General features: G+C 50.2%; 60 protein-coding genes across 60 annotated transcripts; 40 read left to right on the top strand and 20 right to left on the bottom strand.

Moving 5' to 3' along the window:
• Positions 1-204: 204 nt before the first annotated feature.
• Positions 205-3,699, top strand: N0V96_004559 (uncharacterized protein; the record flags this gene model as incomplete). Its single annotated transcript, XM_065757148.1, has 3 exons — positions 205-608; positions 939-2,895; positions 2,950-3,699. The coding sequence occupies 3 exons, from the start codon at positions 205-207 to the stop codon at positions 3,697-3,699; spliced, it is 3,111 nt and encodes a 1,036-aa protein (XP_065614361.1).
• Positions 3,700-9,375: 5,676 nt separating this feature from the next.
• On the top strand, positions 9,376-10,084 carry N0V96_004560 (uncharacterized protein; the record flags this gene model as incomplete). The annotated part of the gene is made up of 2 exons (XM_053188626.1): positions 9,376-9,528; positions 9,587-10,084. The coding sequence occupies 2 exons, from the start codon at positions 9,376-9,378 to the stop codon at positions 10,082-10,084; spliced, it is 651 nt and encodes a 216-aa protein (XP_053054588.1).
• Positions 10,085-13,637: 3,553 nt separating this feature from the next.
• N0V96_004561 (uncharacterized protein) lies at positions 13,638-14,510 on the top strand (the record flags this gene model as incomplete). Its single annotated transcript, XM_065757149.1, has 2 exons — positions 13,638-13,912; positions 13,997-14,510. The coding sequence occupies 2 exons, from the start codon at positions 13,638-13,640 to the stop codon at positions 14,508-14,510; spliced, it is 789 nt and encodes a 262-aa protein (XP_065614362.1).
• Positions 14,511-14,854: 344 nt separating this feature from the next.
• SWR1 (swr1 complex component) lies at positions 14,855-20,167 on the bottom strand (the record flags this gene model as incomplete). The annotated part of the gene is made up of 1 exon (XM_053188628.2): positions 14,855-20,167. One exon carries the CDS (start codon positions 20,165-20,167, stop codon positions 14,855-14,857), a length of 5,313 nt encoding a protein of 1,770 aa, XP_053054590.2.
• Positions 20,168-20,950: 783 nt separating this feature from the next.
• Positions 20,951-21,547, top strand: N0V96_004563 (uncharacterized protein; the record flags this gene model as incomplete). The annotated part of the gene is made up of 3 exons (XM_065757150.1): positions 20,951-21,127; positions 21,205-21,348; positions 21,374-21,547. The coding sequence occupies 3 exons, from the start codon at positions 20,951-20,953 to the stop codon at positions 21,545-21,547; spliced, it is 495 nt and encodes a 164-aa protein (XP_065614363.1).
• A 691-nt stretch (positions 21,548-22,238) lies between these two features.
• On the top strand, positions 22,239-24,171 carry N0V96_004564 (uncharacterized protein; the record flags this gene model as incomplete). Its single annotated transcript, XM_065757151.1, has 5 exons — positions 22,239-22,335; positions 22,772-22,941; positions 23,149-23,170; positions 23,509-23,586; positions 23,639-24,171. 5 exons carry the CDS (start codon positions 22,239-22,241, stop codon positions 24,169-24,171), a joined length of 900 nt encoding a protein of 299 aa, XP_065614364.1.
• Positions 24,172-25,413: 1,242 nt separating this feature from the next.
• Positions 25,414-27,237, top strand: N0V96_004565 (uncharacterized protein; the record flags this gene model as incomplete). The annotated part of the gene is made up of 1 exon (XM_053188630.2): positions 25,414-27,237. One exon carries the CDS (start codon positions 25,414-25,416, stop codon positions 27,235-27,237), a length of 1,824 nt encoding a protein of 607 aa, XP_053054592.2.
• Positions 27,238-27,669: 432 nt separating this feature from the next.
• N0V96_004566 (uncharacterized protein) lies at positions 27,670-29,472 on the top strand (the record flags this gene model as incomplete). The annotated part of the gene is made up of 2 exons (XM_053188631.2): positions 27,670-27,674; positions 27,780-29,472. The coding sequence occupies 2 exons, from the start codon at positions 27,670-27,672 to the stop codon at positions 29,470-29,472; spliced, it is 1,698 nt and encodes a 565-aa protein (XP_053054593.2).
• Positions 29,473-30,436: 964 nt separating this feature from the next.
• N0V96_004567 (uncharacterized protein) lies at positions 30,437-31,776 on the top strand (the record flags this gene model as incomplete). Its single annotated transcript, XM_065757152.1, has 2 exons — positions 30,437-30,443; positions 30,797-31,776. 2 exons carry the CDS (start codon positions 30,437-30,439, stop codon positions 31,774-31,776), a joined length of 987 nt encoding a protein of 328 aa, XP_065614365.1.
• Positions 31,777-32,170: 394 nt separating this feature from the next.
• On the bottom strand, positions 32,171-34,088 carry N0V96_004568 (uncharacterized protein; the record flags this gene model as incomplete). Its single annotated transcript, XM_065757153.1, has 3 exons — positions 32,171-33,181; positions 33,237-33,679; positions 33,755-34,088. 3 exons carry the CDS (start codon positions 34,086-34,088, stop codon positions 32,171-32,173), a joined length of 1,788 nt encoding a protein of 595 aa, XP_065614366.1.
• Positions 34,089-41,330: 7,242 nt separating this feature from the next.
• Positions 41,331-41,811, top strand: N0V96_004569 (uncharacterized protein; the record flags this gene model as incomplete). The annotated part of the gene is made up of 2 exons (XM_053188634.2): positions 41,331-41,495; positions 41,587-41,811. 2 exons carry the CDS (start codon positions 41,331-41,333, stop codon positions 41,809-41,811), a joined length of 390 nt encoding a protein of 129 aa, XP_053054596.2.
• A 4,243-nt stretch (positions 41,812-46,054) lies between these two features.
• On the top strand, positions 46,055-47,449 carry N0V96_004570 (uncharacterized protein; the record flags this gene model as incomplete). The annotated part of the gene is made up of 1 exon (XM_053188635.2): positions 46,055-47,449. The coding sequence occupies one exon, from the start codon at positions 46,055-46,057 to the stop codon at positions 47,447-47,449; it is 1,395 nt and encodes a 464-aa protein (XP_053054597.2).
• Positions 47,450-50,675: 3,226 nt separating this feature from the next.
• N0V96_004571 (uncharacterized protein) lies at positions 50,676-51,407 on the top strand (the record flags this gene model as incomplete). The annotated part of the gene is made up of 1 exon (XM_053188636.2): positions 50,676-51,407. One exon carries the CDS (start codon positions 50,676-50,678, stop codon positions 51,405-51,407), a length of 732 nt encoding a protein of 243 aa, XP_053054598.2.
• Positions 51,408-52,712: 1,305 nt separating this feature from the next.
• N0V96_004572 (uncharacterized protein) lies at positions 52,713-54,044 on the top strand (the record flags this gene model as incomplete). The annotated part of the gene is made up of 3 exons (XM_053188637.2): positions 52,713-52,883; positions 52,972-53,821; positions 54,025-54,044. 3 exons carry the CDS (start codon positions 52,713-52,715, stop codon positions 54,042-54,044), a joined length of 1,041 nt encoding a protein of 346 aa, XP_053054599.2.
• A 1,031-nt stretch (positions 54,045-55,075) lies between these two features.
• Positions 55,076-55,717, top strand: N0V96_004573 (uncharacterized protein; the record flags this gene model as incomplete). The annotated part of the gene is made up of 2 exons (XM_065757154.1): positions 55,076-55,403; positions 55,500-55,717. 2 exons carry the CDS (start codon positions 55,076-55,078, stop codon positions 55,715-55,717), a joined length of 546 nt encoding a protein of 181 aa, XP_065614367.1.
• A 291-nt stretch (positions 55,718-56,008) lies between these two features.
• On the bottom strand, positions 56,009-58,240 carry N0V96_004574 (uncharacterized protein; the record flags this gene model as incomplete). The annotated part of the gene is made up of 2 exons (XM_053188639.2): positions 56,009-56,918; positions 56,976-58,240. 2 exons carry the CDS (start codon positions 58,238-58,240, stop codon positions 56,009-56,011), a joined length of 2,175 nt encoding a protein of 724 aa, XP_053054601.2.
• Positions 58,241-62,652: 4,412 nt separating this feature from the next.
• On the top strand, positions 62,653-64,284 carry N0V96_004575 (uncharacterized protein; the record flags this gene model as incomplete). The annotated part of the gene is made up of 3 exons (XM_053188640.2): positions 62,653-62,674; positions 62,921-62,990; positions 63,048-64,284. The coding sequence occupies 3 exons, from the start codon at positions 62,653-62,655 to the stop codon at positions 64,282-64,284; spliced, it is 1,329 nt and encodes a 442-aa protein (XP_053054602.2).
• A 1,612-nt stretch (positions 64,285-65,896) lies between these two features.
• Positions 65,897-66,451, bottom strand: N0V96_004576 (uncharacterized protein; the record flags this gene model as incomplete). Its single annotated transcript, XM_053188641.1, has 1 exon — positions 65,897-66,451. One exon carries the CDS (start codon positions 66,449-66,451, stop codon positions 65,897-65,899), a length of 555 nt encoding a protein of 184 aa, XP_053054603.1.
• A 1,065-nt stretch (positions 66,452-67,516) lies between these two features.
• On the top strand, positions 67,517-68,235 carry N0V96_004577 (uncharacterized protein; the record flags this gene model as incomplete). Its single annotated transcript, XM_053188642.2, has 2 exons — positions 67,517-67,758; positions 67,863-68,235. The coding sequence occupies 2 exons, from the start codon at positions 67,517-67,519 to the stop codon at positions 68,233-68,235; spliced, it is 615 nt and encodes a 204-aa protein (XP_053054604.2).
• A 777-nt stretch (positions 68,236-69,012) lies between these two features.
• PRE3 (Proteasome subunit beta type-1) lies at positions 69,013-70,123 on the top strand (the record flags this gene model as incomplete). Its single annotated transcript, XM_053188643.2, has 6 exons — positions 69,013-69,046; positions 69,135-69,180; positions 69,236-69,250; positions 69,309-69,343; positions 69,466-69,706; positions 69,808-70,123. The coding sequence occupies 6 exons, from the start codon at positions 69,013-69,015 to the stop codon at positions 70,121-70,123; spliced, it is 687 nt and encodes a 228-aa protein (XP_053054605.2).
• A 5,976-nt stretch (positions 70,124-76,099) lies between these two features.
• PCL7 (cyclin-like protein interacting with PHO85) lies at positions 76,100-77,614 on the top strand (the record flags this gene model as incomplete). The annotated part of the gene is made up of 2 exons (XM_053198790.2): positions 76,100-77,371; positions 77,429-77,614. The coding sequence occupies 2 exons, from the start codon at positions 76,100-76,102 to the stop codon at positions 77,612-77,614; spliced, it is 1,458 nt and encodes a 485-aa protein (XP_053043808.2).
• Positions 77,615-79,238: 1,624 nt separating this feature from the next.
• On the bottom strand, positions 79,239-79,710 carry N0V96_004580 (uncharacterized protein; the record flags this gene model as incomplete). Its single annotated transcript, XM_053198789.2, has 2 exons — positions 79,239-79,411; positions 79,494-79,710. The coding sequence occupies 2 exons, from the start codon at positions 79,708-79,710 to the stop codon at positions 79,239-79,241; spliced, it is 390 nt and encodes a 129-aa protein (XP_053043807.1).
• A 983-nt stretch (positions 79,711-80,693) lies between these two features.
• Positions 80,694-82,315, bottom strand: N0V96_004581 (uncharacterized protein; the record flags this gene model as incomplete). The annotated part of the gene is made up of 5 exons (XM_065757155.1): positions 80,694-80,861; positions 80,928-81,366; positions 81,424-81,674; positions 81,728-81,740; positions 81,798-82,315. The coding sequence occupies 5 exons, from the start codon at positions 82,313-82,315 to the stop codon at positions 80,694-80,696; spliced, it is 1,389 nt and encodes a 462-aa protein (XP_065614368.1).
• A 2,357-nt stretch (positions 82,316-84,672) lies between these two features.
• Positions 84,673-85,743, top strand: SAM4 (AdoMet-homocysteine methyltransferase; the record flags this gene model as incomplete). The annotated part of the gene is made up of 1 exon (XM_053198787.1): positions 84,673-85,743. The coding sequence occupies one exon, from the start codon at positions 84,673-84,675 to the stop codon at positions 85,741-85,743; it is 1,071 nt and encodes a 356-aa protein (XP_053043805.1).
• A 320-nt stretch (positions 85,744-86,063) lies between these two features.
• N0V96_004583 (uncharacterized protein) lies at positions 86,064-87,101 on the bottom strand (the record flags this gene model as incomplete). Its single annotated transcript, XM_053198786.1, has 1 exon — positions 86,064-87,101. One exon carries the CDS (start codon positions 87,099-87,101, stop codon positions 86,064-86,066), a length of 1,038 nt encoding a protein of 345 aa, XP_053043804.1.
• A 6,677-nt stretch (positions 87,102-93,778) lies between these two features.
• On the top strand, positions 93,779-97,639 carry N0V96_004584 (uncharacterized protein; the record flags this gene model as incomplete). Its single annotated transcript, XM_065757156.1, has 8 exons — positions 93,779-93,996; positions 94,083-94,150; positions 94,245-94,784; positions 94,886-95,156; positions 95,228-95,468; positions 95,533-95,939; positions 96,001-96,349; positions 96,413-97,639. 8 exons carry the CDS (start codon positions 93,779-93,781, stop codon positions 97,637-97,639), a joined length of 3,321 nt encoding a protein of 1,106 aa, XP_065614369.1.
• Positions 97,640-99,212: 1,573 nt separating this feature from the next.
• On the top strand, positions 99,213-99,986 carry N0V96_004585 (uncharacterized protein; the record flags this gene model as incomplete). The annotated part of the gene is made up of 1 exon (XM_053198784.2): positions 99,213-99,986. One exon carries the CDS (start codon positions 99,213-99,215, stop codon positions 99,984-99,986), a length of 774 nt encoding a protein of 257 aa, XP_053043802.2.
• A 2,057-nt stretch (positions 99,987-102,043) lies between these two features.
• On the top strand, positions 102,044-103,664 carry N0V96_004586 (uncharacterized protein; the record flags this gene model as incomplete). Its single annotated transcript, XM_053198783.2, has 2 exons — positions 102,044-103,314; positions 103,370-103,664. 2 exons carry the CDS (start codon positions 102,044-102,046, stop codon positions 103,662-103,664), a joined length of 1,566 nt encoding a protein of 521 aa, XP_053043801.2.
• Positions 103,665-104,952: 1,288 nt separating this feature from the next.
• On the top strand, positions 104,953-106,831 carry N0V96_004587 (uncharacterized protein; the record flags this gene model as incomplete). Its single annotated transcript, XM_065757157.1, has 3 exons — positions 104,953-105,234; positions 105,286-105,502; positions 106,341-106,831. 3 exons carry the CDS (start codon positions 104,953-104,955, stop codon positions 106,829-106,831), a joined length of 990 nt encoding a protein of 329 aa, XP_065614370.1.
• A 242-nt stretch (positions 106,832-107,073) lies between these two features.
• Positions 107,074-108,224, bottom strand: N0V96_004588 (uncharacterized protein; the record flags this gene model as incomplete). The annotated part of the gene is made up of 4 exons (XM_053198780.1): positions 107,074-107,330; positions 107,396-107,745; positions 107,823-108,061; positions 108,120-108,224. The coding sequence occupies 4 exons, from the start codon at positions 108,222-108,224 to the stop codon at positions 107,074-107,076; spliced, it is 951 nt and encodes a 316-aa protein (XP_053043798.1).
• A 2,096-nt stretch (positions 108,225-110,320) lies between these two features.
• N0V96_004589 (uncharacterized protein) lies at positions 110,321-111,306 on the top strand (the record flags this gene model as incomplete). Its single annotated transcript, XM_065757158.1, has 2 exons — positions 110,321-110,916; positions 111,000-111,306. 2 exons carry the CDS (start codon positions 110,321-110,323, stop codon positions 111,304-111,306), a joined length of 903 nt encoding a protein of 300 aa, XP_065614371.1.
• A 1,759-nt stretch (positions 111,307-113,065) lies between these two features.
• N0V96_004590 (uncharacterized protein) lies at positions 113,066-114,433 on the top strand (the record flags this gene model as incomplete). The annotated part of the gene is made up of 1 exon (XM_053198778.1): positions 113,066-114,433. One exon carries the CDS (start codon positions 113,066-113,068, stop codon positions 114,431-114,433), a length of 1,368 nt encoding a protein of 455 aa, XP_053043796.1.
• Positions 114,434-117,256: 2,823 nt separating this feature from the next.
• Positions 117,257-117,776, top strand: N0V96_004591 (uncharacterized protein; the record flags this gene model as incomplete). Its single annotated transcript, XM_065757159.1, has 2 exons — positions 117,257-117,671; positions 117,733-117,776. 2 exons carry the CDS (start codon positions 117,257-117,259, stop codon positions 117,774-117,776), a joined length of 459 nt encoding a protein of 152 aa, XP_065614372.1.
• A 603-nt stretch (positions 117,777-118,379) lies between these two features.
• Positions 118,380-121,097, bottom strand: N0V96_004592 (uncharacterized protein; the record flags this gene model as incomplete). The annotated part of the gene is made up of 7 exons (XM_053198776.2): positions 118,380-119,109; positions 119,171-119,426; positions 119,477-119,912; positions 119,972-119,996; positions 120,076-120,412; positions 120,468-120,798; positions 120,849-121,097. The coding sequence occupies 7 exons, from the start codon at positions 121,095-121,097 to the stop codon at positions 118,380-118,382; spliced, it is 2,364 nt and encodes a 787-aa protein (XP_053043794.2).
• Positions 121,098-133,841: 12,744 nt separating this feature from the next.
• On the top strand, positions 133,842-136,105 carry N0V96_004593 (uncharacterized protein; the record flags this gene model as incomplete). Its single annotated transcript, XM_053198774.2, has 2 exons — positions 133,842-135,536; positions 135,602-136,105. 2 exons carry the CDS (start codon positions 133,842-133,844, stop codon positions 136,103-136,105), a joined length of 2,199 nt encoding a protein of 732 aa, XP_053043792.2.
• A 1,400-nt stretch (positions 136,106-137,505) lies between these two features.
• On the bottom strand, positions 137,506-139,889 carry PRT1 (Translation initiation factor 3 subunit b; the record flags this gene model as incomplete). Its single annotated transcript, XM_053198773.1, has 3 exons — positions 137,506-137,928; positions 137,991-139,521; positions 139,618-139,889. The coding sequence occupies 3 exons, from the start codon at positions 139,887-139,889 to the stop codon at positions 137,506-137,508; spliced, it is 2,226 nt and encodes a 741-aa protein (XP_053043791.1).
• A 969-nt stretch (positions 139,890-140,858) lies between these two features.
• On the top strand, positions 140,859-142,671 carry CCT2 (T-complex protein 1 subunit beta; the record flags this gene model as incomplete). The annotated part of the gene is made up of 4 exons (XM_053198772.2): positions 140,859-140,888; positions 140,929-141,083; positions 141,159-142,533; positions 142,612-142,671. 4 exons carry the CDS (start codon positions 140,859-140,861, stop codon positions 142,669-142,671), a joined length of 1,620 nt encoding a protein of 539 aa, XP_053043790.1.
• Positions 142,672-145,941: 3,270 nt separating this feature from the next.
• On the top strand, positions 145,942-148,355 carry N0V96_004596 (uncharacterized protein; the record flags this gene model as incomplete). The annotated part of the gene is made up of 2 exons (XM_065757160.1): positions 145,942-145,976; positions 146,030-148,355. The coding sequence occupies 2 exons, from the start codon at positions 145,942-145,944 to the stop codon at positions 148,353-148,355; spliced, it is 2,361 nt and encodes a 786-aa protein (XP_065614373.1).
• Positions 148,356-160,178: 11,823 nt separating this feature from the next.
• On the top strand, positions 160,179-161,688 carry FAH12 (Oleate hydroxylase fah12; the record flags this gene model as incomplete). The annotated part of the gene is made up of 2 exons (XM_053198770.1): positions 160,179-161,220; positions 161,279-161,688. The coding sequence occupies 2 exons, from the start codon at positions 160,179-160,181 to the stop codon at positions 161,686-161,688; spliced, it is 1,452 nt and encodes a 483-aa protein (XP_053043788.1).
• Positions 161,689-165,575: 3,887 nt separating this feature from the next.
• On the bottom strand, positions 165,576-166,178 carry N0V96_004598 (uncharacterized protein; the record flags this gene model as incomplete). The annotated part of the gene is made up of 1 exon (XM_053198769.2): positions 165,576-166,178. One exon carries the CDS (start codon positions 166,176-166,178, stop codon positions 165,576-165,578), a length of 603 nt encoding a protein of 200 aa, XP_053043787.2.
• Positions 166,179-168,526: 2,348 nt separating this feature from the next.
• On the top strand, positions 168,527-169,777 carry N0V96_004599 (uncharacterized protein; the record flags this gene model as incomplete). The annotated part of the gene is made up of 4 exons (XM_053198768.2): positions 168,527-168,755; positions 168,813-169,501; positions 169,561-169,690; positions 169,752-169,777. The coding sequence occupies 4 exons, from the start codon at positions 168,527-168,529 to the stop codon at positions 169,775-169,777; spliced, it is 1,074 nt and encodes a 357-aa protein (XP_053043786.1).
• Positions 169,778-174,696: 4,919 nt separating this feature from the next.
• On the top strand, positions 174,697-178,429 carry IRE1 (bifunctional endoribonuclease/protein kinase ire1; the record flags this gene model as incomplete). The annotated part of the gene is made up of 2 exons (XM_053198767.2): positions 174,697-177,238; positions 177,291-178,429. 2 exons carry the CDS (start codon positions 174,697-174,699, stop codon positions 178,427-178,429), a joined length of 3,681 nt encoding a protein of 1,226 aa, XP_053043785.1.
• Positions 178,430-178,972: 543 nt separating this feature from the next.
• Positions 178,973-181,457, bottom strand: N0V96_004601 (uncharacterized protein; the record flags this gene model as incomplete). Its single annotated transcript, XM_053198766.2, has 2 exons — positions 178,973-180,988; positions 181,047-181,457. The coding sequence occupies 2 exons, from the start codon at positions 181,455-181,457 to the stop codon at positions 178,973-178,975; spliced, it is 2,427 nt and encodes an 808-aa protein (XP_053043784.2).
• Positions 181,458-182,747: 1,290 nt separating this feature from the next.
• Positions 182,748-183,750, bottom strand: N0V96_004602 (uncharacterized protein; the record flags this gene model as incomplete). Its single annotated transcript, XM_053198765.1, has 4 exons — positions 182,748-182,936; positions 182,995-183,453; positions 183,537-183,676; positions 183,738-183,750. The coding sequence occupies 4 exons, from the start codon at positions 183,748-183,750 to the stop codon at positions 182,748-182,750; spliced, it is 801 nt and encodes a 266-aa protein (XP_053043783.1).
• Positions 183,751-185,368: 1,618 nt separating this feature from the next.
• Positions 185,369-186,522, top strand: RDH1_1 (short-chain alcohol dehydrogenase; the record flags this gene model as incomplete). The annotated part of the gene is made up of 4 exons (XM_053198764.2): positions 185,369-185,455; positions 185,515-186,111; positions 186,165-186,330; positions 186,389-186,522. 4 exons carry the CDS (start codon positions 185,369-185,371, stop codon positions 186,520-186,522), a joined length of 984 nt encoding a protein of 327 aa, XP_053043782.2.
• Positions 186,523-187,055: 533 nt separating this feature from the next.
• On the bottom strand, positions 187,056-188,015 carry N0V96_004604 (uncharacterized protein; the record flags this gene model as incomplete). Its single annotated transcript, XM_053198763.2, has 1 exon — positions 187,056-188,015. The coding sequence occupies one exon, from the start codon at positions 188,013-188,015 to the stop codon at positions 187,056-187,058; it is 960 nt and encodes a 319-aa protein (XP_053043781.2).
• Positions 188,016-190,038: 2,023 nt separating this feature from the next.
• On the bottom strand, positions 190,039-190,410 carry N0V96_004605 (uncharacterized protein; the record flags this gene model as incomplete). The annotated part of the gene is made up of 1 exon (XM_053198762.2): positions 190,039-190,410. The coding sequence occupies one exon, from the start codon at positions 190,408-190,410 to the stop codon at positions 190,039-190,041; it is 372 nt and encodes a 123-aa protein (XP_053043780.2).
• Positions 190,411-192,571: 2,161 nt separating this feature from the next.
• Positions 192,572-195,394, top strand: N0V96_004606 (uncharacterized protein; the record flags this gene model as incomplete). Its single annotated transcript, XM_053198761.2, has 2 exons — positions 192,572-193,660; positions 193,715-195,394. 2 exons carry the CDS (start codon positions 192,572-192,574, stop codon positions 195,392-195,394), a joined length of 2,769 nt encoding a protein of 922 aa, XP_053043779.2.
• Positions 195,395-196,064: 670 nt separating this feature from the next.
• N0V96_004607 (uncharacterized protein) lies at positions 196,065-196,925 on the top strand (the record flags this gene model as incomplete). The annotated part of the gene is made up of 2 exons (XM_053198760.2): positions 196,065-196,371; positions 196,429-196,925. The coding sequence occupies 2 exons, from the start codon at positions 196,065-196,067 to the stop codon at positions 196,923-196,925; spliced, it is 804 nt and encodes a 267-aa protein (XP_053043778.2).
• Positions 196,926-197,277: 352 nt separating this feature from the next.
• On the bottom strand, positions 197,278-198,634 carry N0V96_004608 (uncharacterized protein; the record flags this gene model as incomplete). The annotated part of the gene is made up of 2 exons (XM_065757161.1): positions 197,278-198,244; positions 198,306-198,634. 2 exons carry the CDS (start codon positions 198,632-198,634, stop codon positions 197,278-197,280), a joined length of 1,296 nt encoding a protein of 431 aa, XP_065614374.1.
• Positions 198,635-202,117: 3,483 nt separating this feature from the next.
• Positions 202,118-203,140, bottom strand: N0V96_004609 (uncharacterized protein; the record flags this gene model as incomplete). The annotated part of the gene is made up of 1 exon (XM_053198758.2): positions 202,118-203,140. The coding sequence occupies one exon, from the start codon at positions 203,138-203,140 to the stop codon at positions 202,118-202,120; it is 1,023 nt and encodes a 340-aa protein (XP_053043776.2).
• A 4,902-nt stretch (positions 203,141-208,042) lies between these two features.
• On the top strand, positions 208,043-211,396 carry N0V96_004610 (uncharacterized protein; the record flags this gene model as incomplete). The annotated part of the gene is made up of 9 exons (XM_065757162.1): positions 208,043-208,177; positions 208,238-208,522; positions 208,576-208,656; positions 208,709-208,798; positions 208,847-209,196; positions 209,245-209,668; positions 210,230-210,374; positions 210,442-210,557; positions 210,611-211,396. The coding sequence occupies 9 exons, from the start codon at positions 208,043-208,045 to the stop codon at positions 211,394-211,396; spliced, it is 2,412 nt and encodes an 803-aa protein (XP_065614375.1).
• A 323-nt stretch (positions 211,397-211,719) lies between these two features.
• N0V96_004611 (uncharacterized protein) lies at positions 211,720-212,431 on the bottom strand (the record flags this gene model as incomplete). The annotated part of the gene is made up of 3 exons (XM_053198755.2): positions 211,720-212,030; positions 212,097-212,235; positions 212,294-212,431. The coding sequence occupies 3 exons, from the start codon at positions 212,429-212,431 to the stop codon at positions 211,720-211,722; spliced, it is 588 nt and encodes a 195-aa protein (XP_053043773.2).
• A 523-nt stretch (positions 212,432-212,954) lies between these two features.
• CDC43 (geranylgeranyl transferase type-1 subunit beta) lies at positions 212,955-214,373 on the top strand (the record flags this gene model as incomplete). Its single annotated transcript, XM_053198754.2, has 3 exons — positions 212,955-213,669; positions 213,730-213,977; positions 214,104-214,373. 3 exons carry the CDS (start codon positions 212,955-212,957, stop codon positions 214,371-214,373), a joined length of 1,233 nt encoding a protein of 410 aa, XP_053043772.1.
• A 383-nt stretch (positions 214,374-214,756) lies between these two features.
• Positions 214,757-217,760, bottom strand: N0V96_004613 (uncharacterized protein; the record flags this gene model as incomplete). The annotated part of the gene is given in 5 exon segments (XM_065757163.1): positions 214,757-215,006; positions 215,026-217,160; positions 217,392-217,509; positions 217,570-217,598; positions 217,713-217,760. 5 exon segments carry the CDS (start codon positions 217,758-217,760, stop codon positions 214,757-214,759), a joined length of 2,580 nt encoding a protein of 859 aa, XP_065614376.1.
• Positions 217,761-219,700: 1,940 nt separating this feature from the next.
• Positions 219,701-221,016, top strand: N0V96_004614 (uncharacterized protein; the record flags this gene model as incomplete). The annotated part of the gene is made up of 2 exons (XM_053198752.2): positions 219,701-220,754; positions 220,823-221,016. 2 exons carry the CDS (start codon positions 219,701-219,703, stop codon positions 221,014-221,016), a joined length of 1,248 nt encoding a protein of 415 aa, XP_053043770.1.
• Positions 221,017-221,175: 159 nt separating this feature from the next.
• Positions 221,176-222,338, bottom strand: MRI1 (S-methyl-5-thioribose-1-phosphate isomerase; the record flags this gene model as incomplete). Its single annotated transcript, XM_065757164.1, has 2 exons — positions 221,176-221,855; positions 221,912-222,338. The coding sequence occupies 2 exons, from the start codon at positions 222,336-222,338 to the stop codon at positions 221,176-221,178; spliced, it is 1,107 nt and encodes a 368-aa protein (XP_065614377.1).
• Positions 222,339-222,914: 576 nt separating this feature from the next.
• N0V96_004616 (uncharacterized protein) lies at positions 222,915-227,631 on the top strand (the record flags this gene model as incomplete). Its single annotated transcript, XM_053198750.1, has 3 exons — positions 222,915-222,948; positions 223,051-225,884; positions 225,934-227,631. The coding sequence occupies 3 exons, from the start codon at positions 222,915-222,917 to the stop codon at positions 227,629-227,631; spliced, it is 4,566 nt and encodes a 1,521-aa protein (XP_053043768.1).
• Positions 227,632-242,249: 14,618 nt separating this feature from the next.
• On the top strand, positions 242,250-242,871 carry N0V96_004617 (uncharacterized protein; the record flags this gene model as incomplete). The annotated part of the gene is made up of 3 exons (XM_065757165.1): positions 242,250-242,407; positions 242,465-242,558; positions 242,620-242,871. 3 exons carry the CDS (start codon positions 242,250-242,252, stop codon positions 242,869-242,871), a joined length of 504 nt encoding a protein of 167 aa, XP_065614378.1.
• An 11,223-nt stretch (positions 242,872-254,094) lies between these two features.
• On the top strand, positions 254,095-254,517 carry N0V96_004618 (uncharacterized protein; the record flags this gene model as incomplete). The annotated part of the gene is made up of 1 exon (XM_065757166.1): positions 254,095-254,517. The coding sequence occupies one exon, from the start codon at positions 254,095-254,097 to the stop codon at positions 254,515-254,517; it is 423 nt and encodes a 140-aa protein (XP_065614379.1).
• Positions 254,518-276,018: the final 21,501 nt, after the last annotated feature.

Here is a 276,018-nt window from a genome sequence, read left to right on the forward strand (position 1 = left end):
TCTCCTAGCACACACCTCTTCTACCCTCCTCTCTCTCTTTTTCCCCTTCTCTTCTTCATCACCACCCCCAAGCTCTTAGCTTGCCCGTTCTCTATTAACAGACTTCTTTCCAGATCAATATCTGCAGGGCTTTATCAAAAGCACCAACACACACCATTCAACCCCCCCAAGCGCGCATTTTAAGCCGTAACCTACCGATATCCGATGGGAGAACCCGAAGCCGTCAGGCATGGTGAACACAACACAGCTGCCGCGGAAGTGAATCCCGAGCAGGACGAGCCGCCGTCTATACCGCGGCCCCCGCCCATTCCCAACCCGGTCCCTCAGCGGCCTGCCCATTCGGTTCCTGTCACGGACATAGGTCTCCTCTGGCAAACCGACCTTGAAAATGGCCTCTCAAAGGCCGATGCTGCCGCCCGTCTTGAACGGGACGGGCCTAATCGTATCGAGGGCGCAAAGGGCCTATCCATTTGGGAGATTGTCATGAGACAAATCTCCAACAGTCTGACCTTGGTTCTTGTCATCGTCATGATTCTGTCCTTTGCTATCCAAGATTACATTGAAGGAGGTGTTATCACCGCCGTTATCCTTCTTAACATCGTCGTGGGGTAAGTTGCGTCGCCTGCCTTTACCTTGTTCCCTCGCACTTGTATATGCCTGTTTCCCTCTGCTTCCTCGTGCTTGGCCAACCGATTTCATAATTGTCTTGAGTCGTTGCAATGCACGACTGGCCTGGCTGCCGTACCGCGGCGCGTGGCTGGGCTGGGTTGGGTGAATGCTGACCGCTCCCGTGGTGCCGCACTCAATGTACCCTGCCCGTGAGGTTCTTGGCAAAGTGGCTCGTCCTCTACCCCTGCCACCGAGCCAACTCGGTCTCGCACACATTTCCCTGTCTTAGCACTGAGTTCGTTTAGTGCTCATGGCTGACATCTCTCCAGCTTTGTCCAGGACTACAATGCCGAGCAGACTATCCAGAGTCTGTACGCGCTGTCCGCCCCGACGTGCAAGGTCGTCCGCGACGGAATCGCGGAGACCATCAAAGCCGAGACTCTGGTCAAGGGTGATCTTGTCATGATCGCTGTCGGTGATGTCGTCCCAGCAGACCTTCGTCTCCTCGAGGGAATTAACCTCTCCATCGACGAGGCCCTCCTCACCGGCGAGTCGCTGCCCATCAGCAAGCACCCAGAGGCACTCTTCGAGGAGGCTGATATCCCCCTCGGCGACCGCATCAACATGGTTTACTCAGCTACCACCGTCACTCGAGGACGCGCTCGCGGTATCGTCACCACCACTGGTATGGAAACCGAGGTCGGCAAGATCGCCATGATGCTTCGAACTACTCGTAAGAGAGACGAGAATGCCTCACTTCCCGCCCGTGCTCTCGCGCGTTCCAAGGCTGCCATGAAGAGCATCCTGGGTCTCGAGGGCACCCCTCTTCAGGTCAAGCTTAGCAAGTTCGCTCTTCTGCTCTTCGGTCTGGCTATCCTGTTGGCCATCATCGTCTTCGCGGTCAGCAAGTTCGACATTGATGATCAGGTTCTCATTTACGGTATCTGCGTCGGTGTCGCCGTCATTCCCGAGTCCCTTATTGCCGTCCTCACCATCACTATGGCTGTTGGTACCAAAGCAATGGCGTCTGGAAACGTCATTGTTCGCAAGCTCTCCTCTCTCGAAGCCGTTGGTGGTGTCACCAACATCTGCTCCGACAAGACAGGTACGCTCACGCAGGGACGAATGATTACCAGAAAGATCTGGCTGGCCGAAGATACGACCGCCATTATAGAGGGCACTACAGACCCCTACGACCCTACCAGCGGCAAAGTGCGTTGGCCTGGATCGACCGCATCAAGCTCGGGCTCTAGTGGAGCATCGACTCCAACGGTCGAGAAGTCTGACGACACTATCATCTCTTCGTCCTTTGGCGCCTTCCTCAAGGCTATTGCCCTGTGCAACAACTCCGCTGTTACCGATGGCAAGGCCTCGACCGATACCGAGTCTATGACTACTGCTACTGAGGTACCAGTTTCTTGGACCGCCATCGGTGAGCCTACCGAGATTGCCCTTCAGGTCTTCGCTATGCGATACGGAAAAGGAAAGGCCGACCTCATCTCGTCTGAAAAGACCAAGATGTTGTACGAATTCCCCTTTGACTCCACTTGCAAGCTCATGAGTGTCGTCTACGAGTTCCCTGGCGCTCCCCGCCAGGTGTTTACCAAGGGTGCAGTCGAAGTCATGGTCGAGAGGTTGGCCGAATCGGACGACGTCAAGCAGAGGATCGCGGCCAAGGCTGACGAGCTGGCCTCAGAGGGTCTCAGAGTTCTCTGCGTTGCTCAACGATTCCTTGAAGACGCTGATAACGCTAGCGAGAGAAACGAAACGGAGTGCAAGCTCCGCTTCCTAGGTCTTGCTGGCCTGTACGACCCCCCTCGTGTCGAGACTCTCGGAGCCGTCAAGAAGTGCAACACGGCTGGTATCTCAGTTCACATGGTCACCGGAGATCACATTAAGACTGCTACTGCCATTGCTCATGAGGTCGGGATCCTGCGTGGCGGCGAGCCATCCACTGCAGTCATGGCCGCTGGACAATTCGACGCCATGACCGACGCCGAAGTTGACGCTCTTGAAGCCCTTCCTCTTGTGGTCGCTCGATGCAGCCCTATGACCAAGGTTAGAATGCTCGAGGCCATGCATCGTCGCAAGGCTTACTGCATTATGACTGGTGACGGTGTCAACGATTCGCCTGCTCTCAAGAAAGCTGATGTTGGTATTGCCATGGGCAAGAGAGGCAGTGACGTTTCCAAAGAGGCAGCGGACATGGTTCTCACCGATGACAACTTTGCTTCCATCGTCACCGCCATTAAGGAAGGTCGCCGCTTGTTTGACAACATCCAGAAGGTTGGTCCTCCACGCATGTATTCGTTCGAGACACTTTTCTAACCAGGCTTGCAGTTTTTGCTCCATCTCTTGATCTCCAATATCTCCCAGGTCATCCTTCTCCTTATTGGTCTCTCTTTCAAGGACAGAAGTGGCACCTCCATCTTCCCTCTGTCTCCTTTGGAGATTCTATGGGTCAACCTTATCACTTCCTCATTCCTGGCTATCGGTCTTGGTCTGGAGGAGGCTCAACCCGATATCCTCCTGCGTGCCCCCCACAGTCTCCGCGTCGGTGTCTTCACCTGGGACTTGATCCGCGACAAGATGATTTACGGTTTCTTTATGGGCTCGCTCTGCTTGGCCGCGTTTACTTCCGTTGCGTACGGACCAGGCGCGGGTGATCTCGGCAGCCACTGCAACGACGGCTGGAACGAAACCTGTGGCGTTGTCTTCAGGGCCCGATCCACCGTTTACGCCACCTTGAGCTTCCTGCTCTTGGTCACTGCCTGGGAGGTCAAGCACTTCCAGCGCAGCTTGTTCAACATGAACCCTGAGTTGTGGACTGGTCCCACAGCCGTATTCAAGACCGTCTTCAAGAACCGCTTCTTGTTCTGGGCCGTCGCCGGCGGCTTCATCATGACTTTCCCCGTCATCTATCTCCCTGTCGTCAACCGCGCTGTCTTCAAGCACGGCATGATTACCTGGGAGTGGGGTATTGTGGTTGCCTGCCTCGTCGTTTACATTGCTCTCATTGAAACCTGGAAGGCTGTGAAGCGTCACATGGGTCTCGGCATGATTGCACGCAGTTCCGAAGGACAGGTTTAGTCCGCGCTCTAGATTGGACAAAATTCTGTTGCAAAGCAGATGTCTCTGCACAGGCTTAAGTAAAATGGACGGGAAGTTTCCTGGTAGTCGGCGCCTCGGTGCGGAGTATTGGCTGGATTGATATCGGATCCAACATCGGTAATGGGAATCAGGCAGAATGGGGCTATTCAACATGAGTCTGGCAGGCTTTCGGGCTTTGGTGATACGTTTGCTTTCGTCACACTCTTTTAGTATCCTTTCTATCAGGCTTTGGCTGTTGAGGATTTACTCCGGCCCAAAATGCCACGGAATAAAATGAACTCGATCTTCCGAGCTCAACCCACAGCATAGAATTTCCCTTGTGCCACAATGTGCTCATGTTCAATGCACCCTTGATGATCTGTCTACTTTTTGACAGCACCAGCTTCCCTCCCGTCCTGCTCAACCTTCTTCTTATACTCAACCCAATCATCACTCCTCGGAAACGGCGCATCCGGCACCTCGACTACCAAAAAAGCACAAAGCGGCTCCCACCCGTCTCCAGGCTTATACTCGAGAAACTTTCGCCCCTCAGTCTGTAACGCCCTCACCTCCTCGTGATGTCTCTGAAAATACGCCTCTCCATTCTTCTCAAAGTTGTTGTCCCAGCAGATAGAGTGGTACGCGTCCGCCAACCCCTTCATCGGCGATTTCTTTTGGTGTTTGTCCCGGTGGAGGTGTGCGTGGATCAGGGTATCGCGCATCGAGGACGCCCAGGAGTCGAAGGAGCGAGTGGTTAGGATTATCGGGGCTGTTGGGTATGCTTCTGAGAGGGCGGTTGGAAAGAGGGAGGGGGGGAAGTCGGAGACTGCGGCGTAGGGGGAGAGGAGGGCGGCCCATTGGGATTTTGACCAGGGGCTTTTAGGGTTGGAGATGGGGAGATTGTCGTTTATGGCGGCGATCCAGAGGTCTTGGTGGGTGTTTTTGGCGACTTCGCGCATGTGGTAGACGGGGGCGATGGAGAGGATTGCGAGGGCGTCGGCGAGGGCTGGGGGGCGTTAGAGTGATGTATATGGGGATGGGTGATTGGGGATACATTGTGTGCCTGTTCTGGGAAGACCCAGGACGATGACTTTCATTTCGGACATGTTTGGCAGGTTGGAAGTATATCCTGTTCGAAGTGTACGATATCCCATTCATCAATCATTCCGTGAGTGAGCTGACTACGACGATTTAAAGGGGTTGAACTGCGATATGGACCGAGGACTGTGTTCTGGCCTTTGGCTTTGCAATGCTTTGTGCTATCTGGACTTGAATCTGGACTCGATATGGAGGATTGACTGTGTCCGAGATGTTCCGCGATAGAGGATCACGGGGCTGGCCCGGATAGGAAGCTAAATCGGAGCGGGTCGGATCGGAGATGCTGCGAGGATTCGGGGCCCGGTCAAGGTTCCATTTTTACGGGATCTCGGCCGGCGTCATTCCCGATTTTGTCCGCTGGCAGATTACATCACTTCAAAAAAGCGCCTTAACTGCGCGTGACACACAGAAAAATTTGAGAATTTCTGAGGAAAGGATAGATTATGATCTCTGCGGAAAGAGCAGTCAGTTTTGGAGGAGCCGCTGAGGTACTCGATCTCGGGTGCTCGACTGGGCGCGGAGTGAACTTTGGCCATTGCTGGTTAAAAGCTCAGCAAACGAAAAGACCCGGATAAAATCATTGCCGTGTTCTTGAAACAAACAACTGTTTGTAATTGTAGAGTAGGCTTTGTTTTCGGTGATTGACCATGGGCCTAGACCACGTACATGTACTTACTTTTCAAGCACGAGCTTTGTCTCTGTTGCCTTGTGGGAATAGTATAAATAGGTTGTACGCAGTCTACGAAGCGACACAGCAAGCATGCGCGTGCAAGCAACAGCTGCCTAGATGGGGTCTCTTCGGCCATGCCTGTGATGGGAGCTATCTGGGCCCGTTAGCTAGTGTCAACAGTGAGAAGCGAACAACAGCTAGCCAGCCAAGCCTTTACCAGTCAACCGTTATCGTTGTCTCGGCGCCACCGCTACCAGTGTATTCAACTTCTAATACGTGCGAGAAGTCAGATATTGTCGGTTAATCGAAAAGGGTGTCTACTGCTTATGATCGTACGCTACGGCATATTACGGAGACAGCTTACCACAGAGTGAGTTGATATTGCTATGTCTTTCTCCGCACTGCGCAATTCGAGATTTTAGTCTCAACGTCCAACGGCGGGTTGTTGTCTCAAAGTTCTGTATTTTTTCTCTGCTTCTTTGTTTTATAGTATTTGAATCTCTGCATTTGGCCATAGATTGGGAACAATATAGTAAAAAAAGAAACCAGAAAGCCACATATGCAAGAACGAGTGTGATGGGACGATGGCCACGATATCGATGAACTACTCCACTTCCACCACCATGCGGATTTGTAATTGATTCTCTTATTCAGCCATGAGAATGAGATCCAGACTATGATCAAAGTAGAACAAGAACAAATTCCCTGGATATGGCAGCTTAGGTTAGCAAACGGTGGTCAGGTACAGTCCTCCGTCGTAAAGAAAAGTCTAAGATAGTCTTATCCGAGACTGTTAAGAAAGTTCAAAGCTTGATTAAGATGAAAGAATCAAAACACTCCCATATTCAGAGTGGCTGAGCCCTCTACTGGAAGTTTGGTTTGTTTTCAACATTCGCTTGTTGAAGTCACGCTATTCCTTGATACCAAAGAGTAGTGCTAGGGATCTACTCAGATACAATCAAGATTCAAGGTTCAATTCATGTAAGCTTTCCGAATACGAATCTCAGACCAACGGTTCGCCCCTCCATTAGCTAACTTTACCCCTTTCGTCATCCGCCCATCGCGATTTGCCTTTCGGTCCTGCAGGCTGCGTTCATCTTTACTCACCAACACGAACTCTACCAACGAAGTTGGCCCCCATGCCGGACCCTCTGCAGAGTAAATACCCCCAAGGGTCCGTCTGTAAGAGTAGGGAGTTTTTCTTAACTGGAGTGGGCAGAGTTTGGAGTTTGTCGATTGACGGGTTGAGTTCCTCGTGATCTTTTCCATACCATCCCCAGTTGGCGCTAGACTGTATCACTTTGGCTTTGCGAAGCGCGATTGGAATTATTATAATGCTGCATCGCCATAAAAGATTTGTCGGACTGCATCTTACAACATCAAGCAGAAAGAAACGGTGGTGTGGGTGACTTGGGAGCTCGGCTGGTTTTATCTACCCATTTCTACCTTCCGTTCGCCGGAAGCCATACCAATCACTCATTCCATCACGTAATCTACCGAGGCGTTGTTCGCCACTGGTAAAAGTGTGATGAACCACTTCCCCTCCAATCAGCACGCATCACAGAATAAGCTTATTCAATGAGGAGCGAATCGCATTCGAAATGAATGTCTTGAGGTCAAAGCAGATATCTCGTCACCTACTTATTTCTCCAGTCTTCTCCGCATGTGTGCCACGAATAATAATTTCATTCCCTGAAAACCATCTGCCGAATACCCTATAACTCCGCTCGTGCCTCTGAAGAAGTGATGCAGCTTCAAAGCGCGATAGGGGTTTATTGATATCGGGGCCTCTTGTGTGTGAGTCTCATCTGGCCAGTGACGACTTGCAAGACAAGCTCCAAATATCCATTCTGGGAAGTAATCGGCTTAGGAAAATACCAAGAGGAAAAGGCCATCAGCGAAACCTTCTTGGTCAGGCAAGGAGATTGTGAGATGATGCAGCTCAGAGTCTCCCGTGCAGAGTCAACCCTCTTGGGAGAATGGGGACCGGACTACCAAGGGTCCGGATTTTGAGACCATGAGCTACACCGGACTCTCAGTACAGTGACATTTCAGACCGAGAAGGTTCTGGGGGAATCGGATGTGACGAATCCGCGGTCCAAGCCAACCAGCCTCGGTGGTTCGCCATTCTTGGTCCAGGCTCGTGAACCAGCCAACTCGGGGGCACAGCGCGCCGCCGTATACTGTTTGAAAACATCGGACATCGAACGAGGGTTGGACATCGAGTGAGAGGTGCCAGATGTCTCGCACGTATCCCCCCTCCCGCTCCGAAGACCACCAGGTGGTCCACGATCACTTGGCCCCTGGCATCCACAAATCCTATTGTGCCATCCGACGAACTGACCCAAGGGAGGGACCATTTGATGCCACCACCACAACAATGACAGATTCAGTCATTCATGTCGATGTCGGGATAGCCCATCCTCAGCCACCCCCGTCCCAGAAACAAATTGGCGACAGGGTTGCAGCTCCAGAGTCCTAGCCAGGCGCATAGCCGCGCCTGGCACGGACCTCTGCAGAGCAAACCTGCGCCGAAGTGGCATATGGCAGACATTTGTCAACTGTGTCACTGTCTCGGATAGGCACAGGATGCTGAGTCGAATCCGAATGCGCGGCTTTCGATTGCTTGGCACTGGCAGAAATCGTTGCCACGCTCATTGGGAGATTGGGTGCTAAGACGTCGTGGAGGCTCTCATCGAGACGTGAACGCACGATGACATTCCTCGCCGCACTAGCGGCTGCCAGAGAAACAAGAATCTGTGAGATGTTTGTATGGCGCTACTCCGCCGTGCTAGGCACTAGAGGCAACTGACACGCATACCGCTAACATTTTATGTGCAGGCGGAACACCCCGAGGTGCTGCTGTGTGCTAGCGTTCCCGCACCAGTTTCCTGAAGTTCTGCAGGAGTGAAGTCTACTCAGTCTGCGCCACTGATCAGTCTACTGAAGTTTTGAACCATTAAGTAAGCTTATTGCGTTAGTCTGGAGAGTAATTGCGGGCCGAGAGGCGTGACAGTTTGCAGTACGTTTGCCAAGACCGCGGGTCTGATATCGAAATCTAAGCCCTCAGTGCTACCTCGGGAGCCTTCATAGCTGTCGAGCAGAAACATTTGATATGAGCTCTTGACAAATTGAAGGGAAAGAAAGTAATGATTCGTGCCATCTGAAATGCTTCGGCAGGTATCGCAGCTTGCCGCGATCGCAATATGGTCTAGGCGGTGCGATTCGTGAACGCAAACACCATGGGGAATGAGCAGTACCGCTGCCGGAGGATGAAAATAGAAGGGATCTCCCTTTCTCGTTCAGGGTTGCCATGCAGACTCATTGTAAAAATCTGTCACTGCTGCCCGGGTCGAGAGACTGACGCTTCTAGCTAGGGTCCGTGAATCCACATTTCGTTTCGTCTGACCGCGAAAGCCGTGATCTTTGGTCGACGGCCGAACCACGCTGCATGGCGTGCCGTCTGCGCGCGTTTCAAGGGTTCATCCTCGGCCGTGACTACACCCAGCCGGATGAGGCTCCCGCGGCGCCAATTGCAACAGCTTAGGCAAGTACTGACAGGTTCTGACGATGCTAACTGTGAGAGGAGTTGGTTTTGCGTACCGCAGGTCTAGGTACTGGGGATACAGGCTGATGAGTCGTACGGTAATTGATGTCTCTTGGACTGAGACTGCAATGGCTCGGATGAAGTCTCGGTGACTGAAAGGCAAAGGCCAAGTTGACTTGTTGTCAATGTCTCGAAGCTGGTATATTAAGACGGTGGATCTCCTGGTGTAGCTCAGGTTTTCCTTCCATCTCATCAGCATCCAGCCTTCTCAGCTTCCAACAATCTTCCAACACCATTCCAAAGAATTTTTAATCTTCGATTCAATCCAAATAAAGCCTTTGCTCACCAAATACCAATCAAAATGCACTTCACCAACGTCTTCGTCCAGGCCCTGCTTGCCGGCTCTGCCGTTGCAGCTCCCGCTTCTCTCGCCAGCAAGCGTCAACTTCAGCCCATCCAGGCTGCCTTGACCAGCGTCCAGGACTCTCTTACCGGGCTCGACACCGCTGTCAAGGTACGAAAAGAAGACTTGAACATTGTTCAGTGACCGAAGCTAATCCCTTCTTGCATAGGCTCTCAACGCTGCGGATCCCAACACCGCCGCTAACCTGCTTGATGCCTCCAACAAGGTCCAGACCTCGCTGAAGCAGGGTACCACGCAAATTCAGGGCGCCCAGGAGCTCTCCCTCACCGATGCCCTCACCCTCCAGCAGTCAGCCGGTGGCCTGACCACCGCTGTCCAGACCTCTGTCGATGACTTGGTCGCCAAGAAGCCCGAGCTTGACAAGCTTGGCGCCACTTCCATCGCCGTTGACCAGCTCAAGCAGCAGAAGGCGACTGCTGGGGACTTCAGCAGTGCGATCGTTTCCAAGGTCCCAGCCATCGGCCAGGGTATTGCTCAGCAGTCTGTTGACCAGGTCACTCAGTCCCTGGATGGTGGTATTCAGAAGCTCGGCGGTGATGCCGCTGGTGGTGCCGCGCCTGCTGCTCCTGCTGCCCCCGCTGCCCCTGCCGCTCCCGCGGCTCCCGCTGGCGCACAGGAACAGTTCCACGCTGAGGTCATGGCCTAAGCAGCGCGGTATTTGGGGGAGGAAGATGGTATAGGATCCATTGATGGAGATCTGATGATTATATGAAGTTATTAGCGAGTTTCCTTTTGTGTAGTGTATTGATAGCTGGAGACAGAATGGCTAGCTGAGCTGCCGGAGCAGCTGCGCTGCACAGTCTGTTCTGTTCAATTGAACTGGAATTCTCACAACTTTCAGCCCAAATGCATATCCTAATGAGTGACTTTGAGTTTGAAACTACAGTTGGCAGGACCCCAACTAGATGATAGGTGTATGCTGCTAGAATTTCCTTTCAGGACCAAGAATCCCATGCTTTACTTTTGACATCGAAATCATTCAGACTCGCTAAAGTCTCTCAATAATGGGCCGTCCCGATCCGAGCTCATTGACTCGCTAATCGAACCCTTTCGACCTTGAGAACCTCGAGGGTGGTCCATGCCAAAGACAATTTCCACCATCAATGCGACGGTCGTTGATAGTGGATGACTGTGCCTGACCGGTATCGCAGTCCTGATCGTTACCAAGATATCTCCAACCCAGCTTGCTCGACTGGGTGGAAACCTTTTGTTGAGCTGGGTAACGACATCAACGCCGTCTCGTACATTCCAATTTGGCAATACGCGGCATGCTCGAGGCCAGTCTCCCAAGGCGCCTTTGTAGTCCAATGCCGCTTCGACGTAGATCCCAATGTATTTGCCGTTGCCAAGTCTGGAGCCCCTTTCCTCAAAGACAAGCAGGCCGCGACTATTCCCATCGGTGATCTTTTGGTCAAGCATGGCCATCATACTCGTTTGTTCGTCCAGCGCTTCGGGGGGGTCTGCTGCGTAAAGACGATAGCCGGAAAGGCCACGCGGGAACGTGATGAAGCAAGAGACCTTGGCAGCCTTCCCTGTCATTTGCTTGGAGGGTCCAAAAACCCACCTCGAGAGAACTTCCCGGTCCAGCTGGGAAAGCATGGAGATCATAATGTTCGTCAGTTTTTCGGGTTGAAAATCCGAGGACCAATTATCGAGACGAGCGGCGTTTTCTTCATACCATGGAAGAAGGGATTTTATTGAAGCCGTAGGCAAACTTAGCGATATCCACGGTGCAGGCAGGGATACTCGAGTGTACTTTCGGCAGTGAAGGCCCATGTGAGATGATAAAGGTAGGCAAACGGAGCTACTAGTGTACTCCTCAACCGTGTTGCAGTTCAAGACCCCCAGAACGAAATTAGGTGACAAGGTTTGGATCAGTGGCAACGATATTGAAAGGCCGGCATTGGTCATTGTATAAAACGGCGGTATCGTTGCCATTTGAGCTGCCAAACGGAACCAGCGGCTGACATTTGTTGAATTAGCGAACAGCGAAGGAGACGTAGCCAAGGGTGCTGTCATGCACAGGGTCGGCATGTCGTAGACAAAGATGCTCTGGTCATCTGTTTTTCTGATTATCTCCTCTTGCAGCCTTATGAAAGCCTTGCCGCCCTCTCCGTAGAGGAGCGGCATGTTGACATCGAAGAGACCGAGGAGACAATATGCTTGGTCTTCGAGGCGAGTTGTAACACGACCGGCGGCCCAAGACATGATTTTGGCAATACTGAACTCAGAGGGGGATGCTTCACCTAACAGACACTTTGTATCAATTCCGGTTGCTCGGTGTATTGCTTCAAGTAAACTTTGCTTCGTTCCAATGAATCCCCAATCGTTAGCATAGAAGTTAATGTGGCGAGGGGCAATCAGCTCTTGCAAAGTCCAGCCACGAGTAAACCATTTGCTATTCAGGAATTGACTGTCCAGATCGCGATGACCCGTGGTCCTCCTTGAGACTGATACGTCGGCCATATAAACATAACAAAAAGCTGCCTCTTGGTACCAGGCACACATGGAGTTGATAGCCTCAGATAACTCGGCGGAGCTGCGCTTGTCGATGCAGTTGGTGTCTACCCAAGCGTGGGTGAACCCGTCCTGCGAGGCCAGCTGGCAGAACGATTTGATCTTAAGGAAGCCTTTCTTTCCTATCCTAGTCTCATGGTGATTCCATTCTTGGAACGATACTTCCCCATTCTCCCAGGTATGGGAAAGAATGGCGTATGATGGGGTGCGGGCATAGTCAATAAACTCCTCAAGCTCCAGTGTTGCCGTATTGATCAGACGCATGGTTGGACAGATGGTGACAAATGTAGCTCATCTCCAGATAGTGAGAAGGCCACCAGGAGCTTCACGGCGAAGAAGTGAGGTGTGTTTGGGATGAGGGGTATCCCAGGCATCCAGTAAGTTGGGAGAGCCTAATCACTTGGCAGCTATGGTGAGATGACTAAGCGGCAAGAACATTTCATCTTATCTCTCTAGGAAAGTCCTTACCTTCTATTTGTGCAGTGCTCTCATTGCATGATGTCAAATGTACTCGAAGGAAACACCAGCCAACGTCCCTTTCCGCGTGTTGACGGCCACCTCCGCCGTTGATCGGGCAAGTTCCCAAGATTGACCTTCCAGAGCCGGTACGACCGACCTGGTCGTGCCCGAATCAGCTCTCACGTGCCTAGGCTGGGGGAAGATGGAAGCTTCTCAGGTTTGCCACAGGATTCATCCTGACATCATCCCTGGTTCCCCGGCGGAGCCTCTGCTCCTAGCCCCCCGAATGTCACCACCCGACGTCTCTCGCCCAATAAATGAAGCTTCGGATCTTCCATTTGCCTTCTTTTAGCCGTGGGTCCTCCTTCATCGGTTTGGTGCGATCAGTGCGACTTTCCGTTGGAAGTCCCGGAAGGTCATGATCGTCTCCCTCTGGAGTCTTGGCGACGTGATGTATTGCTATCTATTTTGATATATTATTCAACTACGGATAACCTCATGGAATTCACAATGTTCATCTTTTCTTCGCAAAATCTTTCTCCAAAGGCATTACATTCTATTTTCGCTTCGTAGAAGTCTACGATCTCGCTGGCTTCTGACAGCAATGAATGAGAAAGCAGCTCCTGGGGCCGACAATCCCCCCTGATCCGAGGCATCCGCGCCCCAGTGATGTCAACACCGAACATCATCCTCCTCATCGAAATGATCCTACAGCGTTTGGTCGCCATAGCTTACAGATCATTCAACCGCAGAAGCCAGCTTCTACGCTACATGAGCTACGTGAGGATAGTCGACGACAACATGAAAATAATTCCGACACAAGAGATGGAGACGTCCTTGGTGAGAAAAGGTCGCGAGCGGTGCATCATCTACCAGATATCGACACATCACGGCGCCCAGCATCAGCACCACACAACCAACCTTCATCCCCACGATCCCCAAAGAAGCGCATCACCAGACCAAGTCATGACTTTGACCGCCGCTACGACGGCCCCTTCAGCCGTCCAAGCCTCGCCATGACCCGGCGAAGCTCCCTCTCACCCACGCGAACGTCAACGGACCCAAACACACCCCACACCGGCGAAGCCCCCGGTACGGCCGGGGCACCCCCCCGAACCCTCCCGGCCTTCCAACCAAATCCGCCACCTCTAAACTACACCCTCCGCACCCGCAAGATAGCAATCGCCCTCTTCTGGACTCTCATCCTCTTCGACTCCATCGCCATGCCGATAGCGCTCTACTTTGGCCTCTGGTACGGCGTTGGCCCGGGGACGAACACGCTCACCGAAAAGAAAGAAAAACTCTCCCCCAACGCCGTCTTCTCCATCGTCACCGCGGCTGTCGGCGGCGCCAGCATCGTGGAGTACTTTGTCCGCTTCTGGCGGCTTTGGCGTAAAGGGAGTACGTGTCGTGTCATCGGGGCGCATAGGTGGTACCTCGATTGGTTTCACTGGAACTTTTCCTTTGCATGGATCATCATCATGATTGAACTCATCGTGTAAGTGCCCCGCCCTCCCGTTCATATGTGATAGGCACTCCAAATCACACATTATTGACACCATCCAAGAGGCACCGTCCCAAGAAATCCCCCAATCCGCCTCCTCTCCATGCCCGTCCCAACAATGCTCCTCGTCTTCGGCACCCAACTCCTCCTAATCGACGCCCTCCGCGCCCTCCACCTCCCCTCCCCTCTCCGCATCTCCTCCGTGCCCCGCAGAGCCCAGCTCCGACCGGGCATCTACTCCCTCATCGAAGACGTCTGCGCCGTCGACGGGTCCGGCGGCACCGATTTCCGCGTCGCGCTTGATAGGCGCTACGAGGCGAGCCACGTTTTTCGCGCGATGCTGAGGCGGTTGGGTGCGTTTTGGGCTGTTGGCGCCGAGGGGTGTGCTGTGCTTTGTACGGCGTTGATTTTTACGCTGGATGGGGAGGTTGCGTATGTTGTTGGGTGGTCGTTGCCGTTTGTGTGGGCTGGTGTCTGGACGGTTGCGACGTTTTGGTATGTGAAGAGAGAGTTGAGGAGAGAGGCGAAGGCTTGGAGTGAGGAGGTTGCGAGGAAGGGTGTCGCGGGGTCTTCGTCCATGGCGTCGGTCTGATAGGATCTGATCCGTCACATCCTTGGTTCCTACAGACAAACAATGGAAATCGCAAATCACGTACATGGAGAGTAGCCGAATAACGAATGCTTGGAGATTTATCTTGATTTTGACTCTCGTCCATGTCTATGCTTCCTTGGGGACCTCCCCTCACCAACCCAAAACGCCTCGTTCACGGCTTGATTCCTCTGAGACGCCGTTTGCTTCCCCTCCAAGCAATACATACATGCAAAGGTCTATTCCTCGAGACCATCTCAAAAAAGAACCGTATAATACAGAAACGGAAATCAATCGTCCAATTACACAAAGGTGCCGCCTCTTCGACACACACGCAAACAGACAGCCTACCGCTTCCGTGTGTCGCGACCCTTCTTTTTACTCTTCTTTTTATCCTTGGGCAGGTCTAGCGCCGTGCCCTTGAGCTGCTCCGACATCGTCCGGAGCATGTACTCGTCCACATTATATATTCTCTCGCCCCACGCGTTGTGTTCAATCTCTACCGTCTCATCCGGGGCGACGGATTCAGAGAATCGGCCTAGGCCAGAGGGTCCGGGGCCGCCGCCTGACTGGCCGGCAACGTCCTCTCGCGGCGTGCCTTGGCGGGTGCTAGAGGCGCCAGAAGGTGCGCCACTCTTCTCGTTGAACTCGGCGTCATCGTCTTGTATTTCCCTCTCGGCTGCCTTGGCGGCTTCCACGTCTTCCTGGTCTTCGGCCTGCTTAAGGTCCTCGGCCACGGTTCTCGACGGTCCACTGTCTCCTCCACCCAGAAGGCGGTCCATGGCGGCGTTAGCGGCATCATCGACAAGGTCGGTCCCTTCAGTGCCAAGGACATCCCGCACGGAAAGTTTGTTGAAGTAGTCCGTGGTGAAACTACCCTCCTGAATGACCACGTCGTCCAGCATCTGCTTCTGCGACGCTTTACGAAGAATGTTGGCTTCAATCGTGTGCTCGCTGACGAGTCGGTAGATGTGTACATCTCGTGTTTGACCGATTCGATGGCATCGATCCTGGCATTGCTTGTCCATGGCTGGGTTCCAGTCTTGGTCGTAGAAGATGACGGTATCAGCCCCAGTAAGGTTGATGCCCAATCCACCGGAACGTGTAGACAAGATGAAACACAAGATGCGTGGGTCATGGTTGAACCTGTCCGTGAGGATCTGCCGCTGCTCAATCTTTGTTTGTCCATCAAGTCGAAGGTACTTGTGGCCGTGGATATTGAGGAACTGCTCAAGGATATCCAGGACCTTGGTCATTTGTGTAAAGATCAAGGCACGATGGCCGCCGGCTTGAAGCTTGCGAAGAAGCTTGTCCAAAGCTTGAAGCTTTCCACAGTCGTATTGCAACAGTCGCTTGTCTGGGAACTGGATACTGTGACGCATGCGAGACTCGTGCCATGGGTCAATGGGTGGCTGCTTGGGCATGAAAGGAGCCCACCGGACGGGGGCTGAGAGTTTGAGGTCCTCGTCCGTAAAGGCCTGAGCCGCCTTTCTTCCCAGTATCACCTCGTTCATGTCGCGAGTGATGACGGCGGGAGTGACGCATGTGAACTTTTGGATGATCGTCTGCATGGCATCGGCTCGTTCGTCAGCTGGGCGGATAACGGCACGGAGGAAGTCGGAATCCTCCGCAAACCAATTCAAGATCTGGTTAGGAACTCTTGGCTTGGGTTTCCGGGGTCTACCGTCTAATCCGAGCGTCAAGAAATCAATCAAGCGCTTGCCATAGATGGGCCGACGTTGGCCACGGAGAGCATTCAGGTACACGCTGTGCTGCAATTCCTCGAAGCGGCGCCAGCGAGCCAGGCTATCCAGATACATAATGTTCGACTCAACTGTGGAAGGGTCGAGGTTTGTACGAGCTAGATGGGCTCTGGTGTTCTGTGCCTCTCTTAGTTCCATCAGGACCCTGTGAAGGCTGAGCTGCGAAATACGCTCCGCTGTCGTGTTGGACATGTTCTCGTGCTGCGTAGGAATCATGTTGAGAACACCCAGGCTAACAATAGACATTGGCTCTACTGCAAGTAAAGATCGGTGTAGGAACTGGTCGGTCACCTGGTATTCTGCTGGAACAGATTTCTGCATTCTAAAGGAAGTCATGATGGGGCGGTCCACGAAAAGATCGGGATGGTTGCAGACTTTCCGCAACTGCATCAGACAGTTGATGATGGAAAGGTAATTGCCAGAGGACAACGTCTCCCGGGTGTCTGTGCGAGCCAAGAAGCCATCGTACAATTCGCGTTGACGCTTCGACAGGCGACAGAACTCGACGTGCTCGTACTTGGCCGGCATTTGCTTTTCGACGTCGGCCTTGAGTCTTCGTAGTAGATACGGTCGCAAGACCTTGTGCAACTTGGAAATGATCGCTCGCGCTTCCTCGTCCATCGTCTCGCGGCCGTTTTCCAGGATTTGAGACTCTGGCTTGTGAAACCAATCGTGGAACTCTTGCAAGTCTGCGAATCCACCCACACCATTTTCGGCTGGCATAAGGAAGAACAGCAGCGACCACAACTCGGTGAGGTTATTTTGAAGTGGAGTGCCTGTAAGTAGAAGCCTTGCCCGAGTATTGAAACCAAGTAGCGTCTGCCACCGCTGGGATTTGAAGTTCTTGATGTTGTGAGCCTCGTCGAGGATCATGTAGTGCCACCTCCGGCGTTTGAAGACCTGTTGGTCCTGGATGACAAGCTGGTAAGATGTGATGCAGACGTTCCATACGTCATCATTGTTCCATCCCTGCCGCTTGCGTTTCCTCTCCTCTTGAGTGCCGTAGTAAGAGAGAATCTTGAAACCAGGACACCATTTCTTGAACTCCATCTCCCAGTTGAGCATGACACTCGTTGGTACAATCACCAGATGCGGTCCCCAAACCTCATGGTGACAAGCAAGATGAGCGAGTAGGGAAATGGTCTGGATGGTTTTGCCAAGACCCATCTCATCTGCAAGAATGCCGTTGGTGTTGTTGGCATACAGTCCCGCTAGCCAGTCCAGTCCATGATGCTGATATTCACGCAGAGTACCGCGAAGTAAAAACGGGATTTGCGTCTGTTGTGAATTGGGTGTTGGTGAAGCTGACCGACTGACAATATCCTTTGCCCCTGGGGTTGCCAAAGACATTGTGTCAATATCTGAAGGCTTTGTGTCGGACGTAGGGGGCGAATGACTTTGTTCTCGACTTGGCGGGACGGTAACGATATCGGTATCAGGGGTGATATGTTTCGTTGGGACCATAGCAGTCGTAGATGGCGCTGGGGGTATTGACGCCTCTGGTTTTTTCGATGGCGCGTCTTGCATTTCCGTATCAGCAGATTCCATTGCCTCTGGTATCCCGTTGGTGGTGGCTTCTACACTCGTGACTGTCGGTTCCTTGTCCATGCCATTGACCAAGGCCTCATCCGACTTGAGCGACTGTAGGGGTATGGTGGGCTCCTTCTCGAAGGCTGCAATTTCGGCACCATCACCCTGGTCGCCAGCGCCTGGTGCCACAGTAGCTTGTACTTCTGTGTCAATCTCCATCTCATCACCGTCCAAGAAGATACCGGGATGTTGAATCAGAGACACTTCATCGTCATCTTCATCCTCCACCATCTCGCCCCTAAAGTTCGATGATGCCTCTGCTTGTGGGGATGCACCATCAGCCACCAAGGCTGCAGTGCTTTCACGTGGCTCCTTGTCATCAGGTGGCACTTCATCCTTGATCTTCTTCAACTCGGATTTCCCAAAGAGCATACCCAACAACCCAGAGGGCTCCTCGTCTCCGTCTTCCTCTTCAGACTCTTCATCCGCACCAGAGCCGTCATCGCTGTCGTCCATGTCGGTGGATCCCATGTCGTCATCCATGTCGACGGACTCATCGCTGGTCTCTTCTCCGGGGCTGGTTGCCACAACTTTTGAGTCTGCCTCGGACTCAACGCCATGAGGAAGCTTCTTTTCGGCTTGCTCGTCGGGAGGAAGTTCCGGTAGGTTGGCGTATTTGGCACGAAGCTGTTCCATAGTGAGCTTCTCGTCACCAGCATCGCCAGTGTGATCTTCGCCTGCTTCCTCCTCTTCTGAAGATGACATGACATCGTCGTCGTCATTGCCGGAGTCATCATCATCCGCGTCTACCGACATTGATTGGCTATTTTCGAGGTCGCTGTCGAGGTCGTCAAGGTCCTCGTCATTGTCGTCATCGTCGAGGTCATCTTCGTCGGATATGTCTGAGTCCGCCTGTGTTCTTCTTGCCTGCAGCTTCTGCTCTGACAGATTGACTGCCTCCTGAAGCGCAGCTTTAACCCGGCGCTGCTCCTCCGCTTCCCATTCTTGAATTCTCCGCCGATTAATCTCGTACCGAACATTCTCCCAGGTTCCAAACATGCTTTTGACAACAACTCTGTATCGCCCGATCCACACAAAGCGCGTCTCGGCCTCGAGTTCTTCTGCTGACTTTGGTTGGCGCCGGAGCCAGGCGTCCTTGCAAGCTTCGGCAATCCTCTTGGCCTGCGCCCGATGTCTTTGCTGCTCTGCTACCATTAGCTTGCGGAAGTTGGTAACAGCCTTGGCCATGTGGTCTGCATGGGCCCATTGGCGTGGTGGTTCCTCTTCCGCCTCGGGAACAAACAGGGTGCAGCGCTCTTGTGAAAGGATACCGCCAGGCTCCACGGCCTCTTCAATGCGCAAGACAATCTGAGCATCCTTCTGAGCCATCTCATCAGTGTAGCTAGGCCCCTCCTCTGGGACGTACATGCCACCATCTTCAACGGGTATTGCCTGCGCCTTTTCCCAGTACTCTTCAAAGTTGGGGCCAATTCTTAGCCTTTTGCTGACTTGTCCCGGATGTACAACGGGTAGCTCGGTCGCGCGCACACGTAACTTAATCCGCGTACGGTTCGGGCTACCCGCCGAAGTTCTCGCTACCTCATCGTCGATGGAGCTGCGACGGCCCCGCCTTGTCCGCGTTGACTGCCTAGTTGGTTGAGCAGATGGGGAAGGGCTTCGCTTGCGCGTGGATCGGGAGGTAGACTTGGTCTCGTTCGCAGTCGACTTTCGGTTGGAGGTCTTGGGCGGAGGTGGTGCGGGCTTTGCTACTGATGGTTTTCGCGAGGGAGTCTTGGACTTGGAAGTTCCGTTTGGGGTGGGCGTTGCGGCGTGGCCGTTGGTAGAAGCATACTTGTTCTTGGAGGGTGGGCTGCTGTGAAGAGCTCCTCTCGTCATTCGCTTGCCGGATGGCGGATGAAATTCGAGGGGAATGGTGTTGATTCGACCAGACTTGCGTCTGCCATTATCGATGAAAGAGGTCGGACCCTCGGCGGTGATCTTCTTCCATGGCGGGGAGATTTGTTTCTTTTTCTGGCCAGACCCAGGCGCAGATGGCGTGGAGACGCGACGTCGTTTCGAAGGGCGTTCATCATCGATGTCGGAGGAGGGCACGGGAGGGGGAGGCGAGGGCGAGGGTGTTGACGGAGATAGTGGTGATGTAGGTGATGGTGAGCGGAGGGGTAGGCCGATGAAGTCGTTGCCGTTGGGGGTCAGTTGGCCTTCGAAATCGTCGGATCCGAGGGATTCAAGAGGTGATGAGGGCGGATCGGTATCATATTGAGGTACAGTTGCGGTTTGTTCGTCGCGTTGGGAGTCGATGACCTCGTTGGTGGGTTGCGCAGGGTCGGGCGACGCGGTCTTGTTCATAATAGCAACGGGGGGCGGACGCGAGATGGGGCCGTGATCTCGACGGGGCCGGCATCTGAAGCGTCAAAATTAACGTCTATGGAATGGTGTATACTCAGAGAATCCTAGTTTCGAGTTTGAACATGATGACACGTCTTGGTGACCGGCTGCGTTGGAAAAAGGATGCAAAACCAGCGTCGCCAGCAAAAAGTTTGATGATAGATTTTTTTGCAAAGATGCAGCTCCGGCCTTGCCTGGGCTAGCCGAAAAGAGAACGTTGGTACTTGGCCTCAGACCCTCAGATTCGGGGGGCGTAGGGGCATAGAGGTCGTTCGGGTGGTGACGGCGGACGATTGATGCTGCCCTGAGGTACAGGCAGGCAGCTACACACCACTGTGACTCGAACCACCAATGAAAAGAAGAGCAGTGTTTGGGGGACTTTGCTCCCTTGAATCAACGAAATGGGTGACAGGAGTCAGGGCGATTCCATCCAACCAGAGACCCGTATTGGACCAAAGCGCCCCACATCCTTCTCTGACTGGCGCGCACCTCAAAAAAGTGACCAGCTCTGGACGTTGCGCGCCTCAGGCATACACCACATCCGGTCCAGCCAACCACAATCGAGGGATTTGGCTAGCAATCATCAATCGACCAAAGCTTTGGATCAGACCTGCGACGACATCACATCCAAAAATACCAAGCAATTGGGCCCGCATCGGAACCACAATCTCGGCCACGGTATTCCCATTAAACCCTCAATTGACTCGTAGATCATTGTGACAATCTAATCCGTCTCTTCCGCAGATGCTGTCCCAACGATTTGCGCGGGCCTCGACGGTCCGCGGCGCCGTCCAGGCCGCCCGACGAACCCCGATTGTCCAGCAACGTACCTTCTTCCCTCCTCAGTTCAACGACCGCAAGGTTCTCGAGGAGAAGTACCCCGAGTACCCGACTCTGTCTGACGCGGAAGACCCCAACATGGTCAGTGACACGGCAATTGGCGGCGAGAGAAACGGAGAGAGAGGCTCGGTAGCCGTGGCTAACTTGGAGACGCGCAGAACGGCGGATACATCAACCCTCCCTTCATCAAGAGACAGTTCCGCGACCCCCACGGCGATTGGTGGGACAAGCAGGAGCGCCGCAACTTTGGCGAGCCTGTCCACGAAGACCACGACTTGCTCGGCATGTTCTCCCCCCTTCGAGTACACCTGGACCACCACCGGCAAGGGTCTGGCCCAGATCGGTGCCTTTATCGTCGTCTTCCTCGGTGTCTGCGGTGTCGTTAAGGCCAGCTACCCCGACAAGGCTTCATACCCGAGAGAATTCCCCGACGGACTCGAGAGGGAGCTGGGAGGTGCTAGCGCTCTGCGGGTAGGTTCTGCAGCAGATATATCAGATTAAATTTGCAAGACTAACATAACGACAGGCGAGAAAGGCTGGTGACGCGGACCCATGAAAAGTGTGAAATGTCGGGGGTTACGAATGGTAACGCATGTGTGTATTTTAGAGCAGAAGAAGAAATCCTTTGGGAACCCCACCAGCAACAAGTTCATATGTCTTCAGTCAATGTTCCAGTCAGAATCATCCGCAGTGATATCAGCCATGCTGACCCGACAACCAAGGTAGTCGCATCTGACAGGCGGAGTGGGACGCAGACGCGACAGGTTTCCCCAAGGAATGGCAGGACCGCAAGTTACTTGGCTATACCTAGGGCGATTCTTGACGATGGGATGGCAAGTGCCCGGCTGACTGGCGTTGGCCACTGCCTTTGGTGTAGAATTGGCGAAGAATCGCAAGGCAGCCAGTTCCTTCTTTCCACGAGGCATCTCAGTTCCATTGCTGCTTGCCCCTTAGGCGAAAGAGCTACGACACCTTGCCGTGCCAAAGACTTCTTAAGAACTCTGTCCATAATCACTCAATAAACAGACCCGACGTCAAACAAAACAACCGCATTATTCAGTGTTTACAGCATACTAATCTCGATCATCGGACTCCACGTTTGTCGTATCCGCCATCGCCTGCTCGCGTTTCTGCCAACAACAAATACTTTACTGATCGTCGCGCTCGACTAGATACCGTGAGGAATTCCGACATGCGTTACGATAATTGGGACGTCCTGCTGTTCCCCGGCAATGGATCGGTGCCGCTGAAGGAGTTCAAGACAGACTGCTCCGTCATCCCGGACCTTGGTCAGTCTTGACGAGCTCTGCGGTCATGGACATTTCCTTGCTGATCAATGGATGCCCTGACAGAATCGAAGCCAGCACCATCTTTGGAGTCTTTTGGCTTGCCGGTTGTTCATGGCTTCGTCCCCAGTCTTCCCCGCAACATGCCGCTCACGATTTCCATCTTTTCTTGGACAACCCCTTCTATCAGCAACCCGAATCGAAATGCAAACCTCGTAGTCTTTGCAGCCCGAGTGTACATCGATGGGAATCTCGTCGCGTAAGAACATCTGCAGTCGATGTCCGTATCGCTTACAGCTTCTAACGGACTTTCAGCGAGGACGTGTTCAACCAAGGCCGGCGGACGCCTCTCCCCATCTCGCAAAGTCTCAGTCAGTCGACATAGGTGCCGATGCATGAACTAGCCTAGGGAATATGCCGCTGATCTGCCTCTTTACAGAACCAAACAAACACGGTGACCGCGATGTGATCAGGTTCCCTGCCTTCAACGAGAAATATTTGCAAGAATACCCCTGGAATCCTGCCGCATCCCTTGGCCGCATCCAAGTTATTGTCACGGAAGCAGTCCAGCGTGACCCGACGACTCATTCCTTGGAGCACATCAAAAATGTTGCTGCATTTTCTTTCTGTCACGCTCCACTAGGTCGGTAGCAGCTGGTGACTCGATCCGCTGTCTGGACTGCGGGCTGATCATTTCTAATGCAACAGAGACACTCGAGGAAGCTGCCATTGCCTGGCCGAACCGACACATGTGGGAGAATGCCACGCTGGCACAAGGCTTTCCCTCAGCAGTCTATCCGACAGGCTACGATCTAGCTTCTCAGCAATGGCCTGCAAGGTTTGTGAGAGATCCGCCTCAACAGCCTTTGTCTTCAACTCCAGCGCCCATGACCTTGCCAGTCTTCCAAACAGCAGCGCAACCGGCACGGCGGCTCCCTTCGACTGAAGAACTCGTTCAGCGTCTGATAGAACAGTCCCAGGCTCGCGTGATCCGTCGAAATCCATCACGCACCGGTGTTTTCTCCGTCTCAGCTAGCGCAGCGCACCCATCCCTCATGCATCAAGATACCACCAGTCGGCCAGCTCACAACACCGGGCCATTGAATTCCATGTATTGGAATTTCCTGGTTGGCGAAGGCCTTTATGGCAACCTTGAACCAAGCTGTTTCTCCACAGAGGGCCAACAAAAACAGGGTGCGGCACCATTGATTTCGTTAGAAGCCCCAGAGTCTACAACCGACAAATTCGTCCCTTGTATGTATTCTCGTTTCTTACTCTTGGTTGGGATCGTACTGACCTGCAGCAGCCGTCAACGATGCAAAGTCACAGGCTGCCCCGGCCGCGAAGTGGAACATGCCAGAGCTTGGTCTGGCAGTGTCTGACGGAAATAGTCCTCAACCTCGACGAGAGCTCTACGTTCCGATTCCCGCGACGGAGGTCAAGTCTCGTAAAGAGTGCCAACCTCAGCAAGACATCCTAAAGCCATCGGCATCAACATTTCCCAAATCAACGTCAGACCCGGAGCTGTTGAAAAGGGTGAAAGCTCGGGCGGTCTCGGTCCTGAACACGCCTGAGGCCAGGTTCACGTTGATTGATCCTGCCAACACTGCCAAGCGCGCTCCGTCGTTGGGCACGCTGGGTAGGCCATTGAAGAAGCGGTCTGCGGCGGCGAAAAGTATCCGGCGATCCGTATCATTTGATCCAGTCGTCAAGAACAACGAAATTGAGCGGTCGCAATCTGCCATGAAGCCGAGTCAGTGTAAACGCGACTTCACGCCTCTTGATGTTGCAGAAGCTGTCGCCCAATCTGATCACGGCCATTCCAGCCCCATTCTTTGATCATCCACTGCAGTGTCAGGAACTACCGGGCGCCGAGATATCAAGAGACACGCACATTAGACACGACGAGACTAATCAAGAGAATTCACTCGGTAAGAAAAGTTTCGGCTTTGGCTGGATGGTTATGTATGATGGTATGAGACTCTACCGGCGAAGATCAGGTATGGGTTGCGCTATGAAGTTTTGGGCCGTGGGGTACTTTCCACGAAAGACGTTGAGTTTTCACCAAAACGGCAACGACTCCCACAAGTAGCATTCCTTCTCCACTAGCAGTAAATAGAATTTCAACACGTTATTTCAAGCTTACCTTTATTTTGGTATACAGTGGGCTTAAAGCTTGATTCGCTGTCACGTACCGAGCCTTTGCCTCTTTAGCCACAAAGTAAGGTAAGGTCATTCAAGGTTATTCAACCGCTGACAAGTCACCACAACTCGGCCGATGGTTCGGGGAGAGATGTTTGGATATTCCGGAGGTGGGGGAGCTTCGATCCACTATAGGGCCGATTGAACACGCGGGTTATGTATGTATTCCGAATGGATATCCATGGTGGTCGACCTCGTCGGCTCGGACTTTGACAGGTTAGTGCATCATCCATTTGTTCATCCCATGAGCCGCTCCGTTCCGTGAACAAACCTCGATTAATCACTTGTTTTCGCCTTTCTTATAGCTGGACATTCTGTACTTGCAACTCTATAGTGAGTGTCTAATCTGTAGTTTATTCTTTCTAAAGTTCTGTACACAGGATCACTGCCTGTTCCTTCCCCACCTTGGCTTGAATCCCAATCCCATAGTAAGTGAACACGTCCGGCTTACACGAGGAGACTGACAACTTTGGGCTCTCTGCGCGGGAACACGCCTCCCGAACCGAAAGCCGGGATGGAGTGCTCGCCGGGATGGGTTGCAAAGGTACCCCAGACCCCAGATCTCGCACTCCGCAAATGAGCCAGCGTGACCTGCAATTCGTTGGTTTTGATAAACTAATGCGACTCATCGTCGTTTACGTGTGCGGGGATTTGGGGAACTGTTCATAGTGTGGGGTGTAAAGGAAATTGGCATTGGAACATCGGGATATCCGGTCGACAGCTTGAATTCGGTTGTTTCCAGGCAGGATTCGGGCATTGGTGCCTCAATTGGTCATGTATAAGAAAGACTTCTTGTCCAGATTCCCATAATCTGTTCGCCCAGATGACTGATGTCCTGCAAGCTCACTTGCGTTGTAGGTAGCCAGTCAAACAGGGATCATGACAATGTTGCAAGCATATCTAGGTCTAGCAGCAGTCTCTTTAACTGGGGCGTATGCCGCTGCTCTTCAGACTTCCGGTGCTCCATCGACAACCATCGGGCCAACTGCCGCAACTTCGTGGTCCTACAGCACATTTACGTATGAACAGCTGACGGTAAACCGATACCCGACACCGCTGCCATCGCCGCTGACCATCGCGACCCCATACGCACCACACTTTACTGAAGCTTCGACATTGTTGCCGGAGAATGTTACCTATACGACATATTCCTTCAACCCGTCGACTACAGCGTCCCCCGATGGCCAGTACGGTCAGAGCGCCTACGCTGCTCTCTGGGCAAATTACACTTACACGCACGAGCCTCCCTTCACGACAACCGCGTCTCCGACACCCATCCCGTCCAGCGAGCTGGTATACCCCCCTCAGCTACCCGCCAGACCTCTGAACGACAACGCCGACCTCAAGTTCCCTGCCGACTTTGTATGGGGCGTGGCTGCTAGTGCATGGCAGATCGAAGGAGGTCTCCAAATCGAGGGTCGCGGCCCTGCTGTGCTTGACGTTGTTGGTGTCAACGGCCAGGGACTGCTTGGTACCAATGACTCCAATGTTGCAGACATGCACTACTTTTTGTACAAGCAGGACATCGCAAGGCTTGCGGCTCTCGGCGTGCCGTACTTCTCCTTCTCCATCTCCTGGACTCGTGTCGTGCCCTTTGGCAGAGCGGGTTCGCCGGTCAACCAGCAGGCGCTGGATCACTACGACGACGTGATTAACACTTGCATAGAGTACGGCATCACCCCGGTTGCAACATTGATGCACATCGACAACCCTGTTGGCATCTTTGACAACCTCGACGAGTTCCCAAGTCACTACGCGTACTATGCCAAGCAAGTCATGGCGCGGTATGCGGATAGAGTGCCGTACTGGGTCACCTTCAACGAGCCAAACATTGCCGTGCAGTTCACCCTGCCTAGCTACGACGGCTTGACAGCTTTCCTCCTCGCCCACGCGGACGTCTACCGCTGGTACAAGGACGTTCTCGGCGGAACCGGCAAGATCACAATGAAGTTCGCCAACAACCTCGCCGTCCCCCTGGACCCGGGTAACCCAGACGACGTCGCAGCCTCATACCGCTACCAAGACTTCATCCTTGGCATCATGAGCAACCCGCTATTCCTTGGGAAACAGTTCCCTGAAGTAGTCCTCAACACGCCCAAAATGAACACCACGCTCACAAAGGCCCTGACCGACGAGCAACTCGCGCACATCAACGGGGCCATGGACTACTGGGCCTTTGACCCCTACGGCGCCCAGTACGCCACGAATCCACCAGGCGGTTACGAAGCCTGCGCGGCCAACTCCTCCGACCCTCTCTGGCCCTCATGCGTGACGCTCACCACGATCCAAGCCAACAGCTGGGCAATGGGCGCGATCTCCGAAGGCGGCGCCCTCATCGCCCCGTCGTACGTGAGGGAACAATTCGGCTTCGTCTGGAACACGTACCGGCCCTCGGGCATCATGGTCACGGAGTTTGGATTCCCGCAGCTGGCGGACGCAGAGACGTCGCACGATGCGCAGCGGTATGATTTCGAGAGGACAATGTACTATCAAAACTTTTTGACCGAGACGTTGAGGGCTATTCACGAGGACGGGGTGAATGTTATTGGGGCGCTGGCGTGGAGCTGGATTGATAATAATGAGTTTGGGAGCTTCGAGGCGCAGTATGGGATGATGGGTGTGAATCGGTCGGATCCGGGGTTGGCGAGGTGGGTGAAAAGGAGCTTTTTTGATTATGTGGACTTTTTTCAGAGTCACATCTAGATTACGGTAAATACTATCGAGGAAAGTCGTAAATACTCCTCAAAGATGACTGGACAATTCACTCGGTAAGATTTCGAGGTTTTGGGGTGTTAGTGCAACAGGTGACATTGGTTCTAGTAAGCGGCTATTGCGGCTCATTTATGTCAGAGTCCCCGACCAGTCCTGGCCTATCCACGTTTTCATCATGTCAGACTTTGTGACGATCTTTCGGAGCCCCGTCCAATCTGGACTCTACCGGCCGCTAGACGAAGCTAAGCTTACGACCACTGCATAGGTAGGCTAACCCCAGAGATTGGCTTTGTCTCCCAAAGTTCCCTAATGCCCTCAATTTTCATTTATTGTGGACTAATGCACCACCCAGCTGACGTGAGAGGGATGTGAGTTAGAAGGATTGAGATCCGTGACGACAACTTCCTTCTCCACATGGGGCTCATGATGTATAAAGCAAACAAGCTACCTTGGCATCTGGATGTCTACTTGGGGTCTTCTTGGCATGCTTCTTGCACCCCATATCGGTGCGCTCAATTCACTTAAGTCGGCAGCGATACCAGCTACATGACAATGGCAGACGCAACCACCCACCGCCTCGTCCCACATGTCGTGGCCGAGCAGGCGGCTCAGGATCCAGAGCGCATATGGGCTTCATACGCCATCAGCAAGGACATCGCCAACGACGGATTCCGCGATGTCACCATTCGTCAGCTGTCAAGAGCAGTCGACCGAGTGGCATGGCACATTGAAGCCAACATTGGAAAGAGCACAACGTTCGAGACGTTGCTCTACTTTGGCCTCCCCGACATCAGATATGCAATCAACATCATGGCCGCCATGAAGACGGGCCACCAGATCCTGCTGTGTTCCCATTTCAACAGCCTTATCTACAACTTGAGTCTCTGCGAGAAGAAAGATTGTCACATCATGATGCGGAGCGAGGGCGTGGACGCTATGGTTGATCCGCTGTTGGCGGCGAGACCGATGAAAACGTTTACAGCGCCATCTCTAGACAGTCTTCTGAATAAAGACGGAGTTGTGGAGCCGTATCCTTACAAAAGGACATACGAGGAGGGCATCGACGATCCGGCCGCCGTGGGACACACCTCGGGTACGACGGGGCTCCCTAAGCCCATCACCTGGACGCAGAGGTCCTTTGTCGTCGTCGATACCGTCTGGCGCTTCCTTCCAGATCTCGACGGCCGGCCGTCCTATCACAAGGTCCTCTTCAAGGGGAAGCGCTGCTACCAGACCATGCCCATCTTCCACCCCTTTGGCTTCTTCTCCGCCGTCACCGACCCTCTCTACCGCAAGAAGGTTCTCGTCCTTGGTCCTAATACACTCGGTCCCATTCCGCCGTCGACGCTCGAACAAATGTTTGAGCATGGCGACTTTGACTGCTTGGCCGGGGTACCGATATACCTAGAAATGGTGGCAAAGTCCCCAGTCTGCCTCGCCGCCGTCGCAAAGAAACTAAAGTTCATTTTTTACGCGGGCGGTGCCCTCAGCAAACCCGCAGGCGACGCGCTGTCAGCCCGCACAAAGCTTGATCAGCTCATCGGGTCCACCGAGGCCGGCGCCGCCCTAGGCCACGAGACGGACCGCGAGGACTGGAACTGGCTCTGCCTCAACGACGAGGAGAGCGGGATCGTCTGGGAGCCCTGCGAGGTCAAGGGGTCCGGGTCTGAAGGTGAGCCGCAAGAACAGGTTTACGAGATGACGTTTGTGAGGAACCCCAAGGTGGAGAAGCAGCAGCACGTCTTCTGGCACAGCAACGTCGTCGACGGTGTCTTTCGGAGCAACGACTTGTTTGTGAAGCATCCTACCAAGGCGCACCATTGGAAGTTTTACTCGCGGAGGGACGATATTGTGGTGACCAAGTTTGGGTGGAATGTGAACCCCATGTTGTTGGAGAGGGAGATTGCGCAGCATCCGGCGGTGAAGCATGTTGTTGTCGGCGGGACGGGGAGGCGGTATATTTGTGCTATCATTGACCTTGTTGATGACGGTGAACGGACGTCGAAAGAGGAGATGTTGGATGGTATTTGGCCGATGGTGCAAAAGGGGAATGAAATTTTGGATGCGGCTGGTCAGTTAGCCAAGGAGAGGATCTTGTTTAGTAGAAAGGACAAGCCGTTTCCCATTGCTGGGAAGGGTAATGTCCAGAGGGTGGCTGTTCTCAAGTTGTATCAGGACGACATTGATGAATTGTACGACAGAGTTGGGGATGGGCCTGGATTGTAGGTCAAAATTGATCTTGAGCAGTTTCAAGAGGCTCCCTGGAGTTGTACTAAGTTTCCAAAAGTAATAGAAATATCAATGGCAGAATATGGTAAATTGGTTGATACTGTCACCGCTACTGACGTCACACAGAATCAGAAAAGACACAAACCCAAGGCTGCTGCTCTATGCCGAGCTGCAGTTTGCCCTTGATCATCAATTGCAGGTGGTCTATTTGAGCAAACAGCCAATATTCACCTAGTTGACTTGGTTGTCAGCTAGGAGGCTGCTTGGATTCACAAGATAAGACTTAGGCCCAAGTAGCAACTCCGTTTTTTCAATGACGTTGCGCTTAAATTGGCCTACAAATAGACAGACCCCTTAACTCAGTATAATGCACTTTCGAGTTGTCGTTGTCAAATCAGGTGTCAATCACACTACTATCAACAACTAGTACAAGAGCGTCGGATCATACTTGTATTCCTTTCAATATTGAACTGCCAAACCAAGATTTACGCCTGTACGACGGTCTCGTATTATTCGCAATAGGAACATGTTCAGAATTGATTTCTAATGGTTGACTTAGCCTCAACTAATCCACATAAGACTTCCAGCAACTAACGATGCATTCACTGAAAGCCAGACCGAAATCTATTTCAACTCTCGGTCTTCATAACGATAGATGACTAAAGTAGCGGAGTTTGGGCAGCGGACTTTCGCAACTCACCTAGTGGGTGCAACATTGCCAGACGTTGGATTTGTAATCCGTTCTAAAGTCCATGCTCTGCCCCTCATCTGATGTGGTGGGCCGTGGGTGCAATCACCACACACGGGGCGGGGACCCGGGCGGGGCCCCTTAGAAGCGGCTCGCCCGGACCTGCGTTTTCCTTCGCCGAAGCGAGGCCCCCGTGTTTGATTGGAGATGTTGAGGAGGGGGACCATGTGGTTGTAGCGGGTGCTCCCTTGTCCGAGAGAGGAATGGAACCCAATGCCTTGTACAGTAGAGTTTGGAGTAGGGAGGTATCCTCTTTTTGGGAACGTATTCGGGATGGAGACTGAATGCATGGAATCTAGAAGTATAAAGAAGAGCTTCAGGTCCCGGAAGTCTTGACGTCACTGGCCTCACTATTAGACCTTCAATTCTTATACACTGCAGAACCATTCTTCACCTCAACAGCTCTTTTACAAGTCGAGGATAGCCAATTCTCATCCGAACAGAAACAGTACCTGGATACTTACTACGCCAACTCAAAAATCAACTAAGTACATCACCGCCCACCATGAAAGAAGCCATCGTCAACGCCGACCTCTCCGTCGAGATTAAGGACTCCCCCCATCCCCGAACCAGGCCCAGGCGAACTCCTCATCAAAGTCATCGTCTCCGGCACGAACCCAAAGGACTGGAAACTCCCCTTTTGGTTCCAAGCCGCCTCCAACTCGGGCGATGACGTAGCCGGCACAATCGAGAAGGTCGGCGCCGAGGTCTACGAGTTCGCAAAGGGCGACCGCGTCGCCGGGTTCCACATCATGCGCACCGCCAACGGCAGCTTCGCAGAGTACGCCATCGTCCCCGCCTACACCGCCTTCCACCTCCCCGCGAGCGTCTCCTACGAGGAGGCCGCGACGGTGCCGCTGGCTGCGTATACCGCTGCCACGGCGCTGTTCCACTCGCTTGAGATCCCCTCGCCTTGGGACCGCAAGAGGGATACCAAGGCGCCTGTTGTGATTTACGGCGCCAGCACCGCGATCGGCGCGTTTGGTATCAAGCTTGCCAAGAAGGCGGGCGTGCACCCTCTCATCGCCATCGGAAGCAAGAACAGCGCCTTTGTCACGCCTCTCTTGGAGGAAGCCAAGGGCGACGTGTTTTTGGATTACACGCAATTCGATTCGCAGGACAAGTTGGCAGAGAAGCTGAGGGAGGTCATCAAGGCGACCGGGCAGCGATCGTTCAGGGTCTTTGACACGGTCAGCGAGAAGGGGTCGTACCAGATGCTCAGCAAGGCCATCGCGGGCCCGCCCGAGGAAGGTACCGGGTTCAAGCCGAGGATCACGACGGTGTTGCCCGGCAAGGACTTTAGCGACGTCGATCCCAGCGTGGAGGTCGTTGTCACGAGCGTCGGGTTCGTGCACGAGGAGGAGGGCCAAGGCAGGCTGTTTGGGTTGATTTGGGCGCGGGTGTTTGCCGAGGCGCTGAGGACGGGGTGGATGAAGGCTCACCCGTATGAGGTTGTCAAGGGCCTCGAGGGCGTCAAGACTGCTCTCGATGGGTTGAAGGATGGTACCGTCCGCGCCAAGAAGATGGTGATCCGTGTTGCGGATGGCAATTAGTCGGTGAGATATGACTGGTAGTGTAGTTGAGAGCATGCAGATCAAAAAAAATGCTTGGCCTAAATTAAGGTGCTTACGGCTTGCGCGGGACGGTTTTCGCCACGTGGGATTACAGATGATGACTGACATTTAAATCTATTTTTATTCTTTTTCCGCGTTCAATCGGAGGATTTTCCAAAAGATGCGGCATGCTATCCTGAGAAGACGGGCATTCCCCGTCAATACGGCCATTCAGACCAAGCAAATGCTCCCAACCCGTAACGCCTTCCAATTCGTAGCTTACATTCTAAAATCACGCCAAGAAACAAAGAGAAATGATGGGCTCGGGACGCCAAAGTCCCCGAGCTAAAGGAATGAAATCGCCGAGAAGCTCGACTGGGTCTCCGGGCCTCGACTACGCCATGCCGACGTGGACATCCTTGCCCTTGACACTCTTCCACTCCACAAACACGGAGCCGACGATGGTCGCAGAGGCCGTCACAGCACTCACTAGGAACGCCTGTGCTAGGGCGTCGCTGTAGGCGTGCTCTACCGCGGGCAGCAGGGACGGATCGATGGTCTTGCGGATGCCTGTCACACCCGCGGCGATGACGGAGTGGGGGTCAATGGTCGGGATGTACTCGACCAAGCTCTCCACGAGCTTGTTGGTAAAGACTGTTTGGCCGATGGCGACAAAGATGGCCCCGCCGACCGTTTGTGTGAAGATGATGATGGCGGTTCCCGTGGGCACGTCGGCCATGTCGAGGACCACCTGCACAGCCATTAGAGGCTGCTGCATAGCGGCGCCGACTCCGGCGCCAGCGAGAATCTGGTAACCGATCCACATCGCAGAGGATGTGTTGGGATTGAAAGTGGAGATGAGGCCGTACCCGATTCCCATAAGAATCGAGCCGAGAATCATCCACGGGGTGTACAAGCCCCAGATAGTGACAGCGGCACCGGCGACGAGTGAAGCAATGATGTTGCTGACCAGCATGGGCAGATTCCTGACTCCCGAGTTGACGGCGGAGACGCCCTGAACGGACTGGAACCAGATGGGCAGGAAGTAGACGGACAAAAGAAATGCGGCGCCGGTGTTAAAGGCGAAGAAGGAGGATGACCAGACTGAGCGCTGCTTGAAGATGCGCGGCGGAACTGTGGCGTTTTCCTGGCCGAGGTACTGCAAGTAGAGAAAGCCCGCCATACCGAAGCCGAAAATCAGGAAGAGAACGATGACGCGGGCAGAGGCCCAGGGGTATGTGACGCCACCCCAGTGAAGGGCGAGAAGGAGGCAGATGATGGCCGGCATGAAAAGCATGTTTCCAAGAGGATCCATCTGAATGAAGCGCGTTCGCCATGTCTCTTGGGGAATAGACCGGACGGGATCAGGGAAGAAGAAGAGAATGACAAAGATAGTGACGGCTCCCTTTGTGCGGCGTTAGCAAAGTGGCATCGAAGACGAGGAGTCGAGATCAACTTACAATCGGCAGGTTAATGTAGAAACACCACCGCCACGTGAGACTATCCGTAAAGACACCACCCAGCAAAGGACCAGCGACGGACGAGATACCCCACATGCTACCGACGGCACCAGTATAGATGGGACGCTTCTCGAGGGGCACGCTATAGGCGAGGATGATGAGTGCCCCGGCAAAAATGCCGGCTGACCCGACTCCCGCGATGGCACGGCCAATAATAAGGGCGATACTGTTGGGCGCGACGCCGCAGATCAAGCTGCCCAGCTCGAAGATGGCGATGGTGATGAGATACACCCACTTGATGCTGAAGAAGCTGTAAAACTTGCCAAAGAGCAGCTGGAGAGAGGCTGTTGTCAGGAGGTAGGCACTGCCGTACCAGCCGACGTCGTTCAAGCTCTTGAACTCGTCCGTGATACGTGGGATGGCGGTGGCTATGATGGAATTGTCTAGGCGATGACGGTGGTCAGCTGTGGCTCTAGCCTATTGAATGAGTGTGGATTTTGGGGGAGAGGGTTCCTTACCAAGAGCCATCAAAAACACACTGAAACACAATGCCATGACAATCAGAGCCAGCTTCATTCCCTTGGGATATTCTAGATCATCCTCGTTATTTACGATCTCGGCTTGTTCTGACTTGACGGAAGGTATCCTTGATAGCTCGCTATACGGGACAGGAGGAAGCAGGATAGGGTCGATTCGTATATCTTGAAATGACGCGGCAGAGCTTGCAATGTCCTTTTCCATCTCATCGTAGTTTGAGCTCGAGTCGCTTGGTGTCAGGGTTGACGCTCTTGACTGCAGGAATGTCGGAGGAGCCATAAAGGACGGCACTGCGGCCTTCTGAGCGTCAAACATGTTGGCGATGACGACGAGATGGTCGAATACTGTAGAGAGGGTTGAGTTGAGTAGGTCTACAAGTGCCAGTGAAGTAGAGTCGGGTACTCGGGATGGAGCAGTGACACGATGCGGAAGGCAGATGAGATGGCAGCGCTACTCTGTTGATCTTGTTTGTTTATCCTGATGAGGAGACTGGGAAACAAGGGTATTGTAGGGGAGAAGATCACGGATTCTATATAGATCAAGTTACGTGTGTTGGACGTGTCAGTCCTTGGGGGAACTTCCGACCAAGCCCATGGCCTTGCCGAGGACGTGAATGCTGGGGTCGGAAGCAGACGGTGATGGTCGTGCTGGGAGAGAAGAGAGCGCAAGTCCCCGAGACACTTGTCTGGGCTCCCATGTCACACCGGCTTGCTTCCGGTAAGGGGAGGAGTGCAGAAGGTGAGGTAGCGCTGACTCTGACTCTGGCTGGTGAACGGGAAGCGGACGCCAAGTATCGGCCTCTTGGTGTTGTACGAGAGACGGTACCCTGGAAGGGGGCCAGACGTTGTCTCAGGTGTTCTGGGGGCTCTTCCTCCATGCGCCGAACGGTGTGCTGTGTAAGCTGGAGCCATGCCTGGTGGCGTAGTCGGGATGATGATGATGATGATGACGAACTAGGACAAGATACAGTGAGTAGACGTTGGCCGGCAAGACAACTTAGCAAGCGCCGGCACTGAGCATGCATACGGTACTTGGGCTAGGGTAGAAGAACATCATCCCCCCGTCGCACTTAAGACTAGGCAGTAAGGGTAGCGGAAGGACGCGACACCCACACGGAATGGCAAAAGACGGGAGGCTCCAAGGCCAGAGACGGGTAGAGAGCGTCATCCGCGGGTTCCTCGTAAACCCCGAGCCATTGGATGTTGGAGGACTTGGAGTGGGCCAGAAGAGATGGGGACGGTAAGGCGCATTCAAGAGAGACGAGACGGATCAGAATTAAAGACAATGGCTCAGCAATGGGATGGGATGGGATGAGCGAGGGCATCTCCAAGTCGCACAACGAGGGCGTCAAGCTGTAAGAGAGGGCGGCAGGCCGCTTCTTCTGCACGATGCTGCAATCAGTTCGAGGGTCTAAGATGCTGCTCACTTGATGCATCCAGCCTGAAGTTGAACCGTTGAATGCAAGTGCCCGAAAGATTGATCAAAGGTTGTTGTTGACGTGCAGTTTGATGGATGTCAACGGCAACGCGCAACGTCCTCCGTTTGCTCTGCGTCCATTTCCGGGGGACGAGTACGTACCGCCGCTCAGCTGAAGGTGGATCACGTGCTACTACAGCGAGTTAGTCATCACTCGAATGATGACTAAGGGGAGGTGAGGAATGTTCCCTCTGCTCCGTCAACAACTCCGTCGACATTGCTTTCAACAAAGTCCACTCACTCTCTTTTTGAGATCTCCATCCGTACCGCAAGATTGGATTGGATTGCCTCGAATCTTCCCAGTGCCCTCCTTCGGCATCTTCGAATGGCCCACAAGGAAGCGAGAAACTACGCCGCACGAAACCAACACGAACAGGTTCTAGCGAAGCCGTTAGATCCAAGCGGCCAGACGGAGCCCCCCAGTTCTCATTCGGCGGTGAGGCTTAGCATCACGGAGGGACTCCTTCAAGTGATCAAGGACCACAGTTACGCTCGCCCATCTCTTGTCACTTGTCAGATCTAGCCGCACCACAGACTCGACACCCCAGATTGTCCAACCATTGGAATAGTTTCCAGCGTTTTGGTCGCGATCGGGAGAACCCTCGCTGCCTTCGCGGGACCGAAATGCAATCCTGCCGCTCTGTCAACCCGACTTGGGTCGTTTGGGTCTCTGACTTGGGTTCGGTTGTTCCTCAACGTGCCACCCCGTTGTGCGACAACTGTCGCCATCTCCTCTTCGATTTTTTTTTTCGGTAATCGCTGGTCTCTCGTTTGTTCTATCGGCATTCTATGTCTCCTTCACAAGGATCTACCCCTCGCCTTGCCTGTCATCACGCTATCAGTGGAGAAGGCGGCCAGGCTCGCGCTTCTCGCATCAATAATCGTCAACTCGGCGGTCCAACCCCTCGTCATAGCAGGTCTCTTATTTCTACGCAAAGACCAGGGAGCATGTCCATAGAGACGGCGACGCACGTGGCTCGAGATCGATGGGAGGTTACATCCACAACACCACGACACCACGACACGCGCTTCTGCTACTGAGATGGGATCGGCGCTACGTTTCCTTTTGACACAAACGCGATGCTAACATGTTCATGCCTTGAGTCCGCTCAGTGCTCATATTCAGACGATCTTGCCCTGTCCTGTCCTTATCTTCCCGCGTGGGGCATGGTACTCGACATCTACTCCATGCCGTCTCTCCCACAAGGCCGCAAGACAGAAAACCTCGATCGAGGCACATACCTCGAATGTTTGCGTCGTAATTTCGACATGTAACCGCTTTCCCGGCCCTTGCGCTCTGCCACGAGTCTCTACGCCGTATCACTGCACCCACTGCATGCCATCAACGTCGGCAAGCCCTCTGACTCGGCCTTGGGGCATCCCCATCGGCAAATCAACGTTGCCTTTACTCCAAGATGCTGTCGTCGGTGGCCGGTACTACCTCAGTACCAGACTAGGAATGTCTCGGGAGTCAAAGACACCATTGGCGCCGCCACAAAGTTTTCAACAAATCCAGGTCGTCTACATCTCTACTTTCGAAGCTGGCCTTTCGCTCTCTCGCCCCTATTCAGCTCTAGCTCAACCCGTCCCCCTGTCCACAAAGCCGTTGACACCATGCGAGGATTCAACCAGAGGCGTTTCGAAACAAGTGGCTGCTATCGCTGCAGTGCTTTGCAGGCGCACCTGTCAAAACTACAGCCGTATCCATCCTCCGTCCACTTATTGCGGCTGATCTGAGACATGATTGAGCAATGTATTCGGCGACGAGACTGTTCCAGAACTCGGCTCATTGCGGGCATTTGACGAGAAACCACTAAGGGACATCAGCATCGACAGCGACATCAACCCCGGCTGCCGGCATGCCCGCCGTTGTCTTTGACTGACGAGCAAACAAATGATCCGATGAGGCAATGGCGGTCGCACTTGAATCTGCGTGTGGAACACTCGGTCGTCTGTTGTAGCCCCTGGATGCGGTTTGCACGGCGAGGTTTAACAAGCATCACTTGCAGCGCATACGCGGACATTGGTGTTATCTCTCGTCGCTTGAAGCGTTTGCTTCATCTCAGTCCATGTCTTTGATTTGCGCATCCGGCCCGCTGTTGTTTGTGCCAGCTACATACCGAGATCGAGGTCCTGGGCCACGGTCCCAGGTCTGTTTAACCGCTTCGGAGCTTGAATATTGTTCAGGGTGTTACTGACCTCGCTTGCTCTATATGCTTGCTAGGAGACGAGCGCATCGTGCTCATTCAAATGTCTTATCCTCGACAGTCGGAATATCCTCGCCGAGGCCTTCCAGACTACAGCTGGCCTATCGCCTGAGTCCTGGCATAGTTGCGATGAACAACTCTCTATGATGTTTTTTTTTTCTATGTGCCAGGCGTCAAGGGTGTACGGCTTCTTCATCTACTCTGCGTTCAAACCGAAAACGCATTGCAACATTCTCTTCTCTATAATCTATCTATTAGTCTATTTTCGTCAACACTCTACTGTCATTCCTCATGCAAATATCGGCTCGAACCAGGAATCGACCCTGATCCAAGCTGGGCCGCCCTTACGTAATGTCAAGCCATCTTTCTCGAAACCGCCTATATCCCACATCAACTCGATAGCCAGTGGTTAGAATTGTACGTTCATGAGGTCTATGCACTCCAGATCGATATCGCTTTTGTCTGTGGACTTGTCAAAGTTGACCTGAACAACCCTCAGGCTGGGTAACGCGGAGGAACATTCTTCGGCAAGCTGCCTAAGCTTCTCCTTGCAATTTTTATTGGCATGCAAGATCTCAACCTGTCGAATGGACGCTGGCAAGACTTCAGCCAAGATCCATTTGGTGTATAAGCCCATACCATCTTCCACGGGAGCTGCTCGCGGACTAGTGTCGATCGCCGCTTGATCAAATGCAAGCTCCTCTAGATTTTCGAAGCCGCGAAAGGACCAGACTATTCCACCAGAAGGAGTTGACCGAGAGTCTTCCCTACGCGATCGTCCAGACTCATGAGAAAGGCGCAATCTTCGTAGATTATGGCGAACAGGTTCAAGTGCCTGAAGCAACTTTGACATATCCCAATAGTTGAATTCCGAGTTGCGGTAGATTTCTTTTGCTGCGACTGCCAGCTCCTCCAAATTCGGGCAGCACTTTACCAGCAGATTGAGATCCTCAAAGCCTATTTCGCTCAGCGATAACCTCCGTAGATTCTTCAACTTCAGTGTCCAGGGCTTGACGAGAGTCCAAGGGCTTTGACCGTCGAAGAGACTGCATTGCATTGAATCCAGGTTCTCAAGATTCGGCGCTGCGGCGAAGAGCGCAGAGGCCTCGTAAATATGATGGTTTTTCCTGACGCCCCGGAGAGCGATCGTTCGTAGTGCGGGGAAAGAGGCCCGACTGTCTCTAATATGCTCATAATCCACAAAGCTGTCCCGGGCTGTGAGAAGCATAGCGACGTTTGGTGATAGCAGCATTGCCAACTCCTCGAGCCAGTGGTGGATCTTTCGCCGCTGTATTCGCAGTAAAGCTTCTGGTTGACCAGAGAATCCACTCCATATCTTCGTTTGGAGATAGCCTCTGCTCGGAGCGTGTCGTAGAGCACCAGCATCTTCGGTCGCTTTGATGAGGAGGGGTGCTAGGTCTGGTGTGCACCCGCTAATCACGTCGTTCTCTACCAGCTGAAGCGTTCTGATGTGCGATGCCAGATCCGGACGCTGTATGATGCTGCGCAGAAAGATCGGCAGCTTGTCGTCGTAGTCGTCATCTTGCAAGGGCTTGCTAGACTGTGCTCCGATACCGCATCCATGGCCTTGAGGTAACCCGCCCGTGGCGTAGTCGTGGAAAAGGAACGGCTGCGCAACGGCGCAAATTCGTCTCGAAACGCGACAAAGCCGCGATAATGCCCTTTTGCTGAGTCGATAATCGTCGCTCTCGGCCTCGGGAAAGGCCCCTGGGTGTTGACAGTGAAAGCAAAGTAAAGAGCAGATTTGCTCCACGAGCTCAAGAGGCAGCGAAGCCATGTCCTCGGGAATGTTCGTTGAGTCTGGCTGATTTTGCAGACGGAGTGTTTATTTCAACACTCTCCGCCGCTCATGATTTGCCATGACGATTACGCGTGCGAAGTCGGCCGTGGGCCGATGGAAATGCGCACTTATATCTTGCGATTAGCATGCTCGACTTTTTCAATCACGCGTTCTGGCGGGCGTGGTGGACGTGTACTACAGGGATACCGGCTTGACAAGGTTCACCTGTGTTGTCAAAAGTCTGCTGTTAATATAGTGATGAAGGTAATTACCGGCCCATTTCGCGGCGAGCTTTGCCCTCCGCGGAGCCCTTGGGAAATAGTCATGGGATTTAAGCTTTTTTGATAGCAGGGCGACTGTCTATTCGTGCGAACATACTAGCCGCATCCCGGGGCTTCCGATATATGTTGATAGATACCCTGAAATGCGGTAAGACGGCACTGCGGAGCCGGCGCCGGCTTTCACGGAGGCCGTCTTAACGCCCCGCAGCATACAATAATTTCGCGATACATCAATGGTTGTCTACGTAAGCTTGATCTGATGAAGCGATTCGCAGAAATCCAAAGGTGTGCGTCTTTCACGGGACCAGGACTTCAAATTTGAACTTCACCACTTCGTCAACTTCGCCATCGTCGATTCTATGGCGAATGAGGTGCTGACATTTTTAATATGTCACAGTAAACTTTACCACGTGCAGAAAAAACAGAACCGACCCAACATCTTAGGTAACGTCAAAGCGCCCATGCATCAGGCATTAGTACTAGCAGTAAGTGCATGAGAACTCAGGCGCCAGGAGAACAGCCTGCGATTTGTTAACGTGCCAGCTAGTGCGGCTTCGTCTTTCATGCTCCTAGGGGTGAAGCCCGAGTTTCTCAAACCACTCAGGAGACTTTGGTACGAACTCCTACGACAACTGAATCCACGTCTACTGCCAACAATACACGCAGTAGTCCTAGGATTGTGGGAGGCAACTTCGAAATCGAACCCCCATCAGCTCCCTTAGTTGGCAGGCCGGCCCCCATGAGCTGTGTATTACACTCTTGCCAGTGTGATGCATTATGCGGAGCAAGAGCCTCGTCGCTCTCAAATGCTTTGAGCTGAGAAACCTTGGGGACAGGTCAAGGTGACGAATTATGTAGAATCTCCCGTGATTGAGGAATCAAGTAAGGGAACGAGCCGCGAGCCAAGCCTCTGCCTCTAGTAAGCTGGGTGTAGATAACGCCGTTATTCAGCGATTCTGTCTAGTCTAGGACGTTCTTTAGAGACGGCTTTTAGATCCAAGACGGCTTTTATCACTGAACCGATCATCGATTCAGGGTCTCAAAGCGCGTAACGCCTTTGTCAGCTTCGTCGCGCCAATTATCAACAGCTTTACAGGGAACTCGTGCGGCGGTTTCAAATTCCATCTATACGAGCGAATGACTGGTAATTACCTACTATAGGTAAGAACGCGCCAGCCCAAGCAAGCACTGCCCCAGAACAAGATCTTAGATAAACGCGTACAAACTATCGTGTAAAATTCCGACGCCGTAGCATACGTAGCGTCAAGGAGACCCCTAAACCCTTAATCAGCGATCTGGAATTTACGTGACTACTCAATAGAGCCTTGAGCCAAGCAATCGGGTCATGCATGCCACGCGGCAACTTTAATTATGGTGCTATGGTTAACCGCCCTTCAGCTAGTCGGCTTTAATCTTACCTGTAGTACTCGGTATAGAATCTGGGGTGTGGAGTCCCTTAGCCATTGTCTCGAGTTATTGTGGCGATGCAGTTGGCGTTCGAACCTTATACGCGTATACGGTCTCAGCGAACTCCGCGTATATGCAAGAAGGCAGTTGCCCAGCCATATCGAATACATGTAAACAAAAGTTGAAGAATATACATAAAGAAACTGTTTAATCTCAAATATTCTACAAATCCCAATTTCACCGCCCCATCAGACCTACAAACGCAGTCATCGACTTTTTACAGGCAGCCTGAAATCCGATCCTTCGCCCTTCAAAACCACCGAGTCAGCACGACGATCTTAATTATTCTGTGAACGCAAGGGCAAGGGCAACAATTCTTATCGCCATGGGGCTCCGCGATTTCTTTGACGGTCGATTCTTCGATAACAGATACAAGACCAAAATTCACATTGCACAGGTCGCCCTGATGGTACTGGCCATCATCCTCACCATCTGGCGCATGGCTATGCCGGTTCCCTACACTCGCGGCAACATCATGGCGCTTACAATGGTAAGTTCTTCGTTGCAGGGAAAGCTCGCTTTTTTGTTTCAATTTGGAATCGTCGTTATCAAAGATTGGGGCTGACATTAGACGGGTACAGGGCTTCAAGTCTCTCATCATTATCGGCTACCAACTTCTGACGACTCACAAGGAGCGTTTCAAGAAGTGGGCTTCACTCAAAGCCAACGCTATTCTCAATACCATGGAGATTGTGTTTTGGTTCGTCGCCTTTGGTCTTTTGTGCCAGGCGAACGGAAGATTCTGCACGGGTGGTAGCTGTGCTATCAGCTGGATCGTGACTCTCATCGTCATGGTCTTGATGTAGGTTTCTTTGCCTCTACGCAACGGCTGGCTCGGTTCTATGTGAGATCCAAACACTAACATTCTCGCAACAGTGTTCTTGCCTTCCAGACATCAGTCGTGTCTATCAAGGACTACCGGTACTGGAAGAATTTTGGCATCAACCGAGAGACGGAGACCCAAGCAGCTTACCCAAAACCCCAAGTATGAGATGTCGGCTGCCCACTAGATGCAGGTAGCAATACGATAAGGAGACCTTTGAAAAGGCCACAGTTGGAGCGTTCCTGCACGGCGTGCTTCTCTTTGCCTCGAAGTGGACTAGTGTGGGAAGAGAGTACTTCGTCGATTGTCATCAAAGACTGGCTGGTCAGAGGTGCAAGAATCATGGAAGACGATGCGCGAAAACACGGCTGCGCCTAACATTAGGAGAAAATACGGGTTAAGACGGGGGTTGGTTTTGTGGCCGGGGGTCTCGGCTGATCCGTATCTTCGGGTCTTCTTAACATTAGCGATCAGAATGCGGGGCCGAACCCGGAGCAGGCGTTGTTTTCATATCCACAAGACAAGACCGCCCATCCGGAATTCGCCAATTCTTAACATTAGGGGAACGGAATTGAACTAGATAGGCGGGGTAAACCGCCCATGACTCAACAACAAAGATCCTGTTTGATATGGAGGGAATTTGATTCGTCTCGTTCCGTCCTTATCTCCCCCGATTTTACCGTTCTTCCCCAGCCGACCCCGCGGTAAAGCAGTAGTACGGGGTATTTATGTTCAGCATCATTCCCAATCCTCGTCAATTGGCGTGATTAAGGCTTCGCATAGCACAGCCAGGCAGTGCCATCAGCAACGAAGACTTGCATCATGTTATTAAACCCGCTTTTTGGGGCAGCCATCCTTGGAGCCCTATTGGTGTTCTACCTAGCACGCTGCTACTCATCCCCATTATGGAGAATCCCGGGACCAGCGCTCTCCAAAGTCACCTCAATCGTCCTGAGATGGCACGAGTTCGGCGCCAATCGAACGCTGTACATCCACTCGTTGCACTTGAAGTATGGCCCGGTCGTGCGGATTGCACCCAACGAAGTTTCGTATACGTCTTATGAGGCGGTCAAAGAGATTTACGGATCACTGGGAAGTGGTTATGATAAACATCGTTTCTACAACCTCTTCAAGGTTTTCGGGCGCAGGTAAGTGCCACTTTTCCATGGAAAGATTTGAGATGATGCTGATCGTGAACCTGCGCTCGTGATTTAGAACCATGTTTTCAACTCTTGTGAAGGGCGATGTAAGTTACCTAGCTCATTTACTAGTCCAAGACAGAGGAAACCTAACTTCTGTTTAGCACGCGAAGCGCAAGCGTATCATTGCTGATCGCTATGCTAATAGCAATGTGGTGAAGCCCGTAGCGCTGAGCGGTATTGAGAAGCGTGCGGAAGAGTTCGTAAGGCAGTGTGCGGATGCAGCAAGTAGAAGTGTGAATGTATATGTAAGTTCAAATCTTTAAGCACGGAGGGATGGCGGTGAACCCTGTCATCAATAACACTGACGCTATTGCCTCTGGTCACCAGGTTAAGCTTCACTCTTACGCTTGTGACTGCGTGACGCATCACTTGTTCCACCCTTACGGAACCAATAGTCTCCAAAAACAGGAAGACACGGACATGATGGAGCAAGTCACGACGGACGATAGTCTACGAAGTGAGATTGCCCGACTGGATGAGCAGTGTGTGCTTGCTAACCCTCAACTTACTAACTAGACCGCCTGATCCAGCATCACTATCCTGTCTTTTACCAGTACTTCTCTAAGATTCTTGACCTATTCTTCGATCCACGAACCACGCCTCTTGCTAAGGACTTCGTTGTTGGCGCTACCTCCAAAATCGATCCCGCGCCCTTCACCCTGTTAAGCCGCCTTCAAGACAAGAGGGAAAGCGGCAGCAGTGTCAACCAGATGGATGCCACTGACATTGCCGCGGAATGCACGGATCATATGGTAGCTGGAATTGATACAACGGGTGATTCCCTGTGTTTCTTGATGTGGGAACTGTCACAACCAGCATCTCTCGGAATACAACGGAAACTCCAAGAAGAGATTCGAGAGAACCCAGATGTCTCTTTTGATAAGCTTTCTTACCTTGACGCCGTGGTTCAAGAAGGCCTCCGATGCTATCCCGCGATCCCAATGTCACTCCCCCGAGTGGTCCCGCCAGGAGGAAAGACAGTCGACGGCTACTTTGTCTCTGAGGGTACCATCGTGAGCAGCCAGGCATACTCGGTTCATCGCAACAATGATGCTGTCTTCCCCAATCCTGATATTTTCAGCCCTGAACGCTGGTTATCTCCCACTGGAGAGGCCGAGAGGAAGAGACACATGTTTGCTTTTGCTCACGGTGGAAGAGGCTGTGTTGGAAAACAGTAAGGACTTTCCACTACCTTCCTACGGACTATAGGTGCGAGCTTCTGCTAATACTGGAATAGTCTTGCATTGGCAGAGATGAAGATTTTGCTTCGTTGCATATATGGACGGTATTCTACGGTACCGGATCCTTCCGTCACTCCCGAGAGTATGCGATCTCACGACCAGATCATTTCTGCCCGGCCATACGGACAACGGTGTCTCTTGCGATTCATTCCTATTGCGGATGAAGAGGCTGCATGAGCGACTGTTGGTCATTTTTCTTTGATCTGACATCAGGAAATATCTTTCAAATCACGACATGAGTACTTGGGCAATGCTCAAGTTGTGAAAAGGCGGACTGAAGATGATTGCAGTAGAGTTATTGATAGTTTTTAGTTCGTAGCGCTAGAACTAGACCCTGTAGACATCGTCTCGGTACAAACGAAAGCTACAATAAACTTTTCCTAGTACGAGTTGATCACCTCTAGCACGAATCACTTCCATGCTATCCGTTCACCATTATTCCGTTACTGAACAAGGATATCTGATTATCTTGCTAAGTTCTTGACGGAACAATTTCTCCTGAAAAGCATTTTGGTTTCTGTTCCTTTGAAGGAGGTATTTCGTACAATTTGTACTTCGTTTTCAATACGCAAGTCACTTACCCCATTCCGTTGTCAAAACCCGAGGCGGGAGGCGGGGCGTAAGCGCAACGGTCGTGAGGCAAATCATCCAGAGTGGAATTGGGGTCTGAAGATCTCAGGGGCTGTGGCCACCGGTAAATTCCACCGAGTCAGTGTCGGCATTTCATTAGAACCTTATTCATCGTTGGCGCTGTTGCCATGGATGGCGCAAATTGCGTAGAATCGCAATTGCGTGTTGGTGCCTGTTGCTTCAAGGCTGACGGCTGGTTTTCGACAAAATCTGACTTGGCAGCGAATCAACTGCAGCGAATTGTAGTTCGCTGCCAGGCGAAAGGGTCTTGAACCGGCGGTGAATAGCACAGCTTTGAGGGCAGCATAGAGAGGTTTAGACTCCGGCGGTTAGGCAAATTATATCGCGCATTTAATGCGAGAGCGACCGCTCCGAGATCAGCTATTCAAAATGAGTTGTCGCCATTATTCATAGTAATTAGTTGACGTGACGATGTGAAAGCTTGTCTCGGACGGAGAGATGCGCTGGTCAGGCCGGCGGACATAGCGGGCGCATGCAAAGGTTTTTAACAGTGAGTTCAAGCTCATTTTACTCAGCCCACCTTGTTGCGAACTAGTAAATTGGCATTTCTCTCTCCAGCTGTCACTCAGCCCTGGTCAATCAAAGCGCTGAACTCTAAGAGAGAGCATCTTGACCTAATCCTTGCTCGGAGAAGCTGTAATCCACCGGACGGTCCGGGATGTAGGGCCTTTTGAAGCACACAAGCACGGCCAACAGGTTGCAACTCAGGAACAAACGAAAACAAGACGATAATACGGTCTGGACCCCGACCAGGGCAAATAATATGAGAAAGACCGTCAAATCGATAGAGACAAGACTGTAGTAACCACTTGCCCCTACAGAGTCCGAGCCCGGCCTTGGACTCTGAAGATGTCCGTCTGTCGATGTGGAGCCCGTTATTCAGAGTTCGTGCTCTTTAATCAATTTGACTTCATTACCTCTTTGAGTCAAACTCTCCTTGGTGATTGGCCTTGGCTTCCAACTTTACCGGACCGCCGGGCTCAGTCGGCACCTTTTGCCTTGGAATACGGCATGTGCGGATATATAGCTTCTATAATCGCCATGTCTTAATAAAGCCGGTCTTGGAAAGAAGCACGTCTCAAGTCACTCCTTTGATCACCCAGCCATTCGTTTTCCACAACTTCTATTTGCAATGCGTTCCCACCTTTTGTCGCTATGCGCTTTCAGCGCCACATTAATTAGTGCTGCCCCCTCCGGCCTCGGCTGCTACGATGAGTCCGCCTTCAAGCCCGAAGACATCATCCAGCGCGACGTCCTCGTTGTCGGAGGTGGAGCTACCGGAACTTACGCCGCCGTCCGTCTCCGGGACCAGAACAAGACCGTCGCCGTCGTCGAGCGCGCCGACAAGCTAGGAGGCCACGTCAACACCTTCCGCGACCCCGCAACCGGCGCAACTATCGATTACGGCGTGCAGGCGTTCATCCAGAATGACCAGACGACACAGTTCTTCGAGCGCTTTAACGTCCAGCTGAACGCCTCTGCTCTGTCTCCTTTCCCGAGCAAGATTGTCGACTTCAAGACCGGCTTCGTCGTCCCCAACGCTACGGCAGTCGACCCCAACACCCTCGTCGGACCTCTGGCGAGCTACCTTTTCGCCACCCTCAACTTTGACTTCTTGGCTGAGGGCGCCTACGATATCCCCGAGAACGTCCCTGAGGACCTTCTGCTGCCCTTTGGCCAGTTCGTTCAGAAGTACAACCTGACTGAGGTCGTTCAGGTCGTTTGGATCTTCGCTCACGGTGTCGGCAACCTTCTTGACACCCCGACCCTCTACGTCCTGCAGAACTTCGGCCAGCCCCATCTTCTCGGTCTCTCCAGCGGCTACCTGTACGCCCCTGGTGGCAACCAGCAAGTGTACGACAAGGCCGGCGCTTTCCTCGGAAGCGATGTCTTGTACTCTAGCACTGTCGTTGCCTCCAAGCGCTCTGATGACGGCGTCAAGGCCGTCGTTGCCACCGCCACGGGCCGCAAGCTCATCAAGGCTAAGAAGCTCCTAATCACCATCCCTCCCACCGTCCAGAACCTCGCTCCCTTCGACCTCGACGACTCTGAGACTTCCGTCTTCAACCAGTGGGAGAACGTCCCCTACTACGTTGGTGTCGTCTCTGACTCTGGTCTTCCTGACCTGACCAACTTCCTTAACGTTGACATCACCGCCCCTGATGCCCTTCCCTCCAAGCCCTTCGTCTGGCGCCTGGAGACCGTCGGCGTTCCTGGCTACCAGACCGTCAAGGTCATTGGCGAGGCTGACTCCACCAAGGCCCAGGGCTTGGTCGCCGACGCCGTCCGCAAGGTCGGAGCCTCTTCGAACAGCACCTCTGCGACTGGCGGCGAGTTTGCCGCTTGGGAGGAGCACTCCAACCTGCAGCTTCACGTTTCTACGGATGCTGTCAAGGCCGGTTTCTACCGCGACTTGTACGCTCTTCAGGGCAAGAGAAGCACATACTACACCGGCAACGCTTGGTGCTCTGACTACTCTCCCCTGCTTTGGCAATTCACTGAGAAGAGAATTCTCCCCTCCCTGTAAAGGAGATTTTGTTCATAGAACAGCGTAATTAGTAATTTGACATATACCACTGCTGCGAACAACTTACTTGGCCTGATCAAACCAGAGAATTGCTATCATCAATCTTTGGTGCTATTGCCTATTGAGTCTTCACACTTTGACAACCCAAAGTCTGAGTGGCTACTTACTCATCGAGGAAGATTATCTTCTTATGAATATCAGTGTCGCAATGCAACATTATAAGAGTGGAAAATTTCCATTACGGACATGTGACATGACGCTGGCCCGCCGCCATGTTTGTCCTTACGAGTTTCGAATTGAGTAGTTAGAGCAACGCCCCAGCAGACTCCCATGTGAACTTTATGAAAAGATATGAATAGAACCCTGTCGAGCCAGCTTTGAGAATAGGTGCGAGGTCTCGAGTTTTCCCGTCAAATATTTAAAATTGTGACCTTCTTGTTTCTTTAATGGGCTCTCAAGTCTGACAAGAATGTTCCGTGGAGTTGATCTTAATACACTACTGGTATCCAATAACTCAAGGCGAGGACTTGTGGCATGCGAATAGTAATGTCCGGATCCCTGGGTTGGTATTAACATTACGACAACTGACTGGAGTTTAGATGTAGAATGATCCGAGGGAAGGAATGCTCTTGCTTCCATGCTTTAACCTACATGATGCCGAATTCTAGAAGACAATAGCACCAATCATAGGAACTCAGGTATCATTTCCATGAGATGGACATTGGACATATGGCTAGCTAATTCGTCAGAAACCTTCGAGTCAGATATCTGGCTCATATTTGTGTATGCCTTGATGCGCATGTGGATCTTCTGCCCTTCTCGACACTGGTTTGTCGCATCCTCGCCTGTCTTTGGCGCTGGCGAGTCTTCACCAACATCTTGGGGTGGTTCATTAATCCATCGAACTTTCCAGTTCGACGTGCCCCAGTGCCCACAAACTGTGTCTTTGGGGTGGGTTACTAATCAGCTAGAGAGCAGCATCCTCCATTCTGAACCTTCGCTCTCGCTGCATTCTCGTCTTCGTTGAATTGGAAATTGTGCACCCTGCCCATGCCGTAGATGCGGTGGCCTGGTTGCCCTAATAAGCCAGAATAGAGGGGGCTTTTGTTCAAGGCGTCGTCGCCACTCGTTCGAGTCAGAGGCTTCAAGGTCAAGTGCAGTTGCCAAGCTCTCCTCCTCCCATCTCTAAGATCCGTGTGTGTGTGTGGGGCATCTCGTATCCTGGGGCACTGTACTACTGCCTGCAGTGATCACAATGTCATCCTTGAGTTGAAAGCCTACCGAGCCGCTGTAGAGATCGTTGTATTATCACCAACCCCAAATCTACAAACTGGAATGGCGAGACAGAGAACCCAGAGCTCGATGCAATAAATTGCTTTGGTTGCAGAACAGAGCAATCGGCGTTCAAAACCCATCAATCCCGTTCCCAGAATTTAGGTATCCAGTCCAGGAAATCACAGGAGACGCCGAGTCGCATGATGGCACTCGACTAAGCCTGTTCCTGCATTGTGGGAAAACCTTAAGGCTGAGGTGATCTTGGCAATCGGCCTTTCTCCGAGAGGTCGGCCTCTGATTTTACGATTAGTCGGCGGCGCTGCGGACAGTCCCGTCCCCCGGACTCCGTGAATCGGCCGACATGGTGTCGTGGGAAGCCTAGCAAGTCATGACCAACAGAAATACCGATGCCGCTTCAGGTCGGCCTTGGAAGGGGTTTCATTGGCTTCTTCCATCAACGCATGAAAGGGCGCGCCTAATCCATGAAGTATCAAGTCGCAAATACACCGCTGCCAAGGCCCCCTGTCAGAAGTTTGAGTCCTTGGGGGGCTGGGTTAAGCTTGGTAACTAAAAATTCCGTGATCCGCCGGCGGCTAATCCCCCGAATGAGCCTATTTTGGAGGTGGGCAGCGGTCTAGAATGGCTGCTCGAGTCAGTGAGCATACTTTCTTTAGCAGCCTGTCAGCACTTTGTGTTGTAAGCGAGGAAGCATGCTGTTTCAGGCCAAGCCCGCAAACTCCGACGGAAACAACCAATAATTTGTTTCGGGTGGCCTTTGATGGGAAACCCGAAAAGATGGACAGACTTTCTCTAGCGGCTATGATGCGATTCCAAGGTAGCAAAAGCCTGTTGACTACTACAAAGAGGGTTGGGTAGATCATCTTCTCAGAACAATTGTCAACATGACCATTCACGTATGCTATCCGTAGAACATGTCGATTTGTTGAAGAAGATTAACGGGCCACCACCTTCTTCTTTTGGTTCCACATGGCTCGTCACCCAGAATAGCATGTTGTAAAACCACTTTACAAAATAGCACACCATCTCTCGTATATGTCGTCCGTTAAGGTCACCCGGTCTCACATGGGTACATAGTCTTAACATGGGGCTCTTGGGCCATTTAAGGTATTCAGTAGGGCTGGGTGCGTGTGGGGGGTGTCACATAAGGTACACAGAGGGGCAAAGTGCCAAGAAACAAAGCATTGAGTGACTGGCCTTGACATGTTCAGCTCTTTACTGCATGGTGAGGTAGTATCGTTCAGCTTTACATAGCAGAAACAGGTAGGTAGTATTATCGGCCTTGGTCAGATTGACCGGCCGCCGAGCCGCACCACCCCAAAACGGCCTGGAGATGGTCTTGGGTCAATCAATATGAGATTCACGAAGCCACCTAACCGAAGGGTGTTCGGACGTCACGAGCAATCGAAACCCGCGCCGAGAGTCCGGTAAGACTAATGACCTTGTCTTCATTGCCTTATAGGGCCTTCAATAAGACCTTCATACTTTTCCCCTGAATATTCACTGCCCCCAATACGGAGTCTTGAATGTCAAGATCAGACAAGCCTCAATCTCGGGAGGCTTGGTTAAACATCGTGGCCTGGCGACTGGTTGGCCTTAATGTCACTCACGGCCCTCAACTTGATCAGGCCGACTAAAAACGTCTAGAAGTTTGTTTAATTGCTATTCTCAACGTGAGACGAGGATTATAAATGCTTAGCTGCTTGGCAGATGTTTTGATGATCTTCAAGACAGTAATCAAGACATCATATAAGCAAAGCATCATCATCATCAGATATCCAAGTATAAAGAGCAAGCGGTCGTCCCTTTCTAAAGCTATCTTTTCTTCTTCACTCATAGCATCACTTTCCTTCCATTCACTCAGACTCAAATTTCATTCGCTTTACAGCACACCCACATTCACTTTTCAATCATTTGATTTCCAACTTTCACAATGGTTTCTTTCAAGGTCTCCAACATCCTGACCCTTGCCGCCGCCGTTGCCGCCGCGCCTACTGAGCTCCTTCAGTCCCGTGCCGTTGTGGCTCACGACGCCATCAGCCCCGTCGCTCAGAGAATTCAGACTGGCGGCCTCGGCAAGGTCATCGAGACCTTCAACCCCCTTCTCCACATCGCCCACGGTTGCCAGCCGTACCCCGCCGTTGCAGACAACGGTGACACCAGCGGTGGTCTCCAGGATACCGGCAGCTCCACCGGCGGCTGCCGCGATCAGTCCAAGGGTCAGACATATGCCCGCGCTGGCACAGTCGACGGCAAGACAGTCATCATGTACTCTTGGTACTTCCCCAAGGACCACCCCACCGGCGGTGATGTCGCCGGAGGCCACCGCCATGACTGGGAGAATATTGTCCTCCAGATCGACGACCCGGCCGCGGCTACCCCCAAGATCATCGGCGGAGCTGCCTCCAGCCACAGCGGTTACAGCAAGTCAAACGGCGCTCCTCCCATCGACGGCAACAGCGCCAAGGTCGAATACTTCACCACCTTCCCGACCAACCACGAGCTCCAGTTCACTCAGACCAAGGGCAAGACCTACCCCATCTCCGACTGGGATGCTCTCCCCGCCGCCGCCAAGACCTCTCTTCAGAACGCCGACTTTGGAAAGGCCAACGTTCCCTTCAAGGATGGCAGCTTCGAGAGCAAGGTCCGCGAGGCTCTCAAATAGATGGGCATTCCACACATGGCACCACAGCTTTATGGGTGCTCCTTTACGACTTTTATGAGTGTGTTTTTTGGTCGACCATTGTTGCGAATTTGGGATCATTTTGTTTTTTTAGCTAGCTATTTCTGATTTATCTTCCCAATACTATGAGTCTGAGTTGTTCTTTCGAAGTTTTGAAATCTTTCTTCAGTTGACAGCGTCCTGTTGTGACATGCTGAACACTAAAGGCTTCATCATGAGTGTAATGCATGCCAAGTACCTATAGGGTTCTTTGAGTTCTTGAACTCAAATTCCCTTATCTATGATGTTTCAAATTTTCAACACAGTGCCTTCAGCCATCTTACTGCTGAATATGCCACTCCGAGATCTTGAAGTGCCAGTATCGATGATCAAAGGCTCATGAATCGCGAACAGCTTTTTCTGCCCTCCATTGAGTTTCTGCGCTGTGCATGAGACGCGAGATGGCCCGACCTCTCGGGCTGTATCCACCTAACATATGGAATGTCCAACGCGTAGATCCGTTATCTTGCCGATCTCGGGCGGGAGTCGATTGACTTTCCGACATTGTCTTTAGTTGATTTATTTTCTGCTCACTCTCTCCGTAGATCCGATGCCCAACAGTTGAAACAAAGCTTTCAAGCGTCCGATATTGTAATCTGTCTCTTCACGTAATACTCAACGAAAAATGAACTTGATAACAGCCAGACTCTAGTATTTCATTTTGATCGCTCTTGGCTTAAATATGTTTTGTCTTGCCGAGGAACTCCTCTGTATCTCTTTCTCGGCCTGGATGGACTGAGCTGGCCTCTATTCCTGACTAGTCGTAAAATGGGATCATCATGGCTAGAAAAACTTACAAAAGGTAGCCTAAACTGGCATCTTTTAATAGCTGCATTAAGCTTCGCTGCTCTTTTATCACAAGAGAGTTCTTTCGACTTGCTCGGTCTAGTTGATATATCCGAAAAATCACAATTGACTAAGCGCTTGATTCACTGAACATTGACAACAACCTGGCATGAGTTATTTTTGAAAATTCCGCAAATCGATTATTGCGGTGAACAAATGATACTGGTTGTCACAGGGCAGTTGAATACCGTCGGCTCGATCTTTACTAACGCCGAGAACGTCAATTTACCATGGCGGGTGGATCTGCGTTTTCCAGCGAGTCAGTCCCACCCGTCATCCCATCTTCGGCGGAGGTGTTGAGGTCCTCTTATTTCACAACTTCATCACCCGTGTTGAAGCACGGCACTAGACGCATTTGTTGAAACCCACAGATTCGCTTCCAGAACCCCATGATTTTCTAAGATGGCCATCAGTAGCGTGGTGACTTACAACGTAGCCGTCTTCGTCAGCACTCTCTTCCTCCTCGAGGCCGGCGCCGACAAATTCGTGGACCACACGGCCATCGTCGCTCGGCGCACCGGCATCCCGGACACCCTTATCGCACTAATCACCGCCGGCGCCGAGTGGGAAGAAGTGAGTGCGGCCTCATTCTGTCTTTTTGTCATCTCGCTACCACATCATCGTCTTTACGGAGAGCAGTCTAACACTAAACCATCTTCAGCTTGCTGTGGTTGTCAGCGCGTTGGCGCAAGGCCGCGCCTCGCTCGCCCTCGGGAACATTGTCGGCTCAGCCATCTCCAACATCCTCGGCGCCTTTTCGCTAGGTCTCCTTTTCCGCAAGCAGGGCGATGCGGTGCAATTTGATCGTAGCGCTCGCATCTACTCGCTGCTGTTGCTGGGCGTGACGACCGCCATCATCCCAGTCACGTACATGCCGCGTGAGCTCCTTTGGCGAGTCACCGGCATCGTCTTGATTGTCACATTTGCCGTCTATCTACTCTCAATAGGATGGGCAATCAGCCGGGGAACGCTCGTTGCACCGGAAGGCTCAGACAGCGATAGCTCCAGCGATGAAGATGATACCTCATCCATTTCTTCAGACTCATCCATTTCTTCTCGAGGAAACAGCCGCGCTCCTATATCGCCGTCACAAGCTGAAACACAGATAACCGACGTAGAAGGCGAGCAACAACCCCTCCTCCGTCCCTCGGAACGGTTTTTAGGCCGCCGCCGCGGGTTAATCTACCACATCGCCAACCTCATCGCTGGCTTCCTCGCCATCTGCCTATCAGGCTACATCCTCTCCCACGCAGCAACCAACATCTCCGACGCCCTTGGCGCCTCCGAAGTCCTCTTTGGCATCGTCGTCCTCGCCATCGGCACAACCCTGCCGGAAAAGTTCATCGCCGTGCTCAGCGGGCGGCGCGGGCATGCTGGCATCCTGGTTGCTAATACAGTGGGCAGCAACGTCTTTCTGCTGACGCTGTGTCTGGGTATCGTCATGGTGGGCTCGGAAGGGGCGCTGGGGAGCGCGGGGAGCGTATCAGGCGCTGAGTTGGCTGTTCTTTGGGGTAGTACTGCCTTGTTTACGGGGTCGATGTGGTTAAGTGGGAGTGTTCAGCGGGTGGTGGGTGGTATTATGTTGATTGGATATCTTGGGTTTATTGTTGCGGAGTTTACTGTGTTGCGTAGATCGGGAGACTCGTAGGCTGATCACTTTCCGAGTCGTCTGTACACAAAGTGGGTTCGTGACGATACTGTAGGATGATTCTAGGCCTTCTTTTCTTCGTCTGAATTATGGTGGAATCTCAGAATGGTTCTTCGGAGATTATCTTTCAGAGACAACTGCGTCAACCATCTCACCCAGCTGTTTCTTCATCCATGGAACAGACGATAGAACCACCTTTGTCTGAACTACCTGTAACTCGGCGTTGGCAACGAGCTGCTTCGCTGCTTGGGTACCCAAGGTAGCAACCCATTTGACCGGTCAGTTTTCAGCTCCAAGGTGGTGTTCACAAAACACGCACTTCAGGCAAAACCTGTCTTGGCATAACCATCGTCAATTGCCAAAGGAGCTTTCCCCCCTTCAAGAGGTCGACTCCTCTTTGACCTAGCACTAGGTTGTGTTCCATTGGTTAATTCTACACCACAATGCCATCAAATCTGTTGGTGTCAATGGTAATAATGTAGCCTTACTTGGACTAATTCTGGTAATCTGCCGTTTCAAAGATCAAGTTCGCCCGGCACACAGGAAAACTATGCCACCGCGAGACTATTACAATTCAACTGTTGTTGGTCTGCTCATCATTCTCAAGACTATTCTCCTCTAGATTAAATGTGGGATGTGTACACTTCAACGTAGCATCGGAACTTCCGATATATGAAGACCTGGTAAATGTCTGCAGGTAAACATCCGGTTGGCCCATAGAGAGAGCCTTGTCTTGGCGCCTGCCCATTTCAATTTGAGTGCCCCCAACTCGTGTTGAACGTTTTGGTAAACTGCCGTTTGTGGTAGCTTCTTAATCAATTATGGCATAAAACCTTTTCTTGGAAGATGAAAGAGGCAATAGGCTAAATCCCCGCAAACTCGGTAGTTGAACAATACGACCAGCCAGCTGCGGCATGCTCGCTTGGCCGGCGCGAGCCGTAATTCTAACTGCGTTTAAAGATCTGACAGTTTTAGCTTGTGTCTTCATAGTTTTTGGGTATAAATGGAGCGTTCAAGCGTCTTCGAAAAGGAATGATAAAAGGCCTACAACTCAAGCCACCAGGAAGTCAAATCACCACACAATCTAGACCAACCAAAACAGTCAAGGACACTCGCAATGAAGTCCATCATCATCGCAGCCGCCATCTCGGGCGCCCTCGCCTCCCTCAACTGCACGGCCACAGCCGATGTCAAGACTTACTGCTGCCCGGACACCAAGTCCGAGCTCGTCAAGACTGGACCCGCGGGTGCCCTCATCATGATGGGCTGTGCGGCCGACAACACCAATAAGTACATCGCAGTCCTCCGGACCATGAACAATAGCTCTGAGAGTACTGATGAGAAAACAAGGAATTGGTACTGGAACTACAACGGCCTCTACACAGCCTACTCGACCCAATTTAAAGATTGCTACCTCAACACCATCCCATTCAACGACCTCAAGGGTAAGCCCAACCAAATTCCTACAAATCCAACGCCTGCACCATCATATGCCTGGACACAAAAAGCACTTGCTGACAATATGTTCCCCGATCACATAGTCCTCCCCGACTGCAAGGACGATACCTACGTCCTCGACCTTACCCGCGGCAAGTCCGGACCCCTCGATAAATGTAACCCCAACTGCGTCAGCCAGAACAAGTTCCCGGCCAACACCTACTTTGGCGACCGGCAGAAGGAGACCAATATGGCGTCTGATTTCCCGCGTCCTAATCCAAGCCCGGGATGGCCTTGGGCTCGTAGAGGGCGCAGGGTCTAGACTTTCAGTGACGAGGCGGACAACCTTGAATTCGATGACATGGGAAGAGAGATGATCACGTGAAATAGCAATGAGTTTGAGCCTTTCTTTTAGCAAGTAGCGATATTGTTAAATTCAATTATAGTCGATCTTGCAGACTATCCAGCCTCTGATCCAAGTAAAGTAATGTCCAAAGACGGGGAATATCCAAGCAAAAATAGTCAACGCCGTACCGTTGCGGCAAATCCAGATCCAAATCCAAGCACAAAGGTATCAAAGACATGACGTCAAAAAGTCCAACCCACCACATCACTAATGAGCCGTCGAGCTCTCTCCTCCCCCATGATGCCCCGGCTTCAGCATCCTCTTCAAACTACTCGGGTCCTCCAACGCATCAAGCGCCTTCTGCGTCGTACTCTTGACCGGCTCACCATCATACCCAGCCTCGTCCATGTGCTCCAGCGCGCTCTCGTTGGAGCTGAGCGAGCTCGAGCTGGGACTCCGCGCCACCATGTTGATCATCTTGCCCTCCTTCTTCTTGGCCTCGACCTGCTCCTTCTTGAGCTTTTGCAGCTTCTCGTCCTCGCAGTGCATCACCACGATGCCCAACCCCGGGAAGTTGGCCTCGAAGAACTCTTTGAGTTTCGGCAGGATCGACTTGTCTGGTCGGTAGGTGCCCGAGTCGTTGTCGATGTAGAGCTGGTAATACGAGGGATTATGCGGCGGGTGCTCGTTCGGCGGGCCGTTGGGCAGCTCGTCGCTAGGGTGCGTTCGTTCAGGCGGATCCGCCTCCTCCGACGCGTCGGGCTTCTCGAGCCGCCGGATGAAGAACTCGCCCGAGCAGGCAATGTATGTCTCGACGTCGCTGTGCATGGTATGCTTGCTAAGCATGTCGATGCTGAACTCCTTACCCGTCTCCGTAAACCGGAACATGCCGTCGAGCGTCAACACGTAGGTGAAGATGCGCCCGCCCTGGTCAAAGTGCACGAGCTTGAGGAACTGAAGCGCGGCCTCCTCGGAGCGGGCCTTGAAGACGCCGTACTCTGTCGAGCTGTCGAAATTGTAGACGCGGCTGTGCTGCTTGTGCAGGGCCTTGTTGAGAATGCGGCCGCGCAGGCCGCTCTTTGCGAACATGAGGCCAATCATGGGGCGGAACTCGACGTAGCGGTGGTAGAGCTCGGGAGGGACGGGTCCTGAGAGCTGCATCTCGTTTGATTGGAAGCTGTGATGGCAGTGTTAATAGGTTGTGTTTTGGTGAGATGCTCTCAGAAAGACTTACTCGTATTTCTGGGTCTTGTTGTCCTTTTCCTTGTTTTCTGGTTCGTCAAACAAGTCGGACCGGCCATCATTCTCCTCATCTCGGTTGACCTTGATACCAGTAAGACGCCCAATCATTGGACTAAAGTGCTTAAAGTAGGTGGTGGGCCCAAGGGTGCACATCTGCGCATGTGGCGGATCAGACTGTCCGAGGAGCTCCATACTAATCCACAGCCTGGGGGACATGTCGACGCGCGGATCAAAGTGGCTGGTGATGGCCTTGACAAAGTAAGCCCGCTTGCTGCCCATGCGCTTCTTGGCCGTGAACTCCTGGCCGGGGCGCGGGTACCCCTTCCAGTCCGGACCGACGTGCGGGACCCTGACGGTGACGTTGCCGAGACGATCGTCGTGGTCGGGCCAGTCCTCGTCGTAGAGGCGGCATTTGAGGATGAAGCCGTCGGCAGGGACGTTGGCCACCACCCACTCGGTATCCCAGACGGGCTCCGTCGTCTTCCGGATGGTCTGGGTACGTAGGGTGAGGTCCGGGTCCTCCTTGTGGCGCTTCGGGACGGCGGCGCGGAGGGTGACGTGGATAAAAGGGTCGGAGGACTGGGTGCCAATGTCGGCGGCGGGGAGGTTGGTCGCCTTGTGGAAGATGAATCGCACGGTGTAGCCCGGGGGCGCGTCGGGTAAGGGTGTCGGATCGAAGCCGCCAGAGGGCTTGGTCTTGTCCTTGACCTTTTCTTTACCCTCGGAGTAGAGGCCCTTGAGATCGCTAGAGTGGTGATGGGGCTTCTCGTTGGGCGGCTTGTGACCGTTAGCATCCGGGTTCTGTACGCCCTCGATCTTGTTCTCGAGGGCAGCTCCCTCGCCGTGCTTGGGCTCATGCTCGTTGGTTGGCGGCCCACCGTTTGTTGTTGATGGGACTGTGCCATCATTAATCTGCTGGTTGGCGGTGGTGGCGGCGGCGGCGGCGGGCGCGCCGTTGGGCGAAGGTGACGAGTGCCCGTTCAGGTCCGGCGCATCGTGGGTAGTAGCATTGCCGTTGAGGGCCGCCGGGGCGTGAGTTGTGCCATTGGGTGCGTGGCCGTTTGTCGTGGGACCGTCGGCTGCGGTGCCATTCACCGTGTGACCGTTGAGGTTCTCAATCGGCTCAGAGGTTGCTGTTGTTGTCGAAGGCTGAGCGGCGCCGAAATCTGTTGGTGGCGCCGAGGTTGCGGCGGCAGAGGTGGACGGGTCGGCGGAATGTGGGTGGCCGTTGGGCCTTTGTTCGTCGGCGGCCGACATGGTGAGGACGATGATTATAGTGCGCGATGAAAATAAGAAATATTGCGATTGGAATTACGGAAGGATATCTGCGATCGCGACACAGACAGCGACAGCGACAGAGATGGTGGCTTGAAATGCGCCCGTCGGGGGAGGCCGGAGGAGGCGTTGGGAACCCCGGCAAGTGTTGGCTTGCGGAAGAGACAAGTCCCTGTGTCTCTCGTGTATCTCTCTTTAATCTGGACAGATGCTGTAAGGCGCAGATGGAGCGAACAGAATAGCGCCAGATCCTGTCAGAAAAACCCTGCAGCGCCGCGGTGGCCGTTGCCAAGACCCGAGAGTGTCGATCACTCCAACTCGTGGAGGGGCAGCGCGCTGCGGTGTCTCTCTTCAGTGCGAGTGCGAGCTCTCAGTCACTTTCTCTCAAAGCTGGGCTGAGCTTCACTTTCACCGAGATGAGCTTGAGCTTCGACCGGGAACTGAGTTTGGGTTTTGGAGAGCTGTGTCCAATAATGTCTGCTGGCGGATCACCAAAAGCTTGGCATGGGGTCCGTGGTGTCCGCTTGCAAACGAAACGAAGCTTTGGCGGCGGGCGGGAGGAACGTTGGTTTGTTGAAGAAGATACGCTGGCCGAGGTGACAAGGGGATTCGAGGTACTAGGTAAGGTAGATGGCGCTTATTCGTCTGTTGTGTCTGAGGCCAAGGGGTATCCAAAAGGCGAGCAATCAAGAACAAGATATGACGATGACAGAGAGAGAGAGTTGTTTGGAGGAAGGAAAAAGAGAAAAGAAGCTTTGAAATGGGAGGTAACCGGATGGAGCGAGAAGGAAGAGAAAGACTCAGACCAGGCCAGACCGGATCAGACAGACAAGACCAGACAGACAAGACGATGCGAGGGGCTGGGGGGGTAACAGAGACGGGGTCCGAGGGAAATCACAGGCCGCAATTCAAACCATCAAATTGCTCTCTTTTGGGTTAGACGTGATCCTTGACTCTTGAGCTACTGTGTGTAGGCATATTACGAATAGAGACTAGGACTCTTTTGCCAAAACAAGGGACCCTGCTGCACCCTGGCCACATCCTCGGCCTCTGTTCCCCCTGTATGTATAGATAGATCATCATTAGAGGAAAAGAGAGAGAGAGAAACCGAGCCAACATCTCAGCATCACACAATACTGAAGAATAAGATACCTACGGAACCCATAGAACCCATAGACGCAACAAGATCAACAAAGCGTCGCAAGCAACATGCAACTCGCGCCTGCGCCTGACGTCATGCCCCCCCTCCAAGATTTGGCGTCGAGGGTGCGGCTAGAAGATGCCGAAGCCGGGGTCATGCTGCCCAGCTGAGCCAATTGCCATCCTAATGTCGAGCCCCCATTCCGGCCATCAGCAAGCAGTCCACCATAAGTTCCTTGAGCCCTGAGCCTTGAGCCTTGAGACCATGAGGTAAAGTACAGTAAGCTCTCATGCGCCATAGCCGGCCAAGTCCGGGATGCTGCCGCCAGCACTCGCAGCGTTTCACCATCACGAGCCTTTTCCAACTTTGCCTTTCTTCCTTTCGTATTACCCTACAGTAAACTTGGTAAACATTGTGCCGCTCCCCTTGCATAGTAGGTACTGCAGTTGCCAGTGGGCGCCCACCGGGACCACCAGTACGTAACAAGACCAGCATCTGCGCAAATCTTATGTGGAGAGATGATGGCAATAACCAAGATAAGGTGGACAAGCGTGACACAAGGTCTCACCAGCTTGCCGACCACCCGGCTTCCCGTCTCTTTTTTTCTTTCTTTTTTTTTGTCTTTTTTTCTGAGCGCTGCCAAGGTTAAGGTCGGACTACTTGATTACCTTAGCTGATCTGCCGCCTGGGGCCCTGCACTGCATTCCCGTCTCCGGCACACTCCGTTCCGATTGTCTCGGCGCTGCTCCACTGAAACTCGGCCAGGCCAACCCGCTCCGCTCCGGCGTCTTGTTTACGGCGACTCACATAGTATGAATGCTGATTGAGACGTCTGCCGAAGTTGAGGAATACCAAAGGAAAATTTCTGTTATTGATCTTTCAATGTCCAATTCTGTATTGTCAATTCTCGAGATCACATGGTTAGATGTTCCAACACATCCATCCCAAGTCAAAATAGTCAACTTCAAGTTGAATGGTGCATACCGTACTTGCCTGTTTATTCTCTTTCGCCTGAATAGAATATCGGAGCCTCAGGGCCACAAAAGCGTCTCAAACTTGCTCTAATACGTCTGAAGTCATCAGAGCAATAAAGGAGATGCCCATTTCATCTCCGAGTCTATCCAAGACACCATTCCTTTCTAGCCCAAACTCGAACTTTCGAGCTCATATCCACTGTTCCCAAATGTGATGTGCCCTGACCTCTTTCAATTCTATTCCCTAGAGAGAACTTAATCATTCGATTCCTGCTTAGGTGAAGGAAATCTAGATCTTGCCCCATTTCACTATCACTCTCGAACAACCTTCTTTACAAGTTCTTGCGCCCACTATTCTGGCCCTACCCCGAGATCTTCCCCCTACTAGTTGAACAACTCACTGAGAGGGAAGTAATAATGATAGTTCTCACCAATGCGAATAACTTCGCAACTAAATTCGAAATCATTTACCCAGATCAATTCCTGTCTACCGGTTCAGCCCTTCCCGGCGCCGGGCCCCACGGTGTCATGGATGAACTTCCGGGAGATCAAAATTTCCATCTTTCATCTGGACCCCGTCCTGTCATCCATCTAGCGCTGCCTGGCGATCACCTCTTCCAGCTGCCACTCTTTGAGACCACTCTTCTCACCTGGACCTTGTCCTGTCTCAAAGTCATGCCTCACTGTTATATTCACTGCCTAGTAACAGCTGGTGAGAGCTCATTCCCTCATCAGGACCCTTCTGCCCGCCTAGCGCTCGCCTTGGATCATGATCCATGATAATCTTCACTCCCTTATGGTGCCTAGCAACAGCCTTTGAACGCTCCCGCCATTAGAGATGACTTCACCCACTTACTACTCGCCCTGCACCTTGTCTCCATCTGTTGTTCACTACCTGCCTGCTCATCCTCATCACAGCCACTTCATCTATACCAGGTACCATGACGCTCCCTATATACTTGAGACGGATAAAATTCCCTTTCCTCCAGTCAAGTCCTCCAGTTACGATTGCCCCACTATAGCCTGTCAAAGCTCCCTTTCTCATCAATAGATGTTCACGATAGCTGTCTAGTCCTCACTCTTGCCCAAGATGTTTTTTTACTGCCTCGCAGTCACCAGTGGAATGATCTCCTGCTGGCATGGGAACGGGTCTTCCTGCACCAAATCAGTCCTTCAAAGCGGCCTCAGGATCAGCTCTGTCAGTCTTGTACCTTGCTCTCGCTTTATACCGTACCTGATGCTGTCACTCACTGCCTGGCAATAGTCCCGCGTAAGTCCCGCTCTTTGAGACTACCCCCCCTCGCTCGGTCCTCTCCCTGTAAGGCTATGCGGTGTCCAGTGATTTTATTCACTACCTAGCAATATCCTTCAAATGTCCTCGCTCTTTAAGAACATTCCAACGACGTAGCTCTCGCCCTCCACGCCCTCCCAACTCTCTTCCTATCTCTTATGCTCCCTTTCTAATGCTACTTTTCTTGTACTGCCTCTACCTTACTGAAGTCTTCTCTTGCTATCTCTCTCGTCCTGTCTCTCGTATGCTATCTCTCTTGTGCTGTCTGTCTTATCCTATTACCCTCTTCTAACCCCCCTCGTACTGCTTTTCTCGTACTAGCTCTTTTACATCGTCTCTCTTTTTTTTTTCTTTTTTTTCTCTCTCATGCTATCTCCGTTTTTTATACTATTTCTATATCCCATACTACCTCTCTCTCTTATATTATCCTTTTACTTTTACTACCTCTCTCTTATACTATCTCTTTCTCTCTTACTACCTCTCTTTTATACTATCCCTTTCTTAAGTACTATCTATCTCTAAGGCGCTGTTTCCCTCTTAGGTACTGTCTCTCTTATCCGTACTACCTCTCTCTCCTGTGCTGCCTCTATCTCCCGTGCTGCCTCTCTGTTTCTCGTGCTGCCTCTCTCTCCTGTGCCGTCCCTCTCTTGTGCTGTCCCTCTCTTGTCCTGTCTCTCCTTTAGGTACTACCTCTCTCTCTTGTGCCGTTCCTCTCTTGTGCTATCCCTCTCTTGTCCTGTCTCTCCTTTAGGCGCTGCCTCTCTCTCTTGTGCTATCACTCCTTTAGGTGCTGCCTCTCTCGTCCTATCCCTCTTTCCTTCCTAGCTCCCGCCCCTTTAGATCTCGCCCTATCCCGTAGCCCATGATATTATCCACGACGAATACGGCGAGAGCTAGGCGGGGCCAGCGGTAATAAAGGGCTTTCTTTCCCTTTTAGCCTTGTTAATAAAACCTCTCCTTCACATCCCTATTAAGAAGTCCATTCAAGATGGACCAGCAGTACTACGAAGGTGAGTCTGCCAACCTTTCTTCCATTCTAGTCTTTCTGGACCCTTCGAGGTTTTATTGAGGGCATTGGGCCCTGATTCACTGCCTCTGATGCCTCGTCCTTGATCGCGGAATAAAAGGAGTCCTCTTTGCCCTCCTCGCAGCTCGATTCTTGACCAACAGACACCGGGCTCGCGGCCCCGAGGCCATGGCAGATAGGCCTTCCGTCATTTTGAGGCGCAAGAAATAATGCTGACCATGTATGATAGAGGAGCGCAAGCGCCTGGAGTACTACTGGGCAGACAGAGACAGAATGGCTGGTACAGATCAGTACGTCCCGTAAGTTCACCCCGTGAATCGCTCAAACACATCATTTTTCTAACCTAAGAAACACAGGCCCGAGAAAGCTTATCCCGTTGAAGTTCTGGCGGACCACAACGACATCGATGATCCCTGTCTTCACGACAATTATTACGATGCTGCTCAAGGTAGCCAAGAGAATCCGTTCTACATCGAGCCCCTAGGCCAGAACGTCGTGCTTCCCCAGCAAGTCAACAACGCCTTCGAGGGACCGTTCTCTCAGCAGGGCCAGAATGACGCCATTCAAGCCGAGCACTATCCTCCCATCGACCCCGAGCTCGAGAACCAGGCCATCATTGCCGCTCAGGCGGCCGGACACCCTCTCAGCGAGCCTCACACTGCTCTCGCGGGCGATTCCGCGCATCCGAACTTTAGCGACCCTCTTCCCGATTACATCTATGACTTTCAGGCTAGCGCTATGAACATGCAGCCAGGTCACGCCGGCCAGATCGACAACTTGCTCCAGGATGGCTTCAACCTCCCGTACCCTGACTTGGGCCTGGTCCCTGCACCTCCCGCCGGCTTTGGCGATCCCGCGATGTTCGTTCAAGAGCACGAGCAATGGCAGCATTATAACAACCAGGGATACGAGCGGTATGGGCAGCAAATGGTCGACATGCAGGCGCAGGAGATGCCTTTCCAGCACGTGCAACTCCAGTACCACCAAGATCAGCACAATGAGGACCAAGAGCATCAGGAGATGCCTAACCAGCCGTACTCGCAGAACGATGGATATCATATTCATGGACAGGGCCATCACGACCAAGATCTTCCCCAGCAGCATGATCACCACGTCTACCAGGACCCCGCGTTCAATCAGCCGCAGCAGGAGCAGCACCATCATGATCACAACGGAGGTGCCCAGATCCAGCAAGACGACGCCCAGAACGCCGCCGCCGCTCCCAACCCGCTCGCACAGAACAATAACCCTCAACCCGCCGCCAACGTCCAAGCTCCTCGGGGCAGACATGGAAGACGGTCGCATACCAGAACCATCCCGGGTTCCCAGTTCAACGACGGAACGCCCGACCCCAACCCCGACTACTATGGCCTGGAAAAGGTCTCTCCGAGACCCCCTTGCCGGGAGCTCCCGAGAATGGTGAATGGCGTCCAGAAGGTCGTAATCAAGTGTAACCGATGCGAGAAAATTCTTTCCCGCAAAGATGAGATGCGGTGGCATCTCCGCCGCGACCATTATGGAAAAGAATACCGCGAAGAGGGGTTCCATATCGAGAAGGGCCGCCAGCAGGCCCTTCTCGATTGCCCCAAGTAATTGTCATCAGGGTGGAAGAACTTGGGGTTGGTTCAGGAATTGGTTTGGTAGTTGAAATAAAGAAGTGTTGACTGAGAACTTAATAAACTTGATGTGATTTCTCGTAGACCCTCGTCAGTAGATTTAACGTTACGATTCGTCAGAGAATAAACAAAGCGTGACCGAGCGATCACAGAGGAGAGCAAAGGGGGTTCTAGTACTCCCTCAAAGACATTGTACTACGCAATCGACGCCCGGAGATCCTCTCGCTGAAGGGCGAAACGCGGTGGCATCTCCGCCGCACTCTTTACGGCGAGAAAGGGTGCCACATCGACAAGGAGCGCCAAAAGGCCCTTCTTGATTGCCCTTATAAAGGCAAAATGATCTGGGGTACTCGGTTATGATGAGTACGATGAGAAAGACGAGTAGGACATAAGAGTGAGCAGGCTCTAACGACTTGTTCCATTGTCCAGGAGATAGTGGCAAACTGACGCACGTCGAGATCACGCTCTTCTGCTTTGCCCCAGCGATGGTGAGTACTTGTCTCTTGGGCAAAGTGGTCTGGAGTACTTGAATGAGCTTGATAGTTGATGAATGAGTCTTGCTTAAGATCTCAACAAACTTAACCACTTGAGGTACGGACCGTACGGTAGACGCTGTGGAAGAGATGATGATCTAAGTGAGAACAAAGCATCAAATACACGAAGCTGGACCGAAGGCCCTAAGTGAGAAAGAGAAGCAAGTGATTGATGACTTCAAGCTGTAGATGCTCTCCCTTAGGGCTGAACTCCACATCATGGACTAAGACCAACTCTACCTACTTCATGGATGCCATAGGAAAAGTTACCCTGAGCAGGACTTACTGGAATGTCTAGAGAATAAATCATGATGGCAAACGTAAGCAAAAGGTAGTTAGAGAAGCCAGAGAAATGGAAGGTCAGTCAATTGCATCAACCAAGATACTTCAATCTAAAAAAGATCCGAATAGTAATATCATACATACTTACTTTGAGTGTCCGTCAACCTCGGAAGCACATTCTACGTGAAGATTTGACAACGAATAGGCAAAGCGAGACTGAGAGATCATAGAGAAGAAACGAAGTTGAGGAAACGGGTGATGAAGACTGTAAGTTAGGTGATCTAGAAGGTCTACTTGCACAGAAACATCATCGAGTGTAATCGGTGCGATAAACTCCTCTCGCAAAAGAATGAGATGCGGTGGCACCTCTGCTTGTCACATTACGAGCAGAATGAGAACCGGGCAGTATTTAAATACCCAGGTAGAGAATGCCGTAGAAAAAAGGCTCACGAACAAATCCTGCTAGCATTGAGGGATTGCGAAGCTTAGCTAAAGGGGGACAAACTCCAGATGAGTCGATAGACTCAGGACAGACCAAGCAGTTACGGGCTATAACAGCAATGGGACTTCTGACGGTGCTGATCTGATGCTTTTTTGGCATGCAAGACTCGTCTCTAGCATGTGTAGAACCGGAGGATAGCTTCCAGTTCAGCTTATGTTTCCTGCACATCTCGTCTCCCTCGGGATTAAATGCTGAGAGAGACCAAAGAAGACATCAAGCCTGAGATCAGAACGTTGGAGGGTCTACCTCTGCTTTGCACTTGCCCGAGATATTCAGACAAACGTCAGATTCTTATTCTTAAAGGGAATCAAAGCTAGAATGACAGCATGGTGATAGTACGACGTCCGATCAATGACACCATCAGTCAACATGCCAACAGACCCCTTGCTCTGCTTATTATTCGTCTGCCCAAAGATCAAATCATCCGCATGTCCCAACTCCATACCCTGGCGCAGGTACGCAGCACTCTCCTCGGGGAGGTAATACGCGCCGGTCCTTGCCTTGCCCACCCGTCCGTCGCTGCTGATGACGACGATCCAGGCAAAGTTCATAATGGGGGCGTTCTGGTCGGCCGGCATGTCGATGCCGCCTTCGAGGCCGATCCAGTAGTCCGCGTCCTTTTCGGCTTCCTGGGCGTTGCGGGCCCGGTTCAGAGCCCCGCGGAGGGTCTCTTCATCGGAGAGGGGCTGGTCTGGGACGCCGGAGGGGACGCTGATGCCGCGGACGGTGTAGGTTGCGTCTGGAAGGGCGGATTCGAAACCGAGTTTTGCTGCTTGGACTTTGACTGGGTTTTTGGAGGCGACGATGATGGAGATGGGAGATGCCATGTTTGCGGTGGTATTTGGTGTTGTGATAGGGAATGACGCTGGCTGAGATGCTTGAGTTTTGCGGTCACAATGAGAGCCTGGAATGATTGGGGTATTTTGGTATTGAATCAACTGAAAAGTGAGGTTGCTATTGAATTTGCCATGAGATTTCTAGAGTTGAGGCGGAGAAAATGAGTCATCCGGGGAATACTTGGTGGAGCGAATGCTGTGGTTAGTACTCCGTAGATAGCTGCATTTTCACGAGGCTAAAGTGGGTGGATTTTGTCACTTTGAACGTCCAGTTGCAGCTTGCTGGAGACGCAAGTTGGAGACGGCGGACGGGAAGGTCGCAGGCACCCCTGGCCGCTGCCCGTCGTTAGGGGAGTGGAGTGGGCCCGAATCAAAGTTAAGGGGTAGCACGCTGCACGGGCCAGGGATTCCACAAGGCTGGGCCGATTCAATCAGCGACCGTCAGCGACCATGACCCCGAACGTTGGTAGCATTAGATAAGCAATCTTGGAGGGAGCTGGAGGGGAACCTGACCTGAACCTGAGGAGAAAGACAGACAGATGGGATTTTGAGGGGCCATTTGGAGCATTTGGGGGGCATCCATGGAATCTCACCACTGCGGCGGACTGCGCCAGGGGCCATGCGACAGGTGGCACTACGCCCAAAGTACGGCGACGGGATTGGTGGTAGCAAAATAGCCTTGTCTGACGACCCCTGCACCGTGGGCCGACCAAATATCCCCTTGGCTTCTTGAAAGTCTGAAAGATGAACCACCCCCTGGTCGAACCTATCGTCCCTCGCCGAGTCTCCCCTCCTCGTCGGTGATTATTTGGGGAGGGTTTCTTTCTGTTCCTGGTAAGCTCAGATAACCTAACCAAAAAGCTGCCAGAACGACGTGATTTCCGTCCGAGGTTTCGCATCCTCCTTTTGGCGGGAGATTCTTTCTTCTCTTCAATCCTTTCCTCACCACATAGCGTAACCTCTTTTGTCATCTTCTACCGTATTACCTACCTCTGCGCATATCTTGACTTTCGCAAACTCGCCCTCAAAGAGTCAAGCGACAGCCAATCGCCCACCATGGCGCGGAGACAACACCTCACGCTCATGGTCCTCCTGGCCGTCGTCGCCTTCTTTAGCGTCTCGTACCTCTTCTCAAGCGGCACCAGCGAACCTTCATCGCCCGCGCCCCCAGCCGCCGCCGTACCCCTCAAGGGCGACTCCGTATCATCGAGCGGCGACACCCCCGATCTTGGCCACATCTCGAGCAGCATCCTGTCCGGCGAATCCATCGCGCCCAAGTTGGAGAATGCGACGGCAAAGTAAGCCTCCCGCCCTCTTGCATGAGAAGCATACCCACCTCCCGGGCCGTTCCCTCGGGTCTTCTTGGTCCTCAAGGTTGTACTAACACACTCTCCTCCCGTAGAGCCGAGCTCGGCCGCGCCTCGTGGAAGCTCTTCCACACCATGATGGCCCGCTTCCCCGAGAAGCCCACCCCCGACGACAGCCTCGCCCTCAAGACGTACATCCAGCTCTTTGCCCGCCTCTACCCGTGCGGAGACTGCGCCTCCCACTTCCGCAAGCTGCTGGCAAAATACCCGCCCCAGACAAGCAGCCGTAACGCTGCCGCGGGCTGGGCCTGCTTCGTACACAACGAGGTCAACACCCGGCTGAAGAAGGAGCTGTTTGACTGTAACAAGATTGGCGACTTTTATGACTGTGGCTGCGGTGATGAGGACAAGAAGAAGACGGAGGGCGGTGGTGATAAGCCCAGCGCTGAGCTGGCCAAGGACGGGTGAGTTGCATTGCTTGTGGCAGCGTCTTACGACTACGACTGAGCTTTGCTTGCTGACACTTTGACAGTCTGACCAAGGGAGGTTAAGGTGCTGATTGATTGACATGTTTTGGATATCCGAGGCGCATGATTGTTGTACCATATCTATAAGAATACCTGTATAAAGAAGCATTTGTCTGGGCCGGTGTTGTAAATGACCACCGGATCCAGCGGACCATGTTAATTCGAACGTTTAGACACATTTTCTTTGATCGATGTAGGAACGGGAATCTTCTATATTGGGTTCAAATTTCACATTCCAGTATCGATGATATCTCCATCTGAGAAGCTCTCGTTCTTACGTGGGGCCCTCTGGCATAGCTGTCAAGAGCTGGTGATAGGGCGGTACTGTGACCTCAACGCCTATGCCAAGCAAGCCTTCTTGCACATAAGTGTATGAACGTTTCAAGCAGACGGAATAATTTCCTAAACTGAAATGAGGTCAAATCAACTCAAGTCCTCAAATGCGCCGATGCCATCGTCGTGACTGTCACCAAAGACTGGATTATGTCATCAGTCACGTGATCTCTCCAAGCGTCCCGGGGCGGGCAAGGCCAACGCGTTCTGGAGCTGCCTGAGCTTCGTCAAGCTCCATTCAGCCTTCCACCGACGACACATCAAACCAATCCACCCCCCTTCGATATCTACGCCGAAACCTCTCTCCTTCCCCCAATCTCCAATCCTCGACGAACCGAATCCGCAAACGAAGTAACGAAATACACACCAAACGCAACTCATCAAAATGGAGTTTACCACCACCGGACAGCTCAACGAAGGTACGGGCGGGCAGAAGCTTGGATGATGCTATTGCGGGACCATACATACCAGAATGGAACTATGAAGCTGACGATTGCGGGTGGACAGATGGCATCCACATCGACATGGAGAGATTAAAGAAGGGAGAGGTCAAGTGAGTGAAGATCCTCTCAGTCTAGCATCAGAGCCTCAGCTAACCAATGTCAAAGCCTCGGAACCTCAATGTAAGCTACCCCTCCGATCGCCCCTCCCCTCCCGCATACATCTGACACTTCGCGATAGTATGGCAGTCACCTTCAAGGACGGTGTTATTCTCGGTACGTCGGATCCGCACACATCACTGTCTATGTACCCGCGGCGCCCACCCTGGACACTCGTGGAGGGGCACATAGACAGGGACCATATCAGGAACGTACAACTGACGAGTCACTCCATCTAGGTGCTGATTCCAGAACAACAACGGGCGCCTACATTGCCAACCGAGTCACCGACAAGCTCACACAAGTTCACGATACCATCTGGTGCTGCCGGTCAGGCTCCGCCGCCGACACCCAGGCCGTCGCCGACATCGTCCAATACCAGCTCGGCCTGTACGCCATGCGCAACGGCAAGCCCCCCATGACCCAGACTGCCGCCGCCATCTTCCAGGAGGTCTGCTACTCCAACAAGGACCGCTTGACGTAAGTCTCCCTGTCTTCTGCCATTGCGGAAGTGTCTCCAAGCGACCATGAGACGTCAGTACACTAGCATATGGACTGAGCTAACTCGAGATAAATCCCAGTGCCGGTCTCATTATTGCCGGATGGGACGAGCGACACGGCGGCCAGGTTTACTCCATCCCCCTCGGCGGATCCCTACACAAGCAGGCATATGCCATTGGCGGCTCGGGTTCGACGTACATTTACGGATACTGTGACGAGCACTGGAAGGAGGGCATGGAGGAGAAGGAGGCCGTCGACTTTGTCAAGGGATCGCTCAAGGAGGCCATCAAGTGGGATGGCAGCTCCGGTGGTGTCATTCGCATGGTCGTTCTGACCGCCAAGGGCGCCGTGCGGCATCTGTACCTCCCCGACGAGGACTACAAGGTGCAGCACTAGTTGGGGAGATGAATGTGGGAGAGCCGGAGGAAGAAAGTGAGAAAGGGAGACGTTTATTGTGATGTGGCTAGAAGAAAGCCATCTGGTCGCCTCCATCGACATCGGCCGGGCATGATGGGCACCAAGACGATACGGATTATTTCGCCGTGCAATTACAAAAGGTGCCCCCCGAGCCCCAAGATGGAGCAAAGAAAGTCCATGCCGGGGCGAAATCTCGGGCTTGGCGACAAACGATGAATGTACAATAAATAGATTACCCGCAAGACGAGATTTCTTCACGAGAGGCTGGAGGGTAACTTCATGGAATGTGGCACTGTGACACCCCAAAAGCTTGCGATAAGGTACGGGCAGCTCGCGTGGTCAAGATGATAAGATGCGATTGCCTGCAACGCGCTGCAACGCCTCGATGGACAGGCAAGAATAAGAGCCTCTGGGGGGTAAGGTGAATTGTTCCCATCCTAGTACTAGTACTGGTAGAGTGGCCAAGAAAGACGCTGCCGGCACGCGAACGCTGCCACCCGTATGCACGATGCAGGGAGGACGGCACAGTCACTCTACATAATAGATTAAAAAAATAAGGGGTGTCCGAGTGTCACTGTCACTGTCACTGTCGCTGTCGAAGCCTCAGATTCGGAGGCGGTGAGGGATGGGATGGTGGAGGGATTTAGCGCTGCTCGGTTCTGCGGGATGGCGAGTGATGAGCGGGAACAAATCAGCGGCGGGTGCGGGGAGGACGGGGCGGGAGGTCCTTTGGCTTCTCGTTGGAGGATTCGCGATGTGACGGCCGCTGTGTAGCTTTAGCTTAACCTGTAGGTGAGGTTAAAGATGAGTTTTGTCTACTCGAGGCACGCCTGATGGTGTGGCGCGTTGCTTGGGCAAAGGTATCTATCTGGAAGTTGAGTACGCAGGATGGTTCTTGGAATCTTGAGGCTGAGAGAAGACATCGACTACACAAGACACTATAATTACGAAGAAAAAGCCATGGAACTTTTTACTTGCAACTCGCGAGCCAAGTGCATGACTAAGTTGGAGAATGATGACGAGAGGGTGATACCAGGTCGTTGGCCGTCGGTGACGATTTAGGAAAGGTCATGGAAGGGCGGTGGATAAAAACGTGGGACGGGGCTGTCGGGCTGCGGGTGTGCCACGATGGCTGCACTCTCTGGCGATTGCGCGATATGCCTTGCTCCGTCCAGCTTGATCATTTGGGTATCCGTACCTGGGGGCCGGGGCGGTATTGCGGTGAAGGCCTCATTATGTGTGTATCCACAAGGTAAGGTAAGGTATGGAGTAGTGTTGATTAGATAGGGGAATTTCTTAGAAACAAACCCCCAAGATCCCAAGACCTCGTGCCGGAGGGAACGCCGGGTATTGGCCGGGAGTCACCATCCGTGCAGGCCCCGAGGGGGCGTCAAGGCGTCTTGGAAGGGGGAAAGGGGGGGCCCCGGCCAGCCAACATACCTAATACAAGGGACTTGGTACTGTGGTAATGCTGCTGCTGGGGAGCAGCTGGGCGTGGGATGGATGATGATGAAAGCTTGTTTTTGTGTTGCCCCTTTTGGGCGTGTTGGTGTTGGCAATGTTGGCAGCGTCGTTGAATCATCTGTGTAATAGGTATTATCCGGACCCTCAGTGTACCTCTGGTAGGGAACGGGTGTCTGGAGGTGGGATAGCGGCAGCTGAGTGTTTGTAATTGCTAGCGGTGTACTGCGTAAGCAGCAGATAACCCTTTGACTCGAATGCAACGACCCGGCCGGCTTTTGATCGTCTCATGTGCTGTTAGTCAACATTCAGCTGGTGTTGACAGGTATCGCGCGTTAGACGGGCCCGGCGGGTACCTGATGGGCGACCGGGAACGACAGATGGTCTGTTTCTATTTTCTGAACCCCTAAATGACCGGTTGTTCAAAAGTCGCCGTGGCCTCCGTGTCTATTATCAGGAATGCTTTCTTTTTGAGCGGTGCAGTACAGACTACGGAGTACTGTAGAAAAAAGGGGAAATAATGGGGAGAGCGTGGCTGGCTATGCGACTATGGAGTCAATAACGACGATGTTGCTTGATTTGGACGGAAGTGAGGTCCAGATTCGGCCGGGACTTGAGCAGGGGATTACTGGAATAGAAATCCAGGATGCCAAAGGGACCCAGCGCGGTGTTTGCGAATTCGCAGTACGTAAAATGGGAGAAGCTTGTCGATGTTTCCTCCGAGATCCATTTTGTGCCATGGCCAAAGTTGCATGCTGCAGTTATTTTGGTGGAGCAGGAAGGCATCTCGGGTCCAGTGCATCGTATTACGGCAGGCAATTGGCGATTGGAATTACGATGCGAATGCTCCGTTACCTTACTGTGTATCCGTAGGTACCCAAGAAAGGCTGCTGGATTGGTTCCGTTGGGTGTTCGGGTCAGGTCAGAAAGGGAGGTGGCAGGGCTGGTAGGCGGAGAGGAGGGGGAGGAGGAACGGAGATACGTACCTTATCTTATCCGATAAGGCGTTGAGATGTCTTGGGCACCTGCAGAGGGCGCTGGGGTGAAAGTGTCGAAAAGTCGAGGTTCCAGGTTCCCCTGCCAGGTTTAGGTGACCCCTGCTCGCCAAATCTCTTATCAGCGGTATCGCGTATCAGAGGAGCCAATGGGAGGACGGCATGGGCACACCCTCTCCTCCCGACGATGCGGATGGGTTGTCTGTCTTTCCGCCGCGTGTCAGTTGCAGTGGTCCGCCGGTTTTGGCAAGCGCTCTCTTTATTGTTTCTTTTTATTTTGCGTTTTTCTATGCAGATGCTCCGACTCGAGTGTGTTTGCTTGGACGTGCTGCGAGTGCGAGCTGTCAGGTCCAGTCTCTGTTGAGGCGAAGTGGTAGCACGGTCGCGGGCTGGAGAAGCATCCAAGCCTTCCAAGGTCTGAGTGAGGCACAAGGCAGAGAGAGGTATGCACTGTACTCGGTATGCTGTAGGTATTCGTTGGGCAGCCATCCATCCCATCGGGAAATGTTGGAGACTTTCGTACTCCCCAAGTTGGGAGAGCTCGGAAAAGCAAGGACCGGGGCTTGTCCAGTTGCGGCTGGGGAGAAGCGCAATTTAGGTCCATGTCGAGGTGAAGCTCCAGCCTCCAGGACCTCGGCGCGAGGGACGAAAGAGAGAGAGAGAGAGAGAGAGAGAGAGCTAGATCATGGATAGAAAATGGCGAGAGCAGGATCGCAATGAGGCTGTGCTTGGTTCGGTTGGGCCCGCCGACTAGGAACTGGGACCTTCCGACTTGCAACGATGGCACGAGCAGAAATGCAGATTCGGGGAGCAACCTGGCAAACCTGGCCTGGCAGTGGCACAACCTGGGAGGTACGGAGGACCCTTGGATTTCTTGGCCCACGGGTGACGGGTGTTGCTGTTGCGGGAGCTGTGAGTGGCTGCTACCTCACCTTACCTTGCCTTGCAATGCTTGCTCGTGAGCGTGGGTGTTGGTGGCTAGCGCGCGGGCTTCTGTCATGTCATGTTTCGGGTGGCTCCTCATCTTTTTTGCCATGCCGCCACACGAGATACAGTGAGACATTCAGTCAAGATGAGATCCGTGATGGTTACTAGGTGTACAGGTAGACCCTCTGGAGATTTCGAGAAACGGCGGAAGAGATGTAAATAAACAGAGATGACACTTATGTTGGGTTTGACTGAGAATCGCTCACTGAGCCTCTCACGGAGTCTTGAAGTGAATCTCAGGGTGAGGCTCACATGCCTGTGAAGGACAACTCACGCGCGGATCCAAGATAGGTACGCGGGGAACCACGGCCGTGGCATCGCGACTGAGCGTGCATGCTGCCAGCTGCACTCATTGCGCTGTAATGAAAATGGAACAGTTCGCTGCACGGCAGAAAAGGTTGAACCCCGTCAGCCACCATGAGTGACGAGCAACAAACGGCTGAGTCTGGGGAGTAACAGTCTGGGATGCTGGAGTCTGGAGTGATGCATCTGGGCAGTGTGCCGTCATTCGGGGAGCTGCTGCACATCAACAGATGGTAAGGTCCTCTCAATGCTTTCTCATCCACTCATCCATGAATCGGCTTTACCCAGCTGAGCCTTTTGGTGGCCATCCTTTTGCCATCTACCTCATCCGTCTCCACCAGACCGCCAATCTCATCCAGGGTCCCCTCTACGCAGTAAACATCTCTCACTCACTCACTCACTCTGAGTGTCGCCTCATCAGGTCAAGTAAGAGAATTGTGTCTTTTCTCATACATCTCGCTCATACATCTCGACTGAAGAGTAAACACACACACACACACACACACACGGCAGAAGCAACTCGCATTCATGACCCGATACCATCATCTTTACTCGTATTCAGATACCTGAGGTGAAGCAAAGTACCGATCCTCAGTAACAACAGCATCCACTCTACCAAGTACCTAGCCCAAGTTCCAGGCCCAGTCCATCGGCCATTGCGTCTCCAGGGCTCTCCACCAGCCCGCTGTCCCCTCTATCGTCTACCTAAAGGTCCCGCTGCTTGAGCCTTGAGCCTTGAGCGCTGTTTCCTGCCCGCCTTCACCAAGTTTCCCCCTCCATCGCTCCCACGCAGTAAGGGCCACCCACCTGCCCTGCCGCCTGCCGCCTGCCACCCACCGCCGCCGCCGTTGCTCCCAAATCCTCCCGCCGTCCTACTTTTCCCAATTCCCCCCAAATCCATCTCTATTAGCCATCGCCCATTCTGCCCACCCGCGCCAGCTTCTCCCCAATTCATCCTTCATCCACCATCCATCCACACACCCCCATCCAACCCGCTCTCTTCCGACTCTTTTTCTCTCTTCCTCCTTCCTCCCCCCCCAGTCTGCTTTTCTGTTCTGGCCTTGTCTCGTCCTTCCTCTAGACTGGACGCTTTATCAACAAGGGGGCCTTCTTTCGACAATTTCCTCTTCCTTTGGTCTCGCCGCCAACCCTCCACCGGTACCTTGATTGTTCTAGGTACTCGACATCGCAAACGCTCTGCGAAACAGAACAGAAACAGATTCTCGAGTCGCCTTGTCGGACGAGCCCTCTGACCGCCTTCCTCCTTCCCCCTCCTCCGCCTTCATACTCCTACTCCGCCAAAAGGTCGCCATCGCCGCCTCCTTCGACATCACCCAACCGTCTCTATCAGGCCTAACGCGTCTTGTTGTGAGCCTACTGCCCTTCGACTCGATCCGACTAGACCTTGCCTACGACCTCGCTTCACACTCGACACCTCGTTGCTCCTTGCTATCTCTGACGAATACTTCCTGCGACCGCGGCACCGATACCTCTCTGTCCAAATACTTAGTATCTAGATCCATCGCCTGTCGACAGGCTCTTCCGCCTCTTCGTTGGACGACTTAGGTGAGTTCATTCTGTCTTGCCTTGTGTTTCGGCGATTCTCCATCTTCCCTACCTTTTCCCTACAACCCATGTTGCTCTTCTTTTGATTCGTCCTGGCAACGAGACTCGCACCTGTGACGTCGTTCGTGCCTGCGCGCGATGTACAAGCCTGCCATCAGCTCTACACCCACAGCTGCTGCCCTCACGATCAAGACGTTGGGCTGTGGTCTCGGCATGCTTGCCTTCCTCGTTGTTCCCCTGCTGGGGAATTCTGCCTGTTCGTCTGCCATCGGGCTGCCCTTCTCATGCCATGATTTGCATGTGCAAACCCTCAGCCTTGGTTGCCCAATCTCCGCTGCCCATACACACTCCCCTCTCCTTGCCCACGATCACGGCCCTACCTCACGTCACTGCCCCTTGCACAAGCCCTTAAGTCAGCCTGAGGTTTGAAGAATCGGCCTTGAGCGGCGGTCGTTCTCTCGGTTTGGGAGTCTTGGGCACCAACGTCAACACGCGGCAACCGTTGCTGCCCCAAGACTACTTTCGTCTCCTAAACACGCAAACCCAAAATACAACCTGGACTTGATGCTAACTCGTTGTTCCTGCAGTTGCCTGATCCAACCATCCTAATTGTAATTCAGTCTTGCTGGAATAATACGATGCTATGGCAGCTGTAATCGGTGACTACGTCTCTGATCCCTCCCGTTTCCATAACATGATTGCCACCCCAGGCATTCAACACCAACACTCGCACGATTCCCACTACCGATCCTCGAGTCGGTCAAGAGACGTCCCTACCCACCACCCGTCCGCGAGCCCGAGATACCAACATTCTACGAGTACTCCGCCCACGCGTCAAAAGCGCCCCGAACAGGACTCGGCCGAGAAGCCCGCGCCGCCTAGCGCAGGAGCATCTCGCTTCCCCTCGCCTCCATCATCTTCGTCGCCATCAGGTGCCAGGCCCCAGTATGCTGATAGCCCCGCATACATGGCCACCGATTCTCGCGACGCCGGCCATGCTGGTTCCGTAATCGCCTCCGAACAGGCTCACTCCGCCCCTAGCCAGGAGCCGCAACAACAACAACCTTCGCCCGCGTCCGATGGAAATGGTGTTGCCGGCGCCACAAACTCATACCCCCTCTCCGATACCTCATCTCCCATACAACAACCGCAAGGCCAGACAATTCACATTCGCGACCTGGCTCATATCCAGAGTCTCGCTAAGGCCGACCTATTATCGGGTAACGGGCCGGGGATACTGAACGATCCGCCGCTGCAGGCGATGAAGTACGAAATCAGTGCGATGCCCATCGGCGACATTATTGAGATGGTCGCTGCTCTTCTCACCAAGATCACCACGACCAACGACCTGCAGCATGATGCCATGCAGCGCAACGTTGCGCATCAGCAGCAGGCGAGCCAGAACAACGAGTCAGGCAGCGGCTCGCAAATGAGCCCGTTGAGCACGTCTGTGCTTGCTTTCCATGGCAAGAACATCCCTGCCATCACAATTCTGAGTTACTTGTCCCGCATTCACAAGTACTGCCCGACCACCTACGAGGTCTTTTTGAGTTTGCTAGTCTACTTTGACCGCATGACGGAGCGAGTCAATGAGATGGTGGTCAAGCACGAGGAGGCGCGGAGGGTGTCCACTTCGCAGCCAACTCCAAAGGCGCAGCCGGCCGACGTTGAAATGCGTGACGAAGACGACGAAACCGACTCGGATCTTGCCGATGACGACGATGCGGACGAGCAGAACATCAAGGCGAGCGAGAGGAGCGGTAGCATTGTGCCCCAGCCGACACCTCCTGGCGCACCTCCGGCTACGTACTTTGTTGTCGACAGCTTCAATATCCATAGACTGGTCATTGCGGGCGTAACTTGCGCGAGCAAGTTCTTCTCGGACGTCTTCTACACCAACTCAAGATACGCCAAGGTATGTGACTGGTAGTCGACTGATTTGTCTTGCCCAGTGCTGACTCTTATTTCTTAGGTTGGTGGTCTACCGTTAGCCGAACTCAACCATCTCGAACTTCAGTTCCTCCTATTGAACGATTTCCGCCTGGCGGTCCCCGTCGAAGATCTCGAGGCGTACGCGACCATGCTGGTCGAGTTTTACGCGCGGGAGGTGGTAGCACTGCGATCACGTCCTGCTGCTGTGACTGGTGGTGATTCCTAAACAAATCTGCAATATTGCAACGCTATGAGATTGATACCCTAAGCTACGCCGATTTGGGGATAAAGTGGTCTGCTATTGCTTGCTGGTACCTTTAATACTAGCATGGCATTCTAGTAGAATCAACTTTTATACGTTTGGCTTGTTGGTACCTCGGAGCTCGGGAGGGATGTTGGACATTTACTCATCGAGTCGGGCACCAGAGGCTTGGAGCAGGTTATAATTCTTGGGCGAACGGCGCACACCGTTTCGTTGTAGGTCGTGTTCGGTACGACGTCGAGCGACCATTGGACCGACGACGAAGAAGAAGGGATCGGCTTTTCCTTGAAATACCCGGATAGAACGGGTCTGTGATGGAGTTTTCGCGGGCGGTATTCTATTGCAACTTCTGTTGGAGCGCATGTGAAGGCGACTTCATACGTTGATATTGTTACGAGTGGTGGACTTCGCGCGCGAGCTGTACATGGGCAACCAGACAGACGAAAGATGGAAGATGAGTTCTTTGATGAACGGGCAGGGGTTGGACTAGGCTACACTACACGCTACGTTACGTTCTAGACTTTGCGCGGGCATACTTGGGACAAGGCGTTTGGTGTTCCGAGACTGACATAGATGGCGAGCATAATGAAATGTCCTGAGTACGAGAAATTGAATTGGAAGCCGGCCAGATTGCAGTCTTTGATTGATTTGTGCTGCGCATGTGATAGTAGTGTATGTGCATGACTCTTGTCCAAGGACAATGATGGGAATGGGTTTGAGGCTAACTCATGGTACACCGTCCGCAATGGCCAGGGCGGTTTGTATCGAGTAAAAAAATGAGTCGATGGCTACCTCAGGCTTCTGTCAGGGCTAGGAAGTGGGAGATCTGGTTACTTTGCTGAAGGGCTGGGCAGGCGGGCTAGGCATGGGTGTATCCAGACGAGCTGAGTTAAAAATGCAGTGCAATGGCGTCTGGATCTGGGGGATGGGATGCGTTGAAATCGCAGTGAAGCGAGTAAACTATGCGGGTGCACCACCTACTGAGCAAGTCCTTGGAGGGAACTTGGGACTAAACATCGATTCCTGGATGTTCAACTATCTATCGAGATGACTCACTTCTCATAGTACCAATGGATTACCTGTGTGGCGAGCCAGCTACTAGGTGTTCAACCATTCAGGTTGTCTGTCTGCCACGGCTAGCGGCGTCTAGCTTCGCGATGATGAAGTTGGACGGCGGTTGCGAGAATTCTGTATCCTGATGAAGAGCTACGATTGAGAGTTTGGAGAGAGTAACTACGCCTTCTGAGACTTGCTACACAATATAGCCATGCTGGGTATGGTCATCTCGGTGGTAGAATCCGGCGAAAGTTAGTATGGTCCTCCCTACTTCAATGTCATATTGGTGTAAGTGTACTGAGCAGAAACCACGGGAGGTGTTAAAATTGCAGTGTTCATGCAGTCATGTGGTGTGCTTCGAATGATTGGAGGCTTCCTCGAGAATCTGTAGCCTTGCTGGAGGCTTGCAGTCCTCGTGAATTATTCGTCCATAAATTTGCCTAACGCAAGCTGCCGTAGCCTTATGTTTACATGTGTTGAATGCAATCTTGTCATTGAGAGACCAAACGCTCAGTACTCTCTCCTTAATCTTTTACTCTGTCACCTCCGGCATGTGGCAGACAACTTCGACATTATTCCCCGACGGATCAATCACAAACGCCCCGTAGTAATTAGGATGATACTGTGGCCGCAACCCAGGCGCCCCATTATCCTTGCCTCCCGCCGCAAGAGCAGCCTTGTGGAACTCATCAATCACTTTCCGGTCTGTTGTGAGGGTACGTCATTAGCCACAAGATAATCTACGGCAATACGACTCCCGGCCACCAAAGATATGGTGAAGACTTACTATCCGCCTTGAAGCCAATGTGAAGCGGGATATTCGCCTTCTCGGCCTTGTGCGACGCGATCCAGAAATCGGGCCGCTGGACGCCGAGGCCGCAGGCGTACTCGTTTGGCTCGACAAACTTTTTGAAGCCGATGGGGGCCAGGGCGGCGAGGTACCAGTCTACTGTTTCCTTGTAGATTGAGGCGGGGACGTAGAGGCCGATATGATCGATGGACATGTTGGCGTGCAGTGGAGGATGTTTGGAATGTGTGTGTTGAGGTGATGTAGAGACAAGATGGCCAGATGTTAATGTTGGAATTGGGTTGTGAAGCTGGTGATAGTGGAGGAGGACGATGAGGGGGGAAGAGGGGTGGTTGGCGGGGTATTTTGTAGACAATGGCTTTCTGGTCAACATGCTATCGCGTGGACTAGTTCACGGGTATTAGAAAGTTCCGTCTTGGAATGGCGGCGCGAAGGAGGCGCGAGGACACGTGCGAGGAGGGGACTCGGGGACCAGGTACCACCGCAAGCAGCCGCCAGTTCTAGAGGAGCAGACAAGCTACACTAGAGCCATACCGGTCTGACTCAGATGGGGGCTATTGATACCCAACTAATTACGGTAGTTGGTTCCTGGGCAAGGCGTAAGAGAAAGTTTACTATCTTTGAGCTTTCAGATCAGGTCTGTCAGCAATGGTGCCTGGTCAGGATGGACTTTGGGAAGCTGTTCGTAGGAGGTACTAGGTGGACCTTGACACGGGAGATCCCCGCCCGGAGCTATCGGCGGGCTGAAGGCGCCAAGTGGGGCCGCGTAGGCAGCAGCTGCGCCGGGGCGGATGTTTCCCTGCTGGCCTGCGAGGTGGATCGTGCGGGGGAAGGTAAGTTTGGACGAATGACGAGAGATGCAAAGATACCAGGAAGCTTTTCACGGGTGCCTACCGCGAACTTGGTGTCCTTGCGTGCATCAAGGGTCCGAAGAATACGAGTACTCTAGAGGCTGGTCGTGTTTCGCCCGCGGCTGATGTCACACTCACCGCCTCTTTGCATTCTTCGCCGGCCGGTCTACGGCATCTATGAGTACCGTTCATCCGGCCGGGGGCTTTGGTCAACGTCTGTACTGAAACGAGGTCGCCGGTGGTTAACCTGGATATGGCTTCTTCGTCGTGTTACTACAATATTGATACAGAGTGCTATGCACTAGCTACATGGCCATCCTCATCACTCTCAAATCTTTGCCAAAATGCTGCTGTTGATACGGAACCTGACCATGGCGACAAGACCAGCCGCCGCCAATGACAGCGAACCAGCGTAGAACATGGCCGGACGGTACGCTTGAAGACCTCCCTCGGCGCCACCGTAGGCTTCCAGAAGATATCCGGCAATCGGCGAGCCCTACATCGACATCGTTAGTATATCGTACTTTTTTAGAAAACTGTACATTTCAATCGCGCAACTCACCATGAGATAGCCGCCAGCCCATCCGGTCACAATCATGCTCATAGCGACAGAGACCCTCGCAGATCCAAACGTATTCCCGACCACCGTAGGCATAGTCGAAAAAAATCCCCCGTTCGAGACGCCATTGATGATGACAAAGGCCACCATGGGACCGAGCGACGTCGAGACGGGCCAGATGGCTAGGATACTGACTGCGGACAGGAACAGTGAGACGAAGAGCACGTTGAGCGCGCCAAAGGCGTCGCAAAAGGCCCCGCAGCAGATACGGCCGATGGCGGAGGAGAAGTTGAACCCTGCTACCAGGCCGGCGCCCGTGGAAGAGGAGAGGCCGATGGACTTGGAATAGAGAGGGAGGAAGAAAGGTGGGACGAAGAGGGGGAAGGTCCCGACTGCGCCGGCTAGGAAGACTAGGACAAAGGTGAGGGACTTGAAGAGGCGCCTATATTCCATGTTAGTCGTGGTGCTCATGGAGACAGGAGGATGGGGATTTCTTTACCACTCGACGAAACCAGTACTACGGACGGGAACACGCTCCTTGATGAGCCATGCTGCTGGGAGTCCGGTGGCCAGGGTGACAAGGGCAAGGACGCGGTAGGCCCATGCGGACCCGAGATGGTTGAGGAGGGCGTCGAGGGCGAAGCTGTTTACGGCGCCGCCGAGACCACCGCCGGCGAAGACGATGCCGTTGGCAAGGCCGCGCTTGCGGCTGAAGTACTGTGCCGGGACCACAGAGACGATCTGGGCGATCTCGTCAGTAAAAGAATTTGAAGTGTTTGGCTACTTGAAGAAGCGTAGCTCACCGTGAAGCATAAACTTGACAATGGTCAGTATACAAGCCACGGGAAAGAGCTTCACGAAGGGACGACGTACCTCATTCCCAACCCCATAATAACGCCACTCGTAGCAAACATGGCGCCCACGTTCTTGACCGCAAAACTACTCAACAACTCACTAATCCCCAACAACGAAATCCCGAGTAACCCCGTCTTCCTCGGTCCGATCCGCCTCATGACGCGCGAGTTGACAATCGCGAGCGCCGAGATGAGCGCCGCGGCCAGGGACCCGACGAAGGAGAGCACGGCGGGCGTGCCGAGACCATCTTCAATAAGTGCGCCTTGGATGACGCCCCACGAGTACGAGGTGCCGATGATCCACCAGGCGACGACGAAGCAGCCGCCTACGACGACCCAGCCGTAGCCGCCTTCGGGGACGGTGGAGTCTGCTTCGCGGGAGGCTTGGAGGATTGGGTCTGTGGTGTCGTCGGCGCTCTGGGATGTTGATGTGAAAGGGGATGGCTTTTGGGATATGTTTGCCGGGAGGGGATGGAGTTCTATGCCTGAGGTAGAAGCCGAGGCTGACGCAGTTGCTGTTGTTGTGGTTGTTGACATGGTGGCGAGTATTGGCTCAAATTGAGCTTCCTTGGGACTAATGTGCAGAATCAACAATATTGTCTCTCAGTGCGATTGTACTCTTCTTAAGACAAGACCATGTGATGAGCAAAGACAGATTGAGTTGGTGTTAGAGGCGAGAAGCGAGGTCAGCAATGGATGTCAAAAAGTCAATCTGCCCCACCGACGCCCAGCGCGCGCCCTTCCGTTGACAGGCTCCGTTTCAATTAGCTTCCGACTCGGCGGGGGAGTGCCGGACGCCGAGTGAAATGACCGTGGGCTCGCCAAGGTCCGTTGGACTGTGTTTCCCGTCTCCCGGGGTGCCGGGACTTGACCACGGGTCTAGTTGACGGAGCCAAGATGTCGTTAGTATTCAACACCACACTAGGGTCGTGGATGGATGCATGCAGCACATGTGCTTGTGGGGATAATTATTCGATACCGAGCTCAGGGACCCAATACAAATGGACCGGTGGCCATCTCTTCTAAAAGTTACACTTGACCTCTGGAGAAACGTCTATCCGGCTAATTAATGTCATGATACAACGGCCATCGCGATATCCCCCCACTACCTATCTGTATTCGTACGGATATACATGATCCAGAAAGCTTGTCCATGAGATCGCCAGCCTGCGGGGAAGGATGGCGAGGGCGGGGTTCTTCAGGTTCGTCACCAATTAAAGTTAAATGACGTTGCATCAGCCCAAAAAAGCAGCCCCATTCCGCTCGGAAATCGGCTAACGAGGGGCTCGGAGGACCCCTGCCAACCGCCAGGACAGGAGCGGGAGCTAGGAAACTGTAACTTGCACCTGCCAGTCTCTGGGGGTTGCAACATGATGACAGTTGGGTAAGGTAGTATCATGGGGCTTTCTTGTGTTTCTTTTGTTTATTGAGTCTCTTTGATAGAATGAAGGTTGATCAAGTGGGGATGGTCTCGGCCTGGCAATCTTCCTCGATTGCTAAGGTAAGATTTTCTTGAAAGACCAGATATCAGCGGTAAGTGTAAAATCATATGCATGTTAACGTGGTATCACACACAAAAATGGTCAAAACAGCACCTTGAATGGGAGAGTTCACATGTCTATACAGAAACTATGGAAACTCTAATCCACAGAGGGTCGTTAAGACACAGAATGTGCCGGTGGGATGAATGGATTTGGACCGGGCGAGAATGACTTAGACCTGCAAGAATCAACTACATACATGGAGTGAATCCTGGCGCATCTGAAGTGAGATCTTCCTTAGACATGAGATGGGATGGCAGAACTTTAAGCCAGTGACAGCATCCGTATGTGCCTCGCGGTTGGACATGATCTCATGTTGAGCGTCTCAACCTCTGAATGAATTAGGCGAATGCTGATTGGATTGAATTGAATTGGAGGACGGCCGTTTTACGGTGTCATCCGGTTTGTGACGGAATCTGGAAGCGAGATTGAGGTACCAGCCCTGGTTAGGAGGAATACGGAGTACCACAGTACGTATGGGATACGGGTATGCTAAACCGAGCAAGTCCCATCCCGTCTTGGCATTCGGCAGGCGCGCTTGCCAGGAAGTCACGATGCTTTGCCTTCCTCACAGACACCTCAGTTTGCAGCAAGAGGGGTCTTTCATACCTTCTTGAAGTGAGTTTCTCGAGTTGTGCGTGGGCTCTTGCCGTAAAGCTGCAGTGACGTACCAAATCACGGGATGCTTGGGGCATGGATGAAGCAAGGGAAGGTACGGATACTCTACATACTATGGTAGAAGGCACGAAAGGGAGAAAGGAAGGGGTGACTGAAAATACACGGAAGTTGCTGCCGGTGGCTCTTGGCAGCTGGAATTAGGTGTGTTAGTCAGCCAGAAGTCGTCGTAATGCTTTCCCAAATTTTTCTCCAGGTGTGGATCCCCTCGGACCCTCCTCCTCCTCCATTGTCCCAGTCACCACCCGCGCCTTGCCCGCGTCTCCGCTGGCCTCGCCTTTCCTCTTCCCGCCCCAAAGACCCCAAGACCAACGAGTGCCCCGACTCGCCCCAAGGAACCCAAGACCCAAGACTTTCTTGTTTCCCCCCCATTCCCGACTTACTCGGACACACTCACCCCTCCAAGCGACAAGACTTGCAACGTCCCGCCGCGCGTTCAACTCTTTTTTCCCTTTCTCTCGTGCTCGTTCTCGTCTTGATCGAGGCCGCCCCCCGGATTCAGTCTCACCTTTAACCTAAATCTCATCTCATTCTACGAGAGATTAGGTACGATTAGCCTGTCTGTCTGTCTGTCAGTCAGATCTCCCTTTCCGGTCCGAACCTTGTTTTGCGCACTTCGCCCTTCCCGGAACTACACCCACGAAGTACACGCTTCGCTTCACTTCACCTACACCAAATATGGATGCTTCTTCCTCTTCCCAGCAATCCAAGGTCCTCATCCTCGATGGTGGCCTCGGCACTTCCTTGGAAGACAAGTACGGCATCAAGTTCGAGTCAGCTACCACGCCTCTCTGGTCTACCCATCTTCTCGTTGATGGTCAGGACACCTTGCTCGCCTGCCAGAAGGACTTTGGAGATGTACCCGTTGACATCATCCTCACTGCCACCTACCAGTTATCCATCCATGGTTTTGCCAACACCCGCACTGCTCAGTTCCCCAACGGTATCGACAAAGCCAACATTGGCAACTTCATCCAGGACGCCATTCGCATCGCTGATGAGGCAGGACGTTCCCAAGGAAGCAAGACGGCTCTCAGTATCGGTCCCTATGGAGCCTGCATGATCCCTGGCCAAGAGTACAGCGGCGCGTATGACGCTGACCACGATACTCTCGAGAAGTTACGTGACTGGCATGCCGAGCGGCTCCAGCTTTTCCAATCCGCCGGCGCCTTCTCTTCCCCGGTCAGCTATGTCGCCGTTGAGACTATCCCGCGCACAGATGAGATCAAGGCCGTGAGGCAGGCCCTGGACAAGACTCAAGTCTTGGCCTCTGACGCCCCCATCCCCTTCTGGATCGCGTCGCTTTTCCCGAGAGAGGACGGCCTACTGCCCGATGGATCTTCCATCAAGGAGGCTGTGGCAGCTATGCTCAGCCGTGACGTTGCCACGAGCCATCCCTGGGGTATCGGCATCAACTGCACCAAGGTGTGGAAGTTGGAGTCTCTCATTCAGAGCTACGAATCCGCTGTCAAGGAACTCATCCAGGAGGGTGCCGTCGACGCCGCTCCGGCCCTTATTCTCTACCCGGATGGCACCAATGGCGAAGTCTACAACACGACAACCCAAAAGTGGGAGCTTCCTCAAGGATCACAACATCCTACCACTTCATGGGAAGCACAGCTCTCACAAGTGGTTGCTAACGCCGAATCTCGAGGACTGTGGAAACAGATTGTTGTGGGTGGATGCTGCAAGGCAAGCCACGCTGACATTGCTCGGCTCCGAACTGCAGTAGAAGGCCTATCTCGGTAGAAAAAAACAGGTCCAACATTTCTTAACCGGCTTCCACCTCCGGCCCATGCTCCGTCCTCGGCCTTCGGCACCGTGCCGAACTTCTCCCTACCGGCCCTCCGAGATCGACCACCGCCGGCCTGGTTGTACCATGCACCATGCACCTTGCACCTTGCTCCAAAGCAAAAAAAGACACATCCCAAAAGGAAGCCCTCTATCCGGTGGTATCGCTGCCCAATGCAAAAGAGGGAGTCTCCCCTCTAGTGGCCAGTACGGCCAAAGAAAAAGAAAAAGAAAAGAAAAGGCATTTCGTGTCATCATTCCAAGTTGTCTTTTTTCCATCATTTCTTCCAACCTTGTCTTGTCGTTATCGCTTGGGCTTTCCAGTCATCGAAGCGCTTCTGTCTCTTTTGCTGTTCCTTCTCGTTCCAAGCCGCGATCGGCTGGATGGGTAGCCTGGCGAGCATCTCGTCCAGGTCGAAATGGCGTCTGAGTTCGCCGTTGACGCGGATCTGGATGGTCCCGATGCCTTCGTACAGGGCGGCGCCGAAGTCGGCCCAATCACGATACATGGACAGGAGACCTCCAATCTGGCAGCACATGAAGAAAGCCAGCTTCTCGGCCGGAATGAGGTGCTCCTTGCCTTGTGGCGGACGGGGCCAAGTGATCCCTCGGCTCTCTCGCTTTTCCGCGTCCATGACCATGGTGGTGAACCTTTCAAACATGTCATGGGCGGGCGGCCGCGGTGCACCGCCGGAGACGAGCCGATCGTGCTTCTGGCCAGGCGGCGGTGGCAGGACGTCGAGCACGAGGTTCTTGATGGTGAATTTTGCCGGGTCGGCAACGATACTACTGAAGGCGGTCGGGCCATACTGCAGATAACCAGACAGCATGGCGTAGAAATTCCAGACGATGAAGGGCGGACCGCCGCTACCGCCTCGAAACTGTTCCTCGTTCTTCCAGTCCGGGTTGACATCGGAGGGGGGGTCGAAAATTCGAAATTGGACTCGGACGCTGTCGGCATGGCGGGTCGCTCTTGGCACCGCGAGCCAAGTCGGCCACAAGCCACATTCCTTGACATACATTACATCGAGACGGCAATGCGTCCCCCTTGTCGAAAGCAGCGCCTTGGCTTCGGCGTGTATCTGTCGATTGACGAGGAAGATGTTGGTGTTGGGGGAGCCGGAGGGCGGGGAGCGAACCTTCTTCTCAACCCAAATGTCGTGGCCATCGAAAAAACCTTTGCCCTTGTACTCGCGCCTCTTGCGGTCCTGGCTGACTGAGGGATTGGGCGGCGGTCGGCGGTCGGGAAGGAAGATGCATTCGTCGAGGATCAAGTCGCGGATCTCCCGCGGGATTGTGAGCAAACCAACGACCATGTTTGCTGTTGTGGTGTTGTGCGATTTTGATGTTTGCTGCAAAAAAGGGAATCTGCCTATACAAACGCAACCGCACAACTGGAGAGACGAACAGACACTTTGGGTGAGAGTGTCGCACAGAGAGGGGGTGGGCAGTGGGCAGTGGGCAGTGGGCAGTAGGCAGGGACAGGACTAATCGACAAAATTTGGACGGGGTCGGGTGGCAACGGCGGGCAGCAAATGGAAGCAGACGGGATGCAGGAAGACAGCAGTCTGAAGGTCAAGGACGACTGGCTGGCTGCTAGTACAAAGGTATAGTACAAAGGTACGGTGACCCTGACTGACCTACTGACTACCAGGTATCACCTGCAGCAGCAGCAGGGCAGCCAAAAAAAAAAGTCGGGAGTCGGTCGAGTCGTGGAGGGCGAAAATTTACTCGAAAAAGGCACCACAGAAAAGTCGGGGTTCGAGGTCGAGTGAGGCGCAGCACGCAGCTCGCAGCGGCAGCGGAGTCGGCCCTTTGACCAACGACGTCATTCGACTGTGCGAAGGCGGGCCAAGAGGAGGAGAAAAAAAGAGGAAGACGAGGAGAATTTCGAGAGGCCGACGAGAGACCAAAAAGCCGGATACCGAATCGACGAAAAAGGCGCGATGAAAGTCAAAAGGTAATGGGGAATTTTCGGATAGACACGACGGGAGACGGTAGACGGGAACGGGAGGATGGATGTTGGGGTGGGCCGGGTATTGTGTACGTGTGCGTGTGTGTGTGTGTGGTGTCGGTGTTGTGCACGAGGCCATTTACCAGTTCCCAGGAATCATCTGGGGGAGGGGATCGGATAAATGGGCTGCCATGCGATGCGTATTGTAGTAAGTTACAGCGCCACTGGACTGACTAACTGTGTGATGCAGGGGAATTCTGTTTTCTTTCTCTTTGGATTTGAGTTTTTGGGTGCTGCTTCGTTGCTGTTTCTTTCGCGTTGAGAAGTCGATGGCGAAGAGGGCGAGGTTGCGTATGCGCGAGTGCGTGTGCGCAACGCAGTGCTTGTGCTAGATTCAGCTTGGGGTTCCTTTGCTTCAAGAGCAGCTGTAAGTAAGGTAAAGTAGGTCAACTCGGTCTGGAGCGAGCCGAGCTGACCATGGATGATGGATGCTACGCCTCACTCGAGCCCATGTCCATGCGACTGACTGACTGACTGATGAACTGTCTAATTCCAAGTAATTACCTACTACAAAGCAAAGCAGAGCAGCAAGAGAAACAGAGCATTGGCCGACGGGCCAGACGTCAAGAGCTGTGGCCCGTGGCGCAGAGCCAGAGTCTTCGGTAGCCTCCCCGTTAGCTCCCCGAGACAGAAACAGAGCCAGAAACAGGAACAAAAGAAATTTTGGAAAATAAAAATAAATAAAAATCATACATCAGAACCAGTCCAGTCCAGTGCAGTCAGTCTCCAGTGAGTGAGTGATCAGTGGCCAGTCATCAAAGGAGAAACTGGAAGCGGAGCGAGTGCGTGCGGGCGTTTCTGCGGTGTGTGGACTTTGGGGTGGTCAAGTGCAGTGCAGCGATTGCAGTGCCGTACCATTTACCCCATATCCTCTCTCCATCCGGAAGAGAGGGGGGAAGCCCATGGCTGGATGGGGGGGGGATTGTGATCCATTACGCTGCTGCTGATGCAGAAAACAGCGGCCGAACTGACTAAGGACAAGAAAGAAAGGAAAAGAGAGACGGCCAGGCCCAAGCCAGTTTTGTTCAGTGAAGCTGCTGCGCCTCGTGGTTTGTTATATAGCGGCGCTGCCTTTGAGTACGTAAGTATACTTGGTGTATGTCTGCTTCAGTACGGCATTCTACATCTGTATCCGACTGTCTGTGTATGTATGTAGGCGCATGTCTTGACCGGTTTGGGGTTGCTGATGCTCATTCTCGTGGCTGGGTTTGCTGGGCATCGGCATCCAGGATTCTTGTCCTGTCCTGTACCGCCGTCGGGTCCGCTCCTCCCCCCTCACTCACGCGAGCTGCCGAGGGTCTTGCAGGCCTTGCTGTTGTTTCCTCTGGTGCCCGGGCTCTCTGCATTTCTGATGGGGGATCCTCTGGCACAGCAGAATGGAGCCTCCCCCGGGATCGGTAGCTGGTGCTGAAGGAGGTTTAGTAAGAGGGATTTATGTGCCCGGGGCATGTGCTTCGTGCCGCCGCTGCTGGTGCTGGTGCTGGTGCTCGTGCTCGTGGGACGTGGAGACCGACCCTCTCCCCATCAGTCAAGTTCAAACCAACGGGCGCGACGATGAAGAGAGAACTGGGATGAGCCATGGTTGAGAAGCTGGAGGCCGCCTACGGGGACTGGGTCTACCGGCCTTGAACTTTTTTTTCTCTCGCAGGACGCACTATCTTGCAGTGAAGACCTGTTTGGGAGGGGGCGCGCGTGATGGGATCGACACTACCTTGGTCCAGCGGGGGGGTTTTTTTCGTCTTTTTTTTCTCACATTCACACTCTTACACCGGGGCAGAGAGAGAGAGTCCAGTCACTGTGGGGGTTTCCTAGTCTGACTCTTGAGGGAAATGCCGTTCACCGTGGTTAACGTCAAACAAAGCCAAATTAACAGCGCAAAAAAATCTATCCAAATTAAGCGCGGCCGAGGAGGGAGCAGCACGAGTACTCTATGCTCCGTACACCGTACACAGTACATAGCCGGATTTCTTTCCCCTTCGTTCCAGGGTTTCGGCGCCGACCTGTACACACACTTGGGCAGTAGAGTGAGAGTGAGAGGGCAACGGGGCAAAGCCTGGCTTTGGCTTGTCAGGATTTTTTTTATTTTTTTTTCGTCTGCCCAGTGCAGTTATTACAGTGATGAACGGGCACAGCCCCAGGCCCTAGAGTCGGCACTCGCTGGCGCATACGCAGGACGGAGTAGGGCGCGGCGGTGATTTGTATTGATTGGAGACTTTTTTTGGTGGTCGATCGCCGGGCAGAGACCAGATTTGGGTGTATCTTGAGCGGCCGTTTGGGATCTCTCTCGTTCTCGTTTTTTTCCCTTTGAATGACTGAGGTGCAAAGGCAGCGAGCATCGCCTTACGGTAGTTTGAACAATGAAGGCTAGGAAATCGCAGGCGAGTGGCGGTGTAAGTACGTATAGACTGATTTTTGCCATCTGGACATGGCAATTCAGTACGCAGTTCGTCCCTGTTTCGCTCTTCAATTCGCGGCCCGAGGCTTGCTTCTGGTAGAAAGAACAAGAATAGAAGCAAGCAGTGAACAAAACAATAAAGGAGACGGCACATGGAAATTGTAGGTAGACGGCAAGCCAGGCCGACTTAAACAAGCGGCAGACCAACAGATTGCCGAAGAAGCGGGATGGGCTTGTTTGGCGATGCGGCATCACCGCTTCTTTACTGTGGTAGAGCGCAACACCACGCATCGACGGATCATGGGAAAGATGGGCTGGAGGGGAGCAGCAACGGCAACGGTGATGTGTGGCGGCGGCCGCCGCGGCCTCTAGGAGATGGCTGTCGCCTTGGACACCTCACTGAGTTAGGTTGGCTCTACTTCTCCAAATAACTTCCCCAAAAGTCGGTACATGCCGACTTCAGAGTTCCTGAGCTGTAAGATTGATGACCGGCATGGGCGCCGGCGAAAGGGCCGGGCTAGTTTTGGAGTGTGGTTCCGGGGCTGTGGAGTCGCACAACGATGAGTTCGTGAAGAGCAAATTAGTATCCGTAATCCCTCACGTATCCTATGGTGAGAGAAAAAGACGCACAACAAAGATGACGAGAGAAAAACAAAGGATACGATAGCTAGCTCAAGCTGGACTGGAGCTGGCTCCTGAATACTCTCCGATTGGCAAATGACGCGGCGCGGGATGTGAACCTGAGCAGACCAAATTTGGGGGTGAGGACTGGGTTCGGCATGCGTCTCGTCTTAGCTCCCCCAGCTCCTTGTGTAACGACAGCTCTCTGTCGCATTGGAATGTTGCGATCATGGATGGCACTTTGAAAGCAGCGGACCTGGGCGCATCTGCAAGTTCAGAGACGAAAGAAGGATGCAGCAGGCCAGCAGCTCTCTGGATGTGGGCCTCCCGGACGCGGGCACCGCTAACTGCTTGCAGCAAACCGAGACATGGACTGCTTTTCTCCACACCTCACAACTCACATTGCAGCGGCGGTCAGCTCCTGTGCTGTGCCTGTTCGGCCGGTCCCCCGTGGTGGGTGGTGTTGCTGGTGATGGGAATGGGGATGGTGTTGTTGGAGAAACGGTGAAAGAAGAAGAAGCATGTTGAGTACTTGCACCAGAAGGGGACTGATGGATTGTGGCAGTGCCAGCGCCAGCAAGCTCTTGAGTCTCCCCCTCCTCCATCTCATTCTCCTCCCTACTCGCCTATCCACTACTTCGCAGCGGCATTGCAGCAGTCTCTTGTAAGTCCCCATGCTAAAATCTGTAAGCCAGCGGCGGCAGTCGGACAATCATCAGGAGTGGAAATTTGTAGCGGGACCATTGTTGATTCTCTGCCTTCAGTTTATCAGAGCCTTTGAGCTACACAGCAAGCTAGCCGAGAGGATCTCGAATGGACGGATGGATCGATGGGTCGGCCAGTGGGATGAGTGCAAAAGCTAGATGCAGGGCTGTAGAGGAGGGGGGAGGACGGTAACGGGTTCTGCGGGCAAGGGAAGAGAGGGGCGTGAACATGGACTCAAGGGAGTAGAGGCACGTTTGGAGGGTAAGGGGACCTTTTCTGTGTGTCTCAGTGAATCTCGCCGTGGACTACTCATAGCTCTGGAACTCAGGGAGAGATGATGGAGGCCGAGGGAGGTCAAGAGACAAGAACAGAAACAAGAACGAGATCAGAGGACGGATCATGGACCAGGACGCACATGGGCGCAGGAGCCCTCTTCCTCCTCCTCCTCCTCCTCCTCCTCCACACATCCTCTCCACAGTCTGCACCAAAGCCAAGCCGAGTAATAAGTGGTCAGCATCGCCAACCTGGTCAACCATCTCTGGCCACTGGTCAGTGGTAGGTATCCATAGTCGTAGTGTAACTGTGTATAGTACGGACCTAGGAAGGGCTAGGTAAATAAACCAAAGGGCCAAGGGATCAAGGGCAAGGTAGAGGACGGGTATCGAGCGTAGTGCCGCGAGCACGGGGCAGGATGCGCCAAAACCTTGATTGGTTGTCACTGGCAAAGTCCTTTGAGAGCCTCTCGCGCGCCAAGAGATACTTGGATATCCAACTCTCAAGACTTCACCAACGTGTAATTTCGCATCAACGCCTCCAACCCTTTCTATGAGCGATTTATCACCCTCAATACATTGCACCCTTTTCCTCCTTCATTAACCTTTTCAACCAGGCCCGTTGTTTACCTGCCATAGCCGCTCTCTTTCAGTTCTGCTGCTCCCATTTTAATTTTTATTTTATTTTTTCCTTTTCCCGTTCTAAACGCCCTCCCCCCTAGCCAGATAACCAACCACCCCCGTCCACCCCATCATCGTCTCCTCCAAAGCCCCAACCGAGCCTCCTCCTGACGGTGCTCTCTCTCCCCCTTGGTCCTTGGTGCGGCCGCACGCAACGTTGTTTCTGTGACACGCCTCTCGCTCTTGATTTGGACACCTCTCTTCCTGCTTGCTGGCCCTGCTCATTTCAAAACAGCCCGGCCTGGCTTAGCCGCGCCGGAGCCCAAAAAAGTCTTGCGCATGAGGCATGAGATTCACGTCTCTCTGTCAGACTTGTCAGCCACAGTACGCTCGGCACGTTGGATTATCAGTGCCATTTCACCACCTGCTGGCGCCGTAGATACAACCCGCCGTCCGACCTCCATCCTTCTTCGCACGTCGCCCGTCGGCTCTGCTCGTCGAGTCGTTCGTCTAGTAAGGGTAGTTGCTGATGTTGCCTTTAACGGTCAGGTCTTGGCCTTGGAGCCTTGTTCCTGTTTGTCATTGCTCACCACATTCGTGCTCGTCTCGTCGCCCATGCCTTGTCTTGTCTTGTCTCTTGTATCGTCTGGCCTGTCTGAACTGGGGAACGCGACTTGTGAACTTGCACCCCCATTCCCTTCTCTTGACTATACGCCCTGCCCATCCCATCCAACCGACTCCTCGGGAATCAGAAAAAAAGCCGCTCGCTTGGTGTTGCCCGTCTCCCCTCCCCCCTCTCCCATCCTGCGACCAAAACAGGCTCTTATTGTGTTCCTCTTACTTGACACCATCCCGAGTCGATCCAAGTCAAGCAAAGCGTCGAGTCCCAGCCCATGCCATGTGATGGAATAAATGCGGATGCCGCAATCTCCGCAATGGCGGTGCGGCGTGTACGGTACCGTACCTTTTGGGAGAGGCTGATTGTCTCTCGTAAACATTTGCATACACAAATGCCAAGAGCTCATGATAGGCATGAGGGTTAAGACGGATACCCTCTTCTGGACTTCCCGTCCTGTCTCTCGTCTCGTGGCCCTGCCTTGTCCATTTCGTATATAAGACCCTGAATGTTTTGCAGGACGTTGCAGTGCAGATCTGCTCACAGACTCGCTCACTTCTCACTTCCCTCCCTTCTCTCTCTCTCTCCCTCTCTGTGTGAGGCCTCCCTCCTGTTATTGTCGTCGTTGTTACTCTGAGCTGTCCTGACAACCCGGAAAACCCTATTCTACCCTACGTTATCCTTTGCTTGAGATCACGTTGCACCAGAACTTGCCAACTCAGAAAAAAAAAAAAAACCGGATAGACAAAATGGACGACGAATCTGAGCTTAAACACCAAAAGGAGGCGGCCGGTGACCGTATTCGCTGGGACGCCGACGAGGAGGCCGGCAGGAAGGCTCACCGCTCTAACGCTGGCCCGGCTCTTCATCATGCCAGGTCGAACACGTCAATGTCTATACACTCGGTCCGGTCAAGACGCAACTCCTTCGACGCTGCCGCTGAGCTTCCTATCCAGTACCGCACGGTGTAAGTGTGGAATAACATGCGACAAAACAATGACAAGAAATGCCTGATCAACATCTTTCTCTCGGCTAACAACCCTCTTCGAAAAGTTCCTTTGAGATTGAAGAGTACAAGACAAAAAGCGAAGCCGTCAAGAAGGCCAAAAATGTCGCAACAGGTTCGTGAAGCCATAGAAACAAACCCCGTTCTCATCTATTGTGTTTCGACAACAAAGTGAATCGTAGCGACTAATACCATCTGCATCTCTGCAGAACTTTCGGAACTCGAATGGCACACCCTCTCCGTCGACGAGCTTCTCAGACGCCAGTCGACTTCCCTCGCAGACGGCCTATCCGCAGACCAGGTCCAGCGGCGCACAGCACACTATGGCAAGAACGCGCCCTCGCCCGCCCCGACAAACCACACAAAACGCATCCTCGGATACTTCTTCAAGGGCTTCGGTACCGTCCTCCTCGTGGCTTCCATCCTCGTCTTCATCGCGTGGAAGCCCCTGGGAAGCCCGCCCGCCGTGGCTAACTTGGCGCTGGCCATCGTGCTGCTTGCTGTCTTCTTCATTCAGGCTGCCTTTAACATGTGGCAGGACTGGTCCTCTTCGCGGGTGATGAACTCCATCAAGACTATGTTACCCGAGAACTGCATGGTTATTCGTGATGGCAACCAGGTTGAGCTCATGGCTGAAAACATCGTCCCTGGTGACATTCTGATTGTCAAGTCGGGCAACAAACTGCCTGCCGATGTGCGTTTTCTCAAGGTTTCTTCTGATGCAAAGTTCGATAGGGCTATCTTAACTGGTTAGTTGCCTTCTCGTGGTGTTTGGCGTCCAATCAGGACTCAAAATTTCCCCTTCCATTTTCATGTTAGGAATAGTCACTAACAAAGTACAAAACAACAGGAGAGTCTGTTCCTTTGCCCGCTTCTGTTGACTCGACCGATAACAACTACCTCGAAACTCGATGCATCGGTCTTCAGGGCACACATTGTGTCTCGGGCACTTGCACTGGTGTTGTCGTGGCCACTGGTGACAACACTATTTTCGGACGCATCGCCAAGCTGACCAACGAGCCCAAAAGGGGGTTGACGACGCTGGAACGCGAGGTTTTGCACTTTGTGCTGATCATCTGCTCCATCATGTTCCTCATGATTGTGCTTGTCTTAATTGTTTGGTACGCCATCAGGCCAGATACTACATGTTTCAATCAAAGGTCAAACGCTAACCACTAATTTCTATCGACAGGGGTGCATGGCTTAGAAAACAGTATCCTAACTGGATCAACGTTCCCAACTTGATTATCTCCTGCGTCTCCGTCGCTGTGGCCTTCATTCCTGAGGGTTTGCCTGTTGCTTTGACGGCAAGTATGACCATCAGCGCAAACATGATGCGGAAGAACAAGATTCTGTGCAAGTCGCTCAAGACGGTTGAAACACTTGGATCTGTGTCGATTATTTGTTCTGACAAGACGGGCACACTGACCCAGGCAAGCTATAATATTACTCATACCCAGTTCAGTATAGTATAGACACTAACCAATCACCTTGCAGAACAAGATGATTGTGACCGAGTGTGCCATCGGCACCATGAAGATGACGGCCGACGGTGCCCGGGACAAGATCGCAGTCGACAGACACAACCACCCCAATAACAACTCCTTGGAGCAGCTTCGTGCGCTCGCCGGTCTCTGCAACGCCGGCCAGTTCGATGCCGCGACCGTTCGCTTGCCGCTCCACGAGCGTGTCATTCACGGTGATGCTACAGACCAAGCCATTTTGCGCTTCTCCGAGAGCCTGGGGCAGACCGCTGAGCTGCGCCGTTGCTGGCAGACAAAGTACGAGCTTGCCTTCAACAGCAAGAACAAGTACATGATTCGGGTCCTGGGCATGTCACACCCTGACGGGCTGTCGCTTGCTTTGCCTTCCGATACTGCTTCGGTTTTCCAGCCGGGCGATGTGTAAGCCTCCATCTCGAACACTGTCTCAAGAAGAGGGAACAATGTCTAATCCAAAAACTAGTCTGTTGACTATCAAGGGTGCTCCTGATGTGCTCATGCCAAGACTGAGTAACTACGTCAACCCTGCCGGATACACCACCTCCTTGGACCCTTCAACCCGTGCATCGATCGAGCAGATCAAGGATGAGTGGTCAGCTCAGGGGCGCCGTGTGCTGTTGCTCGCTCGCAAGGCTATCTCAAGATCTGCCCTCAAGGGCCACCCGTCTGACAGCGCTTACGAGATGGAGATTAACAACCAGGCGAAATCCGGTCTTACGCTCGTCGGTCTCGTGGGAATTGTCGATCCTCCTCGTCCCGAGATCCCCGAGGTTATGAACACCCTTCGTGGCGCAGGCATCCGCATCTTCATGGTAAGCTGCTCCCGATGATCTATTTGCACTTGTAGGTTTCGCAGAAAACTGACAGTATGTAAGGTTACCGGTGACTTTGCTCTCACTGCCCAGGCCATCGCAGCCGAATGCAACATCATCAGTGTTCCGCGCTCGCAGGTCGACGATATCTCGGCTCTCCAACGCATCAACCACGTCGACCCCTCGATCAAACATATCGTGGACGACCTCGAATCCTCACCGCGCCAAGCCCTCGTCCTCTCCGGCCCCGAATTGATGACTCTCAACGAAGAGCAGTGGGACCAGCTGGCTCAATACCAGGAAATCGTCTTCGCTCGCACGACGCCGGAGCAGAAACTCCGTATCGTCCGTGAACTCCAGGCCCGTCACGAGATCGTAGGTATGACCGGTGATGGCGTCAACGACGCACCCTCTCTTCGCGCCGCTGATGTCGGTATCGCTCTTGGTTCCGGAAGCGACATCGCCATTGAGGCCGCCGACATGGTTCTCCTCGACTCCTTCTCCAGCGTCGTCGAGGCCCTGCGGTATGGACGCATGATGTTTGACAACCTCAAAAAGACCGTTGCCTACCTCCTCCCGGCTGGCAGTTTCTCCGAGTTCTGGCCAGTCATGACCAACGTCCTCTTTGGCATTCCCCAGATCCTTAGCAGTTTCCTCATGATCATTATCTGTCTCTTCACCGACGCCGCTGCCGCTATCGCCATGGCCTACGAGGCGCCCGAGGCCGACGTGCTTCTTCGCAAGCCTCGTGTGCCCGGAAAGGACCGCCTCGTTGACTGGCAGCTCGTCGTGCAGTCTTACGGCCTGGTGGGTGTCTTGGAGACATTGTCTTCGTTTGCCATGTCCTACTGGTACCTGGAGCGCAACGGTATCAAGTTCAGCGACATTTGGTTCTCCTTTGGAAACTTGCCCTCCACGATCGATCCGGACTACTACCAGCAGAAGCTCAACGTTGCAAGCTCAATCTACTTTGTCAACCTTGTCGTCATGCAGTGGTTCAACCTCCTGGCCATCCGCACCCGTCGGTTGTCGCTGTTCCAGCACCCGCCCATCGGCAACAAGCGCACGCAGAATTTGTATCTCTTCCCCGCCATTATCTTTGCGCTCCTGATGGCCATCTTCTGGCTGTACGTTCCCGAGTTCCAGACGACGCTCGCCACGGCCCCTGTCCCTGTCGAGTACTGGTTCCTGCCGATGACCTTTGGCCTGGGTATTCTTCTCATCGATGAGGCGAGAAAGTTTGCTGTGCGGAAGTGGCCCACGGGCATCATTGCAAAGTGCGCATGGTAGATGTAGATATCGGCGTTGGATTCGGGGGCATGGGTCGGGGATCGTCTACTGCAAAGGAAATACCCCTGGGCGGAAAAGGTCTTTCTAGTGGGAGTAAAGGGAAGGCATACTGATGTAATTTTTCTCTCATACAGCAAGCGAGCCAGCGTTGACTCTGCAAGCGAGTTTTCTATTTTTTTGTGTTGAATTAATATGACGTTTTGCGCTTGCCTAAGATCTCGTCGCTCAATAACCAATGTTGAGAACAGTCTTCGCACGTATTTCAATACCCCTTGCCTCGAGGTGTGAGGAGTCTGGACATTATGTCAAATAATGTTGACAGCCGTTATCATGGCGCTGCCTAAGATGCAGTAGTCGTCTCTAGCTCCACACGTTCTAGTCGTTCACACGACGATGTTGTATTATTCATATTTGGCTTCTGGCCAATCCTTCTACAGACCGTTATCAAGACCACATTCTAAGTCTTGCCGTCCACGCATACGCATAGTGAGCATCTTGTCATACCTCATCCATCTGTTGAGGATCTCAGTTTCTATACTTCATCAGCGTGAATGGGCATTTATTCTTGGTTCCTAAAGAGCATTTATTGATGCATGAGTCTAGGGGACGTGTTACTTTAGAGGTCCAGGCACTGCAATAATCTTCCTTCTCCCAGTAGATAACGAGCTGCTTGGAATGTTATCATGCGACCAGACTTTGAGCGGAAAATAACCATTTTAGCACAATTTGGGTTGCTCAGGTTTCTAGACGAGCTATGGTATCGTTTGCAATTGAGTCCTGTCCTGCCAACAATCCGGAGCTTCTGACGAAGGTTCGTCCTATCGGTGGTAGTCAATCAATAAGTTCCTCTAGAAGCTCCGGGACTTCTTGCGTTTCGAGTGGGTTAGATCCGGCAATGGTTCTTGAAACCCAACCTATCGCTTGATAGTTGCGGCTATAAGTTGTTGAGTGAGTTCAGACCTCAAGCCGAATTTTGCCGAATTATTCTGGGAGATGATCTTGTTGGGTGAGCTGCAGCCTCCGCGCGGCGCTGAAGGCAGTGCATCGCTAGCTGGAACATTGAATCTTGGAGTTACGAGCTGTTGCCGCTTCTGGAAAGGCTGCCTTTCGAACCGAGCGACCCCAACCTTGGCATACGGCGCCGATCTATAGGCGATCTTGGCGACGCAGGCCTGGCACGCCTAGCGACTGGGATGAGGTAGATGGCGTAAAGTTGACATGGACATTGCTGACGCGCTATCGAACCAGCGTGAATCTTTCTCGTCTGCATTTACGAGCGATTTGTTGTAAAGCGGTTTCGTGAAGCTCGTGCCAGATAACGTCAGCACTAAACCAATCCTTCGAGAGGGATAACTTGTACGTGCCACACGTTCTAGAGCGTTCAGACCCAAAGTGCCTCCTATGGCTATGGCCGGTGATCAAGTAGATTTAGCCAGTAGCAAGTAAATCCTTCAACCCCAGACAAAACAAGGATGGGATGAAGGAAATATAAAGCCGCCGTTAATGCACTTTGGGGGTTTCTAGTCTGCGAAAAGGTCACCAGAACTATTTGAAACCCCACGCCACCGCCCGGATGAAGTCTCCGAATTTATTTCGTGCTGCCTTCAATCCGTTCGAGGCGCCCAACGACACGGCAGGAAACCTGCAGGGAACTGGATTCCGACCCACAATGATGGGTTCAAGTTGGGCACGCATCAACGACGGCTGGGACGCGGCAGAACTGCTCTTTGAGGAGCAGCACGTCATTCTCGAAATCTTCTGGATCTCGAGCACGTACCTGCGTTTTCTAGTGCCAAGTTGGAGAAAGGTTTCGACGCCGACTCATGCAAAGTATACGGCGCTGCCATGGATTCCTCTCATGATCCATGTCATTCTTGGGACCATCGAGCTGGCCCGATACTACTATCCTCTCGTCATCACCGGTGAACCTCCCGTGCCAAACTTGATCGACCTTGTTCTAGGACTGGCCTTCTCGGCCGGCAGCTTCCATCTGGCTGGGTATGTCCGCGAGGGAAATATTCCCTTCATCAGAGCTACTTTCCAAGCAACGGCCTTGCAGCGAGCGCTCGCTTCCACGTTGGGGTACGTGCATGGTGACGCACAGTGGCACCGAGCGTCTATCAAGCTGCTGAACAACTTCACCTGGGTCCGATGGCTCTCCACGTTCGGGAAGCATCTCCAGGGATTCAGAACGTACGGGGAAACCTTCACGGCTACCGTGGTCATGGCTCACCCGCTTTCTTTGTGGGAGGGAGACTACCCCGCGGGGATTCCTCTCTATGCCTCCATTGTGCTCGCGTTGCTGGCCGTCGACAAGTGGGCATCACGAAAACTAGACGGAAAGTGAGTTGCGCTAGAAGACCGGACGATCCAATACCGCCGTCCGAAAATGTGGTTTTTGGGCTGACCTGAACGTCACAGACCAGGGTTCGTCCCCCGCGTTCTCGCGCATTGCGGACTTGTTACCGTGAAGAAGGGATATTTCGAAACATCGACGTCTGGGGAAAAGCTGGAGTAACTTAGTTGCGCGAACATGAGTGTTGGAGGGTTTGCAGAAGGAAACTTTCTGGGCACGTCACGGATTCCGCGAGAAGTTTTGCTTTCGGCTGCGCACATAACAGATACGCGCCTAGAATCGTCGCGGAACAAGGTGGAACCATGGCTCGCAATTGACACATTGTTTACAGTCACATCAGACTGATTATTTACTGACAGAATTCAACGTTTCAAGTTCTCAGACTCTTGGCTGCTCCTTGTTGAGTAACGTGGTCGTGAAGAGTTTGCAATGAGTATTGGCAAAACAGTCACAAGAGAGCCGCAACCGCAGGAACAATGTGGACTCGGTAAACCTCCGAAGCGCGGATGGATCACCGAATCTCGCATGCAGGTTACGGACCCAATCCCAAGTGCCGCAGCTAGTGGTCATACACCTGCATTGGGCAACGCTCGCCGTGAAAAGGGAGAGCGAAGCCGATCGGCTCGTCGCATTCGTAGCGAGTGCCGTCAGCCACCAGGGTCCGGCCGGTGAGGTGAGGAACACGAGGGCCGTCCTGAGACTTATATGCTTCCAAGATTCCGCACCACACCCAAGCCCCCTTTTCATACATGAGATCTGATCGAAGGGGAGGGAGGAAACGGGCGCGGGCCTTATGCCGCTCTCTTATTGCGCGCCTTCTGGAAGGCATAGTGTGTCTTACTAAGTTACGCCGTGTATTACGCCGTCGTCACTATCCCCGTTCGCGCCGTCTTCTCAAAGGCCGCGAGTCAGCGAGCCGTTCGTGACGTGGGGGTCTTTTCGGTTCGCACATCCACTGATAGTGGCCCTTTTGGTCAACTCTTGGCCTACGTTGGGGCCTTGGCATCGCATGCTGCCGTCTTGGCTGCTGTTGCTTAATTTTCGCCGCATTGCATGGCATCGTTATCAGTGCTGGGCGGATCATCTTCAACGGTTCAACCGTTCAACGACACTTCATTAGAAGCGCCGTGTGTTTGTAGGTGGAACCCTCTTCCCACAATCCATACACCGAACCATCCATTGCATCCGTAGTCTTCTAAGGCCTGCATCTAGGCTCGTACGACGGTACGACCAAGCTTCTTTGGCTTTTTCTGCCCCCCATTAGCCGCCATGTTCCATAGGCCGGTTCCGCAGCCTGCTTGCTGGATGGTGGGAGGGATTTAAGCAGCAAGGCGGGACCTGGGAGGGTCGTCATGAGCGAAGGCGGCGAATAGGTGGAACGACAATTCGTCTGAGCGTCTCCACGGGGCAGGTGTGATGAAGCTATCGCCCTCAAGGAAACGGGACGGGTGTGGCTGGCTCGGTCGACTTCCGTCCTAGCCCTGGCCGAGTCAACCGGGCCACGCACAACGGAGCGTAGTCGGCATTGACGACACAGGAAGGCCCGCCGTCGCCCGTACGAACACTTCGTAGCTCTGGCTCACCTTACGCTGGGCTACTCCGTCCTACTCCATACACTACATACCCTGTCGAGCCCTCTCCAAGACTCCCCAGGCCCGCCAGGGCCATCTCCCCTCTCCTTCTTTTCTCCATCTTTTGCTCGCAGCCCCTCCACATTGCTGACCCTTACCTCAACGGAGAAGCAAGCTCGTTTGGAGTTTGGATTATGAATCTGCCTTTGCGGTCAGAATCCCGCGGGGTCTCCGCAGACCTTTCCCCACAAGGGACAGTCACATTGAGATGAACGCGGTCCGCTAGATGAAATTCCTTAAGAACGAGGTCGCCTCGCCTCTGTGTCGTGTGCCTTTAGTCTGGTTTCTCTATCCCATCCCTCGTCGACTGTCTGTTCTCACTTCCACCGTGCGGACATACTCTCAGGCTGAACCTTCACCCGTCACCTGAAGAATTCGGATCACAGCCGTGCGCACACACAAACACCAGTCCTGATCATGGGTGCGAACTACTTCGGCCAAACGGGCAATGCCCTGAGTGTTATCCAGATCGCTCTTGTCGTCTGCCCGGCCTTCATCCTCTTCGGATACAACCAGGCTGGCCTCGGTGGCCTCCTCACTACTGAGGATTGGGTCAAGACCTTTCCTCAAATCGATACCGTCAACACCACCGGCGAGACCAAGAACGCCAACTCCACTCTCCAGGGTTTCGTCGTTGCTACTTTCACCATTGGTGCCCTCTTTGGCTCTCTTTCATGCTCCTGGTCCGGTAACGCTTTCGGACGACGCAATGTCATCTTCTTCGCCGGTGTCTGCACTCTCATCGGAGAGATCCTCGAGTGTGCTTCCTTCCACCTTGCACAGCTTATCGTCGGTCGCCTCATCGTCGGTCTCGGAGTCGGTCAGCTCAGTTCCATTGTGCCTGTGTGGCAGAGTGAGACTTCCGGCGCCAAGAACCGTGGTCGCCAGGTCGTCCTGACGGGTCTCTTCACCTGTGTCGGTTACGTCTTGGAGAGCTGGATTAACCTTGGTTTCTGGGAGTTCAAGACTGGCCCCGTCACATGGCGGCCCCCTATCGCCATTGCCATCCTCTTCTCCTTGATGTTGATGGGTAGCATCTACTTCCTTCCCGAGTCGCCCAGATGGCTCGTGATGAAGGCTCGATCCGCCGAGGCCCGTTCTATCATTGCCGCTTTCCGTGGCCTGCCTGAGGACTCCCTTGAAGTCCAGGCTGAGGTTGCTGGTATCGAGCACTCTCTTGAGGAGACTACGCAAAACGCCGCCAAGCTCTCCGACATGCTCAAGATGGGCGATGACAAGCTCGCCTATCGATTCGGACTCTGCATTCTGCTCCAGTTCTACCAGCAGATGTCGGGAAGCAACCTCGTTTCCGTCTACGCTCCCATCCTGTTCCAGCAGAACTTGGGCATGGAGCCCGAGCAGTCCAAGGCCCTCGCTGGAGGTGCCCTGACCTGGAAGTTCCTCTCGTCATTCCTGGCCTTCTTCGCCATTGATCGATTTGGTCGCCGTGCTGTCTTCATCTTCAGCGGTTTCGGAATGGCTGCCTGCATGACCTGCTTGGCCATCACCACATCCTTCCCCAAGGACAACACCGCTGCCCAGATTGCCGCTGGTTGCTTCATCTACCTGTTCAACACCTTCGTGCCTATCGGCTTCTTGGGTGCTAACTTCCTGTACTGCACCGAGATTGCGCCCATCCGTCTCCGCATGGCCATGTCTTCCATCTCCACTGCCAACCACTGGCTCTGGTAAGTCACAACCACAAGTCTCATGTTTCATCATAACTTACTAACGGCTGAACAGGAACTTCATCGTTGTCATGGTCACCCCCGTTGCCCTCAACACGATCGGCTACCAATACTACATTGTCTACGCCGTCATTTCGGCCTGCATTCCCGTTAGCGTCTATTTCCTCTTCCCCGAGACTATGGGCCGCAACTTGGAGGAGATCGAAATGCTGTTCAAGGACTCTCCCTCAGTGTTTGCTACGGTCAAGTTCGCCAAGAACAGGCCTATCGCGATGCCTCAGGAGTTCGAGAGCGACAAGCCATCACAGAAGGCCGACTACGTGGAGAAGCAGACAGATGACTCTGCGTAATGTGAAATGAAATTTATTTTGCGGCTGGGAATATGCGATATGGACACTACGGGAACAGTTCAGCATTAGCAAGCGGAAGTCTTTTTTTTAGCGAAACGAATCAATCATCATGATTTGGTATCCGCGAATACCACAACCAACTACTTCTCACCTTTCTATGATTATGCATGAATATGTCCCAGCCTCAAAGGCGATCTCAACAATTATTTGAATCGCCCACTCCATGATCAAATGAGGGATAGTTGAGAGTACTGACAAAATGACGAAGCCAGTCGGCAGTGGCGCAAGAGTGGCGCTCTGATTCCCTTGAACCTTATGTTGTTGTTATTTCCGGGCCCACTCAAAGGCGTTGCCCTCCTCTTGGGTCTTGCCAGTACCTGGAAGCAAGACGGATATAGCTCACCTAGAAACTGACATCACCCCATGAAACTCGCGTGCAGGCGCGTGTTGATCGGGTAATTAGTGCCTCGTATGAAATTCTTTACCCGGAAAAGATGTATGCCTCGGTCTGCTCAATCGATTCGGTTACTATCGTTGGCGCTTACTGTGGCTATACCTATCGTTGATGAGGGAGTGAGCCAGCGAGAGAGACAGTACTGAGCGCTCAAGATGAGAATGAGTATATGACGAATAACTAAACCACGAACGAGGGCTAACCTTAGTCGAATTCCTTCAGAATCAAGGGAGCTGCGGATGAATGAACTCGATTGAGTTTCACGTCAATCTTGTCGCGCCAAGCAAGACCAACGACATCAGCGCATTCATGTGGGAAAGTCAATAGTGCTTATCTATGCATATTAGGTGCCCTTGATCTTGTCAGATTGCAGAGAGGTCAGACGCGTACCTGTCCGGACCGCATCTGATAGTGGCCGCCGACATTTCCCTGGTCTTACTTGCAGCTACACTAAGCCCCAATCTGGCAGGAAACACAGGCTCGGACGTAACATCAACAGGGCTGATATGCTGGGGTAAGACCGCTGTGCCTGTGGGAGTACTATCCTCCAGTTGGCCATGGGACGATCGAGGCCTCTGCCGCGTGTTGGCTGCAGAATATTGATCACCGCGACATCAATTAAGCTTGCAACGGCCGACCTGTCAGCGGCGCGATGCAACAGCAATGCAGCATCTCGTATTCGTCTATGTCTTGGCAGCCTTTGCACCGTTGGGGTGCGATAAGTCGCAAGGCTTCTTATATCGAGCCTCCGCGCTCTCCGAATAGAAGGCAATTCGAGTGTTTGCATGTAGACTTCACTTTTCAGACGTTTGCTTGATCAAATTTACCGGCAAGATGCTTGGCTCAATTCTCAAGACCGTGCTGTCGGCTGCGGCTATCGTATCAGCGTGCACCCCGCCGACAGAACCTCTCTCAAATAACATCACCGAGGGTTTCGGAATTCAGATTCAAAATGCTTCAGTGCCCGTTATTCATAACCGCTACATTAACTTGTGGTCAGCAGGCGGCGGTGACCAGCATCTCTACCTGAGCCCAGCCGGGGACTCGGCTTTCAACTTGACTCTAGTCAACGGCGTGCTGTCGAGGGGCATCATTCACGCCGTCATTAACGGAGAAGTAAGTTGATCTGTCGAAGCGTGGTGTTGCCATTGTATTAACACTTCGTAGTATACCGCAGACGACAACACGACCAAGATGTTCATGACGGAGCGCGGAGATCCCAAGGCCTTCTTCCAGCCGGTTTATGGATGCAACCCGGACACGGATGCTGTCCAAGTCGAATTGGACTTTGTTTCCAGAGCTGCTGTACCAGGTGGCTTCATCTGCTTCAGGAGTGCTTCCGGCGAGAGGCACGAGGCCAGATACTCGCCTCCCGGTAACACCGGTAAGCTTCTTATTTCCCATCCCTCGATCTAGGGTTCTCCTTATACCAAGCCTTTCTCTATGAACTCGGAGCTGACTGAACACCTTACTCCAGTCATCAGAGCAGACCGCCCTTGCTACGAGGTTACCCTGGCCGTGGTTCCTGCCCCGGCAGCTTGAGAAGAAATGCAGGCAAATGTGTCCGTATTACATTAGGAAGAGAACTTTATAATTCGCACAAATGTGCAGTACAATTTATTGATGGCTTTTCGAGTAATTTCAGGATTTCGCCAACCGCAACATCTTGATGTTCAAGTCTTTGACGTCTCCGAACAGAGAATTGCTATTCCATGATTTGATGAGTTCAGCCCAAAGCTTGTCAACCAGAAGTGCATAACATGGAAGGACAAAATCCAACCATTAAGCATTACGACGGCAGGTATTAGTTAAATTAATATTCACGAGTATCAATTCAATGTTGGGGTAAGTACTAATGCACATGGCTTAGTGGTAAACTGGTAAACCGGTGGCGCCTATTACGAGGCTTGACGCACCGTTTACTCACGTGAAACATGCACGCTGAAAGCGCTGCGGAATCCTTGCCGAGGTCCAACTCGTTTGTTTGGTAGCAACCCTTGGACTTCTGAGTAACAACTCATCGCCAACTTCACATTCAATACTCAACAGCAACGCCTGTGCACTTGCTTCTTTTCACCAGGAGCTTTTATTTATCATGAGTCGAGACCAGAATGACGAAAATTTACCGCGGACGGTCGCAGAACTAGAGGCCCTCCCTTGGTGTCGCGCACTCCTCAAAAACCCGGCAGTCATAACTTTCATTCCGCCATCCCGGGTCCCAGAAAACACCAACCCACACGACAGGTTCTTCGGTAAAACACTCAATAACTCAACTGGTATACCGGCTTGCATCAGCTTCCATACCGAGGCCCCTGGTCGATCCGTTATCACCGAACTCTCGTCCTTATTCGCGCTATCAAGAGGGGTTGATGGCTATCCCAACATTGCGCACGGTGGTATGACTGCAGTGCTGATCGACGAGGTCCTTGGTGTCTTGATTCAGAGAAACATGGACACAGAACGCGACGATCCGATCTTCGAGATGAACACAGTGACCTCTTCGATGAACATTAAATACCTCAAGCCCATCAAGACGCCAGGTGTTGTGCTCGGAACTGGGCAAATCAAGGAAATCCGTGGCAAGAAGATCTTGCTTAAAGCTGTTCTTAAAGACTCGGATGGCGTGGAGCTAGTAACTTGCGACTCAATATGGATTGGGATCCCTAGAGTCAAGATGTGCCATTTTCTCGCCATGACTGGGAAGGACATGTAAATACACCTGCGCTATGCAAAATTTTGTGCAAAACTTCGGGCTATCTTCATTTCACGGGATTGATTAGAATCTTGGCAGGGCTTCGTATCTCCGGATGAGAAATTCCACACCGTTGCAAGGCATTGCCAGCTTCTTTGAAAGAGTGACATGTTTCAAGATTCCAACTTTTCAGCTTCCTTAGGTACAAAAGTTTTGACTTTCGAACTTGTATAATCGAAATCGCACCGCAAATTTGCGACAATTTAAGCCTTCCAGGCAGTATCCAGGATTTCCTTCACAGTCCAAGCCTTGATGTCAGGGAAAATCTGGTTGAGTGTTTTCTTTCCATCAGGGGGAATGTTGAAGCTCCCATTCTCAAACCAGAGGCCAAACACCGCAGCCATGCCCTGGTATGCCTCTTTGGGGAAGAATGCGTATGCAGGTATTTGGCCGGGAAGTTCTGTCGCCTGGCCAGTCTTCAGTTTCTCAACGCTGTCATACGCAACGTTGAATTTGGTGCCTGTTTACACGGTCAGTTTGCTGGAACCATTTGATGCCTTGAGTTGTGAATCCAGTGAAAAATACCTTTAGCCGCTTCTGCAAGCTTAACAAACTCATTGAAAGTAACCTTGTCACCAACGATGAAAGTGTCTGGCTCCCACTTGTCCAGGTCCAGTGCAGCAGCTACAAACTTGCCCACATCTTTGGTGTGAGTGAAAGCTGAAGGCGTATTTCCCGAGCCAGGAATAGCTGCGGCATTGCCTGGCATATCGATGAAGAGGGTAAAAGGGCTCATATATGAGGGAACAGCAGGTGTCGCCCAGTAGTCAAGGAAGAATCCATTGTGGACGACGGTGTACTCGAGGTCCTTCGTTTCTTTCAAGAGAGCGGCGGCGCGAAGTTTGTTTGGCACAGAGCCCAGTTGGCTACTTTGGCTTTATTGATTGTCATTGTCAGCCCCAGGGTGCAATCATTAAATCCAGGATGTTATCCACGCTCGATATAAACTCACCTCTCCGTATGAGGGACACCCCATCCACTGGAAATCATTCTCTTCGTCGATGCTGATGCATTGGCAGCGCGAATCAGCTCGAACTCAAGGGGTGTTTCTCCTGGTGGCGGCATCATGGTGATGGCTGAAATGACTGTGTGGATATTGTGCTCCTCTAAAAGTTTGGTTGTAGCGCCTACATCAGCGTAGTCAACCACGACGATCGAAGCCCCGAGTGTCTTCTCCAACTCGGGGTTTGCCTAGAGAAATGTATTGGCACCGGCTCTATAACGATCATCTCCTATTATTGCGTCCTACCTTTCTTGCGAGGATCTTGACCTCATGCTTGCCAGTGGCCACAATTGCCTCGACCAAAGTTCGGCCAACGTTTCCGGTGCCTCCGGCAACTGCGATAACTGCCATTCTGCGTGTGGTGCTTTCGAATAAAAGACTAGATAAAATTACTCACGGTAATCAAACGACTGAGTAAAGATAGAGCTGTTCTGTATTTAGTTGCTCTATCAGAGTGATACTGACTGTGGTGGCAGTGGTTCTTATAGAGGCTTCATCAGTTACTCTACGGGCATACAATTACATTACATTCAATACTCCGCTGGTAGTTAGCGGAGTTTGTTGTGGTACATCCGTATCCCCTCATTATCTTGGCGGCGGAAGCAAATAAGGTTTTTGGACTTTGTATCCGTAAAGGCGGATTCAATCGACACAAGTATCAACTTATTATTGACTTCGTGGAATCATTTATTCGTACTCCGTACGGTATCCCTTCCAGATATCTCGGCGACAAATTGCTTCCGTGAAGTCATTAAAGGGCCCATAAGTCTAGTGTGCAGACTCCAAAGTGCCCAAAGCGGTTGTGTCCCCATAAGGAATAGATTATTTGCGGGAAGTTCCCTTTGCGGCGGTTTAACTGAGTCGGACCTGGGCAGCCTCCTTACCTAACCCTCTAGCACGGATGCATTTTACTTCCGGAAATTACGTGACCGGGCCAATCATGAAACTACTTCCTCTTCCTCTCTCTCATCTACAGCGAAAGTTTTCCCAAATTTTGTCCGATTTGATCGCGGAGCCTTATTCGGATTCTCAATCTACTTCTCTTTTGCGGACTGCCGGCTGCAATTCGGAGCCGAGGTGTCATTTGCATATCGCAACGCGTCGCCCGGCCGAGTGGGTCGCTCAGTCCGGACTCAGTCCCGAAACAGCCGTCCGATTCTCAACTGAACCGCCCGGGGTGTTGGCGTTCCGGCATCCCCACACCTCCGCGTACCGGGTGTGGCACACCAACATACATGCTTTGCTATGGACGCCATGGATACTGAGTCCGTCCAGAGTGGACGGACCCAAGACAAAGCTTCTCGCATTGCGAAGGTTTGTGAGACCCTAAGAAATAAGGATATTCAACAACAGTCAATAAATACTTACACGTAGAAACAAAGGCCTGTCTCCGATGCCAATCAAAAAAGATTAAGTGTGATGGAAGAACTCCATCATGTACCCCTTGTATCAATCGCAGTCAGGAGTGCGTGTACCAGCAGGTACAGAGGCGTCGTGGCCCTGGTCGAAGGTACGCTCATTTCATACCCTACTCACTAACATGACTTTTGCCTATATCGATTAAATACCGGAATTAACCTGAATATTGTAGCAAAATGTACATCCAAGCTTTAGAAGAACGACTTTCAAAAATGGAAGCCGTACTCAATCAGGCGGGGCTTCCAAGACCAGGGGCACCACCGACCAGGATATCGCCTTCAGAAACTGATGCTGCGTCCGTCTCCGTGTTTGCTGGCCCGGCCATACCAAACAGCACAGTCCCGATACCTAGTCACCGACTTGATGCCGCGCAAGCTGCAGCTAGTCATGTTCCGTCAGATCACCCTATGGGTGATGAAGCCGTATCGTCGGCACCTGCTTCAAGAAGTAGCCAGACACCCGTCCCTCAGCCTCGAGAGATCCCCGAACCGCCTTCACAACTTTCGGGGAAGATGCCAGTCTTTGCCGTAATTGCAAGCCGTATGAGAGAGGTCAATTCCGCCTCTTATTGCTCAACATTTAACAGACAAGTTTTCACCCCTCGACTCGAAAGGGAGGAAGCCATCACTATTTTGATGCCTCTCTACGACGACGTAATCAGCAATTATCCGCTTTTGAACTTTCATTACTTTGTCCGCCATTTCGAAACACTACCAGAAGCGGACGATACTTTCAACAGTACGTCAGGATGGGCGTATATGAACGCTGTCATCTCTGTGGGAACGCGGTGGAAGACCATCAACAGCGCTTTCCAGGAAGTCTGTCAACTTGCCTGGCCATTCTTCAAGAATGCATTTTCTGTCCTCACGGAGCTAATGGTGAAGGGTGGCGACATACTCTCAGTACAGGCCATTGTCGCCATGGCGGTTTTCATGCAAGGAACTACATGCACCAGAACGGCGACTCTGCTATCTTCTGCAGCAGTAAGACTGTCTCAAAACATCGGGCTACATCGGCAGCCTTGCACAATGATGTCTATGTGCGCTCAGGATGTTGAAGCACGGAGTCGGGTGTTCTGGGCGGCCTACATACTCGATAAAGAAACGGGCCTCAACCATGGCCTAGATTCGATACAAGACGATGATGACATTGAGACGGAACTGCCTAGTGGTTGGGGAGAGGGTGTTGACATACTGAATCTCAGAGCGAAGCTTGCGATGGTAGAGTCTTCGATCCGCAGACGATTGTACACGGCAAAAGGACTCCGCCTTACCGACGCCGATCTGGTCAAGGCCATCATCGATTTAGATGCTCTTCTTGAGGAATGGAGATCAAGTATGCCCGCAAACCTCCAACCATCGTATGAAGCCCCTGCATTGGGGTCAGACATTGCACCAGATATCCTGAATCTGCAGTTGGCCTTCTATAGGTGCACGATGATGGTGCACTGGGCGGCGAGACGGCATGACCAATACTCGACTGTAGCTGTCCTCATTGGAACGCCCGCTGGTTTCGAAATGCCCTACATCCAGCTGTCCTTTTCGCAGAAACGATGCCGCATGGCAGCGCACGCGACCTTGGGCCTATTTCGGACTATTTCAACGCCGCAATACGCAGACCTATGGTAAGTCACGAAGCAGTCACCCTTTGTCTGAGACACTCAACTCACACTTGCAGGCGAATCTTGTGTTACCCTCTTTGCGCGAGCATCACTCTCTTGACGGATGTGCTCGAGACTCCAGGTTCTGCCCGCGCTCGAGGAGACTTAGCAGCAACGAGAAACTTCGCTCATTTCTTGCAAAAGTTCGAAAAGTCCGAAGGTTGCGACTTGAAGCGTGTATTGACGGCGTGCGCCATGATGCAACGGACGGCGCAATATGCCGTCGACGATGCCCAGAACACAATGCGCGCCCAGAATTTGGTCGGCAACAACGGCGGCGGTGTGTCACTCATACCAGGTTTTAGTCTCAGTGAAGATGCACAGGTGAGACACGAGCTGAAATGCGAGCTTTAAAGCCACGACCACAGACTAATGTTTTTTTCCTTTTGTAACTCAGGTTTTGCAATCATTGCTCGGCACGGCAACACATCCGATGTATCTTGTTCAAGGACTAATGGGAAATTTGCCCAACCGAGACCAGAATCTCACAATGAGGCTTGCGCAACTTCTTGGTACTCCCTTTGAAAGTGGCAAGCCTGGAAGCCCACTCGGATCTCAACCTTTGCAACCGGAGACGTACGGTTTTGGGTTTGGGCAAGGCCAGGCTGGTAATGACCCGACGGCCAACTGGTCTTGATTGAGTATGATAGATTTCGTCTAGCAGGCTGGAGCAGACACATACTACACGGGTTTACCACATTTGACGACCGGTATCATCCGGGCTAGATATGCTCGCTTCCAAATATGAAAGGTGCCTGAGAATTCCCGAGACACTGCCGCACAAGCATCGGGAACTTGAGTTGAGCCAGTCTACCGGCGTTCCGTCAAGCAGAGAACCGAAATCTTAGAAGCGGGTTGAAGCCAAGATGTGGCTAGTATTTTATATATGTGCCGCGCCGCAGACTTGCTTAAGTGTGTGCCCGGTTACGAGCCTGATCTTGGAGGTCAGACTGCTCATGACTTCTGCTCAGTACATGTTCGCATTTCGCTCACGAATTGCGCTTCTTGCACAACTTGCAACGTAAAGCTCTCAGTAGCCACTTGAAAAAAAGCTGCATTTTACGATCATGCATCGCTGCGTTCCAACAGTCATTTGAGGCATCATAAGAAAAAAGATGACCAAGTTGTCTTAATCTCTTAGGTGACCTAAAAGCCAATTGTCTCTGCCAAGTTGGCGCTGCCGTCAGCCGCCGCGGCATCCGGAGTCCGGGGTATAAGGGCCTCTTCCGTTCAATGTGCGGCGTGCCTTATCGTCGACGACACATCATTTCTTCATTATCATACAGGAAGTCTTTCCAAGACGAGCCAGAGCCCCTTGGCACACGATGTTGTCCTATAAGAAGGCGAAGTGGCCACACAATCTCGGCTTCTTGCCGCCTCGGCTTGATTTGTCTTAAGCCTAATCGCAGGGCAAACGCCGCGTCACCTCAGCCTTCTCAGGAGTAAGCAATTCAGCAAGGAGTATCTATCATTCAGATTTATCTCACTGTGCCTGATGTCTCTCACATGTACTTGATCAATATCAGATCAGACTATATCCAACTTGGGCGAACTGGTTCGATAAAGAGGCTGTTCTCCTTTTCTCGCCGTCAAGCGTTTGGTCCAGTTGCGTTACTGTTGGCTCGAACTCTGTACACACACTCTTTAAGTTTACCTGGGATTTTATTGTTCGGCACATTCTTTACCTAACAAGAAGTAATCAAAATGTCAGTCGTAAAGAGTGTGACATCCGGCATTATGGCCTGGGTCAGAACGCCGCGCACCCCGACTTACCGAAAGCTCACCGCCGAAATTGATACTGAGGCTTTGCGATCCCCCAGTTCATATGACAAGCACAGCTTCTCACATAGACTTCAGAGGACGTCTCCTAAGGCTTTGGTCAAGCTTGTTGTCCCCGTTCTTCTTTTCTCTGGACTACTGTTGGCCGTTGTTAGTATCCCTAGGCCTCTCTAGGTGACAGCCCTAACACAATTAGAGTCACACAGATATCACACAATACATACCCGATCCGAACAAAAACGCGTTTTCATCGCTACCGCCGGTGGACAAAGGTGGAAAACGACATCTCAGAATCGTTGTGCCAGCCGATGGTCCATCGCCAGACTTATGCAAGATGCTCATGTCGGGTATTGCATCCGGCTATCCCAGCTCGGTCATTGTGAATTGGGGCCGCGACTTTCAAAAGTCTCCTGGATGGTTCGGAGGCTCTCATCTTGGCAAGATCGATGGCACTCTCGAGTTCCTTGATTCAATCACCTCGTTAGAAGCGCCAGAAGACGAACGCCTTGGGCCAGATGACCTTGTTCTTCTCGTCGACGCCTACGATATCTGGTTCCAGCTCCCACCATCCGTCCTCATTCGACGATACATGGCGCAGAATTACGCTGCAGACGAACGCATTCGAAAGGACTGGGTAGGATCCCGTTCTTGGTTCGCGTCAGAGTCGAAAAGCAGTCTCTTACCGCGGCAGTCTATCATCATCTCGACCCAGAAGAAATGCTGGCCCGATGCCAGTCTTGGCTCTGACCCTCACTGCGATACCCTTCCTGAATCTAGTGCACGGGAGGACATGTATGGGCCTCATACAGACGAAGATCCTAAGCAAATGCATGACCTTCGCCCACGGTATGTCAACAGCGGCAGCCTCATGGGTCCCGTCGGAGATATGAAGCGTATGTTCCGTCGTGCTCAAGAGAAAGTCGATGAAAAACAAGCTGCCGGTGCAGGGATTTCCAGCGACCAGGGTATTTTTGCGGAGATCTTCGGCGAGCAAGAGATCTGGCGGACCTCTAAGCGACAGAACCATGATGAATGGGTGAAACTACAAATTGATCATCCTGAAAAGGCTTCCCAGGAACTTGAGCAGAATGACTTCAGTGTTGGTTTAGATTACATCCAAGATCTTTTCACCCCTACCGTTTTCGAAGAAGACGATGGGCTATACATTGTGTCGTCGGATGGCTCTGGACTCCGACAAGCTGCTGCCGACAGAGGCATTGATCCACCAAGGGTGGTTGGCATCCCAGAAGACATGCTTGGTTTACGCAGTCCTATTCAAGAGACTGCCATCGACAAGACTGTGGGATGGAAAGATCTTCCGCTTTACACCGATTTCTGGAGTACTTCGGTGCCAGTTGTGGTACACCACAATGCCCATCGTAATGGCTTGAAGGGCCAGAGACTGCGCGATTGGTGGAAGAACAACTGGTTCTTTCCTTATCTCCGAAGTCTATTAGAACTGCAATCAAGACCACGCGAGGCCCTGAAGCCGCTGTTCAGAGCCCCGGGTCGCAATGGGGTGGAAGACTTGGTTTACGCAGCACCGGCATCGGATGCTCAGAAGAGGAAGCCTCGCATCTTCAAGAAGCAGGATCTCAAGGAACAAGGGTTGGCAGAAGCCGACTGGGATACTCTGTGTAAGTCTGAGGGTCATGACAAATGGTGGAACGAACTTTTGCAGGACGGTGGTGGACCTCTCTAAATGAAAGAGTCAATGTCTTGTATGATATTACTTTTATTTCAAGTAATTACATTTTCCCCTGCAATTACTTGAACGAATGTGCATAGGTCCGAACCGCAACATCTTGCTTTATCGTTAGGCCCTCATTGTGCTCAGCAATGAATCGATCTGAGGGGCAAGATACATTGGTAAGCAAGGATGCTCTACCATCTTGATTGCTATGCTGTCACCTCTCCATTTCGTTACAGTAATTGAGCCACACCTTCACTCCGGATGATTGACAATACCATGATCTGAGGATTGACTGTTAAGCTGTGGACATCGAGGTACATATGGCGTCCTGACAAATTTAAAACCCGGTAGATGCATTGAGCTGGATTTGGGGAGAGCCATGGTATAATGATATCATTTCTTGCTCCACGGTCTTCAACTTACTTCAGCGTCTGCTGTTATTGACTCCAGCTTCTCATGTCAAATCAATCCCCACGGCGTCAGGAGCGTCCCACTTCCATACCCAATTGACACGAGGGGGAAACACGTCTTGGCTGCATGTGTGTGGCTTTGGACCAGACCCAAAACACAGCCTGCTTCCCCGGGCCCGAGGCCACGAGCCATAGCAGACCGTCAGAGGCCGCGTCAGCTTTCCTATCAACAAAGGAATGGATCGAGAAAGTACCGCCTTTAGTCTGTCACTCTAACTTTGACTCTAATACTAGCGGCTAGCCCCTTCAAAGTCATGACAAGGTTAACTCCATCCACTGGCAGAAACTGTGTCTCGTCGAACCCCTTTTTCATAGTTATTAGAACAAATTTCTTACCATAAACCCTGGATTTCTTTTACGTCCATATAATTCCTCGACTAATTCAGGGCCCACTTTATTAGAAAATGCCTAACAAACACCGTCACGAGGCCTCATGGTCACGGGCCTCGGACCCTTAAAAACATCGTCAACCAGGGTTTTGAAGTGCGGAGAGCCATATCCCCAGAATTTTGAATCCTTATTGATATTCAAGCCCAGTCAGTCCACTAAATCATGGTTCCTGTATGGTTGTGGAACTGAAGACGGATTCGGCGATCAGCAGGGAGGGAACACGAGCTCAGGGTGCTATTTTGAGACGGCCAGGCAGCAGCATTTAGAGCGCTACATTCCCCCGAAGGATTCGACTGCCAAAATGGGGAACGGGCTCGTAGCAACGAATGAGGCAACTGTTTGGCACATGGCTATTGTGCTGGGCAATAGTGTCTCTGCCACGATGCAGTTGGTTCTTATGGATACTACCGAACAACATGGCTGGTAGAGCCTTAACAACGACTTACAGCGATGCATTCGGCGATATGCAACTGACGTGTGGCAGACTACAGATGGCAGGTTCCGTGTTTCATCAAAGGAAGTATCCCACAGCTGCCGTGATTATTGGTCAACGGGGTTGCTATCAGTTGGTTGGGTTCCATGTTATTCGAGCGTTTGTTCCATGTCTATATGAATGCGATCTTCCCAGGCCCTTGAGAATAACTGCCTCATCAACTATCTCATCTAATCACAACATAATACAACACTCGTTTTAGCTGTAATTTAGGCATGAGCAAGAGTGAATTCGGTAAGATATACGATATCAAGGCAGTTTTCAAGACCTACCCAGGCTAATTCGTGCCCTTAGAAACGATGTCGAACGCCCCCGAAGACTTCAGCATCCGATCCCCAGTTCCTCAATACCAAGCAATGCATACTCCCGCATCAACTGCCATTGGCAGACACGACATCGCCGGGCCCAACGTCAAATACTGTCACGTTGTCCACTGCAACCATGGGGAATCTCTCGGTGAAGGCTCTCGGGCCAACGTCGTGCCTGTTGCCCTCGTTGAGAGATGGCCGGCCTTGATCGAGTGCCCTGCTTGCAAGGGCATTACTCCCACTACAACGGACCATACCATTGGTAAAGGAGCGCAGTACGTCGGCCCCAAGCCATGTCTCTCGCAATAACTTGATGCTCTCGACTGATACCTATGTTTCTGTAGCTGGATGGCGGTCATGCTCTTCTTCACCACCGGTGTTGGTGTATTCGCTCCGTATGCCATGAGGCCTTTCAAAGACGTCGTCCACAGCTGCCAGCGCTGTGGACGCAAGGTAGCGACCCGGCGATTTGGCGGTGGCACCAAGGCACACCTCATGTGAATTGGGAATCTTGACCGGAATCAGGGGACATGTTGTCATCATGTTATATCCTACAACAACTCTTGCCTTTGTTTGGGCACACGGTGTAAATGAGATACGACTGGTTCGTCAAGCACCACCTTACACCTAAGTAAACCTAAGCTTCATTCCATCCCGTTCCAACTATGGACCCTTGTTGTCGTCAGACACTTAAGCGCTCCAATGAAGGACCGCCTGAGCATCTATCACATGCGGTCTCCTTATCGCGTGATGCAGGGGAGTCGACAACTGCCGCACGGCAGAAGGCAGACGACGTTCTGATTTCGGGTCAGGGTGCATTCACACGTTGCATCCCCATATAAATGAACAGGCGGGGCAGATTCCGTCCGAACACCATGGATAAAGTAGGGTGACTTCAGATGGATGGAGAGTAGCTGATCCTGGTCGGGATTTGTTCAACTTCCTGAAATGGACTATGGGGCACGGCCGTTGCAACCGCGCATGGCATCGTCCCGATGTTCTGCGTGACTGATTGCAGAAGATGTTAAGATAAGTTCGTAGCCTTTGGGCATAAAAAGGTTCGGATGAGAGCAACATCTGGGTACGTGTATTCTCTTCGTCTTAGAGAAGGACATCACGACTTTCATCCTCGGTCTGAGAGATTAAGTCCCAACATCAATACACCGCCAAAATGCGTCGCGCCATTTTTGTTCTACCTCTACTCTTGCTGGCCAATCCAGTATCAGCGGTGACATGGTACTTCCTCCGGTACTACCCCGCGTCAGGTCAGAAGTTCACCTCTTTCTCGGGCGAGATGGTGATCCCATCACTACCGCGCGCGGGCGTTTACTACCTCTGGCCAGGCTTGCAGCCAACCGATAACTCTGGCGTGTATCAAAACGTTCTCGATGGCCGGAGCGGAACATGGTGGCTCGGCTCCGGGTGGTGCTGCTCCAACCCGAGTCTCCCTTGGGGTGGCGGCTTCAACACGTACGGCGGGGAGACGATTTCGTTCCAGAACACCCTGAAATCGGATAATTCGGCGTGGACCAGCACTGTGACGAGGCAAACTGGAGGTCAGGTTGTCACCAATGACTTCGCCTTGGGTAAGTCGCCATTGGATGATGGGTGAGGTCGCGTGGGACTGACTTGATCTGTCTACTTCAGCCGACAAGTCATTCAATCAAGTGCTCTTTGCCATTGAGTTGTAAGCTTCACCCAATGTCAAACAACGGATTATCGACTAATGTCTTTTAGGTACGACGTCTCATGGGACTTTGGTCCACTAGCATTCAACAATGTTGTAATTGTATGCCCAACTACATCCCAGTGTCAATCAGGGAACGTAGCTGACAACTTTCAGACCTCCACTGGCAGTTCAGATTCAAGTTGGTGCACTAGCTTGCCGCAAAATTACAACTCGGCGACCAACTATACTATCACCGGCACAAGTGCAAGTGTGAGCGGCGACACAGTCACTTGCAGTATTCAGTCAGTTGTTCTCGACGCACCGGCGTGAGAGACAAGCCTAGCTATTGCGATCATGATTGGTATTATTATGTTATTCTAAGAGGGACGATCCTCTGCGCTCCACATAAGGGGATGTCAAGAAAAACCAGCTCAACGCTACATATCAGCCCGCAAGCTCATCCATCTCTTTCTCTCTCATATCTGTCTTAGTCATGAATAGACGTCAATCAACGAGTGCATGTGAATCAAAGGATTGATTTGACGGAAGGCCCGCCCCAGCTCTCATCATTGCGTGCCCAACAGAAGCGGTAAATGCCCAGTGAGACAAGCAGCGATGAAGCAGCTTAGGGGGCGGGAACCTGGGAGGGGTTCCACCAAGGATAGAAGCGCTCGCCCTCGGCCAACGACTTGAGAGTACACGCGGAACCCTCGCAGCCGGCGCCGATCTGAGAGGTGCCCCACCAGTTAACCTCGGCACCAAGCCACTGCACAGTGAAGAGCATGAGAATACCCGAAAGGGCAATGCCAGCGGAGAAAGAGGCCGACAGGACAAAGTTGTACTTGGACCAGAAGGCGAGGTAACGGCTTCGGACGTAGATCCAGGACAGCCAGGCGATAGGGACGGCGGGCCAGGCGTACGAGAAGCTGTACGGAGCCCAGTTGATGCCTCCGTAGAAGAGAGCAACGGGGTGGAACTGGCGGAGGTAGCGGTTCTTAGGGTAGAATTTGATCAGGTAGTAGAACAGGACCGGGAGAATGATGCCCAAGGGGAACCCGAGTAGGAGGTAGTTGTACTGTCCCTGGTGACCAAAGACCTTGATGGGTCCAATGGTACCCCAGAGCACGGCAGCGGTGAAGAAGGTGTTGGGACCGGGGCAGAAGAAGCGCATGGGCGCGTCGGGAGTGCAGACGTTGGGGATATTGATCTGGAAGTTCATGACACCGGTGCAGACGAACGTGGAGATGAGAGTGGCAACCATCTGACAAGCAAAGGTCTGACGGGGAGGGATCTTAAGGTAGTGAGCCACCTTCAAGTCGTTGGCGAAGTGAACGGCATGGGCGCACGTCACGTAACTATTTAGATACCATTAGAACCGGGCGTAATCATAAGGAGCGAGAGAGTTTTTATGCATACCCAAAAGACTTGAAGAAGTTCATGGCTAGAGCATTGCCCTGAACCCACATACCACCGATGAACTCAGCCAGGACATTGAGGGTGACCTCAATACCTGTCATGGCCTTGATGATTCCGATGGGAATGACGAAGATAACAGCCAAGAAGATACCGTAGGGAACAACGCCTGGCGTGGTGTAGGTAGGCCACGCAGCAACACCTGCAAAACCGAAGCCCGCAGCGACGATAAGCGTGCCAAGGTACCACCACTCGGAAACTAGAGAGAGTCAGTGTTTGTCGAATCTCATTGCTGTAGAAAACACTCACCTTCGGGGTACGAAGCCATGAGACGGTTGTGGACGTCCTTGTACTCGCCAGAGTCCTCGCCCTCGGCGACAGTCTTCTTCTGGCGGCGGATGCTCGCCCACATATTCTTGAAACCCATGACGATCTCGTAGCGGTGGAAAATCGCAACGTGCGTGACAGCAGCAGCGTACAGGGCAAAGAATGCGCCATAGACCAAGGTGTTGGCAGCTGCAAGGTAAGCAGCTGAGTAGTTCATGTACTTTTCGTGGTCGTACATGCCACGGTCATCGAGGGCGCGAGAGACATTGTAGAGGTTTCCAAAATGATCAAAGACACGGTTCGAGTTGATCGGGAGGTAGGCAGTGTTCCAAGCGTTTGTGTAGTAGAGACCCATAATCACGAACCCGAGCAGCCACATGCCGAGGGTACGGTTGAAAGTGGAAAAGGCAGGAACCATCTATTCAAGATCAGAAAAGCCCCGAATAAGACGCCAAGAGAGTACAAGATAGCACTTACCAAGGGGTCGACACTGTCGAAAAGCCTGTGCAGAGGGAATCAAGTCAGCGAGAAGTCCATTTGGGTAAGAGTGGTGCATGATGAGCCGAGAACAGTCTACTCACATGACGTTCCAGTCAAAGGTAGGCCAGGGGTTGAACATTCCCAAGCCGTTGCGGAAACCTGTCAATATCTCCAAGTTGTGGTTTTCGGGCGAAATCCACGTCATCCAGCTGAAGAAGGTGAGGACTTCAAAGATGTAGTTGGGGAACCAGAAGTACACAAACATTGCGGCAAAGGACCACAGAAAGAACTTGTATCGAGTCATCGAGTACAGTCTCTTGAACGGTCCCGGGACCGCAATGTTGCTTTCGTTGTGGAGCGCCGAGTTGAGGGCGATGGTGACGAGAGACGCCGGCCACACACAGTACGAAGGGTACACGATGAACCGACGGGTGAGGCCTACTCCACTGTTAGCATCAAATTTCCCTCATAAGTACGCCGTTGCATCACTCACCAGCGAGGCCATAGCCAATGAAGTTGGTAGAGAGCGCAATCAGGATCTGGTAGGCAAAGCTCTTGGCGTACGGCTGGTTGAAGTACTGGGGCAAGACCTGGGTCCAGACAATGTACTGGGTATACGGCAGACTCTTGGCAGTGTTGGCCATAATGGCAATGAGCATGTGCTCCTTCTTGTTGAACCGGCCTGGGTTGAGGGGGATCTTGTAACCAAAAACGTTGAAAATAGTGTTGGGCATGAACTTCTCCCATGCCTTACCGAGGGGGAATGCGAGAAGTTGGGCAACGTTGGATTCGATACTGATGAGGGGCTGACGGATACTGAATAGCTGATGCTATCGTTAGCATTATGGTGCGGACTGGCGGAGCTACAACTTACCTGGTTGATGAAAGCCAAGAAGACCGAGAAGAAGACGCCAATGGTCCACGCTCGGATCGTTCCACATGGAAGGGAAGGGTCGTCCTTGTTGTCAACGACGGCTCGCACCTCAGCATAGGGGCTGTTATTGGTGATCAAAGCAGCCTCGAGCTTCATCTCCCAAATCAGTTGCTCGTGCTTCTCGGGCCTCTCGAAAACATCCTGGTTGTCTACTGCCGCGTCAGCCCCACTGTCGCCGGAAGTCATCATCGTTGTATGTGCGTTACTCACCAAGAAATTCATGGATTTTCATGAGAACACTGTGAGGAAAATTCGGGTCTCGGTTGTGGATTCTCAGAACCGTCTCCATCATCTGCGTCCTGTGTCAATGGCATCTTCGTGCTATCTAGGTGACCATTGAGCATACCTTGCGCACTCCCTCCAAGGAAAGGGTGGCAGCAACGGCCTTGGCCTCGATGAGATCATCTTCTGTGACATTGAGATGCCTTGAGAAGTCGTCAGCTCTAGCTAGCTACGTGGATGATCAAGGCCTTTGGTGAGAAACTCACGATTCAAAAGCTTCTTCCTCGGAGTTGAGTCGGTGGAGCTCCTCGGTATGTGCGCCCTTTACAAGCTGATCAGTTCAATCCATACTACTGGTTACCATTGGCACCTACAGCAGCAAGTTTCTCGTCCGTCAAGACGCCCTGGTCCCTCCCAGTGTCAATGGGAGAGACTGGCGAGTCGTTCTTCTCGTCGTTCGCCATCACGCTTTGGGCGACTGTGAAGTTGGACCTGGGTGTAGTGTAAGAGGCCACGACGCGAAACCCAGACCCGGTAGCGTGGGACACGGCGATAAATAAACATTTTCGAAAAGACTGAAGACGGCCAGGTCGCTTATCAGCGGTACCACATAGTCGGCGCCCAGATGCCAACCGGGTACCTCACGCATGATGGGCTGCCATATTTGGATGATGCGAACAGGTCGGCAGGTGGCAAGGTAACCAAGATGATTTTCGGAGGCAGTCCCAGTCTAGGCCGGCTGGGCAACATCTTGGCTGTCTGGTCGAAAGGATCGACCTTCTCGGTCAGGCAGAGAACCGATGAGATGGGGTGGACAGCAGATATGCAAGAGAACGAGGATTGGTCCGTACAACTAGGCCACTGGCCTCCAGTCGCGAAGACGGCGACCCCAAAGTCTGGGCGCGCGATGCCACCAGGCCAAGAGGCAGGGAAAGCATTTGGGTTGCCAGACGATGGCCCAACTGATGGTTCCTTTTGATAGTTGATAGAACAGAGGGACAGGGAAGGGTGGTCGCAGAAGAAGCAGGGTCTTGGACGAGATCCTTGCACAGTACAGTCGGATACGTGGGGGAGGGTGAAAATTGGTAGGTTAACGACAAGGCTGGTAGCACGCGCTTGTTGCTTGCCACGTTCTGTGCACACAGGGAAAGATGCGGGTCTGACTGTGCTCTTACCGTACTGTCTATCCAGGAAGTAGGAAGTAAGTGTGACCAGTGGGACTGAGGCGGACTTTGTTGCACGATCCAAGAGTCTTCTCAGAGAGAGTTTTTAGTATGCAAGAGTACCAACAACTCCATCTGTCATGATCTGCCTCCGGCATCAACATTGGGGATCAAGGGACTATAATGACAAATCACGGTGACGGTGAGTAAAAGTCTGCTATGCCGTTTTATATAGAAAAGAATGAGTCCATTCTCAACAGCCTGGTTCGCCTAGCAGAGGCAGGAGGAGGTTGACTTGGACGCCCAGTCGATCGCACTATCTTTCCGTGCCGCGTTCCAAGTGCCCCTTACGTTGAATTTTGTAGAGAGGGAGGCCTTGAGGAGTTTGATGGTCTCAGAGGAGCGTGGAAGAGTTCAAAGTATGAGAGACGGTAGGGGCCCCAAGTGTTCAAACGGAACAGGGGTTCAGCCACAAGGCGCAGAGAAGTGGTAAGCTCGAAGGGCTGCATGATTGAAATGAGTTAAATGCAGTTTTGCCCAGCTTTACAAAAGGCCGGGGGGTACTTTTGTCCTTCTTGTTCTTGGGCAAGCATATAAGCCGGAAAGACATCCATAGGTTGAACGGAAACGGAAGAGAGCACGATGAGAAGAGGGAAAAAGGGACGAAAAGAAGCCCCCTCAAAATGAGAGGAGCACTGGGAATTGTCACGTGTGGCTGTGTGGGGGAAATTAAGGTTAAATTGGCACTAGCACAGACCACCTACGTACCGATCCGGCTCTTTGCTGTGGCGTTTTGCACTTCTTGTGGCTAGTGAGATCTACGTACCGATTGGTGACAGCTGCTGGAGCTCTCCTACCGTACTCGATTGAGTGAAGATGACTTTTCCCAGCTGCACCTCCATTTTCACTTCACTGTTCTTCTCCGTCAAAATTCACCACCTGCGATAACACGACCAAACTGTCGGAATTCCGTCTTGATGCGAGGCCTATCCGCTGACGACGCTAATCACACGATTCTCCTCTTCCCAGCAACTCCCAATAAGGCGCCATGTCGGGAACTTTTGTCAGTCACTCACGAGCTTACTTTATTTAGGAAGGCCTTCCTCGCATCGCAATGGCTGCGAAGGGCGGGGAACAAACATTTCGCGGCAGGCCAATGCCGTCTTCATGGGAGGCAAGCCGCAAAAGGGTCTCGTTCTCGGTGGTTTTGCTTCTAGCGGCCGTTGGTGAACCCCTGCTTCATACCCTGTCTCTCACAATCCTGGACACTCCTTGTCGGCAGTGCCCAGATCTCGCTCGGGACCAGTCGAATCATCTCGCTGCGCGCAAGTTATCCAGCCGTACCTTCAACGTCCCATTCAGGCAGGAGGATAACACCCGCTCTATATAAGAACGGCACCATCACTCTCTTGGCTTTTCTTGGTTTCTCTTGGAATTTGCTTGGAATAAAGCCGCCGTCTGCGATTAATCCTCTGCAATCCTCGCTATCAACCATTCTCTTCGTCCTTGGCTCCTTGGCACATTCTGCTATCATTCTCCTCTTCGCCAGAAACTCTCCTCCGCGCGATACCCCTCACGAGTCACGAGCCGTGCAGATGCTCCCTCTTCTCACCCACCTCAAAGTCAAACAACACCAGAGACTGAGCTCAGCGCCAACGGGAACAGGCACCAACTTGCGCCTCACAATGGCATCGATCAACATCTCGGATGGCTGACGTCTCCCGTCTTGTCCTGCTGCAAATGGCGTTCGTTAGCTTCGCAGCAGAAAAAGGAAGGTCTCGTAGAAGATTTAGAGGAGGGAGGCGAGTTCAGCTGAATCCCGATGGACGGCTGTCGACCGCGGTTGTTGTATTATTCGTCAATCACCCCGGGCTTATCGCAATCTCTCGCCAAGCATTCAAGGCCCCCGGTGCTCCAGACTGAGCGGGTTTCTCTCTGTTGGAGTCGTCGTATCCCGGTTCGCAATCGCCATAGTGCGACCCAACCCCCAATGGCAACGAATCTGCGGTACGGTTGCTGCAGCTGGTCTCAGCGCCCCCTCCAGCTCTTCCACGAGCTTTCCTACCTCAAATGGCTCCATGCAGTCCAATCCTGGCGTCGACATTGTCAGAAGGCGTGCGACAACTTCGAGAGTGTCGCCCCATATCCCGCGTACTTGTCCTCCGGTTGAAGACGAATACTCTTGGATTCTGCATCAGAGACCTTGAAGATTACGAAAGGATGCTTATTCTCCCGTGGTGGACGGAGCCAATCCCCTCGATTTGGCATTTGCCCACCATCATCACGCTTTTCATGTGGATCATCTCTTCTTAGACGGAAACATTGGAATAGTCTTGCGAGACGCAAGAAGACAGGCTTGTACCAGCCGGCATATGTTACGTCTTGATACCAATGATGGTATCGCCACATGGATTTTCAATCACAACGTTACGCGAGACGAAACGGCAATGATGGTATTGGCTCCCGTTGCGTCTATACACAATGTCGTCGCTCGAGTAGTCTCGTCTATTCTTACCGTCAGATCGTCTTGCGAACTGGCCAATCCGAACGACCTCCCTACACGAGAGCCGGAGCAGACTTCCTGTTCCAGCAGTCGTGGGATTCTAGTCCAAAGGCCGCATCACGCAGACATTCAGCTGCGCCGCAGGTGCAGCGGTGTGCGTTCAATTGTCTCAGCCAACGCTCTTCTCTTTGGACCTCGGTATCGTACAGCTGTACAGAGTCATTGCAGTCTGGTAGTGACATAGCCGAGATCTACTAACATGTGTTCTTGAGACAGTTAACAAGATAACGCCGTCGCTCGATACGCTCTGCAGAATCTTGCCATTTGAAAGGCACCACCAAACTGATGCGTACGCCAGCCAGGATGATGAAATCTCCATCGATCGAGAGGGCTATAGAGACAAAGTCGTTGTCAACATTCGTGTGGCCTCTTGCTCATGTATAGCTGCAACGTGTTTGTGGCATACGAGAGCTTGATGAATGACACATGCCGCTTGGCTCAGATCAGGCCCATGGCGTCAGAGTTGCAGGGCGAGTCTTGTCGGCGTGTATCAGGAGACTATCACTATCTCATTTGAATATTTACCAGCAAAACATGGTGAATCCAGAAAAACAGACCCGGCTGGTTGGTACGATTATGGCATTGCAGAGACAGACGCACATGACATCCACGTCCCTCCGAGCCCCCCAGTCTCTTGCCTTCTTCGACTCTGATGTACTGCGCCACTCTTGGATCGGCTCAGTTTACCGATGAGAAGAGTGTATTCAGAGCCAAACAAGTAGGTGAAGGGGTGGCAAGTAAGGCAGCTGGATCGGTTCTAGAATAGCTTGATCAAGGCCGGGGTTGTTGAACCCAAAATTGGCAAAACCGAAGCAACCCGATGATGTTTGACGCAATTCGACCGGCTAACACAATGCTCCAATGCTTCATGCGCCGAGACTGTGGCAAGTTCGTCTTCGCCGCCGACTTCCACGCAGACATGCATGCTTCAGCCTGCAGTTCGCTCCCCTTCCTAGCCAAGACGAAGTTGGATCGGTTACCCCAGTGGGTGTACGAATGTCACTGTCATTGCATGCGAGTCGTATCGTTGCTCTCGGAGATCCGCGAGGTTGGAACATCTCTGGCGTTCGCCGTCAAGGATTCGAGACCTCCCCTCTGTTTCTTATCATAGACGGGATTGACGCAGCATCACACAGGGCGGGATATGATATCAGATGCACCGTGTTGAGTATGATTTTCTAGTCTCTTGCCTCCCATCTACTCTCAATATAGTCACTTTACGTCTATGGCTGGGTGATAATGCCATTCCCTCTAGCACCACATTGTCTTCTATCGTCTTACTTTTGTCCCAAATCCTTCCGATTTCCGATGATTCTTTCCAAGATAAGGAACACACCAGCCATATCGGTGGTTGGTTACTCCTTACGTTCTCACTGACGTGGAAGTCGAAATTGTGTAAGTTCATATCGATTAGTATCTCAATAGACAGCAGGAGATTATTCATTTACTCGGGTACTACTATTCACTCCTCAGAGTCTTCCTCGACCATCTGGTACTCCATTCTCAACTTCTGTCAGAGACTATGGGATCACCGTTTACGGTCTTTCGGTTCCATCTCACTTCACGCTTGAAATCGCCTGATTGTATATACATGGGTTGGTTGAGCAAATCATCCAACGAAATCCAATAAGACGCAATCCCCCATCAACTTAGATGGACAATAATGATATACTGAATGCTATCAGATGGCATCTAGTCGCATATTGGTGTTGAGAATTGGCTGTCTCAGCTGATTCTGTATTGAAATCCTGCGCTGAGCGTTCATGGTGAGAATAATCTCTCGTACGATAAAGTAATGCTTATTTCCCGTGTCTTAATAGAAGGATAAAGACCCCATTGAGTCGTGTCCTCCTTCTCATCCCATCCGAACCGATCTTCTCTAACTAAGAAATGAAAAGGACGTGTGAACGGCCGTAGTGCCCTCTGAGAGCCATGAGACAGACTAATCCCATCGAAAACTTGAGAGCTCGGTCATTCGACAATTGCTTACTTCGAGGTCCCTTTCGGTAACATCATCAAGTACTACCGTTTCTATGTGGGAGGCCTCTCTGTAACCATCCATCGGAAATATCGTCGACAAAAAACGCTTTTCTCTTGACAGCACGGCGTTGACAGATACACAGAGCCCTCTCTGAACTCAATAGCTACCTAATCTGGCTGTCTTTGAAGATGTCGCAAGAGAACCACAACATCGTAGCGCCTTATTCTCTTGGTTGAGTCTCAACAGCACCAACGTTAGATTACGGAGAATCTCTTCTAGATCCAGACTGCGGGTCACGCCCAAGTATATGATGCATTCAACCACCAAGATACGACGCATGATGGAGTTTATATCACAGCCTTGCCCTTAGGCCGATGAGCCGATGAGGAGGCTTCGCGGAATCAACAAATACTTGAGGAGTGAAGGAATGACTACAGCCCCGCCGCTGAAGATCTCTCAGTGAGAGACAGGTCTTAGAGGGCGGGGAAGTCATCAGTCACGCTTAGGAATCATGGCACAGATGAATATAAAGGAATTATCGCCATCACGGCGTCGTCGGCTTCCAAGAGAAGTTGGGGCCCAAGCATTTTGTGCGGAGCGGCAGACCTCGAGCCCAGTTCACGCATTTTTTGTGTGCAGGTCCGGCTGTGATATGCCAGAATGCTTGTCTGGACGGAGGCTGAGGGCCTCAATGGCGGAAGGCGTTCCTGCGGGTCCCGCTATACTGGCTGCGTTCTCATGAATAGATATAGTCTCATCGCACCTTGAAGGCCCAGACTTCGTCATGGTAATATCATCTCCAGGAGTCCGTTGCCTTGGCCTTCACAAGAAGAAACCCGACGGCCTCGCCATCTTCTGTCCTGAATTCCAGCGTATTCAGCTGTGTAGCAGTTTTCTCGGGTGTAGCATCAGCAGCGCACATCGGACACGGGGAAGCACAAGGGCGCTCAGGACATACATCATCTCCAATACTGCGGCAAGAGGTCAATAAATTGAGAAAACTGGTTGTCTAGTGACTTGTCGTGAAGATCAACGGCCGTGAGTGGTATGATGGCGAACACGCAGCACACAGGCGGGGACCCCGACTATCAGACAGAGGGCAAGAGGCCGTTTGAGGGGAGGATTGGCGAGAACTCGTACAACGGCGTTTGGTACAGTTGGAAATTTGGTTTATTGGTGCGTTGAATCGTGACCTACCATATTCAGAGACAAGAGGTCTGCATCAGCTGAAGAGGAGGATAGCCGGGGTCTTGCCGAGGAGGCCATTTCACATAACATTGACGAGGCACATGGCATGTGCGCTCGCAAAGGATATTGAGGAATTCTTGATACGCCATGGTACTGGGAGAAAGAATATGAGCATGCGGGCTATGTAAGTCACGTATGTCTCGCACCCATCAACTACCGCTGATTGAAAAGCCTAGCAAATGACTTGTACATTTGGGGCAATAATATTCATCCTCAAGTGAAGTGCCACATACACCTTTGAAGAGCCACCACGGTATTCCTCGAATGATACGAAACCTAGCTGTCGATTAAGCTTGAACATATCCCATTCGTTGCACGCGCCGTGTGTTCCCAAATGTTGTGCTCCCACCAGAGTATCTCACAGCTGCGGACGGGATGAAGCTTGCAAATGCCATTTTATGTTGTACTGTCTCAGCACTTTCTTCATTTACGTTTCAGCGGTAACTATGGTGTTGAGATTCTTGTCCGTAGAAGAAATCCACCTCTCATCAGCGCTGGGCGCTGAACGCCCCTGAAGATGTCGTCAAGTAGCCCTTGTCGAGAAATGAGGCTGCGCACGCCAGATCTCGTGACTGTCGCGACGGGTGTGGCTGAGTTTCCTGTGTCGCAGAGCAACTGTTTGAATACCTGCACCACCCGCGAGACAACGACCCAAATTCTTCCGGTGTCACTAGGAACATGGAATTTGGAGATTGTATTGAACGTTCAGGATCCCACTTCCATTGGGCTACCTTATACATGCCTCCGGGTTTGGATCACGACTATGGTGGAGGAGCGCTCACACACCACACACATCTGTCGCTCGGCCCAGTTCGTCCCGCAGATCGTCATCAAGGTCAGGGTCCCGGCCAACTAAGCTAAATCGCAAAAGTGTTTTGTCGCACAGAATTCTTCAGTAGAAATAAATGACCTTTTGATTCAGATCTGCTGAAATCGTCTGTGGCTGGTGAGACACCCGCATGTATTGAAGGAGTTGCCTTGTGAACCGGACAGGTCGGGGCATGGGGAATGCAATATTTGGATATTAATAGCATTGTACAAAAAGAAAGAAAGAATGAGAATGAGGCGCCTACTTCATTGCTGCTGCCACCCGCCAACCTAGTCCTGAATAACAATAACTTGCTTCCGAGACTTGAATGGAATGTTCGTCAGGCATGTCTCATGTTCGATGTCATTATTGTCATGATCACGCGAGGAGAGCCGCATCTCAAAGGTTCTGGCAGTGCTGGTAGAACCATTGACCGTGGCCCTGGCGACGATGTCGCGACAGCTAGCTGATAATGTGACCAACACTGCGAACCAGGATTGATGCCTCGATAACGTCAAACATCACTACTAGGTACGGCCATGAAGCAGGTCCTCGACTAGGGCCAATAGCTATCAATGCTATCAATGCTGATGCTGCGGAGTACTCTGAAACACTTCAAACTCGTCTGCAAGATGGCGAAGATGTAAATTGATTCGTTGTTCACCAAAAGTCACAAGAGATAGGTCGAATCCCTCATCGAAGGCACTGCTGACTGCAAATGCAAGTTTCGGCGGCCGACTCTGACAGCTCCTGGTGATGTGTCTAGCCCACTGCTCTGCATGCATCGTCGGCAACGTCACCAAGGACAGCTGGCATATGCAGAGAAAGTGTTCCGCTAGTCGTTAAAAACGCCATGACATTCGCGTCTTGGGGAGCTCGGTAGTGGTTTCCAGCCACCGCTACGCAAGAGATTTGAGAAACCAACACATTTTTAACATGATGGGGGAAGCGCGATGCCGGCAGGTCTAGCGGCGATTTCCATAGCCCCAAGTACGGATAAGCGCTGGCGGTCTGCAGTAACCCTTTCAACGGCGTTGCGCCTGGCTCGGGTTGGTGCAGCGCTTATCAACACCATTGGAAGACACTTGCCGAGCAGCTCGGGTCCTGTCAGCATAGCTTCGCTCTTTTGCTTCTGAGGAGGCTGGGACCATATTTCAGGAGCTTCGGAAACGTAGGTGTTGACGATGACCCCGAGGTCGCCGATTGCCATGGCTCATTCCGCGGTTGTTCTCAGCATGTGCTGGGCCGTGCTTCATGATGTTTTGACCCCATGGTACGGAGTAGTAAAAAAAGATAGGGGCGGTTGATGACTCAGGTCATGAAGATGAGATGAAGGTACTGCGGCTGGCTGGACGTCATTGTGCCTGGGACAGATAGATGACGAGAAAAAAGACGTGTCATTGCTTTCGGATGACCAAAGTTAAGTGCACTGACACTGCAAAGATGTACTGGAAGAGGTCGAGGACGAGAAGTTACCTTAAAAAGAATGAGCCGAGGAAGAATGCCGTCATTGGCGATTGGTGGTGTTTGGTGCAGGCGCTTACTGAGGTCATCGCGGCGGTTACTTCATGCCCAAGGTCGTATCAGACGCGAATAGAGAGTCGATCCAGATGGACGATACCGATGGTGAGGGCACTCGCGTCTCGCGTTGCGGACTCGCAATATACGGACGGACGGGCGGACGGCTTCCCAAGCACTTGTTCGGATGAGACGAAATGCGGCGGTGTTGAACAATTTTGAGAAGAAGAAGAAAAGAGGCGTGTTCGAGGAACCGTCGCATCACAGGATAAGGTTAGTTGGATGATGTGCAATGACGGCAGGCCTCCAAACTCCCAGCGCGAGAAACAATCAGAAACGGCCGGAGCGTTTCAATTGACGTGCCCTCCAGTTCGTAGTGAGTCTGGCGGTGCTCGACCATCGTCTGAGGTTTTGTTAGGTAAGCACCCGAGGAGGAAGGGAGGAAGACGTGCATGAACTCAGTGTCATGTCACAGAGAGGTGTGGACTGTGAGTGACATGTGTGTGTGGCAGTGGTCAGTGAGTGAGTGGGAGTGTGGATGGGAGCGGCACTTGCGGCGTGAGAGTAAGCAGTGAGCACTCACTCAGAGTCTCAGGGCAACGAGAGTGAGTGAGGGGATGGGAAATGACACTGGAGACGGGAGATGAGTGGATCGGACCTCCGATGGGTCCGAGTGAGGCAGTGAGCGGGCGGCCGATAGTAAACCCGGGCCTGGTTCGACGCCGGGCCGTTGATCTCAGCTGAAGTGTGGTGACAATCACAGCTGGACAGGCGCGATGGGCAGGGCGAGCAGGCAGGAACCCGACAGCTTTTTTGACGATTGAGAGACTTGTGGGAGCAAGTGGTGTGTCTGGTTGGATGAATGAGTCGCGAGAGGTGGAGGTACACGGGCGGAGGTATCCTTGTGGACCCGAGCCAGATTGACGTGGGTGGAGTCACCGGTGGGCGGTACTTGCGATCTTGTACCTAAGCGAGAATTACATCTGCAGCTGTGGGCGGATTTGGAGGTCTCGACTCATCTGGCCACTGTCTGCAACATTTCCTTTTGATTGTTGCTTTCTGCAGAGTGCAGACCGACTGTTGGGATTGATAGCCTGCACAGCTGACCAACTTTTGATGGTGCATATTTCTCAATGTCAGAAGCTCAATCTCTTCAGAGCTCACTCGAGTAAGGTGCTCCTGGACGTTGGGCCAGACCACGGCTGCTGTCTGCATGCTGATATTTGACAATGTCCGAGTGGATCAAGGACATTGTCTTCCCGTTGCCATGGCGGCCTCTGAGTGGTTCAAGATCCAGGATTAACCTCCCACCCTCCCATGCAGCTTTCACAAGTGATGTCGTGTGCTGGTGTGTGACTGACTGACTGTGTGTGTCCACTGTGTCTCCTGGCACTGGCAGTGCCATGTTTCGCGCGAGGTTCTGCAGCCGGAGAGCCTGTTCTTTTCTTCGGTTTCCCAGCTGGATGGCTGCAGTGATGATCCCAGGGCTACCACACCCACTTCGACACAGCCTGCATTCGTCCAATCTGCCGCCTGCATAAACTGAGATCATGATTGCAACTCTTGTTTATCACGCTGCTGGGAGTCAGGATTTTTGGGATTCATGGAGGAGTATTCTCTCATAGAATATGTTAGCGTTGTGTACATGCACCACGGACATTGCGCTCTGCAGTCTTGTTGACCACTAGCAGAGTACGTGCCCGTTGTGGAAATAGAATCGAGATACCTACCCTAAGTACTCCGCACCTTACCTTGCTGAATACCTGGAAGGAGAGACTGCCTAGTGTACTCTGGGAGGTGAGGAAGGAAGGGGGGGAAAGATACGTCTCCCTCAGGTACCGCCGACGTCTCCGCCCCCAATCAGAAAGGGGAAGAAAATCTTCTCCACGTCCACCTCTCCCTCACTCAGGTCGCGAGTCTCCGTGTCTCTTCAAACTCCTCCCATCCATGATCCCTATCCCGTCCCTCTCTCTCCTTGATTCTTCCCCATTGGCATCTGCATCGGATCCTGTTTACCCTCCCCCCCTTTTGCCCCGTTTTGCCCTGGTTTTTTCTTCGACAACACCGCCGGAAGGTTGTTCGTCCTGTCTCGTCCGCTGCCTTCCCTGTCCCTGCTCACCTCACTCTTGTCTGCTGTATGCATAGCTCAACTCATCGTTGATTTGCCGCTCATTTGCTTGCTCTCTTCAATCTGCCGTCATTTCGGCTCTACCCAATTGCCCATTGCGTCTTCACCCCTCCTCATCTCCCGTCATCTTTTTTTTTTTTTTTCTCTCACTATCCTCTGCCATTTCGAAGGTCTTGGGCTCGCCTCGTCATCTACCTACCTCTCGGAGTCTCATCTGGCATCCCATCCATCATCCCACGCTCGCTACTTTGACCTTGCCTTAGTATTCCTTGGATCCCTTTCGTTTCACTCACCCCCTCCAGCCCTATCCCGTCCGTGCCTATCAATTGACACCTCTGCATTATTGTCCGGGTCTTCATACACTATTACATACCGTCGCTCGCTACCTCACCTTGCCAACAAACGCATCCATACCTTAGACCTCGCCATACCGTACCAGTAACTATTACCGCTCTTCTTACCGCTAGATTGTCGCCGTTCACGGACTATACATCGCTGTTTCCTCTATCCGTATCCGTACATTCGTTCACTCGCACGCACACCAACAACCGCCAACACGCACATTCTTCCATCACGTATCATACCATACAACAAGTCCCGTACAATATCAATTACCGAACCCGAGGTCAACACTTTCAGCTGCCATCATCCCATCTTGTCCTGATTGACGACGCACACTCCCGTCACTGCGTGCTGTCGATACAACACGTCCTGTGACCCTGACAACCGGTCACCCCGCCGTCACTATCCCAGCCATTTCGAGACACTTCACCTGGGCTTTCGCACACACTGAGCATCAAGGGGTCCCTCCCCACAGACAGTCTGCCTTCGTCTCGTCTCATCATCCCTCGTCAGAAAGACAAGACGACCAAGCACCAGCCAAGCCCTGAGCCAGGGATTGCCCGCTACGCATAATTGCGCCTTGCGAACCACCCGCGCAACCCGCAACCACTCTCCCACCTCAAGGTTCCAACGCCCAGATCCCAGCAATCATTACAGCATAGCCTGGTCCATTTCCCTTGCTCCACCAACCCGCACCCAGACCCAGGTCCCGATTCCCAAGCAACCTGCCCAAGGGGCCCTCCACCATTCACCCTATTCTGGACTGTTGCCCCGTCCTCCCAAGGCCTGGCCACGACAATCTCGACCAGAGATACCGCCAAACAAGCTTTTTGTCTTGTTTTCTCTTCCTACCTTTCGTTTCCTTCCTTCTCCTTCTCCTCGAGACTCGGCGATGCAATGATGATATACGGGCATCAAGACGTTGATCTCGCGGGTCCCAGTCCAGGTTCACCGCCAGGTATGACGTCCTCAAAGTCGTCAAAGTCCTCTTCCTTTAAGTCCTTCCATTCCGACGACAATAGCGTCCTGGACGACGTTAGCCATTTTGAAGAAATCGGTCTAGACGACGATGCTTCTCATTACGACACACAACGCGTTCGCGAGCCCCATTCGAAGCCTTCTCAACCTTACTCGAGATCCTATTCCAACGACTTTCGCCCTCCGGCATGGAAACCACCCCATTCTCGCTCCCCGCCGATGACACGAGACCTCGCGAAGCCTAGGAGCACAGGTCCCACGGCAGACCTCGCTCCCCACTCTCGCGGTTCCTCTCGACCCCCTTTCTTGAGCTTGAAAACCGACAGCCACATTCTCAACCGCCGCAGCCCAAGCGCTGGCCGCCTTTCCGATCCCCGTCGAAGCCCGGTGAACCCAGTAAACCCTCGAGGCTTCGCGAGCCACTCGACGACTTCCCTTCAATTCCCTCGCAAGAACCGCAGCCCGAGCCCAAACTTCTCACTATTGCCGAGAGATCCAAATGTACCCCTGAAACCCCGTCGGGGCAGCTGGCAGTCGAACCAGGACAGAAAATCGACCTTTGAGCTGGAAAAGGAGTGCGACGAGGATGACACGGACGACATTCCCGACGGCCTTATTCTCGACAACGTTCCCATCTCTCCTAGACCCAAGCTCGAGCGCACACCGAGCAGGCCAACTTCCTCAGGAGCATCGCCCAACAGGCCGCCAAAGGAACGTGTCCGTAGTGTCGGCAATGGAACATCTCCAATCCCAGTGGAGACGGGATGTTTGCGTTCACCGTCGTGGAAGTCGGACACCGCTCTGTCCTCAATTGGCGAACGTGGGCCTGAGCCGCTCAAGACTCGGGCAAGAAGCTGGAATCTCGCCTTGGCCGAACTCAATGCCGATGCCAAGGATTTGACGGAGAAGCTCGAGGAGCACTCGGATTTTGTGCGTGAGAAGGCTGCTGAAAACGCCAATCCTACAGGACGTCACACATGGAATGGCAAATCCCTTGAGCAACACGCCCAGAAGCCTCGCGTCAAGTCCGCTCTTCCCGAACTCCCTTCACTTCGGAGTCAAACCAACATCATGATCGACCCACTCCCAGTTTCCAAGGAAAAGGAGGCTGTACTCAGCCGTACAAGACCATCATGGCTTCCCCCTAAGGATCCCGCTGAAGAGAAGCGTCATCTGCGTGAATATAAGAAGATGATGGCACGCAGCGCCGAGGCGGATCGCCGCCGTGAGGCTTCACGTCTGGCGCGGAAATCTTCACGCGATCTGAAGGTCGACAGCTTGATGCACATTTGGGAAGACGACATTATCCCGAGATGGACCGACGCAATCCGCGAACGCCGCACCCGTGAGCTATGGTGGAAGGGAATCGCCCCGCGCAGCAGAGGCCAGGTCTGGTCCAGGGCCATTGGCAACGAACTTGGCCTGTCCGAAAAGTCCTACAAGGCCGCTCTCGGCCGGTCCCAGGAGCTCGAGGAGCGAGTCAAGGCTGGTAAGGGTGATTCAGAGGATATCCAGAGAGCCGCTTGGCTTTCAGCTATCCGCAAAGACGTGGCCGAACACACATGGCAGGATCTTCGAATTTTCCAAGTCGGCGGGCCACTTCACCAGAGCCTCGTCGACGTCTTGTTCGCCTATGCGCTGTACCGGAGCGATATCGGCTACGTCAAGGGCTGCAACGTAAGTCAATCTCCAGTCTCACAAACATCATTTGGGTTAATGTCATGAACTAACTCCCTTTGTAGACCGTCGCCGCCCTTCTGTTACTGAACCTTCCCTCGCCGTCCGCAACATTCATCGCTCTCGCCAACGTCTTGAATCGCCCGTTGCCTCTGAGCTTCTACTCAGAAGACCCCGGTGCGAAGGCTTCAGCTTACAACCTTGTGATGCAGACTTTGAGCGTCAAGGCTCCCCGTCTTCACGAGCACCTGACCAAGGACATTGCCGAGGGCGACGCGGATTTCTATCTGGGCAACTTCTTCATGGGACTCGGAACCACACATCTGGCCATGGACGAAGCCGCTCGCCTGTGGGACGTGTACGTCTTTGAGGGCGATGCGGTTTTGGTGCGAGCAGCCGTGGCCACGCTCATGCGTCATGAAATGGCACTTCTTGGCGCCAAGTCGGCTGGAGAAGCCAAGAAGCTGGTCGAAAGCGGCGCCAACAAGGATGGCCGTAAGGCTGTAGTTGGCGACGATGGTGCCGAAGACCAGTGGATGCGATCAGTTCGGGAAGCGGGCAAAGCCTAGTCTGGTCCGAACGGTCTCGTATCAACCCATCCTTTTACGCTTGATGAATATTTCGGCTTTGGAAAAATACGACATGATCCTAACTGTTTATATCTAATCTCCTGGGCCGGCGTCGTATCGGCCCTTCCATCGGAGGGAATCGCACATACACCGAAAAACCAACAACACTCAACTAAGCTCATATGGGTCAGTCGGCTGCAAGCTGTCTACTATTGGGCGTGTATAAAGAGCAACCGGCGTCTGCGGCGCGATGGACATTATTTGTGGGAGCTGGTTTTGTAGCAACCTTTTTTGTGTCTTTTTTTCATCTCTTTACCTGTACGGGATATATACTATTCTCATCTGTCGCCTGGATGTTTCGCAGTGCGCGAGCATCCTCATGGCCAAAGACAGACATTCCTATTGTGGCATGTAGATATACAGACGCTGGGCGCCGAGGAGCTTGACCATGCGGAACATGGCAGGCCCGGCTTTCCCTGTGGATAAAACAATGTTTGTGTTTCTTCTGGGACGAGAGACGTTCCCGGATAGATGATATAACCTGTATTGGTTCTACACTGTCGTCGTGTTGGGGTACGTTTTTTGCCCCGTAAGACAGACGGCCTCGGGGTTGGGGGGTTTAGCATCAAACATTTTCTGGCGTCGCTAGCGATCCGCATCTTCATTCCTTTCTTGGACCGGGCGGGGTTCATGACTTTTTTCAGAGGTGTCGATCACCTCTTTGATATCCCATTCGTATCATAGTCGTATTGTAGAAGAATCCATGTGTGCTAGCATTTTCATCTTGAAACTGCGTCCAAGGTCCATCATGACGGAGCGAGACAATTGTGACAATCGCGGCGTGGCTTTGAAGGACGCCTAGAATCATTCGCCAAGCAAACGTCATTTTTCTCAAAAGTTGATCTACGACATCCATTCAAAGTTATTTATGTGATGTGTGATTATCTTGGGCTCTACAGGAGTATCATCCATCTCGCGTACCAAGCAGGATACCTCGGCTGCATCCTAGAATATGCCATCACCGAGATATACCCAAACGCGAAGTCATGGGCGACATCATGAACAACTCGACATCACTCACCTACACTCACAAGCAGCATGCAACACGTGTGTCCTCAAATCCTTGAATTAACCTTCCTGTGCAGATGCCCCAACCTCACCTGACCGCCCAAATGAGAAAACAACTGGGAAAAGGCTTGTTGTGACGGGCCCCCTTTAGACTTTTCACTCCTCATCATGGCCCCCTTTTTGGCTTTCTTTTTCCAGGAACTGCGACGACAACTTGTGGGCGGACGATGGCTGGTTGCTTCCGTCCTCATCTAAAAAACACACAACGAAAAAATCTCCCCAAAACCCCCCTTACGTTATGTCATCCCTTTTGTCTGTTGTAACTACCCTTTTTAGTTGACAATCTCCTCCGTCTCCTCGAGGACCTCCTCCACAATCTCCTCAATGATCTGCTCCTCGCCCTCGCTGGCCTGCGTCTTCTGGGAGAGGAGGTAGGCGACAATGTCCAAGGGCAGGCCGAGGTCCTTGCGCTCCTCGGCGACCTCCTCCTCGATGGACTCGCGCCAGGCGACCCACTCGGCGAGCTGGCGGCGGCGGGCCTCGACAACCTCGCGGTCGGCAGAGGCACCACGATCCATATCCTCCTGCTCGAAGACGCGGCTGTACTCGCGCAGGTTCTTGCGGATCTGCTTCTGCTCCTCCTTGGTGAGCAGTGTCGGGGGGCGGGGGCGCCACGCGAGCTGCTTGAACTTCTCGATGGGCTCCTCGCGGAGAGCCTCACCCTTGAAGTCGTAGATATGGTATCCGTTTTCCATCTATAGTCGGTTTCGTTAGTAAATTGCGTTCATTCAGTCAGGGGAAAGGCATAACCACATACAGAGTGCTTCCAGGCGGAGGCCCAGGTGGCGACGAAACGTCCTGAGGGGTCCCACTCAATGTCGGTGACACCGTAGTGGTCGCCAGTGTTCATAAGCTGGAGGTTGGCGGTCAGGTCCTTGTCTGACTCGGGCTTCTCGCCCTCAAAGTCGAGGTCGAAGAAGTCAAGGTCGGAGCTCTGCTGGTTGTGGACGGTGGCGATAACGACGAATCTACCGCGAGGGGACCAGTAGATGGCGTTGCTGTTCTTCTTCTCCAGGGTGCGGAGATGCTTAAAGTTACCAACAACGTTGCCCTTGGCCTTCTCAGGGCAGAAGAAGGAGACGGAGGTCTTGGGGGCGACGGCGACAGCGCCGACGGGCTCCGTTGTCGTGATAATGACGAATCTATCACCCTTGGGCTCCCAGGCAAAGTTAATGACGGTGTCCTTGATGGTGTCGACAACCTCGACGGGAACGCCCTTCTCCTTGATGCGGAAGATCTCGAGCGTGGTAGCCTGGGACTTCTTGGACTTGGAGTGACGGTCGACCTTGACGCAGAGGTATGAGGCATCGGATTGCCAGTGGAGCTTGGCGTCAGAGACGCTGAAGAGGGGCAGTTGACGAACAACCTCCTTGCTGGGGATGCTCATAAGACCGACCTTGGCGGGGTTGCTGCCAATTTCGGGTGTCCAGTAGGTAAGGAGTTGCTCGTATGTCTTGATACCTTCTCTTTGAACACTAGCCGGGGCCCAGTCGAACTCCATGATACCCTCGATCTTGATGGAAGTCTTGTCGAGGAGGTTCATGCGGGGGAGCTCGTAGACGGAGATACCGGTCTGGTAGTTGAGACGCGCGACGTACTTGTCATCGGCGGACCACTTGAAAGCGGGCCAGAGCAGCTTGCGCTGCTTTGCCTCGTCCATACCCTCCATATCCAGGTTGGCGAAGGAACGGATGGGCTTGCCAGACTCGACACTCCAGATAACGTAGTTCTTACCATCATCATCGACAGACAAGGCCGGGTGGCCCTCGTCGGGGATGGAGATGGGGCGAGCAGACCATGTTACCAGGTACTTCTCAGAAGGAGACCAGTCGACGAAGGTGACGAAGGGGTGAGGGAAACGCTTCTGCCTTGACCATGACGGGCCACCCCAAGTCTGAACACCCTGAGCGTGGACCGAGGTGAGGTAGGTTCCCTGTGGTGACCACCGGATGAAGCTGTCTGTCCAGTTTTGACGGTCAACGACGTTCTCGGGGACGTCCTTCTCGTTGTTCCAGAAGACCCCGACGGTGTCGCCGCGGTACATGGCGAACTGGTCTCTTCCACGTCCGCTAGGGTCCTTCATGAATGATCTCAGGTGCTCGGTCTCGGTGAACTCCTCGATGTGAGGCGGGGTGTACTCCTCGTGGACCTTGCCTTCGCGGCCGTAGCGGTCGACATCGGTGAGCTTGTTGACGCGGAGGGTGTGCTTCTTATCGAGAGGGACCTGGTCGAGTCCGCGAACGGCAGCGGCGGCCTCGCTGGGGGAAGAGTACTCGACAAAGGCAAATCTGAGCGGTCATCGTCAGCATCGCTATTTCGCCTCGAGCGCGATCCCCATCTCTTTGGGTATGATCCGAGAATGGGATCCACTAGGCCAAACGTACCTCAGCGACTTTCCATTGTCGCCCATGGGCATGTAAATCAGGTCCTCTCTCGTCTTTCCAACAGAGTTCAGCTTCTTCAGCAAGAACTTGACCAGCTTGGGCTTCTGGTCCTCGTTCACTTCGGGAAGGCCATCGATGACCACGAAGGTGTCGTATCCCTGCTCCAGCTGAACCTCGTACTTTTCGCGCAGGTCGGAGATGTCGATCTCCTCCTCATCGTACTCGTCGTCGTCGAGATCTGCCTCGCGCAGATGGTCGAAAGAAGGCGCCATGATTGCGACGACTGGATCAATCAACAGTCGAGGTGTGGCGGTTGTGAATTCTTCGGATCGGGGGACGGAAAGGGAAGGGGGTGCGTGTCTCTCGGTGAGGAAGCGTTACGATGGCCTTTCTGTGGTGGGAGGAAAAAAAGAGGTGCCAAATAGAGTGGGGTCGGGGTGGCTTTCCAGTGGTTGAAAAGTGCCCCGCGATTTTCTCGGTTTTTTTGTGAGGGTTTTGGGCTTGCGGAGCGCTTCAATGTGGCTCTGGGTGCAGGGCAAATTCGGTGCAAACTCTACGAAACGGTTCTGGAGATTTGGATGCTAGCGACTTATCGACTGAATAGATTTCACGTCTTGAAGGGGAGTTCTACAGGGGTGGCAAAAGAGGACCAAACGACTATCGCGCACACAATTTGGACCTCGTTTTGGAAAGTTTTTGGTGATATGGCACATTCGTGTGGGCTGGATTATTCGGTTGTTCCGGCCCCGGAGGAAGCCCCTCGCTACTTGAGGTGCCGCTGTACTTCTGTTGTCAAGTCGCGACTGCCATCTCCAACAGAGTCACGTGGGGATTCTGCCGGCCTTCACCGTCAGGTACATTTTCCCAATCAGACTGGTTCAGGGTCTCTCACCGCCCAGAGAAGCTTCCCCCGATAAGATGTAACCCCGCCGGGTGCCAATTACTGCCATGAGCGGTGGCGCGCACTGACCACTAGTAATTGCTACGGAGTACAGTGGAGGATGGACGTCTGTAGAAACACCACAGCAGCTCTGCTTCGCTGACCACACTGCCTGGAAGCTCCTGCCCAGCACACCCCACTTCGCCAGGCTGAACCCCCCAAATTTTCTACGACGATTTTCTCGGTGAAGCTCTCCCAAGGCTGAGGATTCCGCACAACCTAGATACCTCTGCTTCCCCCCCACCTACCCAGTCACCGATTCGACTTTCGATACAGAGTGCCTGCATAATACACATTCACCATGGTCCGTCTCAAACACCTGTACCCCCTCGTACGTTGCCTAAGACGCTAACTACTGTGTGCCCCTCCAGTCGTCCTTCAGCCCGACACAAATCTTTGAGGACGGAACCACCGAGGAGAAGGGAGAGAATGCCCGTCTCTCCGCCTTCGTTGGCGCCATCGCCGTCGGTGACCTCGTCAAAAGCACCCTCGGCCCCAAGGGTATGGACAAGATTCTGCAGTCTGCGTATGTTGAACCCCGCCAAATTCAATACCCCCCATTTCTCGCTTTAATCCACTGACATGGCTGACAAACGTCCAGATCGACTGGCGAGATCATGGTCACGAACGACGGCGCTACCATTCTGAAGTCTATTGCTCTCGATAACGCGGCGGCTAAGGTGCTGGTGAACATCTCCAAGGTTCAGGATGACGAGGTCGGTGATGGTACTACGTCCGTTGCTGTCCTTGCGGCGGAGCTTCTGCGCGAAGCTGAGAAGCTTGTCGACAAGAAGATCCACCCCCAGACCATTATCGAGGGATACCGGATAGCAAGCCAGGCAGCCCTCAAGGCCCTGAAGGAGTCAGCCGTCGACCGCAGCAACACTCCCGAGGCATTCAGAAAAGACCTGCAGGCCATTGCCCGCACAACTCTCAGTTCCAAGGTTCTGGCCCAGGACCGCGACCACTTCTCCAAGCTCGCCTGCGATGCCGTGCTGCGACTCAAGAACTCCTCCGACCTGAGCCATATTCAAATCATCAAGAAGGCCGGTGGCAAGCTGAGCGACTCGTACCTCGATGAGGGGTTCATTCTCGACAAGAAGATTGGCGTGAACCAGCCCAAGCGCCTCGAGAAAGCCAAGATCCTGGTTGCCAACACCTCTATGGACACAGACAAAATCAAGATCTTTGGCGCCCGCGTCAAGGTGTCAACAACGAGCAAGCTGGCCGACCTCGAGAAGGCTGAAAAGGAGAAGATGAAGGCAAAGGTGGAGAAGATTAAGTCGCACGGCATCAACTGCTTCATCAACAGACAACTCATCTACAACTGGCCCGAGCAGCTTTTCACAGATGCCGGCATCATGTCCATCGAGCACGCCGACTTTGATGGTATTGAGAGATTGGCATTGGTGACGGGCGGTGAGATTGCCTCGACTTTTGACCACCCCGACCAGGTCAAGTTGGGACAATGCGAGCTTATTGAGGAGGTCATCATTGGCGAGGACACCTTGATCAAGTTCTCCGGCGTCGCTGCCGGCGAGGCCTGCACCATTGTGCTGCGTGGTGCCACAGATCAGCTTCTGGACGAGGCGGAGCGCAGTCTGCACGACGCCCTTGCCGTCCTGTCACAGACGGTGAAGGAGCCGTGGACCACTCTGGGTGGTGGATGTGCTGAGATGGTCATGGCCAAGGCTGTCGAGGGTGCCGCCACTCGCGTTGAGGGCAAGAAGCAGATGGCTGTCAGCAGCTTTGCGACTGCGCTGCGCCAGCTGCCCACCATTCTGGCCGACAACGCCGGTCTCGACTCTGGCGAGCTTGTGGCCCGTCTGAGAAAGGCGATTTACGACGGTATGACGAATTATGGATTGGACCTGCTGTCGCCCGGCGGTGGCATCACCGACATGCGCGACTTGGGTGTCGTTGAGAGTTACAAGCTGAAGAGAGCGGTTGTTTCGTCTGCCAGCGAGGCAGCAGAGGTATGTGCCATCCCACTAGCAACGCCTTTGGTGTTGACTGTGACATGATATCCGGGGCAAATGACTAACACACAGTAGCTTCTTCTTCGCGTAGACGACATCATTCGCGCTGCTCCTAGACAACGGCAGCGCGCTTAAATGACATGCCGGTGATGGCAGCTCATGAGGATTTTCTCGGCAGGAATGGAAGGTCAAGAGAGAGCAAGAAAAAAGTCATATTCGCATGTTGACGATGGGTGACAGACAAAAAGTGAATACCATAGACCGGGGGAGATCAATCTTGGGCTGAATGAATCGATGGCAGTGTCATGAACAATTTAAGCGTCCATTGGTGGATTCCGAAAGCTGCAATGTGCCCTGATAGGATGTCGACACTATTCGCGATAGTCGAATAGCCTTCACAGGTTTGATGCTTCCGATGATCACGAGACCGGCATTGGACATGACGAGGTCAGGAGCTGACATGCGGCTGAATTGTGAGGCGCCCTTCGCCCTACCTTACCGTATCGGACGGTAAGGTAAGGTAGGAGGTATACCTGGGAAAGATGCGGCTTAGAATTTGGACGACAATAAGCTTCACAGTGCCGTTGGCTAGGGAGGAAAAAGAAAAAGAAGGTTTCCTTGTGCATGATCGACGCGGAAAGCCCGATGACAGCTGGGGTACCATGGTGTTGAAATAGGCAGAAGGATAAATTGATTGATTTCTCCGCACGACATTGGTTGAGAAATTGAGATTCTTGCGTCCGTGCAAATTGCAAAAGTACCTGGAACTCGTGTTTGATATAGTAGGTGAATGATGAGTACTTAGGCTTTTGTCCTTCCATCTTTCTCACACATCCCATCTCTGATCAACGTCGTTCATCTCAATCTTGCCAACTTTCCTTTTCATCTCTTGTCTTCTCCCAGAGCTACGGATACGGATTTCTGGTCCGAAAAGATGGCAGCAAAGCAACGCAAGTCAGGTCCACCGGGCCCGCAGATCGGAATGTCGAGGGATGGAGCCGGAGGGCAAGCATTGCCCATGAGTCGCATTGATTCCGTTCTTTTTCTCCACACACGACCACAGCCGCTTTCACCAAGGACCAATATGTGCGGTACGAGGTACACGTACGACTGTGGCCGTGCAGAAAGCATCCCTCCGGATTGATGCCAGAAGTATCCGTAACTTGTAAGGAGTACGAAGTAAGGATTCGACTCCTATTCTTATTCTCTCTGCCGGTTCCAATTACTTTGGCATGGCTTGATGAACCCGTCAGCTAGGTAAGGTAAGGTACAGGCCTGGGTACTTACGCATCCCGTTCCTGGGAAAGCCACATCAACCGTTACAGAAAGCTGCCGCCATGACGCCATGCTTTCGTCTGTTTGTCTCTCCCGTTTTTTCTTTCTCTGTCACTCCATACCCCGTATGGAGTGCCACTTCTTCATATTCTTCAACCCCGGTATACAAACGGCCCCGTTTGCACGCAGCCTCCGTAGCGAAGCGACAACACAGGCCCAGGCCCAGGCCAAGGCCCATAAGCATCCCAACCTGTCGCGTCCCACGCCACGTTCCTTGGACGACCATTGACCATGGACCAGTGTTCAACACGATACGGGCGAAAGACTACCAGACGGGGATTTGCAGCTTCCAACCAAGGTTCTTGGTGCACCCTCGTGTGTGGACCGGCTGTACGGCACAATGACGGCAGAATGCTACGCCGTACTGGACGGGTGGCCCGCTAGAACATGATTGGCCCGTACCTTGGTCAGAGATAGAAAGAAGGCACAGCAAACGCTGGATGGACTCTCCCAGCCCCTCCAAGTTACCCGAGTTCTAACTAAAAGGTGGGAAAGAGGAAAGGTTTGGCACTTGGCAGTAGTCGTTGGTGGTTGCTTGCTTGCTTGCCTTCCTTCCCGTCTGCGTGTTTACCTCGTGCACTACATTACTTCTTACCTTCCCTTACACAGCAATTAAGTGCCTCATTAGGTAGGTATTTGGTGTGTGTAGCGACAGTAGCGACTGCAGCCAAGCAGGCCCCCCATTGCCCCAAGATACCAGATACCTGATACTCTCCGTATCAAAGTATCCCATCGGGTGGACGTCTCTGTTTGTCACTCGTGTGTGTGTCGGGCGTACGCTAGCCATTCTTCAGGAAGCACTACCCTCGAGCCGGCCTTGTCTTGCATGTTTCTTCTATTCCTTCTTCCCCCATCCCTCGTCTTTGTCCTTGTTTTCTCTCTTCCCTTTCTCTATTTCTGATCTGGGCTTGGTTCAGCTTTGACCTTGCTTTAGCCTCAAATCCCCCGTCAGCTTACCTACCATTACCTTACCTTGCCTTGGGTTGTCTGTCACCTTGCCTACCGCTTCCATCTTTTCATAGGCGCGCGCCGCTACACCACACTCAAGCAAAGCCCCATCTGCCTCCGAGTGTGGAATTGGACCAAGGAACGTCATGGTCGCATAGGATTTTGCTTACCTTACAGTAGCATGATCCTTTTGGCATTCTTCTTTGGCTCTTCTTCTCGCATCCCAGATCAATCCCCCGTCATCTATTTGTCCCGTTACATCTGGAGTCGACGTCTCTCCGCTTGCCAAGCCGGCGCTGGGTAGGGCAAGTTGACAAAGGCCGATGGCGGCCCCGCTGAAGAGACATGGCATCTTGGCGGCTTGGTGAGTAAACACCCTCATTCCTTGCTGTACTACCTTTTACCTGCTATGCGGTCTCAGATGGCATCACAAAAAGTCTCAAACCTGCAGCTTTTTGACACAATCTCTCCCATGTCTCGCCCATTCGTGTTTGGTTCTGCGCCAGTGGCATCGCTGACATTAAATCTATTCCCAGTATTCTACTACTTGCATGTACAGCATGGATATCCTCTCGGTTTAACAGCAGCGCTGCCTTTGGTCAGTAAAACCCACGGACTCTTTGCTGTACCTTCTTTACAGATTGCGACACAACCATCGCATAGATAACAGTTACTAACACCAAGCAGAGCGGCCAATACACTTCTCCATTTTGACGCTCCTTGAATCCGGTTTGCTCATCGGGATATGGTGCAGACAGCTCTTGCCGTGGAAAAGTTCAAGCAGCAGCGGGTATCAACTCGCGACCTTCTCAACCTCGAAAAGTGATTGGCAAAGACGACTTCAAGCCGGCATCGATGTCGCGCGCAATCCTCGGTTCTTGTTGTCACCCTACTTCTTCCTAGGATGCGCTATTGTACTGCGATCGTTGCTCTTTTGGCGCACCATTCGCACGATTCACTGCTCTTGGGAGAGCTTCGAGGTTCGTAGACCAATCGCTGTCGCAATGCTGGAGAATTCTCATGACCGCAAAGAACTAACACGCCCCGCATAGGTATTCCTCCCAGCTCTTGTCGTCCTTTATACAACGGTTTCTCCCTCCACCATACGACTCCAACAACATCATGGCGACCAAGATCGATCCCGACGCTGTTGTAATGTTGCTCACTTGCGCTATTTTATCATCGCCATCGTTTGGGCCTGTGCCACAAGGGCTACGCTTGCCCTATCAACACAATCGGCCGGCGCGATATGTCCCGCAGGCTTCCTTCGATGGGAGAGACAGATCCCCATAGCCCAGGTTGTTACTGTCATTTTGGATGCACTGCTGCTGTTCTACCTCTCAAAATGGCGCCAGGACACTGTGGACGATGCGCCGCAGGCCTGGGGATTCGTGTCGAGGCTCTTTCTAGGGTCTGCAGGTGTACTGGCTTTGCTTGCTTGTTTCTCTCTCCACAATGCTCGAAACACCCGTTGGGCATTTGGCCTGCACTTTGTCGAAATCAGAGACCTACTGACGGACAGCACGGTGGCGTCGCTGGGGCTGATTTTGGGATTTTATGTCATGAGTGACATGCATCCTAGCACGTTGGGGATGATTGTCACGGCTTCAGGCGTTTATGCCCATCAGCTCGTCCGCATGCTGCAGGCCGCGCTACCCATGGGCGGCTCTCTGCCCTACATGATAGCTAGTGGTCTTACGATAGTCGGCGTCGGCCTACTTTTACGATACGAAAAAGATATCGCCAACGCCTCTGGTTCTTCGTCGGGAGATCCACGACTCATCAGGTTTCTCTTGATGTGGTACGTTGTCCTCGTTGGCGTCCTCTGTGGAACCTACCTCATCTTCTTCCCGGACTTCAACTCAACCGATACCCTATCCTTCCCCGATCTCCTCTCTGCCGCCAGTACCAATTCCGACACCTGGATCGCGAGAGCGAATCAGAGCTCCACACTCGAGGGCGTGGCGAACGAATATCAACGGCGTTATGGTGTGGCGCCGCCTCCCAACTTTGACAAGTGGTTCGAGTACGCTGTCGCTAACGGTTCGCCCATCATCGACGACTTCACCCAGATTAACGACGATTTACTTCCTTTTTGGGGCGTTGCGCCGAAGGTCCTACGAGATCGTACCAAGCATTGCTTGGAGATTCCGTGGCTTGGCATGGGAGGCATTCGGATTCGTGGAGGAAAGGTCAACGTGGCTCCCGGTACGCCTGGATCTCACATGTGGATGATGACCTCTATGAAGGACATGATTGAGGACTTTGCCGAGTATCTTCCCGATATGGACTTTGCCATCAACCTGAACGACGAGCCTCGCGTGGCGATCCCATTCGAAGATATGTCTAGCCTTCACAGCGTTGGCATGGAATCGAAGACGAAGCTCCTCCATTCGAACGATCGAAAGACGTTTGATAGATCCAAGTCAGCAGTCTGGGGTGACGAGGATGCTGTCAAGGGACCTGAGCAGCGGTCCCCCTTTTTCGAGGACCGCATCCGAGATCAAAATTACTACGACTTTGTCGCTCCAACTTGTCCACCTGACTCGGCCGCCCGGAATACGAGATGGTGGAGCCGCAAGGAAGCGTGTCGTGGATGCCTTCTGCCGCATGCTATCCGCGTCTTTGAGGCGCTCGAGAACCCCGTTGTGTCAAACTGGACCTCGGCGACAGACCTCTGCCACCAACCAGACTTGGCGTACCTTCATGGGTTTTTACTATCTCCTGCGCCAGCCCTTTTCACTAGAGATGCGTTTCCCGTGTTCAGCCAAAGCAAGACGTCAGGGTTTGCCGATATCTTGGTGCCTTCGCCTTGGAATTACGATGACAAGGCCGCGTATGATGAGAACGAGGACATGGAATGGAGCAAGAAGAAGAACATTATGTTCTGGAGGGGGTCATCGTCGGATGGGTATGCAGCCTGGGGCTCGTGGCAGGGTTTCCTCAGGGCACGGTTCGTCCATGCTGCAAAGTCGATAACGAGGATTGCCAAACTCCAACAGGATGGTCAGACACAAGTCTTGGGACCGGATGAGCTGCCCAATTTTGACGTTGGCTTCGTGAGCAGATGGACCAAGTGCCACCGACAGGACTGCCAGAGCGAGAAGGATACCTTCTGGGGCATCGGCCAGGACTCACCCGACAAGTCCCAAGTCCCCTTCACTGACCACTGGAAGTACGCACACCTGATGGACCTCGACGGCGCGGGATTCAGCGGGCGCTTCATCCCTTTCCTCCGCAGTAAGAGTCTCGTATACCGCTCCGGCCTCTTCCGGACTTGGTTTAATGAGAGGGTCCACGCGTGGCGTCACTACGTCCCCGTCGATGTGCGACTCCACGAGCTGTGGGATCTCCTGTCGTACTTTGGGATTGACACGGAAGGCAAGAGGCGAGCAGAGGCCATTGCGGAAGAAGGCAGGGCGTGGAGCCGAAAGGCGCTCCGGAGAGAAGACATGCGTGTTTACATGTTCCGGCTACTGCTGGAATGGGGACGACTTGTGGATGATGAGAGGGATCAACTTGGTTTTGCGGTTTGATGAAATACCCCCTTTTTTCTTTGTCTTCATTGCAATACCGATTCGATAGCATTGGATGCATGGCGTATCTTGGATAAGAACTGGGCATCCGGCGTTGGGTTGATCAGAGGGCTCATGCTTGACATCCCGTTGATAGAGCATCTAGGGATAACGAGGAACGAACACGATTATAGGTAGCGGCTTTTGGCCACCTTAGGTACATAAATGAGGACATCGCTGTCACGTGGCACTTCGAGTTGGTTCTCTTCAAATTCATCATGGTGAACTGCCAATGTCTCCTCATCAGAGTTGTTACAGTCGGCTTTCGCATTGATTTCAGTTGTCTGTGTATACCTACTTCAGTATCGAAAATAACCACCTCGCCATCGATGCGCAACTGTAAGTATACCTCGAGATCGATATGGCTTAAGCTCATGGGCCTTGGACTCAGCCATCCTCCATGTATTCAGGCCGAGACGACACCATCCACTCAAGTCGCCGGTGTCAAGTATCAAAGCCTGTCTAATGGTCGGTGTATGGAACGTTCTGATTGGGTGGCTGGGCTTGCCGCCCATGCAGAAATGACAGGATAAGCGCCTGCCCAGCCTGCCTTGAACTTGCCTGGCTCCTCCTCCTCCTCCTCCTCCTCCTCCTCCTCCTCCTCACCGCAAGGTCACTCAACACTGAGGCAACCGCAGCAGTTAATATGCCTGGCAGGCTCTCAACACCATGTAACCAAATTTTGCAACAGGGGTGTAAGCTTCGCTTCTGCACCGTGGTGCCCTGGGCGGTGCAAAGACATACCCCGAGCAGGCAATTTGTTGGTTTCTTCTTTGTCGCCGAACTTCAGCCTGGTCACATTTTTCGATTCCCCTTCAGAGGGACGCTCTTCCAGAGTCGCGAACAATCATCTTTCTTGCTGATTCTTTCATCATGGGCTTCAGATCGCGAGTATCGGCACTGTTCAAGTCTGACAAGTCGTCTTCAGAAAACAATGATAGTCATCCAGGTGGTGGCACCGATTTTCAGAGCAGTAGTCCGTCACCCGGGGACACTACGAGAACGACAGAGAACCATTTTCGGAGCGACCTGAACGCATCATCGGGGCGAGAGATCGACTCTGCACGAGACTCGGGTAGACGCATTGCACACACCGCTGCAAAGAAACCAGATGCATCCCCTCACGGCATCAAGATTCTTGTCCCGCAGCCGTCGGACAAGACAGGCTGCGTGGATATTGTAGCTATTCACGGGCTCAATGGCCACCGCGAAGAGACATGGACGGATCCCGAAACGGGACTGCAGTGGCTGAGCGACTCTTCATGCCTGCCAAGAGACATACCTACGGCACGGGTGTTGACGTTTGGCTATAACTCCAAAACCTATTTCAGTCGATCAGAATCAGATATACCAGACTTTGCCTCCGAATTTCTTTGGGCACTAAAAGCCCAGCGGACAAGCGCAGAAGAAAGACAGCGCCGCATAGTTTTCATTTGCCATAGCCTTGGGGGTCTGGTTTTCAAACAGGTACACGCAGTGCTCTTACCCTATCCACTCTTCGCATTTCCTGTGCAACATTTCGTAGGATTTCGCGGCTCTCCAAAATCAAGCGAAACCTTCTGCTAACAGATTCAGGCCGTAATTATGGCCCATGAGCAAGACCGTCACTACTCCTGTATCTTGGACCATATTCACGGTGTGGTTTTCTTTGGCACACCGCATCGCGGCTCGAGCCTAGCTGCATGGGACGAAATCGGCACTCTCATTGTAAAAGCCAGCACACTTGGGTACGCAACCAACAGCAAATTATCGAGCAGTTTGAAGGTCGATTCGAAGTTTCTGAGGCGCATATCGGAGTCATTCGCAGCTCGCGGGGAAGACTTCGAAGTTAGAAGCTTCTATGAGAATTTGCGCATGAAGGGTTTGAATTGCAAGGTATCGTGGTCAGCCAGGCATCATAAGCCTCTCTACCAAGTAGTATGGGTGGAAACTGACAGTGAAACCTCAGGTCGTCGAGAAGGAATCGGCCATATTGAATTGGCCTAAAGAGTTGCCCATTGCCTCGAATGCCAATCACTCCGATATCTGCAAGTTTCCGGCACCAGAAGATTCGAGATACAAGGCTGCTTCTCTAGCTATTCGCGAGGCGGTGGGGGACTTAGCATCAGGCACCGATGTTCGTGAGTGTTGCTAAAGGCAAGTGCCACTAAGTATCATCATGTCGACTAATGTAACCCAAGCGCTCGATCCGCTGGCGATGGCATGCCTAAAGGAACTCAACTCAACCTATGAACACCATCTTGACCAGATAGACGACCCGATAGCCAAGACTTGCGAATGGGTCACGTCACATAACATATGGAATTTATGGGACTCGGTACCAGGTTCAGCTCTTCTGTGGATCACAGCTGATGCTGGCTGTGGAAAGTCGGTAGCGGCGAAGTATCTGGTCGACTTTTTTCAGAAGCGAACCTCCGGAGCATATCGCCACACTCATGTCTGCTACTTCTTCTTCAAGGAAGGACTAGAAAACCAGGACTAGAAAACCAGGACAACGCACACTCGGCCGTATCAGCGGTCCTTCACCAACTATTCTCCAGACAACATCGATTAATGCACCACGCCATGGTCAAATACTTTAGTATGCCAAAGAGTAGCTTCAATTGCTTTTCCACACTTTGGTCCATCCTCCTAGCAACGATGGAGGACCCTCACACGAAGGGCGTGGTGTGGATACTGGATGGTCTGGATGAGTGCGAAGAGAAGTCATTGGACGAGCTCATCAAAGCTCTAGCGGACTTTGTCCAGTCTCGCAAAACGGTGCCCATGAAAGCTAGGCCGACCTGCAAAATCGTTCTATTAAGCCGACCGCTCAACTCTATCGAACGAAGGCTTAGACTCCGATCAGGCAACGGTAATCACAACGTTGACCCACGGTACAACGAAGATTGCGATAGTTTCAGACTCAGTGGTGAGGAAGAGAGTGTCTCCGTTGCGAAGGATATCGCTCATTTCGTCGTATCAAAGATTTCGGATCTTGGTCAGCAGTCAGAGCTTTCCACCGACATTCTCAGCCGACTTGAAAAACGGCTTATCAGCCGTGCCGATTACACTTTTCTTTGGGTGTCTTTGGTCATGAACATCGTAAAAGAAGCGGAGGTTGACGGGATTTCAATGGATCAGATCGAAACCATCTTGGCCACCACAAAGCTCGAAGACGTTTACGAGAAATTGTTGTCTGGTCGGGCATCACCTTTGAAAACCAGAAAGGTTTTACTACTCATACTTGCCGCCGTCCGCCCATTGACTTTGGATGAGTTATGCGCAGCTGTGGAAGTCAATCAAGATTACCATGAAACAGGAGAAGCGAAACGAGCGTTGGCTCAATTAAAAGATAAGAAGCCAGAGCTCAGGGCCTCCCAGGAGTTCGAAATCGCCGAGACCGCATCAGTATTATCACCAATATCCTCGTCTTCCGCACTTGAACCAAGGAAGAAAAAGACGAAACGAAGGGCCGCCACCAGGTCTGGAAGGAATATTGCCTCGACAAATTTGACGCATAAGCTCAAGAATGATGAAAGGAGAGGTATGAGGACGATTCACCGCCGGCTTGAGGCGCATCATGATAGATTCAGTCTACAGCCAGGAATGAAGACATCGACCGTGTCAGATCTGCAAGAACTGCAAAAATACATTCACAAGCCATTCATCAATCATCTACGTCAGGTCTGTGGCCATTTCGTCAGGATCCGAAATCAGAAAATTTATCTAGTCCATCAGACAGCCCGCCAATTTCTTTTAGACAAACACAGAGATCTCGATATTAGGACGACTTCCCAACGGCAAAGGCACTCTCTACCCATAGACCAAGACAAACAGGAACCAAGAACTTCGAAGTTTGTTTCGCAATGGCAACGTTCAATCAGTCTGGCGGATGCAAATCTGTACATGCTCCAAATTTGCGTTGATTACATCAACCTGTTCCAGTCAGTAAAGGTATTCAAGACTGCCTTGAATCGAGAAGAAGCGGGTGTTTATCTGAAGAAGTGTCGCAAAGATCCTCTTCGGGCATTCCTAAGATATGTTTCATGTCACTGGCTAGATCATTATCGACCTGTACGGCAGGATCTGAAGCTCTGTTATGACTACCTCCTACGACGAAACACTCCACAATTTAATACATGGACTATTTCCCATGATTCGTGGATTGCGGAAGAACAACGAAAAGTTCTAGAAGTAGGGGGCGTTCCCATCGTCAAGGAGGAGGAAGAAGAGGCTGGTCACGGCAAAGTCGGGCTCCATTTGCCGACGACAAAACCGGGCCCCTGGAGAAGAAAGCAAGAAGACTCTGAACAGCTCTATTTCAATCTGATAGGTAAAGAGATTGATTTATACGACGAAGAGTATATACATGGGAAGCGGTACTGGAAGGGAAAAGACTACATTGAATCAGGCGATGCCAGTACAGGGCCATCAGACGAAGAAGGTGAAGAAGTTGAACAGGACTCAAGAGAGCCAAATGCAACGGTTCCTGATCGTATGCAGTACTACCGCCAACAGCAGAGTAAGCGTGTGATGGAAATCATTGAAGAGGGTCGAGGCGCAACCTCAGCTTCCATGGCAAATCCGACTTCGTCTCGTTCCTGGCTGGCATGACGACTCCCTCGAACTCGGATGCTCGCCACCAGTCTTGGAATAGCCGTAGAAAGTCAAGCAAATAGATGGTTGATACAGAGACATGATCTCTTAGGGCCTATAGTGATTCAAGTGTCAAGTTCTACCGCACGTGCTGTCTGCCTGACCGCAAAACATAGTGAGACAAAAGAAACGACACCACCACACGAGCGAAGACCTTCAGCCAGTCAAGAAGAATTGCCCATCATAAACGAACCAAAAGAGGAGAAACAAGCCACGAGCTTGTTAAAGCCTCTCTATCATCCGCAGCTGTAGTCTTGCGCTTCACTTAAGTGCAAGCCAACTTCGGACCGGTCTCGCAAGGATCTGGTGACATCTACGTAGACAGCATCATGCCAAGGCTCCCACATGATTCTCCATCAGCTACAAGGCCAGATTGACTTCTGGCTGGTACTCCATAACTCAACAGCCGCCTACCGCGGAACAGAGCTTCCCATGCTGAACATTCATCTCCCAGCGCCGGCATCCATATGGGAGTTACACCTAAACAATAACCCCGACTGACACAGCACAAGAAGTGAGTTACTACGATACCCCAAGAGATCGAAGATACTTACACTTCCTCTCAAACTCTCCTCTGTGACCCGGAGATGGCGCCTGTGAGACGCCGGGTCGGATTGTTGGGTGTCTCAGCCGCGACGGATGGGGCTGGCGCTACCTGGCAGGAGGCGCGACTCTGAGCGGTTCTGATAGGCAGGTATACCGGTGAAGCATTGCAGAGGGTAACAGGTAAGATGGTAAGCTACAGGTCATACTCCGGGCCGGTTTTGAGGTCTTGTCTACAGAGAGCCATGCAGATTTACTTGCGAAGCAAGCCGGGAAGTATCAAGCGTGTTGCAGCACCTGGCGATGAAGCTGTTGAGAACGGTGGCATATCAGTGTGACACGAGTGACATCAGGGGACGTGATATTCGGGCTTTTTTGAGGGAAGTGTATTTTCACATGTCTTTGGATATGATCTGCACTTCTCTGGAGAGGCAAGGCAGCCAAACAGCAAGGCAGCTCAGTCTGATACCGTGACATTGAGCCCCCGCCGGGTATCATTCTGCCGTTTGTCACAAGGGCGCCTAGAGGACGAGTATTTTTGATAAGGATATGAACGATAATAGGTGTCGTAGAGGGCCATGTCTGTTACGCAGCAAGCTGTTTGGGTGAGAAATGGTATTCATGTATCGTGTGATTGGCGGTCAGGGGCGGGCTGTTCCACGTCTCGGGACTGAGGCGGTGAATAGGAGGCCAAGTAGGGACCTGGCTGAGACTTGGGGGATCCTCTGTAGTGGCAATCTGTGTCACGGTTCGCTGCGATTTGGAACTGGTTTCAATAGTTCGATTGACTACTTCAAGTGAAGACAGCATGTGAGTGAGTACCTAGTGGTTGGCGAGACTGAGGGATGCGTGAGTAGGTAGCTATGCGTGAGGCTGTGGCTCTCGCGGATGTCTCATCAAACTCGCAAGTCGTAAACTCTCCTCGAGTGACATTTTGGAGCTAGAGCTGTCAGTCATCCGGACTAGTGCTGGGGTAACCGAGACAAAAGTGTCGTCAGCTGAAAGCCCTACGAGACATGGTCATCTATAACCGCAATAAGCCAAACCTTTTCATCAGCTACTGTTGATTGGTGCTACTACGAATCCTCCCATCTTCTTTGCTCGACGAGACGATGCGAAGGAGATACGGAGTACACAACCCTGGATTCCTCCAAAAAGGCTAGGGCAAGTAAATCTGCTTGAGCGTTGGCCCTCCGAGGCCAGACGGAACGAAGGGAATGTTCCGCCTCTAGCCAGTCACTGACAGTGACATTGCTAGAGTCTAGACAAGCGATCTCTGGCCCCCGAGTCGTGCTTGGTCCGTCAACTCGCAGGACACTTTGCCGAGATTGGGAGGTATCAGCAGAGTGCCAATGCCATCGTTCCCTGATTCCTCTGCAAAGCTAAAGGAACGGATGTAAGTGCTAGCAAGGGGTGAACAGAAATGTCGTGACCTTTGGAGCAGGTTGTGGCGCCTGTCAGTGGTCACTGCCGCCTCTTGTCGCTATCCTATGGAGGGGAGCAAATCACATGTGAAGGGAGTCGGTCCTGTTGTCCGTGAAAAGGGCCCGGCCTCGGGTTCGTTAGGGTTAAGAAGCGGACGGCACCACACCACAAGTCCACGACAGTACGTAGTAGGCGATGGTGGGCCCGACTTGCACGAGAGCCACTATGAGCAGTGCAGATTGCAGAAGCGTCGTGTAAATAGCCGTTGGCTGTACTCCGTACGAAGTAGCCCCTTGAGTAATGGATTTCGGAGGCACACCTCTGCTCCTGGCGCGCTCTGGTTTGCTGCCAGAACGGATATCATTCCAGGCTGGGCGGGAGACGGAGCAGGATCAATATCGAACAATTACCATGTGATAGTTGAAAATTGGGTGTAAGCAGCAGAGGCCTTACCGACAAGCAGCTTGCCAGCTTGCACCAATCCTTGTCCCCCGTGTAATTGAGTATGTTGGGATTGGTCCTCGGGGATCTCGATGGTCTCAGCGTTGGGTGGAACTGGAACATCGATAGGTAGTCTCCACGATAATCGGGATTCTGAAAAGTCGATGGAGCTTTGTTTCCCAGTCCACATAATCTCACAATGGCCGGCATTGATGAGTGCTTCCACCACAAGGTGTCCATTCGTTGCGAAGATTCAACAGTCGAGAGTGAATCAAGACTGCCCTGGCGTGTGCTGAAGTTCCCGAGGTACGTATCTCTGGAGAGAGAGCAGGAAGTTGCGACTTGCGAGAGCAAAGACCGGGGGATTCATCCATCTGAGTGGGGTTCTATCAGTACGTACCAATGAAGCTCTGCCATCGCGACAAGGCCCTGCCCTGGACTGCAACCATCTCAACAAATTTGAACCCCAACAGAAAATTTCAAGGGCAGCAAGTAAAAATAAAAATAAGAGAGTAATAGAGGGGAAAAGGGGAGTAACTGATCTTCACGGCGCTACTTAGAGAAGCGAAGCAGGCAAAAACCGGACCCTGGAATGCCATGATGCTTCCAGAAGACGGCGTTCCCACCCTTGTTTCAGGGTCTTTGCGTCCTGTTCAAGCAGTGAGCTGTGGAGGTCGTAGAGGATAGAAGTCGAGCGACTCGATCCTAGGTCGTTTCATCCTCTGTCTCGCGGGTTTGCCCGTGGCAAGTCGAGTCGAGTCCAGTCCAGTCCAATTGTCGTCGTGTCCCTCATCGGCGTCTCCTTGTGCATGGCAAAAATCTAGTGTGGAAATTGAATGCCATGCGAAGCGATCCAGAAAAGTTGCTAGCTGGCGAGAGACTCTTCTTTGGCCACTGTCTTCCTTGGACGTCGTCGACAAAAGCGAGGGCGTCAATTCAAGATTCAACCCCCTTCCCCAGCTGCGGGCCCTTGATTGGCTAGCCGCGTCAGCAACTTGCTCTACTCCCGATTGGATGGAATAAGGTAGGCTGAAGACATTGTCGGCCAATCGTGAGGCTTCAGTCTGTCGCGTCTTCCCAGTCTGCTCTGCTTTCCGCTGCTTCGTTCGTGGGGTTGAAAGAATGGGAACAGAAAAGATGGAGGACCGCTTCCGCCCTTGCGTGCAGAGGTACGTATACTTTGCTCATCCCTGTCATCCCACCGAGAAGCGTGGGGAACCCGGGTACGTACTGCCGTCCCCGAAGGCTGAGAGACGGCGGACACCTTATCGATCGTATCCCCAATCATTCCTGAATCCTGTCAACAATTCAAAGTCCAACACGTTGGCCCTGGTCTACTGCGGCGCAAGAGCATTCTCCGCCGTGTACTTATATCGACACTCGCCCCAGGGACATCCCACAATGAAGTAAAATCTCCTGATCGCGAACTGGTCGGAGTAAGTCGGCGGAAAGAACTTCTCAACGCATGGTGACCAATGTACAGAGTGACTGCTGCGGTACGATTTCCGAGCATGTGGTGAGATCGAAACGGACAAGAATTGCTGGTGCTGGTCGAATGGTGCAGGGTTTGGGGCGGTTATTGATCTGACTCGATATTGGCTACGCTGCCACACCATCACTGTCTACGACTGGAGGATTTTCCGATCTGAATCTTGCCCCGAACAAGCGCCATCTTCACATGCACGGACGAACGCCGGTTTGTGCCAAACGTAGACGGTAGGCTCGACATTTGCGGGAGTGACTGGTGGGCGGGGGGTGGCTGCACCATCTTCAAGAACAAGGCCAATCGATATTCTACGTGTTGCATGTTTGCTACAAGACAAGACGTCAGAGACCGCAAGTATGACCCGGGAGGCATAACGGGAGCGGCAGGACGCCTGGTGCAGCTTGCTCGGCAAATCAGCTTCGACTTGCATGGTGGTGTCTTGGATACCGCCAGCCCGTAGGTCTGAAGGCCTGCGTACCAATGCAGTGACAGCATAGGCTGTCTTGCGCAAGATATGTCCAACTCGGGTCTCCGAAGAGGCTGTCCTGGGATCTGCAGGCCTCCGATGGAAACGGTCAATACCTGCAGGATTGTGTTTGATTCCGATGTCCAACTATCGAGGCCATCCGGGTCCGATTGAGGGATCTGGCATTCTGCTGCTGCTGCTACTGCTGATGATGATGATGATGAACCATATCGACTTTGCCACAGTCTGGCTCTGATCTGCCTCACAAGGAGTCCAGCCGGCTGGCTTGAAGGGCGGTGAGGTTAGAGCATGGCCAAAGTGGACCACAGGTAAGGGTAAGGGTGCATTAGCATGAGCCAGGCGGGAGTGAGGCACGAGGAGGCAAGCCGCAAAGTGCTTGAGAAACGGAGGGCCAAGGGAGGCATGGAGCGAAGAGATACGGTTCAAAGTCTCGGTACTCCTAACCCCGTGGAGGTATGTCGGTGCCGAAAGGTACGGGTACCTGGTAAGAGCTCCAGAAGAGAGCTCCAGACGACAAATAGGTAGGTAGACAGCGGACATGGTGCCTGTCTCGCGTTGCAATGGAGCGGTCCATGTGTTGCCCTGCCAGGCATGAATTTGCCTCTCAATAGGGGTGGATTTGCTGCTGGGAGCTGGAACATGACCCAGATGCAAACAGTGGCAATGGCGGGGACGGTGAGAGGATCCAGACTGATGCAAATACCGTCGCGTGTCAATAGCGGCTCTGAGGTAGGCTCAGATGTCAAGTCGGAGAAAGAGGAAAAGGGCGAAATTCAGCACGGTCAAGAATCAGATTGCCTTGCCTTGAGTCTGTGCGGTAAATGCAGCATTGCAGCGTGGGCGAGGAACGGTCAGTGGAAGGCACATTTGCGCGAGGTACCTTACTGTACCTCGCTGCAAGCTGCGTCTGATGCAGCTGGACTGCATAGGTTGGCACGTTGGGTTGGAAGGTAGCTGTTACAATGCGTTTAGGCAAAGGTGAGTCTGAATGTTGGCGAATGGAATCTTGGTGGATGTAGATGTACAACGAAACACGACTGATGCATTCCCAACTTTCATTCTTTCCTTCCTTTTCGCCTTACACTAGACTCAGGTACGTACCGGACCAAGACCCTTCAGACCGCCGACTTCGTCCCAAAAATTCTTTTTCAGCCGATCTTTTCCCTTCCCCTCTGGTGCGGAAGAAAAAAAAAAAAGGTGTGCCTTCTCCAAAAAGGTTTGGGAAAGCCGCAAGAATCTCATTCATAGTCGGCGTCGCCAAGCTACACATCCATCAAAAAACGGTAGGCCGGGTTTTGGCTTGTGAGTGTCGTTGCTGCTGTGGGCAGGCGAGCAACTCCTGTTATCAACAACAGCCGAGGAAACGGTCGATTACGGAACCTAAGTATCTCACAAAGTATGCTCCTATCCCTCGATATAATCGGTACCTGAGTAAGGTACCTTATTCAATGGCATTTGACATGACCAAAGCCCGTGTCTGAATGTCTGAACGCCATCTGGACACGCCCCTCCTGCCTTGCGGTGGTATACATGCAAAACCTTCCTTACCTAATGATACTCCGTATGGCGTATGGGAAGGAATAGCTTCCAGTTCAGATACTTCCATGACCAGGAGCAGGTTCCAGCTTCGGTATTTCCTTCCGTCCGGCCTCTCATGGGATTCGGAAAGGCTACCTGAGGTAAGGTACTCGCATAGGTAAGGTAAGGTAGGCAGGTAGTCGCGACTCTACGGAGTACCTTAGCCCATATATGGAAGGAGGTGGGGAGGAAAGATACCTCTTGACACATGATAAGTGGTGCAATAATCTTGTACCTCACCCAGGCAGTGGATGTACGGGTTACTTGACTTTCTTGCCTCCTCCTTCCTCCACATCGTCCTCCTTTGGTGGGTAACTCAATCAACATCGAGGCCCAGCAGAAAAATCCAACAGCAATTGTAAATGGAGCAAAGCAACCGACCACCACACGGAACGACTTGACACGAGCACATTTCATTGCTTCCACACCCCCGGTGCCCCGGTGGCCCCCCATCCCCTGCCACGCATTTCGTCCCTCCCGTCCCTGGTCCTGCTCTTTCTCCCCTTGCACCGTGCCCTGCAAATCCCCGCAGGCCACAAGCAACCAAGCTGCCTCTCTTTCCCTCTCTCCAGTTCGTCCCCAACAAAAACGGAACCGAGGCCAGACAGACCACCTCACACAGCATACCTTACACGGTAGAGCACAGAACAGCACAGCACAGCACACCTTCGGCCACCACCACTACGGACACCAAGCAGACCTCCCTTCAGTTTAATACAGATGGTCCAGTTTACCTGCACACCACTCACTCCTCCGAAAAAAGTCACAGGGGTCTCCTTTCGCTCCATCCGTTACGGTACCTGACCGGCCACTTGTCACTACTCGGTATTAGCGAGCCAAGGCCCTGGAGAGACACAGTTGACAACGGGTCCCGTCCCGACCCATCGTTTGCTAACTATTTTGTCTTTTCGCCTCCGCCACGACCCGATACCGACCTGAGGTTTTTCCCAGAGTGCCTTCATTTATTACTCCCCTCCCTTCCTCCTGTTCCCGCCTGTGATTCTTGATTCTTGTTCCCTCCCTGCGACCCAATTGGTATCCCTCTCTCTTCTCCCAAGGGCCATTGGAACTTGTCAACCGTTCCTCTGAGTGTATTCATCCAATACCGAGGCAACAACATCACCAAGCTGCTCCCATACTCCCTCCCTCTTCTCTTCCTAGAAGCAGCACCATAATACCAGCCGCCATGGCTTCCACCACTTCGTCTGCGCCGGCCGGCCAGAACCCCGTTCTCCGCCGCACCGTCACCAGCAACACCACCGAGACCGACGCTTCGGTTCCTTCCACTGCCATGGCTTCACCCGTGGATTCGCCCCGTCCTTCTGCTTCGTCGACGTCCTTGTCGTCTATGGCTTCTGACGATGCCGTCCTCGAGAAGAAGGCCAATTACACCAAGCTGTACGACACCTACGGCAACGAGTTCACCCCTCCTGATTTCACTATCAAGGACATCCACAACGCTATCCCCAAGCACTGCTTCGAGCGTTCTGCCCTCAAGGGATACGCCTACATTGCTCGCGATATCCTCTGCCTCGCCACCACCTTCGTGATTTTCCACAACTTCGCTACCCCCGAGTACGTGCCTTCCAAGGCTGTTCGTGTCGTTCTCTGGGGCATCTACACCATTCTCCAGGGTCTCTTTGGAACCGGTCTCTGGGTCATTGCCCACGAGTGCGGTCACCAGGCCTTTTCGCCCTCCAAGACCATCAACCACGCCACCGGCTGGGTTCTTCACTCGGCTCTCCTCGTCCCTTACTTCAGCTGGCAGATCTCCCACAGCAAGCACCACAAGGCCACTGGCCACATGGAGCGTGACATGGTTTTCGTGCCCCGCACTCGCGAGCAGCAGGCCACCCGCGCCGGCCGCTTGGCCCACGAAGTCGGCGAGCTGGCTGAGGAGACCCCCATCTACACTCTCCTGATGCTCATCGCCCAACAGCTCGTTGGCTGGCCCAACTACCTCATGACCAACGTCACCGGCCACAACTTCCACGAGCGCCAGCGTGAGGGCCGCGGCAAGGGCAAGCACAACGGTGCCGGCGGTGGTGTCAACCACTTCGATCCCAGCAGTCCCATCTTCGAGGCCAAGGATGCCAAGCTCATCATCGCCTCTGACATTGGCGTAGGCATCACCATGGCCGTCCTCACCCTGCTCGGCAACAAGTTCGGCTGGTCCAACCTCCTGGTCTGGTACTTCATTCCCTACCTCTGGGTTAACCACTGGCTCGGTAAGTGCCCACAGTCTCGTTTCGAATCTTGTGGCTGTCAGCTAATTTTCCTTGACAGTTGCCATTACCTTCCTCCAGCACACCGACCCTACCCTTCCTCACTACACCGCTGGTGAGTGGAACTTCGTCCGCGGCGCCGCTGCCACTATCGACCGCGAGATGGGCTTCATCGGACGCCACCTCCTCCACGGCATCATCGAGACCCACGTCCTTCATCACTACATCAGCACTATCCCCTTCTACAACGCCGACGAGGCTTCCGATGCCATTAAGCCCGTTATGGGCAAGCACTACCGTGCTGACGTCAAGGATGGTCCGGTTGGCTTCATCAAGGCCTTGTACAAGTCTGCGCGCATGTGTCAGTGGGTTGAGCCTAGCGCTGAGGCCCAGGGCGAGGGCAAGGGTGTCTTGTTCTTCCGCAACCACAACGGTCTCGGCACTGCCCCTATCAAGGGTGCGGTGAACTAATTCATGGAATTGAGCGACTGAATGAAAAAAAAAAAAAAAAAAAAGAAAGAAAGGTCGTGTCTTCTCATGAGCTGGTCCACCATGACCCTCTCTGCATATGCTAGTGTAGGACTTTAGCGATTCGTATCGCCAAGTTCTTCGGGCTCTGGGTCTGGCCGTCGAGTCTCGTTAATGTGCGATCTATCGAGGGCGTTGTGGTAATGTCGAATCGAGCACGGGAGCCCAGGAAGACCTGGAGACGGTACAGAAGTTACAGTGCAAAAACACTGGCAAGGCGTTAGCATTTTTATACCAGTACCGAATGGATAGATCCATAGACACAGAAGTCAAAAGAAAGAGAAAAAGCAATAGAATGATAGCTTCCGAACATTCCGGTCACACCGCCACATCTTGACAAGCTTGTTCAACGTGATGAACATGCTACTTGCTTCCAATATCAAGCAAGCACCGGGACAAGGTTCAAACCGCGGTCGTCTCGTCGCTCTCAAGCACTCCGTACCGGGGTCGCGCTGCTTCGAGACGATGTGCATCTGGGAGATAGCCCAAGAGCTGGAAGAGTGCACAAGGTTCGGTTCAATTCATCCTGATCGCGGAGAGAATGCGGGGTGCGCACGCGACCGGGCGGACGCCGGAACGCTCTCGAACCCGGACGAGCCAATGAGTGATCATCCGATGGTAACAAAAGGCAGGCAGACCTGGGGTCCCGAGACGGGAGGGAGGAGCTTGAGATTGTGGCTTGGGGCAATATGGACCGTGAGCGCGCGTCTATGCGGTACTCGGCGTTAGTGCGCAGGCGTGCATTTCGTGGGGATTTGCTAACCGAGATGACATTGCGATTCTGCCGTACTGCCGTTCCGACCGCTCCGGGATTGCGCGCGGATCCGAAGGTGGAGAGAAAAGAGGGGACCGGAGTGCCGTTTATGGCTCCGAGGCCGGTGGTGTGCAGGTGTTGTTGTTTTGACGTCTTGCTTGCTTTTCGCCGTGTGTTATATGTTTGCTATAGGTATCAGCAGCGGTCATGGGTGAAATGTGTTCCACGCACCGAATATGACATGCTGGTGTGGTCGATGGATACATCTACCATCAAAACACCCTCGTTGCATGGCTCTTTAGCATAACCTTGCAACGTAGCCAATGTTGGCCGATGTGAAGAAATAATATAGGTTTTCACAGAATTTTGGGATTCCCATTTCTGCATTGCGGTCAAGAAGAGAGTGCTCTGCTACCGTGAGGCTCTGGTATGAAATATGGCAAACCAGAATTTGTAGTAAATTGTCTCCTGTGACTTTGTAAACCCGTCCAAGAGGAATTCAGATGGAGGCTACCTTGGACTTGAGTCGGCTTCGACGTGTCACGCGATTACAAGGTAAAGAAGAATTTACACGATTCTGACTACCTTTTTCAGGTAACAATCGCACGCAGCATATGAATCATCGAGCACTTCTCCTCTCTCTGCTGTAGCAATGTTCCTACCGAATATTTCCCCCGAGGTCTCTGAGCTCTCCGCTTACCATGTCGGGCTCTTGACATACAGTACTACTTTTGCGATGGGCCACTCTAAAGAGGTACCTCAAGTAATAATCTATAGCAAGTGCGATATTTGCCTATTCCAAAACTGGTCTATTAATCATGTCTCTGGATTCAATGTTGATGTTTGTCGATGGTCTTCCCGTTGTCTTTCCTTACGCAGTGTATCCACTACTGTGTTGAACTGTCACAATGCGAGGCAGCATCACCCACCTTCGTCATACAGAATATCAAGACCGCATGCATAACGTTGGTACACGGAAGAGCGTTCTTGAAGTTCAGAGGAGTACTGGTATATTGTAAATACTGGGAGGCTAGTCAGACTAGAAGTTCGGATATGATATCCAAGATGGTACTTATCGTGCCTTGATAATAGCATGTCGCAGCTGAAACTGAGATTGACTTCTTTCTGATAGCTGCCCGTACACTTAGAAGGCTATCATGGCTCTTCGGTTTGAAGACAGCAAGCAAGATTGGAAAGTTAGTGGAAGGATTAAGGAATTCTTCGTCCAAAGTAGGAACTTTATTCCAGCAGAGGAGAGATTTGTGTGCGTGAGAAATCGTCAGGAAACTTGACAGAAAATGCCAAGTTTGAGAGGCTTGAAGACCGCTGGTTTGGCCGTGATGGTACAGGTCTAATCAAACTTAATAGGTTCCACGATATAGCAACAAATTCTACTAGATACGACCGTAACGACAATAAGATACTGGACTAAAAGAAGATGCTGCAAAGAGAAAAGGTTGACATACACTAGATGCCGATCGGACGTATACCTATTGGGTTTGGAATGTGCAGTCACAGTAGTTGTAGGGAGTTTCTACCCGTCAACTCGACGAAAACAATGTGTCAACAGGCTCTGGACCCTGTGTCTAAACCCGCCACTTTGTAAGCTAGCAATCTCCAAGTCCGAGCTGATCTCAAGTGTCAACAGAAACTTTTTGATCAGTGTTCTCGGCTCTGGGCTGCATGGTGTCTCAGTCACGGCGGTTGAAGGCGTGGACCGCGTGGTTCTCAGCAGGAAGAAATTCTCCGTCTTCAACGATGCTCGTGGTTCTTTTGCGTGGGCCTAAATTTGAAAGCGCCGTAAACGCGTACGACGGGTGAACATGTTTGATGGATGCGGAAAGTAAGGACGTCTTGGGACAGCACATCGTTTTTTTCTCTCTCAAATAACGGGCCTACTCTAGTGAGAGTAACGCCCGTCAAATGCACGACACGTCGGAGTGGTTTCCGAATTTCCCTAGGGTCCGGGCCTCTATTCGACTTCTCTAGTCTGTGGAACCACATTAGTCTTTCCATCAGTATTGGAGGGGGGGGCGAAGAAGAGGTTTGAACTGCATGCGGAAGTGAAGAAAGCCATGCTTACGACCCTCATGGCAACAGAGAAAGAGGATGCCATTCGGAGAAAGCGTTTTCTCACGAGGGACTAACGTGGGCCGCACGAGGCGGGAGCGGGTCTCGACCGTCCCATTGCTGACAGCGCTGTGGCGAGAAGATCCATAGCTCTCTGGAATTAGTCGAGAAAGACCGTCGTCTGCCTGTGGACGGTGGGATGGATGACAGCACCGAGACATTGGGGCCGGCGGGCTTCCAGTCTCGAGGCCGCCGACTTGTTAGATTGGCCGCTTTGTCGGAAGAGGCAACGTCTCTCCGCGCCCTAGAGATTCGGTAGTTTGTTGGCGCAATATTAGATTGACTTGACAGGTGCTAGAGTTGACTACTCGATTGAAGTCGTCCACGATCCGCGGCAATCGGAGTGGGATACCTAGTATGTCGGCGGCGATCTGAGACTATTTTCCCGTCCGCCCCGGGCATCGGCCAATGTGACTTAGATTGAGGCCGATATCCTGTACACCGAGAGTCGGCGAGAAATTAATGGTTGAAATGAGGACCACACATGGATGGGAGGACTTTAGCCCAGCCTCAGAGAGGGGAATTGGGGGAGGTGCCCATCGACCCCAGAAGAGTTAGTCCTGGCCAGTCCGAACACGGCACATTCGTCTGAGACATCTTGACTTGGACGTTTCCCATGCTTACTTACACAGGCCCTTCCAGAACAATGTGATTTGCCTCGTCGTCACACTCAGCTGGTTGGCCAAGTCCCGCGCAGACCATGCCCAGGCCACGTTTTCGAGACACGTTATTTGAGACGTTTGCAAAGGAGTTCTCGCGTGACAGGGCGCCTGGATTCGCCAAGCAGACGTATGCTTAGGACCACGTCACGATAGGGATGTCATACTGAATCAGGGAGGGAGGAAGTAGGAATTGACTCGACAGTTTGCAATAGTTTGATCAGTGGTGTAACGAGGAAACGAGAAAATATCGATATCGTGTGACTTGACTAACTTCCCGAGACGTCCTAACCAATCGTGACATCGATCGTCTCACTTTCGAATTCACCCGTCAAGACCCCTTCGCCAAACTGCAACTTCTCAAGCGTCGCCTGGCTAAGCTTGTCCGCCGTCGTGGGCCAAACAACCTGCCATTTGCCCTTGACAGCCACCCGTGCCGTCTTGCCGAGCGAATCGAGCGCCACGATGGGCTCCTTGAGGACAATCTCCTGCTCCTGGCTCTCACCGGGCTGGAGGGTGACGAGGTCCTCTGGGCGCGGCGGCATAATCCGGCGCAGCTGAACAGTGTGGACCTCGATCGGTTCGCTCTTGCCCTCGGGCGTGATGGAGACGAGGCCGACTTGGATGGCGAGGGGGTCGAGGGGCGTGTTCCAGCGGAGGATGGTCAGCGGGGCGTCGTGCTTGTTTTCTACGGAGAAGGATAGAGTGGGAGGGTTTTCCGACGTCTGACGGATGCGGAGGGCGAGCTTGGATAGCGCGCCAGCGTGCTGGTTTTCTTGCGCCATGGTGTCTCGGGAGGAACCGCTGCGATTCCAGGTTGAGAGGACGAAGATGAGGGCTACGATGAGGACAATGGGCCGAAAGAGCGAGCGGGCTTGGAGATTGCTCATCGATCCTGGCGGCTGTTGGCGAAAGTGTAGAAGATGGCGGTAAGATGGCGGTAGGTGAAGGCGTGAGTGAGTATCGGCGGTCTGTTGCAAGCTCTTTTTCTCTCGAAATGTGTGTTATGTGGGATTGAGAAATAAGGCTGCCGTCCCAAGGCAGGCGAAGTGGACGTGGTCAGCGGGATGCGCCTGAAGCGGAACAGCTTCCTAAGGCGGGCAAGTGGCATGGAAGATGCCGGCTGACGTCAATTGATCAAATGCGGCCGCCTACCGGTGCCGCTGGGAAATGCCTTTTGTTATTTGAATGTCTGGCAAAGACCAGGAGGCAACGTGGGTGAATGGAATGAGTTTGTCGCGAGAACGCGCGCACTAAGCTTGAAATAGGAGGAAAAGCCGTCTGCCGAGGAATGCCCAGCGGCTTCAGCCACGCGAGTTTGGTTCCGTTCCTTTGGGACGGACGAAATGCCACGCTTGCTACGGTCCATGACTTGAAGCTACGAATTGCCATAGCCTTCTTGTGATGGTGTCAGCGGCGTAGTTGGAGGTTGTACGGGAGAGTTCCGATGTAGATGGCAATGCGGTTCATGGTGGACCAAGCTCCCCATCTAGAGAACCCGGCAGATCGGGTTTGCGCATCTATCCGCGACGGAGGCTACCCTATCGCCAACTAAACTTGCCTACTTGCGATGAACTAGATGACAGATTCGGCCGGACGGCGGGAGACCCCGCACTCTGCAGGGTATCGAAGGAAGATGCGCCTTGCTGTCTATACCCTGCTCTAACACCCCTCTCAGAGACCACCTACCTAGACTCTAAATTGATTAAGCTGGCGGCTCGACTTCAGACGACGCTACACTGGCATGATGGAGTCGCGATCCTTCGGCTTCAAGCTTGGTGCAGGAAAACTTCGCGCTGGTCTACGGACGAAAGAGGAAGGTCACCAAATTGCTGCAGGTAAGCAACGATACGGAGACCGGCGCCGATGACCCACAATTTCGGCAGACCCCACTCCGAACGGCAGTTGCCTGCGCGACCACCGGTCCCAGGGTCGAGGCCCCTTCGGTGATGTTTCCGTTCTGCTGCCGACGTCATCTCGAACGAGAAAAACGTGAAGACCGTTTCTAGACTACAATCCCATCACAGCTTGTCTCACTTGGACTGCCGGCATTTCGGGACACACTTCAATTCATAAGAGTACTTCACTTGCTGCCAGGTTAGTGGACTGCCCCCCCGGGCACGGAGAATTCCTGTCTTACTCGTCAGCCAGCCCGTGTCTCGCAGCGTCCTAGGGCGAAGCTTTGGTGCAAGCCATGTCTCACTCCCGCTCCTTGTCTCTAGGAAACATACAGCAAGGCGCGGTGCGGTTAGTATATACAGAAGAGGCTACGGCTCCCCGGGCTCCTTGCACGGGTCTTTATCCCCACGATGCCGGAAGCCGTTTGCGGACAGTGGATCCGCTGGCCTGTACAGTGCCCCGTGGAGTCCTCTTCGATAGTAGGATTCTTTCTGTTGGAAAACCTTTCACCCAAGGGGCACGGCAGTTGAGGACTCGTGGTCCTCGTGGAGACTTGCTGATCACTTGCTGATCGGCAAGAGCTTGTCTTTGCTTGGTCGTTAGGCCTTCTGGCCTCCTGGTCTCCTAGCACAATCACACGCGCGGTGCTTTACCAACTTCCAAAGAAACTGGAAGACAACATAGGACGCATGTTTCGTGGCGCCACATGTCTCGTCTGTCGCCTCAATGGAGTTTCCGCATCTGCTCTTCGTGGCTTACACCAGTTAGGCTGACCCATCGAGTTGGAACCCGTAGATTTTTTCTGCTAGACCGCTTGAGTCTGACGCCTTTACCGATTCTAGGCACTGCCCAACTTGTCGTGGAGGATGTAGGTCCGCAGCCGCTCTCCAACTTCCTATCCTTTGGGGAGATGATACACTCACCCTCCTTCTTAGGGTTCTCCTGTTGATCACAGCTAAGGTGTGTCTGTCAATTCTTTAGCGCCGACAATGGGCAGAAGCGCCTCCCGCCCCATGGACTCTTCTTAGCCATCGGACCGCCCTTTGGAGCCTCCAATGCCTTCCAGACTGCGAGTTCGTGTGGCTTGAACCACGGCCGCTCTGCTCCCTAAGCCGGATCGAAGCCAGCAGCCCAGGTTTCATGTCACCTCGAGTGGCATCGTGGGCTGAACGGTGAGATCCGTTGAAGCATTCACTTCTGTATAAAGACGATGAGAATTCCATCTACTACATGGACTTTTCTTTTCGATCATCACTCTCAACTCCAAACAGCCCTCTCTCAACTCCTCAAATCCTCACCTTCGACATCTCTGAAACACTCTCCGCTTCGCAAAGTCAAGATGAAGTTCTTCGCTGTATTCACTCTCCTGGCCTCCCTCGTGAGCGCCTCTCCCATCGACCTCGCCCAGAGGGACACTGCGACTCCTCTCCAAGCCAATATCACCAAGAACGGCAACACAGCAGTCAAGATCGCCTTGAAGAACATTGGCAAGACTGATCTCAAGCTCTTCACTCCCGGCACCGTTTTGGATACGGCCGCCGTTGAGAAAGTTGCCGTCTTCAATGGAGGTAAGTACCAGAACTCTCCAACAATTCAATATCACAATGCTGACTCAACCTACAAAGACAACCGCCTTCCCTTCGATGGCGTCCGCCTGCGCATGGCACCTCAAAACCTCCTCACCGACGCCTCCTTCAGAACAATCAAGGCCGGCGAGACAATCGAATCCGCAGTCGACTTTGCCGAGCTGCACGACCTGGGCGCGGCCGATGCCTTCAAAGTGAGAGTCAACGGCGGCATCCCCTACGCACAAGCCGGCTCGACCACCATTGCCGGCGTCTTCAGCATCGACAGCAACACGCTAAACATCAACAACGTCAACGTCACAAAGGCTGCCCTCGTCCGCACCTCGTACAAGCAGATGATCAAGCGCACCATTGTCCAGTCCGACTGCAAGGGCACCCAGAACACCACCGTCACCAACGCCCTCGCCAGCTGCTCCAAGCTCGCCCGTGCCGCCGCCGACTACGTCTCCAAGGACGACAAGCGCTTGAACGAGTACTTCAAGTCGACCACCGCCGCCAGCAAGAAGATTGTCGTCGACACCTTCAACAAGGTCGCTTCCGAGTGCGGCAGCCGGAACACGGGCGTTTCCAAGCAGTACTGCAGCGATGTCTACAAGTCTTGCTCGCCCGGTGTCTTGGCTTACACCGTCCCGGCTTACAAGTACATGGTCAACTGCCCTTTGTACTTCACCGCGCTTCCTCTGCTCACTACCGGTTGCCACAACCAGGACCAGTCGACCACTACTCTGGTAAGTACAACCTCACCTGGTAACTTGTCGAGCTTGAGCTAACCAGTTTGATCTTTCAGCACGAGATGACGCACTTGCTCGAGGTCAAGGGAACACTGGACTATGGCATCTACGGCTACACTGCGCTGAAGACTCTCACGAGCGCTCAGAACCTCAACCACGCTGACACTTATGCGGTCTACGCCAATGGTAAGTCGATTCAACTCTCAAAACATAACGAAGAAGCCATGGCTAACAATGAAACTTCCAGCTGTCAACCAAGGCAAGACTTGCTAGTCGCATCAAGGAGTTGAGAGTTTTCGTACATATTCACCACAAAGACTACCCAGTTCTTCTGTGCATATTCAACGGGACCGACTACGCTAGGAGTTTATACTGCTCCATGTATGGGCGCCGGTTCCTCTTAATGGTTAATTACTAGTAACAGAGTTTGGCATCGGGTATTAGAGGGCATTTAGATCTGCCATTTTCAATCTTTTCCATAGAAACGAAATCACGATTCATTCAGCTTTGACAAGTGCTCAATGATACTGATGATTGACTTCAATGTGGTACGGACTATTGAAGGACTCTGCAACTATCCGGAGAAGGCCTGCAGTTGAGGCAGCAGAGCCCAGAAGGGCGCTTGTGTGCTATAAAGCCTCCCAAGGCGACACAAGATAGATAAGTTCTATGAAGCATCGCAGATCGGAAGGCCTGTGGCTCATTCTTTGTAGCACATACTTTTTGGCCATTAGCTTACAAGGGACTCTAGACATAAACGAGGTTGATGAATCGTTTGAACAAGGTAATTGGAGAAGAGCGGTAAGAATAGAGCTACAGGGAAGACCACCGATTAGGACATGTCTGAGTTTATCCGTCAGTTGCGTTCCATGTAAACCGTTCCGTTGGGGAAGGAAACGAGCAGAGACAGGTCTTTGCCAGAGACATCTAAGCCGGTTTATACTTGGGTGTGTTGGACCGAACGTGACTGACCATGGTCTCATTTGGCAACTCGCTGTGTTGCATTCCAAAGTCCCAACGTACACCCAAGGACGAGTCTGGCACACGGCCCTGGGCCATCGTACCCGTTGGAACCGAGACCGTTAGCTACCAAGGGGGTGCCCTTTCGAACTCGGGGGTTGGGGGCGGCACTTGGACATAGGTAACACATCCGACAGGGCAGAGACAGTGACGTGCAGAAGGACCCGATCCTCGCCTGTTGAGAATGGAAGCTTTGGAAGCTCGTGCCTGTTTGTGAGCCGCAGTTTTGCAAATTCCCACCAGGGGGCCGGCTCTACTGGGTGCTCCGGGCGGCGGTCGGGTTGGGCATATGCGCAAGTCCCCGGGCGCTAACGGCAAGACGCAGCACGGTGGATGCGAGCTTGACATTTGTTGTAAGATGTTTGTTTTCTTCTACGGAGGCCTTCGAATGAAATGAAGTCCCGTTTTTAGACACTCAATCTTGAGTATCAAAGGCGGGCCTGGCCAAGGGGTCCAAGAGGGCGAAGCTCAATAATTCACTCGAACAATTTCACGTGGGGTCGAATAGTTGGAAAAGAGTTCGGAGTCCGGGTTGGAAACTCGCAAGACTCGAAATAACATCGTATCAATCCCGACCCGCTGGGACATTGGACCGGGGGTCGCCGGAGCCAGCCGTTGGCCTGAACCTGAGATCCAAATCACACAATATTGAGCCCCGCTGAGTGGGATCGTCGACCGTTTGTTCCTACTTGGGCCCGTGAGCGGGTGCCGACAATCGAACCCTTGAATGACTCCTCAATGCTCGTAGTGCCGCACTTCGTACCAAGGTATCGTAAGTGGATGCTGCGAGATGCGGACGCATTCACCCATGGGATCGCGGGTGCCACTACTGTTTGCGCTGCTCGCCTTGGATGTGTAAAAGTCACAAACGCAAGATAGGTACGAGGACTGCAGGCTCAAGGCTGTCGTCGTGGGGGTCTTTTGATACGTGCTAGTCCTGCAGGACGAAAAGTATGTCGAGTCGTGGGCTGCATCTTGTCCGTGCATTATTACACGCGCGGGCGTCAGAGCCTCGAAAGTCGAAGGCGCAGAAGCAAGGTTTGCTGGAATGTTCCGTGAGCCTGTTTGGTGCGTTTGGTACGATTTTTTATTAGGTATTATTGCGGCGGACCGAGGGACGGTGCAGGGCACCCGCGTAGAGTTTTGGGCCGTTCGGACAGGCAAAAGTGTAAAGCTTGCGAAGAAAGCACCGAAGCAAGGGATATGGGACGAGCTTGCGTTGCAGGTCGGCACGTTGCGAAGGGAGACGGTCGCAGTGGGAAGAAGGGCCAAGACGAAAGGGATGGCGGGATGTCTGGGATGTCGCGTCTTGTCACTTGTCAAGTTCCAGATGGAGGAAAGATTCCGTACGAAGGCGAAGGCTGAGGGGTTGATCGACCGTGGGAAGATTTTGTCGGCTGAAAGTCGACGAGAAGGTACGACTGTTCTTGTCGAGATTCGAGACCAAACACCATGGTTACACATGTTCAAGCCATCAAGACTCGACAATTCTACTAGTCAGTCTCTGTATCTATGCTGTACGCTATGCAGAACACCTTGGGGATAGCAACATGTTTGTTTGCGTGCGTGCTTGTCGTGACTTGGGATGTGGGCGGCGGACAGGTATCAGGGGGTGGCGAGTTACGCAGTGGGGTGGTCTTCCATGTGCCGACAGGATAATATCCTCTTGTGTGTCTTGCAAAAAAGGTACGAAGGTTGCAGCTCTGGGGCGATGCCGACACAGTGTGATAGGGCCGGGTCGGCTATTCTCTCGTGGCACGCCGCACCGAATCTTGGGTGCTCGTCGTCGTCGCTTGCTTTCCCGCACCTCCATCCGCTCCTATTTTGCCAACCAGTGACGACAAAGCTGCAGGAACAGCCGGCATCGAATGACGACGATCAGATAGCGGCAGTGCTAAAGAGAAGCATCCCTTGAGGACACTGTGTCTGACACACCTAATCTGCTGGATCAGCGATTCCGTCAATCAAGAATCCAAGATGGGCCTCCGCATCGACAGACTCGGCGAGTGATCCGTTGCTCGACGGGCTTGAGGGCGGCGCTGGATAGGTTCCGATTCGGTAGCCAACCATGGAAACGAATGGAGGAAACCCACCACTGACCTCAGACAGCCATGATCTTTCCAAGACACTGAAGACAGTGACGGGACTGCATACTACGTAACGCTGTGTACACTGTAGGCCGAGCCTTTGAGTATCCGTGCTGTGTGGTTCATAGTGCGTGGTGCATGTGTACGAAGTATGTTGTATTCGTCTGCAGCACAGTGGACAGCAGCAGGCCAGCAGCTAGCTCCCGGGGCGGTGGGGGGGTTGAGGTCGCAGTCCAGTCGGGTCTTGTGGATCGTCGTCTTCAAGAACGCAGGTCCAGCCACATTCGCAGGCTCGCAGCCCGTCACAGAAGTTCCCCGGTGATGGCGGCGGGCATTCTTGCTTGGGGAGGAAGTCTGGAATACCGGTACTGAGTACGGAGTACAGCAGTGCACTGTGCTGAGCTGACCTCATCCCTTTGCAGCGAGCTGGCGAAACCTTGTAACAGAAAGCCTGGCAACTGCAGGATTGCGACACCGGCCACTAGGCAACTCAGGTCAAGGCTAGAAAGCCACCCATGGATGTCGATTCGGACTGGGCGAGCGGCTAGGGGGGCTGGCACAAGGGTTCGGGACGCGGAGCCCTAACGAAGAAGACCCTGAATTCTCTCTATTAAATACCGGGAGGTTATGGTGACATGGGCGGTATTGGTGATGGCTGATTCTAGTCGAAGGCTACACTGCTTGGTAGATGGGGCGGTAGCACAGAGACTGACGTATGAAGGGTTTGTTGGACGAACCTGATCATCAAGTTAGTGTTCCGCTTTTCCACCGGTTGTTATGGAGTTTGGTAGATCATGCTGTTTGGGCTAGGAAACTTGGGAAATCCCCGCGATTTCGGTTTGCCACGGTTTGAGGCTTCCAAGGGGGTAGTTCTGGTGTCGCGAGAGTCTACCACGAAGTAAGGTACCTTAGTGGGAGGGGAGAAGAAGCAGTCGAGTGGGTGTACGTGCCCCGTCAGCCCGTACGGACACCTAGCACCCTAGGGTACCTTAGGCACTAAGGTGTGAGTGAATACTGTGTAGAGGAATAGAAGTGCTGCTGGTGGCAGGTGCAGGCAATGCTGCAGTGGTGCGCTCCTTCTCCTCCCTTCTGAAACTGGGGGAGAAGTTGCGAGCTCTGAGTGGCTGAGGTGCGACGATGGGTGGAACTCGCTTGACGGGAATGGCGGGGCTGTACAGTGCTAAAGTCATATATCGCAGTTGACACTGTATACATGGCCCCTTCAGTGGTTTGTCTGCCCAGTGCTGTGCGCGCAGCCCGTGGTGTGTTTCCTCTCTCATTTCCTGGCCTTGCACAAGCTCGCGAAGGCCCCAAGGCCCTCCTTTTGGTCAAAGGTAACCCTAGTTAGCCCGCTGCCCCGGTCGTACGACGCCCACAAATGGGTCTGTCGAGCGCACTGTGTACTTGCAACCCCCCAAGAGCTTCCCTTGCCTTCCATCCAGAGTCCGCCTGCCGCCAGTTCGACCGGGTCTTTTTGACGTCCTATTCATTGAGGTGGGTGTTTGGGCAAGGTGCCTACGTGCTGCAGGCACTGGGCTGGCCGACAGAGACCCCAACTCCCTCCCCTCCCAAGGACTCGAATTGCGAGACTCGAAGTGACTTCCTTGCTTGGTTGACCCCCGGTGCGTTTGTGTGTACCTGTGCTTCACCCCCCCAAAAAACCCAAAGCTGACAGGGTCGAAAAAAAGAAGAGAAAGTGAGCAAGAGCATTCAAACCGTCTGCTCCTGCTCCCTCTTCCTCAACGAACCACCACTTCTTCCCTCCATCTTCATCTTCATCTTCACTTCCGTCCAACGAACTCTCCCATCCATTAACAAGCCTCTGGTTGATACCCCATACGCATCCACAGCTGCATCCCACTTGCTGTGTGTACCTACTCTTTTGTCGTTGTGGGCTCCGATTTACTTCGCTAGCCCAACCCACATTCACATGGTCCTCTGCCGCCGTCGGACCATCAACATCACCACCACCTCGAACACGACCTCTGCTCCGACGCCCTCAGCTGCTCCTATGTCTCGCCTGCTCTGTAAACAACACTGGGAAGCGTTGATGTAAATCCCTTCCGCATAATACACACACATACCATGCTGCGACGGCCTCCAGGCGAAGGGAGGCGCGTTGCTCGTCAGCGAACCTACCTCCTTGCTCTCGCTGTACTCGCCATCTCATGCCTCCCACTCGCCGATGCTCAGCAACAGCAGAAACCCATCGAGCCGGTAGCCCAGATACATAGACTCCATCAACACCAACCCCCTGCTGGAAGTAGTCAACACGAAGCTGTTCGTGATGCCCTCCCCGACGCTGCGGCCCGCAACTGGGCTGCTACCAATATCAAGGCCGACAATGCTGTCGAGTCTCCGAGGGGCAGAAACTCCGTAACCTCGAAGCAACCTCAACCCCAATCCAACAACAAACAACAACACGAACGTCGGTCCAACCCCGACAACATACTTATTCCTCACGATGCGAGCGCCATCGCAACTTTGGCTCCGGCTCAGTCCGTCCGAGCACCTCCTTCTGGACATCGACCCATTGCCTCCCGCGTCGGCGGTGGTGGGATCTCTACGCAGCACCATGCGCGGAGTCTGAAGGACTGGGAAGTAGAAGACTTTGTTCTTATGGCGACCGTCGATGGACACCTCTATGCCACTGATCGCAATCACGCCACCGAACGCTGGCACCTCGAGGTCGACCAATCCATGGTTGAGACCAAACACTACCGTCTCAACGCCTCCGACCTGGACGACGACTACAACCACATCGATCACTATATCTGGGCCATCGAGCCCAATCGCGATGGAGACATTTACTACTGGTCTCCAGCAGGCTCCACCGAGCCCAGACTACTATCCACCGGCTTGACCATGAAACAAATGGTCGACGAAGGCGCCTCGGCCCTTGATAACCCGCCGATTGTATATACTGGTACCAAGAAGACCACCATGATTACACTCGATGCCGCTACAGGTCGTGTGCTCAAGTGGTTCGGCTCGGGCGGCTCACACGTCAATGAGGCAGAGAGCTGCCTGCGCCCGAATGCACTATACGACCAGAACAATGAAGAGTGCAGCTCGACTGGTACAATCACTCTTGGCCGGACCGAGTACGAGGTTGGCATTGCCCGCAGAGACGGTCGCCCGATCGCTACACTCAAGTTTTTCGACTGGACTCCCAACACAAACGACTACGATCTACTTAACCAACACCACCAGTCCATCGACCAGCGCTACCACACTACCACCCACGATGGCAAGATTTATGGTGTTGACTACGCCCACGCCCACAAGGACAAACTGCCCATTTTCTGCAATGCGCAGTTTGCTTCACCTGTAGTCAAGGTCTTTGACGTCTGCAGGCCCGTGGGATTGGAACCGTTGAGCAACCCCGACCTCATTGTTCTGCCTCAGCCCGTCCCACCAGCCAAGGATGACAGCAACGCTCGTATCCGAAGTCAGCGGATTTTTGTCAACCAAACAGACATGGGCAATTGGTACGCCTTGTCCGGACGCTCCTATCCTCTCATCTTGGATGCTCCCGTAGCCAAGACTTCGTCACCAGACTGGTTGCAGCTTGCTCAGCCATGGGGCAAGTTGAACGAGACGCAGCGAGTTGGCGCAATGGTTGGAACCCACTACATGGATGGTGTTATCAGGGGCAAGATCTATCAGCCTCCTAGCCTACCTGGACGCGCCGAAGCGTCCGATGCGGTGGTTGACCCTGAAAGTCACCCAGTGCTGCCCACTACAGTGCCGCGCGACGATCCTGTAGAGACGCCGACCATTGTCAACAAAGTCAAGTCGATCCCTCACCATGTTTCTAACAGCGTTATCGACTTCTTCTCTAACCCCGTCTTGATTGTGCTCATCGTTTCTGTTCTGTTTTACTATCAGAAGGATCTACGTCGTTGGTATAAAACTAAGACGACAAAATGGTACATGCGAGATGAAGCTGCTTCCGATACAGAGGATATGGGAGCCGATGCAACTCCTGAGCAAACGGAGCATGACGAGATCCCGCCATCCGCTTCTGAGCGGGCGGCCGTACCTTTGGCACCAGAAGAGCCCGCCGCCGACAAGAAGCCAGCGTCCGAGGAAGTGGTCCCCTCTGTTGAGCCTGCCACCGAGAAAGAGAATGATGGCGACAAGACGCCTATCGCGGATCCATCGGCTCCCGGCACGGAGACGCAGACTTCTGCCACCCCCCCTGAACCCGGTACCCCTGAGGTCAAGAAAAAGAAGCCTGCTCACCGTGGCCGTCGCGGAGGTACAAAGCACCGCAAGGGGAAGAAGAGAGAAGAAATGTCCCAGTCCCGCGACGACGAGCCACGTGCCTCCGTCGAGGAAGCCGTCAACAAGGCAAAGAAGTTGGGTGTACAAGCTACTGGTTTGGAGCCTGATGTCATGACCATGACGAACGACATGCAAACTGTGGGAGAATCGATCATCAAGATGGGCGGCATCGAAGTCGACACCGAGAATCAACTCGGTACAGGCAGCAATGGTACTTTGGTCTTTGCCGGTCGATTTGATGGGCGCGAAGTTGCTGTCAAGCGAATGCTTATTCAGTTCTATGACATTGCCTCACAGGAGACAAAGTTGTTGCGAGAGAGCGACGACCATCCCAACGGTAAGATAACAAGAAAGCTGCTTCTTTGAAAATGTCTAACAAACAATACTAGTCATTCGATACTACGCTCAACAGCAACGCGATGGGTTCCTGTACATTGCTCTCGAGCGCTGTGCAGCCTCTCTGGCAGATGTCATTGAAAAGCCTCATCACTTCACCCGACTGGCTCAAGCAGGCAAGATGGATCTGCCAGGTGTGCTGTACCAAATCACCAATGGCATCCACCATCTGCACAATCTTCGCATAGTCCACCGCGATCTCAAGCCACAAAACATTTTGGTCAATATGGGCAAGGATGGACGACCGCGCCTTCTTGTCTCCGATTTCGGTCTCTGCAAAAAGCTAGAGGGTGGTCAGTCCTCCTTTGGTGCCACTACTGGCCGCGCTGCGGGAACGTCTGGCTGGCGAGCTCCTGAACTGTTACTCGACGACGATGCCAGGGACACTGCCACCATGGAGTCCAGTATCCAGAGCGGATCGGGATCTATCCTGGTTGGTTCCGACATGATGTCCAACCGTCGTGCCACTCGCTCCATTGACATTTTCAGCTTGGGCCTGGTATTTTTCTATGTCTTGACAAATGGTTCCCATCCTTTCGACTGTGGCGATCGTTACATGAGGGAGGTGAACATCCGCAAGGGCAATTATAACTTGGCGCCATTGGATGCTCTCGGCGACTTTGCCTACGAGGCAAAGCATCTCATCGGCTTGATGTTGGACGCCAATCCCAAGGAGCGTCCTTCAGCTCGCGATGTTATGGCTCATCCTTTCTTCTGGTCTGCCAAGAAGCGCCTTGCTTTCTTGTGCGATGTCTCGGATCACTTTGAGAAGGAACCCAGAGACCCTCCGAGCGATCACCTTGTTCACTTGGAGAAGCATGCCCCGGCGATCACCAAGGGAGATTTCCTTCGGCTGTTGCCACGAGACTTTGTGGACTCCCTGGGCAAGCAACGTAAATACACTGGGTCCAAGCTGCTTGACCTGCTAAGAGCTCTGCGCAATAAGAAGAACCACTACGAGGATATGCCCGATGCGTTGAAGCGGACAGTCGGGCCCTTGCCAGAAGGTTACTTGGCGTTCTGGACAGTCAAGTTTCCTAGACTGTTGCTGGATTGTTGGAATGTGGTGTGGACCGTAGAATGGGATAGTACTGATCGGTTCCGAGAGTACTATGAGCCAGCCGGTCTATGAGATATCGATACATATAAAAGTCAATGAATTTTCGTACTTTCTACCTTGTTTTACTCTTTCGTGACCCCATGAGCGATACCAGTGAAATCGTGAGAAGAATGGAGAGACTTGTATCACCTGGGTAAAGTCTTGAAACCAAATGCTGTTATATTCGGGGACTGCACAGAATGGTATAAACTTGCCTTCCGTTTCGAAGCTCCGTGTACCAGATCCACTACTTGCAAAAGTACCTTACGTACCGCGACGGATTACGGAAAGATGACAGCCAAGTCTATCAGGGTCCTCACTGCCCAACGATCTACAAGGTACACGTTATGACCCAGAGCGGTAGGCTCACATTTGCTCTATTTATCGAAGACCTGTTTTTCTCTGGTCTCCTCTGTCTGCTACTCTTTTCTTTATACCTCCTCGAAACCCCAGACCACGTATGGCCAACTCCTTTAGTGTTCAGCAATCTTCTACACACTATCCGACACTATGTCAAGCCTTGCAGTGTCGTTCATCACCCATCTCGCAATGCCTTTGCTTGGCACCCCCAGCTTCTCAACCCCACTGGACAAGAACCTTCTTGCCCTTCTTCTTCTTACCACCGGTGCTCTGACCGGCTTCCTCGTCTTCCCTCTCCGACGTATTCTCGCTCGCAGCTCCGCTTCCCGGGGCCGATCCCCAGCTAAAGTTGCTGGCAGCACCGCCCAGATCGCGCCGCACACCTCGTCCCGACCCATAGCCAAAGATTGTTGTGAGGGGCTTCTGCGCCGGGGGCAACGCGGGGAAAGCAGACGATGGTGGCGGTCGGCCAGCGGGCGTCGAACGCACGGGTCCTGCGGGGCCCGATGATCTCGAGGCGGACGGGTTGTTCGGCCCAATCCAGGACGGCTGTGATGCTGAAGACTTGGACGACGATGAGGCCGCAGGCAGGGCAGGGAAGGCCGATGGCGCTGGAGGGCGAGAGGAGCCCGACGTGGAAACCCAGTTCGCCGAAGTGGCCGGGGTCACGGGCTTAGGCCCGGAGGCGCCGGCTCGGGTGCTGTTCTTCAGCCTCAACACGCGGTTGGAGTGCTTCTGGTTCGAGCTCGGTGCGGCAGCTGGCGCAGTGGGAGACGGCGAGGCCGCACTAGCCCAGCCGCTTGAAGCCGTCGTCGCGCCGTGCATACCGCCCAAGCCAGGCAGAGACGGGTAGTCTTCGTTGATGGCTCTCCAGTCCTGCCACGCTTTGTGCAGAGCCGCGACCTTGCTCTTATCCTCGAACAGGTCAGCAACTTCACGGACTAATGTGCCCAACGCGTTTGACGATGTGTCGGCGAAGAGCGAGAAGAAGGCATCGACCAGTTGAGGGGCGGTCAAACTTCCTTTTCGGAAATTCGAAATGTAATCGCGGAACTCCTTCATCTTGGACTGGTCGTGGCCAAGCAGGTTGGAAGCGCGCTCAACGACTCCTTGGTGGCGCAACATCACCGCTCTCTCCTGAGGGGGCAATGATGCGATGTCAGTCACGTTGAGCTGCTCCATCTCGGCCGTGGGCAGCGCAGGCGCGGGGGTGGCTGCAGCTGCGGGGGCTTGACGTGATGAACCTCCAGGTGCCGGCGCACCATTACCTCGGCGAGATGAGGAAGCGGGTGTCGTGCTCGCTGGCTGGGAGAGCGATCCACCAAAGGTACGGTTGGAAACTGACTGTGCCGAGTGGATTGCCATTTGTCTTTGGAAGGCAAGCTCATCCCGACGGAGCGGCTGCGCAGAGCTCTGGGGTATGGGTTCGGCATTAGGATCCCGGCCACGGCCACGGCCTTGGCGTCCGCTAGAGGGGCCGTCACCGCCGCTTCTACCACCTCCACCCCCTCCACGTCTCTCGGTCTCGTAAGTTGATCTGTAGTCAAAGCCTGACATATTGACTACCCTCGCATCTCTCCGCACATCCTTGGACAGAGAGTTAGCATGCTCTTCCAGTTGATGTGCCTTCAAGTCCATTTCCGACTCAAAGACGACGAATTTCTTCTCCAAACATTCTTTGTCCAGACAGGGGAAATGGTCTTTTTCAAAGTGCTTCTCCAACGCATTGTAGTTGACAAAGTAATGGGGGTGTCTCGAGTCTCTCCGGTCGCAGATGAAACATCTTTCGTGCTTTTCGCGGCAGTGATCAAAGAGCTTATCATCGTCGTAGAAGCGCGATCCACAGAACCCGCATAAGGGGTGCCCCTTGAAGCCCGTCTGGTCAATGGCACCCGGCCTGTCATCTCCATGCCTCATGTGCTTCTCGAGCTCCTTGTCCGCGAAGAGCTCATGCTCGTGGGTAAAAACCTTCTTGTTCCTGGTACACAAGTCGCACATCTTCATGTGATGTGTTGAGCGGACGTGCCTATGAAGATCTGGCCAGCCTAATCCGGCGAAGACGCAGTCTTCCGCGGGGCAGTTGTATCGCAAGAGTACGACAGTGTCGCCCACAATTTCCTCATTGGTATACCGGATGCCAATATTGCTGTCGAAACTCGTAATGTCGGCGTCGGTATAGTCTTCGTATCGCTTGTTCGCATCGTCTGTGAAAACGACGAAGGGAGAAGCAGTCTGTCTCTAAGTTAGTCTCGGGGTGTATCAATGGCGCGCCAGTGGAAGTAAGACTTACTCGACAATGAGGGCAGTCCTTGGTCTTGTACAGGGCTCTCATACGCAGACCACAGATATGGCAGGTCTTGTGGTTGCATGGTGCAATTGAATGGAACTTGATGGGCTCTGCGCAGATGAAGCACACCTCTCCGTCGCTGCTCGCAGTATCATCGTCCGCTGCAGCCGTACGTGTAAGCACCTTGTTATCGGCTTTGGTGACGGGGGTCTGGGATGTGCTTGAGGGGTCTGGCTGAGTTGGCGCAGCAGCGTTATTACCGCCTCTACCACGTCCTGCTCTTCCTCTTCCACGGGCTCCAGAGTTGCCTCCTCCTCCACCACCACCGCCTCCTCCACCGCCGCGACCTCTTCCACGGTTGCGATTACCCCTCGAGGGGTTCGAGTCGCCGCCGGCAGCTTGAGTGTCGGCCATCGGAAGATTCGTCGTTCGCGTAGACCGTGGGCGTGAAAGTATAGGAATAGGGCTGTCCAGTCGGCTGGACAACTCTGTCGAGAACAACGGTCTTACACTGGCAGTGCGATTCTGTGATGCGCGAAATTGGTCCTCCGCTAGAGCTTGGTTGTTGGTCGGTGTAGCTGCAGCTGGACAGCTTGTTCCCAAGTGTGTGTGCAGTACTTTGAAGAGGTGGAATGGTGTAAATTGGTAGGAGAGTAGGTAGGAGAAAGCCGGGATACAGACGGGCAACCCGGTACTTTTAGTCGGGTGCGGCGAGACGATGGACGTCGAAATTAATGATTATGTGTGGCTCCCAAGGGAACCGCGAGCGGGTTGGATTGGCTCTGGCATTGGTGGGTGGAGGAAACTCATGGCGGGGTCCAGCAAAAAAAGTCCCCTTCCATTGCTCGTTGAGGTGGCAGTTGCTGCCACTGAGGTGCTAACTTCCGTTCTGGTAAGCGACCGCAGACCGGGGTTTCTCCGTGCTCTCGGTGTGCGTCATTCACCCCTGCAACCGCCATGCCGCCATCTGGAGAACCTTCAAGCTTACATAATACCCGAGACTGACCATGAGCTAACAGCTGAGCTTCGCGGAGTCATCAGCCCGTTCCAGGAACACGTGTGGCTTCGCACTCGACTCATCGAGGCGGTGCAAGTGGCATTCAAGTCTTTCTCAATTAAAACATCGAATATATCGATTCGAAATCAACTCTGCCTTACCTTGGGTGCTCTTGGGTGCATACAAAATGACTCATCTGCCATCATCGTTTCCGTCGGGTGCTGAGGTCCTGACAAGCTGAAGTACTGTCATGCCTTTAGTCTTGCATCATCACCCCCCCAAAAAAACTTGTTGCGTCACTGGAGCGGCAGGATGTTAAGCCAGTATCTTAATAGAGTGTATTTAAATGGAGACTAGTGTCGACCGATTCCAAAGGCCGAGCTAGCCCAGATTCTCTACTTCAGGTAAGGTAGCGTGAAGCCTGCAGTTGCACCTGTGGCTGCGACGACCGGCATGGCTAAGTACTATGTAAAGATGCCATGTCGACAACGAACCCACCCTCTACCACTGATTTCCTCCTCCAAACACACGATAAGGCACTTCGCGGTTCGCCATCCATTTGCTGCCTGTACCCGGATGCCCAACCAAACCGCCCGGAAAGTTCTGATTGCCCGTCCCAAACCAGAAAGACGCCATTGCTTGAAATTGCACCGCTCGTCCGTGTTATTTTCATCCTAGACCACGTCTCTCCCTCCTTAAGTATGCTCTCACTGCTCCTCAACCGGGTAAAGATGGGCTCCGATCATCTTGTTCATTTGGAACATATCCACCTTAGATTGTTTGAAAATGGCATGCATCTTGTCGTCGCAAAGAATTTGTCTCTTGTTTTCCGGATCCTGTAGGTCATTGCCCTTGATGTGTTCCCAGAGCTTCTTGACAACCTGCGGGCGAGAGAGCTGGGGTAGAAAGTTAGTGTGCTATTATCAGCCAACATATCATTCCGCGTAACCATACCTGAGGTTCGCCAAGCAACTCTGACAACGGCTCGCTCAAGTTGAAGGGCTTTTGGAATCCACCACCAGCCTTGCGTTTCGGCGCTTCGCCGCTGTCCTCGACGTCACTGTCGTCAATCTTCTTGTCACTCTTCTTGCGGGGCGCTTTCTTCTTCTTGGCCGCTTTGCTGCCCTTGCTGCTTGCGCCGTTGCCGCCGCGAGTTGTCCTTCCTCTTGCCATTTGGTTTTCCTGAGCTTGTAGCTTGGCAGCGAGCTTGGCATCGGCGTCTTCAGACGAGTCCTCGCGCTTCTGCCTCTTCCGGACAGGCGCGACGGACACCTCAATCTCGCCGTCAATATCATCGTCGTGGCCGTTGGCTTCGCGCTTCGGGGCGGGGCTTGCAGAGTACGAGTCGGGGGCTGCGTCATTAGAACCGGAGATGGCGTCGAAACGCTCTTCTATTAGCGCCTTGATGGCATCCTGCAAGCATTTGTGTTAGCCTTGACCCAGGTTATCGACAGGTGCATGTCGACAGTCGGCAGTGGGATTACTGGGTATGTTACCTTTTGAGCAGTAAGGTCCTTCCCGCCAAGAGCTTTCTCCAGACCTAAACGGATCTTCTTGCGAGTGATGGTCGTCAAGTCCGCGGTTGCAAGGATGCCGTCAATGATGGCGGTGTAGTTATCCTCATCTTCAGAGCTCACTGGGTAAATCAGTTTAGCGACGGCGTGGTAGGCAACGAAACCCAGAGTGCAGGAACGTACGGGGAAGAGACATGATGCCGCCGGACGAACGATGTTCCTGGAACAGTATTTGTAGATGTTGGGTGTAAATATTCGATCCGGAGCGGCCGATAGTTGCAGGTGCACGGTTTGTTGAAGTTGTCGCGCAAGAGTGTTGGAAGCACCTGGAGACGCAGCTGGCCGGTCGATCGTGGAAGCAGATGAGGGATTGGCGAGAGGAGAGTTGGTAGGTGGATTGTTTGGTTGGCCTCGAATCAGAGCATGTCTTTGGCGATCCGTACCTTAGCTTGGCATCAGTGGGAAGGCGCGAGGGGCATGAGAATTCGAATAGAAGGTGCAAAGTGGGACAGCACGATCCACGCCTCTGGCTTCCTTATATCGCGGCGGAGTGCATCAACGTGCCGACACACACACGCACAAGGCTGAAGTGAGGACGATCTCTTGGTGGGGCGTGGCTGCCAAGGCGGGAGTCGCGAAAGAGAGGTGGTGCACCTGATGGATATAGTGTGTCGCTGGAAGAGGTGGAAGTTGATCGGGGGGTGCGAGACTGGAACGGCGAGGTTTCGTTCCAAACAACCAGATGCGACGATTGTGCGGTGTCGGTGCAGTGTGCAGTGTGCAGTGTGTGGTGCGATCTGTGGCCCAGGCAAGAAAAGGTGAGGCTCACACTTTCCGATGTTTGGTTCTTGTTCGGTCGGCACGTTAGCGTGTGGTCTGTTCTGAAGACTGGGTAGTCTGTTGGTACGTAGTAGTGTATCTGTACGGTAGTACGGATACTCCGTAAGGCGAGGTAAGGAAAGGTAAGGTATCGGTAGCAGGGGAGAATGAGATACCTTAGCAACCAAAGCAAAGCCAACGAATAGGTAGCAAGGCCAAGAGCGGGTTATGTGTGGCTGAAAGGATAGACAGGAAAAAGTGGTCTTTGGGTCTTGTCTTGCAGTCGTGCATTAGACGTTGGCTCGTGCTGCCATCAGTTCCAGACCGCGACGCCGTGCCAATCACATTGCCGAATTGACTCCCGGCTGATGTTCCTTCGGCAGCCCCACCCCACACCGGTCGCCTGACAAGCATCACGTGGCTCGGCTTGCACGGCCGGGGAAGGCGCCCTCTTGAGGTTTCACCCAGTGTTATCTCATTGCACACCTACCTTAGTAAGCAGATCAGATAGCTTTTCAGTAACATCTGAATTCCCATCAAATCAAGGTAAGGTATCAACATGCCTGGCAGGTAGGTACTAGATATAGAGAAGGTAAGGTAATACCTAAGTAGCTTATGTCCCATCAACTTCGATCGCATGTCAGCACCTTGTTAGGCCGGTGGGATATCAATCTCGGTGTGCTGGCCAATAACAAACCAGAGAATGTCTCGGTGAGGTCCAGAGCTGTTCCCAAATCGGCAAAGGCGCACTCCACCATTCCAAGTTAGCTTCGGGCCAATGAAGTCTCCGGCGGTCACAGCTGGACCATCTTCTACCTTACAGAACATCAGTCTATCTTCTGCGCTTGTGTCTAACCGTTGGATTGGTGACGTCGGTCTTCGTGGTCACACTTGATTTATTCTATATCACTCATTATTACGTTTGTCCTGCATTGACTAGATTACTCCGTTTCTGCTTGCTTCAAGATTGCTTCAAGGGAGACAAGTCAGTCAGGATGCTCAACCCATTCAGCATCTTCACCCAGGCCTTTCCGCCGCGGCCCCAATTCACCGAGAAGGATATTCCTGATCTCTCTGGCAGGGTCAGTATCTCATGTAATACCATCGATATGACTCGCTTGATACTTACACGTTGTCGCAGGTCTGCATCGTAACGGGAGCAAACACTGGTGTTGGCAAGGAAGTCGCACAGATTCTGTACTCGAAGAACGCCACCGTCTACGCTACCTCTCGTTCCGAGGAAAAGGGCCGTTTAGCCATCAGCGCTATCAAGGAGGCAGTACCTAACTCTACAGGAAAGCTGGATCTTCTCACTCTGGATCTGGCCGACCTCACCACCATCAAACCCGCAGCCGATGCCTTTCTCGCCAAGGAGACACAACTGCATCTTCTCATCAACAATGCCGGCGTCATGATGCCACCTCAGGGGAGCAAAACAGCGCAAGGGTATGAATTACAGTTGGGAACAAATTGTGTCGGCCCGTTCCTCTTCACCAAGCTGTTGACGCCGACTCTGGTGCAAACGGCCAAGACAGCACCCAAAGACAGCTGCCGCGTTGTCTGGGTGTCGAGCTCAGCCGCGGAGGTCTTGTCGCCCAACCCCGCCATTGAGGTTGACAACCTGGACTACAGCAGAGATAGGATCAAGGAGTTCAAGTACGGCATCAGCAAGGCGGGCAACTATTTTCACTCTACCGAGTTCGCCAAGCGGCACAAGGCCGACGGCGTCATCAGTCTCGTAAGTCTTGGCACAATTCCGAGAATACGAAATGGACAACTAACCACACAAAGGCCTTGAATCCGGGAAACCTTTCGTCAGAGCTGGATCGCCACATCACGGCGCTGATTCCGACGTTGTTCAGAAAAGCCACCACATATCCTGCCATTAACGGTGCATACACTGAATTATTTGCGGCGTTATCTCCCGATGTGACCATCGAGAAGACGGGCGATTGGGGTGTGTTCAACAACCCTGTTTGATAACTTTTACAAGTTGCTAATCGGAATTCTCCCAGTTGTTCCATGGGGTCGTTTTTATGCCATTCGGGATGACCTTGTGCAGGGCTCCAAGTCCCGCGAAGAGGGCGGTACAGGCCTCGCCGAAGACTTTTGGAAATGGACTGAGGAGCAGGTAGCAAAGTACCTCTGATGTACGAGCGTATTATGTTACATAGACAGGCCAAATACTCTGTCAGGTTTCGCCGTTCGCCACTTGTACCCAGAGGTGAATCTAGCAAGGCAACAAAAGCAAGGGGTCATCAAGTGGTAAGTCACTAGTTCACTTTCACAGTTCAGACATGAAGAGAGCGGGCAGCGGTGGTATCGTACACTGAAGAATATATTCAAAACTAAGTCCAATAGGCACAGTGACAAGTCTTATATGCAAAAATGATATGTACATCAGAAGTGGTCCTATCCTCGCTTCGGAGTCCAAAGGGACACCGAAGCGATATTCATCCTCCTCAGGCTCCTGTCAACAACAACGGAGACGCTTAGTTGCGCTTAGCGTGGTTGCGGCGGCGGCGGCGACGGCAAGCGGGCTTGGCGCTGGCAGAGGCAGCGGGAGCAGAGCTGGTGGTGGCGGCAGCCGGGGTGGTGGCAGCAGGAGCGGAGGGCTCCTCAGAGACAACAGGGGCAGCGGAGGAGACGGGAGTCGCGACGGGGGCAGAGGAGGAAGCGGGCTCAGACTCGACGGGGGCGGTGGAGGAGACGGGGGGCAGCGCTGGTGGTGGGCACGGCGGTGGTGGTGGGAGCCGCGGTGGTAGGGGCGGCAGCAGCGGGAGCAGAGGAGGCGGCGGCAGCGGAGGTGGCAGCGGGAGCGGCAGAGGAAGCAGGGGCAGAAGAGCCAGAGTCAGAAGATCCGGAGCCGACAGCCTTGGTGATCTCGCCGTTCTCGATGTAGACGCCGGAGAAGTAGAAGTCCTCAGTCTCGTCGGCGTAGCCGTCACGGGGGAGCTCGAGAACACCGACGTGCCAGTCAGCACCGTTGCTGGAGGCGGAGGCAGTCACGGGGGCAACGACCTGGGTCAGGGCCTCGGCACCGGTGGAGTGCCAGAAGCCGACGGAGCCACCGTCAAAGTCGATCTCGTAGGCAACGTTGTGCCAGACGTCAGCGTCCCAGTTGACGCTCCACTCGGTCTTGCCGCCGACGACCCAACGGAGGAGGGGGTCCTCGGTACCGGTGGCACCGCTTTGCCAGCCCGACTTCATCTCGACAAAGTGACTCTCGAAGAAGGCGATCTGGTGCTCCTTGTTCAGGGAAGGGGCGTTGGTGTCGCTGCGCTTCAGGGAGAAGTGGTAGAAGAGCTTGCCCTTGCCGATGGCGGCGGTGGTCTGGGGGATCAGCTCGGTGCGGCGCATGGTCTGGCCGTTCCAGAAGGAGGTGCTGGTCAGGGAGATCTTGGCACCCTGCTTGGAGCCCGTGTCGGCCGGGTTCTTGAAGTCGGAAGAGAGGTTGACGTAGTCGGTGGTGGCGCCGGAACCGTGGATGTAGTACTGGTAGGGGCCGACCTGGCTGCTCCAGGACCACTTGTCGAGGTCAGTGGCAGAGGTCATGTCGTTGAAGCGACCATCCCAAAGGATCTCGCACTGGGCGCGGGTGGCCAGCAGAGCCGCGCTGGCGATGCTCCATGTGAACTTCATTTTTGCAGGTTGGTGGTGGTGGTGTGGTTGGTTTGGGAGTTTTGGGTGTGTAAGTGAGCGTGTGTATGCCTAAACCGACCGGGCGGCTTGGAGAAAGCTTGAATTCAAGGGTTTGAACGAATGGAATGTTTCGAAAAGAAAGAGAGGACGCAGGTCGCAGCAATCGATGCCTTGGCCTTGCTTCAGGAAGTTCAATGTACGATAGAGAATGTAGCTAAGCTCAAACGAAACGAGGCATGGCGGCACGCGTTGGCAGACGAGCTCCTTTATGTAGGTCCCCCTTGGCTTCCTAGTCTTCACCCCTTGGGACGAACATTCAATTCCATCCTCGCTCCGTGGTTCCTGGAAAGGAGATGACCCCGCAGGTTTAGCTGCGAGGAATAGAGTAAAAGACTCCTTTGGGGAAATGGGCCTTGCAGAAGCACTTTGTTTCACGGCAAGGTTTCCCGGTTCGGCGGGTTCATCTCTGCAAGCCTCTGTCAAGCGACAGGTAGTGTACGGATAGGCCTGTGAGTGTAAGTGGGATTAGATTGCGGAGTTGTCCCTGGCTTCAGGTGAGGCCATGGTTGATGAGGCCACGCCATATCCGTACATGTGCGGCCTGCAGGTCCCAGGTTGCGGCGGCAAGGCAAGGCATGCCGCATAGCAACTTGGCTAGGAGCAAAGAGGCAGAGACTGCAGGATTCCGCGGCGAAAGGAGTCATGGAAAGGCCAGGGCCTGGGCTCGGGTGGGAGAAGCGGACCAACACAGCCAGAGAGAAATGAACAGGGCGTTGGGTGGGCGCTTGATGTTAATGAAGTCGAGCCCACATCTCGTTTGCATCTTGTATGGATGGCGATGCAGGGGGTGCTAAAAGACTGGGAGAACGCACGTTGTACCATGCAGTTGAGAGAGAGCCGCCTAGGTGCGAAGCTTCTGCTGGTGGGAAATTTGCATACGGAGCGCGGAGTGGGTCCGCTAGGCCGGATCGGGGCCGTCCCCAAACAAGCAAGCCGCAAGTGCCCCTTTTCGGCACAACCGGGAATACCCTTCTCTGGGCCTCCGCCGTGCAATTGCCAATATTCAAGCACCCAAGTTCATCCCAAAAACTCAATTTGAAATCAAAAAGCCACCACCGCCTGTCAAACTGCAAGGCTTCTGCCGCCTGCAACGGCTGCCACTATCGGGTTGTGGGCGACGGCGTGGCGGTGGGAAGGGCCTTCAATGACGTGATGTGTTATACCCGAAATAACGTTCTTCTTTTCGGCTATCGCTCACCTTAATTCACCTTGAGTAATAGGTCACAAGGGTACTTTTGCCTATTAGTATTGGATGTTAAGAAGTACGGATAAAGCGGGAGATCTCCCGAGACAGACATGCATGCCCGGGCCCGAGACTGTGGACTGTCCGCAAGCCGCCCCGACTTTCTAGCCAGGGCTTCAGATCAGCTGTGATCAACGGATAAGTAAGATATGCAAGACAACAATCATCATTATGGAGAAAGAACAGCTATGTCATGATGAGAAAGGGTAGCAACCGTAGATTTATTCTACTCTCCAAGTACCTTACCTATGAAAGTAGATGTCTTATCCTCCTAGTCAACGTATTAAAGACTCGCTTACTCTTCTGTAGTCCTACCTCCTCACGATCGGAGATACTCGCAGACGCTCTTGCCCCAACGCGACGCCCCCTTGTATACCCACATGCCAGGTGCATTACCCGTCTTCAACCCTTCTATGGCGTCCGCAAGTATAAGCCCGCACCCCTCCTTCTTCACCTCTTCTATAGGAGTGAGATATGTCTTGAATGAGAACATGATCGCTCCCGTATTGGGAAGTCGTGTCAAAGTTTGTAGTTCTTGGCGCAAACGAGCCTGAGTGATGTGAGTTTCCTGGTACATGACACATTGAATGTTAAGAGCGGCTCTCTCACCTTTGAAATATCGACATCCTCGTCCTCTTCCGTCTTGTCGCCTTCGTAGATGTGCAAGTTGCTTGGACTGAAGAGGTTCTCGTGCGTAGAAACAGACCACTATATCATCCATCAGCTGAAGGCCTCTAGGTATCCAAGAATAAGTAAGCCTACGTTCATTCGCTTGACGCTCTTCCCGACTTGCAATCGAGAGAAGAAACGCTCCATACTTGCACCAATCTTCTCATATGACGGCACCGGAGTGTGAATGTCCTTCATCAGCTTCCCGAGCTTATTGGACGGGTCGAATCCAGCGGGATGGCAGCAGACGAACGCCACGCAACGATGGCCCTCTGGTGTCTCAACGAGCAAAAAGATGTCATCTTCCACGGTCTCTCCAAGAGCCTTGAGCGCAGCAACGGGGTCCTCCGGCGGCGTGAGAGGCAATGACGCCTTGGTAACGTGGTTATGGAACTCAGTCTTGCCCTCGGACAAGGAGAACATGGTTGGATATCGCTTCGGCAGATACTCTGAGAGCATATAGGTCCAGACCTCATGGAGAGCAGGTAGGCCTTCTGGCACAGCGCCCGCTACCGTTGATGTATGCTCCTGCAGAAGTTGACGACGTTCAGTCACTCGATCAAGGTAGTTGTTGTCTATAATGATGAGATCTTCAGGCGGGCTTGCTTGGATGGCTAAGATGGAACTCCGTCAGAACGCAAGAAATATTACTTGTGCGAGGTTTGTGGTACCCATGGTGATGTGATAGACTGGCTTGAATGGCCGGTGCTTGGCGGGATCGATATTCTGCCAGTCAAAATCTTTCAGAGGCGTTATACCGGCCTTTTCATCTGATTTCTCCTGGGTACCATTTCCGGCCAGCTTTTCCTTTACACAGTCAGATCTCTCCGTGTGATCTTTCAAAGATAAGGATACACACCTTTGTGGCATATCTCCACTTCCATCTCCATGCGGAGAATAGCAGCACAGCTACCGCCAAAGCTGAGAGGAGGAACATATCGGCGTTATGGAATAATGTAGGATGTGAAGTCTACACAGTAGAAGGCAAGATGTTTAAAGCAACTATAAGACGAGATGAGTTGAGTCGTTTCAGCCCAGAAACGAACTGTTGACGTGACTCAGGATAACAGCCAACTTATACGGCGAGGATCCCTGATACAAGTCGGGGAGCCAAGAGCAGACCGTTATCGGCCCAGACAGCCGGACGCCATTAAGTCTCCGCTAGTACTCTGTAGACTTTCCGAGTCGTGGGATCTCGCCCAGGGCCACGATACCTCTTTTGGGCAATAGATTGAGACCACCGGCAATCGTCTGGCCTCGATTGGCCTGGCCAATGAAATTCACCTCATTTGGGCAGTAAAAAGAGACCCTTCCATGCATTCCAGGTTCTCCAACTCTGCATGCATGCGTCGGGCCCAGCGTAAATAGCGTATCAAACACATAGTGTGGCATTCTACCACGCAGTAGATCTCCCGCCTGAGATGTTGACTTGGATCCGATGCTTCCCCGCAAACGCCGCTTGCCACCCACATAACGACTCCAACGAATCTGATGATGTCGTTTTGTGATACCGCGATGTCAGCTTTTTGATCATATCGTACGTAATAGAACCTGAGCATCTCAATGCTTCAACCGCCTGCTCGACCTTCCTGCCCCAGCTAGTTCCCGGAGAGAAGGCACTTCCATGGCTGTAGCGCGCACACGCTATGTCAAGACACCTCCTTACCTCCTCAGTTCTCAACCCGTTGGATTTACCTTCAATTTCTCAAGAAGACATGATGGCGAGTAATCCAGCCAGCTCCACGTTTTCATCTCATTGAGCACTATGATCGCTTATGGCATGTCTCTATATGGAGGAGAGTTCAACATAGCCCCATCAAGCTGAGTCAGAAACTGGATCCATCAGACAAAACCTCTCACTGCCAGTAGTGATGGACTCGACTCCCGTCGAAGACGAAGCAGACCAAGGGGGGTTGAATGCCTCCTTGCCTGGTGGTGACAATGCATGACTCTACCTACCCCGCAATCGGACTTGACATGCCGATAATCGATAAGAGGGGAGCGAGATAAGATAGGAGAGCCAAGTGCTCCATGGTTAGTCATCATTCTTCAACTCTGAATGCTCCAAGGGCTTCATAAGTCAGCAGAAGCTTATCTCTTCAGCTACGTAATCACGCAAGCTCTGGCAGGGGTGAGCTCCTCATTCGACTCCACGCTCTCACCATCATCCATGTCATTGACCACTCACATTGCCGAAGTCGCGACCGAAGAGAAGCGATCACTTCCCCGTGTGCCCCTCCAGATACTCCCAAAGCTCATTGTCGCCGGCGATGTCTGCGCTCTGGGTTTGAAACGTCGGCCGATAATCCAGCCGAACCGTCAGTCACCTTCTTGATTGGGCCAAGGGCTCTCCCAAGGAACCCAATGCTGAGAGGTTTGGAGCCAATATAACATATCCCTTGCTCCTAGAACTTTTCAGCGTTTGTCACTTGATCTTTTTTGCTTCAGACAACACCAAAACGTTGTTGTCATGGATTCGGAAAAGAGCAGCATGTTGCCGCCGTACAGCGCCGCGGACCTCCCACCGCCCTCGGGCCCTCGGCACTCTCACTACCATAAACGATGGCTACGACCCAGACGCAGCATGAAGCTCATCGTGGGATGTCTTGCGTTCATTGCCTTTGCCCAATGGAAGCAGATCTCAATACTGCCTTCCCGCGAGCCATCCTCCTCCCTCTCTGCGGAGCGTCTGCAGCAGGATTTGGCGACTTGTGCGAAGTTGCGACACAAGCCACAGGATCCAATTGGCCTCGGCCGAGAAAAGAATGCTCGTTTTGTCGACGGCCAGCGCCCGACGCTCATCCGCAATGCCACTATCTGGATTGGCGAAGCCGTGGAGGGTACTTCTCCAGAAGACGCGCGTGCCGGCAAAGGATACTCGTGGATCACTGCTGACGTCCTCATCGACTACGGCCTGATCCAAAAGGTCGAAGCCGACATCTCCCTCGACTCCCTTCCCAAGGATACCCAAATTTGGGACGCCAAGGGCCGCCAATTGACCAGCGGTATTATTGACATGCACTCCCACGCCGGTGTTGGTGCCCTGCCCGAGCTCGTCGGCAATCAGGATGTGAATGAGATGTCCAACGACATTACTCCCTACGTTCGTTCAATCGATGGACTCAACCCCCTCGACCCACAGATCCAGGTCATCAAGTCTGGAGGTGTAACTACCTCGCTGGTTTTGCCAGGCTCTGGCAACAACATGGGAGGCGAGGCCTTTGTTATCAAGCATGCTGTTGGCAAGCCCGATGGCCGCACCGAGCTTTCTGCGGAGGATATGCTGGCGGACCCGGATCGCAACTGGCGGTATATGAAGATGGCATGTGGAGAGAACGCGAAGCGTGTGTACGGAAAGGTTGGACACAGCCCATTCTCTCGTCTTGGCGAGAGCTGGGAGTTCCGTCATGCCTTTGAGCAGGCAGCCAAGCTTGTGCAAGAGCAGGACGACTGGTGTGCGGCAGCCGACAAATTTGGAGTGGAGAGCCAGTCATCTTACTTGCCCCAAGACCTCAAGTGGGAGAGTCTCAGTGCTGCCCTGCGAGGCCAAGTGCACATCAACACCCACTGCTACACGATTCCGGACCTGGAAGCATTCGTTGACCACACCAACGAGTTCAAGTTCCCGGTGCGGGCTTTCCACCACGCCCACCAGACCTTCCTAGTTCCCGAGGTGCGTGTCTCCGATTTGTCTGTTCCTGGTCTCATCACTAACAAGCTTATGTAGATCCTGAAGCGCGTCTGGGGTGGTCGCCCACCTGCTTCTGCGCTGTTTGCCGACAACATGTACTACAAGTCCGAGTCGTACATTGGCTCCGAGTACGCTGGCAAGATCCTTTGGGAGAACGGCCTTACCCCCGTGTACGTTAGTGATAACCCGGTCTTGAACGCCCAGCATGTCCTCTTCGAGGCCGCCAAGGCTTACAGATATGGCCTCCCTTACCATGCAGCTCTGTCCGGTGTGACATCTGCCCCTGCCGAGTTGTTGGGCTTGGGCCAGCGAATTGGCAAGATCAAGCCTGGATTCGATGCCGACATTGCTGTCTGGGACAGCGATCCTCTGAGTGTTGGTGCCGCGCCTGTGCAAGTGTGGATTGATGGAGCTGCCCAATTCTCTGATCCCTTCGAGCTCAACAAGCCTCTTGACGGCCCTATTTCTCCGGATCCCAAACTGGCCAATACTACCGAGGACACCACCGATCTCAAGGAAGTTGTTTTCACTGGCGTTTCCAACGTTTGGCTGTCAGGCGAGGAGGCTAGCACAGCCAACGGCGAAACGGTGAACGTTGTCTTCTCAAACGGCGATATTAAGTGCATTGGCGCCTGTACCGAGGATGTTGAGGCCGCCAAGTCCTCGTCGAAGAAGGTTGTTGACCTGAAGAATGGCCACATCACCGAGACTTTCACTGCGTTCGGTTCCCTCATTGGTCTCAACGAGATTGACAACGAGGCGGACACAGACAACGGCCGTTACCCCACTGGGTTCAGTCGTGGTCTTGACGGCCTTGTGCTCGACAACAAGAAGCTGCACATAGCTAAGAAATACGGCGTCACCAAGGCAATTTCGGCGCCCAAGTTCACAGGTGGATTGACGCACTCTGGAACCAGTGTTGGTTTCAATACTGATGCCAAGCACTCGCTCGAGAAGGGCGCTGTTTGGGCCGAGGACGTTGCGGTTCATCGTACATTGACTCTCGCTGCGAAGAGAGGCGATAACCCGTCGATCTCTGATGCCATTGGCAAGCTCCGACACACTCTCTTGGAGGCAGTCGCGACCAATGACACCGGATCGGATCCTTTTTCAGAAGCGGCCTACCTCAAGAAGGTGGTTAACGGAGAGCTGCCCTTGGTCCTCACAGTCCATAGCGCGGACACCATTGTCGCCGCTCTCAGAGTCAAGGCCACAGTCGAGGAGGCCTTGGCTGCAAAGAGCCAGTCAAAGGAGTCTCCCAAGCTTCGTGTCTCTATCATCGGAGGCGCTGAGTCTCATCTCGTCGCTCCAGAGCTAGCCGCTGCCGGTGTTGGCGTGCTTCTTGCACCTTTCCAGTCATACTCGTACACCTGGGACCAAAGACGTTCTCTGACCGGTGCTCCTCTCACAAATGGCACCGCCATTGACACTCTACTAGACGCTGGGGTCGTCACTGCCATTGGATTGGAGGAAGATTGGTTGATCCGTGACTTGGGACTGCTTGCTGGCATTGCGCAGAAGAACGGCAATGGTCGGCTGAGCGAGAAGAAGGCGTTGGATCTGGTTTCCTCCAACGTCTACAAGATTCTCGGTATTGAAGAGACGCAGTCGAAGAAGGCTCGCCACTTTGCTGTGTACGAGGGCAGCCCGCTTGAGATTGACGGCAGAATTCGTGCTGTCGGCAGCGGCCGTGAGACCGTGTCTGTTTTCGTGTGAACGAATCGTGGGAAGGCTTTAGGCCTATGCTTACAACGGATAGTTCTTGTTCACCGAAACTTGAAAGACCCATTTAATGACTCGGAAACTATTCCGATCCCGGTTCCGAACCGCGCGGGGAAGACAGTAATCCAACGCATGATCAAACTGCAATGACGGCTCACTTGTCTACCAGATAGTGATATTGAAAATGGTCCATTCTAAGCACATTAGATCCAGCTGAATCAGCTCTAGCCGTCCTGATTTGCCGCAGGGTCGTGGCGTTGATTCCTTTGCCATTGTGGTCCCGCGCGGGTATTACCAATCTGATCCCGGACGGTGACAATCCCGGCGTATCACCCTTTGACCAATGAAAAAGGACCAAATCGAAGCCAACTAAACGGATGCCGTTGCTATTTGAGCCTCCTAGTCCCCCTACCATCCGTTGGGTTAGTAAGGGTCTTAGTAGCACTTGAACAGCATCGGATGACAACAGCAACAAGAACTCTGTCTTATTTGACTAGAACTCTACGACTTCCCAGAATCAATTGGATCACCAGACGAAAACTCAGAACATCATCACCTACAATGACACGCGCTGCAGCAATTTGTGTCGCGCACGGCGGAGGTACGTTGAACTCCGCTGAGAATCCCAGGAAGCTTCAGTGCTGACTTACACATCTTAGGTCCCATGCCTGTTCTTGGAGACCCTGGCCACGCTTCCATCACCGCATCACTCCAGAAGCGCGTGCCCAAGATTTTAAAGCTCAACACACCAGACGCACCGAGAGCCGTTGTGGTTGTAACGGCCCATTGGTCGGAAGGCGCACCAACCATCTCATCAGGGGAGCGCCATGATCTGTACTACGACTATGGTGGCTTCCCGCGAAAGGCTTACTCACTCAAATATCCCGCTCCGGGATCGCCAAGTATCGCAAATGAGTTGAAGCAGGCTCTCGAGAAGGAGGGTCTCTCACCGGTAATGAACTCACGTCGTGGTAAGTATAAGTAATGGCACCCAAGCTGCAGTAATCCTAGATTAACATTCAACTCAGGGTGGGATCATGGCGTCTTCATTCCACTCCTCCTCATTCACCCAGCCGCCGACATTCCAGTCATTCAGCTTTCAGTGCTGGCCTCTGAGGATCCCGAGGAGCATTTCCGCATGGGTCGGGCCCTCTCAGCCCTGCGCGACACCAACGTTGCCGTCGTCGGCTCGGGTTTTGCTTCGCTTCATAACATGGGAAAGCTGCGGTCACTCATGATGGGAGACCCGTCAACGGCAAAGAGGATCGGGACGCAAGTCAACGAATGGAACAAGGAGTTGACGGGCGCCGCACTCCTAGAGAAGCGGGAAGACCGCGTCAAGGCGCTGTCCAACTGGCGCAAATTCTCTCACAGTTACGAAATGCACCCTCGCTACGGCGCGGAGCACTTCATGCCTCTGCTGGTATGTGCGGGTGCTGCTAACGACGAGGTTGGCCGGGAGTACAATGACGACTTCCTTGGGGCGGATATCAAAACATACTATTGGGGAGATGTACGTGTCTGAATTATTCTAACTAGCACCTTGTTCCATCTATATGCCCATTCCGAAGCGCCAGTCCCAAATCCGCATCTATCCAAGCGGAGTGTGGAGAGGGCGAGATGCTTCTCAGCCCTTCTATCCCATAATACATTTGACTCGTTATATCATGATTCTTTCAATGTTCTCCTAGCCGGAGAACCCCGACGCCCAATGCTGATGGAAAAAATAATACAGTCCTCTGAGTGGGAAAACCCTCGAACGTCCTCCAGTCCCGTCCAAATGAAACATCTTTTGTGAGCGCAAAGAATTCAGTAAGTGATGTAAAACATTACGAATTAGGGGGTCATGGTAGCGTAGACCAGATCAGTCAAGGTTGTTAAAACTTGCCTCCAACACCCATGGCATCGACGACGTGAGCCTCCTTCTCGACGACCCAGCCGGTTTGCACGTAGTTGGAGAGCCAACTGACCTCGCGTCCACGATGGCCGTCGCAGTCGCGGCATCCGCGTCTCGCCATCTCGAGTCCAGTGACACCGTCCATGACGCCGCTTCTGCCGCCGACAGTCGCTCCTAGACCAGTCCAGCTGAGGCGGCGGCTGTCCTTACGGGATCGGCGCGTCTGCGCGTAGTTTGCCATGGCAGCGAGCTCGCGCTTCTCGGCAATGTCGCGGTCGATCATCATGACGTAGTCGAGGATGCTGCTGGGAGCCTGTGGCGATGAAGGATCGGGAAAGAGGGCCGAGAGATAGTCTGTCAAAAGCATCACGGGACGCTGGTCGGGAACCCAGTGGCCAGAGGGTTGGGGCACCTGGTTCTGGATCACGAAAACGCCGCCACAGAATCGGCCGTCAGGCTTCTTTTGAACAGACCGGAGCACGCCCATCTGAGCGAATGGGTCGTTGGCGTAGGCGAAGTGCTCGATGTGAGGACCACGTTCTTCAACCACCGCGGTGGATCCATCCTCAAAGCGGGTGACCTTGCGGCTGGTTTCTCCGAGAGGTGCTACAAATTCTGAAGCCGCGGCACCAAAGGTGTAGATCTCGAGTTTCGAGAGCTTTTCGGCTTGAATATCGGAGCAGAGGCGAGCGAGAACGTGCGCAACGGGTAGAGAGCCGTTGTTGTGGGCAAGTACGGCGACCCGGTGGACGGCGGCGTCGAGGAGGGCTGTGCGGAGCTCGGTGTAGAGGGCGCGCGAGGCTTGGGTTTCGAAAGGGAAGCACCGCTGGATGGCGAGGAGGAGCATGTCGAAGGGGAGCCCGTAGGTTGCCATCTGAATACCGCTGAAAGAGCGCCCAAAAAGGCGGGCAAGTCGAGGGATTGTGCATTGTTTGAGGTGCGTCGAGCTTCGTGGGTGTTAGTTTCCGTATGATCGCTGCTAAAGAGATGAAAGAGAAGGGGACATACCTCGTGCCCATCCCGCCAATGAAGATCCATCTCTCCTCGTCATCGTCAATGTCAGTTGTGCTGTTTCCAAACTCGTCGCAGCTGGCCATAACTTCATTTCCGTTCATCAGCCAACTAAGACCCAACACCATGCTCATTGAGATTCCTAGCCAAGCCCCAAACAAGATCCCCGGAAGAATAATGAACAAAGGAATGGCGAGTGTCACGATCCCAACTTCAACAATGGCCAGACTGAGTTGGACGACGATGTCCTTGAGGTGGCTCTTGGAAAGGTGCTGACGGTGGTTGGCGACGTGTGTTCTTAGCGAAGCCATTAAGCCCGGCATCATCTGCCACATCTCCCGTAGATCTTCATGAAGCAATGGCAAAGTCGGCTTCTGTGCTAGTGGTACGGTTCCACAAGCTCCATCGATAAGTGGTGGGATGTATGTTACTGAAGGTCCGCATGTTTTGATCGGTCCGCATGTGCTATTCCTTGGTGATGTGCGTGGTGAGCCGGTGGGTGACTGATACGATGGTGATCTCGATAGCCACGGCATGACAGGTGAGGTTGTGGGAGATCTTTTTGCTGCTATGAACGGCATCGGAGCGACTCTCTGGGGAAGAAAAAACCAAAACGTAGGACGAAAGAAGGATATCGAGAGAGATTGCGGGTTGAGCCAAGTATGTAGCTGGAGAGCTTGGAACGAAAGCATCGGGGTTCGATCAAGAAGTTAAGGTTACACCCATGAAGATTCACATGCAACCCGCAGTTCTTTTAATCTTCGTTGCGTTGTTGTTGTTGATGTCTCGTCGTTCACGCTGATTTTTAGTGCTTCCTCTCCCTTATCATTCCTGTTGCCGCTCGGGCAATCTTGTTGCAGACACCGGCGCAGAGCGCTTGTTTGGTGGCGCATTCCTCGGCCAAATTCGCCCCGTGCCTTGACCATCTAGAATCAGGTCGTACCCTATTTGAGCCAGAGTGAGAAATTGGTTTAGGAAGTCTGTTTGGGTTCTCGTCGAAGCTGGTTTGTTTACTTTCGAGCTCATCCCACTTACAAGACTTATTACGATCTCACGAGGGGTTCCGTCGGACATTGCCTTCAAAGAAGCTGATTGGTGATGTCTTACACGATAAGTTGAAAGCACGAATTAGCAGAACAGGAACCCCCAAAGAGCTAGCCTACATCAACCTTGCAGCCTTTCAAAGCCCTTGCAGCGGTCCGTCGATTCTCGTCCGAACTCTGAGCAGAATTCAGATGGCATTGATCACCCCGGCTACTCGGGTTCCAGAGCCGGGTCGATCCCGTTGCGGCTGGAAGCCGGGGTCTTGCAAGAATTTCTTTGGAGTCAATGGTGCACCGAGCAACAGACTTCCAACTTGCAGCCCTAAGAGAAAGAGGCGCACAGATGGGCCATTTCTTCTGCCCGCTCTTCTTCCACTAAGCCACTTGAGTTCAGGGTTCTGGTGAGCCTCAGGGGAACTAAAAGGCGAGAAGGCGATGGATTGTAAGCCGGTATTTTCGTCTAAGCTTTAGTGGCGGACTTTAGCCGCATGCTCCCTTGCATGTGAAGTTCTGACGTAAGTTCGTCTAGTCTCCCGCGCGCCCGGCAGAGCACGTTTTTCTTTGTGCCCGGATGTTGAGCTTCGATCTCCGACGGGGCCGTGATTCCGGCGTAAGACTCCAGTCGAGCTTCGGCCCACTACTCAGCGATAGGAAAACGCGGGAGGACGAGAACCTCTTACACACTAGGCAAAGCCAATTGAGGATTGACCCCCATCATCATAGAGGAATTCAACCGTTTCAAGATCCCGAGGTTCCTATTTGGCGTGGCATCTGCGGGTTAGGAATGGGACACTAATATCCCCGGAGATATATGGGTCCCGAGACCCTCGACGACGCATTTCAGAGCGGCGCTTCCAAGGTGACCACACGCATTCTTCAGCAAGCTGCCCTCAACCAGTATCTTTGCCCAGGCACAGAGATATATCGACCCAGGTGAAAGTTTGCCTAGAATAGGAGGATCGGTCTGAGGTCTTTCTAGCCCTGGAGGTCAACGCCCACCTCCAAACACGAGGCGTTCAGCTTCTGTACTGGAAGGAGCGAAAGCACGGACTGAACGTGGCGGGGGCTTGCTATAGGCTGACCGTTATCCGCTTATCATTGATGGACTTGAAACTGTTTCTTTGAGACTGTCTGGTGCGTTGCAAGCCGATTGTACGTACGGAGATATCTTATGGGTATCAGCCTGTGTTACTATGGCACTGAAGCTTGCGTGGTGGGGGGTGGAAGCTTGGTGGCCAAGCCGGCTCATGCGAGGCGTCTCTGCGATGGTCTTGTCTAGCCTCCCTACCTCCGTGAAGAATGGCATTGTAAGTGGCAAAGAGAATCAGCGGCGCTAATCAGCCACTCGAAGCCACATGCTCATCATATCAGACGAATGAACGCCATTTAATCAGATAGGGGTTGCAGCTCCAGCAACCGCGTTGTCAGAGACGACAATCATGTAACAAGGACCAAATCACGGGTGTCGAGATTTCTTCGCTATCAAAATGAAAAATGTCCACCGAGAGATATCCACACCTGAACATACACCATCTGCAAAATTCTTTACTCAATATGGAAAGAAGTCAAAGCCTATGAATCTTCAAGAACTACCCTTGTGTTACTGTCCCATCCGATCTCGAGATCGGGTTCTAGGCCAAGCCTTGCAATGTTTTTTTTTTCCTTCTTTATCGATCCTTCTTCACTTTAATTTGATTGATTCCTTAAGTTCGAGCCTTGGTTTCACGAAACGTACGGAAACCCATGCAAGAACCTGTCGGTGAGGTAGCCTTACTGTCATGACACTACTCGACACTTTTGTGTGAGTGACAATTGATACTATGGCTCTTGCTCAGAAACCATAACTCGTCTTGACGATCTCTTTGTTCATGTATATGATATCACTCACAACGGCGAATGGAGTTTCTGCAACACGCGGGTCAGCAAGTGGCATGTTACAAATTGAGTCGGAAACCAAGACTATTGGCCGATAGTTACGGGGAAAGTGTGACAATATCACAAAGTAAGGTAATTTGGGTGACCTGAAAGTTTATTGGACGATCAGCAACAGCCATATGAAATACACCACAAAAGCGTGGATCTTGAGTCAACATCCTTCCTTGTCTCCTTTGCTTGGCAGATCTAATTGCGACATTCTTTAGTCTTCCGATCTGGTCCGCAAAAAGGCCAGCATTAACCTGTAACGGCAATTGATGTTCCAATATGCGTAGCCAGTAGCTTGCCTCTAAGGCCCTCATCGCCTGTGGGATGCCCGCACAATTTTATTGATACTTGCTCCTCACCTTAGTGGGCTGACGTGTTTTCACTGGGGGTATTGAAGCAAATTTTGCTATCATCAGGGGGTTTTAAGTGGATTTGCAGAGTCGTGAACTACGAAAGAAAAGGCGAATGTACCAAACAACACACTCCACCTTCAATTGGGCTGTCGATTACTCACGGTGGCCCTGGGAGGAACATTTTCTAGGGAAGTCACTTAATATTAGGACGCTAAAATCTTGGTATATGCAGGCTTAGTGCTATTCAAGGTACTATGTACAGGAATACAGAAGTGAGGTCGAGTCCCAAAAAGACGGGAACTCGTGTGCCTCTAGAACCGTGCACCGGGCATGACACAGTAAGCCTGGATTGCACATCTGGTGTCTATGATAAAAAAAACAACTCCAACTTTGTGACTCGTGAGACCATCATGATTGAAAGGACCATCTATGACCGCTTAGTCTTACAACTCTTTCTTCTCCTCTCCATGCCTCGCTGCGCTACACTAATTTAGTGAGCAGAGCGGCGGGCCTTGCGGGAGCGGCGGCGCTTGCAGCCGGCGCTGGGGGCCTTGGTAGGAGTAGCGACGGGGGCAGCAGCGGAGCTGGAGCTAGCAACGGGGGCAGCAGAGCTGACGGCCGTAGAGAGAGTGGTGGGCTTGGCAGCAGCAGCGGAGGTGGCGATGGGAGCAGCAGTGGTGGTGGCAGCAGCGGAGGTGGCAGCGGCGGCAGCGGTGGAAGACGCAGCGGGAGCGGCAGAGGAGGCGGGGGAGGAACCGGAGCCGGAGCCGGAGCCACCGGTCCAGACCTCAGGGCCGGGAGCCTTGTAGGTGGAGGCATCGGCGCTGTAGAGGTTGAAGTGGATGCCGGCGTCGGTGTACTTGTAACCGGTGGTGAAGTCGAAGTTCTGGGGAGGAACATCGGAGCCGGTACCAGTGATCTCGAACTGGGCACAGGCGGGGTAGAACTGAGCACCACGGGCAGAGTTGACATCGTAGGTGGTGTCGGACTCGTGGTGGGCAATGATCTCCTGGCGGATGAGGTACTTGCCAGCCTTCAGGGTAGAAGGAATGGTGACCGAGGGAGACATACCCTTGTTGGCAACAAGAGTCTCAACAGCCCACTTGCCGTTCTCGTAAGTGGACTCCTGGATCTTGGTCCAGATGGCCTCGGCACCACTGCCTTCGGTGTAGGGAGCGATCCAGGTGCTGATAGGACCCTTGTGGGAAAGGTCGATGATGTCGTCACCACGGCTGTTGTGGTACCACTCGAACTTGAAGTCGTCACCGGCAGCGGCCTTGACGAAGCCAGTCTGAGCCTTGGCGCCGTTGACGTTGCAGACGATGGCATCGCTGGTGATGTCCTTGACGGGGTTGTTGTTGTCGGGGGAACGGATGTACTTGGTGGTACCAGTGCCGGTGGAACGGCCATCGCCCTGGTCAACGCCGTTGACCCAGACGTCGATGGTGAGGGTGTGGGCGGCAGAGTAGCCGATGAGGGTGGCAAGAGCCGCGGCGGTGAATGAGAACTGCATATTGATGGTGATGAGGGAGTTTTCGGTTGAAAAGTGGCCGGATCTGAAGTGAAAGTGTTATTGAGGTTGTGCTTAGTGAGCGTGGGCGAACGTCTAGTTCGTAAATGAGTGTATGGCACAGCCAACAAGAGAGAGACTTGAGTACAGGGAAAGAATGACACCGATGTGATGATGGAGAAAAAGAGAGAGGACAAAATGGTGTCTAGTAGTAGGACGAGGGACTTTTATAAGACGTGTCTTTGCTGCTACGGTTGTATGTAATTAGAGCCCCATCCACAACATCTCCCGTGCCGTAAGGTAGGCCAGTAGCCCGTCTTTCCTGCTCCAATCTCGAATCATCTATGCCCATCTCCGACCCAGACCCATCTCACCGCACTATGTCAAGGTAGGCAGCCAATCTGGGACTGCATCTCGCCCCCTCATCGCGCGGCTAGAGCTGGCGATTCCGTCAGTTGCCCAGCAAGACAGCCTGCCAGGGCCCCTGACCACTCCGAGTGGTCTTACATAGTTGTCCGCAATACAAAGTATTGATGTGGACTCGTGGAGGGCAGGGGTTTGCCCTGGCAGTGTGTAGACTACGATGGAGTCTTTCGTCTCATCCTCCTCTCCTGCCAAGAGCTGCAGGAACGCTGCAAGACGTAGAGAATGAGATGAGGCTAATGGGTCCGTGGGGTGTTCTGCCCATGGATAGCATGTTGGATCCCGCCAGGCCCTATCAAGCCCTGCTGTTCGGCCGCAACCGAGGATGGATTCATTAATGAAGCCGTTGCGATTAGAGTGAGGATGGGGTCGTGAAACATGCAAACAGGGTGGTAGTGGATCGTGACGAGGCCCCTTGCAGCGGCGCGGCTAACCCAAACAACCTTCTTGGGCCTTGATTCCCGGGGTTGGAGCGACTGGAAGACCCAGTCGAGTGGCCACACCCCCCTCCTAGTCTCCGACAGGGGAACCCTCGAGGGGCCATCATCCTCAAGCTGGTCAAGCACTCGCTTGAGAAACATGGTCGAACAAATGGAGACGTTCCCGTTGGTGGCTCACTGCCTACTGGTGGACTTTGGAGCCACCTGCCGGCTTGTCAACTCTGTTATCAGGCTCTCAGGGAGCAGTGGGGAGGTGACATTAATAAAGTAGAATGCAGAAGGAAGCAGATAATCGCCCAGTTTCAGGTCGTTGATGCACGACGCGGCACTAGCATCGGTCATCACAAGTTGGCCATAAACCTCAGAGCCTCAGAGTGCCGCGTCGAATCGTGACTGAATAGCATAGGCCAGTCTTGAGAGGATAGATCTGGAACTTGATCTTCTTGCCAGATGCCTTCATTATTGGATCAAAGGGACTAATGAGAATTGGGTATTGGCAGAAGCATTCGCAAGGGCAGCTCGCCCACCACGGTAAGGGATACCCGAGACGCAATGTTCCCAAGAGGTAGGCGTACGAGAGCGTGACTGATGAAGAAAAAATAAAGACCTGGGGAATGGGTGGAGAGAGTGACACAGACAAGAGAAAGGTATGTTTGTGGGATCGAGAGAATAGGAGAGAGCAAGAGAGAAAGCAGCGGAGATTATGGCGTGAAAAATGTGTCGGAGCCGGGCCCGGACATGCACGTCAATCAATTTAGGAATCGGTTCTGGGAAGTTGGCTGGGACTCTGGGAGCCTCTGTTGAACCGAGCTGAGAAGCCAGCCTGATCTGAGACGAACCGTGAAGCCGGTCTCTTGGTCCCACCCCCAACTTCCGAGCCATGAGGTACGAGCTTCAGCCACTTGGTTCGGGGATCGATTGAATTGGTGTGCTGTGTCTGTGGATGAGAGACGGAAGTGGAGGGTGAATAATAATACGGTGACGATGATGGCATATGCCGTCCAACGATCGTATGTTGCATGATCTTCACGCTGCTGGCCACAGAACATCGTTGCGACTCTGTGGTGTCTGCGCTCTGCACTATGCTGGGACCCAGTAATGAGGGCCGGCCGTTGACTAGTCTAGCCGCTACAGCGAGTTAAGCGGCGAGAACCACACTCGGCTGTTTCCCTGTTCGGGTCTTGGTAGCCGCCGGTGGCTATCAAAGAATCAAACATGCGGGCAAGCGCAGACGAAAGATTCCTCGAGGCGATGGAAAGAATCTGTGGGGGGCGGGTTTACTACTCGACTGAAGAGCAAACTTGATGGAAAAAGGGGCCCATTACTCCCAGGCTGGTGCGAAGAGACCAGTTGCCAGTTGGGCATGTGGCGGTGGAGATTGAGTAGAAGAAAACCATGCTGGATTCGGGAGACGGGCCAACTTGGGGGGCATGGCAATCTCATTTCGCAAGAACCTGGCAGATCCGCCCGATGTTGGTGGTGATGCCTGCTAGCAGGACTGCGGCGGTGCAAGTCTATTAGGTGGCCTGCGATAGGCATCGGAGGATTTGCGTCCCGTCTGCAATTTTCTCCCGTCCACCGCCCAATTCTTTGTGGTGTGAATTAATAGGGGCCGCCGAGGTGAGTACGAGCTGTGATTGTGGGAACTTTGGAAGCTCGGGAAGATTCCAGGCCCTGGTTCTGCTGAATAAGGAAAACATTATCCGCAGGATCCGTGAACGGAGAGTTGCCGCAGTCCTCTAAACGCGACGCACTCGTACCCGTACCAAGACTTCCGTATGCCTTCTGGGCTTGAACTGGGTGGGAGTGTAAGGTATTAATAAGTTGCCAAAACTCTTCAGTCAGCCAAAAACGCAGGGACACTCAAGCTTCGTGCCAGACTAAGACACGGGGCCTGACAGCGCTTCTGAATCGAGCTTGTGTTAGATTGGCGATTGGTGTGGCTCTCAAAAGCAACGGTGTGTCTCTCTTACAGTTGCCCTCCACATGACGGTTCTTGGCAGCGACAAATAAACAAGGTATGTCTTTCGTGCCGGCGGATGCCGGTGGGAGGTGGAACTTGGGAGTGGACGTATGGGCAGCGCGGCGGTGTCCAACCAGGGAGAAAAAAGGCCAAAAAGGGGGGTAATTGCGCCTCTGTTCCTATTCTGTGTGTCTGTGTGCAAAACGGTGTGGTAGGAAGGGGAAGAGAGATAGGAGGATGGATACGGGTGGACAATTAACAGAGCAACATCGTGGACACACAGTATTGTTGAGGTAGAAAAAGAGGGACGAATGTGGTCAAAATAAACACCATGCACAAGAGCACCACTTGTTATCCAGAAATGCGGTTTACGGATACCTTAATGATAGAGTTATAGAAAACCTTGAACTCTATTGAGGAAAGACCTCTGTTTGTCGGCAAAATCGGCCAGGCACGGCAAGCATTGCCGGATTCCCACCCTTTAACGCAGTATTTGTTGACGGCAAAAATGAGCCGGTGCGTGGACACTGGGCAGTCAATCATAGAAGCGGATCTTAAGGTTCTCTCGCTGCTGGGCATTGCCCTGTGCTCGCTTCAAATGGCATTCTGCTGCTCGTTGTACTTAGGCTTTTTTTCCATCTCTTCTTCTTGGCAGCCGGGGGTGATATTCACTTCTTGTAAGGAAGCCTTAGTCAGCGAATTGGAGTTTGGACAAAGGTCAACGCTGATGCCTTAGGATTAAGGTAACAATGTAGTCGCCAGGCATAAGGTAATGTAGCTCTTATCTTATCGCGACGAGCACCTCGTCGAATCGTAACGTCACCGACGCAAATGTTTGTCGCATTCGCCAACGCCAATTACCAGCGCATCGCACTTTGAATCATTGCACCAATTGAACGCAAACAACCAAAGATTAGACTCCCTCTGAGAAACTCCTGCAAAACTCGAACGATCACCTTTTATCGAAATGTCGGAACCTCAGAAGCCTGCGACGGCCGCACCCGAAAAGGTCGACGAGACCTACACCGAGAGCAAGGCCAAGTTCGAAGGGTAGGCAAACCTGCTTGCCACATTCAACTTTGTCAAAATTGCTCAAATATATCGTTTAGGAAGGCGAAGAGCGAGTACTTTGATCCTTGCCAAGAGCTTGCGCAGAAGAGTATTAAATGCCTGCACCGGAATGGGGGAGACAGGGCAATGTGCGGAGATTACTTTCAGTACGCGGGAGTTTCTTCCTTTTCTTCTGCTATTCGAGGCTCTTGGGCGCCTGCTGAGCTGCATGAGAACCCGGAGCTGACTTGATATTCTAGAGCATACAGAGATTGCAAGAAGGCTTGGGTACGATACCTTCCCTCCTCACCCCGTTGGCGCCGCCAGCCGTATCTCCAGACACTAATCCCATGGCAGTTCGACAAGCTCAGGGAAGACCGAAAGGCACAGGGTGCTTGGTGGTGATTTGAATGCATTCGATTGACGCCGACGTCGATATGATACCGAGACGAACCGAACCGAATCTAGTCAACAAAGTTCTTGCGAGTGCAAGAAGATACGACGTTGTACATTTTGTAAAACAACACGCATGCATGGAAAGGAGTCATCATATGTATGAGTAATTGGGTTATGTTTCAAGATAGATACCAGCTCTTCTCTTTGGGTTTCGATGGCTGCTCTTGAAGCAAGCCTGCCATGCGTGTGCAGACTAGGTATCCAAGATTGAGCGGTGCCCCGGAGAGATGACCAAGTTTTGAGCGGTTGGTGTGCCTCACTCAATTATAGTATTTTTGTACCATCAAGCAGTCCAATTCTCTCCGTAAAATTCATGGCTAGCTCCGATCCGGGCCTGCTAGTCAACCGTCAGCCGGATCGGCATCGGGCTTTCGGGAGGGACACGGCCGGCCACCAGCGCCGGAGGAAGGTAAACGTGGGGGAGCCGGCATTTCGGGAAGAGTATTTACCCGAGCGACCAATCAAGCGACATAATCCCCGTTGCTAAACGTCTCCCAAGCTCCTGCTGCACTCTTACAGCACAGTGCCCCTCCAAAGCTAATTCTGCCCCGCCATCCGATCAGAAGCATCACCATGTCCTGGAACCGGCCTCAGCTGAGGAGCGGCACCGATCTGCAGCTGCAGTCGGCTTTCAATGACGGACAATGGGCCAACGCCATTCGTCTCGCTGAGCAGCGATTCCGGACCTTCAAGGATCCTTATTTTGAGGTTTGCTCTCACCTCACCGCCAAATGTGAACCCAAAAATAGAACTAACCACACCTTTCAGGCCGTGAAAATCTGCGCCGAGAGTCAGTTGGACTCACCGTTGGAGAAGGCGTCACCCTTCATTGCTATCCGGAAGCTGGTTCAGGATCCGACCGCCGTGAGGGATCCTGACACTTTGGAGCTGCTCGAGTGGGCGTCAGAGGAGTTTATCGAGGACCAAGACTTTCCCGAGACCTTTGGCCCCCTGAAGCTGCGCTACGTCAAAGCTAAGCCCAAGGACAAAAATGGTGGTACGAGATGCCTAGAATCATGTCTGTTACACTGGGATTTGGTTAGCGCGCAGCAAGTGAGTTTGTCCGGAGCCTGTGGAGAGTTAAATATGCTGATGCGGGTAAACAGATTGCAGCAGTGCTCGACAAGTCATTCCCTCAAGAAAGAAGTTTTCTTTTCTGGAACATCGCCATTACTCATCTGCTAGCGGTGAGTTCTTGATATGCCAATGGGACAAGAAGCGCGCTAATTTCACAAAAAGACCAATGAGCAATGCCCAGCTGGAAAGAAGCAGCTCTATGGTATGCTCGCTCTGAAGCAGATGCAGCGTGCCGCGCAATTTGCAGAACAGGTAAGAATGGTGGCAGTAATTCATCACGGCGGCTAACCGAAGTGATAGAGCGGTGCCGAGAAGAACGGCGAAGTCTCCGACCGAGCCATCAAGACTGAAGAAGAGATCCTTCTCTTCTACCGCATTCTTGAGGCTCATGGTTCTACGGCTGAATGGGAGGCGGCTCTGAAGGGTCCAACCCTCAACCCAGTCTACCAATTCAGGAAAGGACGCAAAGACTTGTTTCTGCAGGCGATAGAAGTTCTCGAGCGCAAGGGACAGTGGAAAACTGTCTACGACCTGTGCAAGGATTGTTTGTCAACTACAGACGAAAACGAAAAGCTGAGCCTTCTTGCTTGTGACTATGCGGTGTGGAAGAAATTCCTCAATGCTGCTGGTCAGATAGGACAAACCCAAGAGTAAGTTGAAATACTTCAATTGATGCCAACCTCGGCTGATGTTAGCAGGGCTTCGACCGAGGTTTCCGAACTCATCAACCGCTTCCTGACTCAGGAGGGTGTACGGTCCATCTACAAGCGCAACATCCGTCTGGCAAAAGTGGAAGCAGCGTTTCTCTTCCCCAATAGCACGCAGTCAAGCTCAGATGCCAAGTCGAAAGAATTTGAGGAACTGCGCCAGTACATCGAGGTTGAGTGCGAATCACCCGCCTGTTTCGACGACGTCAGGGGCTTTGTCGAGCGGCTACCGCCACAGCAGATCAAAGCACTGGCATACGATTTCCTCATTGGATTGTCAGAAGAGTCTCAGGATGCCGCGAGATCAGCATCTGTGAAAGTGCTTGCGTACAAGCTGCAGTACCTAGGACTATCTTCACCGAAGACCCTCGTTCGTGTACCGAATGAGGATGTCAAGAACCAAATGACTGGAAGTGTATCACTTGCAACACCACCAACAAGTCATCTACCTGCACAGCCTGTGTCAAGAAACTCCTGGAGTTGACTTTAACCTTGTACTCCTCCCTCATTAACTCTACTGAAATCGGCTACCTCGATTGTGTACCGGAACTTGCTATCCTTGCAGCATCATGCTGTGTGAGGCTGAGCGGCGCCCACGAGCGTGGTATCGACAACCCTACCTCTCTTTCGAAGAACGGTAGACCTGACCGCTTACTTCAGGCTGCCCTCATCATCGAAGACCAGCTCACCAGAACACCAAAACATACCCGACTTACACTGGTTCTGGTGCGCATCTATATTGTGCTTGGCTGCGCTTCTCGTGCTCGCGAAGTGTGGGATACCGCAGACGTAAAGCGCACTATTATTGATTCGCTCGGCCCCTACTTCTTTGACCGCCTATCAACCATTGCGCCCACCTTGGTTCTTCCGCCAAACAGACCTGAAAAGAGGGCTGATGCAGGGACTGAAATCCCACTACCGGGCATCTCTCAAGTTGAGAATGCCTAGAAGGCTGGCTGATGCTTTCGAGGCCGAGAGCTACACTGCCATTCTCGATATCCCTAGCTACACCGAGCGGCTGAGGTCAAGCTGCACCCTGGTGATGGGCTATGTGGAGGAGTCTCAAGCTGCTCGAGCGCTGGACATCCGCAGCGACTCGATCTTTGAAGAGCCGGCGATTGGTGAGTGATGCCCAGACTGATTTGCCCCCATTCAGTGTCCCCTGGTGCTGACTATTATTCGTAGAAGAAGTCACCGACAACTCTGTGCTGAACGAAGTAATCGACTACGGATCTGTGCCGAACCTCGAGGCTGCCTTGAGCCGCCCGATATACGACGTTCTGCGGCTAGGCCCTGATCCATCGGTATGTCCCCTGTCACCCTTCTAAGTAGGTGCCAGTTCTAACGTATCAACCAGAACCTGCGTTCACATTTGGCTCTCGCTGCAGAAAGGTTCTTTGAGGTCATGACATTCAAGCCTGCATCGTCTTACAAAGTGGCCAACGTTGCGCAGACGACTGCGGCAGAGCTGACCTTCGTCCTGGAATCCCTCCAGCGGCTGGGCAACACCTTCAGCAGATTTCTCCACGCTCGCGGGAAGAATCTCACTCAGCAGGAAGAGACCTACTACCAAATCATTTCACTTCTGACCAGCCTGATTCCCCTCTCCGTCTCAGCTAGTCGCAGCCCGCCACCTCCTGAGCTTCTAGCAAGCATTGTGTCTGCGACCAAGTCGGGCCTGGACGTCCTTCGTGCGCAAGCACTATCGACGCCAGCTGATGCAGAAGGGTCCAAGGTCTTATTGATGCTGGGCTCACTCCACGGTCTGTCGATTCTTCGCGATGCTGCCGCCGCCGTGAAGCTGGCGACGTCTTACATCACGACTTTCAACGATCGCGAGAAGGAGAGGGACCGCTCCGGGCAGAGCAACGTGCCCAAGGATGTGATGGCGCAAGTTAAGGCTCTCGAGGCAGCAGCTAGCACGGCCTTCACCGAAGGCAAGACGCGAGTTGCTCTCCTGAAGCAGGAAAGCAACACACTGAATGCCAAACTGAGCTCCTGGACATTTGAGATAGAGTCTGGGGATGACTTGTCAAAACAAATACGCGAGGTGGCAGGGTCTCATGTTGGTGTTTGGTCACAGCGGGTGACCGACAGTTGGCGGTCCAATGTGAAGGGTTGGGAATCGGTGCGATGGGAGTAGACGCCTCATTTCATTCATGATGTAGCCCATACCAATCCATTGTTTTGTTTCAAGTTACCTAGAGTAGTGGGGGCTTTCACTCAGAAGCTCAGAAGCCCAAAAAATAGAAAACCGTCATGTCGTACATCAAATGAGTATTACGCCGGGTATGCCCTTTTTCGTAGCGCCTGCCATCCCAAAACTCCACACAATGCTAAAGGGGCCACGCAAGCGGGCCGGGCCTTCCGGTAGGGCGGAAGCATATTCGTCTGATCACTACTGTGGTAGGGCGAAGCCTCCAGAACCTCCATCTCGTGGCTTAGTACACTTGACAAGCCTGTCGCTTAGTTGTACCCTGACTGGCTTCCCCTCCTCTTGTGTTGGTTCTTGCGCTGGAACTCTTCCTGCTCCTCGCGCAAGGTCATCCAGACCCAGAACCAGCACAACATCTCGAGGAAGGCAAAGGTCAAGAAGACACGGTTCTTGAGGCCGTCACCGCCCCAAGTTGAAGGTGTATAGCGCGGGTTGTTCGACTGGACGGAGGGATGGGCGAAGCGACTGCCGCCTTTCGAGGTTCCGCCATAAAGGGGGGACGAAGGGCCGAAGAGGAAGGTGTAGAGGACGAAACTGAAGGACATGACCATACGAGTTGGTGCTAGAATTGGATTGTGAGAGACTGCTTCAAATGGTAAGCATAAGGAAGGGGGAGCATGTTGCTTACCTTGTGTTCCCCAGTGGTAGATCAACCAGACTTCTTCAGGCATGCTGAGGGTGACGAGGTCGCTGATGCCCAGTATTCCAAGCACAGCAGCGAGGAAAGCGAGGGCGGGAGACCTGTTTTCGAAGCTTCGCGCATGAGGCTAAAGAGAAGAGATTAGCGCTCGAAATGGAGAATGAAGAGAAGCTTTGGAGACTTACCATGCCCATCGACTCGCCCAGTACGTACACCATCGCCTGGTCTGCGATGGTGGCCGGGTTCGTCAGAAAGAAGTATGCTAGGGTGACATGGAAAAGGGAGAGGGAAGTGATGATGGTTTTCGCTGATATGATCGCCATGATTACGGATCCTTGGGATGCGCTGTCTTCATCAAGGAGAGGAACTGAAGGCAAGCTGGTTGAAAGAGGGGGAACAATTAACGTCGCAGTCGCAGGCGCAGTCGCGTCGAGCAAGAAAAGAAATGGACCACAAGTCCAGCGCATGTCTTATCGAGAAGGAAACGAAACGAACTACCTATAGCTGCGAGGCTTATCGATCTGGAGCTTCTCATTCGTCCCGTCTATTGAGACAGGGCCAGGCTTCAGCGCCGTTCAGCGGTCTTCTAGCGGCCCACTCCCTGCTAGCGCTGTCGTTCTTTCCAGCAGCTCGCTGAGCTAAACCTGCTTCAGGAGAAGGTGCAGCTTTGGTGGGGGGTGGGGTCCGTTCCTGATTGTGTCCTATCCCGGCCGGGAGGTGAGGTGGGATGAAAGGTCCTGCAAACCATCTGGGGATTTTGTTCACTTGACCAAACGTCCCGGAGCTAACAACCCCCTACTACTCTATTCTCACCCGACTGCGATCCTCTAATCCATCATAGCCAACATGGCAGCCGACGCAGTCATGCCGCTCGAGAAAGCGCGGCACATCAAGTACTGGCAACGCTGCCACAAGACCTTCCTCCCGCATCAGTACACGTCGTCCGACAGCACGCGCATAGCTCTCAGCTTCTTCATCCTCGCCGCCCTCGACATACTCTCCCCCTCCGAGCCGACCAAGGATACCCCCCATCTTCTCACACCCGCCGATCGAGCTGCCGCGCGCAAGTTCGTGCTGGGTCTCTACCACCCCGGCGGCGGCTTCTGTGGCTCTCCGAACCATGCTCTGCCGAGCGACTTATACGCCGACTGGGATTTTGGAAAGGGAACGCCCAAGACGAGGAACGCGAGCTCGGCGAATCTGGCCTCGACATACTTTGCGCTTTTGATATTGGCCATCGTCGCGGACGGGCCAGAGGAAGCCAAGACCGCCTTTGCGGGCGTGGATCGCGTTGCGACGTTGCGATGGTTGAGGCGGCTGCAGAGGGCCGATGGCAGCTTTGGCGAGCTTGTGCTGGACGATGGGGCCATTGCAGGCGGGAGAGACATGCGGCTATGCTTTCTGGCCGCCACGATACGGTGGGCTCTAAGGGGGGATGCCAAGGAGGATGACGAGGACTGGGTGGAGGACATTGACGTTGATGGCCTCGTTCGGCACATCCGCCAAGGACAGACCTATGACGGTGGACTCGCTGAGAGCTCCCATGCAAACGAGTCTCACGGTATGGTCTTGCTACAATGGCGATGATGTTGAATTTTTGAAAGCTGACTTGAGGTTGAAGCTGGCTACGCGTGGTGCGCCGTCAGCGCGCTGGTCCTTCTTGATCGACCCCCAGACCAGAGTGGAGCTCCGCATGACAGCCAGATACTTCAGCAAGGCGTCCCTGATGCGTCTTTGTTGGTCAAGTTCCTGGTTTACCGCCAGTTCGAATACCTCGAGAAAGAAGACGACTCGGACGACCCTGACCACGCCAACTTTGCGCTGCCTGTGTCATTGAGTGAGCTGACATTAGATCCAAACCTGCGCTTCGTAGGGTTCAATGGAAGGTGTAACAAGGTCGCGGACACATGCTATTGTTGGTGGGTGGGAGGGACGCTACAGGTACATGGAAGCTGTTGTCAACTGCAGAGGGCCGCGGTTTGCTGACGTTTGCAGATGCTTGGTCACACCGATCTCATTGACGCCGAGCCGTCACGACGCTTCATCACCCGCAAAACACAACATCTCATCGGTGGATTCTCCAAGTATCCTGGAGGTCCGCCGGACATTTATCACGGCTTCCTTGGCCTAGCTGCCCTTGCCATCATGGGCGATGCAGATCTAAAGCCATTCGATGCGTCTATATGCGCAACAGACGCGACTGTGCGCAATATCATATTTGCGAGGAATGGGCTCATTGAGGCCACCAAGAAGACCCAACCTTGATAGAGGATTTAGTCCGGCGTGATGTCACAACTTGCGAGCATTCGCTGACGGGAACTGGGAACTAACGCAGAGCACGTTGATTGAGTAACAGCGAGGTTTGGACATCATGATAGAAGAACACATCAAGCGTTGACTCGAGGTTTTGTCTTCACTGCAAAGAAATATCAAACCCCTCTGTTTGGTACAAGGTATCCTCTAAGTATAGTACAGGTCGCCAAAAGGGGAATATACAGAGAAAAAAAGAAACACTATGAAAGCTTTTGCCTGGACTCGTTCCTTTGAGCGTGTTTGATCAAACTCGCAGTAAACATTGTATTTTGGAAAAAAAAAAAAAGTGGCCATCATCCTCCTTGATGGACGGCAGAAAAGGTAGTTGGGGTTGGTCATGTCGGGACAGGGGCGGCTGAGGCTTTTGGCGTTACTGGAGGAGCATCATCCTCCTCCTTCGCCTGCTCTGCCAGTGCCTCTGTCTCGCTGTCTTCAATAATTTGCTCCTCGATGCGCTCTCCTGGTCCCCCAACAACGGGGCTGAAAGCGTCAACCTCCTCAATCTCTTCTTCCGCTTCTTCGTCCTCTTCCTCTTCCTGTATGGGAGCTTCGCCTGACCGTCGCCCGATTCCAGAAGCACTTGCACTGCGTGAATGGTTAGAACTTGTGCTTCGTGAACTGCCGCCCCCCTCCCCCGCCACCGCCTGCGTTGCCACCTCCGCCAAAGGCCAGCATCGGGCCCTTGAATATGTTCCGCTTTCGCTTGGCAAATTGGATGCCCCCTCCCAGGGCAAAGGGATTGGGCGAGCCTGGAGCCTGCATTCCCGACGTTACCGGTGGGGGTGGCATGCCCTCATTGAATAGAGCAAGGGGAGCCGGGGGACCTGGTCCTCGAACTAGACGGATATTCGACGGGAAGGCGGTCGCGGTGGGGGTGGCAGGGAGGACTTTGACGGAGTGATGCGGCGACTGCCCGCGCTGGAGAGTGTTTTTGGACATGGAAGTCGAGACTGATCCGTTTGAGCTCGTTGATGAGGCTTTGGAATGAGAGTGATGATGGTGAGGCATCGAACGGATGGACGAGACCGATGAAGAAGTGGACTTGCGGCCCCTCAAACCTGCCGAGGAGCGCCGCATAGTAGTCCTTGGGGTCATGGGAGATGGCGACAGCGATTGCCGCTTGTAAGATGTTGTGATTCGGGACGGTACCCGCGAGGGAGCAGAGCCTCCGCCCGAGGCCGGACTGCTGAAACCTCCAGATCCTCCGTGACTTGGCAGTGCCTTGTCAGCATGGCCATTAGCCACTACGCCACGAGGCAATCCGGCCTTTCCTTGAGGTACGCCAGCATCCGTTGTTGGGTACTTGCTTGTCTGCGGCCGAGGACTCGTGTCCTTGGAGTGTTTACTGCTGTTGCCTGCAACACTGCCGTTTTTATCGACCAGGTTGGGCGTTGAGTGACTCCCTCTCTTGTTCGCATGCCGCCCCCTACGGGTGTTCTCGAAGAACCAGTGTGTCCAGTTCTTCCAATGCGCAATGATGGCCTGTGAGGGCTTCTTGCGAACTTTTTGTTGCTGTTCAGGTGGTCGCTCTGGCGTCCCGTTAGCCGCCAAAGCTTCCGAAGTGGTCACTAGATGAAGGGTCGAACCCCGAGATCTCGCGCTGCGGATCACACCCTCCTTAGGGGGCGGAACAGGGCGACGATGTCTAGACGTACTGGCAGACCGGATCGAATCCTTATCGATTGGTGGAGGCGGTTCCTCTGTATCTGGACTTCCGTTTTCCTTGCTGTGTTCGGGCAGCCCGGGCAAGTCTCCCAAGTCGGCGTAATGCGCACTTCTTCTTTCTGATCGGCCTCTTGGTCGTGGGGTAATGGGCCCATCTTCGAGTCTGATGAAGCGGTTCGTCAGTCCGCCGTCCTCGTCGACCTCTTGTAACACAGGCGCAATCCGCTCGAGTCTGCTGGATGCGGCGGACAGACGACGCAAGCTCCTATTCTCAGCTTCTCTTTCCCGCCGTTTCCTCTCCCTTCTCTTGACCTTCCGCTGCTCCTTCTCAATAAGCAGCGTCCACCAGCCAGCCAAAGCATCACACCGCTGCGCAAGCACACTTTCGATGACAGAGTCAATGTCGACACCCGCTCCTCTCATGCGCTGGAGAGTCTCCTTCTCTAGATGCGTTGAAAAAGGCGGCGGCCTTTGCAATTTTAGGATTGCTTGTTGTGCTGGGGAGTGTTCGGCGAGAAAAGGGTTGGTGAGGATGTCGGGGAGGGAGGGTCGGAGTAGGGGTCGCTTAGAGAGCAAAGACTTGAGTAACGGAATAGCGGCAGGTGGGAGATGGTCGGGGAACTTCGGTTCTTCGCTGAGGATCTTTGTGCGTGTAACGTTGTCATCGTCATCGTCGAACGGTAGCTCTCCGCATAGCAGGGCATATAGGATAACGCCAAGACTCCAGACATCGACCTTTTCTCCAGCGTATTTCTCGCCCTTGAGCATTTCGGGTGCCGAGTAACATATTGTGCCGCAAAATGTCTGCAAGTAGTTCGATTTGCCCTCGTATTCTCTGGTGAAACCAAAATCCACAAGCTTTACGTTTTCGTGCTTGTCGAACAGGATATTTTCCAGCTTCAGGTCGCGGTGGACACATGATTGTTGATGTACGTATGCGACAGCGCCGACTAGTTGGGCAAAAATCTTCTGGACTTTGTGGACGGGAAGGGGGCCATGTTCGAGGAGGTAGTTGTATAGCTCGTCGCCTATCGAGTCTTTGTTAACCATTCTTCCCATGTCGGCAACAAAACGCTAAAGCCTACCAGCGCAGTATTCCAAAACTAACCACACCAGATTCTCAGTGACTATGACCTCATATAGTCTGGCAATATGCGGATGGACGAATTGTCGGTGATGGTGTATTTCTCGTGCGAGATTCGAGTCGCCTTTATTTGCGGATTTGAGGACGACCTGTACCCCAGTCAATCAGTATCACCAGCTCAGACTTGACAGTATTGTCCCAGCATGTCGGCCGTCGCCTACCTTGGAGCCATTCGTGAGCTTGTGGGAGGCCAAGTAGACCTTGCCAAAGGAACCCTTTCCGATGAGACGACCGAGAGTGTAGTTGCCAACGGAGCTGAGGTCTTTGTTGGAGAACTCGCTGGAAGCAGCGGAGGTTAGCCTAGGATTCACACCGGAGCGGGCGGATAGTGGAACTCACTCGAGGAGCTCCTGGTACGAGCGAGCAAGCTGTCATAGAATTGTTAGCCAAATGGCCGATTTGGTGGGCCATGACGCAAGGCAATTGGGAGCGCGGCGAAACGAAAGATGGCATGATGGGTAGTGGTATTCTGAGTGACGCACCTTAGCCTTGCGACCCAGGGCCTCGGCGTTTCCTCTATTGGCCTGCATCCCTTCGTAAGGCGATGACCAGGCACGTCAAAGCCGACCGAAGCGAAGCCGAGCAAAGTGGGCAGGCTCAGGCGAGACAGACGGCGACTCGAAAAACTTATGGAATCGGGGTTTGGGTCCGGGCAGACGTGAGGAGGTTTAGGATCGACTTCTCGGGAGCCCACGGTGGCGCGCAAAGAGTGCAAGCTGCATCTAGAACGGACAGAACGGGCGGAGCGAATCGAATGGGCCTGTTAGGGATCGAATGCGCGTGGGAAAGGTCGGTGAAAGGGATCACGGCGTAGCAATTGAAGCTGTTGGTGAGCGCAAGTTGAGGTTGGTAGCTCCAGGATCGTGGAATGCAATGGCTGGGGGAGTTTGCTGGGTTCACGAACGGCCCCTGTCTGCAAAGGTAGCGTGCCAGTCGGTACTCATCAACCAGTGCTGGATTGCTGCTAAGGAGCCTTTCCTAATGGCGAGGCAAGGCGAGAAGTGAGCACCTTAGGAAATGGAGGACGGGGAACCGAACGGAACGGACCAGGTACTTGGGGGAGGTACCCCCATTTCAGCGCTCCAATCCAACTGCGTCCCAGAGAGGCAAGGAACAGCGGTGGAGTGGGTCGTCTACTGATGTAGCGATGGACACACGACCAAGGTACACCACCTCAAGTGAATACATTCCAACGATACATACCTAGGTATCAAAGGTATCTACCTATCTTTTTACATACCTCGAGACGAGAAAAGGGTCGTAATAGTTAGAAGCCCGGTGGGGTATCTACTGGAAGTTGATGCCCACTAAGGTGCTCAAGACTACCGGTAGCAGATCTGGGGACAGAACGGGCGGCCCCGTTCCCTCAGCGGCGTAGAGTTCTGTACACAGAATATTTGCGACGTTCAGAGAGCTCTACCAACCCCAACATCCATTGGATTTCACAGATTGTACATTCTACCGTATATCGGTATCTTGCTCTTGAAATGGACTCGGTGGTTGATTTGCTGTGCCTCGGACCGCTTGGATTGACCATGAGAGACAGCTGTGCTCAACGTCATTAGGTACGGAAGGATAGCATTTGGTCCGTTTGCAAATGAGAGATGGTCACGTTGACCACATCTTAAAACATTTCGTTTCAGTCGGTTTGCACAGATTGCAACAAGAGCTTTGATACCAGAGGCCTGATTGGATTACCCAGGAGGATGGCTTATATTTACCTAAAACCAGGCACTTTGTTTGCCAACACTAATGATATTCTTCACCATTGTTCGCCTGACACTGGGGTGGGGACCAAGTTACAGGAAGAAACAGTATATAACCTACCCTCTTATACGGCAGGAGTACGGAGTACAGCTCGGTTGATTGAGAATAAGGTACTTGAAGATTTCACAAGGTTTGTCAGCTTCACCGTCTCCAAGTATACCTTAGGTAAGGTAATGTACTCTACCTCGTTTGTCTGAGACGCTCGCTGAGACTGCACTGATGAGGCTCTCCCCCCACCGCCGTCTCATTGGATCGAGGGACCAACCTGGAAAGCTTGGATCATCTCCCGCCCATGCGGGAACATGGGGGTGGCTGACGGGAAAAGTCCATGCTCGTGGCTGGAGCCAATGACGGGAGCTTGGGATGGAATGACCTCATTCTCAGACCTCGCACCTCAGCCTGCACTCTGCAGATATCTGACTCTTATCACTCGTGTCACTCACTCTATCGCACCTCACCGTGAGGCTTGAGGCTTGAGCTCCCAGGTCCATTGATCTCCGCCCACTTCGTTCCGACACCGCTCCGTTTGCGGTTGCACCATAGCCAAGTTTCCGGGAAACTCTTGCGCCCGCCGCCGGCCATTAGTGATTTGTAGCGGCGACAAATCTCTCCAATTGAGACTGCTAGCTATCCTTTGATCGATGCTTGAAAGCCGTCAAAAACAATCAACCTTTTTTCATAGGCTCGAAGCTCCGCCACCACCATGCATGTCTCTCATCTCATGACCTTGAGCTCTGTGCTCTCCTTTGCCGCCGCCTCTCGCATCCAGCAGCCCATCGGCGTCGAATTCTCCCCGCCAACGCTTCACTCGCCCTCATCCTCCGCTCCTTCTTGGCGCGACGACCTCATCTCTTTACATCGATCGCTCATTGAGATTCCCTCCATCTCAGGCAATGAGAGCGCCGCCGGAAAGTTCTTGGTCGATTATCTGACCGGCCGGGGCTATGTCTCCTCTCTGCAATTCCTGCCACCGCGCAACAACAACCCCGAAGAGACACCGCGGTTCAATGTACTGGCCTGGAAGACGAACCAACGCCAGCCCACACCTCGCGTCGTAGTCACTTCGCATTACGATGTTGTGCCGCCTCATATTCCCTACGGCATATCCGACGACAAAATCACTCCCGACACTCGTATTAGTGGAAGAGGAAGCGTTGACGCCAAGGCCAGTGTCGCTGCTCAGATCATTGCTCTTGAGGACCTGTTCGAGGCCGGTAAAGTCAACCCCCAAGATGCAATGCTCTTGTTTGTTATTGGCGAGGAGGACACTGGCGATGGAATGCGTTTCTTTTCCGATTCCCTTCAGGCAGCCGACCCGCCGGTCCAATTTGAATCTGTCATTTTCGGAGAGCCTACCGAGAACAAGCTCGCTTGCGGTCACAAGGGCGGTGTCTTTTGCGATATCTCGGCCAAAGGCGTCGCAGGACACTCTGGCTACCCATGGCTCGGCAAGTCGGCCAACGAAATCATGATCAAGGCCCTAGCCAAGATTATCACGACAGATCTCGGAAGCACCGACAAGTGGGGCAACACCACCGTCAACGTTGGCCAGTTCAATGGCGGCGTTGCCCAGAATGTCATTCCTGCCTCTGCCCTGGCAAGGATTGCTGTTCGGGTTGCCATTGGCCCCGAAAAGGACGGCGGCAATATTGTCAAGGAGAGAATCCAGAAAATTCTTGATGAAACCGATGCCGAGTCCCTCGAGTTGACCTGCACCCACGGATATGGCGTGGTGGAGGCCAACTGTGACGTTGACGGTGAGATCTATGCGCTTCGATTGAGCGGCCCAGGCAGTCTGAATAACTACTAACGACTCATCATATAGGATTTGATACCCTTGTGGCCAACTATGGTACTGATATTCCTAACCTCAAGGGTTCGCACACTCGCTATCTGTATGGACCGGGCACCATTTTAGTTGCACATGGCCGCAATGAGAACATCACCGTTGCCGAGCTTGAAGAATCTGTGGGAGGTTATCAAAAGCTGATCATGCATGCTCTCAAGGACTCTGCTTAGTATCGTGCGACAATCTTGAAGCAGTGTCCTGCTAATATACCATATCTCTTATAGACAAAATTTAATTTTGGACATGCATCGGGCTCCGGGCTCCAGCTTCAGCCTCTAACTCAAAACGAATATCATTATCATTCTATGCTTAGAAAGCAGAGATGCCCATCACTGGCCGACCACCTGGGCCCATCTTTCGGGCATGATGTGGCGGAAATCAAATTGACCCTTTGCGTTCTTGACAACAGCCCCCTTCTCCGTGACAACAGCATCGATCAGTTCATGCGGAGTAACATCAAACGCAGGGTTCCAGACGTTGATGCGCTGGTCCGCCGTCGCCACACGCGCTGTACGAGCGACGTCGACTGTTCCATCGGCCTGGACAACAGCGCCGGAAATCTGCGTGAGCTCCTCCCCCTTGCGTTCCTCGATCTTGATGCCGGCACCAGTCTGGGTCTCAAGATCGATGCTGGTGGTGGGAGCCGCAACAATGAATTTGACGCCGTGATGCTTGGCCAGGACGGCGAGTTGGTAGGTTCCAATCTTATTGGCAGTGTCCCCGTTGCGAACGACACGGTCGGCACCAACAATGACGGCGGCAATGTTCATCTTGTCCTTTTGCAAGTTGAACAGGGCGGCAGCCATAGAGTCTGTGATGAGAGTGCTGGGGATTTTCTCGTAAACCAGCTCGAAGGCGGTCAGCCTGCTACCCTGGTTGTAGGGTCTTGTCTCGGTGCAGTAGGCGTGTTTAAGAAGGTTGTTGGACCAGAGTGTTCTGATGATACCGAGGGCGGTTCCGTGGCCAGATGTTGCCAGAGAGCCAGTGTTGCAGTGGGTGAGGACAGATACTTTAGCGTCAGGAGAAGCACCAGCGACCTCTCTCAACCACTGAGCCCATGGTCACCAATAGACAGGTTGGTCTGAAGATCTTTTTCCAGGATCTTCTCGGCTTCCTCGATGTAGGCGGTAATGACCGTCTTGGAGTCATCCTGAGGCGCGCTCCTAATGCGGGCCTTTAGTTGATTGATGGCGTTGGTCAAGTCGACAGCAGTCGGTCTGCTCTCCTTGAGGTAATCCAAACGCGAGTCGATGTAAGTGACGGTATCTTGAGATGCAGAGGCGGTGCAGCTGCCGTTATGTAGCTCGACAGCATGGGCGAGGGCGGCGACAATAGCAATGGCGGGGGCACCACGGACTCTCATCGACTTGATACAATCAAAGGCCTCCTCGCTGGTGGACACCTCGTCGTAGTGGAATTCGTGGGGTAGTCTGAGTTGGTCTAGGACTTCAAGACGACCCCGAGTGTACTTGACGGCTTGGAGTCCCGACATGGTGGAAATAGAGAGATATTGATAATGCTGTTGGGGAAAAAAGAAGGCTAAGAGTCTCTTACTTCATGAAATATAGGATACCTTATTACTTCCTGACCCAAGGCGGAGGAGGGGCATTTCTCCCCAAAGCAAGACCAAAAAAAGATTCTGCCGTGCCCCTCCATTGGCGTTCAGCAAGCAGCGTCATCTTGGGCCAATCAATCCAGCACTGGGTGGCACACCGCTCTCGGCGAATCATCGGAGGATGAGCTACCTTTGTAGTAAGGCACCTCCAGGCCGGGGCCGACAAGGGATCCCGCCGTTTCGGTTGCCGTTGGCCGGCGCATTTCGCCAGCTCCCATCCTCCCGCCCGTCCATTGCTCCACGGCTCCAATTCCACCAAACGGGACCAACCCCCTTTCAAGTTCCAGCTCCAAGCTCGCTGAATCGCGCCCAGCGTCTCCACCGAAGCTAGAACCTCACCGAGGCGAATTGTACACCTTGCATTCGACCGGCACCCACCCGCCGCGCAATTTAGTAAATGAAGCCGCGACGGACCATGTAATTTAAAAGTCCAAATTGGAGGAGCCGTTCAAGATGGAGCGGCCTTTTTCAACCTCCAAAGTCACAGGTAAGCTCTGCGCGTCTAATGTTATTCGTTGTTATCTCGTTGGCCTACTCATCGTACCTCGACTGGCGCTTTCCTCCAACTGACCAAGAATGCTATTCGCAGTCGAGTACTTCGATCCCCACGACGTCTACAAGCTCGTCACCCCGGGCCTCATTCCACGACTCCCTCTTCGAAATCTCCACTGGCAGTCGCATGCTGGACCTTTGCGCTCGATCGATACCCTCCACGTAGAGCTCACACCCGCTGGCGGAGACCCAACTGCCCCAATCTCGCCAACCATCTCCCCGTCGCTTCGTCGATCAGTCAGCGCCGGCGCAAAGGACGATGGCTTCCAAACGCAGTCGATTGGAGGCAAAAGCACATCTTCAGATATCTCCGATACCCCGACCATAGCAGCGCGACAGCCTGGCAAGGAACGGCGCCACCAAATACCGGGCCTAAGGCGGACCCCTTACCTCAAAGTCCTGCTCGTTCGATGCGACGACAGCGATACGTACAAGTCTCAAACAAGGGGAGAAATCCGAGAATGGATCAAGAAAAACACGCCGCCTTCGCAGTCTACCCGAAAGTTGAACACACAAGAGAACCACGATGCTTTTGAGTTTCTGATTATTCACGTCGTAATACCCAATACTTTTGCGGCAAATCAGCCTAGGGTCAGTGGAAAGGGCCTCGATGCTGCCGAGAAAGCAAGATCGTCAAGATGGGGTTCCGGATCCTCCACATTATTAGAGAAGCTTCGGTCCGACTTTAACAGTTCTAGCAAGGGCGCAATCGATCGTGTGGCTCAGATCCGTATCGGGATCAATGACGTCCCATACGATGTGCTGCCTCGAGTTGTTCCTGCCACTCCGACCGGCTATACAGAATCGCGTCAGGATGCCGAAAACGCATGGGATGACCTTGTTGGCAAGTTCAAGGAGCTGATTCTGTCATCCTTTGACATGAGGGTATCCCAGTACGAGGAAGACATCAAGGAGAAGGACGCTCAGAGGGTTCTGCCGGGTTGGAACTTCTGTACCTTCTTCATACTCAAGGAGGGTCTTGCGCGTGGTTTCGAGAGTGTCGGTCTGGTAGAGGATGCCTTGGTCGGCTACGACGAGCTCAGTGTCGGTCTTGACACAGTCATTCAAGAGCAAGCTACATCCGGAGATCCCCAGACACACGGAGGCTCTCTATTAAGTCATACAGAGGACCTCGTGAAGCGAGCTGAGGCAGCCGTTGCCAAACTGGGGGCGGAGGACGGATCTCTGGAAGATGATCAGCCGGTTGATCTACAGGCCACGGACGCCTCCAAAAAGGACAAATTCGACGACATTCCTATCAGCGCCACGAAAAAGCCGTACCGCGAAATGATAGTCGCCAACAATGTGTCAGTCTTTGACTTCCGTTGCTACATCTTTGCGAGACAGATATCTCTGCTGCTCCGCCTTGGCAACGCCTGGTCGACTAGGGAAGATCTCCTGGCAAAACTTAGAGAGCAACAGGAGTCTGTCCTTCACGGCGTCGCACCGCAAGCGCCGCCCCCAAAGCAGACAGATGAAGCCGAAAATCTGTCCATGTTGGCTGAGATCTGCCGAAGAACACTGGAGTTCGTACCGGCTGTCTCGCAAGTTATGAGAGCTGACATCTTGGCTGCATTGAAGAACAAGCTCACCGAGGAGGATTCCCCAATTCTCAACCCCATCCTGGCAGAGGCTATTGATAATCTTGTTGCATCGTTCGCATTTTCCGTGGCGCAGCAGATTCTTGCTCAAACATCGAGCAAAGCACTGCCCATCCCCCCGTCGACTCTGACTCCCTCCGACGGCCATGAGCCAAAGTCATCAATTCCAGAGTTGAAAACCATGCTACACCCAGCTCGAAACTCGTCTCTGCGCGTGGGAACAGGCACTAACACAGGTACCAGACCACCGCCCAGTCCTGGAGTATTTCCCGGGGGAACAGGCCCCAACCCCGATGACAACACAACACCCAACGCCCAATTCCTCAAAGCTGGCCTGGAGGAACTCGCTGCACGTCGTGCAGAGCTCTATGCTCTGTCTAGGAATGTCCTCCAAGGTAGCGGGAAGAAACGAGGCTGGGATATTGGATGGACGTCTGCGCCGGTACTAGGGGAAATGGATGGCAACGACTTTGAAAACGTCGATCTCGACGGGGATGATCACAAGACCCAGACAGAAAACCCGGATCCGCTCTGCATAGGGCTGGCTGGTATTGAGAACGGCCTTCTACACACTGCCCTTGACAGTCGAGACGATTTCTATCGCCTGTACGAAACGCTCACGGACAAGGCCTTGCGTCATTACACCGTGGCCAACCACACTCATGCAGTGAAGACAAGCATGGCCGACCTCGCCGTGCTCAAGTATCATCTCGGCGAGTATGGTCCGGCCGCCTCATACTTCTACATGACTACGCCATTTTTTGGGGAGAATAGCTGGAGCCTGTTGGAGCTGTCCATGCTTGTCATGTACTCTCGTTGTCTAAAAGAGCTCCAACGCAAGGATGAATTTGTCCGCGTGGGACTGAAGCTTCTGACCAAGGCAGCCGCCGCAGAGAATGAGAGGCTTCAACAGAAGAAGCCATCACTTGGAGCTCCTTTGGAGATTCAGTACCCCGAGAAAAGCGCCATCGCTGGCTTCCTCGATGAAGTATTGAGCGTAGCCAAGACCCTATCCAACGAGGTCAGGGTGCCTCTGGGACATCTTTTCACACAAGTAGAAGTTGTCGGGCATCCAGCCTACCACACTGGCAAAGACTGCTTCTCACTCAGCATTAGACTAAGAAGCTTGCTCATAGATGACCTGAGCTTGGAGAAGGCCGCCATACGTCTGTCCAGGACGTCATCCGGAGGAACAAAGGAGCTTTGGTTACATACTTCCGAGGCGAACACTCTCAAGCCAGGGGTTAACGAGTTGCGGCTTACCAGCACTGTAAGTGGTATGCTGACGATATGAGAGAAGTTTAACTAACGGACGCTAGACCAACGTTGCCGGTCACTACAGGATTGACCGGGCAGATTTGATTTGCAACAAAGTTGACTTGCACTGGGAGCGAGATGTCAACCAAACACCTAGCAAAACGGCACAAATCTTCCGCCTCCCCGACCTGGAACTATATCGCCCAGCCGGCGGCCTGAGTTGTCGCCTAACGGCGGCAAGAGACATTCAACTGGATAAAAACAATTCACTTGACCTGGAACTCCTGACGGGCTGGAACCCTATCAAGTCCTGTGAGCTTTCGGTCAAGCCATCGACTGGCGGCCTCCGGATTATTTCAACCGAAGCAACATTCCTTGGACCTGCACTACAATACGAGAAGCCGTTAGAGGCCGGACTTTTTCGCTTCGGAAGCATCTCCGCGTCGTCCGCCATCAAAATGCGCTTCCCGTACACCATCGAGCAAGATGTTCCGAGCATTTCTGCTAGAGTCGAAATGACTTACACTACAGACGAGGGGACTTTCACCTACTCTAACGTGTTCTCAGTCCCCGTGGCACTCGCCTTGGGCGTCAATGTACAAGACGTTTTCAAACACAATGCCTTATTCTCCCGCTTCAGCGTCTCAACAGCCTCGCTGAGCCCGCTCAGACTGTTCAAGACACATCTCATCGACTCGGATGTTTTTGCTGCCCATTCTGCAGCCCCGCCAAATAAATCTGTCATGGTGTTCCCGAAACAGCCTGCCAGCTTGCTTTACAAGATCACACGCAAAGCTTCAGGCACTACCACGCCCAAGACCCAGCGGACCCTGTACCTTAAGCTTCACTACAGCGTTGTCCTAGACGAGATTGTTGCCCTTGTCGAAGACTCTTTGTCAAAGTCCATCGAGGAATCTCCTCTTTCCTCATTCTCAGGCCTTTTGATCAACCGAGTTCTTGCGGAGGTGCGGTCTAGCCTTTCGGCTTATGACTTGGAACGAGTTGCCCTTCTCGGCGAGGTTTCTACGGCCTTCGTATCGCCTTTGCTAACAGAGAAGATCTTCAGAGGTCTTGGCACAGTCCCTGGCGGCAAAGAAGATGCTTCTAAAGCTCTTCGAGCTTTCCTTCTTTCCTGGCAGTCAACATATCCAAAGCTGGCCATCAAAGGAATCGAGTCGACCAGTCGATCGATCCTCATCCCTGTCGACATTCCCTCCATTCCCGTTTTCCACTCGGTCGACATTCAGCTTCCACCCCCCGACAAACAAATAGCGGGTTCGACCCTAGCCGTCAACCAGTTGCTGTCTGCCAATCTACGTTTACGCTGGACTCGCATCTGGGACACAGCTGTCAGTGATGGCAAAGGCATCAATAGGGACTACGAGTTCAGCTTTGACGTGACTGGTCCAGGTGACACATGGCTCATCGGCGGCCGAAAGCGCGGCAACTTTAAGAGTCTGGGAGTAGACAAGTCGGATGCCAAGTTTGGAGAATCCGAGTTGCACGTTCCCGTGCTCATCGTACCGCTGCGCGAAGGACGGCTGCCCTACCCCAACGTGGAAATCCGCGAGGTCAAGAAGGAGGACAATGACGAGACAGCTGGCCATCATGAGATCGACTACCAAAACATTGGCGAGACAGTGCGGGTCGTTGCTGACTTGCAGCGGGTGACACTGAGTCTAGATGCTAGTGGTCCTAGTGGTGGTCCATTGGTCCTGGAGAGCGAGCGACGCGAGTTCCATCATCGTATTTTGTTGTGATCAATACCACAATTGTCTTTCTCCAGCCATTTGCTTGGCAGTGCGCTGTAGTCTATGTAAGAATACAACGACGATAAGTTGAAGCCATTCCAGTTAGGCTCCATAATGCCTGAGCTACAGAGAGTGTGTATGGTCGTGCCGGTAAACGCGTTGCCGCTCTTCTCGGGGCTGCCGTTCTCCCCTTATGAGCTAGCTGCAACCTGGCGTTGCCCGACGAATCCATGTGACTGCTCACTCGTTCCACTTTGAGGCTCCGCGACGGCCAGAGTACTGGGACCGAGCCAATACGTGTTTGCAAGCGACCAACATATCCACTTCGAGTCCCGGACAGGAAGGTGTTTGAGCTGTGCCTCCGTCCTCGTGACCAACCGGGCGTTGCTCCCCGCTGCGCCGTAAAGTAGTCGTTTAACAGAGCCTCATTCGTCACCACGGAAGTGGTCGGCTCTCTACTCACTGTGCCAATGCACCTTGGCAACTAGAAGGTCCATCAATAAATATTGGCCACACCACGCCTCTAGAGAGTACATGTATTCAACTTATGTCTACAACAAATCAAAACAATAACCACTTGGCGCCAAGAAACTACGAACTGTGCCAGCATTTCGTCCAAAGATTGTTGATCAATTGTACTTTGTTCAGAATCAAATCATCTCAAGACTGCTTTCCACTCACCCGTACTCCGAACGAATTTCCTGCCACCCGATCAGTCTAGTCGAAAGCTTTCTACAATCATTGTCTCTGGAGCCTTAACGTTCTGATCAACATGTCAGATCAACTCAGCAAGACCAATAGTCAAACGCCGCTTATGAAGCAAGACACTTCCGAGTCCAAGCCAACACCCACGCCGAAGAAGAAATCACTCTATCAACGCATGCAAGACAGAAACCGAGTCGAGGTTTCGGAGGAGGAACTGCAAAAGTATACGGGAATGAACAGGGCGGATCTGCAGGATTGGGCCAAGGACCGCCCAAGGGTTGGCGCAAAGACACCCGCTAACACGGGGAAGAAATTCGAGTCTTGGGAATCTATGCGCGTCACTACAGGAATTATGTGATGTTAACAAGTTTTACTGGGACGAGTTTAAGGATATAGTAAATGAGCTGCATTTCCTGAAGATTGTCGACTCAAGGGAATGAGTGAATATTGAATAAGTGTTATGAAATTTGATGTAAAGCCAACGCTTGGAACAATTATTTTGACATGCTATCCCAAATCTTCTGATGGAGAATGCGAGAACCTAGGGTAGTGTGTGGCAAGAGGGGTTCCAGACCGCATAACTTTCCATATTTAAAGCTCTGATTTGTCACCCCGACGACAAGGGTCAACGTACGACGATGGTACAAAAACCTTCTGTTATCATGATTTATCCAGATTTCTTCAAGATTCAACCGATATTCTTTTGACTAAAAGACAGGCCGTGATCAAAATCGATCTAGCACATTGATGTGTTCAATGTTTCCTCCGAAGGCCCAAGAGCTTTTGTCCCTGCATCAAATCCAGGCACAATGGGCGAGGTCAGCCTGATTTCCGAAAAGAGAAAGTGATTGCGCATTAAATAGGCCTTAATAAGTCTACATGTTACAAGTGAATCTGTGCTTAGCCGAATCTCCCCATATTAAGGTACTTTCTTATATGAGCAGAAGCAGCTTAGCTTTGCTGCATCTCTTCCATCAGCTTGAACTTCGGACCCTCGAGTGGATTGCAGCGTGATATCATCATCGACTCGGATCCCAGCAACTCTACCTCAGATCACCTCCTGAGGAGATACCAGGTAGAACACGTCGAAGGCACGACGCAAGTGCCCTGCTGAATTACTTTGATTTCTGATAGGAAGACTTGAACGGCGGGACGGCAAGTGGACTCTACTCCTTCCCCCACTTTCCGGGCCGGGATTTGATACCACGTCGGCAGTGGGTTTGAGGGGCGGGAGCGGGGGATCGACACGAGCCCGGACAATGGACCATCATGGTTCTGGGCTGAATAATACGAGGTCCATACCTTTGTGTTACAACTTGGGTTAGGTCCCAAACGATACCGTCAAACACTTCGAAATTGACTTGGTACTGCTAGTATTTACATCAAGTCCGCTTATCAGATTGCCAATCTGCCTGGAACCACACACTCCCTCATTCAAACTCAACTCTCATGGCCGCAAACCAGAGTCTTGCGGGCAAGATTGCCGTGGTTTCCGGTAGTTGTAGTGGTATTGGGCATGCAATAGCGAAAGAGCTCAGCGCTCGAGGAGCCCACGCCGTGATCAACTACCCAGACGCCTCCCTGGCTGATGAAGCAGCCGCAGCAGTGGCGGGACTTTCCACCCCAGGAATCGCGATCGAAGCAAACATCAGCACTGTGGACGGACCGAAGAAGTTAATCGAAGGTGCAGTTGAGGCTTTTGGTCACATTGACATTCTTGTCAATAACGCCGCAATTGCCATCAACCTGCCATTCGAGGAACAAACGCTCGATCACTGGGATTCTCTAGTCAATCTCAACGGTCGTGGAACATTTCTCTTGACGCAGCAGGCTCTGCCATACCTTACTCGTGGAAGTGGACGCATTGTCAACATTTGTTCCATTAGCTCCCGCGCTGCCCCTCCTCTACAAACTATTTACGCTGGAACCAAAGGAATGGTGGATTCGTTCACCCGAGTTTGGGCAAAGGAGCTTCCCCCAAAGTATGGATGCACTGTCAATGCTGTGTCCCCCGGCCCTACTGCGACACATGGGTTTTTGAGCGCCGGAGATGAAGCAATGAAGGTTCTAGGACCTACAATTGAAGCCACGCCGGCTGCGAAAAGGCTAGGCCGACCAGAAGAAATAGCGGACGCTGTGGCGTTTCTTTGCGAAGAACGATCTCGATGGATCAATGGAGAACACTTGTTTGTCAATGGGGGGCTTTACATGGACTGAACTCAAGGGATCGTCGGAAAATAATCAAAAATTGTCATGTTGACCTAAAGCTTACATTGAAACCAAGCGAATAAGTATCTAGTTCTCTGTTGCCTACGTCTGACAAACATCGCCTACCCACCTACCTACCAGTTAAAATTAGAAAAGGAAAAAAAAAAGGAAAAAAAAAGGAAGGAAAAAAAAAGAGGAAGTTCCTCGGTACCGAATGTGGAACGAAGCGCCTACTGAATTGGCCTATTCCCCAACCTCCCGATCTGGGTGCCAATGAAGAAACTGCCTGGAGAACTTCCACTTCCATGTTGCCTGTCGCATTCGATTCCCAAAAAAGTAGAAGGGTATGGTTGACAAAAAAACGGCCGCAGATATACCCGCCAAGGTCCCAAACACGGAGAGATAGCCTGACTTTTGGACCCAGACGTTCACGTAAAAGCTGAGAAGAAATCCAAAAACGGCTACTAGAATGTCAGCCATCCACATTGAAACCCCCCCAGGGATCATTTCTCCCACGAATATGTGATAAATATGTGATAATTAAGTCCATGTCTCGGGAGTTGTCTCACCTTTGAAGAAAGACTGCGTGACTATAACCTCACCCGCTATAGGCCGATAAGAATCAAGAATATACACAAGAGCCACGTTGTTTGACTGAACAGTAGTGAAGTTCACTATTCTTCAAGTTAGCTTGTGACTCTCCAATCTCCTTTTCATGACGTTCACGTGCCTAAAGAGACCGAAAGAAAGGCGAATGAACGTACCAAGGCCAATACCAATAGTGGGACAGATCCAATGTAATTTCTTCTCGAAGCCTGCCCCATATAAGATGCACGACAGGGGACCAGTGATCAAGCTGATTACCATTGCAGGTAGCCGCATCTCAGGGATCCTGGTTCCGCCACTCCGAATCGTCAGTCTGTCTGCCACCCAGTCTGTAAAGTGTCCCCCGCAGAAGATGGCTAAGAAGGATCCGAATATCGTAGATAGATACGTTAGACCGGATTGCCAGGTCTGGAAATCGTAGACCGTCGAGAAAGCATTCGAGAAGTTGGCGGATATTACAACGATCATGCCAGTGGTGATTGCGTTGATCAAGGTTGCCCAGAATACAGCCGGCAAAGTAATGGCGACGAGAGGACGGAACATCAGAGCCAGGAGAGGTTCGCTAGTGTAAGTCCCCGAGAAGATTTTGATGGTCGCCAAATAGGTCTTCCACTTCGATGGAGATGACGTGCGTGAAGAAGGAGGGTTCTCAAGACACTGAGAAGACGGCTTGGTGGATTCGTGTCTGGATGATACTCCCTCTAGCTCCGTTGCATATCGCCTTCGATAATGCGTTTCGGGGAAAGTGAAAAGTACTAAAACCGTACAAGTCCCGACGAAGGCAGAAAATACCCAGAATATCATCCTCCAGCTGTAAGTTTGTGTGATTAGACCCGAAAACACCACGCCCACGCCAACACCCGCAGATAAGGAGCATGTGTAGATACTAATATCATCAACTTGTCAGTATCAGTACATCTTAAATGAGGCGCTGCTGGGATGTAAGAAAAGAAGGGTAGACTGACACCATGGCACGCCCGCGTTGGTGCAAGAAGAACAGATCAGTGATCGTCAAGGGTGCCACGATTTCCGCAGCAGCACAAGCAAAGCCGAGAAAGAGCCTGCCAACAAGTGCACTGCCAAAAGAAGCCGCTGCACCACTCCAAATACAACTTGCCGTAAGTAAAAGGTAGGACGCGATGTAAACGGGCCTTCTGCCGTATTTGATCGCTAGAGGCACCCAAATAAGATTGCCCGCACCAATCATGAGAGAACACCCGGTTTGAAGGTACGATGCTTTAGCAATGTTATTTGGCACAGTTTCAGGTCCAGGACCGAAGAACTCGAGTGTGATCAACTCTAGGGCAACAGCAGGCCCAACAATGACGGCATGGGCGAAGAAAATTCCAAAGCATGTGAGCGAAAAAATGTAGTATTTGCGGGTTGAAGACCTGACACGTTGCGATTTAGCGTAAATCTCCCCCGACTAATCGGATTCTGAGGAACTCGAAGTGAGTTAATACTCACCAGTTTAAAGGATCGCTCGGGTCATTTGAGGGCGTGGGTACCAGAATGATTTCATTTGTTTCATTGTGTCGGAGTTGAACCGTTCCCAGTGTTTGTTCTTTCAACTTAGTGTCAACTCCTTCTTGCAGCTGAGTCTCCTGAACAGGCAAGATCGACATTTTGTTCCAGGCGCATAGGATACCACAGAGTTTACAAGAAGAAATGAAGGGAGATGAATGATGTGATGTGACAACGAGCAAAGACAAGGGGTTCAAGAAACATCCGAGGCACGGCTAACTTCGCCCAGATGACTTATATGTAAAGAGGGAAAGTACGACAACCGGAGCTTGGGAGATATTTGGTCGCTCATTTTCCGAAGAACGTTGTACAAAGGCCCCGGGACCACCATGAGGTTTCATTGAAAGAGGCACGAGGAGTGTCGGGATGTCCTGCTGAAATGCGGGGGTGGGGCCTCCGGGCGGGTTGGCTGGGTTCATTCAGTATTGGTGGCGACAGGATAGGTAATCGGGAGTAGGAAGTAGGAATTGCCTAGGGAAACTTCTGTATCCCTGTCACTCATCTGAAGAGACTTGAGTGTAGTTGGCAGGTTACTTGTGCAAAATTACCGACGCGGCGACACCCACTTTACCGAGAGACTCCCAGGAAGCGCCGTACCTTAAACAGTAGGAAATATCGCGAGTCTCTCCGCCTAGTAGACCATCAATGACTCTTCGCAGATATCGTTACTGCCCTGCATGAACAGAACACTGCCGATGTCAGATTGTCGTTATCAAGGTCTGCGTGATGCCAACTTTTGAGCTTGAGGCAGGCTAAAGGAATATGAGTACTTGACAACTTCTAATTTAGATTGGAACAAAGCTATGTTGAAAGACGCCCTGAAGGTGCGATTTTGTCACTCTCTACTATAATCAAATATGAGCATGTCCCGTACGCAGGCAATCAACGATAGAAGCCCTTTTCCATGTTCCATGATAGGGCAAGATTCTCTTTGTGAATCCATCTCAAAAGCATAAGGGTTGGGAACGGGTTCTAGAGCTTTAAAATAAGTATTGAATCAATGAATTGTACGGAAGGTGCAACATGATTCGATTATCAACACGTTGTTATTAAACTGGGATGGTGTAAATGGTGAATATTTGGAAACTTTTCAATAGGTTGCGTCATGTTAATTGGAGCTTAAGGTGCTCGTTATTCTTAAGAGTCAAACTACTATCCGAACGTTACGTGCAATAACTATCTATAAGCGCTAATATTGACTTTGAAATATGAAAAGACTCTTCAGCCCCGGACTATGGTTCTCAAGTCTAGAACATTGTGATATAACACAAAGGCCTTTGCGTTCAACCTAGCGACATATTGGCATTGAAGAACTCAAGATCTGAATTTGAGGAGAAAAAAAAAAAGACCAGGCAAGTCGCAGAACTCGCGATGACTAGACACAGAATTTGAAGAGCTTATTGAGAATCATTGACCTGGATGTCTTGCAGTTTGGTACATCGGAACAGACGTCCAAGTTTCACCTTGCAATTCAAGGAAATTAACCCGTCGGTCAAGGCATTTTGATTCAAAACAAGGAGCTGTCATTGCACATCGATTCACATAGTGCAAGCGGTTGCTAATAGTAGGTTCTCAAAGGGAGTAAATATTGTCTTGATAGCTACATGTTTACTCCTTGGAATCCTGAAGTGCAAGAGAGTCCTCGGACACTAAACCTAGAGGACAGAGCCCGGCGGATGGTCAGAGTTTACTTAATGTTTGGAAATCTATTCCATGCTTTACTGTTACTGTACGAAGAGCGGTTCCTTAATGCCCTATTGCACATTGCGGTGCTTATTCTCCACACCCCAGGGACCGAGATAAGAAATGCAACGCGGCGAGGCTATCGTATTTTTCGGCATACATCCTATTCCGTCTATGAGTTTCTCGCCTAAAAAGCACTTTGCCGATCTTGCGAGCACAACCTTGATATTGCTACGACCTGTCAATCAAGAAGAGAGGGGCAGTTGAGGGGCTGGGGAAACGGCGGTGAACGATCGAGGTGAGGGCGAGGCAAGGAGCGCTGAGGAAGTGGATAGTTTCATTCGACTGTCGCAGGGTTATGCACGGCTTTCAACCCGGGCTGAACGTCGGCCTCGATCGGAGTTCGATGGAGCAAGCAGACAGTGGAGATGGCAGAACGTGGCTAGACCCGCTTCTTGATACTCCGAGACTCGTACTCCGTAGTCTCATCCATACACATGATGTTCAGGGTCTTCCAGAAGGAAATTTGAGACGATGTTTTGTATATGAATAACTCAAACTTTGAGCACGGTTAGCTCGGTCCGGGGTTCGTTCCCAAGATAGCAAGCTGAACCGGCCAGCGAAAATTGAGCTCTGGTTCTTAGGCCTGACTACTATCGAGCTTTGTGAGGGATGAGACACCGGACGAAGATTCCAATCTTTTGTGACTTCTATTAGAAATTGAGTTTTGCTTTGTGATTAGTGACATGCCCGTGTGGGAGCCGGGGCAGAGACCGTGGGGAAGATAACTTAAGGGACTCATGTTTGACAACCCGGACCTCGGTCTACCATCATAACCGCTGCCATGGCACCATCCCGTGATGTGGGATAGTTGTGTTTTGAGCTAGGTCCAGACCACTGGATCCCAGTGGACAAGACGACTCGACAAGTGGTACGAGGATAATGCGAATCTGGGATTCTTCATCCTGAAATGAGCGCGCAAAGGAAACTTTATTTAGAGTTCAACGCTAGGAATAAAGTTCACTACCCTCTATCCCAAGACATTCAGCGGAGTAGCAGCTTAGGCCAGAGTTACATCCATGGACAAGGCACCCTGCATTCCTCGGACTCCGCCTCGCAACATGCAGATGATATCTGTCGAGCTTCCAGATGGTTCAAATTGGGAATATTCTGCTCCAGAATGTGGTGATATCGTTCATCTAGTCCCAACTTACCGAAAACTCTCTGAGTTAGGACGCAGAGCTGAAGTCTCTCAAGATGTTTGCGACGCTTCGAACCGAAGACCGAGATGGGGAGGTCGTATGCATCTCAAGTACACACCAACTACCGCAACCAGGCCAGAACACGAACCATTTTGCTTGTGACGGCTGCCGAGCAAAGAAGGTAGAGGCAATGAATTTGACTGAACCTCATGAGAAACCGCGCTGACCTGCTCACTTAGTTGAAATGCACCGGGCATAGATTTGGTTGTCAACGGTGCCGAGATCGGAATCTAGCTTGCACGTATTCCAATACTCTACCACAAAGGCGCCGCAAAGGCGGCAGACCCCCTGCGCCGCACAAAAGCGTAACACCTCGCGAGATCACACCATCTACATCGGAAGAAGCGATAATGGTGGTTCCTTCTGGATCGCCCAAAGAGCGATTGTCATCGGCGCATCCGGAGCAGCTATCTGAACCCAAATCTGTGTCTCAGGGTGCTGCATCGGACCAAATCATGTCACCGGCGCGAGCCGAAACTGACATGGACTCCCAGTCAGCCAATGTGCTCATCCAAACCCCAACGTTCATTGGCACGGGCCCATCACCATGCACCCAGCTGGAAGAGGAGTCGGCTGATACACCCCCTGATTTCGAGGATCTGGCTTTGCCGGATTACATGGAGTCGGACTTGCATGAGTTTGACATGGACGACTTACAATTACTTGATGCCGAGATAAACCTGTCAGAACAGGACTCTGAAAGCCATGACTTGAGCAAAGCATTTGCATCCAGTACAACCCCATTCAACGCCCAAATTACACGGGAAGCTAGCTTCGCTAGGAGCAGCTCGTCTTCGGGTAAGTTATAGCTCTCCAACTCTGAGCTACGCAAGGCTGCTCTTGAGAGCTTCAGCCATTGTCTAATTCAAATGATTGATGCTAAGCGGATACAGATGATTCTCAATGGGATGCTATCCAGCGACCCAAAAGCAAACGTACAAGGGATTACATCTCTCATGATATTCCTCATGATATCTCTCATGATTTCATTGCAACTAAACGGGCGCCGTCCAGTCTCTCATCGCACGGCATCAGCTCCACGGTGCCTTTCACCCCTCAACACCACCCAAATAGCTTTCCTTTAAATACTCAAAGTTCATTGCTTATCAACCGTAGCCACGGCAGCCCAGTCACTGGGTCGGGCTCACAGACGAGCATCGCAGCAGCAGCGCCTTGTCGCTGTGTTGGCGTGACGTTGAATTTGCTCGAGAAGATGCAGACGCAGAGCAAAGTTACGACCTTTTGCATGGCAGAAACCTCTCTACTTCTGCTTAAAAAGTCGATATCCCAATGCCGATCTATAAGTCATTGCTCTTCGTGCCGGAATCGTTCTAGGGTAATGACATTCTCAATATTGCTAGCCGAGAAGATCATGGCCATACTAGAGGATATTGCATCTGTTTGGGAATCCGCTTCTCAGGCATCAAATCTTGGAGATGACGGGAGGATTGACGCATACGGGCATGCACACCGTTGGATTCCTGTTCTGCTGGGACAGTATCAGATCGATACCGTCCAGGAACGTTGTGAGATTTTTGGTTTCTTAATTCTGCTGCAAGTACGGCAACTTGGGGGCTTTTTAGAGTCTTTGCGGCTTTCAGTTGACAGACAGAGGTGGGCGCCACATCAGAACTCGCTACGGCCTATCTGTCTCCGTCTCGAAGAGCTACAGGAAGCTTTGAGCGGGCAGTCATGAGACGTATCTAGATTCCATTTTGAGCACCTCCTTCAACATCTCAGAAAAAAAAAAAAGGGAATCTTGAGATTCTCACTAAGGAATGAATCGAATATTCTGACTCGAAAGCCAAACGAGTGCGAAATGCACATATGTGGACCAACCAATGTCTGTCCGCCTCGGGGTGACAGATACTACTTAGTTACGGATATATCTCGCCAAGCTTTCGCAGAATCTCCTTCCTGAGTTCTCCTATCCTCGGCCTCAGCCGCTACCCGATGATCTATCCGTAGATGATCGAACCGTTTACTTTCCAAGGGACCTCTCCCCGTAGATTAGCCGATAATCCTGGCAACAGCCGGGAGAGCGAGTCATTCAGTTCGGGGACCTGATTGGACTACTGCGTGATTGGGAATGGATGTCTTGGCGTCAAGACAGGTTCAAGGTTTCGAAGCCCGAAACCTTATTTCTGACTTACCCGGTCCCAAATGCATTCGCAGAAGCTTAAATATACGAGCGTTACGCTTGATTAGCCACAACCGCCGGAGCACTGTAACAGGTCTAGCGTTCCATCAATGAGAAACACACCCTGAAGGTGAATAGCTGTGTCAGCCTCAAGTTTGCTAAAACGGAACGTCGCCGAGAGGCCTAGATCTTGGCCATCCACCAGAGTATCAGTATGCCCTCCAGTCAACATTATGTATCGCGCACACACTTTAGGAAAAGTCTAGACGCCCGCTCTGGTTCCATCTTATGCATAGCCTGTAGCCGCTTCAGGCCTTGTGACCAGGCCTGTTTCCAAGCGCCGATGGGGTTCATGATTTGCGGCTTCCCCGGCTCAACGTCTCTACAGCGCACCCACTTCAGTTGCAACGCATTCTAGGGTGAGCTGCACCGGGCCAACGGCTTATGCACATCGCTTGGAGTAAACTTTCGCCATGAAGCAGAAGATCTCCCAGGAACAGCCACGATAGCCAAGGAGACATGGTTTGGTACACGTGGTCAGAAGGTCCCTCGCCATATCCGTACTCATATAGGAAGTGAAATCGGACACGCCCAGGACGGAAAGACTCCGATGGAGAGTCTTCCGCTCTATTGAAAATTTGAAAATTTCCGCCCTGAAATAACGACTGAGGCTACTGTCCTGTGGCGTGCATGCGAGTGGCTTATGATCGCAAAGACTCCAGCACGGAGCTCTCTTACACTGCCGGACGATTCAGGCCACTTCGGTAGATGTCTAGATTTCTAGAAGTCACCCGAAGGTTAGTGTAGATCAAGAAGTTGCTGGAGAACTTGGTAGTCATTCATAAGAAACTGATTCTAGAGGAATACATCGGCTTCAGCCAAGACCTTCATTGAATAAATTAATAAATGACAGGCTGAAAAGATAGAAATGCACATTGAGAAGATTCGTCAGTTCCATTTAGTAACCCTCTAGACAGTTCATTGCCACGCTAAATTTACCCAAGTATTCCTTCTAGAGTCTCCTCTTGAACTCTACAGTCGCCCATGGATCCGGTAGAAATTGTGTTTCCGCTCGTGCACTTTGCGGGCGTCTCTGTCCGTGTGTGAAGCGCATATCGTAATTTTTCAACAGATGGGCCATGATGGCCTTGATCTCGTGAGCCGCAAAGAAGCGTCCTGGACAAGCATGGCGCCCGTAGCCAAAACTCAAGGATGTCGGATTCGACGCGACATACTGTGCGCGACCTTCCATGTCCGAGCGCTCTCCCCTCATCCTGGCAAAACGAAACGCATCAAAAGTTTCGGGGTCCGGATAAAAGGACTCATCCATAGTGATAGCTTGTGTTGGAATCCCAATGGTGGTATGAGCGGGAATTGTAAACCCCGAGGATAGTGTAAACGGCTGATGTACAACTCTTTCGAATGTGACTGCAGCAGTTAATGTATTAGGTGACCGCTGTGAAAGTCCGAACTAATTGGGGTGAACATACTTAGAAGGAGAGGATTGAACCTTTGGCTCTCTTTCATGAAACTGTCCATCTTCACCATTTTCAGGAAGCCAGATTTCGTTATCAAGTCATCGCTGTCAGTAAGGCTCTCAACTTCCTCCCGCAGTGTCTCAATGATTTCAGGACGTTCACATAAGTCGTAAATGAGCTGCGCAGGTGCAGCAGCACTGGTGTGTATCGCAGCGAAGCTGACTTTTAAGAGAATACTGGCCAAGAATGCCATGTCACGCTCTTCACCTTTTGCTTGCTGGGCCATCCAGTACAGGAGATCTTCAGCTTTGTCTCCGGTGCGAAGACGACTCTCGAGCAGTGGGATAGCTGCAGCTTCTGCAGCGGCGTAGTGGCTGGCAATCTTGGCAATCTCTGGAATAAAACGAGCTGCCACTGGCTTCATGAATTCGGGATATCGTTTTAGCTTCTGGGCGCCAACGAAACCGTCAATTGCAAAGTCGATAGATGACTGCACCCATTCTTGATTGTGAGATAGAGTGGTGCCGCCAAACATACAACTCGAGACTCTTGCCACAATTTGCGTCAATGTGTGCACGACAGGTACAGGCGTCCAATCTGTTCACGTTAGCGGAGCAAAATGATTTGTCAAGGTCATAAGCGCAAACCTTCACAAGTAGGAAATGTCGCATTAAATGCGTTAACTATTTCCTTCTGCACTGCCGGCATTACATCGCCTGCAAAGTTGTTAGAATCAACCCAATCACTCTCATGCCTTGTGTCGACCGCCTACCGAGATGATGGTTCAATTGCGCCTTGACAACGCGAGGGTGCAGGGTCGATCTACTCCCCATCGTGGTGTACTTGCCCTCGAACATCTTCCTGGCGATATTAGAATCATCATACGTATTCTACCTTAGCACAGGGCTGAGTTTATTACCTCAATAAACGTAGCAACAAAGTCTACCTGGTCAATAGGGGCCGTCTTGAGCTCCTCCAAGTATTTTGAGGGAATCATAAGCCGTTCTCCAAGTGGACTAGGAACGTAGAAGAAGTCGCCTTTGGCCTAAACACTGTAAGAATGATTCGAGTCGACCCTCTCTCGGACGGCAACATACGCTTTTGTACCCTTCTTGAAGCATCTCCTTTGCATTTTGGCGAAACCGCTCTCGATTTGCCTTGATGCTTCGTCTATCACTCCCACCTACGACCAGAACACCAGGAACGAGTTTTTGTTTGTCTGGCAAGAGTGCGCATAGCAGAACGATCACTCCAACAGTGAGGCCGAAAAAGGTCATTGCGAATCCATGATTCCCATTAGTATAGTCGCGAGCATAATGCTGGATCAGAAAACCATCGAGATCAAAGAATGACTTCATCGTGATGTAAGTGGGTTCACAAAAATCTTGAGGGAGTCGAGCCCATGGGGAACCGTGACCAGTTTAGCAAATGAAGTAATACGTCGCGGATACTGCCTGGCAAAAGCTCGGGGCTTGCAAGGTTCGAATCTTTGGGCTCGGGCTTTTCCCAAAGTATGCGGATTCCGAAGTGTCGGCCGCCGCAACTCCCAACAGGGAAGTTAGCCGAAGCCCGAACGAGAGTGGCTGAGATCTCAACATCAACAGTAGTTAATACCCGTACAAAGCCAGGCTCAACAAACACATGACAACTTGCAGCATCAACTCCTATGACATTAATCCAAAATTTCAAAACCATCTGTCACAATGGGAGAACCTATCCACGACATTCCGTTGGCGAGCTCAACCCCGGTCACTCTCAGTGTTTTACCTGAGGGGCACGATGCTTTCCAGCCTTACAAAGTCGAAAAGTTTGACGACGGCCTTCGATATGACACTCTTCAAGTTCACGGAGGACATCGACCGGACATAGAAACACATGCTCGAGCAGTCCCAATCTACAATAGCGTGGTGAGCTTTAACATCCGATTGTTGCTGATGATGGACCGTGGTCAATTAACTCAAGCGCTATCTCAGTCATTTATATTCACAGATAGTGAGCATGCCAAGAGAGTATGCGCTACCCAAGAAGCAGGGTACTTCTATAGCAGAGTGTCCAATGTAAGTCTTCCATGTCTGCTATTTCGGACATTTGATGATTGAATCAAATATACTAAAACTCATGCGCAGCCAACGGTTGCAGTCTTTGAAAAACGAGCCGCCGCTTTGGAAGGAGGCACCGCTGCTGTAGCCACAGCATCAGGACAGGCCGCCATTTTCAACACCATCATCGGCCTAGCAGGAGCTGGCGATAATGTTGTGGCCTCAATCAACTTATATGGAGGCACCTACAGCCTTTTCAAGACACTGCTTCCACGACTTGGTATCACTGTGAAGTGGGCCAAACAAGAGACCAGAGAGGAGTTTGCCAAACACATCGATGAAAACACCAAACTCCTCTTCGTTGAAAGTATTGGAAACCCTCGCTGCAGCATTCCTGATCTTCAGGGATTAGCAGATGTGGCCCATGAGAACCATGTTCCATTTGTGGTGAGTACTTAGCTGGTAACTCAGAACATACAGCCATTCCAAAAGCTGACAAAGCCGAAGGTCGACAACACATTCGGGGCCTGCGGTACATGGTGTCGCCCTATTGAATTTGGCGCCGACATTATCTTACATTCTGCCACAAAGTGGATGGGTGGTCATGGCACCACTGTTGGCGGAGTCATCATTGACTGTGGCACTTTTGACTGGGGCGCAGCGGGCCACCGGTTTCCTCGAATGATTAAAAAAGATGGCCCAATGAGCTTCTCATACTGGAAGGCCTTCGGCAATATTTCCTTTGCGATGGCGATGAGGATTGACATTTTGATGGAGGTTGGGTCGATACTGAGTCCAGCCTCAGCACAACAGCTACTGATCGGGATGGAGACATTGAGTCTACGATGTGAGAGACACACCAAAAACACCATGGCTGTGGCTCAGTTCTTGGAATCACACCCAAGAATTGCGTGGGTTAACTATCCCGGTAAGTTAGCACCTTCAATTTGTCGACACAAAATCGTCATTTGGATGTCCTCTAATGGAACTACCAGGCCTGGAAAAGAACCAGTTTCACGAAAACGCCAAAAAGTACCTCAGAAATGGTTATGGAGGTGTCCTCTCATTTGGACCTAAGGGAGGAGACGCTGCTAGCAAGATGCTCATGAACTTTGTCAAGGTTGTATCCCACCAAACAAAGTAAGTTGAAATCAGCGTTAATAAGAAAGGGAGAATTTGCTAATTTGTACGCACTAGTGTTGGAGATTCAAAGACTCTGGCGACGCACCCTTGGAACTCTACTCATGTCATCATGTCTGAGAAGGATAGAAGAGAGGCAGGAATCACACCAGTGAGTATTGCACCTTGAATCACCTGGTTAGATTGGATGGGCTGATGAGATCCTCGCGCAGGCATTCATTCGATTCTCAGTTGGAACAGAGGATGTTCGAGACATTATCGAGGATCTTGACCAAGCTCTGGCGCGGCTGCCGGATGACATTGTAAACGCACACGATGAGCGGTTGGAAGCTAAGCTGGCGGCGGCTCATAATGGTGCAACTGCCGCTGAGTCCATCGACAGCGTTGATTTCGTAGATGCGGATGTTTCAATATCCAAAGCTAACGTCCCACTTGGACGTCAGACAGCAGTTGGAAACTGGTAAAGAAGGCCTAGTATTAGATTTAGATAGTCTGAAGTTTCTCCTGGTCGTACAAATTGTCCACCCTTAGCCCGAGACTAGCAGGATTAAACTCATATACAGCCTTTCCCTGCCCTGTCTCAGCGGCTCCTATAAAAAGCTTGATATCTCCCCATTGCAGAATCTTCTATCCTTAGGGTCTGACAGAGTCCATGCTAGGAAAGACATGGAAGGTTAGAATGTAGACCGCAAGTTTACAAACTAGTGAGGTGCCATAGCAGCTTGTGCTGAAGTATTCATGCTGAATTACCGAAGACGAAGTAGGATCCATGTGAGAAGTCAGACTCAAGGAACTGTTCATTGGACTCTCTATCATACGAATATATTTACGCTGTTGATCTACTGTTGATCTAAACTGAATGATATCTCGGTGTAATGCTGCTCCACGCCTCATTTCCACTCATCTGATACTCCAAACCTTTCATAAAGGCCTGCAAGTCTGTGCCGCAACCCCCAGCACTTGATAACCTATTAGTGACTAATTGGATGTGAAGAACCTCCCATTCGCGGCACATTATCCACAAGATGCGCTTCGACGCTGAATAGTCCAGGCTAGTCTCCGAAGCCAAAACTGACACGGATGAACATAAGGCGGACCCTTCCTTATGGCCTATATGGGAAGCCTTAAACTCCTTCTCCCAGCTATAGATATCGTTGACGACCGAGATATGTTTTGAGCAATTAAGCTCAATATCCTCGACTGAATTCAGATCTTTAGAGCTGAGATGCAGGTTCATGCTAAACCTCATCAGGGCAGATAGCAACCTAGCCAATTGTGAGTGCTTGAATAAACGTGAAATGAACGGGATCCAAGTCGACTTACGCTTTGCCAACGTCCTTTTCTCGATACTTCAAATAGTGTCCCAGCTCCTTGATTTGTAGTCGCGTCTTGTCAGTTTGAGCGCGCATGAACATAAAGACTGGTTCAAGGATCTCATTGGCAAGGGTTTCGTCACAAGCCCTCATATCATTCCACAGGTCATAAGTGATCCATTCGACTGGGACACTACGATCCGGCAACGAATCTCCCCGGGAAAGTAGTATGAGTTTCTCGTTGTAGGAAGAGCCTTCTTCAAAAGACATGTCTTCCAAGAGATCTATAGTAACACAGTGTCAGAAAATCTGGCCATGCCAGCATCGATACGTTCGATTGGTCTGCTGTGCAAGCTTGTGCAAGAATGCCACTTACCATCAATCAAAAACAAAAGCGTCAGAAGCCGACAGGCGAAAGAGATCCTGTCGTTCAACGCGGTAGGATAGTAGAAGCAGGTGACTTGTGAAAAGCCAGCAGCCACGAATTTCTTTCTGGATTTCGCATCTGCAAATGGCCAGTGATTGAGGAAAAAGGCATTTACTTCCGATGAAACCTCTTTTTCTCGAGGGTGTATCTTGGCGGTAAAATGCGCCGCAGATGGCGGGTCGCTAGGATTATAAGGTCTCTGACTAGATTTGGTCGACTGATCTAAAACCTTTAGCAATGTTGACTGAACAGGTAGAATGAAAGACGTCAAAGCGTGTAGAGAAATCATTCTGACGCCGGTGGAAGGATCTCGATTGAACTCAGGGTGTGAGATTGGTGGTCGAGGACAAGTTAAATGTTACGTCCGAACCCTTTCCAGCGCGGTTGTTGTCGTTGGTGCCGTTCCCGAGACGAAATTGTCTGTGGTTGATCTATGGTCTTGTTGGTCGGATGCGTGGGTCGTGCACACTGACCACCAAATGATAGATTGGGAAATTTTGCGAGGAGACCGCGACTCGGGATCCATACAAATCGGGCAATGAAGCGAGGCCGGAAGCCGACAAGGAAACATCAGCTCCACTGTCCCGGGGCGAAAGGAAAACCTACGCCCCCTTGGATTGTCTGGAGCCGTGTAATACGATATTAATTTCCAGTCGATTGTAGAAGCAGTTCGGTCAATCAAGGAGATGAAAGTATTCTGGAAATAGGCAAAGATGATGTCCCACGCGACATTGAAAATATTATCCTGATGAGGTGGTAGGTAACATGTAGATCTTAGTCATCGTGACCACCGCTGGACATAAGTAGACATGATTACACGCCTCGTTATTTGTCTGTGGCTGACATCACATCTAACATTGTATTCACAGCGGAGGAACAATGGGTTTTCGAGTTGCAATCATGACTCCCAGGAAATGTGAGATGTCATGAAAGAAAGACGATACTCTCCATCATTTGTTGGCTTTTGAGTTCCCCAAAGCCCTAATATGTTTTCATATGTCATATTCAAGAAATTTTGTAGCTTCCAGACGCAAAACCTGAAGAGCCCGATTCAGAGCACCACGTTGCTACATACTCTTCTAAATCTGCCTCCAGAGACATGGCACAGCTTAATAGGCTGGGGAAGTCGATGCATCAATTAAAAAAGCTAGTCAGGACCATAAAGAAAGTTCACTCTATAGAAAACTTCTGAAATCTGTGGCAGCTTGCTGCATTTTAGTCTCCTGCAGATTTTTAACACCCATCCATGTGTTACGAGCATTCGCCAAAGGTTCCTCCAACTCAGTGTACCTCTCACCCAACGTGAGAATGACTCTGCCATTCCAACGGCCACTCGTTTCTCTCCACTCAGCATTATCCTTTCCATACGCTTGAACTTTCGCGGACTCCATGGCAACAGCGGAATACACCACTGCAAGCCCCACGAAATGCGCAGAGCTCACTGGCAGGCCAGCAGCCATGATCGGAGCAGCGAGCTTCGCGGGTAACAGTCCGGTGATAGTTGCGGCTGGAGCGACAGCATTGATAGTGATGCCGGTGTCTCGCAAATTTGAGCGCATCGCCCGCAAGTAGTTGATCAGCTTATTCAGTCAGTCTTGTAATTAGTCCAGGTCAGGTTTTACTTACTGCTGCCTTTGTCCCACTATACACAGGGAGAGACTGTTCCGGGGAATAAGCAGTTGCGCTTGATGTCAGCACAATGCTTCCCTGTACGCCATTTTTTCTCATGCTGTGCAAAGCAAGTTTTACGAAATTCAAGGTGCCCCGGAAATTTACATCGACCACGTCGTAATTTGGTTCGAGAAGGTCGCCATCATCGTTGTACGAATCTTTCAGATATGTTCCGTCTTCATCTATCCCTGCATTTGCAACGGCGATCTGGACTTGTCCTATCTGAGAGAATGCATCGGAAAGCTCAACCCAGCGCCTGATATTGCATTTACGAAATTGTACAGAGGATGGCAGTGTCTCCGTGGGTTGGCAAATATCGAGAATAAATACGCCAGCTCCTCGAGATGCTAGGATCTTTGCAGTAGCCAATCCGATGCCAGACGAACCGCCTATTCATGGGAATCAGTATTGCGAACCAAATGGCAAGGCTCAACATCATTTACCAGTGATAATTGCAGTCTGCCCATCCAAATTTGGTATGTCCGTTTCTTTGATATTAAGGGTTGTCATTGCAGAGTTGTGGCTGAGGCGCTGCCAAATGTCGTCTGCTGCAATGTCGAGCGACAACGTGGAGGAAATGAGTTGCACCTTCAATCAGAGTCTTGGACGCGTGTATAAGCTGATCGAGACGAGGCATGCAGAGCTCAAACCATATCGCAGGGAACAGGGCAAAAAAGTAAGTAGTGCCCCACCGTTTATTTCGGAGTTTTGCCACTTTCGGCATTGCTAGCCTACGTCGGAATCCTTGATGATGATTCAGCCTCAGTTCCATAGGTAACTCGAATCATATCCGCGAGAACTTTTCTTTGGTTATTGTCGGCAATCCCCGTTGTTTTGATCTCCCCGACTTCTAATAATCTGATAATCTCGGGCATCAGAGTGTTTTCCTGATATTTTGCCACCTGTCTTTGCTCGAATTCACTGGTCATTATCCTTTTGAGCACGAAGAAATCACTCCACTTCCATGTCACTGAGACTTAGGAAAAAGACCATCCATCAGTAGTGTTATTTATACGTCAGGCGAAAACGAATGCGAGACCTTGAAATTAATGTATATTTCCATATAATGATTTAGTGCATCACTGTCAATAGCTCAAGTCATATTTATAAGCTACTACATCACATTATCCTTATCAGGTATCGGATTATGGTTCCATTCCGTCTTTCTGCTTCGACGATGTATCATTGCTCTCAATTCACTCCGGAATACAGCTATAAACGTAAGCGAAGTATCGCAAACTTTATTTTCAGCATTAGGTAGGTAGAGTATAATTCCGAAGATAGCTTGTATCATAGCACATAGGCGCCTACTTGCTAAGAAAACAAAAGAAACATACGAAGACCTTTTGCTGCAAGTGGTACTGGTAGCGCGTATTGATGGAGTCACAACGTGATATCGAGACAGGCATCAAAAGGGAGGTTGTTCCCGCCAATTCAAGTAAGTGGCAAACCATTCCAAGAACCAAGCTGTAAGGGCCTCTACGTCTACAATACATTGCCATGTAGAGGAAGAAAAAAAGAACAAGAAAAAAGACATGAACCAAGAAAAAGAGGGGAAGCAGAAAAAGCGAAAATTCCAAAATTTTGGCTTTTCGCTGACGCCTGTGATTCCAAGCTTACGTCCACGAGTTACAACAATAAGGTGGGCTTGTCTGCTCTTACAGTACGCAGCAATAAAAGCGCTTCTTGGTGCTAGCAATCATGCCCTTCTTGTCGATCCAACGAAGACCACAGGCAAAGTCATATTAATGGTGCAATCTCATCCCTGACTAAACCATGATAGTTTCACTTTCCTTATCCTTCTCTGGATCCCAATATCCAACATACCCTTCTCTTCCAGTCAAATAAGTCCCCGTGGCTTGCTCCTCGGCTGTTGCACGAAACACGGCATGTTTCTTATTCGTCCATTCGAGGCCTTTCCAAGTAACACCCTCCGAATCAACAAACTCTGCATCCATTTCAGGCCGTAAGAGGTAAACAATAGAGTACTTGTGACGTGTGACTTCATCCTTGTGGGGAATTATGCGGTGCAAACTCGACTCTAAAACGCCCCCAGAAATGAAGCGAAGCGCATCGCCGACATTAACAACTGCATGGCCGGGTTTGGGCGCAATATAGTACCACTGATCTTCATTCGGCTTCAGCACCTGGAGACCACCAACCTCAGTGAAGACGATTGAGAGACTCCCAGCATCAGTATGAGCAATCTGGCCCACTTTGTCAGGTTCAACGTCTGCGAGTGTGTACTTGAGAAGACCCAAGGCGGTCGGGCAAACAGCGTTTTTTCGATGATATTGCTCGTACGCATGCCCTTCATCTAAACCCAAAGCGGTAGAAAGTCGAGAAAGTAATAGAATGCTTATTTCCCGGAAGTTTGCCGTGGCAATTTTCAATACGTCGAGCTGTGTTGCAATCACACTAGGTCCTGGAAAACTCGAAGAATCGCTGATCTTCGAGATGGGATGTTCGAACAACTTCTTAGGTCAGAGTTTTTCTTGTATAAATAGAAGTCAGAGACGCTTGAAGTTTGGATGGAGCCTCACCATTAGCCCTTCGAATCCATCTTTCTTTCCTTCGACCGGCCCATTGCCATGCCCCGCTGGTTTGTATCTGTTGCAGCAGAAAGGAATCCATCGTCAGATGTAAGAAATGCAGTGCAGGAGATCAGACTGACCCCATGACTAAATGTTCATCGTGATCCCGGTCCACAATCCACGCCATCTTTTCATCGTGTGATTGGTCATAGAAGCTTACAGCTAGGTCATACATGGATTGCACACTTGCCATGACCTGGCCAGAAGCAACCTCCCGACAGTCAAGGTAGAAAAACCCGAGACTGGTGCATGCTTTCAGCAAATGCTCACAGCACTCTTCATCGCCATCAATGAGCTGTTGAAGGGAGATGACCTGCAAGGGAGCATTCTCCTCAGCAACTCGGTCGGGTAGCGACTCGGGATTCGGCATCTTGGAACAAATAGGTGTTGTCAATCGCAACCTGACGAACTAGATTAGACAATCTAAAAGCTAGGAGGATGAGTTAGAAGACGGAATCAACGTCAGAAATGAACCACGAGGCCATGTTGAAAAGCATAATGCTCAGGATGGCATTCGGCGAGTTCCTCCTTCGGGCAGATCCCGACAGACAAACGCTCGGGCCACCATTCGTCAAGACTCCAGGTCCTTGGCAGGATAGGTAAAATAATATGGGCTTCACTAAGTATGACACCAAGGCTGTGTCCGGCTGAAGATCGGTACAGGCATTGGCTCTGGGGAGCGGGATAACGACAGCAGATGTAACTTTTGTTGTATCATCTGTGACGCCCGCACTCTGAGACATTCACCTGCTTACCATCTTATCAATACAAGTACCATATACGACGGCTGATCCTCCTTAGCACAAAGAGCCTTGGCAAATTACCAACGTCTACAACGTTTGGAGAGTATTGCCCATTACGGTGTGACTCAATGCATCGGTCGCTTGAAATCTTTAGCACATATGAACGTACTCATGGATCTCCCGACTCATCATGTTCACTGACGAATGCTCTCCTTGCCGCGATCGTCAGCTCGATGGAACGCAACAGGTTAGATGAGACGGGAACTTCAACACCGGTAGAACCGAGCGAAGATTACTGATTTAGACTTTACTGACGTCTTGCTCATGGAAGACAAGTACTCTAACCTCGATACTCTGTCTTGACTCTTTGTCAACCATTTCCGCATCCGTAAATGCGGCGTGCGGAACTCTGCGAGCACGCCCATCTGCCTTCGAGTCATAACACTTGATGAGCATCACCTCTTCCGGTGTTTGCAAGCTTTTATAGTACCAGCGATGCCTGCTATTGGGAAGAATCGTGCATGGCTCGCCCACCCAATCCGGGTAAATAAGCTTGACTGGCACGATGTCTGTGTCTAACACCGAATGAGAGTCACAGACCGCGAGAGGATCTTTATAGATTGTCTTGATTGGGCGCCAAACGTTGATAACCTGGAATCGTGATTGCAATAGTCGAGACGCTTCTTCGCCCAAGTGACGCTTGACTTGGTTCATAGCCCCCCACTCTGACTGGTCAATGTGGGCTCTTTTCACTGGTCGGCGCTCGTCATCAGAGTGCGCGGCTAAAGGATTCGGCCTCCGAATGGTGTGGTCGAAAATGTGCAACCGTGAGGCACCGGTTCTAGGTATCTATTAGGGAAAGTCCCTCATTTAACGGCCTAGAGGAAGACTCACACTTGCGATAGAAGCTTTTCGATTTCGGGATAATAAATGTCCTTTATATGTTGATCACTCGTAAAATCCACCAACTGGCTAGTGTGGAGACAGAGCTGAAATCCATGGCTGTCGAGGGTGAAGCTACTTTCATCCCCAGTGATATCGTGAACGATCGTTGCAAAATCGATAGATGGCTGGGTGAATGTGCTTCGTTTGCCCGCAATGCTTGGTGCATGCTCACTTCCATCGCCAGGATCTCGATAGTAATTGATGGTTGTTTCCACGTCACGTGGACTGGCCAGTCCTGTCATGTCGAGATTTTTCAAAGTGTAGAAGAATTCTGAAATGTCGTCTGATGATCTTGACAGCAATTGCTTCCGCTTGTGCAGTCAAACCTGGTCTGGGTATGGACGTGGACGTAGTATGGGAGAATGGAGTTCCTCGTAGACAGAAGAGAAGAGATAAGTAATACACGGCCGTCAACTGCTCCCAAAAAGGGAAAAAGCCGAACCCCGCGTGCGTAGAAGCCCCCTGTACAATTAGACTACGCACGAGACCCACCCATTTGTGACCGACCAGGCTCTCGGTAGTGAATAGTGCTCCGAAATCTAGCATCGACAGAGTATCAGGACAGTCTGATATCAAGAACAATCAATATAATTAGCATCCTAATCTAATAGCATACTCATTTTGTATTATTCCGTGCGCCTCGCTTGTATAGCGATGTGTCTACTTATACACTGTGACTCCTTCCTTCCCTTTGCCACATTTTAAATCTTAGGCTAAAATTGGTAATACCTAAGGTAATTACCTTTGTTTAGTAACATTGTTAACATAGTTTGTTGATCTGCTCTACAATGTCGTCAAACAGCATAACGCTGGATAGATACTGTTTGTAAGGGACTAGGGGACGGTAAGAGCTCGCAAGATACGAAGCACCCTGACACCGGGAACAAAGACAATCCAGAACCTAGCGCTATTGCGGACCACGCAATAAGGATGGAGGTGGCAGTAGAAATTAATATGTGTTAGTATGTATGAAAAGTGACGTGAATGTCTCGAGATGTGCACAACATAAACTGAGCTGCCTTAGTGCGTTGTAGCTAAGTAGTTGCTAAAAGATAGAAATAGTGATAGTTGGTGTTGAATAACTAGGTACCGTATGCTTAATGTCCAATCTGACGACCTTCAATCCGCCAATAAGCCTTTATCACGTGGCTATGCTTTCGTTGCCTACATTCACAATTGCGAGCGTTGGCTTATATAATAACCTCTTCCACTGCTATAGACTTGTTGATATGTGCAGTGCAGTTCCAACAACGACTCCCCAGAGCCTCTGGGACGAAGCTTACCGTCTGCCCACTGGTCTTATGGACTGCTTGGGAATCGTTCGACGTGCACACGTGAGCATACTGGAGACGGTTCTCGTTGCAGCCGAAGTACAGTGGGAGAAGAGTGTCGTCAGTCAATGGCGTTTCAAGAAATCTGGGGGCGGCGAGATACCTTACTTGACAGAGACACGCTGGAGAAGATCATCAAATGGATTAATTGCTTCAAAGCGGTTGGAGATACTGCAGTGCAATACGACCCTGCTCATGCGGCACTCTCATGGGCGGCAGTACGTTTTGTACTACAGGCAGCCGTCAATGACGTGGAGCTATTCAACTCCTTAGTTGAGAATCTTGAGGGGTTTTCCCGACTAAGCAGCCGACATACAATTTCCAAAACTGTTTATGGGTGGTTTGCCAGGGCTGCAAGTAGAGAACTTCGAGACTTCCTCACCCGCCTCTACGCTAAGATCCTCACCTATTTGGCTAGAATGATTCAATACTTAGCCACCCCGACGCCAAGTAGTTTGTTTATACGTACAAGACATCTAGTCACCTCCATAAAACTGATGTTGGAATAGCACGGGCCCTGAGAAGCGCCTTCAAATCGACCGAAGCTTTCGAAAGCAAGGACATTAAGTCGTTAGACATGGAGGCTGATAAATTCTTCAGAGCAGTCCTTGCAGAGAGGTTCATTGCTTGTGAGGAAGAGGATTCAAAAACTTTGCAGCTCTTGGAACCCCTCAGCGCGTCTGTTGCACAACTGATCCAGCGAGACATTTCCCTCCAGTAAGAAGCCAACAGCAAAAAGTGGCTGGAATTTCTGGATTGAGTCTCTCCTATCGACTTTCACGGCCAGCATCGAGAAGTCAGCCATCGTAGATTACCTGTCGTCGAGTTTCTGCTAGGATCTGGCCCTGAGTCCAAGCGACAGTGGATCATCGATACGATCTGGAAGACCGGCCACAAGCATATTGTGATCGCGTTCGACAAAATCCTTGGCTTCCCAGTCAATACATTTCCTTGTTAATAGATCTGTATGTAGAGAAAAAGACTCACATCGATTGAGATCGCTACTACCATGTGCAAAATGGACTATTTGCGTCTTTTTCGGATTCAATTTTCTTCCGTCAAATGAGAACAAGGTAAGCAAAAGCTTAGGAAAGTGACATTATAGAAGACAAGATGGTTTACTAAGTCCGAGCCCATATCAAGCCTGGGATTGGCAATTGTGTCCATGTCCAAAACTGGCGCTCGATTCCAACTAATTCGAATGTCTTCTTTATGTTCAATTCAACTTGAAGGTTGTTATCAGCACTGCGCTAATGAATCAGAGTAACAACGTATCAAGTCTATTCATACGCCCTAGTAAAGTATCACAAGCTACTTCGTCATGATTCAGCCCCGTATGGTCAAAATATAGCAAGTTTTGTATGTCAAGATAAGGCAAATCGTCAATCTCCTATCTAATGAAGCTAACGGCAAGGCTTGCAAGCTAGAGGTTGTAAACTTCGCCTAACACGCTAGGCCCCCAATTCGTCTAATATCATTAGATTCCTTGGCCAAGCTGAGCCCCAAATCAATCGCCAGACGCCCGCAACAGAAATCGGTCCAGGATTCCGAAACTTGGCAACTTCGTTCCCGTCGCCGATCCCGAGACAGGTTGCGATGAACTTGTATGCTTCCGGCGCTTTGGATTAAGGTAGATAACCCCAAATCATACTGCCTACCTGTCAATATTGGTTTATGGCCTCTCCCACATGCGACAAAATCCATATTCACTACAGTGGAAGTCTATTTATAGTGTTTCAATCCAAACGCCACTGCACGGACGGCAGCATGGGTTGAGGAATGACTCTTTAACCACCCGATTCTTGCTTTTGTGCCAGGACCCTTAGTACTACGGCCTTATCGGCCCGCTTCGCGGCTCGCGGCTCGCCGAGTGGCCCTATCTAGATCAGCAGAGCTTATCTATGATGAATCGGAAACTGTCGTTCCCAGTCAACGTTAAACCTACATATACTTTAACGAGTTAGCGCAAACACGGCCCGCGGGAGGGCTTGTCCGCTGCACCGGTTACCGGGAGAATAGGTATTGTCCACATGTACTTAACCGCATGGCATCTGCACTCCAGACTCTTATGTGTAACTTTAATAGCCGCTCCCATCGCTGCGTGACCTGCTGACAGCCCGGGGACCCCGGAAACACTGACCTGACAGTGAGCATGCCTTGGCAGGACGATAATTCTTCCAGATACATGACCTTCCTCGCCAAGGCTTAGAACTAGGCCTGATCAAGAATCTGATGCAGCGAGCTCTGGTCCTTCTGAATTCTGCCTCTGGGAAAGTTCATCATTCGTAGCAGCCAAGACTCATAGATCACGAAACACTATGTAGAGTCATGCAGGCAGCATAAGGTACGATTCGGTTTTGCCGTGTCGTGATGTCTTGAGATGTTGACGGGACATTGTGCGAGTGACCTCGTACAGGCAATAGAACTTGCCAAAGGTAATAAACTTAGAGTCTCAAATAGGAACTAGAATGAGGTAGACTTGGGAAATATAAAGGACTAAGCTTTTCCCCCATCAAAGGTACATCTCTCTTCATCACAATCATTGCAGACTACAGTACCATTCAGTTCATTCCTTCAAACGATCATTACCTTCACTCATTCAAAACCAACCCTCTTTTACCAATAACAACAACAACATCAACAATACCACCAACACTATCAAGATGCACGCCTCTGCTATCCTCGTTACTCTGCTTGCCGCTACTGGCATGGCTGCTCCCAGCCCCGCCATTACCAACGACGGCGCCAGCCAGTTCATTGCCCGCCAGGACCCTAGGCTCAAGCAGGCCCAAGACAGACTTCAGGGAGCTCGCACTGCCTCAATGGAGGCCATCGAGACTGGCGGTGGTAAAGGCCGCCGCCTCGGTCAGATGAACTGCGGCCGTCTCTGCAGCCAATGCCAGACCGGCGCCGTCACGGCTGCTGTGGGAGAAATCGCGGTCTGTGGTGTCGCCGCGATTGGTCTTGCTGCCGTGAGCGGCCCGCTTGGAGTCTTCCTCGACGTTGTCGGATTTGCTGGTTGCGAGGCTGCGGCCATTGGGGAGCTGAACAAGGCTGAGGCCGAGTGCCAGACCCTCGTGGGCTAACTTGAAGAGAGAGGTCGGTCACAGGAAGCTCGCTATCTCATGTAACAGTAGATTATGGACGGTTCGGATTTGTTTTGCTTTTTGTTTATAGAAATTGGGATCCCATTTGTTTCTTTACCCTCCGTCAATTAACCCATGTGACTGCGTAATCGTTTTATTTCTGCGAATAAGTAGGCTGTAGTTCTATTGTTTGCGCGGTATGAATTGCTTGAAATGAAGTAGGCACAAAGAACAATATCAAGTTCGAGATCGAGGTACATCTCGGGTTGAATTTGCTTCGACATTGGCAAGGCTATGGACTTGCGGCTTAACCTCAAGGGACGTAGGTAATCAGCGAGAACGATGACGACTCTGATTAACCTCACTAGTACAATTACACTGATTCATTGCCTGTTGAGTTGGGGATGAATTTTGTAAAGAGTCAGCGTAAACTCAAACTTCTATCGCTTCCTAGGTATCTTACTGTATTTTCCAGACCTGGTATAATGCCACTTTGGGCATGTCCTGTCGAAATGATTATTAGGCTGGCGAACTCGGCCGATACCCCTGACCTAGGTAGTTCTGATTTTACAAGTCACATCGCCCACAAGAGCAGGCCAGACGCAGTCTCTTCTCAGGCATGTGCCCTCGTGATAAAATGTCGGCATGAGTGAGTCCCAATCCAAGCCTGATCACAATTTGGTCGTCAAGTTGTAAGATCTATTGTTACGACTTGACAAACCTAATTCGCCACTCAAATCTCACCATCAGTTCCCTAGGCTGGTTCACTACCAGCTATCGTGCCTTCAGAAGCAAAGACTTCATCAGCTAACTTCTTCCCCGCCACAAAACCAATGTTATAAAGTGCAGAGAAGAGAGAGTGAATAAGCTGTTGCGCGGCCAGAAGTACCGAAGTTATAAGTCACGGATAAGAATCCGTGCTACAACTCATGGTAGCAGAGTAGAAATTCTCCTGAGTAACATATAAAATGACTTCAACTTGAAAGAACATGATAGCTCTACACTTTTTGTGATGTATTTCCTTATCTATCACCAAGAAAGACGATCCACACGGCTCAGTATGTTCAGTCCACAGCCTTTAACTGAAATCGCCGGCATCCGCGCGGCGTGCGTCGCTACCCGCCCGCCTCCCGTCGTTAAGTCGGAGCTTGCTTTATACATGCAACACGCAACAGCAAGACTCATTCCGATAGTGACATGCACATAGAGTACCAGACATTATGGAAAATTAGAGTCGAAAACCCATCCCTCGTAGATGTTTACCCCCCGTCCAGTTCAGAAGGCCCATGAGGCAGCTCTTCCTTTTTGACAAAGACTACGTCAACCTAAAACACGGTCTGCTCTTTTTCTAGGATACTGCAATAGGAATAAGCCATCATAAGGAGGCAGGCTCCTTCGACGCATGCCGCTCGCTAGTTCCAAATGCACTTCGCGATTATCAAACCCAATCAGAGGCGCCTCCGAACAAGTTGATTCGGCATGAACTTCCTTGGTTCATAGATCGATCTCGGGCTCATCTCGCCAACCATCTCTACGCGAAATGAATGAGACAGTGTTGGCGCCGAATACAAAAACTGGGCTTAACACAGTGTTACGAAAGTTAACGTATGCTCCTGGAGACTACATTTTGTACGGACCACTTATCTACGGTCCTTGTGATAAAACAATAGCCTATGTCTACGCGAGACTCCAGTGTATTACATAAAGGTTGAACACGAACATCCAATCGATGGCAATGACCTAGTCTCCCGTTTTTAGCAAACAGTCTGTTTCATAACATCTAAACGTGGCGCAGTGGAAGTACCCATATATGAGATTGTAGCCAGCCTTCCCGGTGTTAGGTTGCCCTTTAAGACGTTAACCGAGATCTGCGATGAAGAGGGTGCAATGAGTCTAATGAATAGAGACTATGCTTCAGGACAGGTGCCACTCAATCTTAAGAATCACAACCTGACTTCTCTGTTGGAAACTCTTTGTTATAAGTAAGTAAGTACCACAACTTATCAGACGTATAGTAGATAAAGCTGAGACTGACAGGGTTACATCACTTACAGATACTTGTTTACACCACGCGCTTGCGGCCTGATGTTCGGTGCTTCTTGATATGAGCCTTTGATTAGATCGTCAATTCCCCCTCCTATGGCCTCGTATCAAGACTGGAAGCTCTATGAACAACGCGTCACACTCTAGTACCAAGTCTGAGTTTGTGTCCTGATTTAAATTCATCGGGGCACCCGACACGAGTTCATACCTCTGCATACCCGACTGCTTCGGATTCATGAACTGTGTTCAACAACAGTGTCTGCGGGGTAAAATCAAAAGTATGTGAACATTAGGAGAGCCTGGATAACGACGGCGGTACAATACTCGCAAAGGCGCTAGGCACGGAAGTCTCGCAGAACAGCACCGACAAATTGTAGAACTGCTTTTTTTAAAGTTCGCCTCCCGTTAGTGATCAGAACTGAGCTTCAGGCAGATCTTTCATGTGTAATACAACGCGTGAGCGTGTCTGTCTCTGAAAACTTCGTTACGGACTATAATACTTTCATGACAACTGTGCTCAGTCGACTTGAGTCCTTTCTTAGACATCCTATCTCCTCTGCCGTCCTCTTTACCGTGGGACCCGGTCTTTGGGATGTTGGAGCATTGAAGCCGCCTACGTAGTCATAGATCTCAGAGTTATGAACCGTATAAGTATCATAACCTGTGTTTTAGTCTAGATAAGGTACTCCATGAGAGCAATAACTTTCGAGTCTAGGGTAATTTTATCGTCTGATGTTATGCAAACCTAGCAAGATAAGGAAACATTCTTGCCGATCGTAGTTCATGTTCTGCAAAAAACGTGACCGGATTCTTTGACAATGAAATCGGACGACTGATTAAGTGGGGGAAAATAACTTGGACGGAATAGGAAGTACTATTTATATTCCCGGGAGGGGCTTTTAGGCAACAAAATTAGGACTTACTCAAGCTTCATTTCAGAACCAAAGGATTCCTTCCTAGCCGGGCCGATTGTCCTCGCTTAGTCTGCTTCACCAATCTAAATAGATAGATTGTATATACTTAAACGGAAATAGCTTCAATGGTTGCTTCGAGAACTTGACGTAAGATCTGTGCTTTTCCGCTACTTTTTCATTCCATAAGAAGCAATAAAGGCGCCCTAGCTCGTTGATGCACACACATATGATGATCCAGTTAATATCACAATTAATGCCATAGTTGCTATTAGAGTAGGAAAACTTAGGAGACTCGACGACTTAGAATGAAAGCTGAATGGAGTTTCAAAGTCCCGTAGACCGACCGACTGAGCGCTAATCTTAGATACAATGTGTCGCTCGTGGACAGAAGGGTAAGGTAGGATACGAAGGAGCTAGCCAGCGGCATTTTAGGTTTCTGATCCTACGAATTACAGCGCATACTAATCCTAGGATAGTAGAACTGAGGTAGCCAAAGTTCAGCAAGCCAGGACATAGTCAAGATAATCAGCACAGATGTCCTCGAAACCTAGGCACATGGTGTCCTACTGGGGATTAAAGGACTGACGCCTCAGTCGAGAAGTAATAGATCATGCGATTCTCTATATACGTTAACGATGGCTTCTGCAGAGCGCGACATCTCACACTGCTCCTTGTACGCCTTGCCCTCCTTGTTCCATTTCTCCTCTCATGAACTTCTGAAAAAAATGTAGGTCACGAAATGTCTCCCCCCAATCCTCAATGTAGGCTTTCCTCTAGCAAAGGCCATTGTTGCAATTCTGTTGACAGTTGTACTTTCCCCCAAGATGGCTGTCTTTACCATAGATATCGAGACCCTGGAACCAGCCGTTGAGCGTCTGGTGTAGATAGTCGAGATTCTGGGGCACGCCATTGCTTTTGCCCTCGGCAGAGCACGGGTAAGAGAGCGTTAGGCCCTTGCCGCCGTTATAACCCCACTGGTCCGCCGCGGTAAACTAGCCGTTGTAAGCGCCGAGGGCGCGCACAGCGTTGCCGCCAGCGCGATCGAGGCCAGACCGCAGGACCCAAGCTCCGCAATCGACCTGGTCCTAGCGTATACAATTCTCAGGATTTCGACTAGTTCTAGTCGAAGCGTGGCTTTCTATTAGTTACACGTCCGGCCTACATAGACCTTTTTTATTATAAAAAAGGTATAATATTAAAAAACTAGTCGTCCTATACAAAAACTAATTAATGCCCCTTATAAATTCTATTTAAATAACTTCTATTTTTTTAAAATTAGCTAATTATAATTTCACTACTTTTTTATTACGGAAATGGATATTTATAACTTTATTACCGCTATTATATATAAAGTTTTATAAATTTACTATCCTTTTTATTTAATAAAAATCTTATTAATATATTTTTATAAAGTATACTTAGTTATTTTATATTTAAAAAGTTATATATTTTTTTTAAATTTACTTAACGAGTTATTAATAAATATTTTTATTTCTTTAGAATTTTTTAATCTTGTCCTGCGCATATTTATATTATAACCCTCTTTTAAATATCTTTAAATAATATATCCTATTAGTACCTAATAAAAAACTATTAAAATATAAAAAACCGGTTTTTTATATAAAAACTAGTCTCTTATATAAAAAACTAGTCTCCTATATAAAAAACTAGTCTTTTTATATAAAAAACCGGTTTTTTATATAAAAACCGGTCTCTTATATAAAAAACTAATTAGTTATTATACTTTTAATAAATTCCCTAAAAACTCAACTCTTATATAAATATTTATCGTTCTTTTAACCCCTCGTTTAGAGTTATTTTTATTTATTTTACTCTCCCTTTTATTATTTCCTAAATAATTAGAGTTTAATAACTTTTTATATTACTTATATAGTATTTATATTTCCTTAATAACTATTATTTTTTTATTATATTTATCTTAGAGGCCTCCCTTTTTATACTTTCTCTCTTTTATTTTTATTAACTACTTTTTATATTATAAATAAAAAAAATAAATAATTAATTCTCTTTATAAAAACCGCGTTATTAAACGTCTTTATAATTATAATATTCGCTTTATTTATATTTCTAACGTTAGTATTACTTAGTAAATACTATTAATTCTCCTAGTACTACGTAATCTTTTTATTAGTTAATATTAGGCCTTAATTAAAATAATACCTTAATATATTACTAAATTATTTTTTACTACGGATGTTTAGCTTAATTATATTTAGTAATCCGACTAGTAGTTATAAAAAAAATCGCTAAGTTTAACGAGGTATATTTAATAAAAAAAATTAAATTTTATTATTATTACTAAGGAAATAAAAAAAACTAAAATTAAAAAAAACCGTAAGAAGTATATTTTTTAAAATCGTTTTAATATAACGATTCTTTATTAAAATAAATTATTAATCTTCTCCTCTATTTATAATTAAGAAGCGAAATCCTTTTCTTAATTATTTTATACTTATTAATCTTACTTTATTTTATCCCGCTATATTTATAACTACTTTATTATTTAATTCCGATCCTCCTTATAGCTTAAAGCGTAGGTATTAATAACTATATACTTAAATATTTTAAAATTTAGTACCCCTCTCTTTATTTAAACGTTTATAACGTTATTTTTTATAAACGGTCTATTATACTTACTTTTACCTCTCTTTATTTAGTTTTATTATAAGTTTAAAGTTCTTTACTTTTTTATTATTAATATATTATATAACTTAAATTTAGTTAATTACGTATATATTTATAATACTCTTTATACTTTTATTTAAACGAAGTTATTAAAATAGCTCTTATTTAATACTTAGTCTTTTTCTTTTTTTATTACGGCCTAGCTTTAATAATACGGCTATACTAGGCCTTTTTTTATTCTTTTACCGTTCTTAATACCCCTTATTTTTAATTATTCTTTTTTAAATTTAATATTTTATTATGACCTAATATATATAACTAACCTAGAGGCTAGCCCGCTAGCTACAGCAGCTATAATATACTATATATATAAATAAAATAAGAACACGGCTACTCTTTATAAAATAAAAAAAACTATAAAATAAGTCACGTACTAATAAAATAAAAATTATTTAGGATTAAAATAATCTAATATAACTTAGGGTTTAAATAATTATTTTAAATTAAATTAATTAGGAATAACCTAAAAAATAAAAAAATATATTTAAAAAATAAGACTTATATATAATATAGCCTCGAGCTAGGCTCGAGGATAGACCTTTATAACCTCTTTAATAATTAACTTAATATTAAATCTTATAATCGCTTTTTAACTATTTTTTACTAAAAACTCTTCTTAATAAGACTATAATTAATTACTAAAGCCTTACCTACTTTACGATTTATAAATATAATTTTTAAAAAAAACTATTTATAACTATAATATTATTTATTTAATTATCGTAACTTTAATTTTTTACTAATATATTTATTATAACTAGCTAGTTATAATATTTTAATTACTTTTATTTAGTAAGTTTATTTTATAAAAAACTAATTAAATAATATAAATAATATTTTCTCGCGCTTTAACTAAATTATTTACTCTAGGCTTTTTTATATTTTCTAAATAGCTTATTTAAAGCTTAATTAAAAAAATAAAAATAGCCTTTATAAATATTAACTCTAATAACGAGGTTATTTTTTAAAAAAAAACCTATAAACAACTCTAGAAAAAAAAATTAAAAAAAGAGACGTAAATATTATTAAAGTATAAACTATATATAATAAAACTACGAACGAGCTCTAAAACTTTAAAATTATATTCTAATAGTTCGGGAATAGCCCCTAGCGTATTTAAGCCCTGAAAACAGAAATTATTTAACTTAGAGAATAAAAAATAAATACTAATATTTAAGTTTTTTTAAAAAAAAGTTAATACCCTCCGAACCACTATTAATATTATTAATACCCCTTTTTAAAGAAGATAATAAAAGCTTAAACTTAGCATACTTATTACTTATAATAATATCCCTAAGTACTTTTTAAAGAATTTTTAATTTAAATTAAGAACTATTAGAACTTTTATTATAAAGATTTTACTAGTAAAACTAAAAAAGTTATATATACTACTAACTTCCTTAAGGGACGAGCTTTTAAATAGTTTAAATTAATTTAAAAAAAATACTTTTAGTAAAAAAACTTTTAATAAGTATTTTATTAAAATATATAATATTTATTATAGCTTTAATAAATTTAAAAAAGCTCTTAAGTCCCTATTTTAGGATTTTAATGAAAAAATAATAAACTAAGCGTAATTTAATATAGCTACAGTAAACTAAATTAATAAAAAAATACTTTATTAAATTTTAACGTCTTAGTACCTAACTAAATCTTATTAATAATATTAAAATATTTATATTTTATTAAAAACTAAAAGACGAAGTTAAGAACGAACTAGTTAAGCTCAATAAACTAAATAACTTTTTTTAGTATAACGAGCTTATTATTAAAATTAATAACTAACTTTATAAATATAAAAAAAAAGAACGACTTAATATAAAATATAAATATTAATAGTAACCTTAGCGCAGCTTTTAAATAAACTAAAAACCCTCATAATAACTAAAATAGTAATTATTAAAGTACTGTTTATAAATAATATAATAATTTTATAAACCTTAGCGTTATTAAAAAAAAATAATTGCTTTAAAAAAAAACTTTAAATATTATAATTATAATAAGCTAGGATATATAGCTAAAAATTATTAATAATGTTACGACCTAATATATATAACTAAGACTAGGGCCTACCCCATAGGCTCGTAGCGGCTATAATACGCTATATATATATAAGGACGCTAATATAAGAGTTACCCCTACGGAATAAAAAAACTATAAATAAAGTTATATAATAATAAAAAAGACTAATAGATAATAAGCGGTTTATAAATAAGATTAATAAAATAAAAGCGGTCTATTTTTATAAGACTAATATTATAATATTAGTTTTAATTTTAAAGGAACTATTTAAATAGTATATAGGACTTATATATAATATAGCCTTAAGCTAGGGCTCGAGGATAAACTTTTTATAACTTTCTTTAATAATTAACTTAGTATTAAATTTTATAATCGTTTTTAGCTATTTTTATTAAAAACTCTTTTTAATAAGATTATAATTAATTACTAAAGTTTTATTTACTTTTATAACTTTATAAATATAGCTTTAGAAAAAGCTATTTATAATTATAATATTATTTATTTAGTTATCGTAGCCTTAACTTTTTATTAATATATTTATTATAATTAACTAGTTATAATATTTTAATTATTCTTATTTAATAAGTTTATTTTATAAAAAAATTAATTAAATAGTACGAACAATATCTTCTTTATATTTTAACTAAATTACTTACCCTAGGCTCTTTTATTTTTTTTAAATAACTTATTTAAAAGCTTAGCTAAAGAAATAAAAACAGCCCCGATAAACATTAACTTTAATAATAAAGTTATATTTTAAAAAAGAAATTTATAAATAACTTTAAAAAAGAGTTAAAAAAAGAGACATAAATATTATTAAAATATAGACTATATATAACGAAATTATAAATAAGCTTTAGAACTTTAAAATTATATTTTAATAATTTAAAAATAGCCCCTAACATATTTAAGCCCTAAAAAACGAAAGTTATCTAACTTAGGGAATAAAAAATAAGTATTAATATTTAGGCTTTTTAAAAAAGAAATTAATACTCTCTAAGCTATTATTAATATTATTAGTACCCCCTTTAAAGAGGATAATAGAAGCTTAAACTTAGTATACTTATTACCTATAACAGTACCCTAAGTATTCTTAAAAATTTTTTTTTAATTTAAATTAAAAACTATTAGAACTTCTATTATAAAAACTTTATTAATAAAACTAAGAAAGTTATATATATTATTAACTTCTTTTAAAGGAACGAGCTCTTTAAATAATTTAAACCTATTTAAAAAAAAATATTTTAGTAAAAAAAAAGATTCTTAACAAGTACTTTACTAAAATATATAATATTTATTATAATTTTAATAAATTTAAAAAAGCTCTTAAGTCCCTTATTCTAAAATCTTAATAAAAAATAATAAACTAAGTACGACTTAGTATAGTTATAATAAACTAAATTAATAAAAAAAATACTTTACTAAATTTAGATATCTTAATACCTAACTAGATCTTATTAATAATATTAAAATATTTATATTTTATTAAAGGATTAAAGGACGAAGTTAAGGACGAATTAGTTAAGCTTAATAAACTAAATAACTTCTTTTAATATAATAAACTTACTATTAAAATTAATAACTAACTTTATAAATATAGAACGACCTAATATAGGATATAAATACTAATAATAACCCTAATATAGCTTCTAAATAAATTAAAAAACCTAAAATAACTAGAATAATAACTACTAAAGTACTATTTATAAATAATATAATAGTTTTATAAACCTTAGCATTACTAAAAAAGAAAATAATTACTTAAAAAAAAGATTTTAAATACTATAATTATAATAAACTAAGATATATAACTAAAAATTATTAATAACCTAAATATATTTAATACTAACCTATCCTAAAGAAACGAGTTAATATTGTGAGTAAAGAAGTCCTTTATAAATAACTCTTGTAAACAGCCTATTATAATAATAACTATTTTATTTATTAAAATAATAAAGAATAAACTGATAATATCTAAAAAAAACCTAAGAATAATAAATAATTAAAATATAGTACTACTCCGCTACTTATTAAAATACTAACCGTTATAACTAAAAAAAAATTATTCTAATATATTAACTAAATACCTTTAAAAATAATAATTTCGAATATATTGCTATACTTTTTTAAATTTATAAGAATATAAAGGAGAAAGCTAAAATAGACCCTATTATAAAAACACCCTTCATTTCTTTAAAAAAAGAATTATATAAAAACTCTAAATAAGTATAAAGGGAATAACTTCTTAAATTTAAAAAAAGAGGACCTGATATAAAAAAAATTATAAATAACCCCTGTTTATATAATATAACAAAATAATAAATAAAAACAGCTCCTCAAACTAAAAAACCTAATTTAAAAAGAAATCCTAACTAAGTCTATTTATATAATAAAACAAAAAAAATAATAACAAAAAATTTATTTATAAAGTTAAAAAATAACTTAAGGACCTATTGTATAAAAATAGAATTAAAATAATTAAAAAACTAGACCTCGATTTTAAAGAAATTAAAAAAAAATTAATTTTTTGACTTAATAAAAAACCCTATGTAGGCTCTAATAATCTTATTTTTAGTAAAGAATTATTATATAACTCGGATAAACTTCGTAATGTTGCTTAATAACGTATTTAAATAAAAATTAGTTATAAATCCTATTTTAATATTAATAATACTAATTCTAAAAAGGATTTTAATAAGAATTAATATAAGAATATCGACCTATTTAATAACAAATAAATACTATAGTTTTATAAAATAGCAAAACTTAAAAAAGGTTCTTATAATACCCTAAATAAAAAAGAGATAGCTCCTTACTTAATATTAAAGATATATTTTATAAAAGAAATTATTTTAGGTAGAGTGCCTAAATAATAAATACTTTTAGTACCTCTTACTTAAAAAAGGATAGCTATTTCTACTTATAAAAATATAATAACTAACCTATTAAAAAATATTTATATTAATAACTAGTTACTAAACTAAATAATTATATATTTTAATAAGATTTATAAAGTAATATTTAGACTAAGTCTAAACTTCCCTATATAGTATTAAAACGATAACGATATAATATAGACTAATTATAAGTACGATTAGTATTAGATTTACTATATCCCTAAAGTACGAGCCTAAAGAGAATAATAAAAATAAATAGAATAAAAAAGAATAACTAAAGAATAAAATATTAAAAAACTAAAAAAAGCTAATCATAAAAAGAATAATAAAAAGTAAATATTAAAAAATAAATTCTATATATAATTAAATAACGATACGACGTATATTTATTAATTAAACTCGTTATATACGGATAATAACTACGTATTATAATTAATAACGGCGCATAAAGAAGTTTTATATTACTAAAAAATAGTAAATAAACTTAACTTATTATAAATATAAAAAAATAACCTATACTAATTATAAATGGTAAAAAAAAAGAATTAATTATAATAATAAATATATTAATTAAAAAGACCGTATACTTTTTGATATATATTAATAATTATAAGGACTAATTATAATACGATATTATAGAAATTAAAAAATATCGATATTATCTTAAGAATCTCGTAATTATAAAAAGCATAACCTATAAATAGATTAGACTACTAACTAGGTTTAATAAGTAAATTTAGTTACTAAATAACTTAAAAAAAAGGGTTTAAACAAATTTATTATAACTCCTAAAGAAAAAAAAACATAATATATAGCTTTTTATTAAAATAATAAAAAAGCCCTAAAGAAGTTCGTATTTAGTATAAACAATTAAGGATTAAAACGACTCTAAACTATACCCAAAGAGTACTAAAAATATATAAAACTATTTATAAAACCTAAAAAAATAGGATTATTAAAACATAGTAATTAAGATATAAAAATTAAACTTAAAAAAGGAATATAACCTAAGTTCTTCCCTATATACCCTATAAACCAAAAAGAACAAAATTATCTTAATAAATATATCGATAAAAAAACTTAAGAAAGGATATATTTAACCCTCAAAATTTCCTATAAAATTACCCCTATTCTTTATACTAAAAAAAGAAAAAAAAACTAAGATTTATTATTAACTATAAGAAACTTAATAAAATCATAAAAAAAAATTACTATCCTTTACTACTTATTACCGAACTTAGAGATTTATTATATAGAGCTAATTAGTTTATTATAATAAATTTTAAAGAAGCTTTTAATTAGATTAGAATTAAAGAAAGAGATAAATAAAAAAATAATATTCTAAATTTATAAAAAACTTTTTAAATATCTCGTTATATCCTTCGGACTTATTAATATTCTAGTAACTTTTTTAAATAATAGTTAACTATATACTCCGGGAGTTCGTTAATATCTTTATTATTATTTATATTAACGATATTCTTATTTTCTTTCCTAACTTTAAAATATATAAAAAGTATATCTATATAATATTTTAAAAACTTTAAAACGCTAAACTATATACCGAACCCTCTAAATACGAATTCTACGTTTAAAAATAGACTTTTTTAAATATATTATTATACTAAGATAAATCTATATATAAATATTTAAAATAGAAGTAGTTAGGGACTGGCTTATACTATAAAACGTTAAGGACGTATAAAGATTTTTAAAATTCGTTAACTTTTATTAATAATTCCTTAAGGACTACGCTAATATTATTAAACCTCTTAATAACTTAATATAAAAAAAATAACCTATTTATTTAAGACTCTAAATACGAAAAAAGTATTTATTAAAGTTAAAAAATATAGTTATTTCCGAACTAGTTATTATAATTCTAAACCTTTAAAAACCCTTCGAAATTAAGACCGATGCCTTAGACTTCGCTATAGGAGTAGTTTTAGGATAACGAAATAAATAAAAAAAACTTTATTTATATTATTTTTTTATTCTAAAGTATTTTATAAAGCAGAATTGAATTAGTAAATTTATAATAAGAAACTAATAGCTATTATCAAAGTATTTTAAGAATAGAGATTATAATTATCTAGAACTAAATATAAAGTTATAATTTATATAGACTATAAGAACTTTATAAACTTCATAATAAATAAAAAATCTAAATAAATGATAAGTTAGATAGAGTAAGTTTTTATTTAAATATAACTTTTAAATTATTTATTAAAAAAGGTTTAAAAAAATAGCAAAGTAAACGCTCTTAGTAAAAGACCTAATTACGAAGTTATGGTCCCTAAAAAAATATAAGTTATTTTTTAAAAAAAAAGATAGTAGCCTTATATTAACTATAAAGCTTTTTATAATAGCTAGAAGGATTAATACTAGCTTAATTAGAAAAATAACCCCTAAGCTTATTATAAAAATTTATAATATACCCGCATACGGTTACTAAGGGAGTTATTAAAATATAAAAAAGGATTTGCTAGTATTATAATAAATCCGCTATATGTACTAAAAATTATTAATATAATTAAAGATTATGTAATCTATAAAAAAAATAAAAATAGCCTATATAAACCCTATAGCGAGCTATAACTATTATAACTACTTATAAAAGCATAGTAATCGATTTTATAGGACTTTATTATTAAATTACTAAAATCTAAAAAACTACTCTTAAATATATAGTACGATAATATCTTAGTTATAGTTAATCGACTTACTAAGTTCGTCTACTTTATACTTTATAAAAAAGCTAATAATATAAAGGAATTAGTATATACGTTCTTTAAAAAATATTATTACTATTTACGGTACGCTAAAAGAAATCATCTCTAATAGAGGCTCTCTATTTATTTTAAAGTTTTAAAAATCCCTAATTTTATAACTTAGTACTAATTATAAACTATTAACTACTTTCTATCTATAAACTAATAGTTAAATAAAAAAAATTAATTAGATTCTTAAAATATACTTTTAATATTATATAAACTACGATTAAAATAACTAAGTAATATTGTTATTAATAGCCTAATTCGTATATAATAGTGCAGTTAGCGAAAGTATAAGAGAATCCCCGTTCTACTTAAACTATAGATACTAGCTAATAGTATATAGAGAAGTATAATAAGGATTATAAGCTATTAAAGTAGTAGTAAATATAATAAAACTTTAAGAAATTTAGAAAAAGGTATTTCTAAATTTTAAGTTCGTACGCTAATGTATAAAGAAGAACGCGGATAGATTAAGGATTAGAGGATTAATTTTAAAAGAGGGGGATAGTGCTTATCTCCTTTGTTATAATATTAAAATAAAATGACTAAGTAATAAATTAGATTATAAAAAACTTAGACTTTTTAAAATTATTTAAAAAGTTTTAAACGTTAATTATAAACTAAGACTCTTAGATATAATAAAGTATTATCTAGTTTTTTATATTTCGCTTCTCGAACTAATATTAAAGGGTTTATATATAGAGGATTATATTATTATGGAACTAAACGAATTAGAGTACGAAGTTGAACGAATTATTAATTATAAGGTTAAGAACGAAATATAAGAATTCTTAATTAAATAGAAGAACTATGGATACGAGGAAAATATATAGGAGTTATATAATAACTTTTAGAATGCTCGAGAACTTTTAAATAATTATTAAAAAATAGCTAAGCTTTAGAAGGCTCGTTCGTAGTTAGAAGACCTAAATTTATAAAATTAGTGCTAAAAGAGGACTAGTTAGTCTTATTTAGAGCGCCCTAAGTGGCTAGATCTTTTACGATACGTATTTTTTATGCTTCTAAGAATTTTTTTAGCTTCTTATTTTTTTAATTAATTATATTTTGTGGTAGATAAGATCTAAACTACGCTTTTTTAAAAAACGTTTTTATTTTTTTAAATAAAATAAATAACTTAGAGTAGTTACTAATCGGGTTTATAATACTTCTAAAGCCTCTTTTACTTCTTATTCTTTACGCTCTACCTTTTTTTATTTTTTTAAAATAACGATTTATTATAGCAAATTAGTATTATAATAATTAATAAATAAAAAAGAACTTATAAGTATTTACTATATTATTATTATTATAATTTAATAACTTACGAGTAGCGTACTCGCTATAGTATTTAAAATTAAATAAATTTATTTTATATACGCGGTTATATTAAAAATAAAAAGAATATAGTATTATATTATATCCTTTATACGCTATGAGGATACTAAGAGCTTAATAATTACACTTAATTTTATTATAACAAGCTTTGTGAGAATTAGGTTTTTAAATACGACTTAATATAGTATTAGGATATTTACGAAAATAAAACTTAACGAACCTTAACCTAGGATACGATTACTTATTTATAGGTCTATAGGACTAGACCTTTAAGAAGAGAAGCTAATATTATAATTTAATATATATAACTAACTTAGAGGCTAACCCGCTAGCCGCAGCGGCTATAGTATACTATATATATAAATAAAATAGGGATATAATTACTCCTCGTAAAATAGAAGAATTATAAGATAAGTTACGTATTAATAAAATAAGGATTATTTTAGATTAAATTAATTTAATATAACTTAGGGGCTAAATGATTATTTTAAATTAGATTAATCGAGGATAACTTAAGGGATAAAGGATATGTTTAAGAACGAGACTTATATATAATATAGACTCGAGCCGGGCTTAAGGATAGACTTCTTATAGCTTTTTTAATAATTAACTTAATATTAGATTTTATAATTGCTTTTAGTTATTTTTATTAAGAACTCTTCTTAATAAGATTACGATTAATTACCAAAGCCTTACCTACTTTACGACTTATAAATATAGCTTTAGGGAAGCTATTTACGACTACGATACTATTTATTTAGTTATCGTAGCCTTAACTTTTACTAATATACTTACTACGACTAGCTGGCCGTAATATATTTAAAGAAACCTAAGGATAACGGACGATTAGGATATAATATTATTTTATTACTTATTAAAATACTAACTATGGTAACTAAAGAAGAAGTTATTTTAATATATTAACTAAATACTCTCGAAAATAATAATTTTAAATATATTACTATACTTTTTTAAATTTATAAAAATATAGAGGAGAAGGCTAAGATGGACCCTATTATAAAGGATACCCTTTATTTTTTTAAAAAAAAAGAATTATATAAAGACTTTAAATAAGTACGAGGGAATAATTTCTTAAGTTTAAAGAAAGAGGACCTAATATAGAAGAAATTATAGGTAATCTCGTTTATATAATATAGTAAAATAGTAAATAGAAATAACCTCTTAGGCTTAGAGGACCCGATTTAGAAGAAGTCCTAACTAAGTCTATTTATATAATAAGACGAGAGGATGGCGATAAAAAAATTTATTTATAAAGTTAAAAAAATAGTTTAGAGATTTATTATATAAAGATAGAATTAAAATAATTAAGAGATTAGATTTTGATTTTAAGGAAGTTGAAGGAAAGATTGATTTCTAATTTGATAAAGAACCCTATGTAGGTTTTAGTAAACTTATTTTTTAGTAAGGAATTATTATATAATTTAAACGAACCTCGTGACGTTGCTTAACGACGTATTTAGATAGAAATTAGTTACGGATCTTATTTTAATATTAATAATACTAGCTCTGAAGAGGATTTTAATAAAAACTAATATAAAAATATTAATTTATTTAATAATAAATAAATACTATAGTTTTATGGAATAGTAAAACCTAAGAAAGTTCTTATAATACTCTAAATAAAAGGAAATAGCTTTTTACTTAATATTAAGGATATATTTTATAAAGAATTGTTTTAAGTAGAATACTTAGATAATAAATACTTTTAGTACTTCTTATTTAAAAAGGATAGCTACTTTTATTTACGAAGATATAATAACCGACTTATTAAGGATGTTTATATTAATAATTAGTTACTAAACTAGACGATTATATATTTTAATAGGATTTATAAAGCGATATTTAGACTAAGCCTAAATTTCTTTATATAATATTAGAATAATAATAATATAATATAGACTGATTATAGGTATGACTAGTATTAGATCTATTATATCCCTAAGGCACGAGCTTAGAGAGAATAATAAGAATAAACGGAATAAAAAGAATAATTAAGGAATAGAATATTAAAAAACTAAAAAAGCTAATCGTAAAGGAATGACGAAAGGCGAATATTGAAAATAAGTTTTTATACGTAACTAGATAATAATACGACGTATATTTATTAATTAAACTCGTTATATATAGACGACGACTACGTATTATAATTAATAGCGGTATATAAAGAAGTTTTATATTATTAAAAATAGTAAATGAACTTAACTTATTATAGATATGGAAAGATAATTTATATTAATTATAAATAGTAAAAGGAGAAAGAGTTAATTACGATAATAAATATGTTAATCGAGAGACTGTATATTTTTTTGATATATATTAATAATTATAAGGATTAATTATAATATGATATTACGGAGATTGGAAATATTAACGTTATTTTAAGAATCTCGTAGTTATGAAAATATAACTTATAGATAGATTAGACTACTAGCTAGGTTTAATAAGTAAATTTAGTTATTAAATAATTAAAAAAAAAGGGTTTAAATAAATTTCTTGTAACTCTTAAAAAAAAGAAATATAATATATAGTTTTTTGCTAGGATAGTAAAAGGCTTTTAAGAAGTTCGTACTTAGTATAAATAATTAGGGATTAGAATAATTCTAGATTATACCTAAGGAGTATTGGAAATATATAAGACTATTTATAGAACTTAAAGAAATAGGATTATTAGAATATAGTAATTAGGATATAGAGATCGAACTTAAAGAAGGAATATAACTTAGGTTCTTTTTTATATACCCTATAAACTAAAAAAGAATAAGACTATTTTAACGAATATATTAATAAAAAAATTTAAGAAAGGATATATTTAACCCTCAAAATCCCTTACTAAATTACCCCTATTTTTTTTATATTAAAAAAAAGAAAAAAAAACTAAGACCTATTATTAACTATAAGAAACTTAATAAAATTACGAAAAAAGAATTATTATTTTTTATTACTTATTACCGAACTTAGGGATTTATTTTATAAAGCTAATTAGTTTATTATAATAGATTTTAAAGAAGTATTTAACTAAATTCGAATTAAAAAAAAACGAATAGAAAACGGTATTTTAAATTTATAAAGGACTTTTTAAGTATTTTATTATACCCTTTAGACTTATTAATATTCTAGTAACTTTTTAAATAATAGTTAATTATATACTCTAGGAGTATATTAATATCTTTATTATTATTTATATTAATAATATTTTTTATTTTTTTTCCTAACTTTAAAATATATAAAAAGTATATTTATATAGTATTTTAAAAATTTTAAAATACTAAACTATATACCGAACCCTCTAAGTACGAGTTTTATATTTAGAAAATAAATTTTTTTTAAATATATTATAATACTAAAATAAATCTATATATAAGTATTAAAAGTAAAAGTAGTTAGGGACTAGCTTATATTATAAAATATTAAGGATATATATGATTCTTAGGATTTATTAACTTCTATTAATAATTCCTTAAAGACTATGCTAATATTATTAGACCTCTTAATAACCTAATATAAAAAGATAACCTATTTATTTAGGACTCTAAATACGAAAAAGTATTTACTAAGGTTAAGGACCTAGTTATTTTTAAACTAGTTATTATAATCCTAGACCCTAAAAAAACCTTTTTAAAATTAAGACTAATGCCTCGGACTTTATTATAGGAGTAGTTTTAGGATAATAAAATAAATAAGAGAAACTTTACTTATATTACTTTTACTCTAAGGTATTCTACGGAGTAAAATTAAATTAATAAATTTATAATAAAGAACTAATAACTATTATTAAAGTATTTTTAAAAATAGAGACTATAGTTATTTAAAACTAAGTATAAAGTTATAGTTTATATAAACTATAAAAAACCTAATAAACTTTATAATAAATAAGAATTTAAATAAACGATAAGTTAAATAGAGCGAGTTCTTATTTAAATATAATTTTTAAATTATTTATTAAAAAGGTTTAAAAAATAGTAAAATAGACGCTCTTAGTAAAAGACCTAATTACGAAGTTATAGTCCCCTGAAGAAATATAAATTATCCTTAAAAAAAAAGGATAGTAGCCTTATATTAATTACGAAACTTCTTATAATAATTAAAAGGATTAATACTAGCCTAATAAAAAAAAATAACCCCTGAGCTTATTTTAAAAATTTATAATATACCCGCATACGGTTATTAAAGAGTTATTAAAATATAGAAATAGATTTATTAATATTATAATAAATCCGTTATACGTATTAAAATTATTAACGTAATTAAAGATTGCGCGATTTATAAAAAAAAGTAAAAATAGCTCATATAAACTATATAATAAATTATAATTATTATAACTACTTATAGAAGTATAATAATCGATTTTATAGGACTTTATTATTAAATTATTAAAGTTTAAAGAACTATTTATAAATATATAGTATGATAATATCTTAATTATAATTAATTAACTTACTAAGTTCGCTTATTTTATATTTTATAAAAAAAACTAGTAATATAAAAGAATTAGTATATACGTTCTTTAAAAAATATTATTACTACTTATAGTATGCTAAAGGAAATTATTTTTAATAAAAGTACTTTATTTATTTTAAAGTTTTGGAAATCCTTAATTTCGTAACTTAATATAAATTATAAATTATTAACCGCTTTTTTATCTATAAACCGATAGTTAAATAAAAAAAATTAACTAAATTCTTAAGATATACTTTTATTATTATATAAACTACGATTAGAATAACTAGGTAATATTATTATTAATAGCCTAATTCGTATATAATAGTATAGTTAGTGAAAGTATAAAAGAATCCCTATTTTATTTAAACTATAGATACTAGTTAATAATATATAAAGAAATAAAATAAAGGCTATAGGCTATTAAAGTAGTAGTAAACGTAACGAAACTTAGAGAAATTTAAAAAGAAGTATTTTTGGATTTTGAATTTGTATATTAATATATAAAAAAAAACGTAGATAGATTAAGGATTAGAGGACTAATTTTAAAAAAGGGGATAGCGCTTATCTTTTTTATTATAATATTAAAATAAAACGACTAAGTAATAAACTAAATTATAAAAAACTTAGATTTTTTTAAAATTATTTAAAAAGTCTTAAATATTAACTATAAGCTAAGACTCCTAGATATAATAAAGTATTATTTAGTTTTTTATATTTTACTTTTTTAAACTAGTACTTAAAGGTTTATATATAAAAAAATTATATTATTATAAAACCTAACAAATTAGAATACGAAGTTAAAAAGATTATTAATTATAGGGTTAAGAATAAAATACGAGAATTCTTAATTAAATAAAAAAAATTATAAATATAAAGAAAATATATAGGAACTTATTACGAACTTCTAGAACTCTTAATAACTTTTTAAGGAGTATTAAAATTAAAATTAAAACTAGAACTCCTAGCTATTATAGCGTCCTAATTAATAACCCTAAAAATACTATTAGTTTATGCCTCATGAGCTATTAATAAAGTATTTTTTAATATTTTTAAAAAATTCTTTTAATATAATATAACTTTTTTTTAAATACTATTCGTTTTTAAATACGAAGATATTTTTAGTTTAGATAACGATTTATTTAACTTAGCCTAAGCTTTTTAATAAGCCTTAGTTTTTTTTTATAACTCTATAGCCCTCTTTTAAAAAGCGTAACTCCTTTGCTTACTCCTTACGATTTAACTAATTAGATTTTATTATTAAATAATTAACTATACTAAATTAGCCTAGATTATTAGATAAGGATTATAATTACTTATGGGTATAAATAGCGTTAATAAAAATATTATATAATATACTTAAGTAATAATATGTCTTATAAATATCGGAATTAAAAAGGATTAAATACTAGATATTATGCGAGTAATAATTTAAATAAGGTATTATTTTTTATACTTTTTATTAGAAAAATGAATAATATATAATAGCTTATAATAAGATATAGCTACTTAAGATTTTAATTTTTTTAATTCGACTTAATATTATATTAATATATTTTTTAATAAAATAAACTTAACGATTCTTTAACTTAGGAATAAACGACCTATTTATAGGCTTAAAGAACTAGATTTTTAAGAGGAGAAGCTAATATTACGACTTAATAAATATAATAAAGCTAGGGGCCGCCCTATAAGACTTATAGTAGTTATTATATTATATATATAAAAGGAACGAACTTAGGATAACTCCTCTTAGGACAGAAGAACTATAAATAAGTTACGTAACTAAGATTATATAATAAAATAAAGAACGGATGCTTATAAAAAAGTAGGATGGATAATTATATATAAGTAGGACGAATAACCGTTTAGTAAATAGTTAAGTAATTATAAATAGTAGTATTATAAAGGATATATTTATAGATAAAACTTATATATAGTATAGACTTAAGCCGGGCTTAAAAATAGACTTTTTATAGCTTTTTTAATAATTAACTTAGTATTAGATTTTATAATTATTTTTAGCTATTTTTATTAAGAACTCCTCTTAATAAGACTATAATTAATTACCGAAGCCTTATCTACCGTACGATTTATAGATATAGCTTTAGGGAAGCTATTTATGACTATAATACTGTTTATTTAGTTATCGTAGCTTTAACTTCTATTAATATACTTACTATAACTAGCTAGCCGTAATACGCTATAAGCCTACGGGGCAGGCCCTAGTCTTAGTTATATATAATAAGTCGTAACATAGTAATTAATATTAAAAATAAAAATATATATTAAAAAAGTATTTATATAAGGGGAGGTAAATTATATAAATAGCGATATAGTAATTATAAA

This window comes from Colletotrichum fioriniae (assembly GCF_027942845.1).
Source record: "Colletotrichum fioriniae strain IMI 355084 chromosome Unknown scaffold_4, whole genome shotgun sequence".
Taxonomy (NCBI): domain Eukaryota; kingdom Fungi; phylum Ascomycota; class Sordariomycetes; order Glomerellales; family Glomerellaceae; genus Colletotrichum; species Colletotrichum fioriniae.